The sequence below is a fragment of the Anabas testudineus genome, chromosome 17 (assembly GCF_900324465.2).
Source record: "Anabas testudineus chromosome 17, fAnaTes1.2, whole genome shotgun sequence".
Classification (NCBI taxonomy): Eukaryota; Metazoa; Chordata; class Actinopteri; order Anabantiformes; family Anabantidae; genus Anabas; species Anabas testudineus.
The window spans coordinates 19,309,589-19,597,946 of NC_046626.1; the positions used below are offsets into that span (position 1 = coordinate 19,309,589).

The window sequence follows — 288,358 nt, forward strand, 5'->3', positions numbered from 1 at the left end:
ACTTATGCATGTGTCTCATTTCCCAGTATTCTGTTTTCAAAGAAAATGCTCAGGTTACAGAGAACAATGTGAAGCTCAGGCCACACAGAAATACGTATGTACCACTAATGGCCGTTTTTCCTCTGAGCACCATCTTTGCCTCATTAATTACGGTATGAAACAATTTCCTCTTGAAAGTCCAAGATGTGTTTGAACTTTGGCAATTTGCTCACTGACATTCAATTCATCTGTCTCGGAGAGTGAAAGGAAGGATTTTAAACCCCCCTGACACCGGTATCCAGGGGACCACACTGCTGTCACCACCACCACCGCTCCCTCATTAAAAGTGGTGGTGGGTCTGATCAAAGGAGAAAGAATTGCTATCCAGCAGACTTATTGAGCTGTTACCTGAGATTTAACCTCAGCAGACGTTGGCAGTAACTGCAGGCTGAACACAGACAGACTGCACCCGTGCACAATAACACAGCTCACCGCTGTAACAAATCAGACACAGACTGTACTGTGGCTTATATCAGAGAATTTATTACGTTTCTAGGTGAAACTAAACTCACCTGGACAATTAATTAAAAAGAAGATGTCAAATGATTCAAGCTGCTCACATCCAAATCTTTTAACGTAACTAACATGATACAGGAAAATCTCTTTTTACTGATACCATTATACTTAGATAACAAATCTGTAGTGTTTGGAACAGACACATGCACAATCCTATACCAACCAGACCTGCACAATATTACATCATGTACACACTGCAATAATCAAAACCACTGATTCAAACTGAAACCACTGATCAATCTGAAAATTACACTCATTTGGAGAGTAGGTTTGTCCAAATAAACTCCTCTCATACTGTGTACACACACAGTATGAGAGTCTTGTCAAACCACAGTGGACGGGAGGTTGAATTAAAACTAGGTTTGTACTAGAGACCAAAGCTGCGACACACATTCACAATCAGTGTGACAATTCAGAAATTCCTTGATCGACTGGTTGAAGGATTCATTTTAAGAATGGGCTTAGTTTGGGGAGAAGGAAAACAGGACAGGGTTAACGGCGGAATGGAGGATTAGTGAATTAGGAAGTCCACCTGGAGGACAGAGCAGCGGGGACGTGTCCAGGTGAGTCTAAATGAGACTGTGAGCAGGAAACAGAGAAAGGGAACTAACTGGGGCAGGACCAGGCAGGGATCGTCACAACTGAATCACAGCTTAAAAATCGACACGTGAACCAGATCATGGATTCGTTACCTGGTTAAAACCAACCCTGCAGCAGCCACTTCTGCCATCTACCAGACATTCAGTTCAGCACACAGATAAAAGTTTAACCATGATCCAGTGCATGGTCTCTTTTGATCATTTCAGTCGGAGAGGTTCTTCATCAGTCCAGCAGCTGAGAAAAGGAGTCTCGCTGGAAAATTGTATTCATCATAGCTTGCCAATCAAGAATCGTGTTCTTCTCATCACATTAATTCCACAACTTTAATAACAAGGTCACTGGCAACATCCGTAACAAAGCACTTTGTGCCATCACAGAGAGAAGCTGAGTCACTCCAGGTGAGACGCTAATGGTTCAATGAAATAAATTTAAAGGGGTTTGAACCAACAGACTGTAGTATATTACACAGTAACACTATATTCTAGTACCTACACTGAGAAAGAAATATATAAATGGAAACTAGCTTCAGTATCTAAAATGAATTCCAGTAGTTTGTCAGAAAAAAGAAGCTGAAAACAGCGGATGTTTGGAATTATTCTTCACACTTTGTGTCACAAATCACAGAGTGATTCTTCTTTTCTGGAATTTGTAAGAGATTATTTCCCATTTTAGAAACTGTGTTAATCTGTTTTCTTTCTTAGACTGTGATAAGAAAATCAATACTGTTGTCACATCTGTGCAGAGATATGTTGTAATAAGCTAAATCAAACCGTTCATCATCAGCGGTAACTCTTGTCAGTTTCCATGTCCGACACTTTTCCTTTTCTGTTAACCAAAGTGTTCAGTCACACCGTAACACTAATGAAGATGGAAAGACAAACACTGAGTCAACAATAATTGTACATGAAGTCCAATTACCTGACAGGGAGGTTGAAAAACCAGCCTGATGAGAAGCCTGACGCTGAACAAAATGGTGGACAGAGCAGCTACCCTCATTACCTCGCACCCATCCTTGCTGCATTCTTGTAGCATCTCTAATTAAAGAAGTGGCATTTGAAACAGAGCCTCAGGTTCCTGCAGAACTCTCCTTCTTCTCATCTCATTCTTCATTTTCATCTTCCTCCATGTGGCCACCGTTACCGACAGTGCATATCAATCACAGGCCTCCACACTTCCCCTGGGTCTCTTTGCAGAGGCCCGATGGTGAATGTCAAATGGTTTGGTAATGAGTTGTTATTGTGCCAGTCGATGTATACACGCCTCACCAATGATCTCGGGTCACTGCGAGGATAATGTATCATTGATTGCGTGATCAATGGCTCATAGGAGGAGCTGTGGGACTGGTTGTGGGGTGTTGAGTCAAGCGTCAAAGCCCGTCCTGCTGCTTGTAATGCCTTCTCAGCCTCTGGGATGCATCCTAAACATGACAGTGGCCCGAAGGTGCGTTAAACACAGCTCTGTCTTGATTTGTGGGTTGTTTTTTGAAATGATACATTAGTAAAGCAGCTCCAGATGTTTATTAATGTCCTTATGTCTTTCACTCACATTTCTTTTTAGTAGCTTTTTGGATGGATAGTAGGACTCAGCAGTGACAGATGCCGCTCCGAGCCTAATGCCTCTCTGGTAATTGATCTTGCTTAGTGTCAGATATAAGTAAAAACAAGCACTTAGAGGAAGGTTACGTAGCTTCAACAGGGCATCTGTACTACAATGTGTTCAACGCAACATCTGCAGTAGCTAGAAAGACAGATCTTATTGTTTAAGCCAAAACAATATCAATATCAAGGTGGCTGATCATGCTATGGGGGGCATTTCAGCAGTAAGGACAGCAAGATGGACATTACCATTACAAGAAGTCCTTGAAGAAAACCTGAGACACTTTAGTGGAGGAGCTGAAGAAGACTGGACTCCAAGCTCATTCAAAAGCATCTGCAGAGAGACCTGAAGATGACAGGTCACAGGCACCTCCTTTCCAATCTGATGGGTCTTGAGAGGATCTGCCAAGACTAATGGGATAAACTGCCTCAATCCAGGTGTGAGGAGCCTGTAGCGGCTTAACCAAGAATATTCAGAGCTGTAATTTCTGCCAAAGAGGCTTCAGCAAAGAATTGAATTAAAGGTCTGAATACTTATGTAAATGGAAGATGCAAATGATTGTCGTTCTGTGTTTTTGTATGTAGATGGATGAGTTCAACTGGAATTAATTTCCATTTTTATATGAATGTATAAGGTTGTAAAAAAAAAAAGAGGGAAAAATGAGGAGGTGAATACATTCTGAAATCACTGTACACATGAATTTAACCTAAGAAGTTGCACACACAGGTAAATGATTGATAAGGCTCTAGTCACCTCTTGAATGCACCTTTTCCTGTTGAAAACTACATATGTAACCATGAACCTGACCTATGATCTATACGAGGATTCGTTTTTAAGGAGTGAAGGTCTGGCAGACATTTTAATCTCATTGGTTCAAACTTTCATCAGACTTGCCTCGGATCAATATTTCCCAGCAGGAGCTGAAACTCGGCTCCACAGACGAGGATCAAGTTGAAAAGTCTGCAGTGTGAAATATTTGTGCTCTGCTTTGGCTGATGAACGGCCGCGTGCTGGTGACTGAGCTCCTGTATTTCTTCTCTCCACACAACCTTTCTATCAAAGTAGAAGTTTGTTCATCCTCTGCGACGTGGTGTACCGGCTGATGTTGACCTTTCTGTGATTTGTCAGAGTGAAAAATGTGACTGTGAATTTTCGAGCAGCCAGCTAAACAGGTGACTTAGCTTCAGTGTGGAACAAGAAAATAACATGTTGTTCTGAAATTACCACGAAATTATTTGAACCTTATGTGCAGTTGTGCTAAAAAAGAACAAATTATCCACTGTCACAATTGAGGCATGATTTAAAAACTGCAAAATGTGAAGAAAGGCCTAAAACTATGAATACAAAAACAGGGCGGTACAAACATCATGATAGGAAATCTGCATAAACATATTTGCAGTATTATTTGTAATGTTAATAATGTAATAATGTGCGCTGATGTTCTTCAGGGATTTTGCGGAGTAAAATCTTGAACTGCTAAAACTAAGTATTTAAAGTCTGGAAACACTGATGAAATGTCCATAATCAGATTGGCATACATATTATCCATGCATGTTCATTAACCTGCTCCTTGCTGAATAATCACATCTTCCTTCCTGTGCAGACATTTCGTCTGTATTTTAATGGAATAAAAGCCACTGGGGGTTGTGAGAGTGATAATAATTATCAGTCTGTGGAGCAGTCGAGATATTCTACAGTGCCCATATTTGTGGTAATGAGGGAACGTGTCCAGTGCATGGATGTGACTCAATTGAGGTGTGAGGCACAGTGGATGGAACTGAATCTCTGGATTCACAGATGTTAAAATATAGAAAATCACCAGCTCTGTATGTTGGTGTTTGTATTTTAGTTTAGCTTATATTTTAACACTGCTCTACTCTTTTTGTTTCCAATAAATTAAGCTGTGATTCTTATATTGATTCAGGATTTTACATTGACATTTTACTATTTCTTATTATAAAAGCGTTGAGATGTTGTACATGTATGATAATGGATGTGTTGAAGGGGAGAATGAAGAGTTTATTCAGGCTAAGTAGGTGGCAGAGGATGGATGTTGAGTAGAGGAGCTCTGTTCCTGTCAGGCCCGGAAAAGTAATTGGGGTGTGAAACAGAATTACAGCTCTGCTAATGCATCAATCAGAATAAGTGACTCTGATGTACTGTTCATGATTGTCATCATGTTCACAGGTGCTAAATAAAAAAACGTTTTCCTCCAAAATTAGATTTGTATTGTGCAGGGAAAGAACATCACCAGGTCGACCAGCCTCAACAATAATAATCACAGGTGCAATTATAATAATAAAATAAAGAACAGGTTCACAGATTCTCAACCTAATATTACATTTAAATGAATGCTGTTCAATTTTACACTTGTTCAAGAAAATAAAAAATATATATATCATATAATTATCATTGTCAGGAGTTCAGATAATGTCAACTGAAGGAGTTGCACTAAATTGAATGAACATCATTGTCTTTTGTTTATTCTATTCTAAAAACTATTAAAAAGCAGTTAAAAAGCTGCTAATTATATGAAAACAATAAATTAAACCATCCCCTCATGTTCCATTTGCTAAAATAATAAGCAGAGAATTATACTTCTGACGTACTTCACTGTAGTATTTCAATTGTATGTCCTTCTGCTTGTACTGTCCTATATGAATGAATAATCAATAATTTAGAATAAAGTAATCTAAATGACTAAATAGTTAGTACATGCAGCAAATGATTAATATCATATTCTTAATAGAATACTTAAAAGAACAAACTCCAGAATCGAAACCTCCATATTTAACAGTGTTAAATTTTAGACAAGGCCATAAACTCAGTGTCTGCGTCATTTTGCTGATCATAAAATGTAATGTACTCTCCTGCTGACTGCTTTGATAAAGAGTGAATGAACCAAATCCCTGATGCTGCAGTCTGTGAGTTATCTGGACCGAGTGGAGCGGGTCACAGTCTATTTCTGTTCATGGGACCAGAGCAGAGTGTCTAGACGGTCTGCTGACCCGACTCCTTCTCCTCTTCCAGGACAAAACTAAACATCAGCTCTGCAGCTCATTCTTCAACTCACATCTGTCTGTTACTTGTTAATAAATCACTTCCCAAGAAATGCACGGTGAAGCGATCGACAGCGTTGATGTTGTTTAACTCGTGAACATGAATAAAAACTAGCTGAGGTGCAGCTGACAAGGAAAACGTCTGCTACCCTTCAGCACATCTTTTCTCAGGAGTCAAACCTCTCTCTCAAAATAAGAGCTCATCTAGTCGACACCTTTTTACAAGAAGGGAAAGAGAGGAGAGACAACATGTGGAAGGAAAGTTCCTGTTTGACGCATCTAGAACACTTCAACCCTGTTTTGTGTGTGTGCAGGATATTCAACGATTGAGGCTTTATTATTTAATAGTTTACGTCAAAGTGCTGTAACACTCCATTACAGTATTTCTTATTACTGTTATTGTTTGTACTGTTGGGACAGTTAATACCTGAGGTCATCAAGATATCCTACAGGATAATGTCAGGGCGGCTGATTGAAGTAAATCTACTCCAGAGAGAGGTACTTCTGGAGCCACTTTACTAGTATCTATACCTCATTATATTTAATTAGGCGGCAGGATAGTGTGGAGGTAACATCACTTCCCTCCTGTACCTTGTCAGTCGCTTTGGATAAAAGCATCTGAATGACGCAATTAACAATTTCATGGCTTAAACGTACGCGGCTTCATTGACTGGTACCACATTAATAATTGGGTTAGGGTTGGATATATGGGCATTCTGACTGTAAAGGTGAGATTTTGTCACATACACAACAGTTCAGCATCATTTACTTATAACAAGCTGCAGCTCGATGTCATTGGTTGTTTATTGCAGCCTTGGTAAATTCAACTGAGAGCACATAGTAACACTCTGGGGATTTCCCCAGCTGATCAATAAAGTATGTCTGTTGTTATTATTATTATCTGATGTTATGCCGCATCACGCTGCTTGAGCACCGGGGTTACCAGAATCAGTTTTATTGTCCATGCATGTCAACAAATCTCTCAAGGAAGCAACAATCGATGTTTGATTTAGTGCTGTAGGAGATTCACACATAAAAACTACATAACATACTGCAACATGCATAAAGTGTAAGTGTGTGGCAGTGCAGGAGTGTGAATCCCTGACATTAGTGACTAGCTTTAGCAAAGTCCTTATAACTATTAATTTTCATAGAGGAAATGAAGGCAGATGATGACAGATGAGAATTTAATTCATTAAACTGATGATTTAAGCCGTAGGCCTATCAGGACACAGTTGACTGCTTTGACCCCTTCACTGCGCCCATCACACCTGTTTGTCATCACACGAGGACAAAAGAAGAAAAGCACATTTTAAACATTTTGAGCAGCATGAAACAACAGATCTTACCGTTCTTACAGACGGCGTTTTAGTTGAAGTGGACCAGTGACAGCTGGCTGTGGAAACTGTCCGTGTGTGTAGCTCTAGTCTGATAAATATCAGTGGGACAGTGTGCTGCTCTTCATCATTGTTAACTTATCCGTTTATTGATCAGCCTTTAACCACGTCTACACCAAAAGTGTGTCAGCCTTGTTTTTGAGCCGTGTGCATCACACCACCAGTACACATGGAACCACCCGAACGCTGCGTGTGTCGACACACCACACTATGTTCTGCTGACATGCTGCTCACGCCACACTTCCTGTATGAGGCCAGTTCAAACCTGCCGTGTTCAATACACCAACCATGACGTCAAATTGTCTATGAGTTGTGGTGAACTCTGCACCAGACGTCCTTTCCATGTCCACAGTGCCAGAGCACCCACTGTGCATGAGCCAGATAAATAAACTAGAAGCTCTTTTAATTCACCAAATGCTGTTTTTGCTGCTTAGCATAATTATCATAATGTTTTTTAGTGTGTATGTGTGAAATGTGTCTAGATCCCCAGTAGAGACTAATATGGTGTCTGTAGCATTGATTGAACCTGAGATCACCAGACAGTGTCCATTAGTAGCTGTTTCATGCTAAATGATGGCACATCAACATAAATTCAGGTAGAACCAAAGAAAAATACACCACACACTCAGACAGACCAAGCTCAGTGCAAATAATGATCAGAAACTGAATGTTTAAATTAGAAATAAGCATTTCACAGTTCTGTGTTTCTTCTGATGTGCTGAAAAGAAAGAAGGAGAAGCACTCCAGGTGGCATCACTGCACAGTTACACCAAAACATATTCTCCAAATGCAAATAACCGAGTTAAGTCTACAGCGAGCCAAAAAGAGAAAATCCTCACAGTTTATTTCTCACAGACATCAGGCTGCTGACTGTGTCTGATTCTCTCTCCACTGCTCTGGCACATTGTTCCTCATGCAGCTGAAGGCGTTAATTATTGCAGCCAGTTCACAGTTTGGATAGCAGTGCTCTGGTGCTCTGCGACATCCCAAATGTCAGTTTAATCACAGAGCTGGGTCGACAACACCAAACACAGCCCGGCGTGGTCGGGCTGGCAGTCGCTGCACCTGTTGTAGCTCATCCTATTTATACATTTATATATACACATGTTTTCTCATGTTCTGCAACACAAAAAATCAGGGTTTGTTTTTCAGGATGCGGTTAGAAAATACTTTAAGCACTCAAAACTAAAATGTAATAATGTGGACTTGATAAGTAAGTATCTAACTTACGTGAGTTAGAGACTTAGTTATTTAGTAGAATTAAACTAAACTTGATTCACATTGTGTATTATTACTTTATACTCTACTGATACATGTGAAAAGTGACATAGCATTTAATTTACTATATTTCAGTGTAAAGCTGCTCCACCTAACCCTCTTTGTCCCCGCTCTGCTTGGCACACACAAGTAATGATTAGGAAGAAATTCTGGGAATTCTCTGCTTGTTTTCATTTATCACTTTCACAGTTTTTGTCACATTTCCAGTAGGTGAGCGTCTGGATGGACAACAGAGTGCAAACTGACCACACTGCCATTGCACCGAGTGAGCATGTGCCAAAAAAGTGAAGTTTCATACATACAAGATACAAGATATGTAATGTTTCTTTCAATGTCCTTGACACTGTTATACAGTACATAGTGTCATGAATTTGGTTTTTTTTCCACTTGCCTAAAATGCTAAACTCTAAGAAGCTATTTCTTCTTGCACAGTTGCTTTTGCTACTTTGTCAAGTTGCCGTCATGCTTTGCATGTGTGGAACATGTCTGAATACAGGTCTCTATTTGTAGTATTAATAAAAAAGCATGTGCATATTTGTATAGCGAGTATAGACCAATCAGAGGGCAAATGAAAAGTAAGCCTTTGGCCTTTAACAGGTTTTCTCCAAAACCTTTAGAAGCGACCGTCTTTTCACTGGTTGTTGTGCTGTTCATTGAGTCCTTTCCGCATCTAGTTGTGAAGTATTTTAAACATTTGAAAAGTCACCTAGTTTACTGTTGCTTTAAATTTTCCTCCCCAGTCAAACTATGGATTTGCTCGTTGCTATGTTTGTGCAGAATGATCTGATCTGGTTGCAATGAAATATGTGAATATTCACTTTTTCCACAACACCATCATCAGTTAGTCTCAGTCTCAGTTGTACTTGTGTAAATGCAACCTAATCTATTCTAGCACTATTGTCACAAGCACGTTAGCATGCTGATCTTGGCATTTGGCTCAAAGCACGGTATATCTTCTTAGCAGGACTCTTAGGAGCAACACACATCAGCACAGTCTCAAGGTGAATCAATCTATCAGGATACACCACTGTCCCATTGTCCAGCATTGACTTATTTCAAACACACAGATCTTCAAAAATGACACAGTTCTGACACCATTGATACAGATTTGTGATTCTTTAAGTAACGAGCGATGTAAGCTTCTTGGGACACGACTACCACAGTAAACTTTAAATAAGAGAATGAAATCATTGTTTGTTTCAATGTAAATTCCTAGTCGTTTTACAGAGGGATCTTTGTTCCTAAATCATGCTCCGGAGTACAAGGTGCAGGTTTTCAGACACGTTTTCTCTCCACAGTTGGCTGTACATCGTGTTATTACATGTTTTGCTTCTGTTGCAGCTGCCACTCCACATTGAGATGCAAGGGAAGATACTAAAATAAGCTCAGGACGTGTCTGCCGCCATCCTGTGTGAAATCACAATACAGCTCTTAATTTGCAGCAAATCCTGTTTGCTTTAATAAAATGCTGGTAGTGTTCAAAGACTGCTTGCTGTTCCTGGAGGGTTTTACACCGAGCCTTTCTTACCCACACACACACACACACACACACACAGGGTGAACATGCCCGGTGACACATAAGAAGTGCTGTCTGAATTTTGAAGGTTCATTAATGGTCCATTTCTGTCAGTGTTGATTTGATGTGTGCCACCCAGCGCCGTGCAGTCACAGCAAATATGACATACTTTTCCTGGAGAGGCTCAAAAATAGCTGCTCATTAAGTGGCTTTGCCTCAACACACACAGACACACAGATTCACAATTACTTCAAGATTTTTATTAGATCTTAAACACTCAGGCTTGCAGACACTTGCATCTGCATATACATGCAAATGAACCCATAAACACAGTTTGTCTCCAAACCTTCATCATTCACCAGTTGGGAACGAAATCTGACTGCAGTCACATGTAAACGCACACAAATTGTTTTCATATAACCAGGTTGGAGGTGCAGCCTTCGCCAATCAGAAGGTCAGGCAGTGGCATGAGGCAGAGCTGCCGACTCACACAGTCACACATCTTCTCATGCTGTAGAACTACACTTGCAGATTTTCATGTTTCCTTTATTACATTTACTCATTTGGCAGACGCTTTTATCCAAAGCAACAAAGCAACAAGTCAGGTAGAAGGGGAGCAAGCACAGCGTAAGGAGAAAGGCACAGCCAGGATTCAAACCCTATTAAACTTATTAGCTACACATTAAAAACAAATGTCTGTGGAGGACACCAGCAAAATCACTGATGTAAATCTCTATATCATCCAATGAAACCACAGTAAAAACATGCAGAAACTTTGAAAAAGCCTGAATTAGTTTGCTTTGTCCTCGATGGTGACTATGGTTAAGGCTTAGCCATGGTCTTCTCTGTGTAGGCAGACCCATGCTACTCATATCCCTCTGTAGTTTCTCTGTCCTGTGTGTAAGTTTTACAGCCTTACATGGAGCTGCTGGTTTGGCCCTATTTCATGTTTTGCTTGGGCGAATATTTCAAATGCAAATGTCAGTTGTAACAACAGGAATAAATACAGTCACACCACAAAGTTAAAATATGCAGAACCTGAGCCGCGGAGTGTGTAGTTACTGGGCAAAATGACTGGCCACAATGGGATGCATATGCAAAACCAATGCTTTTATATTCAGGATCTAACTCCAAGCTTTTCTAAAAAGTTGGCAGCCCTGTGGACGCATTAACGAGAACATAGCGCCAATGCCAAAGTTTGTCCGGAAGAATCTCTAACCATAAAAATTTCTCACTCTCTCCTCACAGAGCATGTGCAGTAGCGTCCCTCCCCAGGCTAGCCTCTTGGCTCCGTGCACATATGAATGGGGATAAAAATAAATAATCGTACAGCTTTTCTAGAACAAATGGCTGAAATTCTGTTTATCAAAAGCGTGCTAGGGATTAGTATTCACCACTTTATAGCTGCCCATGTGTCAGACCAGGATACATCCTCCCACAAAAAGAAAGCCCTTGGCAGGAAAAAGCTCTTTGTTGTTAACTCTAATCTGCCCATAATCATTATCAGACAACGTTTGTGTAAACATTTGCATGTTATTTATATTTAAATATAGTCTCAGGGTGTTTTACCACGGTAGTTGAGTCTTTCACTTTGGAGTAAATCTTCATTCATCAGTTTGCAGAGCAGCTGGCGGTCAGGGGAGGAAGCGTCGGTGTCCTCGGTGTTTGGAAACGCTCCAGACACACAGCATGTGACACCATGCTTAAATGCTCATTGACTCCATACATCAACCTGACAGCATCTGGCCTGACAAGTGCTGCTCTGAAACGTGTGTGTGCATCACTTTGCTTTTAAAGAAACATACAACTGTAGCTTTGAGGCTTTTTCCCCCTTTTTCTCTTCAAACAAAGATGTTCTGTGTTTACTACTACGTATGTAGAGCGTGCAAACCATTCAATGACTTTTTAGTCTTCTGATGGGTTTTTATAACAGAGGGAATTTAAATGACATGTATAAGTACTGTGTAAGTCCTCTACTTAACCATTTAGAGCAACCAGCAGCAGGCACATGAGAGCGCTAATGGAGACAAGAAACTGATCCGTGGTTAAAAACAAGAAGTGAACAGCCGTCTGCTCCTAACACAGACTCTACTGTAACTGTGGGTAGTGATAAGCTGTTTGCACAGACAACATATGGTGTCGCTTTTTATGGGAGGATTGCCTATGAAATGTTGCTTTGAGCACGATGTCTTGGGACAGAGACAAAGTTCAAATCTGGAGCTGAGGGAATTTGGAGTCTAGCACGATGGTAGATCTGTTTTATCAAGATACCACAAAATATCCATCTTTAAATCTCATACTATCTTTATTAAATGTACCAGAAGACAGAGGGTGCAGTGCATACTGTACTTCCAGGTTGTGGGTGGGTTTTTATTCACCCGTGAAATCGAAGCACTTAGAGAAAACTATTATATGGAGCAGTTTGCAAATCAAGCTCATTGACTGTCAAAAGGTCACTCTTGGGGCAGGGGGCACTCACAAGGTGTCAAAGTGTATCTCACCAGGTTTTTCTATATGTGTCACACTGAAAACAATAATATTCCACAAAACATTAAGGTGTAACAGGCAGGAGTTGTGTTCAGCTCCAACAACGACAAACACAACTTTGATTTAAGCAGCAAACTTCTTCCTTTGTTTCTTGATGCCAAAGTGGGGCAGCAGACCAGGTAGCACGAACACCTCCGGACAGGTATTAAGGCTGTTCAGTTTGCTGTTGGGCCAATTTGTGCTGCCTGTAAAAAGCAGTGACCCGTGGGAAACAGAGGTGAAGGTGGTGCTGATCGACATCATTACACAGCCAACAAGCAGCAGCCTTGTTTTAATAAATCACAAACTCCTCTCCTGACTCCTCCTAATGTTCCAGCTGCATTGAGAGAGTGAGAGAGTTCGTTTGATTGTGGGTGTTGACTCAACTTGAAGAGAGGAAGGAATCTCCAAAATAAAAGTAACATCAACAGACAACAAACCTGAACAGACCTGTCCATCATCATCCAAACTAAATATCGATGGTTAGAGGAATGTATGTGGATGTTTCTAAGCTAAATCACATTTATGTCTATGTTAAGTCTATTTAAGTCTCAAAACTCACATTAGTGTTTTGTACACGTTGATTTTTTATACCAATATGTATAAACCTGGTAAGAACTGCAGTGTTTTTACACTTCAACTGTCCTCACCCCACTTCACACCCATCCTCCTGGACACCTTTAGGTGCTGTGGCCTCTGAGTGACCTTTTGACAGCCAATGAGCTTGAGTTGCAGGCTGCTCCATCTAATAGTTTTGTCAAAGTGCTTCCATTGCACGGGTGAATAAACACCTAGTGCACTCGCAAACACTCGCAGTGTCATGCGAGACACCATGTGCTGCACGCTCTGTGCCTTCTGTGTGAGCACAGCGTCAGTGCTGTGCCTGAACACATCACCTGTAGACAATGCTAGTGTCTGATAAAGGTAGAATAAAGAGTAGAAGTGTGTTTTTTAAAGAGGGAACTAAAGGTGAGTTTGTGCTTTTCTTTATTTTCCTCCCTCTGTCTTGCACACTCAATCATCCATTCCTGATTTGAATCTGTGGTTCAAATCAGGGTTGCTCAGAAATGTAGACTGTGCAGCTTTTTGCTTTTCACACTGAAGACAAAACAGCAGCGTTGACAAAAAGGCAGCAATAAAAATTCCAGCTTCACTGTAAATGCAGCTGAATACCTAGAGTACCATGTATTCGAAAATAAAACGCTGCATATTCAGCGGCGCAGCAGTTTTACTCTGATCCATTAGAGGCATTTTTCTGTTCAGAACTCAAAGTGGACATTTTTCTTTTCTAAACAAGGATAAATATGTACCTGCAACAGTTTGATTTGTGAATGGAGTAAGAGTCTCGTTGATGAGACGGATTAAAGGAAGTGAGTGGAGGAAGTTATGTGTTCTTCAAACAGTAAAGAAGATATGAACAGACAAAGACATGATAAATTCACAATTAAAGATTTAGGCTCAGAGACAAGATGGTGCAAAAGGCTCCACAGTCATGATTAAGAGTTTAAATTTTAGCTTCCTGTACGTCAGTATCTTGACTGTCATCTGCTCGAGAGGACAATCAGTATCAGGGTAAGTGTTTCTATATTGATCACATTCCAGTATTCTCTGATTACGACATGATTACAGATGATTAATGCCGCAGCTCGAAGCCAAACAACGAGAACCAGCAGCCAAATGGATGACGAGCTGAGCACAGCAGATTATAAGCGAGGGACTGGAGGAATGAGGAGGAGGAGGCAAAATAAAAAAAAGAAAGTCCTCTGGATGACTCATCCCCGCAGGCTGCCTCTCAGATATGATGCCAACACAGACGGTTATTTGCAGCAGGCACAAACCACCGTGTTATCCTCATACATGATCGTTTCCAGAACTGGCTGAGGGTCTGTGACTCTGCATCATCCAGAGAAATAAAAAACCTCTCACAAAGTTGTTTGATCTTACAGAGGATTAAAAACTTATATCACTTGGAACAAATGAGTGTTTTATTTGCAGCTTATTTACTTTTTTTGAGGTTATGTAATTTTTCTTACTAATAATACAGGATTACTAAGGATTTATTTTATGCTTCTTAGATTTCCAAACTAGCGTCGTGCTCAGAATAGAAACAGTGGAATTTGGGTGAGGATGTAAAATGAGGGACTCTTTCTGTGGGAAGCGATGTGTTCTTATCTCTTTGTAAAAAAAGGACGACAGGCCGAACCGCAGCTACTGCACCACTGAGGATGATGAGCTTTTCTGTATTTTGGAGGCTGATTTTGTTTTTTTTAAGCAATACATTTGAATTGGAGTTCTTTTAACCTAATATAACAAATTATAAAAATCATTCAGTGCCTCTTGGAAAATAAATTGTCATGCTTAATTTTACTCATCCATAATTTCCCTGGAAGGAGCTACAGTAACAAAAACCTTCATTTCATTTTTCAGACTTAAACAGTATTAATAGAGATTAGGGGGTTGAAAAGTTTGTTCAGGTGACCTGAGGAAGCAACTCACAGATGATTTATAGGAGAATATTCACATTGTTTTCAGTGTTGCAGAAAATATTTGGTGACTATGTAAAAATCCTGTCTTTGGCGTTAGTTTGTTAAAAATCCAGAAAGATCCAGGATGTTTAACAAAGCCTTTGCTGAAATTTGATCTGGTCTCAGCATTTTAATTAAATTGGATTTTATTTTGGCACAGTTTGATCAGGAAACCATTTATCTGGGTTGAATTACTGGAGGTGATGCTGCTGCTGCCCCTTCAACAGGTTTGTGCTGCTTGCATTTGATTGTGTAATGAAATTGGAGGGGGAAAGAAAAAAAGCACTAAATTCAAAACACAGCTGAGTCTGATGAGAATGTCATTTGTTTTGCAGGTTTTTTGTCAGAAAACACCGACCTAGTGAAGATGCTAGATGGTGGGATCTTCACAAATAATACAGATTCTTGAAAAGGAACATCTGGAGCACTATTCAAGGCAGCAGGTGTGTGTTTAGATGAAAAGTCAGAGGTTCACCAAGGATTCATTGTCGAGGAAATGTGACATTTTGTGTCGATCTATCCAGTAAATCTCTCTGCTCTGTCTTTCATTTTCTTTCTATGTGAATAAATATATTCTTCACTGCAGCAGGTGAGTCGTGCATAACCTCAGTACATCTTACAACTAAATTCCCCATGCTGAGAGATTTATGTCCACGCCAGCTGAAAGTCACAGGACACACACTTGTACGTTTGCTCATAAACACACATTCACCTCACTGCTGGCACGCTCATGGCTGTATGGCTCATTGACGATAGTATGTGGAGAGAAGGTGAGCGTGGCACGAGGAGAGGGAGAAGCAGCAGTGCAGTGTGTGTTGATAAGACTCCTGCAGCCACTCATTTCCCAGCCTGCCTCCCTCCGGCTCTGATCTGTCAGATAAACAGATCAGTTAAAACATGTTCAACATCCAGAGAATCTGCATCCTGTCATCAAACGGAAGACAACGACACAGAGCCGAGGAGAGAGTGACGTCCACGAGTCGATTTTCGAGTTAGATTTTCTTCCTGGTGGTTTAGTTCTTAATGCTCGTTGTCATCAAAATAATATTTGCTGCGTTTTATTCTCTGTTTATCTTATTTTGCATTATAATAAGCAGGAACATAGCAGTATTCTTTATCTGTTTGCAGACTCTAATAAAACAATTTATGACATTTAGGGATTTTTGCTAATGCTGCCAGGCCAGTTAGTGTTTTTCAGAGTCACTCGGTCCTACAAGTGTTTTTGATACAGATTTAATCTACAGGATTTTCTGAAGGCTCATGTATATATTGTGCTACCGGAGAGACAATAGATGAATGACATGTTAATAGTGTCTCGACACTTTTATTGCAGAAATGAACCACAGAGAAATTCTGTGAAACAGCCAAGAATTACAGCTGTCACAGATGATGAGCTGAAACACGTTACTGTCGGGGAAAAGACCGACCACGCCGTCAGTCTGACGGGGGAAAGGCAAAAAAAATAAATGGGATTTTAATGTGATTCTATATAGATTTTACTTATACAGGAGAAAAAGGCTTCAGTGATGAAGATTAACAGAATATCAGGGAAATGTTTCCAACAAATATGCACAACAAATACCACCATTACTTTAAAACGTATGGTAGCCAACATGGCCAAATAGGAAAGACTATAATAAAGACATGTTACATGCAGTTTAACATTTGACTGTGGCAAAAGCTATGTTAAAATGTTCCAGTATGTCAGACAGCACGACAGCCATAGACATAAAGATTAGCTTGGAAGTTGAGGTCTGGAACGGGCTAACAACATTAGAAAGAGGAATTCAATTCAGCTTCCGCACTACTTCATTCCTGCTGATTCTCAGTCTCGTTCAATCAGCTGAAGGTTTGCATGGACGTTAGATCCTTAGTTGATTTTATTAGAGCCAACTTTTCCAAACAAAAGTTTCCCTGTGAGGAAAATGTGGCGTCTTAGTGTTAGATCAGGTTTGACCTAGATTCAAAATGTAAGACCACTATTCCTGCTGATTTTCTGTCAACTGATGAGCAGTAATCCTATGGGGAATAAAGAGGTTCTGTCTCCACTCACTCAACCAGTTTGTTTCCACACACTTGATTATTTGCCTCAATCTGTTTTGTTGCAGGGCCTCGTCTTAACCGTGGTGGCTCCAGAGCAGTGCCTCAGCACAGAGAGAAGCATTTATTGGTGTAATTATTAACCTTTATTTAACTAGAGGAAGTGGACTGAGCTTTTCCACTCCTTTTCCACCTACGTGCTCCTTCAGCACCTGTTTTAACACTTGGCAGAGGACCAGTACAATCACATTTAGTCCGAATTAGAGCCAATGAGCTGAGAGGTGTCGGGGAAAAATAATTTACAAATCTCTTTAAAAACTATGTAATTGTAGTGAGAATTGGTACAAAGGAAAAGTGACCTTAAAAAACCTCACAGAGGGGATTTGGACAATAAAGGACTATTCTGCACAAACGCTACATTCAGTAAATACTGTATTTAAAAGCTTTGTACACAGTCGTCTTTCTTCTCTATAGTCATGCACATATATCAGAACAGAATTAAATGAAACATGATGAATTCTCACACTCGTCTTCAACTCTCGTTACTTTAGGAGCTGATGTTTAAATCAGTTCAGTTCAGAAGCACATGGAACAAAGACTACATATAAAGGAAACTACTCTTCAACATGGATTTAATTTCTCTAGAAATTGTCCCATAAAATGGAAACAAACAAGATGGAATGAATGTTTATGGAAGAAGGAAATTGTAAATGAGAAAAACGTAGGTAGCTGCGGTGGGTTGACAAATGAATGGCTGTTGTGGCAAACGACCTTCACAGCAGGCGACTGCAGTCGGAGGAAAGGAAGAGAAAATGTGTCCGCAGATGACAGAAGGAAAGAGCCAGATCTCAGCAGGAGGAGAGAAGCAATCCTACGGCAGAGTTAGAGGTTCAAATATCTTGGTTCTCAAGCACTGACGAGATAAAAAAACATACTAGTAGAATAGCAGCACAGAGAATTCTGCACATAAACCACGGTGAGACATAGATGTAACTTAAATTATTGAAGATAATATTCAATTGTTTTATTGGTGACGATGAGGCAGAGATGAGAGCTCATGATCAGTGTCAGCCCAAGTCCCAGCTTCTATTCATAGAATATTATATAACATCTGTTCGTTTCTATGAATGAGTCAAGTGCAGATCAGACTTGTTCACTGTTCAAGGAATTTTAGTTTTAAAAAAGTGTATTTTGATTAGAAAAGAAATACTATTACAATTGTATTGAATGAGTATGAAAGAGTAAATGCTCCAAACATGCTCATTTATTATAATATTGCATCAGTGCCAGCTCATCAGAATGGAGAGTTTGCCAGTTTTTATCCTGTCTAACACAAAGCATTCGAAAGTTCAGCTAAGATAATACTTTCTGTTTCCTCAGTGAATGTTTGCTTAATGAGCCATGGTAGTAGTGGACAAGTGTGTCTTAAAAGCAGTAATCATCCCACTGTCTGTAAATATTCAGAATTCAGTAATATAAAAAACTGTAATGCATCAAAATAAGGTACATGGAAACTTAAATATCGTTAATCACAACAGACTTATTTCCTACTCAATTCATTGCAAGTTTCCAATCTTAATAACAGTGATCCAAGTCTATTTACTGAGAAATAATTCTTACTTAATACATCAAGGCCTGAAAACTGATGTGTCACATCAGCATCATTGATTATTTGATGGATATTCTGTTTTATACTATTGCCAGTTTGCAGTATTTAAATCTTCAATACATTACCAGTAATCACAACTATCTACTATCCATTCCATAATCAGTGGCACAGTATTAAAATGTCTATTGTTTTGTTTCACTATTACGGTACCTTCACATTATTTGGCATCTGTCCTTTATCACAATGAAAAATCGGCCGAACTAATGGCAGGATAAAGGTCCAGCCAAGCAGGAAATGAAAACGGGCGTCAGACACGACAGTTGCACGTTTTATCCTGCTTGGTGTGTTGCAGCTGTAGGTGTTAACTAGCAAAGCATCTAAAATGACAGAAAAAGGTACCAAATAGTCATTAGAGATGGAAAACAGATAACTGTAGTGCCAACCTCTCTGTTTATTCTCGACTTAATGAAAGAACTGATTTTCTGCACCATTAATGCAGAAAATCATGTAATTTCAACAGGTTCACATACTTTTTCTTTTCACTTTATCCATCTGAGAAACAAGACATGGAAAGAAGGTCAACTCTTAAACAGGATTCTATGTGTCTGATATTTGAACAAATTCACTCTGCAAGAACAGTCAGTCCAATTAGCAGATGTCATTAGCATAACGCCTAGAAACTGCAAGCAGACTCATGTAGTTCTTGATAATTGAATCATCCCAATGAGCACAATACGAATGTAGGGCATCCAGCAGTGATTCATCTCTAAAAGTCACCATGGCTGCTCCAGATATCAGCACTTCAGTTTCTCTTCAGTTGAGCTGAGTGACACCTCCTCAGAATCTGTTCTAGAGTTTTTAAATGCTTCACATGGTCAAGCTTTACTTAAGCCATCCCGCGAGTTGCACTAGACCGGCTGAGATGATGAGATGATCTTTTTTAGTCACAATACAGTTCAAACACATTAAGAAATAACAGGTTTTAATTTTTGGCATTTTGCTGCCAACCTTTCTGGAAATTAGGTTTGTAGAAATGACATTGTCCTAAAGAGAACGGTTATGACTTCCAGCAGGAAGAAACAAAAGCTCCTACAGAGCTAAAGACCTTCCTGTGTATTTCTCTATTATTCAGTGTAAGGGCTATTTTAACTGCACCTAGCTGTGGGGCACGGCCCATGCAGGGACTGCAGCTTTGACACACTCAGGTGATGGCCCAGTAAAAGGACACATTTGTACTTGCTGCACGCTCTTACCATCATTGCATATGAACAGAGGGTGGGACCGCCCTCATTTCCTGTCATCTTGTCTTGAAACTTCACGTTACGGCATTGTGGAATTGATAAAGTGTCATTCACCACCCTGCAGAGCTGTCAGCGGCCTGCCACCCTGAAATGAGCAGGTTTGGCCAAAACCAGTTTGAGGGCTGCAGCATTAATGAGCGAGGAGACGCATGTCAGGTAATGTGTGCATGTTGTAATGTGACTACAGGAAAGTTAATGACATTTCATCTAAAGCAGAACCAGAATCCAAGCAATTAGACATGTTTGGAAAAGACAATGAGTATAATTAGAACCTATGATATACACTGATATGTCCAAGAAAAACCATCCTGAATGAAAGGATTCTCAGGGCTGGGAATATTTGTGCAATGATGTTTATTCTTAGGTATGTAAATTAGATCAGGTGTGATCCTTCATACGGTAAATCACTGTCTCATAGCAAGTCATGGTGTGCATTAATCATGTTTAGATGCGACACCGCAGAGGCCACAGCTGGACAGAACTGTTCATATACAAGGAGAAGATCCAATAACAAAAGCTATTTCCTACGAATAACACGGTGCCCTGACGTTTTAAATTAAAATGGATGATTTTTGCAATTTGTGCATAAATTACCAAAAGTACATAAAAGTGTAGGTAAACTTCTGGTAAACAGAAGCTCCCAGCATATTAAGGTTTTCAGAACAACTGAGCACTTTTCAACAGCACGGTAAATAAAGACCATTATACAGAGAACGTCAGAGACCAATGTATGACACAGGCTAGTTGGTAGATAGGGTGAGTTTCAATGAATATGAACTCACTGGTTGACAGAAGAGTCCAGGCAGGAGGGAAAGCACAAACAGAGTCAGAAGAAAACTAGTCCAGAAAGAAAGAAAGTGAGTCCAGCCAAAACAAATCAGGAAAGAAATATGTTCCAGAACATCCCTTAATGTGAAGAGGGGCTGCAGAAACCTCCTGTGATCCAGACTCATTGAACGACAGAAATATTTGCTTCTAAAAGTTTTGATTAAGGTTTTCTGACCACTTAGAGAAGGTCAACTGTTTCTGCTTGATTAGCACATTTATTGTAATTTCATAATTAGCAGTGTGCAGAACGTGGAGGAGCACGGCACGTTATAAAAGAGAGCAGCAGTGCCGGCAGAGGGAGGACTCTTGAAGAGCAACCAGGCTTAAAGTTCTCGGGGGAAGGTAACGGTCCCTGGAAAGAACAAAACGGCTGCCAGGTTTCCAAATGAGTAGTTAACACAAGGTAGAGCAGGTGAGAACATGGTCAGAGAACAAAGAAAGGATTTACCAGACTACCAAACTTACAGACAGAGCAGGTGAGATGGTTTCCAGGTCCAGAGAACTCAAAGAACATCATGCACATGGTTAAGAAGGAACAATCCAAAGACATGACTCATGGTTTGGATGTCATCAGTTTTTATTTAGACCATAAATACAGGAGATCACTCCAGCTCTTTGTCGGCTCAGTCGTCTGTTATCATTCACAGACTGAAGGGAAAAGAATATGATTTGGGTTAAAGAAAAGTCAAAACACTGACTTACTCATGATTGAAGTGATTTGTAATGGGACATGAACGGCACCTCTCCAACCCGTCCTAAACTACCAACACCTCCAGAAGTGCTTTTTACATACTTTATTCAGCCCTATGAGGAAATTCTTATTTAGGCAGCTGCAAATAAACAACATCTTGTCCAAGGACACCTCGACATGTGGTCAGGAGGAACCAGGAGTTGAATCGCTGACCCTGCGGTTCATGAATGACTGCTCTACCAACTGACCAACTACCACAGCTGCTCCAGATGGATAATGACAAGTGATAATGGCCATTTAATGGGGTGATAACATCGGAAACAGGCCCTGGCTGAGTCCACACAGTCCAACTTTTAGTATAGTGAGAATTGTAAATAAACATAATTTGTTAAATGGATGCATTTAGCAGTCTTGATAATTGATTATATAATTGATTAATTATTTATTTAGCTGCTTAATAATGTTATTGTAAAGATATTTAGTTACATGTTGAACTGATTTATTATAAATTTACATTTTGACAAGTAAAGTATATGCATCATTCAGCAGTTCCTTGTATGTCTCACATAAGCTGTATTTACTTGAAATGTCAGACAGACAGTGGAGGGGGTTTAGCATCTGCCGAGTTTCTTTCGTTTGCCGTCTTTCTGGAACAACTCCTTTCTGAGCGTCAGACCCCTGTGATGTAGGAAGTGGAGCTCTACCTTCACCTTTTAATATTTTTTCTCCATCAGTTCTGATGTCCTACTTATATGGAGAAATAAAGAGCATGTTGAATAACAGTCAGCTCTTACTGGTGCTTGATAACATTCAGTAAGGTTCAGTTTGGGAGAGGGAGGATTTCAGTAATTCTCCTTTCCTGGGAATCAGCAGAAGAAAAAAGAAACTACAGTAGAGACACGACAGACGAAAGGAAGGTAAAAATAGACTGAATAGCAATGAGGCAACTTTTCTCTTGCCTGGAGCCTGCGTGAGTCAAAGTGGGGGTTGCTTCACTTCATGAAGACCTCTTGCAGCTCTTCGAGGTTTCGGAGGGAATAATTTTACCCAAGCTAATCCGAGTCCAGCAAGCTCTAACGGGCCTCGGCCCTGCCTAGCTTGGATAAGGAAAAGTAGGACAAGATACTGGCGCACAGCGGGGGGTGGCGGAGCTGCGCCTGTGCACATTTCCTTCTCCAGTATTCTGTCTAAATTTGGGAAATTCTGATGACATTCTGAATTAATCTGAATTAATCTTGCTTTAACCAGAGTCCCTCAGGCGAGTCAGTAAGTAGAGATGTCTGGAGGATGATTGTAAAAACATCTCGGGGGGGCTCTCCTTTCGTGATTAATATGAAGTGTACTGTTTGTGACTAACATGTGAGAGCCTGTGAATGGCAGATTAGATTCATGCTCGAGTTATATCGCCAAGAATAGAAATTATATTTTAGTTAATGAGTTGATGCGCTTATCCAGAATGAGTTACACTCAGGGCAACAGCAGAATGAACTTCAATCTAAAGAACTGTAAAAATCCTGCCCTGGCAACATATTTTACATGAAATATCAAATGTAGTATGTATGTGGTACTTGATGCACGACTATTTACCAGATTCATGTTAAATCACAACATAACATTCATTGTTTAATTAACCTTTCTGATTTTATAAGTGTACACAAGTAAACAAATGACAAGAGAAACTTGAGGAATCGCTGTTTTAAGTTAAGCAGTCAGTCATGAACCATGAGGCACTATGACTGTAGCCCCATCATATAGAATATGTGCACCTTATAGATGTCAATAATGTATGTCCAAATCTAAAAAACGCACATTGTGCTGCTACATTTGCCTTTTGTCAGAGGGTAATAATGCAAAGCATCCAGTTTCAACGTACCTTCACACCACTAACATGATTTCTCTATTTCTACTCAATAAAAAAAATCAACATCAAACTGTTTTCGAATTGTTCAAAGACAATTCTTTCCATGTTTAGTGCTTCTAGTCTTTGTGCTAAGGCTAACAAGCCCTGGAGTGATACTGTAGTATGTATGTTGTACTTGATATTCTGACATCTAACTAAGCCAGGAAAGTAAGCTTTGTCATGCCACTGTCAGTACAGCCCTCTAAAGAACCTCCTCTCTTATTGTCACCCTGGCTGCTGTCAACAATGTAAATTTGCTGCAGAACAATCTCAGAAGTCCCACTCGAAGCTCTCCAAGTACAGCCGTCATGCTGAATGATGTGTGGTTTATTAGTGCACAGGAGTGTCTGACATGGCAACATCACAGGCAGACGGCAGCTCATCATAAAGACACGGGTCGGCAGCACATCCTGACATGTGTAGTGTAACATATGCAGCACGGTCATAACATCATGTTAAGGATGAGGTATATGAATCAATAGTGGGTAATAAGGACGCCTTAACCACTGGTACACATAAAATAACTCTCATTCTGTTAATTTAAGCAACATATTGCAACATGTCCAACATACCGATCTGTTATAACCAACCTGAAGCGCTGTGTGTGTGTGTGTGTGTGTGTGTGTGTGTGTGTGTGTGTGTGTGTGTGTGAGCGAGGGAGCCAGTGTGTGAGCTTTGCGGGACAATGCGTCTAAAGATGACTCATTTTACTGCTACAGTAGCTGGTGCCTGTTTGCCTGATGCTGTCAGTCCTGTTATAAAACACCACATCGCAGACAGACACGCTGTCAAACACAGCTGCCACGTGCACATTTTCCAGAACTACTACAACTTCAGTGGTTAAGAGGTTTAAATACGTGACAATAAGTCTGCTTGGCATGTAAATTGTTACTTACTATTTCAGTTACATATCCTAATTATGGTCGTCTTGTACCTACAGCAACTGTCATAATGGAGTAATAATAATAATAATCATCATTACGGGTCCCTGGGTTCATATTTATTTGAAGGAACATGAACTGTTTGTTAACAGCGCCTTTTTCAGTCTGGGGCTCCTACAGACCAGCTCTGCTTCTACATTTGGCATTAAAGCAGAACGTTTGAGCGCACGCCCTCATGAAACATTGAAATTGAGATTCCAAACTCATGGGCGTTTGATCCACCTTGAGACGAAAGAGCCTTACTGAGGTTCTGAAGTTGGGTGATAAGGTCTGGCTCACGGGCTGAGGTCACGGCTCTTCATCACTACGCATGTCCAGTGCCAACATCCAGCGCAGAGCAGGAAGTAACATCGGTACGTGTTGATTGTTATGGACTTAATTCTCTGACTCACACCTTTAATTCATGTTTTATACTCTGCAGTGGATCTTTTTGCCTAACATGAATTCAACTTGAGTATTTTATCTCCTTATCCATTCAGTCATTAACTCCTGCTGTTCTGCAGCAATATGACAAAAAGGAACTACACACTCAAACTACTGGTTTGTATTAGGAATTCTGGAGCCTTCATTACCCACAGTACAACTTTGTGTAGTTCTAGTCGGGGCCTCGACAGAGACGATGCACCGTCTGATTCCTTTTTACTGACACCGACATCACTTCACGACTGTGTGCAGACTTCAGACACAGCTCCCTCTGGAGACAAAAAAAAGTTTTCTACAACCTGTGTTCACATGTGCAATGATAGGACGCTGGGTAGGAGACAAGGGGACAAGGAGACAATGAAAGAAGGAGACAAGGAGAGAAGGAAAGAAGGAGAGAAGGAGAGAAGGAGAGAATGAAAGAAGGAGACAATGAAAGAAGGAGACAAGGAGAGAAGGAGATAATGAAAGAAGGAGAGAAGGAGAGAAGGAGAGAAGGAGAGAAGCCCCCTCACAGGAACTACAGGAGGATCTGTGTTCAGCAACAAGCTTTGAGTCAAGACAGGAGTAAAAGAGAAGAAAGGAAGGAGAGACAGACAGAGACAAGAGAGAGAGACAGGAGAGAGAGACAGGAGAGACACAGAGAAGAGAGACAGACAGAGACAAGAGAGAGAGACAGGAGAGAGAGACAGGAGAGAGAGACAGGAGAGAGAGACAGAGAAGAGAGAAAGACAGAGACAAGAGAGAGAGACAAGAGAGAGAGACAGGAGAGAGAGACAGAGAAGAGAGACAGACAGAGACAAGAGAGAGAGACAGGAGAGAGAGACAGAGAAGAGAGACAGACAGAGACAAGAGAGAGAGACAGGAGAGAGAGACAGGAGAGAGAGACAGGAGAGAGACAAGAGAGAGAGACAGGAGAGAGAGAGACAGGAGAGAGAGAAAGACAGAGACAGAGAGAGAGACAGGAGCAGGATGAGGAGGTAGAGGGAGCACACACACACACACACACACACACACACACACACACACACACACACACACACACACACACACGCATGCAGAGGTGACTGTGACGTCAAACCGGAGCCCAGCTGACTCGCTCGCCCCGCCGCGCTCCTCGCTGACCAGCCTCGCGCTCTCTGCAAATCTACTCCACGCGGCCACTGTTGCTGCACGCGCTATTAAACACCGAAGAGAGGGAGGAGGGAAGACAGAGGAGGAGGAGGAGAGGGGGGGAGAGACCGGGAGGACTCACGCGGAGGAGGAGGAGGAACCGGAGGAGGAAGGAGGCTCACTTCTCGTTCGCACGCGCTGCACGGGGACAAAGAGGACACCGTTTTTGGAGACGAGCCGCTGCGCCTCGCGCGGTCTCCTCAAACAGAGAACCTCGTGACGGTGTGTGTGTGCGCCGCCTCCCCCCCCCTCACCCCTCACCCCTCCCCAGCCAGGTGTTGCATCCAAAGCGCGAGCCCCTCGTGTTGATGGAGAGGCGCGAGAAGAAGGGCTGAACCGCGTTTGAGGAGCTCGCGCACTCGACACTGTTCCTGTTTGCAGAGGCGCTCGAGCAACAACAAGTTGACTGTGGTGAATTGTGGCTCGAGACCGCCACGTTTCCAGACACGGATCTATCACCGGGCTCGTTTCCCGCGGGATCTTCAGACAAAGGATTTAACGGATCCAGCTGTGCCGGCGACGCACGAGCCTTTTCCCAACTTCTCCCCGACTCGAGCGTCCGCGGACCGTCGGTGCACGAGGGCTGATTTGTAGCCGTCAGCGCGGAGACGCGGTGATGAAGAGGATGGAGATGATGAAGGTGGTGGCGGGGGTTCGCGGTTAATGCGGCTCCTTCTCCGCTGCAGCCGGGTTCACGGGGTCGCTCCTGTCACCATGACCTCCAGCCGCGCTTTCCTCCGTGCCGCGCTCGCTGCAACCCGAGAGACAAGCACGCGTCCCCGGTTCGATGCGCACGAGAGGACGTCGTGTCGCCAAAATCGCTGAATTAAGTCACAACCGGGAAACCGACACAAGCCACCGAAGAATAGGAAGGAGAAGGAGGCGAGGAGGAGGCGGAGGAGGAGGCGGAGGAGGAGGAGGAGGACAGCAGACGCAGCAGGGATGGAGCTGTCCGAGGTCCGCTGCTCCAGCGCGAGCGACGAGCTGTACACCATCAACAAGACGCCGAGCAGCGCGCGCCCCAAACGGCTGCTGTGGCAGAACGCGGTGCGGCACATCACGGAGCAGCGGTTCATCCACGAGCAGGGCGGGGGGGGGGGGGGGGCGCTGAAGGGCATCGGACCGGACGAGCCCTACGACCCCAGCCAGGGCGCGCGGAAGCAGTCCGCGGGGCGGACGTCGGTGGGAGACCGGCACAACAACGGCGGCACCAAGGTGTTCCCGGAGCGCGCCAGCAGCGACCTGGGCTTCCTGCAGATCGACTGCGCTCCGAGCAACTCGGACTTCTTCCTCAACTGGGGCTACACGTACCGGGGCGTCATCTTCCCCACGCTGCGCAACGCCTTCAAGTCCCGCGACCTGGAGCGGCTCTATCAGCGCTACTTTCTGGGCCAGAGGCGCAAGTCGGTGGTGGTGATGAACATCCTGGACGTGGTGACGAAGCTCACCCTGCTGGTGCTGCACCTCACGCTGGCCTCCTCCCCGATGGACCCGATCAAAGGGACGCTCCTGGGCTTCTTCACAGGCATCGAAGTCGTCATTTGTGCCTTAGTGGTGGTGCGGAAGGACACCACGTCGCACAGCTACTTGCAGTACAGCGGCGTGGTCACCTGGGTGGCGATGGCCACGCAGATCCTGGCGGCCGGGCTGGGCTACGGGCTGCTGGGGGACGGGGTGGGATACGTGCTGTTCACCCTGTTCGCCACCTACAGCATGCTGCCGCTGCCGCTCACCTGGGCCATCCTGGCAGGCCTGTTCACCTCGGGGCTCCACATCCTGGTGCAGCTGCTCATCTCCCAGAATGCACAGCTGTCTAGCAACCAGGTAAGAACTCACCTGTGTTCCTCGTCCTGGTCTAATGTTGTGTCCGCTGCTATCATCCTCTCCTCTCCTTCTCTTTTCCTTCTTCTTTTCCTGCTGGATGTTGATGTGTCATGAACCTCAGCTGCTGCAGTTTGATGTTGTTTTGTCTGTTTTCTTCATATTTTTGTTTGATGTTGATCTTAAAAAGCTACAACATCTGTGGGAGAGCTGCTGTTTATCTGTTAGGTGTTGAATTTATTTATGATGAGGATAAATTCTGAATTGCGACATCAGTCTGGTTTCACTTAAGCGCTGAGGTTTCAGCACCAGGAGCTGTCCAACACACACACACACACACACACACACACACACACACACACACGTCCTGAAATCTAACACATATCCAAATAGGTTCAGCGCCCTCTACTGGTGACTATGATTCTAAAACACAGCATCGTATTTTTGTTGTGATGATACTGTACAGTGAAAACTGAACTGAATCAGTGACTGTGAGGTTAAGTTACTGATGTGTGTATGATCCTAACACACACACACACACACACACACACACACAGTGTTTCTATCAAACACTGGAAGTTGTCTGATCATCATCCAGGTGCTCATACTGTACGTTTTAATGCCAAAGACGAGACTGAGACCCTGAAAACAGACTTCTGGCTTCTGAGAGAATTCACCCAAAGGGATTTACAGCAGTATGATGCCTTTATTTAAGTGTCTACAATTGAAGGATTGTGTAAATTTATAATTCCTACAGTGTTTATCGAATTTGGATGGAAACAACTATAATTTTTACTGACAGGTACCACTTAACATCATTTCACATCCAGCGTGCTGGAGCTCACAGCAGACATTTGCATACGCTCATACTTTGTAGGACAGAATTTATTGTTGGCTGGTGGCGCAGGAAGGGAGAGAGAGCACGTTCCTCACTCATTACATTTTCACTTATGGATGAAATAATACACTTTATTTCCTGGGGAAATGTTTTGCTTGTGTATTATAAATCTGAAGTGCCACAGACATTTTCCTTTGGTTGATGGTGTTGCTTTTGAAACTTTAGATCAGGAGATTTATACACATCATCGAACCTTTTCTGCAACCATGCACAGCTGCACTCTGCACAGTGTTTCTTCTTCTTTGGTGTCATGATGCATTTGGAAATAACAGCAAAATCAATGGAATATACTCAAAGATAATAATATGATCTATCAGCTAAAGCTTTTGTTTCATTTTTAACCTTGAATCATCATTTACCTCTGCTTGGTGTCGTGTTTGAAATGCTATTTTAATGTCAGCACAGTTTTAAATTAAGGTTTTCTTGATTTGTTCAGTGGGCAGATCAATGACAAACTAAAAAAAAAGCAGAGCCCACATCAGTCTGAGCCATCAGTGGCTCAGGAGTTGTATTAGGGAACTCTCATCTGAAGCAGATTATTCATATTTCATAATCAGAAGTGACTGACGATGTTTATCTTCAGTGTGTTTTGCTTTCAGCTCCTATAATCTAAAGATGAGTGTCTAATGTTCTCAAGTGCAGTACATATCTCATTTCTGAGTTAAGCTCTTCACATCCACATTAAACTCTTAACATCAGCAGTTAGCACTAAAATATCGTTTCTTATCAGCTCAGTTATTTTGGCTGCGTCTCAGAGCGACTAATGAAAGACGAGGAGACAACAACAGATCTATAGTAAGTAGTTAAAGCAGCCTTATCTTTTATAAATTCTGTTTAGATGCAGCTAACTGAGACAGAAAATACAGAAAATAATGTTGACATTATGTCATCTGTACAAACAAGGCATGCAGGGATGTTCACACAGAATTGTTGACTCATGACTTATTTTCAGCGCACTTGTTGACACAGATCAGAGTCATGCATGTTCAGACACGCAGGAAACTCCAAAAATACTCTGGAAACCTTGTGCTGCAGCTGAAAAAAACAACATGCTGTGGGACCTACAGTATCCGCTGCCTGATGTGGATGAACAGACATCAGCAGAGCCTTGTGCTCTTCCACAGGCGTCACCATTAATCCCATCATGCTTCACTTTCTGCTCCCAGCTGTTGCTGCCGATCGGCTGCGTGGCCGTATAGATGACTGTATATGTGATGCCGTTGACTGTATGCTGCACTGTTGTGTCTGTTGTTGTGTGGTCCGGCTGTGTCGCTTTGCTCTCAACAAACGAGCTGGCGGGCCTCTCAGAGATAAGGTCAGAGGTTGAGAGTTTTAAAGTGGCCGCTGTTAGCCGAATGGAGAGTCTGACACTTTGATTTTAGTTGACTGCAGCGGGTTACTGTATGACTTTTGCAGATCGATAAAACGTCTGATATCTGATTCACCACAACAGTGATTCAGCCTGTTTTCAGTCCATAAAAGCTTTTCCATTTGCTGCTATTAAATACTTACTGTCTGGGAGACACGCCCTGCCTCAAATGAGGAAATCACTCAAGCTTAATTTAACACCACTGCATGCAGTAGTCGTAACTATGTATACAGTTTGTACTCTGTAGTACAGTAGGAGATTAAAAGCTATTCAAGATATGTAGAAGAACAAGCATCAAAATCAAAAAAGTGCTAAACTTGCCTGAAACGTCAGTCGTTAGTTTGCTTTCACTCGTGGCGTGAAATTTCTGAGCTTGTGTCACCGACAGTGCTTAAGCGTTAGCACTCTGTGGGCTGCAGGGATTATTTTAGCATTGCGTGTCTGTATCATTTGACCTGGAAACATTCTGAGATCAGGGCCTTACATGTTCTGTCTTAATTCGGCTGTAGTGACATGCGAGCAGGGTTGCAGTCGGGTGCATGCAGCTGGGTGGACACAGCGGCGCATGCAGGATTAGAACGGCTCATAGTGCACTCCTGGGGATAGGAAGACTGGGCTCACAGTGAAATTCAACTTCCTGAACTCAAGTGGTGCTAATCTGCTTCTATTTGTGTTTGCCTAAGCATGTTGTCACTGTATCATATACAGAGGAGAGATAGGAAAGGGCATTGAGTTTTATTATTAAAGGAAACTCTGGATTAATCTAACACAGAGTTACACACATATTAAGAGAAAGCTGCACAAGCCAGCATCTGCGATGGTGTGGGATTAGCACCAGTGCCCACAGCATGGCTTACTGGAATATGTGTGAAGGTACCATCCACTCAGAGGAGTCTGTTGGCATTTTAAAAGACATATGCTGCAATGCAGAATAATAAAAAAGGGACTGAGCAGTGTGATTTTCTGTTCCAAATTTCACTTTACCACACTTTAACAGCACATTCTCATCCATCCATCATCTGTGAAGGTCAAACAGAAGCAGTATATATATTTTTTTATAATGCCTGTCATGATGCATATTAGACTAGTGCTTTCAGACTTAATGACTTCCACGTTCCCACAGACTACCTTTATCAGCTGGAGCGGGCAACAGTGATTAATCCACCCACCCATTAAAAAAGAATAATGCAACTACAGAGACGGATATTTGCTGCTCTGACTTTCGACCCCTTTCCTGTTGTGCTATCATCACAGAGGGGGCCCCAGCCTGCCCCCAAATGCCTTCGTTTTCCGTCCTTTACAACCTGTTTCTAGACTCTTCGCCCTTGTCGTACTTGTCTCCTTCTTCCTGTCAGGCTTAGAATAGCCTCCATCGATCCAGCTCCGTCTCTTTAGAGCCGCTCAGGGCCCCTGTAGACCCCATATCCTTTGTCTTTGGTCCATTTAAGGCCTTGATATTGACCACAGCTTTTCCTTTTAAAACCTCCTCACCAATACGATCATGTCCCATCTTTCTCACCAACTAAACAGTAAGCTCATATTGACCTGCTGCCTGCTTCTTTTTCCCCTTGAAAAGAAAAAGAAAACAAATTCTGGTTTTCCTGTTGCTGCTGTATTGATGGCTGCCTTCCTGTAGAAGTCTGTTAAATAAACAGAAAATAACAGATTGAGTTCTTCTGGGCAGTGGAGGAGTGTGTCTGTATGATAATGCTGGTGTGTTGGGACATTCTTTCGATGCAAAGAGCATTGTAAAACGTAATCTTCTCTTTGTTCAAATGCATTATCACATACAAACACAGTGAAAGATTCATACCTACTGAGTTTTCATTAGCTGCAAGTTCACTGCAGTTTCCTCTTTCAAGGTCAAACTCACCTAAAGCGCCAGCTGCACAAAGGACATAGAAAAAAGACAAAACATGGGGATTTGTAACAGGACTATATGGAGGCATCTTAATCATGTCCTGAGGAAAAAAATATTTTGTGTATTTTAGCATCAAAAAAGCTTTGTGCTGTTTACCACTTCTGCCAGAATAACAATCAACCCCTTTATATTTTGTCTTTTCAAAGACGTCTGCTTCATCTCTGCTTCATTTGCATTTTACATCTTAGGTTTTATGCAGTATAGCACGATCAGGTTTATCTGTGACTAATTCAGTTTGATTTTTTAAACTGTGCCTCTGGCTGATCATAAAAACAATGCACCAAATAAAAGCGCAGATCAAACACAAATGGCAAAATTCATTTCTGGCATTCATGTCTGACAGCTACACCTGGAAATAAATACAGACTTTATCTAATTGTATGTTTCTGTGTGACTGTGCTTGATTGTTGAGGTGCTTATTCATCCAGTGTCAGTAGTGGTTCATAGGAAAGCTTTCACTGCACCAGAAGCAGCTTTAGCTTTACCCTCTGTCCTGTTTATTAAATCAGGTCTAATCTGATCAGCTCATATCGTCATGACCGGAAAAATGACAACATTTGTTCAAAACCATTCAAATAACAGATGTTATGTCCTGTTGTCGTGCAACGAGACACTGTGTTTACAGTCAAACTAGAGATTGCTGTTTGCATCCCAGGGTTTCTTTTAACCACATCCGACATCTCTCACCTTAACTGAGCAGGTGAACGGGTAGTTAACCAAGCACCAACTTTGCTTTTGACCTTATCACAACATCCTCATCAGCAGATGGTGTTAAGTTGCTGCTACTGATTTCTCCAGTCAGTGCATGTGAATCTACCAGGTGCACCACAGCACGCGAGTGCCAGTGGCCGTTATCTGCTCTGCTCAAGATGACAAAGGCACCTCTGGTACACTGAGTTCAACCTATTAATCAGGTAGCCTCCTTATACCCCTCCCATGTAGCCTTTGAAGTAGAAGGAGAAAAGCTCGGGGTTTCCTCCCGGTCCTGCTAACGAAGCTGTACGTCTTTAATCCATGTCCTTATAACGACTAACTGTAGGCTTTGTCAGCACCACAACATAGGAAATAACAGCAATAGTGTGGTTTGAAGCCATGCAGAGAGTGGAACAAAGCCACAGATGTCACGTGACATAATCTGCACTGGGTGGAATTAAGGGGTCAGATGACAAACTTTGGACAGGGTGATGAAATAATAATTAGTAGGTGGTGGAATCCTGCAATTTTCCTTTTTCTTTTGATGCATGCAGCAACTGTTTTTATCATTTATGACTCTTCCCTGCAGCAGTCTGTGCTTCTTGTTACTAGGCAGGATTTCTTCAACCTTGAAGCCTGAATACTATGACAATGACAGGCGGCCATGTTGACTCTTATACAGCATCTGTTATCTGAAGTCATAGTCACCTGTGAAGTCTAGTTGTCATTTTGACATCTTTCCTTGCAGCTTTTCTCTTTTTCTCCCTCTGCAGACATTTTCCTTGGGGAGCAGACGAGCGTCTTTTGACTGACTCAGCTTGATGAAAAGTCATTTTTGAGGGAGATGGGATAGGAAGGCGCAGAGGGATGAATCTGTGACTCCATCCTTTATCTCCTATTCTTTCTCTCCCCTCACCTCTTTTTTACCCTCATGCGCCTTCATCTCACTGGTTTCATGCGCTTGATCTCAGGCAATCTTGCTGTTACCAGACACTGCACTCAGCCACCCTTAATATTTAATGAAGGATCAGGGCCATCAGCCGCAGCTTTTCGAGCTTTTAAAGGCTGAGTTTTCAGTGCCGTTTTTGCTCTGTGACCTTCCAGGCATTGCCAAAAATTGCTACAGATGGCAAAGCTTTTAACATCATTCATTCTTATTCTAATGTCATTCATAAATCTCAGTATCAGGGCAGGAAATAAACATTTAGACAAGTGTTCACTCAGCTTTAACTTTTGGGCATCAGGTGTGCTGGTTTAACACTTCTTAAACAGTCAAAAACATTTGCTTTCTTAACCTCACATGACATTTGTCACATCAAAAACACAGCGTTTGTTATTTTTATTCTGGACTTGAATCTAGATCAATCTTGAATCTGCGTATTCCTAAGGTTCTTCTGAGGAGCACTAGGATAACAGCAAAGGCCTTCATCCTCGATTGAACCAACCGGAGCAATCCCTGATTAAAAAACAGCCTTGCAGCAGCACGTTCCCTCGTCCACCTTGTCTCTGCTATGGACTGTTAAAGCTTTTGTGTTGACTTTTAGTGCCAGTGAAGTGTCCTGACCTGATAAATCACAGCTTGTATAACTTTACAGTGTTTTCACCTCCGTTCAGGGAGTTTGGGGGGGATTTCTTTCTTTTATTCCAACATCAGGTCTTGAAGTCAACATTTCTCTATATGTGAAGAGAAATATGTCCGTTCTAAATTTAGCTGTGGTATCTGATGATCTTTAAAACTTACCTGCAAGTCATTCAGTTTTCTTTGCCAAACGCTGACTCAACACTCCCCCCTCTTCTTCCTTTTCTGTTATGGGTTGAACAGCCAGACATTCATCTCAATGACAGCGTCTCTTTGTGTCCCTTTCACTGAAGTGCTGACTGAACCTTATCACTGGTCATTGTATTGCTGCTGATAATATAACCTGGCTCTGATTTGAACTCTCAGGTATAATTTCAGCAAGCTCAATTTGTGGGAGATTCCTGCTGCTGAGGCATTTCTGCTGCACAATTAAGTACAATCAAGGATTTGGCTTGAAGAATAGCATTTGAAGATACAATCTCAGAGGTATCTGCAGTGTAGTCTGCAATATATTTTATTTTTAAGGTAATCACATGCAGTGCTGAGGATGCAAATCTCAGTTTCAGTCTTTGTCCACCTACAATCTGCCCACTGCAGCTTCTAAGCAGTAGAAGAATAACATTATCACTTTGTGAACTGAACCAGTGATCAGCTGTGTTTCCTTCAAATCAAATAAAACTGTGTATAAACATCATTTTCAGGAGACGGAATATAAAGAGTTTCTACTATACTTTATTGTATCTTGACATTTTTTAATTTCTTACATGCTCCACAAGAGGAAAGAGGAAAATAGGATTGGTTTATTCTATTAGAACAGTTTTGTGTCGAATCACACCTTACTTTGCTTGGCTACAACATATACTGTACTCAGAGAGAGAAGGATCTGGAAATCTGTGAGAGACTGGACTCAGTCATTGTTCACACTAATCACTGACAAAAGCCGCTGAGGGATCTCATGGTGAGGATTTCACTCCTGATGAGGCTACAGTAGTAGTTTTTTTGCCACGTTCGATCGTTCGAGGGGTTTGTGTCACTCGCACAGAGCAGCTGTGACACCACTTATCCCGTCTTTACAGTCACTTTAGATTAGGTCCACAATCAGCAACGACGTCTTAGAGTTAATAAGCCGGGTTGGATGGTACCCATCTGCAGAAAACATGTGCTCACCAGTTATGTGACATCTTTTATTATGTTTTCTTTCTCTCTCTCTCTCAGTGAAGCACAATGACACTCTTCATTTGGTCTGTATGGCAGCAGATTGCTGCCATAAAGCAAATAATTAAAACTTAAATAATGAGTTATTATACAGATAAACCTTTAAGTCTTTACAGATCATTTAAATGTGATAAAAATATATTTTTAATGTTTCTGTTGTGACATTTTTGATATTACATAATAATTGATTACTACATACAAAACACTTTATAATACTGGATCTTTTAACATATTAACAATTGACTGGTTGGCAGAAATATAAAACCATAACGCAGTCATTTTAGTTTAAAATACAGTATATACATATTTATTGCTGTTTCCTGTCCTCCAGTGTGTCCTGTCCTAATAATGCAAGAGAAAAAAAACACCCAACACCTTGAAAGGTCATGTGACTCTACTGCCAAGACACAACATGTTTGTTGACAAGAACTGCAAGATGGAGATAACAGGAAATCGCAGGTGTAAATGCAAATATCAGTAGATAATGTATCACACACACGTTACACGGTAACACTGATGTAGCTTTTGTCCAGTTATGACCTTTAGTCATTCTTCTTGCACAATTCAGCTGTTAATGAAAAATAATAATAATAATTAAATCTTTCTTCAATATAAAAGACTATAAAGACTATATTATTTTTTACACTGATCATCATCCTGTGGCTTCACCCCACAGATTAGAGAGGGTCTGATATGTAAAAGTTTGCCTGTTTGAGTCTGAGGACATATTGCATGATGTTTTAAGCTCAGAGTGACAGTGATTTTCAGCTTATTCCTCACATCGAGGGTGATTTCAGGCAGGATTACCTCCCAGTGGTAATCTATTCATAGCACCAGGCACCGGCCAGCGGAGCTTGTCACTCTCCACTGGGGTTAGCGTTTAATGAGATTAATGTTGCATTACTGTTATCTGTATGAAATGTGGTACCTGGAAAAATGAACAAACAACATGTGTATACAGCAGGAATGGTGACAACCACACAGAAATTCAGCCAAAACATTTGAGTAACAAGTTGCTGAACACTTACGTTCCGTTAGATGTTTCTTGTAGCTGCAGCCGTTTGTACTCAAATGAACAAAACAATCTTTTTTATCACGACTACTGTACCGTTACTACTAGTACTTTGTGATGCACATTTATAAGTTAGAGCTGGGTAATAATTTGTGTATTACTTTCTTTCTTTAGATGTCTAAACTAATGATAATGACCTAAACAGGCTTTACTTTGTTTAGATAGGTGCATGCTTTATTAGTCCCAGAGGGAAATTCCAGTGTGTGTTGAACACAAATCTAAAATTAAACAGTGCTGAAATTGTTGGATAACCTCCAGAATATGCACTTAATTGAATCACAAATCTTATTCTCTTCAAATATAGATTTGCAGTTGTGTAAGATCTTTTCAGTCTGTTTCCAATTATACTCATTTCATCCCTCATCTTTAATAATGCTGCACCCTAAACGCTCTAGATGATCCAAAGTGCAGCAGCACATCTCATTATTGATAAACCAAAATGACAACAACACCACTGACACTCTGACACTCTCCTAGTGGTCAGCTCAGCAGCATCTTTGTACCTGAACACCCTCATGTAGATCTTCTGTATGTTTCCTCTCACACAACAGCACCTGGTTGTACCAACACCATACAGCAAACCTCAGTGGTCCCACAATGGTAGAAGGAGTTATCTAACACTGCAGGCTCCGATTCCTCACTCCCAATTTTCAAAATGCTGAAATTATTCACACTTTGTCAGTAGAATGCAGCTTATATTCTTCCAATGAAGTTAGTTTATATTAAGAAAATGGTAATGAGGCAAAACAATTTCCCTCTGGGATCAATAAAGTTTTTTGAATCTTGAATCTTGAATCTTGAATGAAAAACAGAAAAATCTACTTTTTTGTTTGACTGTTTCACTTATTTCAGTTATGATTTTTAAGACTCAAGCACAAGAAAGGTGTTTTTGCAGTTAAATTGTTGTTTGCAGCTGTTAATAATTGTTAATAAAGGTCCATTAAAATATTTGCCCGTCTTTACTGTAAAGTGCAGCATGATCAGCAGAAGTCTGAGCCGGCTGTAGAGAATCCAAACAAAGCACTTTGACACCTGCCGGTGAAATTGGCCAGCTCAGTGTGAATTTGCCTCTGGGCTGTGTGCAGGTTGACACCCTGGTATTACACAACAACAAATATCTGTCAAATCTGATAAGATTGTGGCAGTGGGAAATCCATTAGCTTTTAGAAAGTGTTAGAGTCAATAAAAACAGTGGCGTTGTCACAGCCAAATGTTTCAAAACCACAGAGGCTTTTGAGTTTAATATTATTGACTGAAAAGCATCTTAGGGAGAAACTGTGTTGACTCGAGACATCTAAATATATTTTTCTTTATGTCTGTTTCATCATCAAGATTGTTTATGTGTTCTAGGAGGAACTGTATGATGAAATATTTTTCCAGAGAATAGACTGTTATTTACTTTAATTGTCTATTCAGTCCATTCACACCAGCTGTTTTTCATTTCCTTATGTCCCTCCGTGTTGTTTTCCATCAGTGGAAACAGTTGTCAGTGGCTACAACACTTATTTAATTCACCGAGCTGGAATCTGAAATGTGAGCTTGGATTTGAGGGATTTCGACAGCCGAGGGCAAAATGTAACAAGAGAAATTTGTCACCCATTTTCTGTTCTGCTGAGATAATGTCTCTGGATTCATCTTTTGGACGGTGCAAACTGTTTTATTTAAAGTGATGATGATGCAGTGCATCGTGGCCATCATAACTATTGTGATATTTATGTACTGTATGTTTTTATACTGTCATAGATGAGTTTATCCTTGTTTCTTACTGTTACTTCCCAGTAACGCATCATAGCTGCTGGAAACACTACAACTGAACCAGATTGTAATTGTGCTGGAAAACCAAAACAATGAGCTAGAATAGGCTAAAAAACCTGTAGAGCAGAAGTTTGATTGTTGCAGCCTTCACATCCTGCATGTCCTTGTATTCTTGCTCTTAGCTGGGACAAACTGGACTGTACAGTTCACGCTCTAGAGGCATGTAGCCGCTTGTTGTCGGGTGTATATGCTGAGTATCTCCTGGGAGGACCGGTCTTCAGTGGCTAAAATATCACACACTCTTTCTCCTCTCCCTTAGGCTGTTGTGCTAAAGCTGCCACCTGCCCTCAGGGATCTGCTGCCCTAATACGTCGGGGAATAAGCCTCAGCTCGCCTTTCAAGAACAAACACGGCCGACTTCACTACAAAACCTTAAATTATGCTGTTTTATCTCTGTCTTGAACTTTTCACAGATGAATTTTTACTTAAAAGTCAGGTAAATGTAGACACATTGTCCACTTCAGGGTTAAGGTGCTGTTAGCTATAGCTAAGGTTGCATCTTTTTTAATGAATAAATGCTAAAATTGGTGAAATAAGGTCAGTCATAGTATTATGAGGTTATATCAGTTGCTATTTAGGCAGTTGTGCAATGCTGAAGGACATATTTAAGTATAGGAGTGAGAGCTTGTTGGAGGTGTCAGCCATTATTCAACTAGACTGTTTTCTTTAACATATTTAGCATTAGTATTATTTTTAAAATTTAATTTTAGCAAATTATATATTTAAAAAAATGCTGATACTTCCATCTCAGAGAAAAGAGGAGCTGTCATGTAATGTAACGCTTGTGCAGATGGAGATGAGGGAGGATTACATGAACTGACGAAGACATACAGCACATACTGTACATCATACACGTCAGTCAGCTGTATGCATTTGGCAGCGTTCTGTGTCTTCTCCTGTTTTTTGCTCAGAGGAGAAAACCTGATGTTGCATCCATGAAGTGACATTAAAGAGATGAGCATGCTGCTGAGCTGCAGGCTGAGCTTTGGGGAAATGTCAGGATCACATGTTCAGGAGAATCCTCACCAAAGGCCACCACTGAGGGAAGTGCACCAACGTTAGATCTGCAGCTGGATGTAATGAAGATTTGTCAGAGGTCAGGGGTCAGTGTTTTAGTGGCTACCACAGAGATCTGGCACTGCACCGAGGGAGGTCTTACCATTATCAGTAAAAAAATACATATAGTAAGTAATAAAATAATTAATAATCATACAAAATGGCTTCTTCCTAGATGACTCATAAGACTGTGTACCAAATATGTACCACTCACTGGCAGCAAGAGATATGCAGGCATCCATCCATTTAATTAAATAATTATATTACGGTGTAATTATTTAGGGTGGATCTAAAATAAAATAATATAACTAATGTAGAGAATCTAGTACAGTAATAATAGTAGTAATAGTAATGTACAAATGGTATAAAAAGGCATATAATAAAAATAGTATACTATATAGACCTACTGTATATACAGTATTATAGGTTGTAGCCCCTTAAAAATGTTGTTATACCACCTGAGTAAATGCACATTAAGTCTTTGTAGAGGTTGATGTATAAGGTTAAACAGTGCACACTAAAAATTAATTAGCTGCAGTACATACAGTGACCTAGCACTTTATCATCATGTTCTTCTCATAACACATTCAGAACATATTGGTGAACATCTCAGTTTTCATCGCTGTCTGTTTGAACTGAGCTGCTCTAACACACACATCCTCCTGCAGACGTCTCAGTCATTAGTCCAATTTACACCTTCAGCCTGAGAAAACAGCCGGGCTGTGATACTGGAGGTGCCAAGAGGAGCTGCTGTCAGGCTGTACATGGGAAACTGAATATGATTTGATTGTCAAGTCACTCTGTTAAACACATCGTAGTGATGTTTTTATGCTGCACAATCCATACGCTGCCCTACTAATACGTAAATGGACATTGTGCCCATAGGCTTACCCAGAACCACTGAGTACTAAAACAAGAGGTCACCAATTGAATGAGAACACAAAGCTTTAGTTTGTTTTTCTACTAAGTGTGTCTGTATATATCAGAGCAATATTCCACTCAGTTATGAATTATTAACCAAGGCCATCCACATCATTACATTTAAAATGTCATATCTTTTGACAGCCTGTGTTCACTGTGGAATATCTTTATCTAGTCACCAGCAGAGAACTGAGCCAAGTTAATCATACGCTGTCCTCTTCTGTACCTCGGAGCCACCGAATAAATCCCTTCATTTGGCCGTGGAGTGTTTTCTGCAGAGACCAGTGCTGACAGTGAGGAGGTTTACTTCTGGTGCTTGCAGCCAGCTGCTTCTCTCACGTTTTAATACAGCTGTCATCAGATACTAAGAGCAGGTTAAACTCAGGTGGCCCTACGGCTTGTAAGATTGCCAGTGTTGCCCTGACTCCTTCTTCTGGGGCACATACAGTAGGTAGTTCTGTGCAGACTCTTCCTTGACTCTAACATAATTATTCCAGCCATTGTGCAGGAAGGCAACTGATATCTCTGAAATATTGATGCTGGGTGGTTGTCTGTGTTTCATTTCGTGGCAGATCTGGCTGCCTGCCTGCTCTCGATGAGTCATTCTGTTGTGTTAAAAGGTGACACAATCCTGCTGATTTGATGAGCTGAGAAGTTCCCACACTTGTCCTCCCTCTGTAACCTCGAAATATTATCTCACTGAAGCTCAGGATTAAAGATCAAGCCATGAGATTCTCATCATTCTTGTTTCTTGGCAGCGAGTTTGCCTTAATGCACAGTTTTGTTTTGCTTCTTTGGGATGGTAGGATGGTGTTGGACTCTGTACACGTGACGAACTGTATGTGTTGTAGGGAGGCTACAAGTGAAGGTGTTGGGATCATGGATGCTGGAGACCAACAATTAGATGGTATTCTAGGACTGTAACTAACATTTTCCTTTTGAACAATTGTTAAAATATGATCTCCAAGAAACTCCTGCTTCTTTGGTTTTAGTCTTAATGACTTGATTTGTCAACCAAGTCCTTTTTCTTTTGGATCTTCCATAACGACTTTTATCTAATCTACAGTTTACCTACAGCTAATAATATATTAGTACATCAGTACAATAATTATTCTTTACAACACATAGTTATTCTTTTTTCTTCCTCACTCAACCTTTATCTGATGTTTCATGTCTATCTCTCTCCTGTTTATGCGTTCAATGCGTCAATCTGGAGGACTAAAAATATGTGTTTATTTTCCATGTCACATTTTATGCCACTACTCACCCTTGAATCAAGTTGAAAACATGATGGTAATTATTACTATTATTAACCCTGCCTGATTATTTTCCATGTACTGTAGCTGTTTGCGCCTCTTCCTGGTCCACTGCTCTTAATGAGGCCTTGTTAAAAACATCCACATCACTGGCATTTTCCTGTAATGAGTGCACCGGCGGTCTCCAGGCTGATGCCCTTTGTGGCGAGCTGGCGCTGCTCCTTTTTTTTTCCAAAACAACGTGGACGTCGCCACATCTGCCACAGCTGCTGTAGCTTATGGAGTTTTAATTTTCGTCTCAGTGGGAGGAGCAGTAGCCCTCTGGGGGAGACTAAGAAATTGAATCAATGCTGATGGCGTCCTGGGAGAGATTCACAATAACACACAGTAACACACGGTAATGCACTGAGAGGCTTCTCAGCTGTGTGAGATACAGTGAAGAGCCTCAGGGGAGAGGGCTGTGAGAAAGATGGCTGTGTGTGTGTGTGTGTGTGTAGTAAAAATCCTCTGATACTCCCACACAGATTCACTTTTGAATCTGAAACAGACTCCTGTTTTTATGGCGTCATGCAGAGTTTCCATTAGCAGAGTAAATGATGTCATAATAAAAATCTAAAACAGTTTTACTAAATAAAACCTTAAAGGACAAGCCTCAAGAAAAAGTGCTGTAATTATTGTGATTATTTGATTTGTGCTTACAAAAAAAGAAACATCTGAATAGATCCATGCAAAAATGGATCATTAGCAGCTTAAAAAGGTTGTTCAATTATTATTTGAATACAGATTTTTATTTTCTTCATATTGTTTCTTACAGCCTGTTTTCCTTTGTCATGCTGCTCTGCACTTTGGATCAGGTCTTATTATTCTCAAAGTGGCTCTGCCATCAGGTTATCCACAGATCTGAGCTCTGTAGACCACTTTGAAAAGGATGCATTTGAGGTGTTGATTTATTTTACTAAATGAAACTCAACTATTTTGCAGAGAACACAGTTAGACACAGTGTCATCATGTACCAATGAGATATCATGATCATGCAGCATCAGATATTGTCAACATTCAGGCCCAGTCTGAATCTGCAGAATTCAACAGATCAGGCTTCGCAGTATGTTTTCAAAAAGGGTAAATGCTTAACAAACATCTGTTTTGTCTGAATTTACAGTCTCCTCAATAAACAGCTTTGACCCGTGACACTGCTCTTCATTAACACTGACACTGATGCACAGTGGTGGTGAACCCCATGGGCAGTCAGGGGAAGCCTCTTTATAAAATGTCAGCTTGCTCTTCACAAAGCACAGAAAACCCCCTCTTCATGCTCTATTAGAGCAATAATTTTGCTGCTAAAGGAAACAGTGGCAGAACACTTTAGAGCTTCCAGGACATTAAACGGCCTGTGTCAGGTTTTTATTTTCAGGTTGTCAGTGGTGACGCAAAAAACATTTTCTCTTCCTAAAATATTGCAATCGTGGGCAGGAGGGAGTGAAACAGGTATAAAGTGATTTAATAACAGTTTGATGTGCAACGTGCATCGTTGTAATCAACTAAAATACAACTCCACAGCAACTTATAAACCTAGCATTTACTGTAAACACACATTTCAGGTTTCATTGTGACACTAAGTAGAGCGGAAACACAGCAGTGAAAAGGAAAATGATCACCATGCTGAATTCTGGAATAACAAACCTTCTTTGTTATTTATATAACTTGAAATCAGGCTGTTGTATAAGATTCTCGACTCGAAGCATCTCAACAGCTCCGTCTTAGTGGAAAATATTACTTATTCTGGATTAATCTACATGTATACACACAGTATATGATCAATAGAGGAATGAGCAGGATGTATTTTTCCAGAAGAAAGGTGAAGGATGACTGCACGATGTATTTGTGACAGACGAATTAGACTTAATTGGGAATCAGCAAGAAGTGTCTGCTGAAAGAAAAACACAGATTAGGTGACGATCACAATAATTACATACTGTACTGAAGAGAAGACGGACGCACGTGGTGAATTTGTCACCACCTGTGGTCTATCTGATGGCTGGCAATCAAATATTTAGGCATTGTTAAAATGGATTATAAAATATTTAACCACAAAGAAAACTCTCCCGAGCTCTAATTAAGTACTGTGGATGAACCTGTTTGTCTACACATTGTTATGTACTTGGCTCTAAATAGGGAAATCTTCATGCTATAGGTTAATGACAGTTTAGTAATGTGTCCAACTCTAAAGTTTTGAGGTTGTGGATTTTTTGTTAGCACCTAAAGTGAACACAGATAAATAAAGAGGATGTCTATTTATTTGGAGAAGCAGTGGTTTATGGGTCTGAAACCCTGATTAGTAGAGGTTTTAAAGACTGAGAGGATTTTTGCAATGTTAATAAAACACTTGTAAAGTATATTAGTCTACGACGTAGTTGCCAATATTCACTGCATCATCGGTTGTTATCATCTACATACAGTACTTTAATGTTCTTTCCTAGGTAGGTTTGTTATTTGGTCAGTCGACTGCTAATAGAATAAATCACTAGATTTGCAATATTCACATTTTATGCAGTATAATATCAATATTAACTACAGCGACAGCCTCTGATGTGTAAGGTACAGTACAGTACTGTAGTGTATGTGTGTGAAGCAGGTGGGACGAAGCAAGGAACTTGTTTTTAGCACATATGAAGCTCTATGAGGGAGGAGGAAGCTGGTTGGGCGGCGGCGGTGAAATCCCTCACAATGCTGAGGGGGATGAAGGTGTTGCAGAGTATTTCATCAGCTCTGCTTCATGACGAGCTGAGCTGCTGATGAAAGCCTTCAGTCATCGTTCACAGAATAACGGAGGGCAACTGCATTTTTCAGAGTCACTGACGTGTTTTGTTGAAATCTTACAAAGCCGATTCCTGGATTCTGTGTTTCTCAAATTTAAAAAACAGAGGAATCTGCTCACGAAGCTGCTAAATTAACCTTCCGTTGGTCATACGTGCCCTCGGATTACAAATCACACTGCTAATTTGTGTGCTCAAATGCATGCTTTGTTCCCCTGGTTGAATCATTTCTACCCTGAAATGACTTAATAACATTAAATCCTGTTCTCTAATTGCCTCATTTGCCCACGACTCTCCCTCCAAAGGGCAAAGATACACCTTTATCTTGTTATCCTACCGTAACATTGTGTTTTACAGCCGTAGTGTATTTCAATCATGTCTCTCAGTCAAAGATCAAAATTAAACTGAACTGCATCAGATCTGAGCAGCAGTCAGAATATAAAATAACAAATGCTAAAGCACTAATACTGTATAATTATTATATATTAACATGTTTCATGTCCATCATTCAGGCAGTGATGCCTCAAACGTCAGCTTTTTAAACCAGTCCTTTTATACCTGCTTTTCTCATCAGAGCTCTCAGTATTTCATTTTCAGTGGACTCTTGTGATCCATGTGGATATTTAGTTTTCAAGGCTTCATTATGCAGTTAAGGTGTCAGACTGTTTTGAAAGTGAAGAGACACTGTGTTTTGTAGCTTTTAGCTGTGATCTGCATTATTTTTTATGATAAAAAAAGACAGTCGGACCTATTGATACATATCATATGTTCAAATTCATGTAGTAGTAGTGTTCTGCAGAGAGAACGGTGGATGGTGACGGGTTCATATGTTGTAACGGAGGAGCTGTGAAGTTTCGGTGCTCACACTTTCATTGATGATCAGTGACCTGGTTTATTCTTTTGGCTCCGGTCTCCTGTCGGCTCCGGTTTCAATTGTTCCTGTGTTCTCGTCTCATTTCACTGAACGTCATGGCTCAATGACTGGACAAGGTGTTAGAAAACTCATCAGTGACATTAAAGTCACGTCCGATATAAATATTCAATCTGAGATATAAGTTGTAAACTGTTTACAGAGACATCAGGGTCAGTGTGTTGCCAACAATGTTTTTAGTTTAAGACAAGAACTCAACTAAGGTTTTCTCAAATTCCTTTCTAAAAATATATTAAATAAAGTCATTTTAAATTATTAAATTAATTAAATAAGAGATATTTGATTAATTAGACTGAACACAGTCCAGCTCGTCAATCATGTGACAGAAAGAAGCCAAATCTAGAAAGATGTCAAAGTTATGGTTATCCAAAGGTGCTACTCAGTGGCAGCTGCACTTGCTTGAGGTTCTTGAAGACGTATTTGAGGTATTTAATTGTTGACCTGTTGATCATAACGTGTGTCATCAGGGCCCCATGTGTATACGCTGAATGTTTGCAGTGTTGCAGATGTACTGCTGAGTCTTCACCTCTGTGAACTGGGATCTCATCCTCTTTGTGTGTGTGTGTGTGTGTTTCAGGTAGCAGCTCAGGCCGTGTTGTTCATGTGTATGAACACTGCTGGGATATTCATCAGTTACCTGTCTGACCGGGCTCAGCGGCAGGCCTTTCTGGAGACACGGCGCTGCATCGAGGCCCGGCTGCGACTCGAGACAGAAAACCAGAGACAGGTGAGTCTACGACGTGACACAAGATGAAAACATAAAGTCTGATGTGCCGGTGGTTCCTGCTGTGTTATGGCATGTTGTGCTGATTTGTTTAAATCATACTACATTTTCCTACTCTGTCGGCAGCAACAACACTGTGTGTTTTCTCAAGAGCTGTCACCTTGTTTACACTGGAAACTTGAATATGTGAAACATAAAATTTCACTTACTACAGTTTGTTATTATTTGGCTGTACTAAAACCATGCTGGCCCTGCAGTGTCCACACTCCACTGGCAGCTGATACAGTCTTGCTGCACCATAACCAGTCTTCAGTAAGATAGATGTAAGGGGCTGTGTCATAGAAAACCATGCATGGCTGACATTTTGTGTCATCGTGGAGGCCAGAATGTCTGCACATCCGTAGAAAGACACACGTACACACTGGGACAGAGAGGGAACTTTGTTTATGCAGCGGGGTGGACGGTGAGGATTTGAGAATCCACAGAAAGCTTTTATGGTGTTGTGTTTCCTGGAAGGGTTCGGCTCTGATAAGCACAGGGATGGTTGTAATTGACTGAGATGGGGCCCTGCCCTGAGCAGGCGGCCTTAATGTGAGCCAATCAGAGCCTGCTATTATTGTCAACATGCTGTTGATGTTGTAAGGACACAAGGCCTCTTCTCTGTGTGTCTTCTTGGTACTCTGGTGTGTGTCCTTACCTTGTAATTGTGGTTTGGATGGGGAAACATTTAAAGCTTCACTAACAGATATTTCATACGTCTGAAAACCTACAGTATCATCTAAAAGTGCTGTCTTGTCAAACATTAGCACAATTTGAATGAAGATAATAGTTGTCAGTGAGCTGCTGGAGGGCTTCAGCTCTTTAAATGAAGCTATGGCAAAGAGAGTCCTCTGGCTCTAAGCTGTCCAAACCAGAGACCAGATCCAGTGGAGCAAACACACAGTGCAGCCCTCATGAAATGTCCACTCCACAAGAAGTGTGCCGCAGTTCTGTTATTAGAGTAAATAAGACAATGAAGCTGTTTCTACAACATATAAAAATGGCAATTTGGCACTTTTTTATAAAACTTAAAGATCCAGTTTCTCGTCAATTGCAAATGTAAACTAAAAGTCAAATCCACATTTACATTGTGAATTCAAGACCATCAACGTTGTTTGCAGCGACTCTCCACCATCAAACCCCGGAGCGTTTGGTTGCGACGCAGCAGCTGAAGCATTAGAAACGCTCCACTGAAACGTTTGTCTGTCTAGACCTTAATTTGGTCATGCGCTGCTCTGCTTTCCGGCACAGATACCAGGTCGACACATCACAACAGAGACAAGCTGAGAGCAGGAGGCAGCATGAAGGCAGTGTGAGCCGAACACTAACACCTGCTCTCCTCTGACACATTGTAGATCGTCAGCTGACGATCCTGAATTTCAGTGGAAATTCAGGAGGAGCACAGCATCACAAGCTGCCCAGTACAACTGACAGCAAATGCACCATATAATGAAATTAGAGCTAAACAAATAGATCATTCAGTAGTTTAATATTATTATAATAGTTAAAAGTATTTTTAGTTTTAGGCTGAATTCTCTGAACAAATGCACATTGTGGCCTGAATCATATTTAATAGCGGTGTTGTCTTATTTTTAAGTGTTTTTGAAGTTTAAAGCTTTTTATACAGTAGATTTGTTCTGCTGGTGTTTCTGCTAACGTCTGTGTTTTTACATGTTGGATGAAAAATTACAATTCTTTTTGAATACATGACCACAAATTCCCCAGACATCTGATTAGAACTGAACAAATCCAGCAGCGCTTTTTTGAATCAGCAGACTGTTCGTCATTCAGCTGCAGTAATGAATGAAGCTTCAAGTGTTTTAGTTTTGCAGGGTGAATGGAAAGGAGGATGCAGAACATTCACTCTCAGTTCCAGTTTTCACTGTTGTCTGCGTTTGTCTCTCACTTCGCCCTCTCCTCTCTCTCTCTCGCTCTCTCTCCACTCGTGCTTGAGGTTTGGAGAGGCTCTCCAGAGCTCTCAGGCTGCATCATGCAGCTTCACTGAGTTCACACAAGGTTATGTTTTTTTTTTTTTTTTGTTGATGTTGTTGTTGTTGGCAAACTGCACGGTGATCCAAACAGGGAGGAAGTCGTATTCATAAAAGAGTGCAGAAAAAAAAGTGCAGATGTGTACTTGTGTGCTTGTTGTCCTTTTCCTTTGTCCTGAAGTGACACAAGAGACACTGAACTTCAGTTCCTTTCAAGATAGTCTCCAAGAGGATTGTTAAAGTATCACAATTATTATTAATATTATTATAATATTCATTTATTATGTCTGTACCACGTCATAGGATATAACCTTTAAAACCACAGTGAACCACATTTGACCTCCATCATTTAATGATATTGTCCAAAATTAAAAATTAAAAGTTTGAGACTGTATCTCTAGATACTGTTCCTTGTTTCCAGTGCAAATTCTGCAGTTATAAATGAGCATCAGCTTCTTAAAGACAGACTAAGACCTAATCTCAGCCCACTGAGGGATGCTGGTTTTAAGTCAGTGAGATTTTTGGATGCAGTAAGAAGTTGTTTGTCAGTGTCGTGCATCTCTTTGATATTCCTCTAGTGTGAAGTATCATGCACTGTGTGCTGACGTCACACTACATGATATCTGGGTAGAGAAACCTGGTTTTAATATATTCAGTATCTGAAAGAGACAGTTGCTTGGCGCCGGGTGCAGCTCCCCGAGGCCAAAAAAAATACTGAGAGATGCTCCCACTCCAAATCTGTTTCTGCTTTTGCCAAGTGGCACCGCATCAGTACAAACACCACAAGACATACAGTACTCGGCTGTTTGTGTTGTTCCTGCAGGCCTGGACGCTCTAGAGGATCCAGCTCGGGGAGCTTAGGCTGGCAGAGTCAAAGTCATCTTTTAAATCATTTCTTACAAACTGCCTTTATGTAATTTGTTTATACAAGTTCGGTTTCAATTGTGTTTAGTTCTATTTTTCTTGTCTCCTTTTTATTCCTCTAGGACTTAATCTTCATGTGCTGTTACGTGTTCACTCTTAAATGTCCCATTCTTTTAAAAAGAAGCTGCTGAATCTGTCAATGACAAAGACGAACAATAAGACATATTACACAAAATGATTTGTGTTGGAAACAAATTCACTTCTGGTAGAAAATCTCTGTTCTGGGTCGCTGCTTTGTTTGCAGACCTAATAATGGACAAAAACAGCTTGATGAGATGTTATTTCTGTGTTGTAAATGATGTTTTAGAAGTAGAATCAAGCACCAGACTATGATATCTCTATTGTTATGATTTATATGATTCATTTTTCTCACCTACAGGAGAGGCTGGTCTTATCAGTCCTGCCACGTTTTGTAGTTTTAGAAATGATCAACGACATGACAAATGTAGAGGATGAACACCTCCAGCATCAGTTTCACAGAATCTACATCCACCGCTACGAGAATGTCAGGTGAGGCTGGTTGTAAATTTGATTCATCAGGTGTGACAGTATGTTTCTGCAGTTTGGTTTAAATGAGCACAAGGTGGTGTCTTCATTAGAAAAGTGAACCTATATTTGCCAACTGCAAAAAAAGATTAAACAGAAACAACAGCACCACAAACAGATCTCAGGATGTTATATCAACTCGTTATCTTGAAGTGTTTTGATGGAAGTACTGACTGGATATTAAAGTGACATTTCCATATTTTATTCAGCATTCTTTTCGCAGATGTTAAAGGCTTCACTAACCTCTCCACGACGCTGTCAGCGCAGGAGCTGGTGCGAATGTTGAATGAACTCTTTGCTCGGTTCGACCGTCTTGCACATGTGAGTGTTTAGCTCTTGACCTCAGATGCATGTGTCTGTATTATTTTCTTCAACCTACCTCTTATGCACAAATGCTATTTGTCAATCACTGTGGCTCTTTACAAAGACCACCTGCAGTCTTGCTGATTGTGTTTTTCTCTGGAGTCCGTCTTTTCAGTAACGCTATCTCAGAGTTGAGAAAGCTCATGAAAGCTAAATAAAATAGTCCAGCAGCTGAATAAATGTCTAATTCAAATAGTTTGAAGAGCATTTCAGACGGTCATGCTCAATCACTTGGGATTTCACAGTCTGACACTTAATGCGAAACCAATCTGATTTAAATTTTCATTTGCCACTTGTATTTCTTACCAGTATTCATTTTTTAAATCACATATGGTCCATTGCATTAGTTGTATTGTTCACTTGTAAAGTTAATTGATTGAATTTGCTAAATGTTGTGTATTATTATCGTTTGCCTGTTGACTCATCTTGCTGGTCTTTTGCAGGAGCACCACTGTCTTCGAATAAAGATCCTGGGAGACTGTTACTACTGTGTGTCTGGACTACCTGAGCCCAGACCAGACCACGCCCACTGCTGTGTGGAGATGGGCCTCAGCATGATCAAAACCATCAGGTACTGTCGTACTCATATCCCACTACATCAAAAAAATCTGTGTATTGTGTGTGTGTGTACAGATATGAGCGATGATTGATTTTCAACATTTAGTTCTTGAAAGATGGATAAAACATGCGTAATACAGATTTCCTTTTCACACACAGTCTTAATGAACAGCTCATTCCTGCAAATATTGTATGTTGCGTTAGAGAGGTGGGATTCGATCAATAAAGAAATGTCTTTCACGCTGAGGTACTGGATGACGTGTTGTTATCTGCAAATCTCTTTTATCTTCTTTCTCACAGTAGTCAGTACAGCAGGTCTGTGATCTGAAAGAAGCCTCTCTGCAATATTTGCATTTGCAAGAGTTTGCCTCTGGCTGTGTTTCTAAAGACACTCAGTGAGAAGTAATGCATCCAATTAAAGGCTCCATCCATATTGCACATGTATATGTCATTGACGAGAGAGATGCTGTCTCTTTGTGTAATTACACAACAGGGTTTTATTGATTTGAGCTCATGAATCCCGACACACAACTGACAGTGTAATCTTCAGATCATGCAAGAACAGGAGGTAGAAATAAAGCCTCCAAACGTTCAAATAGCACTTTTGTAAATATGCCTGAGAAACTCTGCGGACACTAAGCCTGAAGTCACTCACTCACAGCACACAGTCACTCTGCAGGTACTCAGACCTGCGCACAGGGCCTGGAGAGGATGCTTTTAAAGCAGGAGACGTTTTCATTTCGATTACCTTCGTTCTCGCTGTAGCATTGTGGCAACGTTGCATCGCTTTCAGCGTGACGGTGACGAGGAGAGGACTGATGTTGAAAAAAAAGGAGGGATTAGGGATGGATAAGCTGTGAGATTTGTGCTGTATATTATTAAGTTTATATCGTGAAGTGAGTGTGGGCCACTTTGTGCTGCAGGAGAACTGCACTAATGCTCCTGCAAATGTGTACCTGTACCCGTCCAGCTGCTGCACATGCTGCTGAATGTACTTTGTCCTTGTTTTGTGCATATAGGACTTTAATAACGTCAAAGTGTTTTTAGTACAAAATGTCCTTTTTATGAAAAGCATACAGCTCAACAAGAAAACTAAAGAGTGGATTTTGTTGACTGGAAACACTAAAACAAATTCTTGCATTGTCATCATATACAACAGTACCTTCACAGAGTCTGGGTGTCTGATCTGAGGGTTATTTTTAAACTGCATTTTCACTCCCTCCGTCCCTGCACTGACATTTATCACAGACGATTTTGTCTTTACATATTACTTTTACTCTTGTGTAACACTTATGCAGGTTTAATTGCTGTCTTTCTACCCATTTCCCTGCTATTTGTGCTTTCAGATACCTCGTTTTCTCCTCTTTTGTGTTGTTCGTGATTACGAGAGATAAACTAATTCCACGAAAACAAAACAAGCACAGTTTTCAGCAGTCTAGTGCTAATTGAGATGTGATTTTCAAATTAAAATCCTCAAAGCCAAGCACAAGTAGAGAGCTGGTGAGACAGACTGTGTCCTATCACCATAAACACGGATTTTCACAGACGTGTTAACAGAAACTCTCCTAGGATTTGGTGTGGAGTTAATGCTACGGTATCGATAATTAACATACGACATGTGACTTGATGTGCATAAAAACAGGATGTAGTAAACATGCATTTGAGTTCCCCTAATATAAGAGTAACAACAACAATGCAACGTTATCACTGACCACTATTACTATCAAATGCAGTTCAATACAGCATACAGTACATAATATGAAGAGGTGTTTCCAATATGTTGGACCCCTCATTTATGAAAAATAGTGTCATTTTAAAAACCTTTTATTTTAATGCACTTTAGTACAACTCCACAAATCACTAGAACTTCAACAGTAAACAAATATCGTTCAGTTTCAACCAAAACTGAGAAATAATAATTAGTAGAATGTAGAATTCATGACACGGCTGCATTAAATTGAACAGGCGCACCTAATAAAGTGGCCAGTTAGTGTAAATTGACCTTGTTGAATCCAAAACAGTCTCTGGAGACGCTGCTGTGTCTTTGACCTCTGACCTCTGACATCCTTCCACCTCCGCGGGGAGGTGCAGAACATCTCATCAGTATCAATGAAGTATCACATCATTATCATGACTAACTGCCGTCGTTTGAGTTAATTTCCAGCCCCGGGTGTCGTCTGCAGTCGACTGACTTTAACCACCTGTCACAAACTCCCAGGATGCCTTTCACCTCACATTCATCACTGCTGTTATGAAGCATGAAATGAGACCGGGAGGCAGGAATGGCCGTGACTGCCCTGTCTGCTCTTCACAGACTTTTATCGCCCTCTGTTTCTCCAGCTTTTATTGTGCTCAGGAATAATAAAGTATGAAATGAGAAACAAATGTATTAACCAGTGGGAAAAAGTCTGCTTCTGCTTTTTAGGGCTCAGCGATAGACGTGAAATGCATTGTGTTCGTTTCTTGGTGGATTTATGAACAGCGTTATCTGTGTTTTGTTTCGCCAAAGGTCAATTTCATGTATATTAATGTGTTGAATTAATGCACCCACACAGCCACCTAAAGTTACTCCTGTAATATTGCACACAACAATATACTCGGTTATAATGACATAATGTCTGAAATGAACATAAAGAGGTTTTATTCTTTGCTGTTAGAAAACCTCTGACTGGTTGTTAGTCAATCAAGCTTGTTGTGTTTCTTCCAGATATGTGAGATCACGTACGAAACACGACATCGACATGCGTATTGGGATCCACTCTGGCTCGGTACTGTGTGGCGTGTTGGGACTCAGGAAGTGGCAGTTTGATGTCTGGTCCTGGGACGTGGACATCGCCAACAAATTGGAGTCCGGAGGGATCCCGGGGTGAGTAAACCAAACACACCTTTCCCTGTTATGTAATGGTCGGCTCAATGTGTTAAAAGAAAAGAGTGCAGATGTTAAAGGACTCAAGCCTCCCGAGGAAAGAGAGTCTGGTTCTGCCCTTTTCTTATCAGAACCTTGTTCTAGTGTAGTCCTGTTTGTCATCCAGTGGCAGCACAAGGTACTTACATCACCCTTTACCACTACATCAACCTTTTCGATTGAGGCGTCTGAGCCGACAGAAGTGATTCACCATCTCCGTGGTCTTGGAGGTGTTGAAGATGCTTTTACCTGCAACCCCTCATGTAGTCGTCAACAGCTAAACTGTGGCACCATCGAATTTCACAAGTTGTGGCTCATATATCAATCTTCTGTAGATCCTTTCACCTGACGGTGAGCATCTGTCATCCTGGTTTTTTGAGGTGTGTCTGCACCAAACAAGAAAAACTAAATGTACAATTTAATGAGATGATTTGTTCAAAATGAAAGTTTTAGAAGATGTTATGTTTATCTTGGATTTCTATTTGTTACGGCTCTAAAGTGCTGTCATCGGTTTTGTTTTTGCTGAGTTATCTCTGTTTGTCACGCTCTTCCTCTTTGGCCTTAAGAGACATCGGGATTAAGTCTCTAACTGCTTGTTGGAAATATCCTGCCAGCATCTGTTGCTGAGCCACAGTGGATCTCTGACCTGTGATCTTTAATGAAGTCAGTTGCGTAACGTGGACGGATGCAGTTTCTCTGCAGTATTTTAAGGCCACAGGAAGAAGGTCTCTGAATGTGTGATAATATACGGTTTCATCTCATCCAACACATCAGGCACCTGCTAATAAGTGCTGGAACATACTAGAGCTGACCTGTTCTCTGACATAGAGTCACGGAGCAGGATCTTACACCTCCTCGGTTCATTGATTGGCTGCAATTCTGCCACTGAAGGTGTCTCAGTAACTAAAAATCACCTGCTCGATTCTGGTTTGTGTGGAAACCTCCAGACTATTTTTTAAACCTGGGAGGCATCTGGTTTGATATATTGTCAGTGATTTCAAATGAGATTGAAAGATCAAATTATGAGGTTGTGAGGATGTGTCCATCCAGTGCTTCATCTGAGGACAAACTAGTAACATGATGCTGTTTATGGTTTCATAAATAGAGAGAAAGAGAACTTTACCTGTAGATCCCTCTTTGTTTATTGAATCTTTCTTTACAATAAAGGAAACTTTGACATATATGATTGAATTGTAGCAGCTTTACAGGTCATTTTGTAGTTTATTATGTCTTTTAAGCTCTACTACATAGCAGCTGGCTGCAGAGAGAAGAAACATCACACCAACAGACACAACTGTTGTCTGTTTATCTTTTGTTTAAAAATGTTTTCCAGACACAATTTAAATCTGTGTAATAATCCATGAAATGAAGTTTAAATGTGTTCACCGTATCAGATTTTTAAAAAGTTCCAAGTTTATAAAATGGATTTTCAACACACCAGTTTTTCAGAAGAAGTTTTCTTTCTTTGTTTTTCTTTTTCTTTGCAGCATATTTGTTGATTTTATTTTATTTATTTTGGGTGAAAGGAGTAATTTGCCGTGACAAATCCTCACTGGCTGTGCAGCCTTATGTTTTCTTTTGGCCTCTAGTTTTTGATTCTTGTCACACTCACAGTCTGATCCAGGACCAGCTACCAGCTGTCTACAGTAAATGTGCTGTGATAAACTCACCGTCCTCTACCTGTCCAGTTTCAAACGACAGACACAGTTAGAGTTGCATAGCAACTAAAACTGTCTTTAAATTAGAAGTCCTGCAGATTTAAAATGAAACTGAATAATAATTGTGGCTCGACTGTTCCTACTCAGGCGGATCCACATCTCCAAAGCTGCTCTGGACTGCTTAAACGGCGACTATGAGGTGGAGGAGGGCCACGGAAAGGACCGTAACGACTTCCTCCGCCGACACAACATTGAGACGTACCTGATCAAACAGCCAGAAGAGAGTCTGCTCACCCTGCCTGAGGACATCATGAAGGAGTCAGCCAGCTCGGCCGACCGCCGCGCCAGCAGCGCCACCTTCAACGAGGCGTCCTGGAGCCCAGAACTTCCCTTTGACAACATTGTGGGGAAGCAGAACGTAAGTCCCGTCCCTGCTTGTTAATCCAGTGATGTGCACTTTTTCACACTGAAAGAATGTCTATCTTAACGCCAAACTTGTTCTGCAGTTGAGAAGCTTATTTTTATTTAGATGTTTTAGCTTTGTATTGGACTCTTGGATCAAATTAAAGTGTATACAAAGCTCTTAGCCTGTCGACAGATTTCAAGCAGACTTTAAGCCTCGCTGCAGGACGAAGTGACTTTTTAAGATGGATGTTTTTCGCAGTACACGGGATCTTCTCCGTTGTCTCGCCCTGGTTGTTATGCTTTTCGTTTTCCTGGGAATGACTGGAAGGCTTTCTGCAGAGAGTCTGTGTTACTGTGGTAACGCGTCACTGTGTGTCAGCCTGCCTGTTTGTGAGGATGACGAGCTTCTGATTGTGTGGGCCATTTAAACATTCGTCCTCCTCCATCTCCTTCATTTGTCTGCATTCCCGTCCGCCCATGATAACAAATCAGCCCTCTGAGGCATCGTGTTGACATTTTTACAGGTTTTGTCTTGATGGTTGAATGAGCTGTAGATCCCCAAAATAATCCTGCTACAATACGTCAGCAGGAAATTCTAGACATTTTCTAATGTATTTATCCATTATTAATTTTTAAATATTTATATTTGATCATGGATATGAATATTTCTAGGATTCATGCAGCTTACATACATTTTTGGAGCCCTTAAAAGATCTTTGTGGCCTTTAGAGTTCACTAGAGGTCCTGCTAACTTCTTATAAAACAGATCTCAGTAAGTCCAGCAACTACATGGATACAAACAGACTCTCTACAAGTGCTCAGGATGTGCAGGAAAGACGTATTGCTGCTGTTTTTGTCTGGTGGAGTTTTATGTTGCTACCTGGTTTGCTGGTCTCTCTTTTGGGGTCTGCTGTGGTCTGTAGATTGACTGATTGAATCATTCTGCTGCTGTGAGGTATGTACGTATAGTGCAGAGCAGCAAAACCTCAAATCTCAGAAGGTCGGACCAAATAATATTAATTATAATGAGAATTGAGTCAACACATTGCTGAAATCTCCATTAAGTCTCTAAAAAATATTTATATTAATATAAAATTAGGCAGATGATTCTTTTTTTGCATCGTAATCCTGCCTGCAGAAGGAAGGCCTTGATTTCTTTTCTATTGGTTTAATCCACACTCTGTTTAATCTGAGGCTCAAGCTAAGATGCAGATGATTATTCAGGGATTTTATGTCACTCTGTCTGCAGTAACTCTTTCTTCACTTGTCTTAGCAAATCTCGCTGTTTCAATTCCAGCTGGTGATCCTTGTTGCGTGCCACACCACAATGGCACCTCTCTCTTTCTTTCTCCCCACCCCTCTTGTCTATTTATAGAAATAAAATAACTTCTTTGGATGTTCAGGTGGTCCAGAATGCTGACGCCAAAATTTTTAAACAGAGCCAGAGGGACACGTACAACTCTGGTTTTGATTGCTTCATACTTGCTATGCATTAAATTCACGATTCGTAGTCACCTTTAGAGCTGTGCATGGTCAGGTACCAGTCTAAGCTGGAGAACAAGTGAAGCATTACGTCAGCAGGTTTGACGTCTCTGTTTGATTTACTGCTCTGATATTCTGATTTATTGTTAAAGACTCGTCTCCCATGTATTTAGATCGTACTCACTAACTCCCATGTGTCTGATACAAAAATAATAGAATAGATGTGAAGACCACGGCGTGTAATTTTGCAGCTCTACATTAAACAGATTGCACCTAGAGTCAGCGTTATTTATTCACTTTCCTGGGCCACATTCCAGAAAAAATGTTAGTCCCACGCCCACGCAGCCACAAGTCATTCCCATACTCTTACACTGAGGTATCTGCAGTCGCCCACACACACTCACAGACGTGTCATACATAATAGCTCAAAGGGGTTTGAGATAAAGCTGCATATTCAGGCCACATTTGCATCCCCAGATGGGTCCGAGGGGACGAGCTGTTGCATCCTGTGCTGCCGGTGGATACCCAGCGCCAAGAACACGCTGCTTGGGCGAGACTCTGTGTTCCCCCACCAGAGGCAACTGGTGACTTTTTACAAACTGCTGCTTCGCCCCAAGGCTCTTTAGCGTCACCACGTCCCATCACGAACATTTCTCTTGCTGGAGGGAGTGGGATCAATTAGCTTCATATTTCATGTTAGACATGTTGGCAGGTTGCTTTAAAGCCCTGGATGGGAGATGGTGGTGATGTTAATTTAGATATGAGCACGAATCCTTCTGTGTTGGATTGATTTGGAGGCATATTTTTATTTTTGACTTCTTTGACACTGAGGTTAGAAAAAAATTCATGTCTTACTGTAGTCTAAAAGCTACTGTTTACTGAAGAAACTATGAAGCTGTTGCCAAATATTATTATTTTTTCAATTAAAAAAGATAATCACAGTATCTTCCAATCTCCATATTGTTAGTGTACAGTACACAGTGTTTTTGTTTCCCGCAGACACAGGCAAACAGAGAACTTTATATTACCTCCCTATTTGAATACAAGAATGGCTGGCTTGTCAGTGACTTATTTGATAGAGCCGTGAGTTTTGATTCAGGGGAATGTTTTTTTCTTAAAAGTGCCACTTCTTTGTTTTTGGCACAATGAAAGCTTGTCAGGGAAGTCATTCCAAAGACTAGCTCTTTGCATATCAAAGGCTTCTCAGAGGAGTTTTGAAATGTCTTTTATGTTGTCGCATTGCTCTGCTCCGAGCTGAACTTCTCCCTCTTCGGTGGTTTTCTGTCCTCCGGGTTCCCGTCTTCCCCTCCTTTTGGTCTGATTCAGTTTTCAGCATCACCGGATTGAGGACAAAGTATAATATTAGTGTGTGTGAGTGTCTTTGTGTGTTTCAGTCAGAGAAAGAGAAAATAAGAGAGGATAGAGTGAAACCTAGAAAAAGACATTTTTTATTGTAAAATTGTGCAGAAGTGTGTGAATCTGCACTGAACTCCAGAAAGTACAGTTTCATATTGTTGGTAGAAGCTTAATGATGCAATGTCCAGGTCATAATAAAGGGACTGAAACACATTGGTACAGTGACCCTCACCGATGCTTCAACCGTTTTTAGCGTATGTGGAAAGTCTCTCTTCTGCCTTATTGAAGCACTTCACAGTTTACCTCTCAGTCCTCCGTTCCTGCCATCGCATCCTCAACAATGTCTCTCCCAGGGACACTGAGTGATTGGTGAATGACCCACTCTGCTGAGTCACAGCTCATCTTTCTGAGAAGGTTCAGTCACCACTTCTGTGCCCAGAAGATCATAGAAAGGAACCTCTGGTCAAGAAGGGTCAATAGAAGTCCACCACAGCACAAGAGATGTTAGCTAATGACCAGGAAGACAAAGTGGTGGAATATCCTTAGCCTCAGTAATGATAGATTAATTCATCACTTATGGCCATTTTCACGGTTGAGAAGGGAACAGGGCAGTGAAAGCAGTTCAATCAGGAGTAACACACATGCAAAAGAATAATTGAAAGATGAAATGATTTACCTAAATGTGTGCAGAGGAGAATGAGGAGAATACTGACTTGGCCAACAGAGTCCATTGGGCATTCAAGACTCTAAAGACGATGTAGGCAGATGAGGATATCTCCCAAAAGGAGTCTAGACACAGGTGGTCGCAACAGCCAATTTAAATGTTATCAAGCCACGGCATGGTGAGTTATCAGTTATTATCAAGCCCACAGTTATGTCCCAGTAGGTCGCTTACTACCTAGTGTCATAGTTATTATGAGCAAGACGTGTAGGGAAAATATAGAGACATAGATTTTGTGCCTATACCTAAAGTAAGTGTGTATTTTTGTGACATACTGCATAATATATTGCATGATAATGACCTACTTAGCATGTGAAGCAGGGACCTAACATGTTGGCAGGCGGAGGTGAAGTAGAAGAAGAAAGCATTGACGAAGCAGGAGATTGGTGAAGCAAACACTGAAGGTGAGGTGAGGCTTAGCTGGTGCAGGATCCATCCCGAGTGCAGAGTCAAGTCAAGACACTGAAGATGCAACAGATGGAACAGACAGAGAAACATAATGAAGCGCCTGTGGAGCACTGATCCAAGGAGAGGGAGGTTGACGAGGTAGAGGAGGGCTGAGTCACGCGGCACTGAAATGACAGCAGACAGAGAGCGAGAGAGACACAGTTAAAACTTTGACAGCTAAGAACTGGTTTGATCACAGACATGATGGAGGATAATAATTTGGTAGATTCAACAGCTGATTAAGGTGAAGAAAGAGAGGAAGAGGAAGAGAAAATATAAAGTGTGTTCCAGATTGAACTTTGCTTAGGTTGTTGTACTTTTAGAATAATAAGTAATTGACTGTATTAGCATAATAAGCCCAAACTAATTATGCAAATCTTTACATCCAATGCCAAAATAAATATTAAAACATGTGACGCTCCCAACATAAATAGAAAAATGTTATATATAATACAAGAATGCATTAAATTTACATTATGCATAAATTTATTTTTCCTATTAACAAGTATTTGAGCAGGTAGAAGAAGCACACGTGTAAATAGCTTTTATAAATTACATCCCATTTAGATGTAAATGCAATTTCCTCAAATTTAGAAGCTGCAAGAGAGAGAATGTCGGAGATTTACACTTTAAAATGGATGCTCAGTTATCAGAAGTTGACATTTGGGCATTTTTCACATTAACAAATAGTTGTTCCATCTCTAACAGAATCTAATTTCCTGTTGTGTTAAAGCTGAAGTTGGCGTTCATTACCTTATTTATTATTACTATTATCAGAGGGATACTTCACTTATAGTAAATGTAGTAAAACATGCACTAAAGACTAATGGCAGGTTCATCTTCTTAAGGTCATTGAACACCAGCCAATCTTCTAGTAATAAGTAGAAAAAACACTGAATAATTTACAAACTGCTATCATCAGAGCCAGAAGATTTGTCTTTAAGAAGACTCCAGCCCTGAAACCAGACTTCCAGCTCTGTGTAGGCCCTCTGCATCGGCTGAGTTGCTCTGTCTTTACCTCCTTCATGCTTCACTGTGTGCCTGCTGGCTCCCATGATGCACATTACTGTCACAGTGCTTTCACCTCAAAGGAGCTCATGTGTTTCCTCAGAAGTCCCACTTACTCAGTGTCTCTACACTGTGAAATCTGTGCCAAAAAAGAAATGGGTTTATTTTCACACTGCAGCTTTGGTTTCTGTGTTGGTGAAAGGTTTTTGCCTCCAGTTCTGCTGAAGAGAATCTGCTAAATGTTCAAAACTAAATGCGGGTCGGCCGAATGGGCACATGGACACTCCGACTCTGGAGGCTCCACTCTCGCAGTAACACTATAATAACTCCTACTATAGGTATTTATTTACAGTTACGTATGGATCAAATTAAATAAATGCTGCACAATGCGTTACAGTACCGAGGTGAGATGACAAATATCCCTAATGTATGTACCAAGTTTCATTGCAATCTGTCTAATTTGTCTTGTTCAGATGCTTCATTTGCCCCGAGGCGTGTTTGTAGTTTACATAACCGCCTGCTTGCAATCCTTTCGGAGCACTGGTTCCAAACATGTCATGCTGCAGCGATCATACTTTCTGGCTTTAAAGTTAATCTGTCACACTACCAGACATGTGAGATGTCCAGTGTATGAAAATCATCTCACACCACCAGTCTGATCTCAGCATCACCTCCCTCCTAACTCTATTCCACATTCAATGAAGCAACGGCAAACTGTAATATCGCACAATGATACCTACAATGGGCAGGCGTTCGCTCTGCATGAGCCTGCTGCTGTTGCACTATATTCTGTAACCTGTCTGCATCTGTAAGGCTTTGCCAAAATCCATTAACTTCTCTTACTCCAGGTTCTTCTCCTCGGTGAAGTGATGTTTGTACCATGGTGGACAGGATCAGAGTGCAGAATGCAGGCTGCCGTTTTTTATACTGATTGCCTTTCTTTCAGGCAGCATTGATCTCAGTTGCTTGATGTAAATCAATTTTTGGAGAGGAATACAAACCAAGTAGGAAAAAAAAGTAGGAAGCGCTGGGGGGACATTCATCTCATGGCCACTCGTGTGACCAGGTCTGCAGCAAGATTTGTCTCTGTAGGGTGATTTTCATAGAAAGTATCTTCCCCTATAAGTGAAATGCCTTTGAAAAACAGTAATTTAAGCATATCCTGTATGAGTTGTAGTTAATAGACTGTGCATGCAAAATCACCTGTGATAAAACGAGAGTTATGGACTCTTACGATGCTCAGTGGTAAAGGAAAGTGATGAAGTAGCAAATCGAACCCTGAGGACACCGACGTGAACCAAAGAGCTGTGTTTCATTATAAAATATTTTATTATTTTCATTATGAATTGGTTCTGTTCCTTTTTGAAGTGTCTTGTCAGTGAAAATGTGATGTGTGAGACGTTGACTTTGAGATGAAAAGAAATGCTTCACTTTTTAATTTTGTGCTTTTGTCCTGACATGTTGCAACTAACCTCTTTCTCTCAGCTGTGTTTTTTGTCCTTCGTGCGTCATCGTTTTTAATTTTCATCTGTTTTGTGTTTTTTTTTTTCCCTCTCTCAGTCCCGTCCCTGTACAATCACAGCCGTGAACATAAATTACAGCTTTGTTACGATGTGTGCATAATTACAAGCTTTGTCACCACTAACATCAGTGCCAAGTGAACATGCTGCGAGTGAATGAGAGATGCATGACTTGCTCTGAGCTGTCTGTCTGATGGTGGACGTTGCATTTTGGTCTTCCCTTCTCTTCCTTTTCCTTATTTTTCTTTTTCTTCAGTGTATGTAATGAATGTAACTGTGTCTCTGTTCTTCTTTTTCATTTGTAACTTGAATGAAACAAAAGGGGGACAAGCAGGTTCATTCTATGTGCATGTGCTTTCCCCCTAGACTCTGGCTGCCCTAACGAGAAATTCGATAAATCTGCTTCCAAACCATCTCGCACAAGCTTTGCATGTCCACTCTGGTCCTGAGGAAATTAACAAGCGAATAGAGAGCGCCATCGACTTACGGAGTGGCGATAAGTTGAGAAGAGAGCATATCAAGCCTTTCTCACTGATGTTTAAAGACTCCAGCCTGGAAGAGAAGGTAGCTGGGGTTTTAGACAGATGTGTTTTTCTTTCTCTCTCCCTCCTCATATCTACTCTTAGATGAAGATCTTCAGGAGCAAAACAATGACAGCATTTATTTTCCTATCATGAGTAAGCTAAAGGCACTGGATATACTTCTTATGCAGAGAAAAAGCGCATATTTTTATTTACCTTAATACATCAGTTAGTATAACACTGGAAAAGACTTTAACTGAGGAATGAAACTTACGCACTATACAGTGCATGTTCTTAAGTGATGAAATAATAATTTCAGTAAATTACAGTGCAGTAATATTAATTTTTAAAATACATTTTTATATATTTTGGCATTTTGTTCTCCCATTTTCTTTCCCAACATTGTGGCACACTCCATACGAATGAGCACAGACAGTGTAAAAGTAGATACTCACACTAGAACAACATTAACATATAACATTTACCACATTTTTCTTTTTTATTTAAGTGGCATAAAATAGACAGATGCAGAACCCCTTCAGTTTACTCATGACCAAAATACCATGGACCTGTTACCCTTTAACAGTTTTGTGGAAACAGTTGAGTTCAACTTTTATTTTTATTTTTTTTACGGGAACACATTGCATTCACTAAAAAAATGTTTAGGGAGATTTGTTTACCTCAAAATTCTGTCTTCTATATCTCATTATTATGACTTTACATTTAAGTATGACCCTTTTACCTTATTGTTAAGTACTATCAGTATTATTATTATTATTGGGGCTTATTTCCATGTATAAAAATAATAATAATAATAAACTACTAGTATGTTGATGCCACTGAGTTACATGAATCATAAAAAACAAGCACAGTCAAATGGTACGTTAGAAAGAATACAGTGAAACCCTATAAAAGCTAATTAGTTAAAGAAACTAAACATATACAGCACTGAACTCAGTATGGATTGAAAAATTATGGCAAACAACACGATTAACAGCCAGGATCAATCTGAATTTTCCCTTTGTAAAGTCAGTTGTTCAAGAATTAAATAGTGAAGCGGTTACTTAATGTTCCTGTACAGGTAGAGTACACACACTGTACAACAACAATGACTGAAAGTTAAACAGCCGACACACTTCATTCATAATCAGCTGATGATGCTCTTATAATTACGAGATGTTAGGTCCTTGTCATGAGATATTAAAGTCATAATTACAGGAAATGTCTCTGAATGTTATTTTCCTTTGGTGAATGCAATGCGCTTCTGTAGCCTTCATCCAACCTCTCCTCGTTTTTTGTTCTTTGACCTTTGAGTTGACCTCCATATTGGCCAGTTTCCTCCTCCACATTTGTGTTTCCCTTTTGAATCCCACCCATCTTCAGACCTTTTTCAAGAAGCCTTTTTTTTAACCTCTTCAGTAAGTGTGCAGTGATTTGCTGTTGGCCTTCCTCATTTTTTGCCAGAGTTGTGACAAAACGTGGAACATCCTCTTGCTAATTTCCCAGCACCCTTTGAGAAAGAGACAGAGCGAGGACGGGGCAGCGGGGGTCTCGGGGTGGAAAGATTAAGACCTAGATGAGTCAGGCTGTGGGTCCAGACTGGTGACTGGTGATTCATCCAGACTATTACATCAGCGCACAGCTTCCACCTCGACGTGCAAATGCTCACGTTCTCAAGCACCATATCTTCCTCTTTTATGTTATAAAACCCCGAAGATCACGACAATAAACCGGTTCTCTTCTGCAGTGGTGAAGGAAATACTAGATTAATAAATGTTGACAGTAATAATTGAACGTTATTCATTTTTAAACAGCGTTTTTGAGGGAACAGTTCAACATGTTGGGAAAGAACCTTATTTTGATGCCCTGTAAATTTAAGAAGCTCAATTCTCTACTTCCGATGTTGTGTTTAGTTTACTGCCGTCAGGCTGTTAGCATTGACTCTGGAAGGCCACTAAAACCTTTAGTATTAAAAATCATCAGATAGTTCCTCTATCCAGAGAAGACCCACCTCCCACCTTAACTTGTTTTGGAGCAGTTCTCTTAGTTTGTTTTTGTCTGACTCAGTTTAGAGCTAGTGGCTAACAGCTAGCTTTGTGCTTGTCAGCTTCACACCTTCCCCAGGACCCCACGGCGAACCCACCGGCTCCTGTCTCTCTCTAACGCTTGTGGTTGAACATGCATGCATCTATGGCAGTGCACTGGTGTGTGTGTGTGTGTGCGTGTGTGTGAGGTGTGTTCAGTCTTTTTCTGTTTGTCTGAATACCTGTCTCTCCATCTTACCCTCACCTCCTCTTCCTCCCCTTCTTCTTTCTTTGTCTCCTCCTTTGCACCGTGCAGTACTCCCAGATGAGGGACGAGGTCTTCAAGTCCAACCTGGTCTGTGCTTTCATCGTGCTCATCTTCATCACAACCATCCAGAGCCTGCTTCCCTCTGCCAGGTAAAAGATGAAGTGAAGTGTCACCTGTCAAAAGAAGAATGGGAGCATTTTATTTCTACTACAGCCTAATATCACAGGAACGCTGGAGTTGTAGCTTCAGTTGAACTGTGTTAAACTCACATCACCGCTTTGCTTCAGTTTAGCGCCACCCAGAGCACGTTTATGTCCACACAGGTGCAGAAGCAGGGGGGGGGGGGGGATCCTGAGGCCCCATGCTCCTGCCCCATTTCTCCAGTTAATCACTGGGAACCCGGGCTGCATGTCCTGTCTGCCCACTTACTAAAAGCAAAAATGCTAAAAAAGGATTTTTAAAAAACCTGAACACAACTTATGTTTAATAAATTATTAATAAATACTAACTTCTTATGCTCAAACATTACTGTAGTAGCTTAGAACCAAACTCTAATACAGCATGTTTCAATCCTTAAAAACCAACTAATGAAAGAAACTTTAACAACATTATTAGTGGAACAGAGTACTGTTATTACAGCAAACATATTCTGTGAGTAGAGATTTCACACATTATGAAATGTTTTAGTGATGTATAACACAATAAGCTCCTAAGTTATACTGATGAAGGACATAGACTTTTACTACTTAAGAGGTCTGAGGTCACATTGGTGTTACTTTCTTTGATCTAAGTCTTAATGTATGGTCCCTTTGCCATTTAATGTGTTTCTGCAGGATAGTAACGATGGTGATCCAGTTCTCTGTCCTCATCGTACTCCATTCCTGCCTGATCCTAGTTACGACAGCGGAGGACTACAAGTGTCTGCCTCTGGTCCTGCGAAAAGCCTGCTGCTGGATCAACGAGACCTACGCTGCACGAAACGTCATCATCTTTGTCTCAATCCTCATCAACTTTCTGGCCGCAATGATCAATATTGTGAGTTCAAGTCCAACCTCCAGTCCAGGTTTTTATTTTAATACAGAGTCAGTGTTAGGGACTATTTTCAACAGTAAGTGAATCCATGTTTGGTTCTCAACGGAGTGTTTAAGGGAACAAGATGGTAAATATGGGATTGTGAAAAATGCTCATGTGTGAGACAAAAGAAGAAAGTTATGGCAAAGTAAAAATATACATATGGTCAAAATTAAAATGAACTGGAAAAGAGTAGTGGAGAAAGTAGAGAAAGCAATTTCTGAATGAACTACATGGAAGAGCTGATGTGTTGCGGAAAATACGCAGAACGCTTAAAAGGTGCTGACCGGTCCATGTTATTGCAAGTGCTTGTCAAAAAAACCGAAGGAAAGAAAATGCTGAGTCATGTTTAGGCATGGATCGAGGGGTGAGGGGTAGTCCTGACATCTAGTGGAGTCATATGAGGGGAGGACAAATATATAATGACCAGGTGAGAGACACACACAGCTGCACCTAGGTAATGTCTCCTCATACAGGCTGATTCCAGGGAAAACGTGCTCCACAAACCATAAGTCCAATGGTTACGAGAATCCAGACGTCTAGAAAGAGGTTTTCCTATGTTTTGATGTATGAAGTAAAATTTGTTTATGAAAGAGTTGAGAGTGTGAGTGGATGAAGCAAAACATACCAAAAACTAAAACTGCCAAAACTCAAAGAGTAAAAAAGATGAAAGAAGCTGATTTAAGGGGAATTTTTCAAAGTGTCTGCACCGGTTTAAAGTTTAAATGACGTTTCTACAACAAGTATTTAAATAAAGTTGATAGGAAGTTAAACAATGACTCTCATAGGCGGCCATTCAAAAAAAAAAGAAGTAACAGCATATAGTAATAAAAGAAGACACAGATTTAGAAAGTTTAATGATGTGGATCATGTTTTGAGAGTAAAACTTCACCCTGTTTACTTACAAATAAACAAATGTGAACATATTGAAGGATTTAAGGCTTAATAAAAAACTGTATGAAAAGGGATTTGGGGGATTTCTTTATACTGATCCTGCATCAGTTTAATGCTATAACTCAACAATAATCCCTCTTTTGCTCTCTCACAGCTGTGGTGCGACTTCGACAAGTCCAGCACTTTCAGGAACCAGACGTTCAACGAGTCGGCCTCCATCCCAGACATCTGCTTCTACCCAGAGGTACCTGCTAAATGAGGGGTCTGAATTATGCAGTCAGGTCCGTCTGTTCTTCTGTGACAGTGAAAAAAATGCTAATTCAAATATCTTCGACATCTGCTCACACCCAGAACGAAGTCGCACCTTAGATAATGGCGACTGATGCTGAGCCATCAGAATATTGTGGAGAAAATATCCACTGACACAACAGGCAACTGATTGATGGGCTTAATAAGCGAGTCCAAACATATTTACTCCAGAGGGCCAAAAAGCTAAAGACTTATTGCCTGTTATTGTTATTATTTTTCTTGTTTTTAGCCTGACTGAAATATTAAAGTAGACTATTTTGGCAGATAAGAAGCCTGTGGTGCAAAGCTTAGTCAGCTTAGTAGTCATGGTACTTGTCCTACTGGAGGATCAGATGATGTTTATTTACAGAAAGCCTGAAGGTTTAGGGTTTAAATGGTGTTGGTGTTTACCAGGTGACGAGGAACTAACACTAGATTTTGTGTTTACATGCTAATATTAATCATATCTTTATTTATTTCTCTTTTGTTTGTAGTATTTCGTGTTTACAGGGGTCCTGGCGATGGTGACGTGTGCAGTGTTCCTGCGGCTGAACTCGGTTCTGAAGTTGGCCGTGCTGCTGGTGATGATCGCCATCTACTCACTACTGACAGAAGCTTTTTACACCTCGCTATTTGTTCGCTATGACACCGTCCACCACAACACAGAGTGAGTGCTTTGGAATCACACGCTCACAAACCATATGCTGTGCATATGCTGAGTTTAATCAGTTGTCCGTAGACTTTGGATTTCATTTAGTGGTGTATTTTTATGGCTTGTTGATCATAGAAAATCTGTCAGAGGTTCGTCTCTGAGCACTATTCTTAAGTAACTCAAAAACAAAACAGCTTTTTCTGATTGGATTGTTTGATGCACACATCTTAATATTACTGTAGGTAAACTCCTCGCTGCAAAGTGCAAAAATAGCTTCAGTACATTAATGTCTTTCGTTTCACCACCTGTTTCCTTGCTTTTCGTTTTCAAAAACACATCAGGGAGCCGAGTTGACCTTTTTTCTGGACATGAATATTGCAAATGTAAGAAAACTCATCTTGCAGGCGTCTCCGGGTATAATACAGTGACATTTACAGTGACTGATGTAGGAAGGCATCCTGAATATTTAACCATGAAAGAGCCGTTAGGAAAAAATAAATGCATCATACTCCCTTGAAGCGGCAGTTTCCATACAGAATGAGCTTCATAAGGAAGTGAAACAGGAAAAAAAAGGTCAGACGGAGACGCATAGCTCAATTTAATGTCCACTGTAAGTTTCAGACTTCAATCGTTTAGCCTAATCCCCTTTAAATGCCTCTAAATCATTAATATTAATTCAATATTAATTCCATTAATCTGCCACTATTTATACAGAACTTGCACTTATGTTATTTTAGTACAAGTACAAATGTCACATCTTCTAATTCTGCGTTCCCATTTTTGAATATTTGTGTTGTTGGCAGCTAAAACCGTGACCTTGAACTCATCATCATAGACATTTCTCATTATTTACAGATACTACAAAATCACATGATTCTCAAATTGAAGATAAAGTTAATAAAGCCTCTGTATGTACAAAGTTTGTACCTTCATCTTTTCCGGAGCATGTAGGCGGTGATGTTACATTCTCCTGATTACAGAAGTTAGATTACAGTGTTGGCAGGTTTAGAGTAATATTTAATAGCAGATAAAGTGCTAATCAATAAAATGATAAAATAGCATCCAAAGGCCACTCATCACTTTCCTCTCTCTTCACATTCAAACAGAAACTTCCTGGGAACCAAAGAGACGTCTTTGCTCCTGATGGCCATGTTCCTCCTTGCTGTATTTTACCACGGTCAGCAGGTAAGGTCACATCATCATCATCAGCTTCATCATCAGTAAAACTAGGTTAGTGTTTAGATGTAAGCTAGAAGGTGATTACCTGAACTGTAACAGAGCCTCACCCCCAGGTGTCATATGAGAAAACTATTGTGTCTTTTTGGAAAGCACTGGTGAATTTTGTTATAGAGGTTGAGGTAAAGACACCTATTTAAAGGTAGTAACAGAAAACATGAGCGCAGTCTGAGGAATGCTGCCTCATTAGTGCAGTCATCTAATAGCCTTTAACAAAACTGTTCGACAAGTAACCACAAAAATAACCAGAGAAGAACACGAGCAGACAGCATCAGTCCTGATGTTGTCTGGTTGTCTGATGTGGCGTCTATTTTTAGAAACCTTCACTCATTAAAAACAATATGTTTCACTCTTCCAGCTCCTGCTGCTCCAGCTCCTTCCTCTGCCTTATCTGTGTTATCAGCACAAACTAAATCTCATCCCCTTCAACGCTATTGGAACTTCAGGCAAAAGTTTCACAAAAGACGAACTTATGTCTAGATGCTACGTACTGTCTCCCAGTGTGGGATATATTTAAAAAATATATATTTTTATGATTTGTTCTAGTATAAATTGGATAAATGTGCCTCTTTTGGCTACTTTATGCAACAAGCATTACATCAATAGCAGGAAAAAACATCAGTGTCAGATTTTATTGCTGTGTAATGTCTGTGATACTTCAGATACACAGCTAAACAGAAATAAACCTCTGATTGTCTATATCTGTTACATGATACGAGCCATTTTCTAAAGATTCAATCAGAGTCATCAGCCTGAAGGAAACTGGTATCAGCGCCTTGCTTTCATGCGCTCTCTATGGCAACCTTTGATCATGTAGTTCAGCGACGGTTAGAGATGGAGGGTAGACGGCCATAATTGAAGGCCCTTTGTAGTCCCATGAAAGTAGAAAGCAGCCGCATTTGAAGTCATCCAGTGGCATATTGATTTTCCTTGGGTCAATTCTACCACTTGTTTGGCAAAGCACAGACAATGACAGTTCACAGCGTGTGAGCTCTGCCAGGCTGCTCGTGTGAGATGCATCAGGCCAAAAGAAATGAGTGTAAAAATTGCATTCATGTTCATCTTATATCCACTGACTCATCTCTTTTTGAGGAAATGTTTCACCTCCCATGTTCTTTGTTCAAGATAATGACAAAATGTTTGATATTGTTTGTGGTATTTCAAGCACATTATATGAAAAATGCTCATCGCTGATCCAAATTAGATATTTTAAATGTCAAGACTGACGTTTATACAGATACTGTAAATCCAGATGTGTTCACAGTTGGTTTCTGTGACGTCGTCTTTGATTCTCTGTGGATTTTTTGGATGGATGTTGTCATAAAAACGTGATGCTGCTTTTTAGTGGACGTACTGCATGTACACAGAGTAGACATATGTATAATTATTTACTGTACACACAACCTGAAGGAGCATAAAGGCTCTAACATGCTTCCTGCAGTGGACTGTATGCAAGCTCCGCTGCAGGTGAGTGCACTCTGTCTGCAATCGAACAATCAGCGTATTCATACTGACGCAAGCCCCGTTCTTGTCTGCAGTGTTGCTCTTTGACATTGTAGTCGGCACTGTGGACGAGACTACAGCAGCAGACATCAGGGCTGCAGTAAAAGAAGATTTATATGTGCTGAGTTCTACTTGGTTTTATGTTGTTTAGACTTCATACATACTGTACACTAGTTGTCTTGTTATTATATATTATTGGTGCATTTTAGAAGGAGGCAGAAGTGGTTGTGTGCGTCCTTGTACAGTGTGTTCTGTCCAATACTGTTTGTACTGATAGTCTTGTATTTAAACAACAATCACAAATCTAACATGCATCAAATGAAGTATATTTGCTGCTCAGACAGAAGATTCAACAGAAGTGAAACAGAGGTTTTATGTAGTCAAACTGAACCCCAGAGCAACTTCACAACTAAAGGAGTTTCAGTCTTTTGTAGATAGAAACTTACTGCACCATCAGCTGTTGTTGAGGAAAATGTGTGCACAAAGAGGGTAAAAAACACAAGTTAGTGCTGCTTTCAGGAGAGACATTCAAGTGATTTCTTTGTGTTGTGAAGAAGAGCCTGTTAGAGAAGAGTGATGGAGACTCTTATTGTTCAGCCTCTTTCATTACCAGGATCTCACCCTCATTCTGTGCTTGTTAAATGTGTGATGTCTTCACAATAACACACAAACACATTTGCACGCATTTTCCCTTTATGTCATGTTGAAGCTGAAGTGCACAGTTTACAATGTGTGTCTTTAATGACACATAGAATAAGATACACGTAGATGATTACTGCCCAGTTTTAAAGGAAAACGTTGGTGATTTTCTATAGTGTTATTTAAATTAAAAGAAAAACTCACAGAGACCATAACCAACATTTCATATTTTTTCCATCAGTCCAGAACCTGATTAAGCATATTCCCCGTATCACAGACCTCCAGTGATGCTCAACACGTGTGAAAAACCTTTCTTCATCACAACAAATATGGATCCTACACTACACATCTCTAAACAGCTGCACAGATGAATTAAATAACATACAATAATAACAGCAGAGGCTTTCTTACATAATAAACTTATGAGAGCAGCAGAGAAACCAGATGAAGCTGTTCTTCATGAAACTGTTTCCTGTCAGTGCAGTAATTACATTATCAAACACAGTGAACACATGAAACATGTCATTACAACGCTGCAGACAAGGCTCTTATTTTGAAATTATTAGGCAACCTACTTGTCTTTAAAATCACTACAGGACCATAAGTTAATAAAGGTCACTAACTGTCTATATATTAAAATATTGTACTTTTTCATATTCAACTTTTTATAGTGAACTAGTTTACTCAAGTTAAACTGAAGTAAAGGGTAGTTAATGTAGGTTAATAACTGAGAGATCCATTATTTCACCAGCCAGCTGCTCATTATCTCATTGCCAAACCAAACTCTGCAGACTTTGCATTTATTAGAAAAACAGAAAATGACACTGAAGCTTTTGACTGACGGACTAATTGCTACCACAGTTATTCAAAAATCTTTTTTGGCCAATTGTCACAGAGGGACTTTTAAATCCTCACAGGCTAATCTGCCTTCCGCCAAAATACATTTTGAATATCAGCAATTTTTGTCTTACTTTTGTTTGGCTCTATTGTTTTCAAATGGCTTTTTATTGATTGGTCTTTCATTAATGTTGCCTATTAGAATATTTTTGCTGCTTTTCAGATTGATCACGCTCTCATTTGCTCCATAACTGATCCAAATTTAACAGAGGATTGAATTCAACCATTAGCTCAGCCCTCTCATCATCTCCACACACATAAACAACACATTTCCATCTGATCTTTGGTTCATTTTTAAGTAACTTAACTCTTCTGGAAAGGGGGACGAAAGCTGATTAGGGATTTTCAGGTTTTTCGAGGCTCGAGAAGCCAAAAATACACTTGAATTGTCTGATTTATTCAGTGAAGAACAATTCCGTGAACCTAAATATGCAATAAAAACATTCATGCATATGCAAGAGGTGGAACAGGTTAACAGGTGAACTACTGAAGGCACCATTGGTACATGTTGGTCTACTGAGACAAAAAAAAACTGATTTATCTTAAAATAATAATAAAAAAAAGAGAATTGAGGGAACAGAGAAACAAGTAATGCTGTGATCCTGTGTGGCGCAGATATACCATCAATACTTCATTTGCATGTTTGTCCCGTGTCTTCAGCTGGAGTACACGGCCCGGCTGGACTTCCTGTGGCGGGTCCAGGCCAAAGAGGAGATCAACGAAATGAAGGAGTTGCGAGAACATAATGAAAACATGTTGAGGAACATCCTGCCCAGCCACGTGGCCCGACACTTCCTGGAAAAGGACCGGGACAATGAGGTCTGTGGAAACGGCACTCATATTTGAATCATCCTAGTTACTGGTCTGATGATAACCTGTTTTGGTTTGTTCTTAGATGATCATACAGTTCTAGTTGATTCTGTGACAACACTAGCGAGCACTTGAAAAGTGGTATAAATATTAAATAGTATTTGTTTTCTCTTCCAAATAAACACCTGACCCGTCTGATCAGACTTTCTCAGCAATGTTGCTGCATTCCCACATCTCAGCGATGAACTTTGTGAGCAACATGTTGTTTGTTCTGATTGAAATGAAGGGTTAAACAAAAATAAGTTCAGGCCTACTTTGATGACCACTGATGTGGACCAAGATTAATATTTTCCGGGGACCATTCATCAAACGACAGGCCAAATCACAACACCGAAGCTGCGTGTTTCAGCACTCAGCTCCGAGTTTTTATACAGCAGCACCTCCTCTCACACTTCACCTCATTTTTCACTGCAGACCCGCTCCAAAATTAGTCCCCTGCGTTCATTACAATTCGCTCCCCGCGCCTCGGTGTTCCAACCTTCGAAGAAAAGAAAAGGGCTCCATAATTGCTTTTCAAACAACTGTACAGAGGGAGAGAGAATTGTTGGGGCGGTTCATTCAGCCGGAAATCTTTGCAGAGCCACGGAGCTTTTTTTGGTTGTATGTGTTTGATTTGATTTTAATAACATGTTGTCAGTCAGCAGCAGAGAACACATTGATTTGTCTGTTCAGCACAGCAGTGACTCAGCTGCCCAAACTCTGTAGAGAGTCAAACTTTGCAAACTTTCTCTTTTTGTTTACCTTATCTCTACTGCCCTTTTCATTTTGTTCTTTTAATCTCCTTTTGAATAGAGCGGCTCTGCCCTTGTTTAAAGGGTAAAATGAGCACAGGCACACACACACACACACTAATGCTGACGTATAAACACAGTTACTGTATTAACTTTACATCACTACTACACCTCTTCTGCACTTAGCACCTTAGTTTTGATTAATATGACACACAGCGACATGTGTGGACAATCGAACAGTACAATCTGAATTTGCTCATTAAAGCCACCACTAGAGCACCAGTGATGTCCAAAACGAATATGGGTAATAAGATCTCACCAGGTATCAGGTGTTTATCTACTACTTATAACATATTATCATTATGTTCATAGAAAGCATCATACAATTAGAGTAATGTCAATTTAAAACATTGTTTTGCCAGTTTAGTTGTATAGAAACATAATTTTTACATGTGTTTGAGCAGAATGCTAACATGCTCACATGCTCACAGCGTTACTCTGCTGATGCACACCAGGAATGTTAACCATGCACAAAAACACAAAGCATCGCAGAGGCTGACGGGAATGTTATTAAATTTGCAGGTACAGTATTCGGATCATTAACCAAAATATTGGACAAAATATACTGAACTATTAATATCAGATTTTTTTCAGTGTTTCTGTGGCAAGTGTGCGGAGCTGCCAGCAATTAAGATGAACAAGGATTGGTTTATTTTAAAAGCCATCACCAGGGCTTGATATAGGTCAAGACAGAACCTAATATCATTCCTGCTACTTTTAGCTTAAAGCTAAAAAGTCAGAATTTATTCATTTCACTTCATTTGTGCCGCTGCGTTCTCCTCGTTTACCAATTCGATAATGACTGATTGTATGGGCAGAGAGGACAGTTATCACATGCTGGAGTCAAATCGCCGTATTGTCCTTGTTGGGCTCCTTCATTATCGTCTCCTCCAATCTTCCGTTGCCTCCCATACAAAAGGGGAGCAGCTGATGCATTATGAATGTCAGGAGAGGAGAGCTGATATCATTCTGCTCCAGTGCCTGTTCCTAATTAAAAAGGACATGATTAAAAATGCATCCATTAGGATAGGTTGGGTCCTAATCACTCGTTACATTATTAATCAGCCTGTTTATTGTTGTGTGATTTAGATACGGGAGCACTGGGTTATTAATAGGCTCCTACAACCCTGACATGGTGTTGGTGACCTTTGACAATCAATAAGGTGACTGAGAGCGTCATTTCTATCAGCATTTTCGTTTTTAATTCAAGCTTTTATTAGGAGCAGTTCGCAGCAAGGGTTTTAGCTCCTTGCTGTTTTCTATCCTGTGTTCTCACCTAGAGTTTCCTGTTTCCCCTCCCCACATGGCACATCCTTCAGGTTTCAGTTACTAATGAGAAAGGTGGTTAAAAGCAGAAAAGTGGGGATTGTTTTGAGTTACACCGGTAAAACCTCCACCTTACAAACCCTTTCTCTCCAAATCACCTATGTAAAAAGGTGCAGAAGCCAGAATCTGTGTGTTTGGGGGTGCATCAGTACCCAAAAAATACAAAGGTATCATCAAAAGGAAGAGGGGGCAGCATATATTGGAATCTAAAGAAGAATCAACACCAACATTCATACATACTAGGGAGTGTGATTGACCAAGCTACAAGTCTAGATCTGTCTTCTATGTTCTTTTGAAACTGTATTGGAAACTGTGAGGAGGAAAATCGACTTCATGCACGAGCGCAGAAATGTTGAGCAGCTCAAGTCTTGTATCCAGCACTCACTAAACTGCAGAAATATAAACAAATAAAAAGTTAAATTAAAAACAAAAGTGATGTAAGACCATGGTCAACATGTCTCTACTATCTCATCAAACTAGATAAAGTTAAATATTTAAAAAGTCAGTCAGAGTTTCATAATAACGCTAATATGTGAGTGACTGGTGTTCGATTCCCAGTGGTCTACCTCCAGTAGGAAAGACCTCCTTATGCCAATTCTGCCTTCGTTTGTACTTTGAATAAATGACTAATTGTAATGGCAGAAAACATTTCTTAAAGTTTGGTAAAGAGGCTTCTCTTGCAGGATGAAACTCTATAAAAACCTCTTATAATCGACTGACATGATCCTGAAGAGACGCAGTGAAGAAATTAAATTAGTTCGACTTTACCAACTTTCACAATGAAGCTTTGACATTTGACTCCCATTAAGCTTGTATAATGTCAGTGAGGATGTCACAATGAAGTCAGGGTCTTATTTTCATAAGTGTGTAATTATGTTGAAGAGACAGTGAGAGAGAGAGAGAGAGAGAGAGTTCTCTTGAATTATATACTCTAAATCTTGAACTCTGGCTGGACATTATGTTTACCAGCCTATTAATAAAATATTCCCATGACGACATGATGAATTACTGCATGTGGCATTAGTACGTGAGAACATGCTGTTTCCTGTCAGAGGACCTGCTGTGCTGCCCGTCCGTGTGTCAACAGTGCCCCCGGTTGGAGGAAATAGTGTAGTGCAGCTGCAGTCTCCTCTGCTGCGACACACAGTTCAGTTTACCACAGTGATGCTGCACCTGCTGCAGAGTCACAACACTTTTGAGCATGACACAGAAACCTCCACCCTCAAACTGTGGTGCAGGGGCAAGAGTTGATTTTAAACATCTAAAACAGAGTCTAACATATTAACTGATAACAATTAACAATCAATTAACATTATATTATTAACAAAGAGAGCATTTAGTGTTCATTTGCTACTGCACATGAAGCGAATGAAGAGTAAGAGTATGAAGAATAAAAAGTGATGAGACTTTTGATGAGAGTGTTTTTCATTTTCATCCTGGAAAACATTCATTGTTCTTTCTGTAATGTCTGTCGCCACAGGAGCTGTACTCGCAGTCCTACGACGCAGTGGGTGTGATGTTTGCCTCCATCCCAGGCTTCGCCGACTTCTACTCCCAGACTGAGATGAATAACCAGGGTGTGGAGTGCCTGAGGCTCCTCAACGAAATTATTGCAGACTTTGATGAGGTAGGACTCCAGACTTTGAAGTGCAGCCACTTCTGCTTCAGACCAACTTTTAAACATGCGGGGGGGCCGTCTCCGACATCAACATCTTCCATTTTTGATTGAAACACTTTTGAATTGAACACTTAGACCCCAGAACATTTCATAACTGATTTATGCAAAGGCATAAACAACAGGAGAGCTCACCCCTGCAGGTTTATACAAGGCTTTTATGTCAGATGGAACCGAACCACCACCGTTAAACACCAAACATAAACATTATAGGGACATTTCCATCATAAGACTACTCGCATCGATCCAGACAGGAACTGTTTTCAACGATTTTAGAGCTCCGTGATGGTTTGTCAGTTCACAGAGGTAGAGCAGGGATGGCTGGACAAAAGCAGAGCAGGGGGCTGTGTTTGGGAGCCACTGTTGTAAGGGCAGTGCAAGTCTCCAGGATATCCTGGAAAATCTGGATGGTTGTGATAATTTGACCATTTTTAATTAGTTTAAGTTAGTGAGGTCTCTGTCCTTGCTTTGTCCCATGCCAGACCATAAAATCACTAAAGCAACATAAGAAAAGTAAAGAAAATCTTCAGTGTTAGAAGATTAAAATACAAATTGAGTCAGTGATAATAATAAACGTTATTTCTGTTGCAGTATAAAATTCATTCTATCTGCAGCAGAGTGGCAGAAGGCCGGATTACATCTCACTCAGACCAAGAGTTGCATTTATTTCATGTTGGATGTCCAATCTGTGGAGGCAGAGTTAAAGGCTTAGTAAAAGATTGTCGAAAGCAGACGAAAACAAACAGTGATAATCAAAATCTTTCACTGTCTCACTTGTCACAGTTGCTGGGCGAGGATCGTTTCCAGGACATCGAGAAGATCAAGACCATCGGCAGCACCTACATGGCCGTCTCTGGTCTGTCACCTGAAAAACAGGTAAGATCCTTTCATATCAGTCGTTTTTTCCAACGCAGGCAGCACCAGGTGAGTGGAGGCATTAACTACTGGATACCTGTGTTGTTTTTAACACTTTGATAAAAAGTTACAAATTCACCTCCAACATCACACAGGTTTGATCTTTACAGATTAGAAATGACTGCACCACATCTAACAAATAACATATTTAAACAGATGGAAAGGTTGGCTGCAGCATAGTAGTAGAAGTAGGAATAATGCCATCAGTCATGTACCTGAATATGTACCAGATAACAGTACCTCCACGTCCCATTCCCTCCCCTCAATCTTTTCTTGACATCAGCCGAATCCTCTCTTCTGCCTCTCACAGCAATGTGAAGATAAGTGGGGTCACCTGTGTGCGTTGGCAGACTTCGCCATCGCCCTCAACGAGAGCATCCAGGAGATCAACAAGCATTCCTTCAACAACTTTGAGCTGAGAATCGGTAAGAGCTCTCTGTCATTTGAGGATTCAGGTTTTAAACCTTAAAAAACACAGCAAACACAGACTTATACAAGTACTAACACGCTGCAGCAAACTTTAGAAATAATGTTTACATGCTTCAAGGGCAAATACCATCATGGTCATTGGTCTTGGAAATCAGCTGAAGAATGCACAAAAGCCTGGTCCTGTTTTTCTGCTTTACCCAAAGCTATTGCACAAAACATTTGCCCCAAACCTAGAGGTATCTGCCGGTGTCACTATAGCAACCAGTGCCAATGATTTGTCAAAAAATATATATCAGTGTGTTTAAACTATGACCTTCATCCACCGGCAGCAGCAGCAGCACATAAATGATTTATGTGATGTGTACAAACATGGAAATCCAGTGGAAAAAAGAAAATCTGTATCCGTGCTTTGGCAGGTATGGCTCACGGTTCGGTGGTGGCAGGTGTGATTGGTGCCAAGAAGCCGCAGTACGACATCTGGGGAAAGACGGTGAACCTGGCCAGTAGGATGGACAGCACAGGTGTGAGCGGCAAGATCCAGGTGCCCGAGGAGACCTATCTGATCCTGAAGGAGCGTGGCTTTGCCTTTGAGTACCGAGGCGAGATCTACGTGAAGGGCATCAGTGAGCAGGAGGGCAAGATCCGAACCCACTTCTTGCTGGGCCGGGTGCAGCCCAACCCGCTCATCCTGCAGCCACGCAAAATTACCGGCCAGTACTCGCTGGCTGCCGTGGTGCTGGGCCTGGTGCAGTCACTCAACAGGCAGAAGCAAAAGCAGATCCTAAACGAGAACAACAACTCGGGCATCATGAAGGGCCACCACCACTACAACAGGAGGACGTTGTTAGCGCCCGGTGGCTCCGAGGTGGGAGGAGGGCATCATGCAGAAGCAGCTGATAAGACAGAGCTGTCTTGAAGACAGATTGGAGTTTCAGTTTCACACAGATTTCTCAGAAGCAGAGCTGCTGTTTGGGTAAAAATAATCCTGAGTGGGTTTGAGTAAGGAACCCTGAAGTTCTGATGTTCAGGTACAGTCATGAAAAAAGGAGGTAGTTCTGAAAATGGATCCTGGTTCCACCTCAGACATTTCAGTTTTGTTTAGTTATTTTTTCTCTTAGATGCACAATAGATTCATCAATTAGATTAGTGAGCTCATTAATACAACATCTTCCTGTTCAGAATGACAGTGATGTTGATGCAGTGTGTCTTGGCACACATTGGAATTCACTACTATAATTCTCCAAAGATCCACATCTCTGCAGATTTACAGTGTTGCCAGCAAACTGGAGATACATGTCTGAACTCTCAGATGCTCGTACATTAGCAGTGCTTGTGTTTGATGAGTGAAATATCTAAATTAGCACAAAAGGGAAATGACCTCTTGTTGCAAATGATCAACTTGCCTTTTGGAAATCAGCTCAAATGTTAAAAGGCAGATTAGATCAATCTAGTCAATTCAAATCATCACTAATCAGTCCCAACCACTGGTGAGGAAACATTAGTAACCTTGTTAAAGTGGCACCTGCCAGGCTTTGGAAAACTGTGGGGTGTTTCCAGTAAATAGTGGTCAGTACCTACCGAAAGTGGTCTAATGATGGAGAAAGGTTGAACTGGGGACAGTCGTGGGCACCCAGTGCTCACTGATGTATTGGCAAATGCTCTATAAAGTAGGGTACACGCTCAAGACGTTTGTTTGACCTCAAGGATACACACAATGAATGTAAACAGAAACTTTGTTTGCAAAAAAACTACAAAGGGCACCTTGAGGGACACGTTACATATGTGCTCAGTTTGAACATGCTGGATATTGAGGTTAGCTACCATCTATTTGAACCAGCCTCCCAGTGTGAATAGAATTTGTTAAGGGGTGAGTATTGGCAGTGAACCAGCCTGGTGACCTTTCAAAGCCATGAATGTCATGTAAATATGAAGGTTACTTACATATTTTCAGTGAGCGTGTTTTCTAGCTTCTCCCACTGAGGTTATTTCTACCTCCTGTAGCACTTCTGCTTTTGATGAATAATTGTTCAACGGGAACTCCGAGGAATAACAATTGAGGAAATTGTGATGGTAGTGGTGGTGGTGGGGGAGGGAGGGCCTGGATGGGACCGCTGCGTTCTGTTTTCATCCACCCTCATCTGTTCGGTGTCTGTTCGACTGATCCCCTCAGACTGTCTGACATTCCTCCTGTCGTTTCCCCTTTTTATGTCGCCTGGCCACCGACCCACCCCGCGCCCAAAACCCATAAACTCCGTCCCTCTCTGAACCTCGCCTGGTGTCAATGTTTCTTTTTTGTATTTCTTTTATATATGACAACACAATAAAAGGGGTCTAATTTTTTATATAAGCCACGTGTCTGGTTGCCTTTATTTTCACTATATGAAAGTTAAAGTTTGATCAGACTGTTCCTAATATGCATTTTTTATTACAGAGAAAGAATAAACAGAAGATGAATTGATATGGAATCATAACAGACCAGTAGTAAACAGATGAAAATTCAAAAGTAGGAGACATAAGTCAGTAAATGTTTGCAGCATGTGAACATGAGACACTTACAGGTGTAGGTGCAGCTTCAACAACAGTGATGTCATGATGCTCTGTGGAACACCTACTGTACCATCACTGCAGCACTGTGGTTGCAAAGTGCTGGGGTTTAACCACTGGATGTCAGCAAAAGCAAGTTTTACATGGGTTTGGTCAGCTGCTATTTAAAAACACATCAGGTAGCCTCACTGTTGCCTTGGTGATGAGTTCCTTCATCACTGTAAACACATGTTGACTCATATATACTGTCCTGCTGCTACAGAGGAGACCACATGTGGACAAATCCACTGCTGGATAAAGTACCCAATGAACTCCAGGAGAACAAAGCTTTCTTTCTGTTAATACAGGTTTGAAGAGGAGGAGCTGGAAATGGAAGCAGACACCTACCACAAACCATCTGGACTCTGACGACGTGTGCTAAATCTTATCATCTGTTCATCTGCAGACATGACACATACTGTACTGCTCTCACTGAGGTGTATTGGAACATAAACACAGTTCTATAAATATAAATATTACATTCACGTAATCATTGTCTTAAGAAACTTACGGTTCAGGTCAGAAACCTAAGCTGCAATCAGACGCCAACAGGTGGTGAAGGAGAGAGAAGTTGTTTTCAATTACTAGTTAACCCTGTTTGGTTCGGTGTTGTCCTCCAAGATCATCAGGGTGAGTAGAGAAGCCATGTATGAACATGCATCAACAGATCAAATGGATACATTAGAAATGAACTGGAGGGGTTAAATAGATTCTTCACTTATTAATACACATAAATTTAATCTGTTATCAAATGAGAAATGACTGTAAGCATGAAAAAAACATCTACTAAATATGTGGTAAAACGACCAGAGTGGGACCAAAAAAAAAAAGTTACCGAGTTTAGTTTTATGCAGAGTTTATGTTTTTGTTTATTTACAATTATTCCAGTTATGAAAGCTTTTATAATAAAGCAAGAAGATCAGTCTGGGGAAGGAACAAGGATCATCTTATTCTGCAGGAGTAGATTTTCTGCTAGAATGATTAAACCAGAAATACTGTAATATTAGAAGAGCTTTGCTTTATACAGTCACAGTACTGTACTGTGAGTGGTAGAGGGAACATAACAAATGGTAAATAACTTAAACCTCATGCAACATGATCAAACTCACCAGATGACAGCAGAGAACCAGTCTGACTCCTGCAGCCACAACACAGAGGATGATATCAGAAAGAAATACTGGGGATTGAGAATGAGATGAATAAAAAGCTTTAAACATGAAAACTTAAGCATGATAACTAAGAACATTATTCTGTCTTTACAAATATATCGAAAACATAAACAGGACATTATGAGATGCAAGATACGTAATTAATACAGTCGATTGACCTAATTATAAAAAAAAAAACACTCATGTGAAGATGTTTGTTTTTCTAAATGGGCTCAAACTGAAACACAATATTTTTTCTTCATATCAAGACAGAAACTCAGGAATTTACTCTTTTTGATGTCTTCTACAGCAGTTTGAAGGTTTTACACAGCACCTAACCTTAACTTTGTAATTCCACTAGGGAATACGCCTTTAAAGCTGCAGTGGGTGATTTTCTACCACTAGGGGTCAGTAGTTAACTAAGTATTAAAAAAGAAATGGCTTTGAGAATATTTCCCCTATATCTACTAAAACATAACCATCTCACTTGAGTTGTGTTTTGTGCTCATTGATGGATCAAAGTCAGAATTTCAATTTCAGTCAGTTTTTTGCTTTCGTAGATGTGAATCGATTTGATTTACAATTATTTCAATATTGGAAAAGTTGCTAATGAAACTACAATGGCTGAGGAAATATTCTGCAAATCAAATGAAACAGCTGGAGGCATTTGATCACTGAGGGCCTAAGTCTGAGGCGGTGGCACACAAACGCTGGACGTCGAGTAGAAACTGATTGTGCTTCTTTCATGTCCTTCCCTCGTATGGATTTTCTGTTTGACATGAAGGAGGAAGAGGAGAAAGAAACAGCGGGAGAGGCAGAGATGTGGAGAATGGAGTTGCCATGGTGACCACAGGCATGCTAGGGGTGCAGTGTGACTACGAGTGCATGTATGTGTGTATAAAGAGTATTAGACATCAATTAATTAATCTCAGCAAGTTAAAGGTGATTGAAAAAGAAATATTACATGCTTATTATTATAGTATTCTACCAAAACTACAACAACAGCAAAAAAAAAAAGGGTAAAAAAGTTTTTTACTGTGAGACACTGAAACAATTTCTCATTAACATCTAGTGGATTTTCTCTAATGGCGTCTCACAATTTCTTTGTCCAGGTGTTGTAAGTGTCGCAGTCGCCGTCCTGCTGTGTTTGGAAGATTTCCCTCTTGTCTGCTCTCTGGTGCAATCAGCCTGATTGATTCCACCTGTCTCTCTGGTTAAATACCAGCACCTCTAACACAGTGTCTCTGTCAGTATCACGTGTTGGTTCTGTTCTGTCTTTTTATCTGGGGGAAAAAAAACTTTAAGACTTTAGGATGATCAGGTTGACACTGTCAAAAGAACGAAGGAAAATGACAGGTGGAGTCTATTTGTGAGAGGTAAACGTAAGGAGCAGAGGAACAAAGCTACGCTATTAGGGATGATTTGAGATTGAGTAAAATGGTGTGAGAAGTGAGAGTTTATCTATACTGCAAGTGTTTCGGGGTCCGATTTTTCCAGAAAGGGTGTTCAAAGGGGAAATGAGTTTTCCAGTAAGGGCATATGTCCCACCACCATTACGTTGCTACAAATGCCAGAGATATGGACATAGCAGCAGAGTGCAAAGGGAAATGGAGATGTTGTAGGTGTTGAGGTGGTCGCTTGTATGAAAGCTGTGAGGTTGTGTTCAACCTGAATGTTGTAATGGTGCTGTGGTCAGTATAGTATAACGAGATGAGGGAGAGGGCGATAGAGATTCAGCAAGTTAGAAATAAGGAATAATCTGAGTTACTCGGATACCGTAAAGAAAGTTCAAGGACAGAAGATGATGGCGATAAATCATAATGTAAGAGTAACTTGACAGTGAGAGTACAAACATTAATAACTGCACTGATCACGTTAAGCACAAAACGCAAAAGATAAAGATAATTGTTAAGGGAGCTGAAAATTTCTTTACTAAAGATTTATCATTGGAACAAATCAACAAAAGACTTGAATTGGATGGAAAACAGGAAGTCAGGGGGATTAAGTTGCCCAATGATTATTCTTCAGTGGAACGCAAGAAGTCGTATAGCAAATGGTCAAGAATTCATTCAGTGTTGTAAATGTAACGATATAATCTGCATTCAAGAAACACTGATAAAAGCTAGACTCAATTTTGTGATTAAGGGATATAATAGTATTCAAAAAGACAGAAGCTGTTGAAATCCGGCCATGAGGTCAAATCCAAGTTGTACATTTTTATAATCCCTGTAAGAAGCTTTCACCTGGTTGAACTGGCTCCAAATGTAGAGGGTGAAGCTATGTGGTGTGGAGATTTCATGGCACAAAGTACAATATGTGGAGAGTGGAGAAGTAATAAAGCAGATAATGGAAAATAATCATCTCAGGTATTAATGATGTCAGTGGTACAGGGCGTAATATTAGGAATGGAACTGAAATAACTATGAGGACATCAGTAATTAGACAATGGAAATGGTGGATAATAACCAAGAGGTGGATGAGCTGACTAATTGTACATGTGTGCAGCGAAGAAATCTATTTCAATGACGAAGGTAAAGTTTAGAAGGAGGCTCAAAACAAGGATTTTAAAGTTTTATCCTAAAGATTTATTTCCACAATCACATTGAACAACGATAAATAATCTCAGCGATATGTCTAAAGAGATCATTTTAAAGTTGTACAGTAAAGTATGAGAAAAGGGAGGGTTACCTGCAAAATGGAAAGAGGCAGAGACAATAAGAAACCCAGGGAATGAAATGATCGTCCTGTAGCTTTGACGTCTAATATCTGTAAATGATTGGAAAAGATGGTAAATGAAAGATTAACACGTGGAAATCAAAGGGTATATTTTAAAATATCTAAGTGGATTTAGGTAAGGATCCGTTTCTGTGCCTTGAACATGAGATAAGAAAAACACAAGTTAACAGGAAAGTGTTGTATTCTGTGATATAGAGAAGGCTTCTGACATGTTATCGAAAGAGGGATTAATACTTAAACTACATAATTAGGATTAACGGATAGAATATATAGGTGGATTAGGGATTTTCTATACATGTAAGACTCAGGAAGAATTACTTATGAATCCTTAAAGTTGAGATGAACCCAGCTGCCACCATGTTGTAATGTGAAAACCTGTTTCTCCAACACTGTCACACAAACACACACAGAAACAGCCTGTGGCGTCACAGCTGAGCACAGATTATTACCTCGGAGCTTCAGAGCCTGTTTTCAGAATCAAATGAAGCAGCCAAGTTGAAGCAGGATCCAGAGTCGAACGTTTATTCACAGCTAATAAGTCTTCAACCTCCTGCCACCGAATCTTCACTTTAAAACCAATCAATTCAGTGCAGGGACAAGTGACAGTGAGTCAGTCAGCATTGAAAGGAGGTTTGTTTTCTGAACTAGCTGCTTTTAGAAATGATGGCAGGATGATGGAGCCCTCACTTAGCTGTGACCGAGGGCTCCTGTTGAAACAAGTCTATTTATCAAGAAACCATGATGATAATGACGTTTTAGACCAGAGTTACATTTGTTGATTTTAAAAATACCCAAACAAATAATTTCTGAAACCATTTCTGAAGAGAGTTGATTCCCAACAGTTAGAGAGAAGAGCATAAAAAGCAAATCCACAAATCACAAACAAAATCAAGGAAGCTTTCTGAGAAACACATAAAAACCTGACAATGTAATTGATTGACAGGACTCCTCAAACTGCAAGGTCGATATTTGTCTTTGTGTGGTCATTTGCAGTCCCCATCGATGTTTAATATTCCCAAAGTGTTTCCAGGCACTAGAAGAGTTTTGATTTGGTTTGATATGGGGAGAAATAGAGGGTCATGGGAGAAGCAATCTGACAGAGCTGTAAGGTTTCAATTTAAAACATTTGGTATATACTTAAAACAACATGTGACGTTAGTCTGTACCGCTGCTCTTGAGCATCATAATTAACAGGACATGTTAGAAATACAGCATTTTGCAGTGAATGGAGTACTGTATGTCACTTCAGTACAGGAGTGGACCTGATCATTCTAATTGTGCTTCAGTAAATATACAGCACCTGCTGTCAAGCAGATTTAGCTGACACTGCAGTGTCTCTTAATGTATTTGTTGTACTGTTTACCTGTAAGACTGCACTGACCTCTTTAACATTTACAGTATATGTTGGTTTTTATGTGTATTTCAGTTTGTTGATGGAGGGGGTTGGGTGCAGTCTGGTCGCCGCCACACACGTCCCTGCATGTTCTCCCGGAGACGAAGCGCCCTACATTCAACCATCAAACCCACTGTTACATAAAACCACCACTGCCACACAAGCCGGCTTGCTGCCTGTTGCTAGGCAACAAGCCCCGGAGCTCCATCGTCGAGTCTCGCTGGGCTGTGGCTGTACCTGAAAGTGCTCAAATGGGTCAACGAGGACAAAAGACGAGAGACAAACCAGGCAAACAGAAGGGGGGGAAAAAACATCAAGCAGTGTCCCTGGGATTTTGTTTGTCTGCAGACTGAATAATGTGCATAATGAGCAGAGAGGAACAAGATCTGCAGTGAACAACAGGAAACAGTTCATAGGGAAGCCTGGTGACTGGGTGAAATATGAAAGGTTGAAGGGTGAACAGCACATAGTTTATACGATAAAACATGTGACAAAGACGTCAACAGAAACTGCTCAAATTAACCAAATGAAAGGGAATTAAAGGAACAAGGGGGCGGGCATGACTCAAAATCACTACTGTTCACTGCAATGGTTCAAAAACCCAGTGTCACTCACTCTGAGAAGACAGGGAGTGAATGAAACATTATTATTATTATTATTATTATTATTAACATTATGATCTTCAGTGAAACCTAAGGCAGTTTCATATTCTACGCAAGCTGTGTGGAACTCATATTTTATGTACACGGAAGATGCATGTCAGTCAGTACTAGTTGGTGTGATACACTGTGTAGCCAACAGGGGGCAGTAAAAGACCCAATGGGACCATTCAGGTCAGGTGACTTGTCTGGTAAAAACTAAAATATCTATGGAAGGAGAGTAGATGATTTAGCTTCTGCTAATTCACAGCCAGCAAAAAAAGATAAGAGGAAGAAGAGGAAGACTCACGTGCAGTGTGGCTTCTGAATAAAGAGAATTCAACTTATGAATAAACATCCAAGATGAGCACAAATGAATTTGTAAAGCTGATCTTCACTGTCTGCCATTAACACTGAGCACTTTGTCTATTACAGACAGTACAGTACAGAGTGCAGTGGCAGTGCTGGATTTGCATCAGTGCACCTATTGCAAACAGGTGAAACTGCTGGTTGTTGCCTCTCAAAACATTGGAACGTTGCTTGTGTACAGTATGAAAGAGCTCTTAAGAATCCCATTAGGATAAATCAATGGCTAACTACACTGAATTTTAAGATTATGTATTATAATACACAAACCCACCAAATGAAAGCTGCTGTGAGGAACTGTAGTTTAGACTAATATTAGATTAGACCTTTGGATTAGAGAAGGATATGCAGATGGATTTGTCACACATAGAAAGACCAGTGCATTGTTTCTGCTCGCTCTTGATTGAACCGTAAACCGTGTTTCTGTTGTGTCTGTGTTCCACACATGCTCATTACATACACATGAAGGACAGCTCCTTTGTTAGGACATGAAAGAACAACAAGAAAATTATAAAGAAAAACAATCAACACTTAGGTTTTGGTTAGTTCAGGATGTTTTGCAATCAGTGTTGGGCACAAACAATTCAGTTTTAGGTTAAGTTAAAAGAGGCAATAAATACAGGGAAAAGTAAAGTCGATCTGGAACAGTCCCTGATACCACCCAGCATCTCACGATGGACTGAGGACAAGAAACTCTTAAAGAAAAAAAGGCTTAAATACGAGTGAGCCTGGGTTATTACAGTGTCCAATATTTAAAATGTTATATAGCTCAGTGACAGTAAAACTGTATTCATCAGTGTGTTTATGTTGTTTAAGTTGTAATAAAAAAAATCATTACTAATAAATGTCATCACAGACACAAACTAACTAGGACGCTGTCACTGTCACTGTCACCGCTTTTACTAACCTACTCCTTTGATTACTCTGATTCATAACACAAGTAATATTACTGAGGGAAAGAGTACTCTTTCTGAGTACTCTATTACTAGTAGCCACTAAAGGGAGGTTAACGGAGGTTAAAAAAAGGTATGTATCTCATCAGAGCTTCCTTCACATGTTGGATCTCCAGTCTCTCTTTTAACTCCTGCTCACCAACAGATCTCTGAGCAGCGTTTCAATTATTAACGAGTCCCTCATCAAAGTTTGATTGCACATTTTATGATTCACTGTCCACGCATTGCTCTCACTTATGATATACTCTTTGATATATATATATATATATGCATCCCCAGTACACAGTGTCAGGCTGAGATTAGCAAAGCTGTCAACTTCTCTGTTGATTGGCTTCAAGATAGCTTTAATTTCTTCTGTATGTTACTACAGCACACTGTTACTGTCTAACAGCACTGTGGTGAAGAGACAGGTGATGCAGATACAAAGAGTTATAGTGCAAAGCTTAGCAGGTTATTTTGAAGCACCGTGGTGCAGCAGTTTCTTCGTTCCAACACATCTTTCTCTCTCAGCAGACTGAGGAATCTAATCTGAGGAAAAGGTTGTGATATCAGACAAAGGGTTAATGTCTGGCTGAGTGATACAAATGAATACAGAGGTCCATCTTTTACACTTTGACCGGAGCTCTTTTAATAAGTCACCTCATTGCTCCCTGTCTCTCAGCAGAGGTTTAATGGCACCTCACTGGACTATTAGTTCATTTGCATTTGTGTTTTCAATTTTTCTGGTTACACCTGAACGAAAACCTGAGCAGACTTACCTTAGTTTTTAATCAATTTATTTTTATTTTTTGGTCTTCCGTCAGTGTCTGTGGGTGATCTCATATCATATGGTAGCTATCTTTATAACGGTTTTTAAAATGAAAGTGTATTAAATGCAGTTCTTTTTCTATGTAGCAAGTGAGAATCCCTGATTTCCAACATGTGGTTTTATTGACTATTCAAATTCAGTTCATTTATACAACTCTAAGTCACAACAAAAGTCTCATCCCAAGGCACTTTGTATTATAAACTTTAAGTCCTTAACACTTGCATTCAACAGAACCAAGCTCAGGGTGGGCGGCCATCTGCCTCAGCTTGTTAGGATGAGCAAAAAGGAGAAAAAGAAAAGACGAGCAACAACAAGCAGCACTTAAAACACTGGGCAAGTTAGTGGGGTCAGATACAGCTCTGAGGCCAGGGAAACCTGCAGAAAGGTACACAGAGGATTAATGTCTGGAAGCTGCCCTGTACAGTCAATCTAACATTTTATGGGCAGAAAAAAGAAGATGAAATGAAGAAATAAATGCTGGATTAGGTTGAGCTGTCCATCACACATCTCTTAGTCATAAACATGCAGCTATAAGTGTTGAAATGCAGCATGCTATAAAATGCCTAAGGATCCATTTGTTTCATGTAGGAAGTATAAGAAAAACAGAAATTTGCCTTTTTGTTTTCCATATCAGTTAATAACACTCAGAACAGTTCCAGCTTCAGTGTGAGGAAACATTTTGTCTGCAGATATTCATTTTTGGTGTCATGCTGTGTAGAAAGATTTGAAACTTTTACTGTAGGAGGTTTACCTGAAACAACTTTTTGTCTCCTCCCTGACTTTTCTCTGCCTCTGACAGACAAAAACACAGCAACCTTGTTAATTTCATACCAAAAATAACCTCCACTTAGGAGTTTATGACAACAGTCCCACCGCAGCCTATCATCACACCGCACGACTTGAAAAGCTCTGAAAATAGTTTCTCTCTCTCTCTATGAATTTCTGTCACTTCTCAGCCTATAAACCTCTTAAAGAGGCAATCGGTGACGAGTAGCACCCGCCGTCCCAGAGAGGTACTCGAGGGAACATTTGTGAATCTGGGACAATGAATAGAGCTCTGGTTGATTGACGCACGCAATTGTATGAAAATCTGCTGTAATTACTGAGCTTAACTATCAATAATTCAGGAGAGTGAGGATCCATATAGACTCTCTGTAAAGCAGAAAATAATTTATTAAATGCCTCGGTCCTGCTCACTAGGGAGCAGCAGCAGGTACATTAAATTAGATTGTGAGGAAAAGATTGTGGATGTAGAAACTGGCTGAAGTACATATTTCATCAGCACCATCTATTGACAGTGTGAACAACCATTGTAGAGATCAGGTTATGTGGATGCTCTTCTTCTTCGTCTTGTTAAGTCGCTGCTCATCAGAACTTCTTGGCAGTGATGCTGAGATGTTTTCGATTTAAGGTTTGTTAAAAAGTTTAAAAGCTTTCCCAGTTATTGTATAATGACTTGTATCCTAAAAGCTTTTGCAGAGTGTAGCACACTATAGAAGAGCATAGTGGAGCAGGGAGAGTGAGGCTCATGCACGCGTTAGCTTCAATTGCATATTGTAGCTTTAATATTTTCTGTATGCTGACATTTCAGTGTCCGGCTTTGACAACAGAAACCAAAAAAGACAAATGTACATGTTGGCTTCTAGCTGATGCTTCCCAGTGGCTCACTGCAGGTTCACAGTTAAATAGAAAGTCAGCTTAGATTAATTGGCTCTGTTCCAAACACTTGGCATTTGAGGAAGTACTCTGTGCTTGTCTGATGTGTTCAACATGCCTTACAACACATATCAGACACCACTTAGCCCCACTTCGATTCCCTTCACCTAAATACACAACGGCACTCAGAGCGCTGCTGATAGTGTGAATCAGATAAGACAGAATAAAATGAACCCTATTGATCCCCGTGGAGAAGGCAGGTCAGTGCAGCTCATGACCTGCAGCATGCAACAGGAAATTTGTACCTTGGGCCACAGGATTTATAGTTGGGGTGTCATCAGAGTCATGGATTCATCAAACCAAAGTTCATGTCAATGGTTTTTGAAGATATTTCACTATGAACCCAAGTTTTGGACTGACTCTCTTTACTGTAAGCTAGAAAACTATAATTGAACTATTATGTATAATAAAAGTGCAGTCAGACCGTCTGTTCTGCTGTCAGTTCTGCTGTCACTCTGTCATTAGTTGAACTTTGATGCAGCAGAAAGTTCACGTCCTCTAATAAAATGTAATTCACATCCAAACTAAGAGTGCTGTGTTTTCAGCAAGCAGAGCAAGAGAAGATCAAAGATTTATTCCTTTTTAATCAAAAGCCCACTCAGCCTGTCTGTAGTTTCTCTCTGTGCTCCTCCGACTCAGAAATACTGCTGTTGTTGCTTAGCAACCATTACACTCATGAAAATATAATGAACAAAAGTGAGAAGACGCTGTAATCTCTCTGCCTCCTGCAGCGAGGCTGACTGAAAATAACTCCACTATTTTATTTTATTATTTTTATTTTTTACTGAGAACTGAATCCAAAGGTTCAGGTTTTGAGTTGAACAGTGAATGTCTGTTCAGACGGACAACACATTTATCAAGCTTCAGTATTAATCCAGTTCCTACCATGAGCCCTTTAGATGCAGATGTTGATTCGTCTCTATTCAGCTAAAGAATTATGTAAGGTCACTCTTGTCAGTATTCATTTGGAAATAAGGTTATTTATGTGAGACGGTCACGTTAAACCGAGTAGGTAGATAAAGAGGCTGTATCGTATTTACATCCTGGGTTGATTTACAATAGTTTTTCTTATATTGGACCTTTGTGCACTACAGTATTGTACTTTTCTATCTGTCTGTCTGTTTTATATCCTGTCTCTCATACGTTCGGCTCATGTTTTAGAGCCTCTGTGTTTAATATGAACACTCACCACAACAGTGAAGTTATGAACTAAAAATATAAAAAAGCATAACGTGACCCATTTAAAGACTTGTTGGTTGACTAATGTGTCACTACTACCTAACATGTTATTTGGTTTAAATATGAACTGATAGATTAAACTGACTAAATGTTGAAACTGTGTCTTATAAACAGCAGCTGGCTGGAACTGATGTCTCTGCACATCAACAGTTGGTTGGTACAGTATGGCTGCTGGAGTTGCTGTGATGTTTCAGTCCCTCCATCACATGGGCCGACCTATTTTGCTAGTTTGTGTATTAACACTGTTCTTGAAATAAGTTATTCCTACATTATTTTACTACAGTCACCTCGTCTGGGCACCGCGCCACTTGCTTATTTCTATTATCTCACGGACTGAGCTCAGGTCACACTTGTCACACACTCAGGTCCTGTTCAACAAAGCTTCTCCAGTGTTTTTCCTGGTGCTTTATGTTCTATCCATCCTCAACCACCTCTCAAGTGTTTAGCCAGAGACCGTGTCTGATAAATCAATTAATTCATGAACAAAACCTCAATGATAGACTTGTGTTAAATTTGATCCACGATGATGAAGACTGTGAAAAACATAAATGCATGACATCAACTGAAGTTTAAACAGAGGCCATTGACTTAAAAGTGAATATGCAGAAAGAGGTTGGTCGTTCTGAAAATAGAAAGTAATCAGAAACTGTTTACGTGACACATCATCCACTAAACCACTTTAAAATGTTTTTCATCTGGATTCTCATTAAATGACGAAGTGACCAGTGTTGATCTGAGCCTCTGTGTGTACTGTGGGTGTATATATGCATGTGCAGATGATGATGATGATGATGATGATAATCCAGTATGTATCGAGACTTGGATTGACCTGGTAGACACGGGGCCTTGGGGAAGGACAAGCTCCTAGACTGACTAGAGGCTGCGAAGCTGATGCTGTGTTGCTTGTCTTTGGCTTGTCGGGCATCAACCCACATCCAAGGAGCAGTCTCACATATCACCCCCAACAGACACGTGCACACACATACAGACAGCATCTCAAACACACCTAACAGGATGTGACAAGCCCCTCCTCCAACAGAGGATTTCACACTATTTGTCTTCTTGCATGTTTTAGCCACACTAGCGGCGCGACTCCAGGGACGACAAGACAACTTAAGCTCTGCACCCTTTCGTAGCTGGCTTCTGTTTGTGAAGTCTCCAATAGGGTTCTTCTTCTTGATGCTGTGTCAGTGGCAGCTGATTTGGGTTAGCCTTGATATCTAGCTGTGTTTAATTGATATGTTAATTAGTAATATATGTTACACACATGTTATTTATGGAGATGGTCATTGTGTGACATACATTTCAGGAGACTGAATGATGTTAGAGCTGGAACATCTGATTTGACGTGGGATGATTTGTTGTTAATTTTCTTCAGTTTTTGTTTTATGTGGAGCAACGAACTTACGATTTAATAACAATGTGTGTATGTGTAGATTACCTGGCACTATGTGCTAGCATTAACAGTAATTCTACTTTCAACCTCACTGACCCCAAACATCTCCCATTTAAACCACGTCCCAGACTTCATCTCTGCTTGAATGTGGTCTTGAGTCAGTCTGGGAGCTGGCTGTGCTTAAACCCAGAGTCTAAACCCTAAACCCTGATCACCTCCTCAGAGGAGAAGTTGTATTGCAGCAGAAGTTTGCTAATAAGAAACGGCTATTGATTTTCTGCATCATTATTGTTTTTTTGTTTTTTTTTAAGGGTAACACCGTCAAGATGGTTTGTAATTTGTCAGCTGGGCTAATTCATGTTTTAATTTTTACCAATTTGTAAAACTAGTGCACACGTTTATTACTTCTAGTTACTTCTGCTTCTAGAAGTGAGCTTTAAATTCTGCTTTTCACAAAACTCTTGAATGATGAATCAACAACGACTTAGATGAATTTCAATTACTGATCAATAATTTTCCAGCAGTTTGTCGTCAGCCACATCTCTGTGCTGTGAGGCTGGAGTGGACGTCCAGCTGAGAACATAACACACTGCGGTTTAGCACAGCTCTATTTTCAAATGCACACTGACCCCAAGGACTGAGCGAGTCGATTGGTCTCTAAGTGGGAGACAAATAGTAGATTGCTGAGGAAAACAAGCCAAAACGAATGCTTTCTCTCCCTCTCTTTTATTTGTTCTAAAAATGTTGCGATGGGAAAACACAGCGGGGAGACTGCAGGAAAACAGCATTACCTGCACTGTGAAATGTTCCTCTGTAAACTGTGGCTGTGCATGTGACTGAGCTCATTTAGATCAACATAATGGAGCAATTTAAATCAGTAATTGTAAAACAAATTAAGGAGCAGGGTAAGTTAAAATTCCAATAAAAGGCAGCACTAAAGATGAGTGTTTAACTAAATCCATGATTTTAGTCATAACATGAGAATAAAAAACAAGCAAATGGATGTTTGTCTTTGTCCTTACTTACTTTTATTTAATATTTTACATGGATCTCACCAGTAACAAACAAAACACAGATAAACGAGTAACACAAAAAGAGAAGTTGAAATTTAATGGTACATTATTAATAAAGCTAGACTTAAACTGAGAGGAGGGGGGTTGCCAGTGCTGTGCTGTGGTTTCTAATTAGAGAAACTTATTGTTATAGATCTTGTCACATTCACAAATTTAAGTTCAGTGTCTTTATTTTATTAATTTTTAATATGAATTATATATTTATTTGCTTTATTATTTACTATGTTATAAGCATATGAATATTTTCTAGTACAATGGCCCCAAAGCAACATCAGTGTTTTCACTTTCAGATTGTTTCTGCACTAACATCACTGAGATGTCACAACACATTCACATGTAAACACACATATACATCTAACAAGTATGACTCAGAGGTGTTGCTGCATCTTCTTGGAGAGCAGCAAATTGCCAAGTATGTGGTTGCCATGACAATTTGGCGAGCCAATGAAACCCGTTGACTTCCCTGCGAGGCGAGCAGCATCAGCAGTAGGAGAAAAAAAAAAGAAAAGAAAAAGCCAGGTGGCCGCAGACATGGAGAGAAGGAGGCTGAGATGAAAATTATAACAATCACAAAGCTGTAGTCCCACTGTTTCCCACACAGAGCCTGACGGATGCACAGATCCCCTGCTGAGCAGGATGGAGAAATGGATAAAAAAAGACAGGGGGAGCTGGAGGAGGCTCCGCTCTGACAGAGGAACATGTCGCAGCCTCCCTGCTGTTGAATTTCTCCTGCAGTTTGATGAAATGCACATGGGCCACTTGTTGAACTAACTGGTAGTGATAAATATTTATATACACACCATGCGACTACTAATTAGATAAAATGTAATGAACCATAAATGTTTGAGCTTTCTGTGGTCAGAATAGCTAGCTTCAGGTTAACCACTCGAGGAAGACAGAATCTAGTTTCTTCACACAGAGTGACCTCACTGAACTCAGTGAACTCAGGACTCCAGACTCCCAGAGGAGCTGGATGCATTTCATTTGCTGTTGCAACAACAGAGACTAATGAAGCCTTTGTTTATGCTTGAAAGTGTGCGTGCTACGTGGGTAATTTTCCATCTGTTTGGGAAACGGTCAACATAACATAATTAAGGCAACAATTAGGTTTCCTCCAAAACATAATTGGCAAAACAAGTAATATAAAAATTAGTTTTTAAAATGAGACGTCATTGTCTGTTCTGTGTAAATGATAAATATTGCTGTTAATGAATGTAATATTTTAATTTGTGATACAGTCTGCTGAGTATGTGGCACTTACAGCACAAAAAGTGTGAGTTCATCGACCTGTTAAAGAAGCGAAGACTGAACGTTCCACAGTTCTCTCACCTCCCAGGTGCAAATGCCAATTAACAACATTTCATACTGGCTAAAGAAATGGTAAAATGTCATGAACAACTAAATGATTCTATTAGTCTGTTTCAGATTGTTGCTCTAATTCTTATAAACAGCACAGAACAAAATGATTTGAATCAGAAGTGGAAAAAATATAAAAATCATTATTAGTCTGAGGACACATCATCAATGGGACACATCATTTGCACAGATTCAGTGTGTACAGTACATGGATGAATGTGTGTAAATTACTGTATCGGTTCCGTGTTAGCTTGTTTGTTTTATTGATTTATCTGCAGCAGTGCAATCATGACAAGTTCCAGCACATTTGTTGTACTGAGATTTTAATTATTCAGTGGAGAAAGACTGAATATGGAGCAGACTACTGTCGTGACTGTCTGCCAAGCTGAGGTGCACTTTGAAAACGGGTTCTGTAAAACCTTTTGATTAGCTATAGTAACTGGATGAGAAATGTGACACAAACTCAAATCACATGCTTGTTTATTACATCAACATGCAACATGTAGAGAGAACATAGGTAAAAATGTGTTTTTACATGCTGGGCGCCGTCACAAGTCTCACGAACCAGATGAAGAAATACAAGAATCCAGGGAAACATGTCTAAGACGTGGTCTTAGAAACAACAAACAACAAACCAGTTGGTCACCCACAGCATACAAAAGGGAAATATGGCTCATTTTACTGACTTGTGGCTACACTCACCAATAAGACGAGCATATTAGATCTCAAACAAATTTTTCAAACCAAACAAATTAGGGATAAATGTTTCTCTCATCATTCAGAATGACACCACAGTACTAACCAATTATGTAATAATAAACCAGTAACTGAATAAACACGATTGCATGAGATCCAAATAATCCTTAAATATAAATAAATAAATTGAATATAAATATAAATCGAACCAAACGCACTTTAATCTCAACTATTGCACACAGTGCACTGTAGTAATATATTGCACTGTGTGCAATCTTCCTCAATAAACCGACGACTGCGTGAACAGTCCTACTGGAAACCAGGGATTTGCACATAACTCACTCCTCTTCTCTAAACCTGCATCACAGCTAATGCTCTCTCAGACCTGTCAGTTATTGTAATCGTCTGGCAAACTTGTGATATCTAAATTTGGAAAAGAGCGAGAGGACAGCGGGTTCACTGGCTCCGAAAAATGACAGCTTAAAGCGACTGATAGACTCTACCCACAGCACATCCTTCACTGCCATTTGACGCTTCATCTATTCCCTTTCTCTATGTAGAGGATTGAAAGAAACCGTAGCTGTTGAAACCGTGTCTTCCCAGATATTTGGTACATTTATTCAAGGTGTGTGCTCTTATGGACTTTACATTTAGGCTGTGTGAAGGTTTTTAGCTGTGAAACAAATATTTCGACCTATTGCTATATCATTAAGATGAAGATAGGTCCAATGTACGATTATGTTCAAGTTGTATGTTGCATGCATGGGAATAGGAATGCACACTTTACTTTATTTTCATTCCAGTTATAGTATTTGGTAGGTTATTAAACAGCTCAGTTATTGGAATTGGGTACAAACGACCTGTAGTTGTATCTTACAGAAGGACAGTGTCAGGCTGCTGATCAGTTTGGTCTGAACAAAGCTAAATAACTTGCTGCAGAACAACAGGACACAGACGGAGACTATTTCATCCTGTACTGTGATGAATAATGGTTGGTTTAATATTGAGAAGGTCATCATGCCTTATTCAGTGCTCTCAGCTTTAATTGCGAATTGATTGCGTCAATATTTAGCCAAGATCATTACCTTACCTAACCTCAGCCACGTGCTTTAACTTGTCTCAGCATGGTAACAGAAACATTTGTTAATCTTGAGTTGAGCGGTTTTGCAAAATAAATACAAAAATAACAATATTTTGATGATGAATATTGGGTTGTTAGTTTGAATCCTCATCTCAGGGTGCAGGTTTTGATAATAAGTTGATAACAAATGATATTCAAGTGCAGTTGCTGCTACAAATTGGATTTGCAATGTATGCAAGTTATTTTTAGGATACAGAATTGTGGTTAATGAAGTGTTGTGCCGTTTGATTTTCCCTCCCCTCCAGCTGCCCCTCCAGCTGCCAGTGTTAGCCTGGTCATGTAAGGGTTAAACAAGACAGTACAAGATGCAGCCCACTAACTGTGTGTGTGTGTGTGTGTGTGTGTGTGTGTGTGTAGCATCCTCATCCCTGTGATTAAGTGTTTGTGTGTTCGTGTACATATGCCATCCTATGGTCCTCCCTCTCTCTCTCTCTGTCTCCACATGCTCGATCTATCAGCTGCTCCCCCACATGGAGGCAGGAATGAGAGTGGGGGGTGTTGAGGTGCTCTGCGGTAGCTGCACTTGTGCCTGTTGCTGGGCAAGAGTCTGCTCGGTAGTTGCCTCCACAGCCAATCGTGACGATACAGGAAGCTCACGGACCAATGAGGCAGCTCAGCGAGGCGGTGGGCCGACGCTCAGGTTCTTCATGGAGCTTTTTCAGCTGATTTCTCAATGGGGTCGTTATATGTTGGACATCAAAGCAGGTATCTGGAGTTATTTTCAGCACGCTGCTTTTTTGTTTTCGTAGCAGTGGCACTTGGTTCTTTGTTGTGGGCCGTTGACTGTGACACCACATCAAGGAGGCTCTTGGTAGTAATTAAAGTGCTAATTAAGCCTGAAATTAAAATACTTCTGTTATTATCCTGCTTTTGTCATGTGCCAGTTTTCAGTCTGTGTGTGTGCTCAGTGTAATGCACCGCATCAAAAGGTTAATCAGCTCTGACCTGAAGACCACACACGAAAGATAAAAGGCTTATTTGAATACCTCAAATACCTGTAAATGTCTACATTAAACATTATCACCACTGTAAATTATCATAACTATCATTTGTGTAAAGGGGTCATTTTTGGAGGCACCAAAAATTCAGCAACCATTTACAATTTTTATTAATGTGAAAAGAAATATTCTAGTCTATGAACGTGATAATGAATTTTCAGTTTCTTCTTTTAAAAGGCTGTTAAATTAAATACACCTCGTCTGTGAAGGATCATTGGCCTCATATTATTGCTCAAAATTATTTATTTTATTCATTTTGAGAATAAATTGATTTTAATAGGTTGTAGGATGCTATTACATTCATACATTTCATTACTTTACAGTTCAAGTCAAACATTAAGAGCTGATGAATGAAGTATTATTAATACTGTTTTAAAATGTTCTCTTCAACTATTAACTCCTTAGATATCTGGAGTGTTGTTTTTTATCATTATTCATTAATAATAATTCTTTTTGGTCTTTATTCTGTCTGTAGAGTTCAAGAAATAAAAAAAAAATCAAAAAGACTCTATTAGCTCACACATGGTCGTAAAACAATTACACACAGTGGATTCAACACTTTACTACATAACAGTTTATTTATGTACATGTTACTATATGTCACCTTTTTGATTCATGAATATTTGGGTTACCGTGTGTGTGTGTGTGTGTGTGTGTGTTTTTAAGACAGGTGAACACACGTCATTTCCAACAGCCGTCTCCTGTTGTGTTTTTCCACCACTGTTTCCCGTCGAGTGAATTCAACTCAACTTGTCCTTGTTCCTTCAGCGCTTGAGCTAAACCTGATTTAAATATTCAACACTTTATGTAAGATTACGCAAGAACGAGGGAGACCGCGGAAACATGAGGGAGATCATGGGAAACACTGAATATTTTAACAACGCCCTCATGCTTCACTTGATTTAAAAAGTGCATAAAATGATTGCAGGCCAACATCTCAGCACTAATGTTTCTTACTGAAAGAAACTCAGTGTTACAATTAGCACACACTTTGTACAGGTAATTATGAATTTGTATTTTAAAATGATCCTCAGTAGAAACATTGATCACATTTCCTCTTCTACTTCCTACAACCTTAGTGTCAGTGTGTACACTTCACGTGGTTTTTCTTTCCGTTCCACCATGTGAAACTAAAAAGACGCAGCCTGTAAAGCACTCTAATTTAACAAAGCACAGATTTAAGCTTTAAACTGGTAACTACTATCCTTTATAAAGTGCCCTAATTACTGTATCTTTACATGCTGTCAGTCATCCTGTAATCAGCTGGTGTCATTTTCTCTGATGAAAACTGAAAGCTCTTCATTTCTCACAGTAATGCCCACACTTTCATTACAGCCAAATGGTACTTAATGAAATTAAAGACTTAAATTCCTTAATGCCATATGTTCTTTTTAAGAACGTTTTTTTTAAGTAATGATTCTGTGGCTGTAATTTCCTCTTGATTACAGAAACCTGATGCACTTTAAGGTTCTTTAAGTTTCTGCTTCCTGTTTATTGGTAGTAACAGCAAATCGATTTTATTTCAGCTTACTGTGCTTCAGGACCAGAGCATCTTAAAAGCAGGAGGACTAAGATATCTCAAATTCTCATTTACAAAGTGTTACCTTGGATCCTTCTCTGTGTCCCCTGATTGTGAAACATCTCTATTTGTCATCACACAAATGTCTGGTGACAAACGTCCTAACAGATCGTCCCTGACAGCCGCTGAGCAGAGATGCCAGCACATATGGCCTAAAGGCCCCCGATCGAGAGTATCCACGCGTCAGAAGGATCTGACTGATCTTCCACAAAGCCTCGCCTCTGTGTACCTCTCTCGCTCTCTCTCTCTCTTTTTGATCCACCCCCACAATGGCTTTGAAAATGGCGAGAGATGGAGGCTAGGTGAAGACCAGCTCAAAGTCAGCAAGTTAAATGACACAGATGCTTTGAAACCGGTGCCTGTACAGTCATCAAAGGACAGACGATAGAAAGCGGAGAGCTAAGGGAGTGACAGAAAGGCCCAATTGAAGATATATATAAGTATAACTGTTATGTTTTAGAGCTTTGTTAAAGGCAACTATCTGTAGAAAACCTCAATCAAGTGAGTACAGTGTGCTCAGCAGACCCCTGAACCAGCATCTACATTTGACTGTGGTACTAGATCCAGAGGAAAAAGAAATATTAGTAGTTTGAATATCTTGATGTGAGCACAAACACTGGTTCAGCTAATGTACTGTATGATCTCCTTTGCTATGGGGAACTGAATTTTTGTGTTATCGTGATGCATTTCCTTCCTCATAAAGTGTGTGTGTGTGTGTGTGTGTGTGTGTGTGTGTGTGTGTGTGTGTGTGTGTGTGTGTGTGTGTGGATTAACGTTGATTTAAGTAATATGATTCCTGTATTGCGATCACTTGTGTTTCAGGATTGTGTAACAGATGCATTTACCTCATGTTTTGTTTAAAAGTGCTGAGTATGAGTGACTACATTAGAGTTCATTTGTGCCACCTTGGGAAATAAGTGGTCTTAATACATCAATACAACAATGTGGAGAGAAGACTGAGACAAATGTGTTTCAAATGTTTAATACAACAAAAGTATTAGTTCGGAAAGGAAGGGTAGGAGAAAGGAACGTGCCTTTCCTTTTTGTGCTGTTAAGAAATCCAGCAGAAACTGCAGCATAGAGTCTGACTTCTTGTTTTATACATTGGGTTTAACTGCTTTGAATGGTTGTAGGAAAGGCAATTGAACTTCATCTGAAACTATTATGGGCACAGGGAGAATCTGAAGAGCATATTATAAAGTGTAGCACGCATGCAAAAGCTCAATTTAAAGCAAGATGCAACATAATCGATGACAGAGACACCTGCAACATTCAGCTCATCTTTGTTCCGCTATCTGACATTTTCCAGTCGTTCTCATGTCACATGATAAGACCTCAATCTGACAGCTTTGCAAATCTATAATTACTGCATGTCTCACTCTTTTATCTCAGATTATCTCTCATTGATGGGAATTGATGGGTTGTATTGTGAGAGAAAATAGCAGCTGAGACAAAAGTTAGATTTGTTTTCCATTGTTCACCATCTGTCATTTTCTGCCTCTGCATGAAGCCTGTTGATGTGAAGCTTTGCAGCTTGAAGTTACCATTGTGGACTGTGTGTGTGTGTGTGTGTGTGTGTGTGTGCAGTGGTATGGTTCAGATTCAGTCCTCATATTAAAGGTAAGAGCTAAAGCTTCTGAGCATTTAAATATTTCAAGTAAAAAATAGAAATGTCAGGATGCATCACTTGTGCAGATAGAACTGGATTCTTTGAATGTAAGAGAGTGTGTGTGGGTGGTCGAGTGCTTTGAAATCAATCTCATTACGGGGGGCACACAAGTATTCAACACGTTAACAACAACAGTGTCTTGTTGAAAGTCCTCATGCATTTTATTATGCTGGACAGTGTCAGCTGATTCTCTTCAGGAATATCCAGATTCCTTCGTCTGCTCTCTTGAATAATTTGGATTTCCTCAATACTATGAGAACAGTAGAAATAGCTTTGAGCAGTGATGGAGTCTTCGGGGTGGATGGTTCGTGGAGTTTATTGCCTTTTGCTTTCTCTGTGATGATTGTACCTGTTTCTTTTAGGTCTTTCTGCAGCACTGTTGGAAAAAGCAGAAGCCAGAGCAAGTTAAGACAGCTTTAGTAACACTGTCATTTAATTTTAATATACATAGCTGCTTTTTAAATGGATTGACCTGTTATGGTATAAGTAACTCATACTTTGTCCTAATTAAAACTCCAATAAAGTACTGTACTCATAGATTTAATTAACTAAAATAGCCTTCTCCTCTTGGAACTCCTGCTAATAAATCAGACCTGTCATGAAATAATCTATATTCATGAGTCAATAAACTGAGATTGATGCTGGAAGTTAAAGTCCTCTGAAAATTTACATCTTCACATGTTTGGTCTAGTTTCAGTTTTATATTTACATTTAAAATTTGTATACATCCCATCGTGATACTGCATCTGTACAGCAGCACATCCCATCCTCCCTTTGCTGTGGCTTGAGTTAGAGAAGGTGTAGTACCAGTGACATTACCAGCGCGTGAATCACAGCAGTGAGATTAAGTCCTTGATTTATTACTTCCTCCCTTAGTGTGAGAGATGGAGGATGAGGAGAAAGAGGAAGAGGCAAAGACAAGTGTTAATGTCGAATCATTACCAATAATAGATCATTATCACCTGGCAAGGCTTCCTTCCTTCATTTCTGTCCTCCTCCTGTTGTCCCTCATCAATATTTTTCTTCTTCATGTGATAAGTTGAGGTGAATTATTGCTCAGTGGGAGTGGTTCGACCTCAGCGGCACTTTGTACGGGGGCTTTGGGTTTTCTATCTGTGCTATCTGTGTGAACCCATTCAACTCAAACAACCTTGTCATTCTGACACATATAGTGTGTCCAGAGTGTTTCCCGTCCATTAAGTCCACACCTCTAAACCTCAAAGACAAAAAGAGAGAGAAGGAGAGAAGGAAAGACGGGAAATCATTACATTTACAAAGCTGAAATTATCTTATTATTTGTGCTGATGGATAAATTAATCACTTATAAAAATAGTTTGATCAATTAATGAACTGTTTAAATTCTGAGGTTCACACAACTAGCTAGTACCCAGCTGTCAGGTTCTTGTTAAACCTGAAGTAACAGTAGCAGAAATACATTTGATGATGTGCACTGAAATTTCTATTTACCTAATACAACTAACATTCACTCTTATTTAATCCTGTGTTTGGTCTCTATCACTTCCTTAGTTCTAAAAAGCTCCATTCTAGTGTCTATTGTGCTTGAATAGGCAAAATCCTTTTCAAAGAGCACATGGCACATTTAACACTGATGAGGTTGGGTGAGGATACTCACTCTCCTAGTCTTAATGCCGTACCTGCACTCCAGAGATGTAGAGGCTGAGTGCTGCTTAAACTGTGCCAGGTACTTCAACATGATCACAGTAATACTGTGAATCACTTTGTGTAAATTATTTCATTCACAGAAATAAGGTGATTAAAAGTACGTGAATGTGAATGTTTTTATTTTTAACTGCAAATGTGATTGCTTTTTAAATAAGCAGTTTAGAATGAGTCATTTATTACAGTTTGATATCTTGGGTTTATATCAACGTGTTACTACGTGTATCTGTTCAGTAACTAACAGCTGCAAAACACCCAGAATGATCCTCAGAAAATGTAATTACCCTAAAGCTTAAAATGATCTCTAATGATCTCTAATGGTTCATGCACATGCCGCATAGCTGCAATGTCCCAGGTTCAAACCCAGCTACATCATGGTATAAATGCTGTTTTAAAATAGCATCAATAAGCTGCTCAGCAACAAGCAGTGGAATTTAGAGACAAGAAATAAATATCTCAGCCTTAAAACACTCACCAAGTGTTGTTTAAGTTGGATATAAGGACGACATAAATCCTCAAAGTCAAATTATAAGAGTTAAGTCATATTTTGAATTGTCCCTTGTCTTGAGTATATGGGGAAAAAATGGACTTGCACAAAACGTTTCAGTCAATTTCTTACATTTTATTACTGTTGCACCATTTATACAAGTACATATAATTTTGAATGCATCAATTTCCATATCATCTTTTTGTTTGTTCGAATGAACGTGTGGTGTAGAAATAGCAGTGGTAAGACATGGGATGAAAATATCAACTGTAGTTGCCATGAATGCAAACTGAGAAATTATTATTTTTCCACTTGACCAAAAAGACAGGACTACAGGTTCACCCAACCACGTACATGCAATTTACTGAGTCATAAGAGGAAGAAAAACCGAACCAAGTGACACACGATGCTCCTCAAGTGTTTGTTTCTGCTACGGTTTGACAAGTGTGTTATAAAGATGGAACTGAAAAGTTGACAGATGGCAAAAAGAGCTCATATATGCACATATACATTTACATATGCAAAGGTGGAAAGTATGAAAGTACATTCACTCATTGTTGGGCTGCTGGTACCTTATACAACAGAAACCTCCTCTGCTCTATTTCTTGTCCTTCTTTCCTTATTTAATTCCTGCTTCTCTCTCTTTATTTCCTTCATTCCTCCTTTCTTCTCCATTCCTTTCCTTTCCTTCCTTTCCTCCGTCCTTTATTTCATCTCTTACAAAAGCATAACTATCACCCAAAATGGGAACTGAGAAGAATTCTTCTTCACTATTATTACTTGAACATGGTAAAGTACTTCTTGGATACTTTAAATAAAATTTTCCACAGTAATATTGCTACTTTTACTTGAATGTGAACGTAAGTACTTTTTTCTTCCACCTCTACATATAAGTCCATATATGTCATATATGAAATCCTTATGAAAAGTAAAAGAAGATGCATGAGGCTTCCCTGTGCAAGGCTTTTCCATCCCAAAATGGCAACTGGTGTACGGCTGCCACAGAAACACAGGCCATAGTTGTTGGAGTAGGTTGCTGACGGCTCTGATCATTCACTTTCTGCATCAGTGGGATCAGGCTGCTTAATGACTGAGACTGAGAGTCGCAGAGCTGCAGTAAAACAAACCTGCTTACATACCAAACAGGTGAGGTTTGCTCCTCTTACAGCTATATTCAAACAAAGCTTTTAATGGAGTGTTTACTTCAAATGTTCAACATTATTCTGTTACTGCATCATTCCTCCACATTTAGTTTGTCATTGTTGACTAAATCATTGTGGCTGAACCTAGAGCAACCAGACAAAACAAATGGCAAAGTCAGAAACCGTCTCTAAGCTGAAAACACATAGATGAATAGTTCTTCCTTGTGCATATGAGTATATATTGTTTTCGTTGCCAATTTAAATTTCAACATTCCTCATAAATGTATTGTTCTCTCAAACCAAAGCCTGCCACAGTCACAGTTTATTCTCTTCACTGAATCAGAAGCCTCCTGATGCAGTAAACCTCACCTTTTTGCTCTTGTAAGCAAGCTGTGATTGTAAAGCCTGTTCCACCCAGGTCAGCAGCAGATATGTCTCAGAACCCCTAAGGATTGGATGGAAGATCAGAGATTTCCGTCAGACTTTCTAAGAACACCGTAGAGATATTTTCAGTGAGGCTTTGCAGATTTTATACGCATATTACAAATGTTAAAAAAACCTCTTAGTTCACTTAGAATATACCTAAGGGTTTCAGTACAAAATCTAGAAGTTTATCTGAAAAAAGTCTACACTGTTTTATATGTCTAAGAATGTGTTTTGATCTGCAAAGGCAGCATTTGTCACGCTCTGAAATGTCTTAGAAAGCCTGAGCACTCTCAGTCCTCACGATAAATGAAACCTGCCTTTAGAAGGTCTTGTAACTTTTGGCCATTTGGGGGGAAAAGGTGTCGATTAATTCCGAGAGGAAGATAGGTAGCAACACAACCCAACAATACCAAAAAGCCAAGGGTTAGAGATGGTCAAAAGAAGTACACAATCACAAACGGCACCAAAACAAACCCAGAGGTACCAAAGCCGAGCCGAGAAAGCCGAGAACACTGATAAAGTATTTCCTTAAACCCTCCCCCGCCTTCCCTCAGAAGATTTCCCCAAATTTTGATTTTTCCTACAGTGGAGGGTGCAGGTGAACGTATGAGCAAAGGCCTTCTGACCCCAGATGGGAGTGAAACCTTTGGACCATGTGAGGGAGAGTGAAGATGGATGTGGAATGGCAAGGCGTTATGGCCAACACAGACTCGTATCAAAGTTCAAATACTACAGCAGAAAAAAATAGAATAAAACATAACAATAATAATAGCAATAATCATCTGCAGCGGTGGTAAACTTCTCCAGGTGGTTGCGCCAGTCCTCCTCAATCAACAAATCATCCTCATTACAATTATTATTATTATTGTCTATAGTATTATCATAATATGGGTGGGCTAGTTAATTTAATTTTGCGTTTTTTTATCTTCATCGCCATCGAGTTAGGTACTTTATTTTTTTCATTTCCGAAAAGAAGCTGTCCATTAATCTTGAACTGCTACGGTTTGATCCTTGCTTGGTGCCTCTGTGGCATTCGCCTCCTTGGCAGGAGGTTCGGCGGCTGGTGTTGAACTAGGGGCAGCAGAGGCCTCCTTTGCTGGTGCGGGAGCTGCTGCCGCTGCCTCTGTGGGCTTGGGGTCAGGGGAGGCAGCGGGGGCCGCCTCGGCTTTGGTCGCTGGTGCCGCGGGGGCCTCAGTCTTTTTGGCGTCTGCCTCATCTTTGCTCTCAGCAGCCTTGGCCTCTGGCTCCTTGGTGGCAGGTGCCGATTCTTTGGCCGGGGCGGGAGCAGCTGGTTTCTCCTCGGCCTTGGTGGGCTCTGCGCTCTTGGCCGCCTCTGTTTTCGGCTCAGCGTTGGCAGCAGGTTTCTCTGGCTCCTTTGCGGCGGGAGCTGCATTTTTCTCCTCCTCTTTCGGCGCTGCAGCGTCGGCTGCTGGCGCCTCCTTGGACGCCGTGTCATTCGCTACCTCCTTAGCGTCGGACTGGGCGCCATCTTTGTTGTCTTTCGGTGCTTCACTCTCCTCAGCAGAGGCTCCCTCTGCTTTGGCATCCTTGTCTTTGGTCTTGTCATCATTTACATTGTATCCCTTCTTCTTTTTGCTGAGCTTGCCTCCCATTTTGGATTTCTGGCCTCTGAAAGAGAGAGAAAAGGTAAAGTTTAGCTCTACAGAAACAATTATTCATTCATTAAGAAGAAACAGTGCAACGAATGTGAGGGGAAAACGACATGTCCACACAGAGAAAGACGACAAGAGGTCAAAAATGCACACAGATAAGCAGTAGAACTGTATTTATGGAAAAAACATCTGTTATACTGCATATTTGATGTACGCACTCAACCTGAACCACATGCTCCTCAGAGTGCCTCGCAGCATGACATTTTTTCCTGTCAAATCAGGCAAAGCTTATTTAAACATGAGGAGCAGAAACAGTAATGTGAATTCAAGTCTTATGGAGAAAGAAACGGAAAAAAGATTGCAGCATTGTAAAGGCCAAATGGAGACCATTTAACTTATTTATTCCATCATTCTCAATAACTTATACTGTCAGCACATCTGCTTTCTCATCTGTCAAATGAAGGGTGTCTAATTAGGAATGCACAAAAGTGTTGCTGCAACTGATTCATCCAAAGATCAGGAAGAAATTCAAATCATTTATTTATTTATTTACTTTTTAATTTCAATAAGGCCTGAAAACATGCACAGTGGTATCTATTTTGAATTGTTCAAAATCTATTTTGAACCATTTGCCAGGTTTCCTACCATGACTCTTCAGGCTCCCTTGTGCAGAGCTTGTAGAGCCAAAACACTAAATCTCAGTACTTATCAATTAAATGTAAAAAGGAAACAACCAAAATATCCAAAGAACAAAACAGCAGGACAACAGCCAAATTTATTAAAGACCTCGACGGTTGGGTTGAGGCACTTACTGAACTTGGTTAAGGTCAGGGACAAAAAGGGCAAATCTTTAAACAAAACCACCATCTCTCTCTTAAACAAAGTGTTTTCCTTGTCTAATCATAACCTCACACAGGACTCTGGACTCTAGCTCAGGTCTCCAGTCTGTCCATCGAATATGCTGCATCACAACTTCATTATAATATTATGTTTGCTACAAAAACATAATCACAGTTGCAGTTTAGTTGCACTCAAAGATAATATCCAGGGTCCAAGCTACAATCTGCATCAACTACATCCACATATGTTGGTGAAAAAAAACATTTACAAAATCGATCGCAGTGCAGATGATGTAAAACGATGTATCACCACAAGAAGCACTGACTGGATCTACAGCTGTTTGTTTATGGGTTTAGAAAGGCATTTTATTTTATGAAGGACTTAGTTCATCACTCATTGACCAGGTAGCACTGTGTGTAGTCAGGCTGAACACACACACACACACACACACACACACACACACACACACCGTCAGATTTCTGGCTCGCTCCTTCAGTGGAAGCTTTTCACCATCTGTCTGCTCGATGGGAGAGAGGACTTCAACACCAAAACAAATCAGGTTCATTAGGAGCAAAGACTGAAGAACAGTACAAGTTGTTTGTTTGAGATATGAACTCTGTATGTTGATCCCGAGAACTGCCAAAACAACTTGGCAGGTTATTCTGTTCATGAGGTAAAAGCCAGAGAAGAAGATGCTGTTGAGTGTTTAAAATGATGCTGTCTGAATTCCCAAAATACATTTAAGATGTTTTCCAACCTTGACAGGACTCGACAATCAAAGGCTCTGTTTATTAAGTGGCCCTGAAAAAGCAACAGTCTTAGTTTTAGTTAAACACAATTCTCAGTTACATCTAAATATTACAACTAACAGACAATCATGAGATTCATGTAGAAAGTCTCATCTATTCAAATGTGCAGCAGAGAAAAGAGAAGGAATATGCACAGTGTTAGAAACTAGCTAATGTTTTACAAACCACTGCACTTGGAACTGGAGCATGTTCCCATTTATAAATTAGTGTCTAAGTCAGCAGAGTGACTTTAAAATAGCAGACTATATTTTTAACATGCTTTGTCCATATGAACCTTCATCAAGGCTACAGACTCTGAAAATCAGTACAAAACACACAGAAGCTGCATTTTGCAGCTTCCAACCATGTTTAAATCTTTTTTCTGTCACATCCTACAACAATTTGAGATTCTTCCTCATTTGTGTGGTTGAAACCAGACTCATCTATTTGTTCTGACATGGAAAAAAAAAAACGGCTCTGGATGTAGACCTGACCTTTTCCTCGCCAAACAAACCAGACCACAAACTCTGCAGGCTACTCACAAATCGGCCCTGTCAATGGGACAGAGCTGGCGGTGAATCCACTCAAAATGCTAATCGCCTCGACACCACAGACTGAATTACTCCACTATTCATGCAAAATTCCCCTCGGTGTCCAACAGTTGGTATCTGCCGTTCCTGCCGCAGTATTATACGGACCACAATAGAGGTCTCTCTGCTACATCACATCAGTTGACTCCTGGCTTGTGCTGCCAGCACAATGACTCACAGTCATCTGGGCAGACAATAGTTTCTTTCCAACTAGAGGCACGCTTTCTCGCTGCTGGGCGTGTGGTTTTAGTGTTTGAAGAGCTGGGGCAGGGCTGAGACAACCTGGAGAAAATGCTCTGTGCTTCACAAAAGACTTAATTTAACCTGCGAACTGCAGTCAGTGGAGCACAAAGGACGTCTGATGTGGGAGCTGTGAACGTCCAGCAGAACTTCTCCAACGCTTTTAAAGTTTAACTAAGACGCTCCCATCAGATTGATCTTAGCATGATGTGAAAATAGTTCCTAAAAGGCTTTAAAATGAGCATCAACAGCAGCACACAGATAAAAAATAACAGATACGATGGAACAAACCATCTAAACGTGTTACACAGGAGACTCTTCACTCTTATCACATCATCTTTAAATTAAGTTAATGAATTTCTTGACCTTCTCACTGATGATGAGATCTTAATCCACTTAGATACAGTTGCATCGTTACCACTGTTAAAATCAAATTTTCTAACAGTGAAAATCACTGTGACCAAGGTGGAGCTAAAGACGTAAACTAAATATAGTGTATATGATAAGTAGCACATGAAATTCAAACCATCTAAACTAAATTTGGCAAACAGATTTCATAGACTGACTAATTGTCTCTTAATTAGCAGCCCTGAGTAGAAACATCTGCACCCAGCTCCTGGGCTAAATTTAATACTTCTATCTTCAGACAATTATTTTAAGACAGGAAACAAACTATATATTGGTATGTGTTTATATATATAGTGAGGTTTGTTCAGTATTTAGAATGATAACATTGATTTCAGTGTAAAATGTGTTCTGTTTTTCTTTTGTTGAAGCTTTTATATTCATTAATGAGCACCCTCTGACTCTGGCACAGGTGGCCCCGTAGATGGCTAATTAGACTTGGGGTTGGCCTGTGCCCCCTGTCCTCCCAGCCAAAGGCCTACTTCTGTGATTTCGATCTTGTTGCACTTTAATGGGTTTCAGGATCGAAGAGTTCTTACTGAAACTCTATGAAGACTCTGCACTCCCACTGTTTTTAAATGAAATCTTTAGAGGCCACAGCAAAAAGTCAATTGATTTTTCTAAGGCACAGTTAGTTGTCCTAAGAGATCATACAAAAGATTAACACCACCTCCATTATTCTGTTTTTCTTTTCCTCTGTCTCTCTTGACCAATGACTCTCCAATCCCTCCACCCTCCAAGCTGCTGAGTTAACAAAACATGACTGATCACTCAGTGTTGGTGTTCAGTAACGTTTTTGCACGTTGTTAATCAATGATCAAATTCTCGTCGAAAGTCGAAAGGTGGCAAAGCGTTTTAAGATGACTAATAATTCCCTAAGGAACAGATGGCTGAGTACTCCTCAGATTTTCTTTCTGGCAAGTCATCTGTCACGCCCACAGACCAACACCACTGCCTGGCTCTGCTTTCAATTCCCCATCTTCCCAACACCCACTTCCTTCTCTCTGCAATAATCCCTCCATCATCCCCCTAGCCTCGCCTTCTCTCACTGTCTCTGTTCTTGTCTGTTTCTCCGGCAGTTTTCTGTCCCGAGTGTGCGATTTCACTCCTCCAAATTGCTTCTCCTCCTACCTCTTCCTCCTCGGTTTATTTTTCTCTCTCTGTTCCTGTCTGCACTTAATGTTTTTTTTTCTCACCTGGGCCCTCGTCATTCTTCATAGTCACACAATGTTACAAGCACTCGGTTTGTAGATCTGTATGTAATCAAGCTGCACCAATCAATGCATCTTTTTTTTATCATTGCAGTTGGTGAAATGGCCAATGTACACTACCTGTTTAGCAGTAAACAGAAAACAAATAAACAGCCAGCTGGTGAACATACTGCAGTGGTGCATTTAGTAGCTAAAGAGCCGTGTCATTAATTTACATTCACCAGACAGAAAACCAAATAAATGCTCATGCTGTTCAGAGTCTGCTGGATACATCACGTTTAGTTTCCTTATAACTTACTTCCTGCCTTTTCTGCAAGTTAATGTTCTAATTACTAAACGTTACGACTGTGTTCCTGTCAGATAAAAAGAAAGAAGCACTGTGTAACACAGAATCCAAAAACCACACAGACGATTGATCAACCTCTAACTTCTCATCCCCGTCTTACTATCAGCACTTTTTACGCGGGTCACATTGTAGAGCCTTTCTCCTGGCGCCTCTGCTCAGGCAGATGGAGGTCTCCAGGAGGTCCCGGGGTCTCAGTAAATCCCCAGCCTTGGAGCTGTGGTGGGCCCAGCCTGGCAGGTTCTGTCTTCCTGTGATCCAGGATGACACGTTAAAGGTTAAAGCTGTCACTGTCCGACTTCCCGTGCTGTTCAGACACACTCGCTCCATCTCTATGTCCGTTGGAAAATCGACTTGACAGCAGAAAGCGGGAGGAGCTGCTGGGAGACCAACAACACTAACTGATGAGGAAGCTTTTGCTCTCTTCTCATGAAAAGCTATTTTGCTTCTACTATTGCACATTCCTCAGCTTCTCTTTTCAGCCATATACATGAACATCACCCCCCGACATTTCTCCCTGATACTGTACCATAATTCAACTAGTTTCATCACCTGTGTCACACTGACCTCCATTTTCAAAGCTGTTCTGCCTTATCAGACTGATACTGACCTGTTCTGCAGCCACAACACAGCTCACTGCTTCAGCTGCTGTCTCAGCCTGGTTGGAGCAGACTTAGTCTCTATCAGTTCTTTACCTCCATGACACAGCAGCTGTCAGACTGGTGTGAATGGAATGATTTCTAAGTCTGCACGGAGCAGCAAAAAAGCTAATTAATTAGCATCAGGATGTTCTGTAACATGTTTCTGCAAAGGCATGTTTTAATGTTATAACCTACCTGCCATAAACCAAGAGTACTGGTTGTTTTGTCTCAGATAAAGTCTTTATCCCCTCGACATCCTATTCACCCCATCAAATTGATTCTAGAGCTGACCTTGTAATCACCAGTCATGCTCATGTAGTATAATCCCGTACATCCTTATAACACCAACGCTAATTTGGAGATTATTTGTCATAAAAGAACACCAAGACTACTTGCTGGTTGTTAAATTAGTAAGATTGTTTATGAAATTATAAACACTGTTATATTACAACTACTTATGACTGAAACCATTCCTTATGCAAACAAGCAACAGAGCTGTGGCTGTTTCTGGACTTAGGAAACTAATTACAAACACAAAAACATTAATTTTATATATTTCTATTTAGGTTTTAATCCTCCTCACAGTGAGGACTGTGAGATGACTGTTTGCCCTCTACAAGATCAAAAAGATCAAATCCTACCAACCCATCCTGAATATGCAATCCAACTTCTTAAGGAACAAAACTCTTCACTCAGCAGCCTCACTCCTAATATTAAAGACTCTCTAACAAGTTTCTGTTTTATAAAAATGTCTATTTGTCCTTATTTTGCACTCATGTCTCATAAAACTGAAACATCACTTTTGCTTGCTTTTACATCACTTTTAAGTTCAAGTTCAAGCACCAAATGATTAAATGTAAATGTAAGTATCTGCCCTGTGTGCTACCATCATGAATTTAAAATTATAAATAATAACACAGGCCTGAACACTTCCTTCTGCTGCCATCCAGCTGGCTGATTTAAGAATCTGTTTAACCAAACTGCAGCCGTCGAATGCAGGGAGCTGAGTGGACAGGCAGGAAAACTGGAGCAGAAAATTTGGCCCAATCATACACACAGACACACACACATAAAAATGTCCACACGGGCTCTCTCTGCACTGAGTTGGAAGTAACATGGGAGCAGAGGATGCTGGGAGTTGAGAGCTCACAGTCATAGGAGGATGATTTTAGATATTCAAGAAGATTGGAGTCCACGACAAAACCGAGATTCTCACATTGTGCTGGTACGATTTTCCCACAGTCGTGTGCTATTTTAAAACACAATGCTCTCAACTTTGGCAAGCATTACGACATCTGAGCCAAAGATGATGCAAAAGTATTTTCTCCACATTCCCACAACGTATTCGCCACTTTCATTCCGCCTGAATACATAGAGCTGCCAGTGAAATTCAGGATATGGCAGCAGGCACAAAGTGTCTCATCAGCTGAAGTCAGCTCTGGTCCCTTGTGTCAAAGCTAGCAGCAGGACCGGCAGCTACAGCTATTTCTGTGCAAGAATAAAGACTTGGCGTCTGCAGCAGCCCCCCAGCTGTGTGGAGCTAATTTCTGGTGTGTAACAGGAGAATCGGGGTGTTTCGAAGGCGCTGCACATACTGTAGCATTGTGTGTCTCACATGTACACCTATGTTTTCTACCTACTGTTACAAAGAAATTGGTGCTTCAAGACCAACAGAACCAGATTTCATGACCATCCATGTAACAGTGTGGTTATTTTCCTGAAGCAAAATGGTGGATCAGCCAATCGCCCTCTACTGTACATATAGTGCTGCTGCAAAACATCTGAATTCTGGAGAAATATCTCAGTTTAACCGTGTCTTGGATCACTGGGAAGTGCTGTGCGCAAAGTCATTACTTAGTTCTAGAGAGAGTACACAAACTGCCCACTGCTTATTGTGGCCTCAGGCTGAATACACACACACACACACACACACACACACAGAAAACCATGTGCACTGACACAAATGCCAAACACACATATGCAAAAGCATGAATAAACACATGCACACACAGTGGTGTTTAGAGGATCAATCCTCAGACTGACTGAGCTTGAGAAAACTCCCAGGATAGAAATGGGTATTGATTAGTGTGAAGTGACCACAGAGAGCTGCTGTGAATCATCTGCTGCTTACGAGTCCGTGGACACAGTCAGAAGAGATGAAAGCCAGTGTGCGTCGCTTTGAGGCGCTTTTTTCTTTTACCGGGACGTTTGTTTCTCAATACAGAATCACTCCGAGCGCTTTGTTGGCTGCAGAGGAAACCAACAGCAGACAAAACAAAACAGAGAAGTGAAACGGATTACGTCCATCTCGGTGGATTCAGTGGCATTTGAGGCTGCAAAATCCTGCTCTGCTCAGACGCTCATATGACCTCCGTGTCTGCAAAGCTGGCAGACGTTTGTCTGGCTGCTTCATTTCAGCACATTTCTGTAGCAAAACTGAAATAGGCAAGGAAGTGAATTTAAGACCGTGGAAGCAGTAGTTTAAATTTTAAAGTTAGAAATTTAGGAAGCAGAAGAAGTTTCGATTTGTTTTTTGTTTTTTGAGGTGAAAGCAAAACCAAGTAAACCATCAAGAACTAACAGCTGTATTGGGTTTCCTCTGTACAAATTATTCTTTCTGTTCGAGTCGTAAAATGAACATTTTTCCTCTCCAGCCACCGACCCATAGTTCTTGCATCACTCTATTTGATTTATTGTGAAACTGAGTAAAACTGCTGACCTTGTTTCTCTTGTAGAATGTTGAAAAGACTTGAGTCGTAGTCTGACACATCCAGGTCAGCCTTTCAGGCTCTGCTAAATGTGAAACAGGTGCTGTTAGAGCCTCGGTCACTGGATGACAGACATTTAACAGCCAATAGCAGCTGATGTGAGAGGCTTTGTGCCAGCTGGCCGTCTACTGTATGGGATGTGTGTCACCTAGAATGGAAGTCTTAATCATATCAACGTGTTCTTCTGATGTTGTTGCTGAACGTTGGTGTTAGTTTATGAAGATCAACATCAGTCTTTAGTTAAGAGAATATATTTTTCTCTCGTGAAGGTTATGTCTGTTTTATTGATCCAAATCACAGACTTTAAAATTAATATTGGTTCATTAAAAACCTGCAAAAGCATCTGAAGAGAAGAAACCAACGATTTGGTGACGTTATTGATGCAGCTTGTGCATCAAATATTTTTAACACATATTAAGCTGTATTGACTTAATTTTACTTTAAAACTGTCTTTACTGACACAAAAGATGCTATTTTCTGTTTGTCCCTGTGAATCGATGTACACAGCATCAATCACGTTTTTTTTATGCCTTAGGTCTGTTTTTCCCAGGTGTGTGTGGTGAAACAATTTCAAAGGCTGTTGTAAAGTCTTGACTCATACCTGTAATGACTGATCTGACTCCACGTGTCACTTTGATTTTTCTGGTTTCACTTGTCACCGTCAAATAAAAAAAAATCACAACAATGTACCTTTAGCAAGCATTAACTATAAAGGTCGTGAATGTCAGGTCCATGAACGCGTGACCACACCTGTCCACTTCTTTTAGGTTTCCTGTAAATCCCACCACTGCTGTGGGTAATGTGACTGATTAGACTTGTCACAGCGTTTGCTGCCTCTTCTCCGTTCTCTCAGACAGATAAGAGGTGCAGGAAGTCCAGGGACAATAGCAGCTCGCCAGTGAACCCCAAGGCCTGTTTGGTATTTACATGGTCCCAAACCTGCTGCCTCTGCTGAAAACAGCAACCTTGCCCTGACAGTTATGTCTTAGGAGCCAGCGTCAGAGAAGCTGTGTCTGTTTCGTTTTCACAGCCAGATACAGGACTGCGCTCATTTCAGAATAAATACTAAGACTATAATTAGTAAATAATTTAATTACTGATGTATGCCAACATAACTGGACTTGCTCAGAGCTTCAGGTAGATCCATTCACAGTGGTTCAAGTGGCAGCTCCACGATGAGAAGCTGTTGAGGGGCATGAACTGACTCTCCAGCAGGTCTTCAGGGACCTAATGCAGATTTAATTTAAGTCTAATATCTGTCGCAGCCTCTTGGTGGAATTGGATCTGAGTGAAAGACAAACTCAACTGTACAGCTGTGTTGGAATTGCATTTCGTGTTTAGGGATTAGTTTGTTGCCATAGCAATAAGGAGATCTAATTACTGGCGTGAGAGTAATTAGATGTTTCCTGTTACAGTACAACCTAAATCTTAGTTTTGTACTTTGACTGTTGAGTCCACAAAATGAACAGAGTGCAGAAACTACAAATCCTATGAAAAAATTAAATATTATTGATGTAAGAAACAAATAGTGTAGCTTCTCGTCATGTAGCATCTGTAAATCAAAAGGTTTTCCTCCTAAAGTGTAGAAGTCTTATTTGCTTGTATTTCGCTGATGCTTACTTTGGATATTTGCAAATACAGCTGTGGTGCTCTGACATTTTAAATACCCTGATGGAGGAGGAAAAAACTGCCAACGAAACCCTCCTGAATTCCTCTCAGGAAAAAACCTGCAGAGCTCTCAGAAAGTGGACACAGCAAATGAATGGGTCTCATTTTGAATTTACAGTATCATCACACTTTAATATTACAGAACTTTTATGAGTCTACAAGTAAAATGCTTCGTGTAAACACACTTGGGGGAAGTGTTGTTACCTAATGTGCATTGATTTGACTCGTCTGCCAACATCAGAACATGCTAAATGAGACTTTAATGATTTGATAGATAAGCAAACTAAAAGGGACTTTCAGAGGGGACAATACTTCCTCTGAAATGTCCATGGTGACACACTGACTTTTAAGTTCTCTGTGTGAGGTGTGAGTTGTTAAAACTGAAGCAGTTTGTACAATTCACATTTACATTTGACCAAGGTTTATGGATACTTTAGATTAAAACACAAATTTATTATTATCACTTTTGTTCCACCGTGTTTTGCGGCTTGCACAAAGCTTCTTAGAATAAATGTATTTATCATTTGCTGGAACTGCTGCGATGCAGGAATGCAGTGTACATTTACATTTAGACCCAGTGGTACGTTCAAATTTCTACCTCACATACAGCTTTCCAAGAAAATAAATAGCAGTTGTATGCACATTTAATATAAAACACATGGATGGATATCAAAGTCATGGTCCAGACCACATGGACTAGTGCTATAAGCTGTAAACAACCTTTAGGTATAAAAGATGGACGTAGATATTTCTAAACTTATTGAATAATGTGTGCAATAGCAAAAACCTTCCACAGCTTGTACAACAGAATGACTGAGAAATAATGTGGAGCAAGCACCTTAAAAATCCAAGCTACTACTGCGTTGTAGTTCCAGCTATGACAAGACATTTACTGTGGTAACATTTTTATGGCAAGTATCTCAACACGACAGCCACAGGAGCAGTTGGATGAAGAACACTGTGATTAAGTAGTTCAAATCAGTGGGACACCAGAAAAACTGAGGACAGTGTTCAATCAGTCACTCAAATCTAGGACGACAGTCCTTGAAAACTGTTGAGAACACTGACTTTGAGATTGACTGCCACTTAAATCTGCATTGATAGTTTCGTCAATAGCAACCTTCCTTTCAGGCCGTACAGTGAATTTATCAAACTGTTTTATTCCTCAGTGAATGTCTAACACCTGCTTTGACCCATACAGCATAATGAAAAGATAGAGCTCTTTGACTAAACATGAACTTCAGTGGTAAATATGTAACTTAACCATCTGAAGCAGAAGTTCAGTCTCTGAGAGCAAACATGTCACACAGCATGAGGCTTCTGCTTTATCTTAGACAAACGGAGGAAAGGAATGCCACAAATTCATAAAACATTCGAGCTGCTGCGGCCCATCCCTGAGCCAGAACAGGGGTGATGCTAGGATTTCATCCTTCGGGGGGCTTAGCCCTCACTACTAATCAAAACACACCAAAGATCCAGCTTAAATATAAATATATTTCACATATGACCGGTCGTTGATGGACTTATGTCCATTAATGCTTTAATCTCTCACAGCTCCAACGCATAACAATCAAATCTCCATCCTCTTTTTTGCACCTTAGAGGTTACAGTAGGGTATAATTTATGTAATTTAAATGAAGAATAGTAGGTATGATGTAAGACATTAAGCTGGATTAGCCTGTGTTTAATGGAAAATGTAGTATTTTAATTCCACTGGTCTATCACCTGTTCCTCCTCCTCACTAACCTGATTCACTTAAAGACGTCCTCCAGTGAAGAACCGGCGCTCTCACATCGCATCATTCCCAAGCAAGGTGTTTTACAACACAGGGACGTTTGCTTAATAACACACAGCACTAGTGTTATATGAAACAGATACAGATGTCCAACATTCATTGAATATTACTACTTTTGTTTGACACCAGTCCCAGAAAGCAGTGATTTGTTGTCATCTACTCTCGGTTGAAGCAGGACTAAATGTAGTTGAGCTATCAAATGTCCTATTTGCTCTTCTGAATGGTCTTCGTTCGTTTTTTGAAGTAAATGAGGAAACAGTGTGACATACTCACAGAATCAGAGTTGGAAGTCAGAGTTGATGGCTGGGTCAACAACACGTTGGACTTTGACTCTGCAAGCCACTGTTTGCTTCATGTTTCCTATTAACTTTGAAGTTGTTATAATCGACGGTTTCCCGATCTTTAACTAAGTCAAACTAAAAAAGATCTTTTGTCTGGTCACATCCATGATGGCTGAAATTCAATTTGAACTATGAGCAGATGAAAATGTATTCATGTGATGAATTTCCATGCATCTTGGGTTCTGTGTCCAACCTGGAACACTGAATTTTAAAATGACATTGCTCAGACATGTATATTATATTACCAGGGATGGAAAGCAGCTAGTCTAAGTGTGAAGGCAGCTCATACAGTATATAACTATGTGCACTGGTTTATATGTGCACATACATATATTCATGAGCAGCATCAGCAGCTTATGGCAGATGCGGTTTTAAAAAAAGAATCCCGCAGTGCACCCAACATATAACTGCTGTTTACTGGCAGAACATCAAACCGTGCCATATTTCCTCTGAAAGGGAAAGATTCCAATCCCTTCGAAGAGTTTACACCCACACACAGACTGCAGCTCACAGTTCGTAATATGTCTGGTATTAAGGAGAAGCTGTTCACCTCAACAGCAGAATCACAAATATATCTGAACATGTGAACATTCAGCTTTATTTCTCTATCCATTCTACATGATTAAATCGTCCCGATGCCTGATTGTTGTCTGTATCATCCTCACCTCATGGACCCTTTTAGCTCCTACATACTTCTGAATTAATACCAAAATAAGTTGTATGAGGACAGAAAACATGGTGTGTAAAATACTACAGTGCATAGTTAGGACCACTAACAACAATACTTTAATACTAAAACTGAATGCACCACAGTACAAGAACTACCAGAACTGACTACAAATCACATGCACACATTTTCTGCTGGGACGCACTGCACATCATAGGCCTCAACTGTCATTCGTTGCACTGCGTTCCCTGGTAAACTTAATCTTCTCTGACTTCTGCTGCTTGTGGAAGGAAAATAAAAGCTCCCCCTAAAATGAAACGACACTATACGTTGTACTTGACGGCTTTGATTTGTGGTTATGTCGCATGTTTCAGCTACAGAGTCTGCACGTAGCCTCTGTATCCCCTAACCGAGCGTTAACGTGCACCTCCACAGCTTCTCGGTTCAACCACAGCCAACTTTACCGCCTCCACTCAGTCTGATTTCATCTCATACAATAATGGGCCACTGTTTGGCAGGGATCCATTTCATAGTTGGCCTGATAGAAAAGCTGTTTGTCAATCTGCCAAAACCATAAACACTATAAATACAGCAAATGCAAAGAAAATGAAACTCAAAGGTTTCCCGGTTGACTGCAGTATAATGTTTAGGATTAATAGCAAAACCATGTGTGGGAGTATCAGGTGCTGCTCGGTGCACATGTATGATAGATACTTCTCTTTGTAATGCTGAACTGGTGGGCTCAGAGGAGTCCTCTTTTTCTGTATTTACTCTTAATACAGACTTAGTCCTCTTATGAACAACTCATTACTGCTGCTGAAACTGGGAAATATGAGTGTTGTAAAATCAAAACTCTTAGAAACAAGAGACTAAAAACATTTATCGAGCTGTCAGTTTTAAAAGTAAGCACCATTGTCTGGAGGTCGGAGTGATTCATGTGGACTGTGGCTGTAGTGGAAGTAAGAAGGAACACAGTGACCTCACCTTCCTAAATATTTAACAGTGAGTGTACAAATGCTTGTGGAAGGATTTTCCACAGACAGAGTGACTGAAGACTAAGCGGGGGGTCCTGATGTTTCACAGTGAACATGTGGGGGCCTGAGTAGATAGTCGGTTCAAGGTTTTGTGAACAAAAATAAACAAACGTGCCACTGTGAAAGGTGTACTTGACATTTTGCAAATGACTGATAATGTAAATGCATTAAAAATTCTCCTTTTTTTCTTATCCTGATCTTTTTAGAACAACTTCCGTGATGAGATCTGTAGCTGGAAATGCAAAGAGAATGCAAATGCCTGTAGAAAATGCACGCAAACGTGTGTTGGAGGAGGAGGTGATTACAACCAAGCAGCGTACACAGTTTGCTCTGCTCAGTTTGACAGTCTGTGTTTCTGCAGAAGGCCACGAAGGCAGTGCTGACGCTTGTGCTGACACAAACACACACACACACACTTGCATATAAAAGCACAATTACTTTGCAGATAAACACACACGTGCTGTTTATTAATGAGAAACGTGGACAGCGTGTCTGAGAAATATGCGACCTCTGACCGGCGCACTGCTCCGCTCTCTGCTAACACACAAACACACACAGACATCCATCAGCCTGAAGGTTGCCATAAAGAAAACAAGAAGGGGCCCTGTGTTGCAAAAGTAAACTCAACCAAACATTCACATTTAAAGAGATAGCTCAGTCTGCAGATCTACATAAATCGGGTGGAGATTTCATCCTTCAGATAAACGAGCGATGGTGGAGTTTAGACAGCTGGGGAACCTTGATTAATGCTGCAACATATACTCTACGTCTTCACCCTAGTAAAACACATTTATTAGTGCCTATAAAAACTTTTTTTTTTTTTATTTGCCACATCGAGTAAAGAAAACAGGCAACAGTTGTTGTTTGTAGAGGGTGGGGTGGGGGATGTAGGTCCTGATGCTAAACCCACTGACAGCACACAGCTTCAGGCTGCTCCATGACTCATCACTTTTTCTTTTTAGGATAAAATATGCGATGCAGAATATGCTCTCCTCGACGCCGCGGGGCGGGAGTCCTAAGAGGATGTATGAATGAACTGGACAAGTTCAAGAGCCTCATTCAGGTAATATTCACGGTGCACCAGGTGACTTGTGGCCGTGTTTTTAAACAGCGAACACACTTCCCAGACTCTGCATTCTTGAGAAATCGAGTTGAAATGAACCAGCCTATAGCCAGAAGTCAAGGACTTTTTCCTGAGAGAAAGAAAAAATCCTTTTCCTCCTCCCCGCCTCTCTCCTCCATCAACATGAGCCCAGGGTCAGGCCATATTTGGTGTTTGTTCTTAACTGGCTGTGCTACCAGATGGGTGGTGTTTACTGCATCACTGCTGTTCAGACAGTGTCAGATAAGCTGTCAATCCCAAAATTAGAAGTTGTCTGTGCACTTCCTGTCATGTAAACTCTACAAACTCTTACCAGAAATCTTAAATTAGATTTGATCTAAATCACGTGACTCCTTCAGATCCAGTTAACGGAGTGATTTGTTGGCATGTTGATGATAACAAGTCACTCCTACATGTCCTCTATCACATGGTCAGCAGTTCTGCAGATGTGTGTCACATACTTTTTATGCATACTCTTAAACTTGTCATTTTCTATTATTAGATTATTGACCTCTGGAGCCTTTATTAGTATTTGTGGATGGCAAATCCTCTCTTCTTCTCATCTTCTCTTTGTCCCTGAAGTAGGTTTAAGCTCAATCCTCATTCCTCCGCCGTGTCACTGGGTAAATGTTGAGACTTGGCCTTAACAAATCTGCTTCCCCTTCTGCATTTAAGGCTTTTACATGATGCCCTTCAACATCCAGCAGCAAAACGAGGATAGTTTTGTCTGTACAGCATTACCATTCGCAGAGGTTAAAGTGGCAGCGCTCAGCAATAAAACACTGTCGACTACTTTATGTGACTAAGAAAGGAGAAAAGACCTTGACAGAAGAAGTCAGAGTGAGAGGCTAGAAATGTTTTTAACACAAATGAAAAGCACTTTACTCTTCTATTAAACGCTCGTTCACTTGTCTTCCTGTGTCTTTGCCGTCTCTTTCCCACACATTATTTCCATCATTACAAAGACACATTTGGTGGCCAGGTCCCACCGAAACCGACAGGAGTTCAATTTAAATTCTCATCAGGGGATTTAAAGATAAGACAGGTGCCACCGAACCGCAGGAAAATCTATTGAAGATATTTTTAAGGAAACGGTGAAAGCTTTTAGGTCTGAAACCTTCACTCAATACAAGTGTGATAAATGTGTTGGAGGCATCGTTGACTTTCAGCAGGCTTGATGTACTATGACGGCTGTACAATACAGTAAAAAGTAAACAAGATATGCACGTAACTGTCCCTGAAAGTTTGATATTAGCAAATAAAAAGCACTTCCTCATGCCCCTAGGGTTGTATGTCTGTTCTGTATTGTATATGAGGAATGACAGACTGGACCTTTTTCCCTGTATGAAGTATGTCAAACACGTGGAAATGACAATAAACCTGAACCTGTGTTAGTTTTCACAAAGCCGGACTTTATTATTGTGATTCAAATGCAATATATACGTATATATTTGAATATAAAAATTACAATAACAATGGCAAATAGCCTGCAGAGAAAAGGTCGAGACCGGTGGAGTTAAATATCTAATTAAATTGGAAAAATAATAAAGATCAACTGTAACAATCGATGCGTGTTTGTAGATGTTGGCTCTCAAGCTCATTCTTCCCCGATATACAGACTGGAAGCTTGAAACAAAAGGAATTTAATTTGAAGAAGAGGAACCTGCTGAACCGTCGACTCAGTTTGCTTTCTTGCCTCTTTGTTTGGTTTATGTGAGTTCCACCATTTATCGTGGACACGAGCCAACGCATTTCCATACTTTTATTGTTTTTTCTTTCCTGTGCGGTTTTATCGTGAACTTGATGACCCTCAATATGACACCTATGAGTTTAAAAGCAAGTCCAGGAACACAATTCTAGTGAGTAGTGGTGGTTGTTAAATATAAGCAAATTACAAAAAACGAGGAAGAGAAATATTTAAATTTAAAGTGTCAGAGCAGGAAAATAGCTTATAGACAAACGGAAATCCACGTAGGCATTTATTTACCTTTTTATGAAAATTAAACTTACGTGCCTGTTCCCAAGTGTTTTCTCCAAAAATAGCTGCAAAGTCCTCAGAGGACTCGTGTCCTCTGGGAAATCACGGCTCTGTGGGAATAGAAAGTGGAGCATGTCCACTTGAAACAGAACATTTCCTTCCGAAAACAACATCATTAGCTGTAATTATTTCATATGTTATTTCTCCATGAGTAAAAAAAACAAATCCCTGAATTGCATTATAATTTTTTAATGCTAGGTAAAGCTAGCAATGTCCCGAACATATTTTATTTCATTCTAATCCAAGTCCCTGCAGATACCTAGTCCAATCCAAAGCGTGGACACATTAAAATAATAGTTCTTCTAAATCTGGCTCCCATTATTTTTACACAAGCTACTTGATCCAAACTATTAAGTTAATAAGCTTAAATTATTGATGAGTTTGATGGATGTTTAACGAGGAGAATAAGACTCAAAATAACATGACGTGATCCACGGCACAGAGACGACTCACACAGAAACAGAATGATGAGAGAGCCCACAAACCCGACACCAGCCGAGTTTAACGCTGACCAATCATCAAGTTATTTTACCGTTAATGTTTAAATTACGGTTAAAACTGGCTAAAAATTAAAGACTTTTCGAATGGTCTTTACAAATAAGAGAGATAACAGATTTATTATCATGTTAATTTAGTGAATTTATGTATTTTGTAAATCAGGATCACCAAACGTGGCCAAAACTATTTACATATTTGATTTTCACTTGCATACCAATGTTATTGTAGCAAGGTATTTTTTAAAGAATGACGCACGGTTGGGTGTGAAGAACGGTATAAAACACAGGGGTGTCAAACATTATTATTGTTTTTGATATGATAAAGGATAGAAATCTAATATCACTTCTGTTTGTACACTCAACAGTTGATCCAACAGTGAGCGATAATTAAGATTATGGATGCAGATATTCTGTGTCATGACTTGTAGGTATTGAGTCATGAAAGGTTTCCATCTCTAAACTGTGGAGCATTGCAGTGTGAAGTGCTTTCTCATCCCTCTGTGGCAATTTCTGTTACGATTCCTCCCTGGCCATGCCACTGTAAGTTGATTTTTTCTGTCCCTGCCCTCTCTGTCTGTGTCCCTCTCACAATTACCATGATCAGCTCCACCTGTTCACTCCCTCTGCTCACTCACCTCAATCACCAGATCAGTTTCACCTGCGGACCAGCCTCTATTTATAAGCTCCCCTCAGTTCTCACCATTTTCTGTGTGTGTGTGCCTACTAGTTAATCTTCTAGTCAGTCTGTTTCATCAGTGAACACTTAAATACGAATCAACTTTAACTTTAATGATGAATTTAATGTAAAGTGCTTAAGAAAGAGGTGTTTCAGTTTCACAGGGTATAAGATTTTTTAAGTGCAAAGTTTAAGGCAGCGGTCAGGCCTCATGGGGGCACCTACAGGAAGCCAGTGCAAACACACATGCAATCTTTGTTTCGTAAACTAGTGGAAGTTATTAATTGTGATTATGTTAATTCTAAAATGTGTTTCTGTGTTCCTTCTTTCTGCTTCAGAACAGTTTTTGTCAAATCAGAATATTAAACTAATAACACTCACAGTAGCTCCAATGTGGCCTTTAGTGCTCATGACAGTGAGTCAGTTCTGGAAGCTACATAGAATCCATTAATCATCATTAATGTCATTATTTACACCTGTGTAAATGTCTTCTGTCAGATTTATAAGCCTGTGTCTGGTTTCTGCAAAGCCAGATGCAGGCTTCGAAACTCCATCCTCACCCAGTGATGCCTGGACAGATCCTTTGACTACCAAGAAAAACCAGTTACCGTGGTGAAACACCCAGAAGATTAAAGGACACATTTAGAGTTGAGCCATTTTTTGCTCTCATGGGTCACTGTGAGGAGCTGATGACTGTGTGACATCACCCAACAGGGAAGCTAAGATGTGTCCTGCAACACTGAAGTGGCGTGAGCTGAATATATCTCTCTTTTTTTTTTTTTTTTTTCTCAACACTAAGCCTTTACATTATGCAACAGGAAACCACTACCTTTATCACACCATGCTACAGATAAATAAGTGAACTCAGAATTATCACAAAATACTCAGAATTGATGAAGCTGATACTTGATGAACCAAACCTACAAGTTGAGTATGATTAAAATCCTAATAGATTATTTTTATAAAGCCTCCAGTACAATGCAGTTTTTTAAAATGTGGTCCAACATTTGTTTCACGATTCCTGGAAGCACACTGGCCACACACACTGGTTATCTATGCCTCCTTGAGCATGACGTTTTATACATAACACATAATCCAAATATTGAAAAAAGAAAAATATTCTTATCATATAGTACTGAAACACAGAATTCATTTGTTGATGGTTGAAGATTAGCCCTGTTAGCTCTGTTCAGTCGAGGGTAATCATAAAAAAGAGGCCTTGACTCGACCGTGCAGATGCCTGACATATTTAGGAGGCAGTGAAACTCTTCCTCTAGTGTCCATTGTTCATGATGGATTGAGCAGAGTCCCACCAAAGGTTACACATCCTCATTTCAATGTGGCCAGAGCTCAGTGAAATTTCTGCTGATATCATGAAACAAGGTCAAAAGTATGTAGGTGATCACTTCCTGATTTCACAAAGCAGAACTAGATGATTGTAGACTCAAACTAAATGTCCCATTTATATTTCTAAGTAAACATATTTATTTCCTACAGAAATTGGAACTTAATTATCAACTATAATGAATAACAACAATAAACAATGTAGTTATAGTAATTATAAGCTCAGTATAAAAGGTACTACTGCTGAGATGAAATGAAATAAAGCTGCTTCCAATGGTTAATATCTGAGCTGCTTGGTTTATATCATAAAAGGCAGCACTGCCAACTCTCCAGGGCCCAGGATTCCCAGGGGACCCTCAAAGCCACATGGGCCAAAACCTTCAAGTCAGGTATTAAAATCCAAGGTACTGTTGACGAGCTGCCACCAAAGACCTTTATCTTTTAGAAACTGTGACTAGTTCCCTCAGAGACAACCAGAGGGAGATGAAGTTGAAAACAGCTTCTTGGTCGTGAGTTGAAAATGACCAGAGTCTCTCTCTCTCTCACACACACACACACACACACACACACACACACACACACACACACACACACACACACACACACACACACACACACACACACACACACCAAGCAGACAAATGGATGTGACACCTTCAGCTAAGCTCAGACAGCCTCACAACGAGACGACATTTGTTCTGGTTGGTTGCTCGGCCTGTCACAGGGACGGGGAGTGTGATGAGATTCTTCGGTTTCACTGCGTCCAGAGGTGAATCAACACGAGAGGAACTGCTTGTGTGTGTGTGTGTGTGTGTGTGTGTGTGTGCACAGATAACAGCTTCCTATACACACTCATAACTACATAGATACATAAACAGAAGCAAAGACAGAACTTATTACCACTAAATCAAACTGGTTCAGCACCGTGGTGAAAATCTGTGATATTTGTACGTCCACTAACACAGAGCTGTGTTTGTTCTGGACCGAACAACCAAAACACTGAGCTGGACGACGCTAACAAGCTTCATAGAGCTGCTGAGAGAAGCAGTCAAGTGATTTGTAAGTAAAAGCAACATCACGTCCATTACACGTCGCGTGTGGCTTTAAAAATTAATTTTAAGAGAAAAACCAATAAATCTGCAGAGAAACTAGATGTTAACCATACACAATTCACCTTATCATGAACCATATCAGGCCTCAAAAATCAGCAATTTGACACCCACACTGTCACTCAATAACGTATCAGTGACTGCTGAACCAAATACGCAGACAGTGATAATTAAAGCACGGAGCTGCTCGCTGGCTTTTCCTTTGAGTGCAGCTCTGGATGCTGCCAAACCTCTGAATGTTTTCAGTCTGGCAACCTGCCCCTCCGTCTCCTAAATCATGTAATGCACTGCAGTCGGCTCAATCTGTTAAAGGCACTCTGAATCCTCTCAATTAGGACAGCTGCAAAGTGTAGCCAAAACACCCTGGTGTTTTCATACCAGCCAATCTGCCAAAGCCAGTTATTTATACCAGTTTATTAATATTGTCTCTCGGTTTCAAAGGAGGGAACCAAACACAAGCTGAGGAGCCAAAGTGCTAAAAGAGCTGAGAGTGATTGTTCTATGGTTACTTAGAAGATCCACTTTGTTTGGTGTGCATACGGCCTGTGCTGGAATAATATGGCATAGGCTGTGCTATAAATTTAGCAATTTGTTAATTTGGACCAAAATGACACAATAATGATTTTCATATCAACCATAATGAGTCGTGTATAAAAATAAAAAGTACCACAGAACAACAGCTGCTACATGGGCATGCAAATGAGTGGCCAGTGTGGCTGCAGAGTATCAATGATGTGTCCTTTGCCATAAAATATTCTTTAAGCAGCTTCTCACCAGACTTGAAGAATTTAATCATGTGGCCAAAAAAAAAGTTATTTAGGACATTTGGAGCCAGTGTTTTTATTATGTTCACTGAATTCTCACCAATCCCAGTTTTTCCATGACCCCACTGGTCCGATAGACCAGTAAGAATTAGTCACTCTTCCAGTACAAACTGTTCTCACTTCCTACCACAGCACAGTGTCTGCTCACTGCTCGGTTTACAGAAAACAGTCTACACCCACACAGTGACCAGTATTATGTCTGTCTTACAGAAGCACAGTGTGTGTCATCGACCGGCTGTTCTGTGTCGCCTTTGTCGTATTGAACCTTCCAAGGCTCTGGCGGCCATATTGAAGGTCCTCATACTTTAGTAACATCGGCTGAGAACAGCTGATTGATTTCAACTTGACCTACTGTACACAGCTCTGGACTGAATTGAATTTACTGGATTCATTCTTTTAGTGCTGCACGTTCGTGCCTCATCGTGTTGTTTTATATTTATATTTGCAGTTTTCTGGTTGGCTAGGGATTGTGGACAGATGTTTTTTCTGTTATGTCATTGTCATTTCTAACTGGAAGAAGAGTTTGCTATTTGCCAACATACAACTATGATTTAGAAGTTAAAATAACCATCAAAGCTGTAGGTCAGCTACAGCTGGGGGGCTCTCTGATGTGATCCTTAACCAAAGTCCACCATTTAAGCTGATTCAGCTGAAATTAAATGGTTATTATTGTGACCATCTACAGTTTTTATTACCAAATCTGCAGTTACACACAACAACTACATGATGTGAATGTGGATTAACACTCATCAATAAAACTTATTTTATGCCACTATCAGCAGTTTTGTTCCGTCAGTTGCATCCAGACCATAATAAATCATGTATAAACATAAGAAAACAACTTCCAAGCTAACTGCACTGTTTTGATTTCGTGTCCCAGTGTAAGAGACCAGTCACAAGGGCATGGGGATGTAGATTAATGTCTGCAGTTAGCTGGCAGAATATCAACGAACTGAACGGATTCATCTCCATAAAAGCTTCAGTTTAATGTAAAGTCCATTTTCTCCTCAGTTTGTAGCTCTAGCTCCCTTCTAGAAATATTAATGACTATGTTCATTTTACTTCAAAGTTTATTTTTCATTCTTAGATGAACTTGAGGATATGCTAATAATAATAATAATAATAATATATATATATATATATATATATATATATATATATATATATATATATATATATATATATATATATATATAATTTTATTTTTTATTTTTTTCTCCATCTGGCAAGCTGTCGCTGGTCCTTTACTAAAGGCCTTACAGCAAGTCTGCCATCCTCTCTGATGACACGGCAGCCATTTTGGGCAGGAACACATGCTGTACATGTAAGATAAGCTCCAATATACTTCACATATTAAAGCACGAACCAAAATGGACCCTGAGCGCAGTCAGAGACAGCGCAGGGTGGATGTATTAGTCCTCGCTGTCGTTTCAAAGAGATTGTTCGGTCACTGTTGTGACAGCCGACTCTATCTTCCACTCCATCAAAGGTTCCTGCCAATAATCCTTCCTCCTAACACACACACACACACACACACACACACAGGCTGTTAAGACAGGAGACTTCAAATGCTGTCAAGTACCCGGTTTATGTACTTTCAAAGGAATCGTGACCTCGTCTCTGCATCTTTCCTGGCAGGTGCTGCTGAATATAAATGAAAAGTCTCACTCGCTTTATTAAAGACCGGCAAAGAAATGGTGAATAAGCCACATGAACCAGCCATATTGATTCAAATACTGGTTTACCATGACCTGGCAGCATCTGGTAACAACCTATATAGTGTTTCTTGTCCAAACTGAATAACTGTTGCATGCAGATGTTCTTGTATTGATCTGAATGCACCACAGTATGTTGCAGGTTTCTATGATATAAAAACATATTTAAATTAGCCCATAAACATAACCACGTCATAACCACTGTTTGTGTTACGCAGTTCTGTGGACTGTGCTTCGAAGAGCAGGACCAGGTCTTTGTGTCCTCAGCTGTGTTTGCATGTTATCAGTACTATACAGCAGCTTTGCTCTTTGTGTTATTTGAATACCTTCCTTTTTCTGTCTTGTTTCAAGCACACATGGAGAACAAAAGAATACCTGAAAATCCTAAACAGGTGTTGAGTTTCAGCTCGTGAGGAACTGTTTAGCGAGTTTAACTCTACAAACAGAGACATGAAGCAACAGCACACGCAGTGACCTGAAAGACGTGACCATCGGGCGCTGTGTGGACGCTCTGTGGATGTTTCACCAACATCTACTTCTTTACTGTTTAAGATTCACGTTCATGTCTTGACGCCCCTTTAAGTCCATGGATCTAATGTTTGTATCATTCGTTCCTGTGATGCCTTCATGGTGCACCTGGACACTGGCAGCTGGTAAATCGTAGCTACCTGTGTGTTTTAACACTGATTTTCACTTTTCTTTATTTAAACAACCTGCATTTTTAGTCTTTATATAAGATTTGAACTTGACTTTGAATCATTTACAGACACAATAAACAGAAACCTTTTATCAGGCTGCATGAAACCACTCAGCTAGGAGCTCTGCAGGTTTGAATGAACTGATGTCAGAACTGCTCCTGACTGGTTTGAGATTTGTAGTGTGTGTGTGTGTGTGTGTGTGTGTGTGTGTGTTCAGCCAGCGTTTTTCAATAGAGTTGATCACATTTACATCTTTATCTGACACTGTTAGCAAATGCAGCAGAAGAGAAGTTCCTTCCCTGTCATTACTTCTGTTCTGCATTTGATTTCCTGCTGACTGCTTTGACTTGACATCAGTTTTTGATGCATGACACATGTGAGAGGAACAACGACTGTAAAATGTATTTCCAGTGTGTACATGACTTAACGCTCGTGTACTTTATTATAAGCTCGAGGTACTATAATGGTAATGGCTATAAATGTGAAATTATACTTGCAAAATTGAAGTGTGAGAAGTTGTCTCCAGTAAAGGCACCAACAAAGTTTGCTTCAGTGAGGACTAACCTACAACGTACATGACCGAGTGTTACAAAAAGAACATTAGGAGTCGGACAGGGAGGATATTTTTCTGTGATGGGACACAGATATAGAACTGGGGATATGTCTAATTACTGCTTATCTAGTGTTTTCTGTCCAACTCCAGTGAGACTACCGCAAATATTATAGAGCTAGATACAATCTGCACATATTACCAAGGGACAGAGGCTTCATTTGGCAACCAGAACCACTTGGGGTGTGTTTCAGAGCATAATATATCTTTTCTCTCAGTCTTTCTTTCAGCTCGGCTTTGTGGGACTCTATCTCCTGTGTCAATCAATAGCACTGCAGCTTCAAGCCCACCAGCACTAGCAGCTCCGTCGTCATAGTGTCCCACACCATCCTCCTTTCCATCTGTCTGCACAGATCCCTGAGGCCCCCAGCTTCCACCCAGAGCCAGACATGGTCCTCCATCAATCAATATCTCTGCAGGGCTGCTCTGGCGAGCAGAGCGGGCTTCTCAGAAAGGAGCAGCGCCAAGTGATATATCTGAGAAAGTTCTGGGAATGGAAGAAGAAATTGTGACGGGAAATAGATTTGAAAAGACTCTCAGTTGTCATGCATGTTTTGGCTCATTAACTGCAAATTGGGCACATTGTACATCATCGACTATCATCACTTTTTCCTATTTTACGTTTCAGGAAGCAATCGGCACTTTAACAAATGAATCACACCTGCAGGACAAGTGCGTTGTTGCCCTTTGCTCACATGCTGTATGACAGGGAAGGGAAATAGTGCAACTTTGTCCCAGAGTGAAGATGAGTGTTTCTAGCTTTACTTTGATGCACACAACTGTGTTTGCACATGTAATATTCACAAGTTGACCTTTTTATTCTCCTGCTTTTGATCCGTTCTGTTTTAAATTAATTCATGTAGGTTAATAATAATAATAATAATAATAATAATAATAATAATAATAATAATAATAATAATAATAATAATAATAATAATGAAATACTGGAATCAAGATGATCCCAATTAGCTCTCACTTGGCTGTTGCTGAACTCCACCAGTGTCCCTGGACAAGACACTGAACCCCAAAACCTTGGTGCCTATCTACAAAGAATTTCCCCAAGGGGATTAATAAAGGATCTATATCAATAAGACCGCTCTGGCTAACTTGCTATGCTACAGCACCCGTTGCAGCAAACCTCGGACTGGAGCTGGCATATGTGCCGTGTTAATATTTTTTAATTGAACTTGTGTGGCTCAAAACGTTTGCATGCTTGTGTGAACTATGTTTGGGGCCGAAGATTTGTTCCTGTTTTGAGTGATAAAACAACCACAGTCGTGCATAAAGGAGGCTTCACTGTTCTCTGTTCTCTATTCTCTGTACTGTGTTGATAATTGTACACATGCTTAAATAAATCTACTATCTATCTATTTTTTGATAACATAAAATCCCACAACATAAAATACTCCCTAAAATATTTATGTCTTACGCTGTGAGTTTGAACATTTTACGGCATTTAAACTTTGCCTCAGTCAATAAGAACTGAGGACACAAGCTGTACGTTATAACAAATCCTTCTGACACTCTACCCCTCCTGCCTCTGAGCCCCAGAGATGGAGGTAATAACTCCTGACTGCTTTCTGGTGACTTTTCTGTGATGTTTATGATCCGCTTTACCAGCGGATCCAAGTGCACAGGAAAACATAAATCACCTTTTTTGGAATTGTCTCTTATATCTTGCCGTGTAGCGTGAAGGGAGAGGAACATTTCCTCTGACACCAAAAGGAGGCAGTGAGTTTACAGGCAAAAGCTGAATATAAAAACGACACCCCTTATCTTGTGCTGCTGCCCACACAGACTAAACATGTGGGACAAGCTGTGCAATCTGCACTTTGCCGTTTTCTAAACTCAGTCCTTTCCTATACTAACAGGTCTACCACTGTCTAAGCTGTAATCTGTAAATTCTCACGGGTTTAAAGTAGCTACGTTGCCAGATCCTGTTGAGTTTTCCTCTTTATAATCGCATAAACCCTTCTTGCATGTTCATTGCATGTTTATCTTAATTCTGCACAGTTGAGTTCGTTCACCTCATCAGGTTGTCCCTGATAAGTTTAGAATTAAGGTTCTGCATCATATTTGTTTTTGCAGCTTTTACATAATTTTTTGGAGACTGGGTTAATACTGTACAGTCTTGCCTCTTTTGAACTTTGACATAATTTCAAGTTTTTTTTAATGTCTGCAAGTTGTTTTTTGAGTCACATGTACAACTGTTGCATATGTCTGTCCTGGAAGGATGACAGGTCACTAGAAGTGTCTAATAAATGAGCTGTACATGAGCAGAGTTCAAGCTGAAGGAAAAAACTGCAGTTGTGACCTTAAAATAGCCTCAGAAACTGGACTCTACAGTACAGGGACACACAGTTAAACCTGGCTTCAGGCGGAGATCTCACAACGCAATTGCATCTATTTCTTACAAACACATCAGAGCTGCAGACTCAGACATGCACCCCTGCGTTGTTTGCCTGCATTTGTCTGTGTGCGTATCCGTCTGACTGCTGGCTTGGTTAAACTGGCCCTCTCAGCGTGGCATCTAAATGACCCCTGTCACCAGTGCGTCTGCAACTCGGAGCCAGACGCCAGTGGAGTGAAATCGGACATGGCGGGCGTCCGCTGTCCCCAGCCAGAGACAGTGAGATCGAGAGAGAGAGAGGGCAGCCCTGTAGTCAGCGACGCCGAGTGGCAGGCCAGACAAGGAGATGGGACAAAGTCGACTCTAAACTCCAGCTAACCCCAAAAAGAGCCACAGGGGGGTGAGAGCCAAAGTCCACACACACAGGCAGACTGGAGGATCGAAGACACACACAGTGTAGACGGCCTTTAATTGGTCTGTGTGGTGACAAACGTGAGTTTAAATCAAGAAAGAAGAAGTGAATCAGATTTGAATTCAACTTGAACAAAGGTTTTTACATCATTTCTAATTGTAAATGTACATTATAATAATGTGATACTGACAACTATGTATTAACTGAATTTCAATCTAGCTACTTGCATGTTTTTTGTGCAATTTTCATTTATTTTAATTTTATTTAAAATGATTTTATTTTTTTCTAATTTTTTTAAATGAATAATAATTAAAAATAATCTATTAACACGTTTTTAATCCGATAAATGAGCTGAAATACAAATGTCTTACTATGTATCTGTCAACCCTGTAGATATGGAGTGCTGTGATCTCAGCTCCTGTTACCATGTAGAAAGTGCTCATATCCACCTTCTCACTGTCTGATGTCTCACTTACACACATACACATTGCTCAGTGTTTCCGACAGACTCACACTTAAATAAATAAATAAATAAATGGTGAGAGATACTCCTGTAATTTCTTCTTTCTCACTCATTGATGGGAGCTGACAGAACTGGGATTGGAACAGAAACGCAAGGAGGCCAAGCAGCTACGACTAAACTCAGAGGATCAGTAAAGTTAATAACACATAACACACTGAGCCTTTACTGAAACTCCTTCAAACTGATCTATCGTTCTCATCGCGTTTTTTAATCTGGACATTCCAGCAGTTAATTATTGACTGCATACCGTATCAGAGACGCCCCAACAGAAGTCGATGCTTGTGAAATTATCAGACAGGAATGTCGCAGTTTCTGTTTTTCTCAGGATTTCCTAAGCCACAAATCAAATCCCTGTAAAATCGCCATTTTGCTGGCACAGGTGTTAAATAGCTGAAAAATCTTTGTTTACCTCTTTTATATAAATAACCTTCCAGTAGCAGGTGCCAGATTCCTATTTAAGGCTGAAATAAAATTGTTTAGCCATTAAAATCTATTAGAACTATAGAAAAGCTCGATGTCTGATCTGCTTTTAGGTTGAAATGTGTCTCCTCCACACATAAGAGGACAGGTTTGGTGGAGAAGACCTGGGCAGACTGCCCGTTTATCTGCCTTCGTCAAATGATTTCAAATCCACAAGGACGACCAGTGAGTGGATTTGGGATTCAGCAGAGAGCGCGCTGAGATTGCTGAGTTCATTCCTGTCCCATCAGGCTACATATCAGATAACGTTGTCGCTCTAAGTTTGAGCTGTAATTTCCTAGAAGACGAGGAGCGATGTGACAGATGGCGCTCATGGTATAAGAGCTGCAGAGGACGAGGTTATGTTGCACCGCCAACAAACCTCGGGCCAGACTGGAGCAGGCAGGGACACGAGGAGGGGTCCTTTCATGTCATTGTATTTTCTGCTGCAGAAACATTGTAAGACACATCCAACCCAGGGTCAAAGACTCACGTTTAGCTTTTGTAAAACCATGTTAGTGTTTATGTGGAAGCTCTGCTCTCATCGACTGTGGCTACGACATATATTTTGCAGATAAGATGTTTGTCTTGAAATAATTAAAGATACACTTAGGAACCTAAATCCACAAAGTCAGTATTCTCACCTGGAAACACTGGGACTGACACTACAAGCAGCCACTTCTACACAGAGTCATTTGATTAAATATCAGGATGCCGTGAGTACTGTTGCAAATCATAGTTCTATTGACTATTGCAGTATTAACATTATACAAATTTGATGCATGGCTTTATCTGCTGGGTTAGCATATTGCTCCTGACCTTGTGACATACTTCTATGCTTCTCATTCCTAAATAAAACTCTGTTGCTGGATGACTAAAATTCTTGATAACCGTCACAGAGCATCCATCTTTCCTGGAAACCCTGCTTTGCAATGATTCCACTTCAACATTAACAGCACCAAAATAAACTTTTAGACATGTTTAATACACACTGTCTTGCTTCCTTTGTCAGGAAATTGAAACATCCAACTTCCTCATTCCTGTCAGGTCAGGACACTGAGCAGTTATCTAACAGCGGCAGCTTGGTCACATGCAAAGTCTTATCAAGTTTAAAAGCTTCAATTGTGAAACAACAACATATTCTGGTTTCCCTGCAGCTCGTGGACTAATTACAGAGAATGAAACACTCATCCAATACTTAACGTTTGTACCTTTTCGCTGTTGTGAGCTGGTCTGTCAAGCAGAGGAAAACAAGTGGCTGCTACCAGTGGCTGGTTTCCAAGAAATTCACTTCCCTCCTTCAGTCGAAACGAGAGCTGCCTCCTCCAGCTGTGTCAGTGTCAATAAACTGAGTATAAACCATTATTTAATAATTGTGTTTTTTTAATCTAGCATCACTGGAAACAAAGAGGTGTGTCTACACAACTGTCCTGTGATAAACTCTAAAGAGGAGTTGGACTGTGGGACATATCTGGTCTTACACCCCACTCTGACATCCTTAGGTTAGAGGAATTGATGCATCACATGGTATCATACTGTGGGATTTCTAATTTTTTTGTCCATCCTTTTTTTAGTTGTGGAACCTAATAATTAACTCGTCAGGGCCGAAATCCTCACTAGTAAAACAGTTCAAGCCTCTTTGGCCCTACTATTATACCGGTGAGGCTAAAAGTATTTGTCTAAGAAGAGCCATCCACTTGAGGGTGAAGTAAACTCAAAGGCTACAGGTGGATGCTGCATAGGAATGGAGCTTTTGAAATACTACAGCAGCAGTAGTAGTAGAGTAGCACTGCCACTCTAAAGTAGCCTGCAGGCTTCATATCATTAGTTGCAGTATAGTAGCAGCCACTGTAGCTGCTGCAGCTCTGCACAATCTACAGGATTAATGCTGCACGCAGGTTTGCTCTTCTAAATGGAGGCTAACCGACCAGATCACTTATATAGAGTATATTCATGTGGTAACCACTAAATTAGCAGTCGCTGCACAAGTTGCATTATAAATAGCAAGACGTGCTTAAATATATGAAGCAGTAGTAACAGTAATAGCAACAGTGGTGACTCAACCTCCAACTGCATTCGTTCCCCACCTTCCTCTGCACGCTACACACACTATGTGCAGCAGCTGCAGCCTCCCTTTGTCCTGCTTCATCTTCTCTGCCTTTAGAAAATGAGCCCCAGTCTGAATCACACACAGGCTGATGGTTTAATTAAGACATGCGACGTGTTGCATGAAAGCAAGCCTGTTGATCACAAGACCGACTGGATGCTCAACAAAGAGTGCATTTGTTGTTTTAATCTACTTATATTGAGGCAGGGCGAGATAGAGGATGAGCAAGGCATCATGCACACTCAGTCTAACCTCAGTGTAACAAGTCAATACACTACACGGACAGAAGTATGTGGACAACTCTGTAGACAGAATTAACTGGGGAGAAATTAAACTGTATCAGACAAAGAGAGAAAGAAACATGGTGTGAATGACATGCAGCGAGTGAGAGAAGGTGAATGATATATTATTAGAGTCTTAACTCTCCCATCACACTCGCACACGTCTCGTTCTGTCTGACACACACACACACACACACACACACACACTGAGCAGCTGACAGCGGCGCTAATGGATGAGTCACCGTCATAACTCCTCATCAGGTGTTTGTGGCTCTTCAGGAGGATGAATGAATGGACTCAGAGGTGGATTTATGAGAACAGGACGCGTTTTAAAAGAATATTCTATCACAGCTGAGCTACAGTTTATGGTGCCGTAACTGACCTCGTGACATTTTTCTAATACTGTTATTGGACCATGTTTGTGTCTAGGACGTGTTTGTCTTTAGTGCACAGTTGTTAGTAGAGTGAAACATATGCAGCAGAGGGTAAAGACATATGTCAAATGTCCCCCAGGCTGAATCGTCCGTCCCAGTTCATATGAGCAAATCAGAACGGCCCATAAAGACTCAAAATCACACACACTTAAGGCTCTAGTTTATAATATTGATATTATAAACTAGACAAAAGCAGAATTAAGCCGCATTAATACAAGAGTGTTGATATAATGTATTAGTTATGTAAACATGCACTTTAAATGTGCACGTAGGATGAATGTTATTCAATTCATTACGTTAAAAAAGGCAATAAAACTAAATGTATATACTGGATTGCTGTTTGTGATGCATTCACTTGTTACAGTGGGTCATGACTGAGATCAATACATCATAAAACAGGTTATTAAATTTATACTGTGTGTTTATGAGATAATGTGTTTTTTTTTTTTGTGAAAAAATAAAATATACAGTCAGGTGGTGAAGTCCACACAAAATGGCTTCAAAATATACAAGAAATATTATTAAAATCCAAATAAATATGAGATATAAGCAAAGAGCAGCCACAAACCTGGAACCCTGGTAATAAGATAATATATTAAACATGTTAAACATGTTAAACATGATATTAATCTGTGTTTTTCTTTTCAACTGATCAGTCATTGATTATTCTAAACACTAATCTTCAGTTCAGCATCACTTTAATCTACTGATCTAGATTTCAGCCAAAAAGCTGAACATCATCATCATCATCATCATCATCATCATCATCATCACACGGCTCCATTCACACACAAACCGCCGTCCACACACACACACACACACCATCACACACACACACACCATCACACTGCCCAGAGGAACGGAGACAAAAAGAAATCCGCACAGCATCATCTCACACACACACACACACACACACACACACGATACAAACCTGCTCATTTCATTTGCACATGTGTCTGTTTTATTTTCAGATATAAATAAGTAAACACCACAGTTTAAAAACCTTCTCCTCATCTCTATCCTATTGATAGGCAAGGTGGCATCTCTCCCATCCCCACCCTACGCCCAATGCGCATGCGCGCCGCAGCAAACAAAGGACCAGGCAATTAACCGACAGAGGATGGTTAATAAAGTTTGACTCGCTGCAGAAATGACACCCAACATCGACGCAGCTGCAACACGAGCATGAACTTAAAGAGTGTGTGCAGCGGGTGTGCTCCTCTAATCCTCAACCACCCCCTCCTCATCCCACCAGAGCCCTCCAAAGCTCCATCACCCCCCCCTCTTCCTCTCAGTGCAATAAAACAGAAATATGAGATCAATAATTCATCTGAATCATGGCATAACCTGGTTAGAGGAGCTCGGTGTGTGTGTGTGTGTGTGTGTGTGTGTGTGTGTGTCTTTGCGCATCAGTTGCATTCGACCGAATGGTGTCACACCTCCACACAGACAAAGAGGTGGGGCGAACAGAAGAGGGTCTTCTTCATCCTGGATGTCTCCAAATGTTCACTGGCTGAAAAATGTGAGGTGAAAAAAACGCTCCTCGAGCAGTTTGTGGAAATGACACGATCACAACCAAATAATGTCAATAATAAAGAGTGCGTGGAGCGCGTGATCACACGCTCGTGTGCGCAGTCGAGGCGCATTTTTCCTCCAATAAAAGTGGAAAAACGCGAATCTGTGTCTGGGAGCGCGGCGCGTGTTCCTCCAGACTCCACACACCCCTTTTTGAAGCTCGTGCACATTTTTTTTTTTTTTTCGTGGGGAAAAATAAGAAAACCAGAAGACTTCGTTTCTGGAATTCTTCCATTTCCCACTTCTGGCCCTTTATTTTTTATTTTATATAAAATCTACTGGATCTTTTGTCTCAGTTCCTCCGCTCATCCAAGCAGCGCGCGCCTCAGGTCCCCAAACGGAGAGATGGAAAAAGACAAAAGGCATAAAAAAAAAAACCAAACTAAATAACCACGAGCACCAAAACAGCTTTCTGGAGAGGAAAGCAGGAGAAGTGACTGAGCTCTTACCGTGGACACTGAAGTTCCGACGCTCCTCTGCTCTCCTCGCAGTTTCAAGTAGCGACTGCTGTAATTTTTTTTGCGGCTTCTCCTGCGCGCCTAGCGGCTTGTGCCTGCTGCACGGTGGGGCTCGGCGATCCTTCGCCTGCGCGCACACGCACCCGTACCTACGTTCACGCGCGTGCGTTGTGCACGCACTCAAGCAAGTACACGGAGCAGATGCACAATTCAAATCTCCATCCACAGAAAACGAGTCTTTATTTCACTCAGTTTTCTAAATAGTTTCTGTGATATTTAAAAAAAAAAAACCTTGTGGTGCGTTTGTGGTCTGATTCTTGATGGTGACTATTTTTATACATGATGTATGATGAGTCTACTTTGTGGCACTTGGCAATGCTGCGATTTTACAAATGGTTTTTCTAATATTTAATAACATTTCTTTTCAAATGTCGACCAGCAGGACGTTACTTGCATCAAAAGATCATTTAGGTTGCTCCATTTGTTTTTCTCTCTCAGTTAAATGTTCCCTTCACTCTAAATTTTCCTTATTATAATATTGGCTCGGATCTTGTGCTGCGCATCGCTCGGAGATGTCATTTTTTTCTTGCGCTTGTTTTATTGGAACTACTCCTTTACTGTCCCTGCGCGCTCTGACTGGCTCAGTGCGCCCCCTGCCGTTCACTGCACACGTGTGTTGGTGATGTATTACTCACAGTTAGACACTAGATGGCAGCGTTGGCAAAAAAGTGAGTCAACATAACGAAAACTCAAATATAAAATAATTAATTTACTGCACATTTCTCCAGTTCTGCACTGAAGTTTAAACATTCTTGTACTTTGTATTTTTTATTGGAGACAGTGGTGTTTCTTGTACCTTGAGATCTGCAGGATGTAATTGTGTTTCTTCGTTAATTGTCAGCAGACTGAGACTCAGCAGTTTGGATCCCCTGGAGCGACTCCCAGGGGAGAAGAGCAGCAAACTGCAGCCTCTCCTCCGTTCAGCAGGACGTGTGTGAGGATCACAGAGAGTCGGTTTGTTCTGGGAGATGCTGGAGATGCTGTGACCTGCAGCTACACCTGACCTCTGCTCAGAGCTGCTGATCAATCCTACATGTTCTGAGACGACCCCAGAGGTTTGCTGATGAACTCGAATTGACCCTTCACCCCCTACTAAACCTGACAGCGAGCAGGACGTAAGCACATAGAACCAACAAGTCTTTCTATTGTTTGTTTTAAAGGGCCAGTTCGCCTACATTTCAAAAACCCGACTTGTTCACAGAGGTATCAAACAGTGAAGACGATGGTGGTGAAATGATGAAGTTTTCTGTATATTAGGAGATGATTAGAAGAAGTGTCTCATTATGTATGTGATGTGGGACATTTGACCATATATTGTCATGTAGCTGCTAATGCAGCAGTATCATTACCTCCCATGCACACTCACTTTACTGTATATATCTAGTTTTATATCTTTTCTATTGTGTACTTATTTTATATTTATATATTGCATGTTTATTTTGCACTAGAGTATTTGTTTACTCTTACTCTTACTTACTAGTTTACTCTTGTTGTGTCTCACACTTTGTGCTGCTGTGACATCTTGATGCTGTTTCCTTTCCTGTGCCTGTTTTTCACTTAGTCAAACGCACATTTCTACGCTTGTGATTAACACGCTGGTTTGAAGAGTCAGTCACAGAAATAGTTACTGAGGTAAAGATATGATGAGAGTGTACAAGAAGAAGTTCAAACGCAGCTTTGAAGCCTTTTGGTTCTGGTGATGTGGTGAAGATGAGTCAAGACAGACAAACTAATTATACTGAATACATTTTCCTCAATGTGTTTTCAACATCTACTGCATGAATAAACCAAATAAACCTTTAAATGTAATGTCTAATTTCATATTAGTTAGTAGCTGGACTTTGTTATATCTCTTCAACTTCAATGAAAATTTTGTTCATCGTATAAAAATAAAATCTATTTATTTAGGCACATGGTCAATGTTTAAATTAATAGGACTCTTTGAGGCTATTTATCAAACAACTTTTGATTTCATAAGAGCTTTACGACTTTTTAGTTCTTTCAACTCTTTAAATACGGTTGATTGTTTGAAGGCATTTAATGATTCACTCAATGTGACAATAACGTTGTGTCTGAATTTCCACTCCTGTGAATCTGCCTTCTCTAGACCTCTCTATAAGAGAAACGTCTTACAAACAAGCCCAAATACTCCTACTACAAAGGCGAAACCGTTTCCCTCTAGTTTTTCACTATCAAAGGTTTAATAGTAATAACTGGGCTTGTCGTGTCCTGCCCAGATTGAGGAGCTTGCTGTGTCATCATTTGTCAGTAAGTGGCTAAGATTAACATGTAGCCTTGGGAAACCACAGGGAGTGAAGACAAGCTTGACTGCAAGTAATTATGAAGCGCTCTCTGCCTCTCTTTCACTCTCTGTCCCTGCCTGCCCCCTTCAAGTGTCCTTCAGAAGTTTCTAAGAGTCTTTACACAGATTTGGGGGGTGGTCTTTGAAGGGCTTCCAAGTTTTCCTGATGAGGTCTTTGACTTATTGAGACGTCTGGAGTTACTGAGTTGAGTTTGTATTGTTAGTTACAGACATTTAATTTCTATAATAAGTTTGTAATAGAAATGTTAATTGTTGAGATAATAAAAAGTTTAGTTAAACTAGTTTCTCATGTATTTCAACACATTTCCAGGTAAATCTTAGTATTTTAAAATTGCGACTAATCTCTAATTAGGGAATCATTTCTTTAATCGCACTAATAAAAACGCAGTTCTCCACATTTACATTTGTCTGCTTCACCTTGCTCTCCGTCCTCCTCGTGGCTCCCAGGTGTGTCCACTCTCTCTCACCTGCTCTCAGCGTGATGCTGGTTGGAGGAAGTCTGTTTTGGCTTCACCACTGTCACAGTTACCAGCAGGAAAAAATGTGCCGGTCGGTCTCGTTATCTCACATCATTAGGAGAAGTCTAAAATAGCAACAGGAAATGTTTGTCTTCCTGATCCTGTTTTGGTTTGTTTGGAGATTTGGATGCTGCCAAAGAATCAAACAAGAAGAGGCAACTGGCTCCTCTTCATCCCACAGTCCTTCTCACTGATGAGATTATTAGTTCCCAAAAACAAGTTAATAATGTTGAGCTGTCGAGTTGCTGGTTGCAAGTACTTGACCAGTTAGACTTCAACTCTCAAACTGTAGAGATACCAAAGTCATTCAACACCTGTCATAATCAGAAATAAGCCACAAGTCGAGCTTGGGTTACTGTAGTTTATCTAATCTAACCTCTTCTGACCTAATAAATGTTTCTATTCTCATTAACACACAATAAAATGTGGTTTAAATGCTATGTCAGTGTACGATTGAATGATGTGAAGTGTTAAAGTCACATGAACAGGCTGAATCACAGCGAGGTTACCGAACAGCTGAGTGGTTCAGCAGCTCCTCATCACTCACAGTACAAATCGCCTTCACTTCAACTCGAAACCTAAGTGTCAGCTCCCAGAAATCCTTGACACACATTGACCGAGGTCAGAGGTAGAACTGTGTTCATGTTAATGTGAGCTTGGACAGGTAGCTCGTACCTCTCCCTAAATCCAGTTTGACCCTGACTGAGGAACCCTCAGGGGCCTAAAGACCTTCACTGCAGCGAATGAGTTCTACTTAACCTCTGTCAGCAGCCGAGAATTAGAGGTCAAGGGTTATTGAGGTGACATTGTCCAGGCAGGCGACCTGTAGAGACGGCTCACGGCTCAAAAACATATCACAGACAAATAACTGGGTATTAATTATAAGTTAGTGGTTTGTTGTTAGTGCCACTGTGAAAAATGATCCTGACGCGAACTGATGTTACTTTGTGTGTGATTTAGCATTTATGTTGTAGCTATGGAAACAGTCTAATAATAAAAAGTGTCATGTTTTATTCCAACATACTTAAAATTTCATCCAATGCTTTTAAAGCTAATTTATCCACAGGTTGGACCCCCGGCACCTTCAGGCCCTGCACCTCTGTCTAGTATCAATCAATGCTCTGTTGCAGCTGAATCTTATATGTTTTATATGCTGATTAACTCACAGAGTGACCACAATACAGAACAAAGTAAAGCTTTGCTGATAGAACCAGATGTGTTTATGTTATTGCACCTTTTTCAGCTACTCGACATCTGTTGTTAGATACTAGTCCTGATAAAACAGAGTCCTGCTGCAGGCAGAAAGACCTGAAATCCAACAGGAGCTCAGAGTGGGAGCGATGAAGAGTCCTGCATCACTTGTAGCTGGATGGTTTTCATTTGCTGAGGGCGGACAGGCTTCTCTGAAACAGACTAAACAGTTTATCATGAACCACAGTTACAGTTCACGTTAGACAGCATCAGTCTTTACCTGCAAATAACCCAAAACAGCATATGTGGCTGTGGTAGTTATGTTGAGAGCGAGGGCGTCAGGTGGGTGGGAAGAACGTTTGTGCTATGAGAAGGTTAAGTTGGATGTAAAAGAAAAGTGATGCTTGTTTCCTTTTTCAACTGCGACCTCGAGTGCTTATTTTTCCTGCCAACAAAGATCCTCTGACCTGTAACAAAGTGCTTCTTTGAACCCAAACGTGATATTTCTTAACCTCTTCTAACCTACTTGTTCTGTTGTGTTTCTAAACCAAATCATTCAAACTTAAGGTAAATGTTTTGTAGGTTTTGAGGGCAGCAGTGAAGTGTGCTGCTCTCCTGTCGGTCACTTCGCAGCAGTGGGCGCTAAATCCCAGAGCTGGCAGGGCCCCTGGGCACAAACCAGGAGGGGTCAGGGGTCCTTCTGTGTGTCGAGCAGGTTAAGGGGAAAAGCAGATGCACACACATAATCCTGTGTTTGGATTAGACGTGAAGGCTCAGCAGGCTTGTTACAGACTGCTGCTCACAGGATTTGTGGAAAACTCCAAAAAGTCAAAGGCCACTTGTCAGATTTAAAGTTATCTCCAAAACTTAATGGATCTTAAGTTAATGTTGGAGCTGAGATTGTGCAGGAGCAACACAGGCCTCATAATAAGGTTTGAAATAAAATCTTTAATGAAAATGTGTTTAACTAATAAGAAGAACACTCCTATCAGGTGTCATTTAGTAGCTGACTTCTCTTGACCTTGGAAAGTAGTTTCACTAGTTCAGTATTTAAAATAATTGACTCCACTACAACAGACAGTGAAATGTTTAATTCCGACCTCTACAGCATCTTCTACATGTCAAAGTTTCACCTCCATCCAATCGTTTTTTACCTGTAAACATCACCTGCGCTTCGGCTCCACAAGTTGACAGCAGGAGGAGTCAGAGACACAGCGCGACAGAGGAGGAGGGCGCTGCGTCGGGAGGTGGAGCCTCGGGATCATTGTCCACCGGTGTGAGGGACTGACTGAGTGAGCGTCTCCAAAGTTTGACCGGTCCGGACTCTCGTGGATTCGCTGCTGCTGCACGTTTCACCGCTGACCAAACAAACCAAGCACCGAACCAGACGGAGCCGTGGATCAGTTTGACGCACGGAGACGCAGCAGAGGCGCACGGAGGCGGGTTTGGGCTCCAGGAGGAGAGGAGCCGAAAGTTTGTTCCTCTGAGGGACTCCTGGTGACTGAGTTGGAGCAGTCCACGAAACAAAGAGTAAATTGACCACTGTAGCCCGGCACTGAGTCACTCACTCACCGACTGACTGTCCTCCATCCTCCAGACCTTCAGGAGAATCAACCATGGACTGAAACTCTCGGATCTGCTTCATTTTTTCTTTGCGGGGAATCAAACTAACAACACATGAGTGGGATTGACTGGACGCGCGGTTTTCATACAGTAAATCCTCGGGGATTAAAATAACGAGGGCGATGGATAATTTCTTCACCGAGGTAAGAAGCCACAGCTCAAGTCTTTCACACTTTCATTCATGCAACACGTTGGACACACTGAACTTCAGGTGTAACCGAACATCTACCTGTTCACTCCTCTGCAGCTCATCACAAACTTCAGCTAGTTGTGGTGAGGTGCAGCTTTTGCAGCCTGCTGAAGGACACAAGGTGCTTTAAAGTCAGGATAAACATCCACAGAAAGTAACTTTAAGAAGCTAAGAAACAGGATTAAGCACAATGAAGTGAACATCAGGACATTACTGTGGTGTTCTAATGAAGTATGAGAGGGTTTTTATTAGCAAAGGTGCAAATTAAAGTCATTACAGATGGACACACAGGAATATCAGAGGGGCTGCGTTGGTCAGACGGGGGCTTGGACTGGGTCCCAGTGGATCTGTGGTATTTCCGCAGGTCTCTCTCCTTCCTCCAACAATTTAAGAAAAAAACGTGCAGTGAAGCTATTAATAGAAATCTGAACCTGGGTCCCTGCTGGGCTTTGATTGGCCGAGCAGCTGAAGCTGTTCCTGACTGGTTCTATGACCAGGAGACACTTGATGTTTGGTAGAAAGCATTTTTAGAAATATCTTTAAATATTTCAAGATAAATTTGAACTGTTTAATCAATAAAAGGCAAATAATGTAGGTAATTATCTGTCATCATGTAAAGAGCTGAAACATTCAACTATTTAATTAATGTTCCAGGTGGTGTCCAACATCTCTTAGTTCCAGCTCGTCTGTCTCTTCTCTAAACTTTGTCTTTTATTGTTATAACCTAAATGTTAGTTTGACTAAACTAGATGTAAAACACATCGCTGGGTTCTGTAGTTGTTGCTCTATTGTTGACCTTTGCCACAGTTTTCTGGTTTCGTGGCCCAAACGATTAATTGCTTAATCGTGAAAGCATTTTTATTGATAGCAAAAGGAAAGAGAAGCCAAACTCATCAACTTAGTGTCGGGATGTTTTTATCCACCTGAAAACCAGCTCGACACAGATTTCCAGCATAGATTTGATGAATCTCGTCCGTAATCGTTCGTGTTGGTTTAACAGGTGTGTGAGCTCGACAGGGAAATCAGCAGGTGGGGACTTATCTTGGTTCAGGTGGGTTTATTCTCTGTAATGACCGTGATAATGAACCACAGCACAGTCTATCAGGTGGTTCATCTCCGTAATGTGAAGCACCCTGGTTGTGTAAATCCTCTACAAACTGTGACTCATGGCTAATAAGTATTCATTGTGGTTGATTTACGACATCAGTGTGCACACCTCCCTCTGATGACATCAGCCAGGTAACAGCAGCACCTGATTCACTTCTGATGCTTCACCACTGTGGTAAAAATATGTTTCACAACTACAGGAGACGTTTTGCTGACAGACTGGCTCAAAACAAACACAGCACAGCCCTCAAAGTGATTTAAAACCGGTTTCTCTTCAGGCGGAGGAGAGGTTTAACGGTTAGACAGCTGAACAGTTATAAAAAAACCCGGCTTCCTGGTTGATACGTCGCCTGCTCTCTCATTGGTGCTCGAGGATTTTTAAAGTACACTGAGGTTTTCAGCGGTATGAAAGGCCAAAGGTCATGAGACTCGCTGAGCTCCCAGGTGCCTGTGTGAGCAAAGTAAAACAAACACACTGAGGTTTTGCAGTTTTTTCCCAGCAGCAGCAGAGTCGTGCCGGACTCATGACGAGTGTACAGTACATCTGGCTGCTGAGCTTCGCCTGTGTGAGAGAGAGAGAGGGAATATTTCTGAGTGCCAGAAGCAGGCAGGCGTGCACAATAGTCTCAAATATCGGCCTGCCTGCCTTTATATCTGCCAGTTAATCACAGCTGAAACAAAGAGGCCAGTCTTTAAGGGAAAGGGCATTTGACAAGCAAGTAAACCAGCTTCCAGCCGCTGCAGACGGAGGCCAACAGCTTGAGCTGGGAGGAATGTGAACAGAGTCGGAACTGGAGTGTTTCAGATTTATACTGAGGACAGTTTAGAGCAGGGAGCACGAACACAGACACTGTACTGACAAAGGGCATCGAACCTTCAACCTTCACTTTATCGTGTAGAACCTCCAAGAGGCCGTGTTTAGTCCTTTAGTAAATCTACTGTGTAAAAAACACTTCCCACTGCTCCTTCTTATCTGTGCACAGTGAAACATGTTCTAGTCAGGAAACCACTTCTAGCCAGGTCAAGATTTAAAGTTTAAGCTACAGTATGGGATGTTTTTTAATATCTTTTAGTGAAAATATGTATCTTAAGGTACAGATGGCGTCCACACCGCCTGTTCTCAGGTCCTGCAGCAGTGCAGAGATATTCAACTGTAGTTTTTGAGTGTGGTAATTGCAAGTGTCATGATACTGCAGTCTTAAATTGTATATTGTAGCTTTAATCCCAGTTTCCAGGTTAAAAAACACTGTGGAAAACTTCAGTTTCAGTTCAAGGAGGCTGTTTAGCTGACACACTGAACCAGAGTAAACACAGCTACAGATAAATACTGTGTGGTTCAGTGTTTTAAAGCAGGGAACTCGCTATCAGTCGAAAAACCTTTGTCCTCATTTCTCAGATGCTTCAAACTAATTAGATCCTTTTTGAATTTATCTGTCGAGTTATTCAAGTGTTTTACGAGTGCAGGGACATCATCCTCACCAAAATTAAATGTTGCACTGCAGAGCTATAGCAAGGCACATTGTCCTGAACGACACCGACATGAATGTGTTGACAATGACATATCCTTCAGGAGGAGGCTTCTCGTCTCTAATTACTGAGCTGCAGCCAAAACAGTCTGGACAAGAGTCAGTCCAGGGTCTAAAAATAGAGCGATCACAAATCCAGACTGCGGCTTTGATTCACTTGGGTATTTTTCTTGAAACATTTTTTCTGTCCAGTGACTTTTTCTCCTGAGCAGGTTTTGATAGAAGTGTCTTTAAAGTGAGAGTTACCAAAGTATTAAGGTGAACAGACAGATGTGTGGATAGTTATTAGCATTTTCATATGAATTACTGACAGAGAATGGACCTCAACAACCCCACACAGATGCTGTCGTTTTGTATATTGTCCTGATATAAAGAAAAAAACTGTCTGTAAGTGGCAGTTTGAGGCAGTGAAACCCTTCACTGAGAGCCGGACCAGCAGCTGCTGCAGGCAGGACGAGACAGGAGAGAATAAACCTGGTCGGTGGGCATCACTGATTGGTCAGTTTTGATCTGTCCAGTGAACAGTTGAGTTTGTTCTCTGAGGCAGCAGGAGCTGCAGTGTTTGAAGGTGGGGTGTGTGTGTGTGTTCGTGTGTTTACACAGTGGAATCAGTCAGTTGAGCCCGTCACACGGTTCCAGAGTTTGTTTTCATTTGAACCAGTGGGCGTGGTGCGAGGTAGGCTTCACCTGTCCACCAATCAGACCAGCAGGTCTGCATCGTGGGTGTGTTTACTGTGATCACAGTGTTTGTCAAGGCAAATACAGAAGATTCAGCTGCAGCAGGGTTCATCGTCACCTAATGCTTCACCACATCAGACATAGATTAAACTCACCTGAAACATTAAAGCGCAGGTTGGATCAGCTCCAGGAGGTTAATGGTAACAAATGTGTGCATTTGTATGATGAATAATTGATGTTTAAAAGGCTTCATATTTAAAATGGGACTTTCCTAAACTCATAAAACACCCATATTATCTGCAGGGCTAGATGCCGTCATGCCTCTCACAAGCTTAGTGCTGCATGTCCCAGTATCTTAGTTCTTCTTAGTTGTTCTGTTGAGAAATCAAATTTATCTTGTGTGTGTCGCCGTGCTGTCTGTGTGGAGCGTGCACCAAGCATGCAGCATGAGACCACGTCTGTGTTCTTCATATTAGATTTTGTCTATTCAGTCCCATAGGTTGTAGCTTCGGCTGTTGATGATGAGCTGTGTCAGAGGTTTGAACTGTCAATAGTTGTAAAATCACATAGACAGCTAGAGTTGAACTAAAATAAGAAGAAAATCTGATTAACGTGGTTTTGGTTAATCGATGCACTGGTCCAAACCAGCCCTGAGACTTTTAAACCTTTTATTCTTTAAGACGTTGAGGCTGTTCCTTCTCCTCCCTCAAGCTTCAGCCGTCTGCATTTCTCATTAAAACCATAAAAAGTAACAGTGCAATCATAGACGTTAATGGGCTCCCCACAATAAACAAAGCCCTGCCCAGTTTGCGCCGCTTCATTTTAACGATGATTTTCGTTTCTCTACTGTTACACAGCATTTCTCTTTCCTTTTTTCCCCCCGCTGTGTTCTCCTTGTCTTTCTGCCCGGCTTGTTTAAAGCTGAAACCTGAAACCTGTGGAGCAGCCAGAAGGAACCGAAAGGAATTTAAACAACTTGCAGATTTGTCGTTTTGTGCTCCTGCTCCTCGTTGTCCTTGTAGAACAACTGTACGTTCTTGCTGAGACTGTAGGTTTTGTCTAGTCAGGATCTCCTTCAGGTTACTGTGACATGTGACTCATTTGAGCGTCAAATAATGGATTAAAAGTCAGTGAAAATGAAACTGAGATTCACCAAATCTAAGATTACAGATACGTTATCTGGCCAAAACTATTCAGACGCTCTATTATTCTATACTTTTCTTGACTTGTCCCTTCAAATAAAGGACCTGTGACGGTGTTGCAGCTTATTTACCTTGAAACATCGAAATAAAATTTGAAACAATAGTCGCACAGATGTCCGTTGGATGTCTAGGCATGGTTTGACGCCACTGCTGAAATAACACTTTCTCAGGGAAGTAGACTCACTGGATGTGAGCCAGACGCCAGCATTCGATCTTAAACTGGTTCCACTGCTGTCAACCGACTGTATGTAGAGCAGAGGGTCAACTGTAACTGTGTGAAATCAAACACTGTCTCAGGCTTGTGGTCACAGACCAAGGTCCAGACAGGAAACCTATTTATTTTTATTTCCACCACTCACTGCACTGATGAGTGTGTTTGAAAATTCTCATTTCAATTTATCATTTTAATGAGCAGCTAAGCTGTCTGGTGGTGAGACAAGAAGGGCGACATTTGACTGCAAGTGGCAGACTTTGGTGGCGAAGCATCCACCCTGCTGAGCAGCTCATCACTGCAGATAAGAGGAAAAGACATACACACATGTAGATGTCTCTCTGATGTCTTCCGGAGATACTGTACCTTAAACATTTTGGACATCACAGCATGAACAGCCACTCACTGTCTGTGCCACCACATCACCAAGACATATTTGACTTATCTCCTCCGTAACACCGTCCTCCAGGTTCCTTCACATCTGCTTCTTGTCTCAGTTTGTAGGTTAATCCATGATTTACTGTAGATACCACAATAGCAGCCTTGTGTATGTAGGCCTGTGTTGATGTGATAATGAGACCGTGACGGTTGACGAGGTCAGCCATTGTGAGGTTCAGGCAGAGATCAGGTGGAGGCTGATTTCACACATATGTTTTGACTGTAAACAGGATTAGGACTGCAGGATTTTAATTTCATAAAATGTTAAAGCTCCTTAACCTAGTTAAGCTCACTCACAGCCGGGGTGTAAAGATGAAACAATAATTTACCAAACAATAATAACTTGAATAAAAACTCTGTCCTATTTCTTTTTGTTTTAAATTATATGAAGATCTTGAATAAATTGTTATCTCGAGAGTTTTCTGGATGCAGAGTTGTAGCTGATGATTAATCAGTGACAGTAATTCAGTCTCTTCCTCTCTAATAGTTTAATCTTCTAGCTTCGTCTCTTCTCTACCGTTTCCTCATCTCCTTCTCCATCTATTCTCTCCTCCTCTTCCATTCCTCCCCTGGCTTCCTATGAAGTCTCGACTTCCTCCCGGATGGCTCTAAACATTCCTTGGATCCCGGCACTTCCTAACCTCTCACTCCCTCCAGCTCTCACCACGTGTGTTCATAGAGAACCGGGTATACAGAAGGGTGAGCCGCCAGTATCAGATCTGTGAGCCTTCATTTCTTTATGAATGTGAGTATTGTGGTAAAAAAAACGGGACCTTTTAGTTATGATCCCTTTTTACGACCCCCCCCATGTCACTGTGTAATAATGCAGAAACTCCATTAGGATAATCTTAAAAACTGTCACTCCTCCTGTGCTTGATGTCTTCATACTTTCCCTCCACGTAAACCTTATGCATACATACTGCACAGCTCAGCCATAAGACAGGAAGCTTTACTGCTGCATTCGAGGTCATTTCTTGGTTCGGTGACTGCAGAGGAAATATTTTTAAAAATCCTAGGGAAAAGGAGGGTAGTCTGAGAGGATCTCCTGACACTAATCCCTCAGCGTCCTGCTGCGTTGTGGTTCCCTGCTGTTGAAATGGTCAATTAAAACCAGGAATGAAGTTTTTGGATCCAACCTTTTTTTGATTTATCTCCTCCGACAAGGTGTCATTCTTCAGCAGCTGTATTTGTCTGGGTGCATCAGAAATACTGTAACTTTATATTAGTATAAATCAGTGTCTTTAGGCATCTGGCATCTGTAACTGCATATAATTGTTGTCTGAGACAACAAATGTGTGGTTGTATTGACCATAACATAAAGCCAGACGATGCTGAACAATTAAACAGTTGCAGGACGTTAGTTATTGTCTTGGAAATGTTGGATTCACAGTTTTGTTTCTGATCAGACGTGGGAAAAGAGCAGGAGGAGGGTTATCTGATCCTAGACTCCGTCACCTTCCTGGAAACCCCCTTCCACACAAACACATACACACACAGAATAAAACAACACGAGATTAGACTAGACGCAACCTGAAAAATCAAACATCCATTTCCACTAATTGGCTCTTTCTCATGACATCCTGTTACCTCGTGAGAGTGCAGGTCTTCTCCTCTAAGGACTCAAAGTACTTAGCGGTACATCAGAGTTTTTTTTTTACTCTTGCTATTAGGGAAAGCTGAAAAGTTGGATCTTTAATGATCGGATTTAATGTAGCTGATTGATTTTTGTGCACAACATGGAGCCAAAAAGGCAGAAGAGCATGTTTCCTCTTTAGACAGAAGAGTTTGACTCCCGATCCCTTATTTAAATCCATTGATGGGTTTTGCAATGTGAATGATCAATATGACTTTAGTTTTAAAATGATGTTGAAACATTACATCAGTTCACATGTAAGGCTGAAAATTCCCCAAACAGGGTTATCTTACCCTGACAGATATTTTAGTTTGGACACATGATCACTTTTTCTTTTTTTTACTAGTCACTGATGAGTAATGTGGATAAATTCCACAATCAGATGCTGCGTTTTTTTTTATTATTTTGAAACTGATCTTTACTTTTTAAAAGGTTGCGTGTCCTAACTTTTTTAGTTTGTGAGTTTGTGTTTTTTTTTGCTTTTTACTTCCTCTAAACAAAGTGTGCATTAAATGAGCCACAGCTCTTTGCAAAGACAGACTCACTGTAGCCTTGTGTTTATTTACAGATGAGCACGCCATCAATCTCTGACACTTAACTAAAGAACCTGAATAACCTCTACGTAACCTTACAATCGAGGCAAATTATAAAGAAGAGAAATAGAATGTGGTCATTTCGGCACTCTTTCAGCTACAAATCTTGTGAATCGCATGTGTCTGGCCTGTTGTCCTCTCGTTCTGGTGTGAGAAGTGTTGGCCCATGAATAGGCAGTTTGTTTTTGTCGGAGTGCTGGTTTGTACTCTGGATGCCTTTAACTTGACTGGTTTTCAAGTGATTCCCAAACTGCTTTTTGCAGCATCAAAAACAGAACAAGCTACTCAGTGTCAAGTTTTTCCTTAATGTGTTTTGAGAAAATGCAGCGCTGCTGAGCCAACTTCAAGAACTGTAGGAATTTTGTCCAATTTGCACTTTTTTGCACATTGACCTCTTCCTTTGCACTTATTTGCATCCCAGAGGACAATTTTCTCATTACACTGTGTGATATATGGTAATTTAAAGACACTTTGGGGTCTACAGTGATAAAACACAATCTTTCTGTTTGTTTACACATGCACTGCTGAGTAATTCTTCTCTAATTCCACTCTTGCCTCACCACTTAACCCAGTTCTTCACCGGCCAAGCCGCCAGAATTATTAGAGTCTTTGTGAGTGCACTCAGTGACTTGACACTTTTCCAAAAAAGCCATAAAGCTATTAGAGGAAGTTGATAGCTCTGAGGGTTCAGGCCTTTCTCACAGTAAACTGAGCAAACAGCCCGAGACGGTATAAACAAGGTAATGTCTGCAGTTTAGTGGGTCATGCTTCTTCAAAGGGATTTCATACCTGAAGATCAAGGCTTGTTTCCTAAGCTGAGATCAGTTTGAGATCCAGGTAAATTAGAAATTAAAGGCAATATGTGAAAATGTAGTTTACTGGGGACTAAATGAGATAAAATCAGCTGATGTTTGTAGCATCTCAGCCTATAAGCAGTTCTTTAAACCAAAAGCTGTATCTTTAGGCTTTTTCATGGCAGCTCTGAGCAGAAAGATTAAGAAAATGGCCCATAGTGTTATAGCCCGATGGGATTTTCCTGTGTCTGCTTCACAATAATTAGCCACCCTGTGTTTTTCACTCGAAAGCTTTTAATGTAATCCAGCTGCATTAGGAAATGTTCACTTTGAATTAACTCAATGTATTGAAAGAGTCAGCAGTAAGCAGTCTGAGGGCTGTCAGCGAGAATTACTAACAGCAATGCTGAATAACACGATTCACATTCCTATGAATCAAATACAGGGATGGTAGATTCTTCCACTAACAATGGAAACTACTATACATGAAAGTAAATGCGTATGTAAACAGGGTCCTTAGGTTATGGGAAAACCTTAAGGGTGATTTTCAGAACTGGAACTGAAACGATGCCCATCCTACTAATGTTTTACCTTACACTACCCTTTAAACTGTTGCAGAAATTTTTAGGTCACTGTGAACTACTGCTTTCATTTGTGCAACCACACAGTGTTTCCCGTGGTAAAACTGCTCTTATTGTACAAGGAGTCTGCTGTTTATGCCAGAAGAATGGAGGAGAGCGACACACAGTATTTATATTCTGCCCGTTCCCTCCTCTACGAGTCTGAAAACCCAACGCCAGGCGACCACAGCTGGGCAACACATGGCAGCTCTGGCCTCAGCTGCCAGCCCATAACACACACACCCACACACACACACACACACACACACACACACACACACACACACACACACACATTCACACTGGCATGCTTCACATCCTGCAAGCACCAAAGGCACATTTAATGCACATCATTGTATTTGCACGCACTATTTTGTCCACACTCGCTTTTACAAACCCAAACAAACAATGTCTTAAACACACACAGTAGAAGAAAGTAGGTCAGGTGGGCTTTAGTGGGGGAACTTGGGTCATTTCCTTCCTTCGTTGGCTTAAGTAGTGCTGGAAACTGCTCTAAGCCCAGTTTGTTTAGCATCAGGTCAGCATTGATCCTGATGTGCAGAGCTGCAAAAAAGTCTCTGCAAAGTTTAGTTTCTTCCTTTGAATTCTGAATTCTTGCCCTCATGTGACTTTTCATGATGGTGACTAATGAGCCACACACAGTACGTTTGATTAGAAACTTGCTTTATCTCCTTTATCACCCCTGCGTTCAACTTTTCTACCCATTAAAGATAAAGACTCCACAATACATCATGCACACAGTCCAGCAATGATCTGCCTTTGAGCAAAAGCAGGCAGACAGAAAAATAATAACGGCTTTATTTAATCAAGAGCTGGGTTTCCTGTATAATCCATGTAAACCCAGGCAGAAGTAAACAATCCACAAATGCTCATGATATTCAGTGTTTCCAGTGGTATACACATGGTAATGGTGGTTCTGGTACTTGTGGTGCTCCGTGGGAGTTATTCTATCTGAGGTAGTATGTTTTGATAGATTCTCTAAACACTATAATATTAACCTATGTAAGGATGTAGGAATGTATCACCTCCTAAAGGTGAATAAAAAAGCAAACGTGATCAATTCTCGCCACTGCAAACCGAACCCATCGCACACCCAGAAAAGCCTGACTAAAAATGGAAGCCAAAACCCTACTGCATTTCTCTGTGGATGTTCCATGTTTGACTCTGTGAGGAGAAAACAAGGAAGCTGCCCAGCAAGCATAACTGAGATTACAGCCTGGGTTTGTGGGATTCACAGTTGCTTTGTTCTATAAACTAAAAACAACTTAAAAGCACCTCCTTATTCCAATAAGCAAATAAAAAAGGGAATATATTTTTACTATAGCTGTAAAGACCCTGTTTATCCTGTGTTTTAAAATATCCATTGGGCGATTGGATTGCCTTTGGAGGTGGACAGTTGAGACACATCACCATGCACACGTCTGAATTGTTCAGCAGACTGCTTGTGTTCAGATTTAGCTGCTGCTGTGTCACTTTCGCTAACATACGTCATCCAGTCAGGACTCTCGACCTGCATCCAGCCATCATACTAGGAGTTGGAGTATGGAGGGATTGGTCCAGCAGACACTCACCAAATTGACCACCACATCCTGCATTGATGATATATTATCCTGTTATGTCCTTGAGGTGCATTGGGACACATTAGCATTAAACCACAAAAGATATTTGGTTAAATGTGTCCCAGACTTTAGCACTGTCTTCTTGTGATTTTAAAAGCAAATGCACATTTGCTCTGGAGCTGCGCCTAAAGAGCTCAATGGGATTATCTGAAGATGAAATTGATGGTGGTTTTCTGCTGGTCAAAGTAGTGTTTCATTATGCTTTATTTTACCCGGATCATGTTAAGGTTCAACACCATCTCTAAGCCTGGACACAGCTGTGTTCTGGGTCATCTGATGAGGTGAAACATTTAAAAAAAAAAGGTTCCAGCAGGATAAAAACATTCCCTTGAAAGGCAGGAAAGGAAGGTGGTCGACAAAGACATGAATCCAGACAGGAAAAGCAAGTTAGAATTTCTTCACTTCAAAGCTGTTTGTTTTCAAAGGGCTTCTTCAAATCTCTTTTGAACATGTTCATCTTTCTTGCATGCACAGGATAAGAGTGTTTATATTCTAGTTGGGGGGCATAAAAATGTCTTGGAGCTCAGGTTTTTTTTGCCACCCCAGTGTTGTTTCATGTGGCTGTCTTGAAACATTAAGCCAAAAGCATCTTTGAAATCAGTCTGTAGCCGGGCTTGCAACCAGGTGTTGGCACTAATTTTCAAATAATGAGCCAATTCAAAGAGAATGAAGAGGTTGCAGTGTGCAGGTGACTGGACTGCACTGAAGAACCAGTTCAGTAAAAACAAATCTCTTTATTATTTTATCCTCTGCTTTCAGCAGATTGGAATTTCAGTAGAACAGATTTGAGCCTCATTTGGCAGAGATTGGTGCAAGTTTTCTGTGTTTAATTTCTCTTTTGGTATCTTTTTTTAATTTTTAATACATGTTCTTCTTGTCTTTACAAATATGTTGGTAGTGTGTTCGTGAAGGGAACAGGAAGTTTCAGTTTAATCACCTAAAACGATTGTGACTGATGCGAGTCCTCGGACAAAGCCGGCCATAGAGTTAGTGATTAGTGAAGTCTGCGTTTCCTAGTCATGTGCTGGGACACTGGCATGAGCACTAAGCACAGATCTCATAATTATAGTAACTATACTAAGACATGAATGCAGGAGGATGGGAAGAATATTTGACAGTGTCCTTCCATTTCAGGCAACAGTACTTTGCAATTTGGCTTTGTTAACAGGACAGTTGTTGGCCTGTTTTTACCACCGTGTCCTCGAAGGGAGACAAATTCAGAATTGGCACATAGCTTCAGTGCCAAATTCGATTTGAAAGATGAGCAGCACGGGAGAAAGTTTTTCACATATTTTTGCATTAAATGTAAGAATCCAAAACTATGGTAACAACTGATGTGTTTGTGCCTCATTTTCTCTATTAAATTGTGCATGACCGTGTTTTACAGCTGGCTTAGTCAAATGTAGGCCACCAGTAAGTAGTGGAAGTTAACAGCTCCATCAGCGACGGCACTGTCAAAGCTCAGCACAAAGCTAAACACAAACACCTGTTGTTATTTACCTTTCTGCCTCTGTCAAATATTCAGGACGAGTCCATGCATCCCAGCATTTCCACATTTGACCTGAATGACATTTCCACATTTGGTTTTATTCATGAATAGATTCTTTGCACATTGTTTGTTTGATTATTTTCAGCCTCTAATTACACAGTCTGGTTTTGTAAGCATGCGTGCTGTTGCCAGTGTTGGTCTGCTCCATATTCATATATTTATTCACATGCTATTTATTCACACACACTGGAACCCTCCCCAGTATAGTTTAAGTCTCTAGCTCTTGGTGACTGAGCTGCAGTCTGTTGCCTTTTTCAGATGAACATACTGTAAGTACCGGTCGTTGTACAAACTGCTTTGTTAACTCTCTTTCTTAGTTGATATGTTACTCAGCTTCATATTCACACATATTTAGATTCAATCATATATGAAGATTTCTTGCTCAAATGACAGCACCAAAGTAAAAAAGGAGTATTTTCACATCAGTCACCAAATACGTCATCAACAAATACTGAATGCAGAATGCACGGCTGAGTCATAAACACTGGCCTCATTATGATTCATGTCGTCGGCATACAGTGCGAACTAAGTTATGTGACCGAGTTACTAGAACAATAAAATGAGAGCTGTTGAATAGTTAATGAGACACAGTCACCAAACCCGCTCATCTGCAGTGCTCAGGATGTGCTGTGAAACACATTCAAAGCTACAGAAGCATGAATGTATATCACTGCCCGTCATTATATGGAGTCTGGAGTGTGTCATTATGTATGTATGTATGTATAGCTCAATTATAACACATTAACAAATTGAACTGAAAGTGATTTCAAGTACCAATTCAACCATGAAAGACAAGATACATTCAGAAATTCCATTACTTGTCAAATATTTTTTCTATTTTATTGTATTTTATCATCATCATTTTAATGAAGAAAGATAAGAAATGTTTCCACATCCCTTGGTGTTTAGTAAAATATATAGATTTTAGTAATGTCACAATTACTTTAAGATAAAGGTGTATTATAATATAAAGTATCTATATTCCTAGAATGGCTTGGTTAAGAACAAAATATATACTTTTATGTAGTTGCATTACAATAGTACAACTACTTCTACCATGTTTATATTCAAGTCTCTCTAAGGATTAGCAAGTTTCAGTTATTACGAGGGTAAAATCTGCCGTGTCGTGTGGTTGTGACCAAACCTGGAAGTGGTGGCAACATGGTGACTCCTCGCACACCTTGCTGAGTCAGATTACATTAGCTAATCTACAGATCTATCCAGAAAAACCTCAGACATGTCGAGACGCAAAGACGGCCATGAGCAGGTTTATGGGTGATTGGGAAATTAGACTAAAGTATGTGGGTGTGGAGCAAGACGCATTTCTAAATTCACACTCATGCATTGGATGATTGTATAAAATTGTGAAACTTTGGGAAATTTTGCTCCTGGGAAATAAAATGTTTTGGAAGGTTTTCAAATGACTAATATTCTGATACTTACAGGTGGTTGTACGTGATAGTAGTGTGGGCAAATGTGACTTACTGTCATACTTATTTCAACTCCAACCGTGTCAGAGCAGTGTGATAATGACGACACTGGACTGACAGAAAACTGTTATTAAAGCAGTCGCACTTTGCAGGGATCAGACTAAAGGTTCCTGTGCTTGTGCTGATCTTCTAATGCAGGTGTATTCATTCGGAGTCTAGACTCACGTGTACAACTCCTATTTAGTCTTTTACAGTTCAACAGTTTTGTGAGCAGCAGATTGTTTTTTCAGACAGGCTAGTCTTGTGTTTGTCCAGCTACCAGTCTGCTGTAGTGCTGTGTCAACACAATAAAACAGGCCCATTGTACTGTGAGCATATATAACATGTAAATAGATTAGCATCTTGTCGCTGCTTGTTTGTTTACCGACTCTTATCTCTGCTGTGACAACACTCTTTCTGTCTCATATCCAGTACTGGACCTTTTCTTGTTCTCTCACATCTCCTAAAACTGTCTGCTTGCGCTTTCCCCTTGGCGGTTTGATTGTCGTCCAACCAAAAGAGGTTCTAAGTCTCTCCCAAGTCAGCTGCAAAATCACATGGATCCACCCTACAGCTGTTGTCCAGATCCACATCGACATGCCTTTTAATTATCCACAAAGCAGCTGAGGAGGTTACTGAGAGACTCATCTCTCAAAACTTGATGTCTCTGAAGTTTTAAGGATTTAGCGTGGGAAAGAGTTGTTCTTCCATTTGTTTGAGACTTAAAGGGTTTCGGTAAAGATTTCAGCTCCACCTTGTTGAGTCAGTAGCACCTTTATCACTTGCTGTGCACCTTTTCTGTGCACCTCCACGCTCACGTTCCTTTGTGCTGGATGTTTACTGATAACCTGATCACCAACAACATGAGGATAATCAGTCGATGTCCAGCTGCTTCCTGTGGAGCCTCCAGTCAACACCTCTGCTCCCACCCACTCCCTGACACCAGAGTGTGCTGAGTGACATGACCTCTGACCTCTCCAATTCCAACAATTGCCTCGTTAATAATTCAAACCCGCCAGGTGTTTTGTGTTGCTGACTCGCTTGTGAGCTTGTGTTTTGTTCATGTTGAGTGCAGAGTGACCCGTGTTGAATGTGGTTGTCAGTCCACACCAAACAGTGGTGAAGATAATAGATTCAACAGCTCTTTAACATAAAACAATGAACAAAATCAAACAGACATAGTCTATTTGGAAGTATCTAGTATCTTCTATTAGCTTGTAACAGGGCAGGGGTTAGAAAACGGTAAAGAGAAATTTTAAACTGCTCTAGAACCATATGTTGGTTTAACATCAGGTTATTTTAATAGTGATGCTTGAAAATGAGTACATTTGATTCAGACCTGGCAACCAGATGATACAATATGTGTTAAAAGCAGCTAAATCCTGGCAGAAAAGATTTCCTCTGAGGAAACTGTCCCTGTCTGAACTCCACACACACACACACACACACACACACACACACACACACACACACACACACACACACACACACACACACACACACACACACACAGCTTAGACCATCGCTTAGACTCAGTTGAGTCTGGGCTCTAAATATATTCCAACCACAGAGCCTCTGAGCTAATGTTAAAGTCACTGTTGGTAAAATAAAGCGCAGGAGTAAAAAGTAAGCAGAGGGAGGAGAGGTTGTTAAAAGTTGATCCTGTGGTCAGTGGAGGAGCTGAATGTACTGCATGAATTTCATAAACAAGGTTCTTTGTTCATTCCCATTTTGAGGCTCATAGTTTTCTTTTTTAATACATTTCTGAGTTTGTATAGGAAACACTGAGGGATTAACCAGCTCCGAATGAGTGCAGTCATTGAAGTAATTAATACATCAACATAAAACTGTACTTCTGGAGTTTTGTATGTTGTTTTTGTTTTTTTTTTTAAATGTACTCCAGCTCACTTGGATCCTCTCTTACCTTTTCGACGTCTGTACCTCGGTGCAGGTCTCAGTTTTGGTTTTTGGATTGACCATTAGCCCTGAAACTGTTCTGAGTGAATTCAGTAACTGAAGCTATTAGCTAAATATTTTCAGTCTTTTCAAAGACACATTAGGTTTCACTCTAATTTATTCTTGTAATTTCACACTTCCTGCCAGAGTGGGTGCTTTTTTTTTTCTGCGGTTGACCCATGACAGCTGAGTAAATGTAGTTCAGACAAATGACTTTCAATAGTCGCCCTTCTTGGATCTGGTCTAAGAAGTCCCCCGGGTGTGTAGCCTCTACCTAGTTACCCTACATCTGAAATGTCTTTAGCAGTAATTTTCTATTTGAGATTTTATGGCATTTTTCGGAGCTTTAATAGACAGAGAAACACGCTAAATATGCACAAAATTAACCCTCACGACTTGACAAGAAAGCAATAAAAAGGTCAAGTTGAAGCTTGAATGCTGGAGGAATGCTCGGGGGGGGGGCTCCAGTGGCCAAAGCATTGTCAGTCATTTATCAGGCTCCGCTTCGTTTGGATGTAAGCACGGATGTGCGTGCAGTAGTTCTATAAACACTCCATTAAAAGCGATTCATCCAGAGTCTGTCGGACTTACAATAAATCCAGTAGTTGAATTATGGCAGCCACTAAAGAGCATATCAACAACAATATTTAATTCTGTTTAGTCAGCAACTCCTTGCCGTGTGCGTTTTTTATGGCTGCTGCTCTACATGTTCATGTGATAACAATTACTGTCAGATCCTCCACAGACGGTATTTGCATTGTTTTTGTGTTGGTGTTTTTTTATTGTGATAACCACAGCCCTCCTTTCTTCATCATCATCATCATTGTCCTCATCAGTCACCCTCAATAGCGGCCACCGCAACCCACCAACCAATGACTTCCTTTCTCCCACAATGCAATGAATCACTGTGTTCATCCTTATAAACACTAAAAAGTCTAGGACATGCTGACCAAGGTCCTTTAAAGGTTCATACGTGTAATATTTTAGCAATGACTGACAAAAAAAATCTATTTTTAGAAAGAAAAAAGAACATTTCCGACTTCAGAAATCATCCAAAGTGTATTTAATGAAGGGTGGGTGGAGGGTTAATTTACTTTGTACTGGATTATGAAAAAATGCTTGAATATTCAGAGGGGATCTCATGTTGGCCGGATGTGGCAGCAGAACTCCTGCCACACACATGGTTTCATTTAACCCCGCACAAGCCAACAGCCGTGTTTCACATGCACTTCTCCGTCAGAAAAGTTGGAATTTGGCTTCACTTACCAGTGAAGTGGGTGTTATTAGGCTGTGATTGGGCTCTGTTGTTCTGCTACCACATCAAGGAGCCACAGACAGGACGGGTAACGACTTCTAGTGAATTAAATCCGACTTTTTTTCAAGCCAACATACTGCATTCATTTGGATTTTGTTTTGTCCTTGTGGGATCTAACATGATTTGGGTTTTCTGATATTTGAAAACAACACCAGCGGCCTTAGATGTCTCAGAAATATTTCACATATCTCGTATTATTGTTGCTAAAGCAATGAAACACTTGCGATGTCTAACGGACTGAAGTTGGACTAAACTGTATGTTGGTGCTTTTTTATGTGAACATGTGGTTTGACTCTGCAGTACATAAGCAAACTTTTCCAGACATACACAAGTGAATACTTTATTATTTGATATATGCTGTTTTCAGACACGCTGGCTTGAAGGCAGCACTGTGAGGGATTTTCAACAAAAACCATCACCCACCACCCTCATCTCATGCAGATTAGAGTTTGGAAAAACCTTCTTCACCCTCTGACAAAATTACATGTTGTGTATCATGAAAACCAGGCTTCTCCAGAGGCTCTCTGTTTAGGGTAGAATAATATGTGGTACTACTCGCTGAGCTGAGTGGTTAAGAGGTATATAACATTTAATTTAGGGGTATTAAGGTCTGGAAATTCAATGAGGGGAGCTGACGTGTAGGCAGCGTTTATTATAACAGATGATGTATAGTCGCTGTAGATGGAGTGACCATATAGGACGTCGTTTACTGAAGGGGTTCCATCTTTTTCTTTTTTTTTCTTTTAACGTTTCCAGAATATATAAAGTTATACTGCAATATAAAATTATTTTACCCAGAGCACCTCACAGAGTTGTGGACTCTGCTGAAGAACTTTTACTTTCAGTTTCATTTAAAGCAAAAACAAATGTGTGTCAGCCTCAGAACACTTTCCTAACTCGGAATCGGCCTGAGAATGTAGACTTCAGTCTTAAGTGGATTAAAGAGCAGTTTGGTTCCAGAAGATAAATATGGATAAGAGAGGAAAAGAGTTTGATGGGCCAATATTAAAGCAAGTCAGAGGAAACTGGGTTACACATGTCCACAATCAGCATGATATAAAAAGCACAAACGACCAACAGTGTGTTCAGTGTTGTTTATGCCAGTTTAGCACAGTCACACTGTCAAGTGTGGTGACATCTAGAGTGTTATAATCATGGCAGCTGCTGTAGACCTTTTTATAAAATCCATCTGGAAAGTTCTGATTAGTTTCATTAACTTTTCTCAAGCTCAAAGGGAGAAGTCGATGTGTGTGTGAGAGCAGTGATGCAGGTGTGTGTAGTTGTGAGGTTGTACCGTGTCGATCACATCATTTACTCTTCTGTTGCCACCAGATGCTGCCGATTAGTCTCCACACTTCCCTGTTGTTTTTGATGTTGCAGTAACTAGTTAAAGATGTATCACAGAAAAGTAGGAAACCAGACACCACTGGAATCCAGATAACTGTGTTTGGCTCTCACACGATGTCAAAGGATTTTTTGCACAAACTCGAGCCTTTCTCAGTTTTCCCCCGTAGTGTAGCTGGACGTCCTTTACATGTGTCTACATCAGTGAGGGGGTGGGCGTAGAGCTGCTAAACCTGGTCTCATTCAGAATGAGTAGCAGCTGTTGCTGGTCCCGGCTTTGTGAATCAATGAGTGAACAGCCCCCTCAGGCTCACTATGCTCCTACAGAGATCTGTAAAACAACACTGATATCATAGATGTCTCTGGCAGGGGTGCCTTTGAGCCCCCTTCTGCAGGTTCTAACCCAGCTTTAGTTTAATTCATGTACTGACAGTTTACAGTATCGCTCTACTGTCATTAGCGAATGTGTGTTTTGGGTTGCAATTACACACTCTTTAGTGAGTTTGTGTATGCTGTTACTTGTGTGTGGTCTTGAAACCGTTTGTATTGCCATTTCTGCAGTTGTGTGTGTGTGGTAAGAGTTTTACTTCTTAACTTACACAAAGTCAGAATGTTTGCATGACTGTGGTTTGTGTGATTTATTATTTTTTAGTTTGCATATGTAAGTTATTGAACTGCTGTAGACGTTTATGTCACTCGTTTTGAATGTATTTGTGTGCATGTGTGATTATACAGTTTATTGACATGTGTGCAGATGTGTGTTTATAGTGTGAGTGAGGCCTGTGGAAATTCGTGCATCTGTACGTGTGTGTTTTTATGAGTGCATGTGTTTTTCTACTTTAGCTAAATCATGTATGATTTTCCGGTGTGTTTGTTTTGGATTGTGTATATGTGTGTGTGTGTGTGTGTGTGTGTGTGTGACTTTCCCAGACGTTTCCAAAAGTCAATACAGGAACATAATTGGTTCCCACAATCACTCAGTGTGTCCAGTCATTCAAATCTAAATAACCTGGCGTTCAACTCACATTGATTAGTTCTTCACAAAGACTTTGTGAGATGATTGGTTCACGCTGCGTGCTGGCAAAGGTTCAAGGTCAATTTGCACTTGCAGACTTCCTCCTGACTGTTTCCCAGACAGCAGTTTCCCACTAAACACTGGTTTGTGTGCATTGTTTCTATTGTGTTGTCACTCACTGTCATCACAGGGGAGCAATACTTTCACTTTCTGTCATTACCCTAAAGACCCAGTTTATTGTTGTATTTATTTATTTATTTTTTTATTTTTTGCAAAGGCAATCTAGCAACTGGGCATAAATTATGCCCTGAAACAGCTGGAAAGTCTGACAGGCTAAATCTCACCTTCATGCTTAGCACAAGGTTTTGGAAGCCATAAATTTTAACTGTAAGTTTAAAATTGCATGCTTGCCATCTGTCCTCAGAGACGTCAAACATAAATCTTTTCAGACAAATTATCGGCCTGACAGAAAGGTGCTTGTAAATTCAAAGGTTTTTCTAATGACTATTTGGTGGACAAACATCAGTCCTCCTTCTGCAGCGCTTCAGTTTTGAAATCTGCATCTGTCTTCTTGTTCTCTATTGGCTGGACGAGAGCCAGACACATTCAAACGCTCACAACAGGTAATCACATGAGCTGAGACGGTTGCTCACTTTAGCCTCGGTCATAAAAAGCAGTTTCATCGGAAAGTTAATTATTAACCCGTCGATTCGGCCGTTCGGTTCTTATCTCGCAAAGGCAAAACAAAAGGCCTGATACTGCCATCTGCGACACGCTGCACTACTAGTGTGACTCTAACAATAGAAGAACATCAGTAAAAGTAGAATAGTGAATGTTATAAAAGTGTCTGTATTTGCTCTCTATTGTCTCCATTGTTTGTAAATGCCTGCTAGTAATAAAGGCTGAATGAGCAGCCCTATCATCAGTAGATGGACAGTAAAAACCTCTCAGACTTCATAATCTCAAGTCATATGATATGTTTTAAAAAGGTTTCAAGTGGGTCAGGAAACGAAGAGAAAACCAAGCACACTAGCACTCAAACAGCTCCAATCAAAAACCAAGAGCATAAGTCTTTTACTCCTTTTCAAACATCAGATAAATGGTGCATAGTGCGCCACTTCTGATCTGTTGTTCAGCTTTGTTCCTCCTGAAAGCTTCACGCAGCACTTTCAGTTTTTTTTTCTACTATGATTAGCAGCCGTCTTTTCTTCTCCGCCTAATGTTTAAAGGACATGGTGTTTGCGGCTTGTCCAAACAAAAAGCAGGCAATCAGTTCCACTTGGCTGATGGTGGAGACCCTGCTGCTCTACAGATGAGGGGTACGTTTACAACCCAAAGACGAGATTCAGTGCACACGTCACAATTACAAATCTTAGATCAGAATTAGAACGTCTGCGTCCACTGCAGAGCTGCGGCTGAACAGACGCAGGGTAGACACTGACAGCGGACTGCAGCTGTTGCTGATGTGCTGCTTTTGCTGCACAACTGGTGCAGCTTAGGTTAAAGTTCAGCTGTGACAACAGGGTTCAGATTCATGGTAACAAACAACTGGAATACTGCTGCCTCATTTTATGTTATAGAGTCCATGGACAGGCAGTTGTTAGACACCATGTAGACATACTGATAGATATCCAGCATGGTAAACTTCGGCCTGCTCATCACCAAAGTTTGCAGAATAAATACAGATTTCAGAAAGAGGCACCAGTTGTTTGCAAAGCAGCAATGTCTTATCACTCAGAGAACATACCAGCAGTTGTGTTGAGTCACTGTTGTGGTGCGCACAAAAAAAAGAGACGTTCCCATTGAAAGCTCTGATAGAGAGGATGGCTGTGGTCGAACACAAGACTCCGTTTGTTACGGGATAGGAAGTGGAATCTCTTAAATGAGGCAGCTGCTCATTCCCGACCCTGATGGCGTATGAATGCTCCCAGCACCACAGATCCTTGTTTTACCAGCGCTCCCGGTGTCCCGCAGAGAGCACATTAGCCACACATGTCGAGGTTACGCAGGAAAAATACATGTAGGAGACGGGTCACTGCCTCAGTTTTACTCCCATAGCTTTCAGGGCGGGAGGTTTGTGTTGGTGTTTTGGTTTCTGGCTGGGAAGAGGTGTCAGAATATAGATAAAGGCCAGAAAGAAGCATCTCTCTGGATAATGGACACATGTGGCCAAGATGTTGACCAAGGACGTTTACAGAAAGGGATGGGAAAAACTCCAGATGATTTGGATGTGAAAAGAGTAAAACCCCAAACCACATTTATAGACAGTAAAGTGCACGAGATTACAAGTTCAAAATCAACCCACTCAAGAATGAAACTGTCATATCGTTACAGTAAACAAGCTTTGTAGGTATGACGCAGGCTGCAGCTCTGAGCTGAGGGTTTTAGAATTGGTGCAGGTTCTCCTGCTGTTCAACATTTATTCCTTTTCAAAATATAAAACATTTGACTTTGTTGACAGAGAAACTTAAATATCAGTTTAATGTAAAACCAAGACGAAACCTTTATTAAATCAAAACACTTCTGATGACACGAGTGTGTTTTAGATGTAATGGAAGATACGATTTTTAGATAAACAGCTTTTTATGATGAAATGCTTCATTTTAACTCCCGATTGTATTCTCAACCTGTTTATGTTGAGACTCTTCATGGTCTCCGTGCTCGTGTGTTGACACAAGCTCAGCTTTTCTTCATGTCGGTGTGATATTGGAAAATATGTGAAGGCAGTTGTGGTTCATTTTTATTTTTCCTACTTTGTTCAGACATTGTTGGGTGTGTTGACAGGTTGTTTGATGTGATTCTGGTTGGTTATGAAATTTCTACAACACCAAGCTATTTATTTGTGGAGCCTTTTGTGGACAGGGAAGGTCATGAAAAATACTGGGGAACCTCAAACATCCATTACATTGGATGGTTTGCTGCCCAGTTGGAGGGAAAAGAATATTACCAAGTCAAATCACATTAAACTGAATTCTGTTTAGACCAATATCACAGATCACAAATTTGTCTTATGGGGGTTTCCAGTCTGTAGAGAATATAGCCTCTGTCAGTTTGGACAAAACACAGCACACAAACCCTCTAGCTGGGAGAAAATGGAGGAGCAACTAAAGAGATATCTCTTTTTCAAGAAAGAGGGCTGTGCTGCAGATGAACATTAATAATCTGGGAAGTTAGACTGTTTCCACAGAAAGTGTTGCAGCAGCAAACTTCTCATATCAGTTGGCAGTGATCAAACTGCCTTGGTGAGAATCTCAGCATCTGTGGGTGCAGCCTTTTTCTGTCGAAACAGACACTTCCAACTATCACACCCACCTCATCCATGATTGTCCAGATGTGTGAAGCTGTGAAAGTACTCAGGAACTGAACTAGTGTACAGGGATTTTTATGTGTGTGCTGGCATAGGACTATATAGAGGGCCATGATTTCCTTCAGGGTTCCTCCGTGTTTATTGTCTGCAGACTTTTTATTCTACCACTGAATCACTTTCTATTCTCGGTGTGGCCATTTGAAACTGGTATAAATACTTTCTAATGTGGTTCAACATGCCCAGTATACAGAGTGAACACGTGTGTTTGAAACAGAACAGCTTCTTCCTCTCTCCTCCATCTGATAATTAGACGAGTATGTCAGAAGCCTGATAGCAGACTTCATTATGGACTTACTGCATTATGTCTGTCACTATGTGCATTGTGATGTGGATTGAAAGTTTCTAAACATCTTGTTGCCAAAATAACAAATGTGGAGCTTTGTGCAGCCTCAGCAGAGCTCTGGGAGTGCACTCGAGCTCTGCTGGCTTTTGTTTCTTTCTAATTAACAGTGATTGTTACCTTATGGTTGGTTCTTATTTACTTCAGTCTATCAGAAAGTACAAACAGGATCTTTGATGTTCTGAGTTCAGGCAGTCGGTGGTGATGATTGATGGAGCGCTGAGGCTTCTGGCTCAGAGCCCTCGTTTAGAAATGGGATAGTAACTCTGTTTGGTCAGAGAGTGTGTGGAGGAGGTGGGGAGGGGTGAAGCTGTGGATTAAGGGAGGAGGGAAGAAAAGCACAATACGATGTGTGCCACTGTCGAGGGGGGGGCGGGAGGCCCACACTGCCTGCAAAGAACATGGATGTGTGTTTGTATGTGTGTGCTGGAGGTCTTTGTTGTTAAAAAGTGTGCCGCTGGGAGGAGGGAGATCCCTCTCCGCTTTTCTGCAGCCAAACTTGATGTGAGCATCAGATTCCTCCGGTGCTGCACATCAGGAATGTCCATATGGTCGCAGATGGTAAACAGCACACGCCTTCTCTTTGTGCACGTTACAATGGAACATCTTCCTTTGTCTGGTTCCTTCTTGTGCCAGACATCAGCCATTGTCAAGTGTTTCTATGTCTGTTTAACGTAAAATGATCTATGAATAATTATCTGTAAAGTTTTATTTTTTGTTGCTTTCCTACTCTTTGACACTCGGATCCAAGTCTTTCAGCTCCTGAAGAAGACGCCTCAGAACAAGCAGGAGTTAATGGTGCATTTGTTGGAGACTATATTAAGCAGTGGGTTCATCTGCATTTGTGGCAGAACCCCATGTGTTACTGAGTCCAAATTAACTAGGGAGAGTGTGTGTGTGTGTGTGTGTGTGTGTGTGTGTGTCTGTGTGTGTGTGTGTGTGTGTGTGTGTGTGTGTGTGTGTGTGTGTGTGTGTGTGTGTGTGTGTGTGTGTGTGTGTGTGTGTGTGTGTGTGTGTGTGTGTATTCATGATGATGAAGAAACATGTCACCCAGTAGAACTGTGTAGCTCAATAATGAGTTTTAAATAGTTTATGACAACAATGATGGTCTATAGCACAGATAAATTAGATATATCGGCCTTTGGATATACAGACAACACTAGTGGTTGTTGGGTTTTCTATATACTTCTGTAAACTGTTTTATTTTGTAAACCTCAAACACTGTAAAGTGCCTTCTGATGACTTCTGTTGTCATTTGGCGCTATAAAAATAAAACTGAATTGAAAAGAATTGAATAGTTAGTAGGAGACTTTCACAGTTACTGTTGGTTTTATAAAGTTATAGGATGAAAATAAGAATATATGACACGTCACCAGATCAAACAACTGTCTGCTCTTTTCCTAGAGTCTGTTCTCAGATACGTTTAGCTCTATGTCACCATTGAATCAGGTAACTTGATTGTAAACAAGACCTGAGTTATAGCAGAGGAAATGAGTAATAGTTCGGTCGCAAACACTAATATGATCAGAAACGATCCCAGACAATATGATATGTTCAGGATCAATCTCAATCTTTAATATGCTCTAATATACTTTCCAGGTTCAACAGATGCCTTCCAGGTATCAAGACTGCTGAGCAGAGGCTTTGACTTTGAAGTTTAACACAACATGGCAGCTTTAGTCAAAGACCTTTTCATGAATTGAAAGTGGAGTTAGCTAAAACACAATAGTGATGACTCACATGCACTTTATTAGAACCAAAGCCATAGAAATGTGTAGTTAGTATTTTCAATGAAGGATTCAGAGAACAAAAAGGCATCAAAATGTGCACGACGACAGGTGATCAGTGGCATCTTTATAGCCTCATGGTTAGTGCCACATCATCACATCATCCTTGATTTCATTAGATCTGTGGAAAAAAAACAGAAATCTCAGGTGGTCTCACTGAGGTTTTACACTTTGTCACACCAAAATAAAAAAGATGAGTTATTCCTCTGTCAAACTTTGTGTGACAACGTTGGGATCAAAAGACGCGTTCCTTTATAACTTACCGCTGCGCGTTAGATTTATCTTCCCCTCAGGAGATTCCAGGACCTTTTGAATCGTGTGATTTCCCTCTTCAGAGAGGATGGCTGAGGGTTTAGATCAACATGCAGCTCCCCACTGATCCACTGCTGACACTGCAGACCTGAGCTTTACTTTGTGTGTGTGTGTCTGTGTGTTTTACTTCACATCCATTCATGCACCAACATTTTCCCATCCAGGTGCCTCTTTCTATTACACCAGGACACATGACTCTGTCAGAATGAGGTTTTGTGGGTCAAATGTTTTTCATAAGCACGGTTCAGAAAGAGGACAGTCTTTGGTGTCTCACAAAAGCGCTGCATTTGTTTTTACCATTAGCATTAGCCTGTCACGCTAATGAACAGCAGCACATGTGGCTATGCCATTAAGTGGGGGCCAACTTCAAGGGCCCCTCAGTTCTATAGCTCAGTCATATTTCACCTGTGGTAGCCCTGCAGGAAGTTCAAAGACTTTTTTAAAAACATCATAACATGAAAAGATGATAATTGTGATGTGTCTCATGCATCTCACACATTCAAATACCAACATTTAGACTTTTGAAATCTCTTATTGTACAGCTCAGGACTCGGATTCTCTTCCCAAAATTCTCCCAAATCTTTGCTGAATACCCCACTAAAACGAGTGACAAACATCTACTGATGAAATATCCAGCTGCTGTCCAGAGGAAACGCCAGCAGCCAGGAGCATGTCTGACTCAGCTCTGCTGTCGGCCACAAAACTGCATCAATAAACATGCAGGTTTACTGGCCTCATGGGTGGCTGCAGGTAGAGGCCTCTGAAACTGGATATTGCAGAATTTTCTTAGCATATTGGGCGACCGAGTCCTTCATACTGGCTGTGGAAAGGTTGTCGTCTTGGTAATGCCACGGCAACTATATGTAGATTAGCATTTCTTTAAATCATGCACCATTAGCAAAGCTTATTTCATGAGATCACCAAACAATATAAATGTGACTGAATCTGAACTAGTGGTGAAACCTGTTTTCTTATTTAGCTGAGATGCATCGATTTACAGTTTTTACAGACATGGATTAACTGAATCATTTTCATCCGTCTCTCTCTGCAGGGTGACCGGGTGTGGTTATGGGAGGATGAGCAGTACCTTCCGAGCACCGTGTCCTCTTGCTCTGGAGGTGTTGTTGTCTTCGCCACAGACTACGGCCAGGTGAGAAACACTTGTTTATACTATTTCGGGGTTTGTGGGGCTTAAACCTGATCATTTGGTTATTTGCTAAATTAGTTCAGGCGTCTTTGGCAGAAGAGGGTTCAGGTGACCTTATGCCATTAGGGAGAGGGCTGTTTGCTTTACTTATACAGACAATTCTTGGGATAGATTTTTTTGTAAACCTCCATCAGAGCAAAGACTTCAAGGGATCCAAACACAATTTGAGATCTGCTCAAGGTGGTAAATCCACTAAATGCCATATGGTTCAGCATAACTTCTTTGATCATGTGTTGACAAAACAGTGGATCTCGAGGAGGTGAAGGACGTATGGAATGGGGGTCACAAAGGGTTTATGCTTTGTTCATTAATAATGAAGAACCTGGTTCAATTTATCAATGAGTTTCTGAGGTTGGATTTAGCACAGAACAGTTAATGGTTACTGGCTGGGATTTCCTCTGCGAGGTGTTAAATACCTCAGATTTGAGTTGACTGTAAACGGTGTGTGTCTTTACGCAGTGAGGATCTTGTGGTTTTGAAGTGTTGCTTTGGCTCCAGCGATCAAATGGAAGACAGACAAAGCCACCAGCATCACATCATGTCAACACACACACATCACAGAGCTGTATGTCATTTATATGGTACTTTCACACACCTTGGATGGTTGAGCTGCTTTACAACTCATTCATCTCACTAAAATGAGGAGTTGTTGAGAGGAGGAGTATTTAGTGGTGTAGGAGCTTTGTAAGAGTTTTTAGAGTATTTCTCTAAATTCAAGCTTATAAAAATAAGTGACAAGGGTTGGATTATTTGTTTATTGTGTTAGTGAATGAGAAGTGTAATTATTTGATTACATGACTACATTTAATGCAGTGCATTAGTTGTGATTGCTAAACTTGTACATTTCTTGTTTCCTGGTGGATCAGGAGGAATGGTAATGAAAAGAAGCGTTTAAATATTATTTATCTCTAGTGTTGAGACAGCAGGTTTTATCCCAACCGATGCCACTAAACCACAACACTGCAGGTCAGGCTGGTTTTTCCCCTTTCTGTGAGTGTGATTACAAATTGGCACACCACTGAATAGACCCTGACCCAGAGTAGGTCACGCACAGACTCACAGTCAGATTACATAGTATAACGTGTGAAATGTGTGAGTTTAGACTGGCTGCCACCTATTCACCAACAAACAATAACCTGTGTGCGCTCCGTGGGTGGATTTATTCTCCACCACCCTCCTGTGCTGACAACTTAAACAAAGAAAGCAGCAGAGGGTCGCTAGTGGAGGACGGCTTGTAAATGTGAGCGCTGAGGGATTTAGGGTCATGTTGAGCCGGCGTATTGTCCAGACGATTTACAGGAAGATTAAAGCATTCTTATCTCCTGGTTCCTACTCACTGAGTGACTCTGTTCGTCCTGCTGCTTACTGAAGCTAATGACCCTCAAACGTACAGTTGACTCAATGAAGACTGAACTAGAGGAAGCTGGTGGTTGTTGCTGCTGTGTGGAGTTCATCAGGTGGTTTTTAGGTTCTTGGGACGTCAGCATTAGACTTCACATCCATGTAATGCTACCACAATGTTAATATATTTGTTTTTAGTGTCTTTAATAACTGGACGCAATGCTATGAAATCTGTTACAGACATTCATGGTGCCCAGTGGATGAATCTTAATATAATATAGATATAATATTTTATCTGTTTCCACCAAAAGCTTATAATTAACTTTTACTCAGTGAAATAAAACATCTTCTTGATGTGTTTCACAGCAGGGGCATTCGTGTCCTCTTTAGGTTCTAATCTTTGCTGCTCAGTTTACATCATCATGTTGTCCTTTTTTATTTTTATCTGAATCAGATCTGCAGTAACAATCTCAGCGATCATGTGTTGGAAGTTTGGGAAATAAAGAAAGCACGAGGCTGTCACACTCAATCTCTTTAAGAGTTTTACATGTATTAGTAACAGCTGCTTAAAATGATTTTTTACTGCACACTAAAAGCTGCAGTAAGATGAGTGTCAGATGGAAGCACCCTACTCGGCCCTCATCCGGTAACTGAACAGTCACAGGTTCAGTCCCTAGTTACATCAGTTGTAGTGTGTGTCCTCGAGCAGATACACTCGAGCTGCTCTGGGAAAGTCATGAACTCATGATGCATGTTTGCAGGTTTACAGTATGAAGGTGTGTGTGTGCGTGTGTGTAATTTGTGTTTAGGAGTTTTCAAACTAATGTTTGTGTGTGTACGTGATCACACATTTAATTACAGTCTTTTATATTTGAGTACGAGCATCCAGTGATCCGTGGTACTCACACGTAGGTGTTCTGTGTGTTTGTCTGTGCACGTGTGTCTGCTACCAGTCTGTTGTGTGTAACTGGAGACGGATGTCACCTGTTCAGCTTCAGAACAGATGTCGTTTTTTGTGAGGAAAGACATTGTTGACCAATCAGTGAAGAACACCACCAGACGTCCAACCCACTACACTGCATGTGTATGTGAGAGAATGCAGATCTGTTGTCATACGCATCATATCCATATATGAGTAGTTAGTAGTAGCTAGTTTACATCAGAACTAGTTAATACTATAAATATCTTGTGTGTGTGTTTGTGCATTTCTGTGTATTTTTAACTGAGCACTTCCTGAACCAGCATCCTCTTCAGCTCAGGGTCACACTTCTCTACGTTTACTCGCCTGGCTGCCATGTAGTGAAATATAACTGAGCAAGGCGCTGAATCCTCCTGTACAATAATTATCGTGCATGTTTAGCTCCTACTAAGATTCCTGGATGGGGCTTCGGTTTTTCATTAACTTGTGGGCCTTTGTGTTTGTGAAGGTCACAGGTTTCCTCTCGTCTTGCTCAGGTTTCAGTGTTTTTGATGGTGCAGATAATCTCCTCCTCTGGAGCTGACTGAAGGACAAAGCAGCAGGAGATGAATGGTGATTCAAAGAGCAGCTGCTGCTTTTGATGATGACGATGCTGATGATAACTGGGGGGGAGTGAAGCTTGAGGCAGGCACAGGTTACCTGTTCAACTTTTTGACAGGCAGCTAGACAGCGAGGGGGTGAGAGGGCTCAGTTTTCACAACACATAATGAAGAGTTTCTTCCCTCCACCTCTGACAAACTGATTCCTGACACGAAAGTCAGTCATTATCAATGTTACTGAAGCGATTAGCTGCCTGCAGCCTTTTGGTTCTTTTCTTAAAGAGCTGCCGACATGCCTGAACGATTTTCAATCTGGGTTTCAGGTAGAAATTAAAGATGCTTCATGCAGTTCAAGCTGAAAGCAAATGTACCTTTTTCAGAATAGGAATGGACATGACCTTCAAAAACACTGTCAATCAATACATACCTTCACACATGGTGGTTACTTCTTATGAAAACAGTCAACTAATATTTAATATTTCAAACATCAGGAAATGTGAGTGATGGGCTGATTCAGATTAAAAGCATCTTTCCTTCGTGACCTATTGCACTTTTCTCCGGTGATGAGTTTTCTAATTGCCTGAATATAATTGTGACATGTGTCACTTTCCTGAGCTGTGTGAGTAAAAACAACAAACTTTATCCGCACTGATCCAGGAGAAGAGCCTGTTGATCTGGAGGCAGCAGGAACTCGTCCACCTCGTCTGCAGTGAAGCTGTCAAATGGCTTTGTTTCACAGAGATTTACTCCTGTTAGCATCTGTCCCTCGGCTTAGCGACCGGGCTGTACGGCTTTGTCTTCCTGGCGTTGACCCTCCCCATCTCTCTGTAGACAACTGGGCCAATTAGAAACTTAATCAGGTCAAAGCCCAAGGACAACCTGTCCTAAACCGATGCATGCTGCAAAGAGGTTTTTAATGCTGTGCTTACTATACTTAACAAAAACAGAGAGGTGGAAGACAGTGTCCACATGTTGAGGTTGTTTTTCTTTACTTGTGTGGGAAATGAAATGCTGTAACATAAACAGTGAGGATATTTTAGATAATAGTAATCAACACCGCTGTTGTTTGTACACAACTACATAACAAATAATTCTTCTCTTACAACAGAATGTCAAACTTTTTATTTAATCTTGATGAGATATATCTATCAAGAGATAGTAAGTCAGTTGCCAGAAGCAGATTTTGTAGATAAAGGAATATGCTAAGAGTGAATGGTTGTTATTCTTATTAGATGTAAATGAATGAGTTATAAATGAGTAATTAATAATGACTGATTTTTTTATTGACTTAGGGAAATCATTCATCCAAGTCTAAAGGCAGTGAGCATGTAGAGGTTCCAGCAGCTGACAGACAGCTGAACATGACTTTACAGTAGCTCACTGACCTCTCCAGGCCTTCAGGACTGTTGACTGTAAACAGTGTTTAAATAGCCTACTTAGAACCAGTCTAGTTACAGTACAACTTATTACAAGAGGACACTTTGCTAGAACCATCTGTGAGAAAGCACCATAGAGCACAATAAACTTTCAAATAGCTGAGCTTTATTTTTAGGCTGGTCTTTAGCTTCAGATGGTTTTTTATCACCCGGACAGACTGCAGGAGTAATAAATCCATCAGAACATGCTGGTTGTGAATGAAACATTGATGATGGCTCCTAAAGACTCAATCACTTCATCAGTTTGAAAGATGTTTCTGGGACGTTTAGTTTCCCCTAAGGCGTCACCGAGAGAGGAATGTGCAAAATTAGGCCTAGCAGTGTGCTGGGGTGTGTGTGTGTGTGTGTGTGTGTGTGTGTATTGTGGGCGGTCAGATGTGATTGACTCCTCAGACAGAGGCTGGCTTTCTTTAGGAATAGTTGCCCCCGAGCTGCTTGGTCACAGCAGGTCACCGACCAACCCCAGACTTCAGTGTGTGTGTGTGTGTGTGGTTATTTTGACACATTAAGCTGATGGTGTACAGTTAAATGTGGGTTCCTGTCTTTTATCTATATGTATGTATCACACTTTTTCTAGTATGAAATACTCTAAACCCTCTGAGTAGAAAACTTAAACTACTTGCACAAACTGCTGAATCTGTTTGTGTGTCTCCATGTGCTGCTTAATATTCTCTGAAGTAAGTGGAAAAGTCTGAGACAGCAGCAGGTTTGCATTTTCATCGTCACAACAGGATATTGATTAACTTCAGTTTTTAATCTCTGCTGAGAAATGTGTTTTTTTTATCAATTGAATCTCAGCAATGTATTGATTGGTTGGATTTTTATTTGTGCAGGCTCCCCCCGGTGATCCCTGTTCATCATCCCTTCAGGCTGCAGACCTCCTGCACAGCGTTGATAATTGGAGGTCATTTCTTAATTAACCTTACAGACTCTCCTGTTTCACAACTGGACCATCTAGTGCTCCAAAAAGTTGATGTTTGTCACAACCACAGATGTGGTTTGAAGGTTAGCTAGTGTTGAGAAAAATGTTATTAGGATTTTATTCTTCTTTTGAGGCTGCATTTTTTATTGTTAATATGATATGAAAGATAATACATAGATGTGTTCCAGGCCGGACAGATTCATATGTCAACACTAGTTTGCATGCATGACATGCAAATTTGGAACCAAAGAAATGTTTGTAAAACAAAACATGTGTGGTGGGGAAGGTTAGAAATTATACACGGAACAAAGTTTGTCAAGAGATGGATACACTAACTTAATAGCTTGGGTGCTAAAATGTAAAATAAGTTATACATTTTGGGAGCATTTGCATATGCAGCTGCCTGGGGAAATATATCTGGGTATACAGTAAGTGTTTAAATACAGCTTAAACATCAGCATTAACATTACCACCAGTAAGGATGTCAGTCCTTGTGAATCCAACCTTGTGAGTCGATTTGAAAGAAGAGAGGCGCCGTAGATGCAGATAAAGTATAGGTATAAATAAAACAGAGCTCACAGCATGTCGTAACACAATATGACAGACCGATGTGAGGATGAGGTAATGTTTGGCTCAGGTATCGCTAGTTTTGACTGGTTTGTCATTGAAGAACAAATGCTACGCTGTTTAGCCTTGGTCTCAGTTACAGATGATAAAGCAGCTCCTAACATGGCTCCTGACTTGGCTCATATTTACCTCCGCTATCTGCCACATGTTACCTCTGTGGAAGGTGAGATGAAATAAGAGCTGTGTGGAAGGAGAACGAGGTGAATGTTGTGCCCACAGGATACAATTAATGGTACTTACACACAACACTATTCAGATCAGACAAGTGTGTACAGTTACTCTGGTACCTTAAGTACCAGTGGAGATGTTCTACTTTTCTTCCTGCACATTTCAAAGATAAATATTAAGCTTGTTAACCCAGTGCGTTTGTTTGACATTTACATAGAGTCTCATTTTCAAATGAGGCCTGACAACAACTGCTGTAACAATCCAGTGATCACAGACCTGCATACAAGAGGAGACATGATGTAAAGTCCGATTCAGATGTCACAGAAGTACAGCGTGTACTTACTGTAGTACTTTTTAGAGGATTTAGTCTGTTCTATTCTGCCTTATTCTCTTTTCAGCCCCTTCTGTTATCAACTGTTTTTCTGGCTCCTTTATTTCCTTATTATCTCTCCTTATAACATATCAAGCAAATTATTTGACTTTAATAATGAAAATTGCCATATTTCAACTTCACCTCCATTTTGGAACCTGTACTAACGTTTTTTAGACCAACACACTTAATATTGTCACTCACTAAGATGTGTTTGTAACCTCCAGGCCTGTGTGAGCACTTCACATTCCTCCAGTAACACGAGATAATAATCTGACAATGAGGATGGTCCCTGCTGTAAATTATAGACTGTTTGACCAGTCAGTCAAACACAGACAGGCCGTTGGCATCAACAGTTCAGGTCCCGGACTTCATGATTCCTGTCAGAGTTTGACTACCTACTGTAGCTGTAAATCTCCCCCTGAGGAGGAAAACAACACCTGAACACTTGTCTTTTTTCCCAGTTGTTTTCTGTTGCTGTGGTCTGGTGGTCTCAGTCATAAATAAGCTCACACTTAAAACTGGTGGAGAACTGGCAGTCTGTCGTCCACATCGAGTCTCCAACCATGTGATCAAACGACCCACAACCAGACTGGACGTAAAGAGGAAGTTGACACAGATCGGCTCTGATCTGATTCAGGGTTGAATGGCCCACTGATGCTGTAGGTGTGATAACAGATAACAGCCATTGAAGGGTGTGATAGCACTCAGGTCAACTGGAGGTGGGAAAAACAACCCGTCTCCTAAAGGTTACATTTGTATAAAGATAAAATGCACCTATGTATTTGGTTACTTGTTTATCTTCTTTTGTTTTTCATCTCTTGATCCAGGTGTACACCTACAAACAGAATGCACTCACCAGGCAGAAGGTGCAGCCCATGCACCACAGCAGCATTAACGGGGTGGAAGACATGGCAACTTTGGAGGATCTTCATGATGGAGCAATCATGCACAACCTCCGTGTGCGCTACCAGCAGAGACACATCTATGTAAGTGCATCTGGACTGTGTTGATGTTTGATGTCCTCACACGTGGGTTCTGTCATTGTCTCACTGAGAAATCACGTCTTCCTGATATGATACTGTACATACGATAAGAACTAGCATCAAAACACAAAGCAAACTCACTCCTATCTGCATTATCAGCGCTCATCTTGACAGCTGCGTCTGTCAGGGTACACTGGCTTCTTTTAAAAGCTCTGTAGGAATCTCTCATGAATAGCTGAAGTTGCTTCGTTGTTACGTAAGAGCAGAGATAACCGCCTAGACGCAGACAGATAAGAGGACGAGATGGATCAGTCCGACAGCTCAACTATGCTCCGAGTTAATCGAGCGGGAGGTCATGTCCTTCTGGAATGATTCCAACAGGCAAAACTGAGCAGTCGAGGCGTCTTACAGTTTTTAAGATGAATCTGCCAGAGACCTATGGTATGCAGCGATGCTCCCTGTGGTTATTCTGTCAAATAAAGTTGTAGCCCCTGATTTATTATGAGCCGACAGTGGAGGTTGATGTTGAGGTTCACTGGAGTGAAATGACTGAAACTGATTCAGAGATGTGTGTTTGCAGCACTGTGCTGAGTCTAGTAGTCATAAGAGGTTGGAAGTGGTTTTACATGAACCTGTCTCTAGTTTAGAGCTTGTGATGTAGTGTGAAAACAACTATTTGGAATAATTTAGGAGTCTAATATCCTCATATAACATACAGAGACAGACGGACCTAACTAACTGTGGGACAAAGCCACAGTACCTGAAGAAAACCAGCGCAGACTCCACACATAAAGGCACCTGACCAGCTGGTGGAGTCATATACGTGTCTGACGGTGCTCTCGAAAAGACGTGGTATTTAACATAACGTTTAGCTCGTCCTGGGATGACGGTGATGGTTCTGAATGTTGTTGCCTGGTTTTGTTTGAAAATAAAATAATTACATTGATTATAATCAGAGAAAACAAATCAAATAGCACAAAGTCTCCCCACTTTTTCAAAAGGTTTAAGGTATTGTTGGAGTACAGCTTGTTTCTAGTGTTTCCTTGACTACTGTGTTGACCAGGCGATGAAAAGCACAGGTGATAAAACACAGTCCACAGATTTTCAGGCTTTTTGAATCCACTTTTTGTAGAACCTGGACGGTGCTGAACGAAGCATCTTGTCAGGCAGCCAAGAGCAACAGGTTGGCAAGTGAGACAGAGGATAATGAGAGTTCGGACTTGTTGGGTTTGTCGCTCATTTTAACCTCACTGGGAGTTTGGTGGGAGTTTTGGGTCCTTGCTCGGCTCTGAGTCCGAGCTGGACGGTACAGCCAAAAGCATGTTAGCTTTGGAGAAACACCACTATGAGTCTGAAAATGGAGAGAATGGAAGAAAAAGGCAGACTTCATCACCTTGACTGTGTACTAATACTGTAATATATGTGCTCCTTGTGGTAATATGTGACCTCTACTACACCAGGAGTCTCACTGGATATTTCTAATGACATAATTATTCATAATTAAGCACAACATGACAATACCAGGCAACTTATATTGTAGCAGTACTACCGTGGTTTAGGTTAATAATTCAACCTGTTTTCATACGGTGTTTTTGTTCTAACACAGTAGAAGGTGATTAATGCGACACTGTCCCACTTTACACTTTGAGCTAATAAGCACACAAAGCAGCTCTGTCCCTGCTGACCCCAGTCAGACTAAAGGAACCTGTGAAGCTCGACTGAATGAATTGGCAAACAAAGCTGTGTGTAGGACAAATGGCTTTCAACCATACTTATATAGTCATTTTTTACTTATAAACAAACGCAGCCCAGCAAACAAGCTGGCAACAAAGACAGCCTTGTGCTTTCTGCACACATTAGCCACAGTAACCTTTGACAAATACCATGTTGTTACTTTAATCACATGTGAATGCTCCCGTATGGTTGAAATTATCCAATCAATTCATCACAACCTCCACCCTGACGGGACGTTTTTCTTTTTCTTTTTGGATCAGAAACTGCAAAGAGAGAAAATTAGAGGAGAGGTTTTGGTGAAAGGGTCTTGGTAAACCGATGGGAGGGGCTCAAAACAGGCTGAGGAAGCTGAAGAGCCAGCAGCAAGCTCTGAATCATCAGGGATCAAATGTGAAATATGTAAATGTAAGGTGATGTAGTTTGCAAATGCATCTTCAGGAAGCTTTTTCTAACTGTGAATTTTGTGTCTGTGATGTAAAATCACTAGATACTGTGTGTTAGTCGAGTGAGAACTTGTCAGCTGTTAGACCTTACAGCTTTTAGTAGCTGCATTTACATGTAAATTACCAGGTTACTCAGACAAACCAGGTGATCAGGGAGTGGGTTTACACAAACTTAGTGACCCTGCTTACTGTAAGTCTGAGTACACATGAATAATCTGAATTCTTCTCAGATTTTACTGTAGAGCAACAGAACATGTTGCCTCTTGACCCTTTTTTTTTGTTGTTTTTCTTGTTTTATTGCTGCATGCGTCACAGTGCAGATAGAAAGAGACAAAGAAAATACACAGTGGAAAACAGTTGATTAGACATCTACAGTCCGTTTTGTGTTGGTTTCAGCTCTAGCTGGACTTTAATTTAAAAACTAGGCAGCATCGCTCTGTGTTAAGTGTTGCTTCCTGCAGTCACTCAGCTCCACTACTTGTCCTGTCTGCAGCCTTTTTGTTCTGCACATGTGCCAAACAGAAACCAGTAAAAGCACTGACTACAGCTCCTTCTTCACCAAACCTTCCATAATACTACAGCTACCACTGCCAATATTTTTATTACCACAAGTACTATTAATACAGCTACTACTTGTACTTGAATGACTCGGTTAGGAGTTCAGTTAAATCAAGGTCATGGAAAGAGAGATACCAAATAAATCAACAACGGCACTTTGAGTAACTGCACATGGAACAGTGGATGTTTCCAGTGTCTGGATCTTTTTACTCTGCTGCTCACTGTACATTTTCTGTCTTTGAAGAAAAATAGCTCATGGACATCCTGGCTATTACATTCCTACCAGATATCTGTCCTGACTTTTGACATGAGTGTTTATGCATTCCACAAATCTGCTTCGGTGTCATGTCCCATGTGTCTGTTTTTCACATAAGAGCAGTCAGTGCCCTCAGAGACGCGAGGTAAACAAGACAGTGAAACATCCGGTGTGACAGCCTTGTCAGGGCGGTTTGCTTTTGGATGAATTCACACACTTCTAAAATCTTAAACTGCAGATTGTAATAAAAAAGCTGAAAGAGAGAACCTGAAAATGGGAAGTAAATATTCTCAGATCTCCGAGAGAAAATCAGGTAACGTTTGTGATTTCTTAAACCTGCTCGTAGGTTCCTGGGGAAAAAAGCTCCTGCAGTGAGAAAGGGCAGAAAAAGTGGAGGTGACTCCTAGATGAAGTGAGATGCATCAGGATGAGGGGCCCCGTGTCTTAACGTGTCAGGGGCCCTGAAATTCCTAAAAGCACCCCCTGCTGACTCCAGAGAGAATAAAAATTAAGAAAATTAGTCAGCATAGCTGCTGAAATTCAGCTTTCATCTCAAAGTCACAGAACAAATAAACAAATAAATTTTCACCTCATCATAGACAAAATTGTTATTGTAATTAGTAAATAATTCATATTCAGTTCAACTTGTTTCTGCTCATTCACCTGGAAAAACATCTTGGTTTTAGCTAAATTGTGAGGTTCACCAGCCTCAGTGCTACAGTACTTTAGCATTTTGTCCAGTGACTAACGGACTGTGTGTGTGTGTGTGTGTGTGTGTGTGTGTGTGTGTGTGTGTGTGTGTGTGTGTGTGTGTGTGTGTGTGTGTGTGTGTGTGTGTGTGTGTGTCCTTAGCTTCTGTGATTGTAACCAGCTGTGCTGTCGACTGGTGGTCTCACTCGTCTCCTCTGTAGATTCCAGTCGAAGCGTGCACACACACACACACTTTCACTCATTGTTCGCTTGCATACACACACCAATCTACACATTCTTTCATTCTCCTATTACATGGCGTTCTTTTCTTTTCTCCCCCCCCATCAATATTTTTTTCATTGAACTCTTCATCATCTCTATAAACACACACACACACACATTTTCTCTCTGAGCCTTCCAGTGTCAACACCTCTCCTCCTTTGCTCATGCCAGGGGACTTTTGTTTCTCATATTTCAGACAATAACATCATCAAATGGCAATACATTCCTCCAATGGGGTTTTTTCCTTTGCATACATTGAAAAGGACCTTTTTTCATTATTCAAATAGAAAAAATGAAAGACTTTTAATAATACTGACAATATTAAACTACAGGAATGCATTACATTTATGCTGCAGGGATGCCAACTCAAATATAGAGCTGACATATAAAGATGTTTAACTGTGTACTCGGTGGATATTGCCACACTGATTAAAATTGCAGCAGTTCATCTCCAGCACCTGTGATGCAGCCGTACGTATAGTTCCAGTTGATGTCAGTACTTATGGAGGAGACAGGAACTAACTTTACTGTTACTATACTGTAAATCAACTATTTCTGTATCCCATAACCATAATCATACCCAAGCATTAGCCAAGTAGCTTTAGTTGTCTAAACCTAACCAAGCCGTAAATATAAAGGTGGTGGATCATTAAACACATCGTTAAACATGTGGTTGGTTTGTGAGGGCTCTCGCTCACAAAACTGTTTTGGTGTTGAGTGAAGACGACAGAGCTCCTACACGGTTCCTTACACTTCTTATCAAAGACTTTGCCAAGTCGGTCAGCTTCAGCACAGAGCAGAATCGGTCTCATGACTCACTCTGCTTATTTTAAGTGGCCGTGTCTGCTGCCAGCTTGCTGACAGACTGCAACAGCCAGCTGCTGCTCCACTTTCACAAGCTCTCAACTCATAACTGGGAGGATGGATGAAGTGGCAGAAACCTGGAATGTAGAGAAAGTTGATTAAACCAGATCCCAATCTTTGATTCATAGGTTTTGTCAAAATACTTCTGAGCAAAGCTCTTAATAACCAAAATGGCCAAGCTGCAGGCACAGAACAGTACTGTAGATGAATCGGTTGGTTTCGTTAAATCCTGCCTGACTTCTGCCCCAAATTCATACACTGCATTTTTGTTCTTACAGTTAATTCATGAAGTGCAGGTAGTTACTCTCAGTCACTTTCAACATATATTAAATATTACTTTTATTAAAAAAAGTTCATGTACAGATCACTCACATTCCTTTAGACACATTGAAATGCACATTTACTTTAGCCCATAATAAAAGTAGAACATGTCCATGTACAGAAGCTACATTTACATTTCAGCGCTTTTAGCCAAAGCTGTTTTGCAGCTCTTAGTACTGATCAGTCACAAGAAACGGTCGTTCAGCCAATGCAGCGTCAAAAACTCCTCTGATTTCATTTCCTGTAGGCTGTGTTTACAAATCCTCTGTGCTTGTGTCACTTCCTGTGACTGCAGATCTGTTTTTTAAAGAAATATGTTTAAAATGAAGTGTGGAATGAGGACTTCATGACACGGGTGGTTTTAGTGCAGTGTTTGGCTCCATTTTGTTCAACAATTTGCGTTCACCAATTAAGTTTTGGCAGATGCTCTACAACCATGTGTTATAAGTTAAGTTATCTTGCAAACAGAAAAACAGATTAGTCTGGAATTTGGTGGACAGATCGCCCTGGATCAGTTGATAAGATTTAATTTGGAGTTCAAATTTGTGACTTTTATATTTCCAATGTTTGGAAGAAACATTGACGTTAACTCTGTTAAGTAGTTTAGTTGGTACAGAACCGATTGTATTCTTTTATCTGTAAAATAAGTCAGTCCGTGTTTCATTTCCCCAATAGTATCTTTTGTCTTTCGTATTTTATGTGATGGAAAGGTTAAAAGTGCCCAGGAAATCTGTCTAAAGTGCCATTGCATCATTTCAGAAAATAAATGGGAATCGCTGGGAAAATAAACATTGTTCCACTGCTGAACAACCTGACTTTCACAGATGTGGGTTCCGCTGTCGTCCATGATATTAAACCTAAATAGCAAATCAGGATCACTTTAAGTGCCAAATATAACAAATGAGGAATGTGTGTTGGTGACATGGTAACTCAGTGGCGGCTGCATATTCGATCCTCTCTCTTACATTTCCTGCCATTCATCAGACAGATTGGCCGATGCTCTGACTTCTGATTCTCTTTCTTTTGTTCTCCAGCTGGTCTTCATTTTCCTCTCCGTACGTTTATCTGGCTCAGGGAGATCTTATTTTTTGTACAGGTCTGACTGCCAAAATGCCTCCTTCTGCTGTACAGTTACACCGTCAGTGGCGAGCTGTAAACGGAAAGCTGCTTAATGTGATCACTGCAATGTATTGAAGAGCCAAAGATGGAGACTGTATCAGCCATGTATCTGTGCCTGTTAATCTGTTGAATTAAAGAAAAGTGGCTCCAATCAGTTTAAAATCTTCATAACAGGTTTTCACAGGGTTAAAAAATATTAATATGTCCACAGAAATTGTTAAGCGTTCTTTCTCCACTGTCTCTCTGTGTGCTCACTATGTCCTAATCCATCACAGTTAGACTAAAATATGGTGAAACACACTTCTTCTGGCACAGCTACTGAGGCCTGACAAGGACAATATTACAAAACAGAAGCGCTCTACATTGACATGTTTTGGCATAATGATGATTCTGTTGGAACGTGCTGGACGATACACAGGGAATTAGGAAAAGTGGATCATACTGCAGTGGTTTTACAAACTTCTTTTTAAGGTTGATTTGGTTTTTGCTTTTGGTTGGATTCTGGCACATAGTTTGGCAATATGGTGCAGAACAAGTTGGGAGAACACAACATGTTAAAGTTATTTTTTCCATCAAATCTCTGCACATATCCTACACAGACCCTCCATTCATTTCCATTAAAGTAAATGCTGTTAAACATCTACTAGCTCCAATTCCAACATGATCCACTTACATCACCTATAGCGTAAGCTCTGCATAGCTTCAGTGCTGAAGAATGAATCAACCTCATGGTGAAAGTGATAGTAAAGAGTTGTGTATTTACACATTCAGCAAACTTGGACATTAACATTCATTTGAGTCATTATTCTGGCCACAAAACAAATCTCTGTTTGGTCTCCACCAAACTCCTGTTCTCTGTTTATCGGAGAGCAGCTGCCACTTTGAGAGTAAAAGTGAAACATACAATTTTGTAAAATCCAAATAATCAGGAAAAACTGACTCAGTTTACTGTAAAGATGAAACTTTCTGGGTTTTTTAAAATCTTTTTACCATCAGTGAACCTTCAATTTGTTGAACCTTCGCTTTAGAGTCAGTTTCAGCCTTGAAAAGAAAACTGTCCACTGTTCTTGCTGCCGCAGGTTAAATACCTCAAACAGTTTACATATGAATATCATGTTTATTGCATCACCTCTGTGGTATGGCTCAGAGTTTTGGCCACCACACATGGTGGACCAGGGCCCACGGTTAATCACATCAGCCAATAGGGGTTCCTCTGATGAGAGTCACAGCCAGTTAGCTCTCAGCCAGGGTGCTGCTGTGGAAACTGTTACCAGGATGGAGCAATGGGATCTAATTGAGTCCAAATGGTTGTAATTCATTGAGTTGGAGTTGGAGGCAGGCATGACTTTTCCCCAAGGCATTTTTTTTTATTCTTAGCGACTCTCACAGTATTGTGTGAACTTCTCCAGACTGGTAGACGAAACGTGACTTTCCTTATAATGTTTTGCTTGAAAAGCTGCCTCAGAGGGGCCAATCAGTTTAAATATAGTCTCAGTTATTTTCTTCTTGGACTGCAAGAAGCAAACACTAATAGACCAAATAATCCAACTTTCTAGAGTGGAAGGGGTTTGTTTAGACCACCTACTACCAAGGTGCATGGAAAAGGAACAAACAGTCTGATGAGGCCAGAACTCCTTAAGCTAAACTGAAACATGTTGGTGGAACAGCAAAGATTTTCTCCTGAACTGCAGGCATTTCTGGACTTTTTACCTTTTCATAAAGCTGAAAAACTTGTTAATTCACCAGCCGTAAAGCCATAAAGAAGATTACTACTGCTGTAGTCACAAAACTGGACATTTAACTGCAAGATTTGCAGAAAAAAATCCACCGTGTGCCGTTCGGTATGAATATATGTGTGACTTGTCATTGTCATGTTATTATAATCTGGTTGCAATAATGTTGGCTACAAAAATATATTTGAAAGATCCTAGCTGAACAGAAACATTTTTAAAAGACAGGGTTGCATGTGCAGAATTACCCCTTTAACCTGTCAAACGGTTTGAATGTTTGAGGCTTTCACAGTTGATTTTCTTCACACATTATAAACAAGAGCTCAAGTAGGAACCCCAAACATTACATGACACTATGTAAGCATCAGGGAAGAGGTTTACATGACGAGCTGAGTGATGCACGTGAGCCTCCGAGGCCAGAGATCAGTCCGATTGTAAACTGTTTGCACTGCCGGCGGAAAACAGACATTTCTGCTTTAATATGTTTAAACGGACTCCTTCACCTGAGCGGAGAGCTGCCACGCTGTGTTTACAGTGAGCTCAGTCTGAGCGATAACACACATGCTGATTTATGAACAGATCCTCTTCACCTCTTCTGTCTGTGGAGGCTCATTTGCACAGGGAGAATAGTCTGGAGTGGATTTGTCATGTAAATGCCGTCACCTCAACTGCCATTCAAATACATTTGCATCTAGGCCAAATGTAGGTCAGTCAGTCAGTAGGCCGCACGGTGAGGGAGAGATCAGTGTAACACGTTTAATGAGCAACACACGGCAGGTGATAAAGATTTTTTTACTGAGTGGGAGTCCAGAGCAGACAGCGGATGTTATGGCAAACTACTATAACTCAAATGGTGACGGGGGTCTTTAATTCTGTACAGAGCCTGAACTGCATTGAACCCAGCAATTGATTATTTCACAATAAAGTTAACACAAGCAGAGTGATGTCATACTGACAAGTCTGCTGCTCCATCAGCGTTTTTCCAGTTGGTTGTAGTTAGTCATGTATTCAGTTAACGTTAAGCACCTACGAGGTAAAGTCAACACTTCTACCTTCCACTGGTTCAAAGGGCACATGCTTTTAATTTGAAACATCTGCAGGAAGCACTTTTTTATTTGTGTAGATTAATAGCATTTTAAGGTAAGATGTAAATGTGTAGGGTAGCCAACGAAAGACAAAACAGTGTGTACTAAAGTCTGGACCAGGCTAAAAGGAGGCTGCAGTATAAAGCGTGGGGTAACGACATTACCAGTGTGATATTGTTGTTGTTTTTTTCTTATTGACCTCCATAATAAGAAGATTCTGTTTCTGATATATGTAAACTTTAAAGTTAAACCCTAATAGAATAAGGCTAAGTTCTTTTTCTAGCTGCATTACAGTTAACAAAACCATAATAAACAGCAAGAAATGTGAAGCAGATATCTGAGACAAGAGAGGACAAATTTAAAACCTAAACTGACACTGAACGCTGAATGCACTGGGACTGACGGCGCTGTTTGCTTTCAGACGTTATCTTGTGTTCGGATGGTCAGTGAGGCCCCAGTGTAGATGAACAGGATATGAGAGAGTTGAGCTTTGTGGAGTCGGAGATGCTCTACTGACCAAAATGTCCAACTCTGTCTCGTCTTAATGCATTTCATCCTCTCCTCCAGGCAACAGCAGCTGCTAATGTGTGGTTATGGGAGCTCTGAGCTCTGCTGTAATGAGATTTTCACTTTTAGCCGAAGTTGCATGTTCAGAAAACTGAAGACTGTATAGTGCTGTGACGAAACCGGAGCCGTGCAGGAGCTGTAAACACGTTTTCGTACCTCTCTGCAGAGCTGCTGTGTGGTTTGTAGTTGATAAGAATAAGTGGGTCTCTGGATCTGCAACTCGTTTGTACCAAAGTGACAGTGAATTATTTTGTAATTCTTGGTGTTGGTGTTTTCAGAGATGTGGATTTGCTGCTTTTATGTGGTTTATATTACTGCCTAATTACTTCACCAAAAAGATCATCATTAGGATAGATTAACTGTATTTAGCAGCAGCTCAACTACAGACTGGAAAGGAAATATTATTATTAAGGTCACAACTTTACTGTTTAGCATCCTTTCGGTGAACATAGTGGAGCATGTAGCAGCTGAAGGAGCTGGTAGAGGCCTGTAATGAACTGCTACGCAAAGTGTCCATTAGCAGCAACAGCAGTAGCCATTTGGATATGTAATTTTCCTGTAACTCTTCCTGCACATATGGTTGTACAGGAAGAACCAGCTCAACATTTACTGTTCTTGGACTGTTCTTGCCTCTTACACCCCATCTGCAAGCATCCAAAAAAAAAAAAAAAAAAAAAAAAAAAAAAAAATATATATATATATATATATATATATATATATATATATATATATATATATATATATATATATATATATATATATATATATATATATATATATATATATATATATATATATATATATATATATATATATATAAAACAGTGTAATGTTTGTCTAACCTTTGCAAAGCCTCAAACCTCTCAGATGATGACGATGAGTATTTCTGACAGCAGTGACTGTGAGATGCTGCTACAACCTTTACGGCTTTTCAAACCAAAGCCAGTGGCAGGAACATCCAGTTGTTTTCTCACATGCTGACGAAGTGCTGCCTTTTTCCAAGCCTGCCTATTTATCCATTAGTCACCACCACAGCGCTGAAACCACTGCCAAGACTTCTGCTGGTTTCACAAGCTTCTATTTCAGCAGTTTGCTTTGCTTTTGCTTTGAACTTTGAAATGCGAAGCTGGTTTGGAAAAGCTGCAGATTCAAAAGGGTGGAGGTGGTGAAAAGAAAAAACAGGAGGTCACGTGTGTTGAATGATGTGTTGCTGAGCTTTCCTGACACAGTGAGTTGGACATTTGATGTTTAACTGAGCTCACGTGTAATGTTTGCTGTCGTCTGCTTTACCGGGAGCTTAATGGAGTTTTTATTACTCAGTGCTTTTGTCTGGTCAATTGGATTATGTGCAGCTTTTGGCCCATGTGGGTTTCTACCTGAGCAATGACAGACAGCAGAGATGTAATTCACTCTGAGCATTGATTATTAAATGAGAAGTAACGATGTATAAGTCCAGGGATGAGTTATTACAGTAGTCAATAGTGAGCCTTTAACTTTCTATTTGTGCTGATGAAACTTTTCCACAACTGTGATTTTATATTTTAGAGAATTCTCTCACTACACACACACGGGTAAATATCACATTACACACATTATTAATAAACACTGACACCAATGCAGTGTCCAAGTTGTTCTTTGCCGTTGTGTTTTTGCATCAACTCGCCTGAGCTGAAATGTCACTGAAAAATGTTTCTTATCGATGTAAAATTTATTTAATAAATCATTTTGTTTTTAGAAAAAAGCCGAAAGCTGATATGAAAAACTGCATAAATCATCTTTATATGAAGGTTTTAATTAAAGATGGATTTATCCACCTAATTATCTTTACAATCAAATTCAGAAAATGCCACTGGATAAAAGAACCAGTTGACCACTCTCTCTCTCCTGATCCACAGACGTACATCGGCTCCATCTTGGCATCGGTGAACCCTTACCAGCCTCTTCCTGGCCTGTACGACCGGCCCGCTGTGGAGCTGTACAGCCGACACCACCTGGGAGAGATTTCCCCGCACATCTTCGCCATCGCCAACGAGTGCTACCGCTCACTGTGGAAGAGGCTGCAAAACCAGTGTGTCCTGATCAGGTGCGTGACGTTGGTGAGAGTGTTGACCACTGAGGGGCAGAACAACAAAACAGGATGAAGGTGCCAAAATCTCGACATTAGCTGGAAACTATAAAAAGAGTTTTCTCACTTTTGCTGTTCTGACGAATACCCGGCCAGGACATCCGCACCTTTCTCAAGTCCCCTAATTGGCTGCTAAAATAAACGACTGTGGTTCCAGCTTATTTAATTGTTCCTTAGTGTACGGAGCACTTTGATCAAGGTTCAAGTTCCCTGGGTAGTTTGGCTGCAGCTCTGAGGATCTGAGCTCCACATGCCACAACACACACACACACACACACACACACACACACACACACACACACACACACACACACACACACTCTCTCTCACTCTCTCTCTCTGTTACTATCTTCATCCTCTGTCAGCTGCCTTCCTTCCTCTTTGATTTTAGCTGGATGACTTTCACATCCACTCCATTGTTTTAGCAGACATGCTGAGACATTTGCTTCCCTCCTGACTTCAAATAAGTTATTTTTAACACTTTGGAGGTTATAATATCTGGTCTCTGATTCAACAGACAGTGGATACAGGAGAGTTCATCCTGAATACATGGCCAGCAGACTTGAGATTTGCCTTCTCACCCACGTAGCTTCCCATTCTTATAAGGAATCCAAACTCTCCAACCAAACTCCCCAACATCACGTCTCTTCTTGTCTTGTCCGGTGGTGAAACTCACGCCTAATGTGCGTCTAACAATGAAGCTCTGATTTTTCACTGAACATGATGAATTTGCAGCATAAGATAAAAATCACCCAGCTTGAGGGGTGCAGGGAGTGGCGGCGAGTTTGAGCTTGCTGCTTCAGGCTGGCAAGTGTTGCAGTTTTCTTACAATTAGCTGACATTAGTTTACAGCCTTGTTTTATTGGCTGTGTAGATAATGAGACACACATGTCCCCTTTTTAAACGTAAGCCGTTTTGAGCTTGTGTATAAAGCAGAATGCGAGTAGGGGCTTTCCGTTAATTGTTAATGGCAAATAAAAAATAAGACGACTCTTGGGGACCTCTCATCATTGTCACTTTTCTTTAATGTCCACTAAACATGAACTGATCAGCATGGACAGCTGAATTTTCTAGGACTTTTAAAATCCTTATATGACTGTAGATTGTGTTAACTGGACTTTTGACTGTGTTTTTGCATGATGATGTGACATGAGACTCTTTTGCACTTTGTGATCTGACCAACCTGCATCCCAGGTGACAGATTATTTACTATTTAATATTAAGAATTTCACTGCAGTGCATAAACATTATTGACTTCCTGCCAGGAACCTCGTTTCTCGTCCACAATTACACTTAGACACAGGTCGTACTGAATCCTCCAGTTGCTCAGACAAACTCTGGGCACCTCACATGTTGCCTCAGTCCTCTGCCCTTTGTCTTACAGTTCAGGACACAGAAACTCTTTTGTGTGGCAGGATGTTGGTCAGTGGGAAGAATATGAACCACAGTGCATGCCCTGCGAGGCGTAAACACAAACATGTCATATTGCCGTTGTCCCTGAACTGCACAATTGTGTCATTCTGTTCACACAGATATATCACTGCTGTAGATTTGCTTTGTACGTGTCTGTATCCTGGTGATTCCTGGTACTTTTCCTGCTGCAACAAGCCAATTTCCCCAGAGGGGTCCAACAATCTCATTTCATCTTGCTCTTCAAAAAAAAGATCTTATGCTTTCCTTCTTGTGTTTTTCAAGCTGTTCTCAGGTCCTTGAGTTTATGAAAACATTTAATTTACCACAGGAACTGTAACTAGCAAACTGTGAGAGCAAGAAAAACACAATTTTGGTTGTGTAGTTTTTCCATGACAGCAGCAGCAGCAGCACATGAAGCCACGCAGACCTGAGGACAAACCACAGACCACAGCGGTAACCTCTGGCTGTTGTCTCAACTAAACACAACCTGATGGTTTACTGTCTGTTAAAACAGAGTAAATAACACACTGAGCCTCGGTGCAAGGCTTGATAATCCTTTTCTAAATCGGATTATTGGCATTTTTCAGAATAGTTTGTGGTTCGACTTTGCATCTTTTGTATTGTGAAGTCAAACAGGATTGTCTGGGCTTTAGCTCCTGGCCTCAATGTTCAGCTGGTTGTAAAGTTGCTAAATAAGCACATAAAACTTAAAATGGGGACATATAAATAGCTGAAATCTTAGCAAAAAGTGAACTAAACTACTAAATAATAATGACAATAAGGAACAGCCAGCAAAGGTGTCCGTTTTAAACTGGTTTTACCCTTTATGAGTGTGTTTTTACTACCTCTGAGTTGTTAATCAGCTGTTAATTGTTAAGCTCGAGCAAGGCACTAAGGTCCGAGCTGCACCAGTGGAGTGAATCACCTTTCAGTCCTCTGCAGATCTCTCGTGATACATAAAAGGTCTCGAGGATATTAGCATTTGATAACAGCTAAATCGTGTCCATCACAACTGAGCAAACATCGTCCGCTGATGTTGGCTGGAAGATAAACGAAACTTGGAAAAATAAATCTGTCAACACAAAGAGCTCCTTGTAAGATTTTACAGTTCGATTATGTGATGTATCTGTGAAAGACTGAAAGTCTCAACTTGCTTGGCTTGACAAAAGGCCTTCAGCTCCATCTGATCTGCTGCTGGGAGTGATGGATGTGTGAGGCTGTGAATAATTGCAGGGCGGAGCAGACAGAGATGTGTGTTTTGTTGGGTTTGTGCTGAGGCTACTGGCCAGCTGTGTGGTCTGACTGCGAAGTCAACATCAGGACAGAGGCTGTTCAGGTCTACGGTGTACAGTTACTGAGGAACAAACACAATTATAATAGATTATTCTGTTTATTAAAACCACTAGTTTATGAGCAGACTGCCCACAGCTGCTTTAAAACTCTCTCTTTGACTTCACACCACTGTGAATCCACCTTGTTGCTGTTCGAAGATGTGATGCTGCACTCTGCAAACGTTTGACAGCCAAGTTTCAAACCCTCACATTTTGTGTGTGCGATGCTTCATGTTGTTGATGTTGTGTGTTTTGGGTGGGGGGGTTACTTTCACACAGATTCAAAGTTCTGCCTAACAGCCACAGTACGTGGATGGGTTCATAATGACCCCGAACACACAAACACTTCACTCTGTTGGCCCCCTCACCGAAGCCATCTCACCACAGACCGTCGTAAAACATGTAACATGGCAGTGCCCCCACCCACACACAGAAAGGATTATTTCATGGGGAGTGTGTGTGTGTGTGTGGAAGAAGAGCTATAAATTGCAAGCTGGCACTTTCAGGCGAGGCAGGAAGCTTTCTCGTCAGATTTAGGGATTGTGGGTAATCAGATCCAGGCAGATGGAGGTGAATGAAACGGGAGCTGGTGTAGACGCGGAGGAGGTGGAGGAAGCCGGCTCTAAAACAAGGCATCTGCTCATTAATGCTCGTGAACGCTTTCACTGATCCGGATACCTGCCTGTGTTGAGCCACATGATTTTAATGGAAACCCCCTGTTGAGGTTTTGCTGCAGATTTCAGCAGGAACTTTTTCTTCTGGACAATAAAAAGCTTCAAACAGCAGATTCAGACCTCCACTCATGAGACGCGTGGGAAATAGGAACGTTCCTTTAGCTGTGTTTTGATCTGTGTCCATACAACTTCACCAGATATACACTGAACACCCTGATTGTCCTGATTTTATTTGTGCAAACCATATTGGGATCCCCAACTGTTGTTTTTCATTTAGTGAAGTCAGCACATGCACAGTGAGAGACGTGCTCCTTATCTACCTAAGACTAAACTCCACATGAACCCAACCTCCATTCCCCAGCCACATGTTGTGTCCCTGGACAAGACATTGAACCTTGAACCCTTAGAGCCTAAAATATCAGATCAACAAACAACTGCAGCTCAAACTGTCCGATTGTTGGTCTGTACCAAAATAGTGTTGAGGTTTGATACTCAGCTTTAATTCTAGCAAAATCACTCCTTCACTTCAAAATGCTCCTCAGTACAAAACATCTCAACCCTTTCATTTAAGGAACTCTCAAGGTTAAAGCTGTTTTGACTAACTTTGTGTCTAAAACTGCTCAGATTCGATTAAACTACAAAGCTCTGAAGGTGTTATCCTGCACAGCCCACAGGCCCCAACCCAGACATTTGTCCCTGACCTCAGAGGTGGGTGCGAGGTCAAACTCAAGACTCTCCAGCCTTGGTAATTACTGCGGCATGTGGGGTCACACAGACCCTGCAGCAAAGTCCTGCAAAAACTCAGCTGCCATTTTTCCTTATGTGATTGATCAATGTTGTCTGCACTCAGTGAAGATTAATAATTTGACAGCGGAGGAAGAACAGAACGAGAAAGATGGAATGGAAACGCCTCTCACCATGTTGATTTTAGGTGTGACTGCATTTATTAAAACATGAGTTTGCATTTCTTTTGACCAACGTTAGCTTTTGTTATTGTGTTTTCTGTCCTCTGCTCAAGTTTGAGCTCATGACTTGATGAAGTCAGTTGTTTTCAGACGGAACAAACTCGGTTTATTCAAGCATTCCCTGAATTTCAGTTTCTGTAGACTGTGCAATACCGGTAGTAAACACGGGCGACATCGTGCAGTCATGTGATCAGGATTCAGTAGCTGAGATGTGCTGATTTTCACGTGTTAAGTTCTAATATTTCTGTTTACAGTTGCACAACTCCTGCAGACTTTCTGTGCACATTCCAATCTGTTTTAAAACGTAATTTAATCTTAATCTTCTTTCAAATTTCCTTCAAGCTAACAGCTACTTTGGTGAGATCATTACTCTTTTTCCTTCTCAGCTCTAAAGACTCAGTACTGGATTAAATGACAAGTGCAAACAGATTTTTTTTTTCCTCTTTCATTGTGTTTTGCTTTTCGTCTCAGTTTCTCCTCCCTGCTCAGGAAGTCTTTCACTCTCTAACACAGTCGGCCGCTCTGCTCCTCCGTACAAAAGGTCTGGGTGAGGTCCAGAGCTGTGGAAGCAGTTTGTCCAACACGCTCAGTCGCTCCACTGAAGACTCCTGCTTTGCTGCCTGTGGTGGTGTTTTACCTTGGGTGGCAACAGCAAGTGGAGAGTGGGGGATTAACACAAAGGCACAGTGCTGTGTTTAGCTCTGTGTGTGTGTGTGTGTGTGTGTGTGTGTGTGTGTGTGTGTGTGTGTGTGTGTGTGTGTGTGTGTGTCCTAGTTTAGATAAGTTGGGGAGCTGCCAGAGGTCTTTTTAAATGAGTTACATTTAACAGGCCTTTTCAGATTTGGCCGTCACAGTGGTCTAAGCTATTTAAATGAGCTACACACACCGAGCTTTTTAAAATAAGATCTGATCCCTGTAAGAAAGTTTGACCCACTGCTGGAAGGAGCCACTGGTGAGATATGGGTTTCTCTTTAGCTGTAATGAACTTATCGCTGTCCTCCGTCTAACCCTCGTCTACAAAATACTACGAGCTGAAAGCAGCTACGGTGATGGGAATAGGTATATTAAAGCTGCGTTAAACAATTTTGACCATTAATAAATGGTAATAAACTTTCTTTTGTGCAGCATTTTCAAAAACATGGAGCCGTGGGTAAATATTTCAGGACCAGGATGAGGAAGTGAAAGGTATTTAAAAATAATACAACTGAGATCTGTTATCAAGTTCTACAGCAACATCACTGATCAAACATGAAACCTTGATGCTAAAGATCTAAAGTGATAAGTTTAGCATCAGTATGAGACACCAAAGGTGAATTCAAACATACGAGGAAATGCCACTAATTCTACTACTACTGTAAGTAGTTCATAGGGAGCCACCCAACCATTATCCAAATGAAGAGTTGTGGTTCTAAACTGTAACACATCTACTGTCACAAAAGGTTTAAAGAAGTGAAAGCAGCATTTTGTTAGAAAAATAAGCAGTGTGGAAGCTGTGTTAAGGTTTTTAAAAGCTAAGTTTGTGACCATAAACTACAACGTACAGTACAACGTGGCCAGCTTGCAAAGATTTAGTACTGGCTCAGCCTCTTTTTATTTTTCTTACGGCTGCATTGACTGAACTTAGAAATGTGGTTTCAGTGTACATTGGTTCATGTTAAATGTCATTGTGAGTGTGTGTGAGGGGTTTTCACTGTCTCTGCAGTGGAAGGAGGTGATATATTGAAATTAAACTTGCACAATAGATATTTCATATAAATCTGAGAAATCTGAAGTTTAGTGAGACAGAAAAACTAACTTTGCTAAATTTGAACACTTCTTAAATCAGAGTATTTGCTGCTTTTCCCTCTTTTATACCATTTCAGTTAAATGCATTTGGTTTGTGGATTGATTATTGACTAATTAGTTCATCAATCTTTGCTTTTCCTAGTAGCCGACATTAAAATGAGATACTTACTATTTGGAGGAACATATGCTGACCAGCATATATATTCTTGTCCTGCTTACGGAGAGACAGTCCAATTCAATCCAGTGTGCTGCAAAAACATGCATGAGATGCCCACATAATAAATATTCGTAAAAGGAAAAAGTCTCCACTTCCAGTTAGCGTGTAAACACAGACTGCAGTGAGATGAGAGTGACGCAGGACACCAGTGATTACAGATCAGCCACATGTTGCTTGTCAGGTGGTTTGACATGCAAAATCATAGTTGTCACCATGGTAAATGGAGAGTAGCTGTTTTAAATGTCAGCTCAAGTCAACTGTGGAGTTTATAGTGTATGCATCCAAAACCCTGAATGATCATGTCACAGTCAGTAAAATGAGGTGTCACAACACGACAGCGCTTTAAATTATTCCGACGTTTTTCTTCATCTAAATACAAAAGTGCTGAAAGTATGTGACACCATCATTGATAGTTTTATGGAAGAGGGAACTGAACTGACCATCATCAGTGGCATTATTTATGTTATCATTCTACTCTGATCTATTATTATTGATCCATTTCAACCAACCTTTAGATCTTTTCTGGTTCTGGTTCTTTCCTTCTGTCTGAATTGAGAGAAACTGTAACAAGACAAAACAATTTCCCTCTTTTAAATTTAAAACCAATACTTCACTGCTTGAAATAACAGCAAACATATTTTGACTTTGACTGTTGCATTTGCTCAGTGGTCGTTGTTATCATTTCTCCTAGTCCTAAAATCTTTCCATCTTGCACTTGACATGTTGTTTTACTGTCTAAATAAATTGTATTAATCTTAATCTTGATCATTTGCTAGTGTGCAAACATTCCTGTTTGTTTAGTTCCCACATCACTCTTCTTGCAGTTCCTTCGTTGTGTAGATGCTGGTTTTCTCATCTTATTAAGTTCATGTGTGATTTTAAAAGCCAGTTGGTGTGTGCTCAATTTCCTGAATTGCATTTACAAGCAAGTCAGCCAGTGGTTTCACGTCTAAGAGTCCAGTTCGCCATCTAGTGGTTGGAATATTTACCCTGGAGTTTTTTCTAAAATGTTGTCAGCTGCATGTGTGAAAACAGCATCTGTGAGGTTCATTCATCTGTATCTAATTGACCTAATTCAAGCTGAATTCAATTTGCAACAGACATCCAAGGTTAAAGTTAAGGTAACTTTACAACATAGAACACACTGATACTACTAGTACTACCAAAAGTACTAAAAGTAGTAAAAATAATAATAATATTGATAATAATGATATATATGGTTTGGAAAAAACCACTTAATTTGAACCACTTGCTTCCTGCAAGAACTCAAACATCCAGAAGTAAACGTCTCTTTTGACCTCTGCTGCACTCAGCTTTTGAAAACGTTTCTCTGGAATTAAACAATAAAAAGCAGAACTAGAATAAATTATTTAAACGCATGCCACCTTCAGGTCAAACCTTCACCCACATGTAGTTTAAATTAAACAGCTCTCTGTCTCCTGTCTTTTCTTCCTCCTCATCTCCACCATGCTCAGATGTTTTTACAAATGGAGATCAGACTCTCACTATGTTTGATTTAGTTACAAGTCTGGAAACATACAGGAGACTTCTACCATTCTTCTACTAGTCTTACCACTGGTATGTGTGTGTGTGGTTTTCTGCCCTCAGTGGGGAAAGTGGCGCAGGGAAAACAGAAAGCACCAAGCTGATCCTGAAGTTCTTGTCGGCCATGAGCCAGCACTCCCTGGAGGTATCGTCCAGGGACAAGACGTCCCATGTGGAGGAGGCGCTGCTCGAGAGCAGGTAATTATAGTTTTCATTGCAAGTTAACTAGATGGTGACTGTCTCACTGCCAGATAACCTCTGTTTGTCTCCTGGTTAATGACCCTGCTCCTTCATCACTCCACAGTCCCATCATGGAGGCCTTTGGAAATGCCAAGACAGTCTACAACAACAACTCCAGCCGCTTTGGGAAGTTTGTCCAGCTGCATTTCAACCAGAAGGGCAACATCCAGGGAGGCAGAATCGTTGACTGTATCCTTTTAAAACCCACTTAGTGTTAAGTGGCTGCCACTTCCTCTCACTGCATACTTCCTACCCACTGGGTTCAATATGTAGAGAGGAAGGGGTTGAGATGAAATGATAAATAATTCATGCATTACTTTGCTTCTAATTTATAATTAGAGTATTACCCAATAAACCAACAAGTCCCTGAAGTATTTTGGATGGAAGCAGCCATTTCCAGGCCTGTGCTTGGTTGCTCATGTAAACAGAGTTGATTCCACTAATTATATTTCTATTCGTGCACAACTCCAGCATGTATATTTTTGGGAGCTACAAACTAGATGTTTAATTTGATGTTTGAAAGCTGCCAACTAGCTGGCAAACAGGGTAAAATTCAGGTTAAAATTCTGTTTTTCACCTTGACTGGAGCTTTTTTTCACCACAGACCTCTTAGAAAAAGTGAGTATTCTTCCTTCTAACAAACCTGTAACTGCATTCAGGTCCTTTTAATCATTCTTCAAACCTCGTATAGGCTAGAAATGTGGCAAAAGCTTTGAGTTTTTGATGAACAGTTTTCACCATGGGGGGAAAAATGCATGAAATACACTCACAGAAGCATCTTAAACCTGCACAACATCATTGGTTTGCCAAAAAAATTGGTTTGAGAAGTGAAATTGGGATCACAGCTGTGAAGGATAAAATTACAAATGTTTAAAAGTCGCCTTCGTAGCCAAACGAGGTGCAGCGTTGGGTCAGTGTGTGAATTTGTGTTGATGTGAATATGCGTTTTTAATACCTTTTCACTTTTTTGCTTTAGAATCGAGTGGTCCGGCAAAACCCAGGGGAGAGAAACTACCACATCTTTTATGCCCTGTTGGCAGGAACCAACAACCAGCAGAGAGGTGAATTAAAATAAATCATTGTACAATATTTAAATCATAAACCCAAGTATAATAGTAAGTCAAAGCGTTAAAATATGGATTCGGTAACGTCAGCTAGTCTACCCTGACCCCACCTGCAGCATCTGCAATATAATGGACAGCTATCATGATAACTGATGAGTGGATTATACAGTATATGTGTCTTTGTTTTGTTACAGAGGCGTTTGGGTTGAACCATCCTGAAACCTACCACTACCTGAGACAGTCCGGCTGCTTTGCCGATAAGACAATCAACGACAAGGGCACTTTTCAGGATGTTCTGGTATGAGGACACCTTTAACACTACAGCCACTCGGTTAAGGCTAAAACAAACCTTTTTTTTTTTTCAATGCAAACCAATGGCAAAAACTCATTACACCTTTGTCTGCCCAGAAATATTCAGCTTAACAACACAACTGGATTATCAGCTATAGTACCAATTGTGTGAATGCCCATTGAGTTGATCTTAATTTAAGACCGCGTCTGTCAACATTACTGCTTACATCTGTGCAGTTGTTTCGTTTTACCAAATATTTGCTTGTGTTAATGTGAAAACTCTACATCTTCGCTGCCAATTCCCTCTTATTAAACATATATTTGGACACAGGGTTCATTTATTTATCTGTAACCCCAAATCAGTAGTAAACTGTGAGTACATTTGATCCTGGTGGGACTGAGAGGAGAACATGTTTCTTCCAAACACAAACCAACAGACACGTCACTTCAAATCGGTCCAAACCTCCAAAATGTCCCGACAGACTGCTGAAGACAGATTGTAACTAATGGCAGCTTTCAGAGATATTTCCAGTCCAAACCCAAAAGAAACAAATCCACTGCTGAGAAATCAACATAAAAGTCCATCACATGGCACCTCCCTGCAGCAGGAACGTGACACTTTGTGCTTGTGGCTTTCAGAACGCCATGAGAACGATGCAGTTCACAGAGGAGAACATTGGGGAGATCCTGCGCCTCCTAGCTGGGATCCTTCATGCAGGGAACATTGAATTTGTGACGGCCGGAGGAGCACAAATCTCCTCTAAATCAGGTTAGAGAAGTTCTCCTTACTGTCCTCACTGTCCTGTGTTTGTCACCTCTTAGCCAACATTGACATTCTCTGTGGGAGTTTACAGGTTTTTAAATTCTCAGATGATAACGTTTGTGTCTCTTTGATGTCTGCAGCTCTCAGCCGGACGTCCGACCTCTTAGGGCTGAATTCTGATCAAATGGCCGAGGTTTTGACTCACCGGTCCATGATCCTCAGGGGCGAGGAGATCTCCACACCGCTCACTGTAGAACAGGTCAGACACTTTCAAACCTCCACATTTCCACTGCATGAAAAATAAAAACTTAGCATCCTAATGAAGCTCATTTGTCTTTTACGTGTAGATTAATAGGTAGCTAGAGGCCTTTAGGATTATTGAATTGTTATTATTTTACACCAGCAGCAGATTATTTCCAATTATTGTATAAGTTGTGTACAAATACCCATTTATACTGAAAATTGTTAAAGCAGCAGTTTACAGCTATCCAACAATCAAATCAGCAGCTCAGCATTAAGCAGCTCAACAACAACAAAAACTGGACTGAGCTACCTTTAGCAAAGACCACTAAGAACCAGAACAAAACAAGCAGCAGGCAGAGCATTGTTCTGTATGAAGCTCCTGAACGCCTGCAGGGCAGCTGTGAGCCCCGACCTGTTCCCTCGGTGCTGAAATAATCACAGGGTGTGTGGTTTTCTGCTGATTCAGTACCAGCTTTAGGAAGTAAACAAACAACATCCGCTGCCAGACGGTTTATGCAGGAGTCTCTCTCTCTGTAGAAGCTATAATCATTAAATATTTGGATGTTTTACTTGGCGACAGCATAAAGCTTGTTACAGTTGTTCATATCAAACAAAAGCAGCAGCTCTACCTCTGGTGTTATTGGTGGAACCCACAACTGAACCTTAGCTGACAAGCCTGCAGCAGTTATTAAAGTTTAATCCACAAGCCTAATATAACAGTATGGTCATGAGGTGTACGGTTTACATAAAGGCTTATTAAAAAGTACTGTAAACTTACTACATTTGTGTTGCTCTCCCTGCTCCTCTGCAGGCGGTGGACTCCAGAGACTCCATGGCCATGGCACTTTATTCTCAGTGTTTCAACTGGATCATCCGCAAGCTCAACAACCGCATCAGGGGCAAAGAAGACTTCAAATCCATCAGTATCCTGGACATCTTTGGATTTGAGAACTTCGAGGTGAGTTTGAATCACAGGAAAAACAACAATACTTTAAGATTCAAGATGAAGAGTTCTCGACTAATCCCAGAGGCAAATGAACATGAAGGCACAGTCTAATTACCATCACATATAAATAAAATGTATAACATGTAATTGAATTAAATTAAATTCAAATACCTCTCTCACACACAGTTAAACTCACTATGACTTTATTTCTCCTCCCCTCTGTTTTATTTTAATCATAATTTAATTGTTAATCAAGAAATGAGTAAATACGCCCCGGGGATCTCTCGTTTTCCAGTTCATTAACTCTCCATCTTTGTTTTCGGTGTCTCGTGTGTTCCCCACAGGTCAACCGCTTTGAGCAGTTCAACATCAACTATGCAAATGAGAAGCTTCAGGAATATTTTAACAAGCACATTTTCTCCCTGGAGCAACTTGAATATAACAAGTAGGTGGAGGTTGTTCACATGTGGTGGATCACTTTGTTCTTCACTATACAACTGAGCGTCATCTGACATTATTTATTCCCAAACTAACTCTGTTGTTTCAGAGCGCAAAGCTTTTAAACTCTTGGAACTTAAAGTTTTTACACTGGGTTAGAGGTTCTTAGCCTGTCTGTCGTACAGGGAGCAGTAAGAGACTAATTGATTCAACAGTAGCCTCCTGAAAATCATACAGTATATCTTACTGTAGAATATAGGTTATTCTAGTGGTGAGATCACCGCCCTCTGTGCAGGAGATTGGGGTGAACAATTCTCTGTTGTTTGTACCTGATTTCTGCAGGGAAGGCCTGGTTTGGGTTGACATCGACTGGATGGACAACGGAGAGTGTCTGGATCTGATTGAAAAGGTACGTGGCCGATTCAGAATGCCTGTTTCCTTTGAGGACCTAATTAAGATGATGGTGCTGTTGACGAGTGCATGATTTCCAGTAATGTTTGGCTGAAAGCTACGTTTTTGGACGTTTTCCACACCATGATGGCAGTGATCTCTGTGTTTCCATAGAAACTGGGCCTCCTGGCACTGATGAATGAGGAGAGTCACTTCCCCAAAGCCACAGACGACACCTTACTGGAGAAACTCCACAGTCAGCACTCAGTATGTCTCCATCATGAACATTTCAGTTGACTCTGGACAACAGCTCTGCACGATTTGTGATGATACCACATAGAGAAAATGTTTATTATAAGTAATGGAATTGTTTCATTTCTCTTTGTGCAGAAAAACCCTTTCTATGTGAAGCCACGTGTTGCTGTGCACTATTTTGGAGTCAAGCACTATGCAGGAGAGGTAGGAGCCTCCTGTATATTTATTTATTTTACTATAACATATTATTGCTTAATGTGTACAACATCTTTGCAGGAGATGTGTTTTTATAGAAAGCAGATCCACTGTAAAACCGTGTGCCTCCCTCTTGTGGTTTGTTGCAGGTGGTGTATGACGTGAGGGGGATGCTGGAGAAGAACAGAGACACTTTTAGAGATGACGTCCTCAATCTGCTGCGGGAGAGCAGGTGGGTTACAGCATCTAACCACTTTTCTATTAAACGAGAGGCTTGAGGCAACAAAACAGCAGTTTCTTTTTTCATAACACATTAAAATAAGAATTATACCTATCACAAACATTTTAACCACAGTTACTATTGCTTTTTGTTTATGTGTATTCTGTTTCCTTCTGTTTTTCTGTTCGTCAGATCGGACTTTGTCTACGATCTGTTCGAACACGTTCTGAGCCGAAACAAGCAGGACACTCTGAAGAGCAGCACCAAGCACAGACGGCCCACAGTCAGCTCCCAGTTTAAGGCGAGTGTTCGCTGCTGAGTCAGAGTTCATCAGTCTAAATCATCGTTCTTTATTTAATCAGGGAAAACCTGTCAGCTGGTGTAATACTAGTAGTAGTAAAAGTAGCTGTAGTAGTTATAATAATAGTAGTAATAGTAATAGTAAAGTAATGGTGTTTATTTCATTACAGGTTTCTTTGCACTCTCTAATGGCCACACTCAGCACGTCCAACCCCTATTTTATTCGATGCATTAAACCAAACACACACAAGGTGAGTGCTCTTATAAATATTTATGGACACCTACGCATATTTCTACACACACACACACACACACACTTTTACCATTTTGCCTTTAGCAAATATCAGCAGGTCACGATGTCGGGCACTATCACAGAGAATGCGTGTGAAGCGTTTGTCATTTATTAATCAAACAGTTCTCCCCCACCTGCCAACCGCAGACAGGAATGAGAAGTGTCTGGCCATTCGGGGGCCCTTTGACCCCTGGTTGCCAAGCAACAGGCTGGGTTAGTAGAGAATTCAGTGCTAATGTACACAAATGCTATACAGCAAAGAGTGGAGGCATTAATGGTCTGAGATTGTATTTGTGGTGTGTATATGTCATTTCTATTCATGAAGTGACAGAGTGTCTGTATAGAAATATAAGAGATCTGTTTAATCTAGTAGTAATAGCTGAGCATGTGAAGAGGCCAAGTTCATCTTATTTTTTTTATGATTTGTATTTGTATTGTCTATCGTGCTCAGTTTGGTGGTTGTTGCTTCTTTGCATCAACCAGACTCCACACGGTTTGTCCTGTATTTTGTTTCTCGCTCTTGTACCTGGAAGTCAAAACATCAATTCTAGGTGACGTCACATGTTCGTGTTCAGTCTGTGGTTCAGCATTAGGTTTAAAAACTCCCCAGGCTGCCTGTGTGTTGACAGGCACATTGTCAGGGGTGTTCATAGATCGGGATTTCTGTCGATTTCTGCACGGTTGCCTTGTTGTCTCGTTGTCTCATTAGCAAGATCGTTGCAAACCTCATTCCTCGGCTAGGCAGCGGTGACGGAGTCGGACGTGAACACTGAATGTCTGTGACGCAGATGTGGAGCATCTATGAGGAGTTGTGTCTTAGAGATTCTCTGTCGTCTGTCTGCACAGTGGACCCCTCTGTCCGTCTCACTGTGTGTGTGTGTGTGTGTGTGTGTGTGTGTGTGTGTGTGTGTGTGTGTGTGTGTGTGTGACTGTGTGACTGTGTGACTGTGTGACTGTGTGACTGTGTGACTGTGTGTGTGTCTTTGTACATCAAGAACTTATAGTATGTGGGATAATTGCTTCCATATGATTTTACATGTTTCTGCTTATGTTTTCTTTTTGGTTGTGAGTGTAAAGTTAAATGGGAAGTCTTTTTTTGGGTCTTTTCTTATTTTTATTCTGAATATTTGTCTTCGTTTCTCTTTAGTGTCCTCTGGGAGACCAGCTGGACAGCAGGCATGTCGTTACGAGGCGAAACGCGACTGTCTGGACTTCAATTTTGATCGAATGTTAAACAAAGCTGGATGATGACTTTTGAATGGAGCTTAATGTAGTGAAGGGTGACGTGGGGAAGTGGGGTGGGGTTGATCCGCCCCAAGGGAAATAGGGGTCAGAGCGACATGGCACGCGGCCCCTAAAAACCCCCGAGAGGGATCCCTGTCATCTGCCTGAACAGGTGCCAGAGGGAAGGAGGGCATGGAGATGGAGGCTGTGTGACTGTGAGGATGTGTGTTTCTATTTATTTAGTGAAACTCTTTAGTGAGAATCTTTTGGGAAGTGTTGAGGTAATAAAGTGACTTAGTGAGAGCTGCAGTGTTATGAGTGCAGTGATGTAACAGAGTGTTGAACATCCTGTAGATGGTGACTGGAGTCTCTGTGGAAATATCAATATATTGACAGAATGTATAATCGTGTGGATGAACAACAGTAAATACAGCTAGGACACACAAACAAGCACACACGCAACTTTTTTTTTCATACACGGGTGTGATAATTTATTGAAATCTTTTTATTTTATGATACTCACACAGTGTGTATGCACGCTTAAAAGCTGACAGTGGATGGCAGGCAGGCAGGTGTCAGCATTTACAGACATTTTCTTTTGTGTCTGTTACACACATCACCACCAATTTATGCACACATTCACACACTCACACACACACACACACAGTCAATGGCCTGCACATAAAACGCTGTCACTTTTATTATCGACACCCATCAAATGCAGTCCCCCACCACACCACCAAAGCCCCATTCTGTCTGCAGGCTGCATAAATAGTGTGCGTACGTGTTTTGACAGTAATAACAACACATTATGGAGCCTGATAAGAGTCTGTTGATGTTTGTTCCCGTTGTGCTGACAGCACTTTGTGTGTTCATACATGTCTGCAGTGACAGACACTTTAAACTACAATCTGGGACATGTTCAGATAAATGAATGGCTCCGTCTGATTACTTAGTTCCTGCGTTGAGTCAGGCTTCATCCCGCTTTTAAACCTAGATTAATCTACTGTGATCAGAAGGAACATGTGTAGGAAATCACAGGCTGGACGTTGTGTGGTTCATGATCAGGGTAGAGTGTGGTAACCCGGCTACTTACAGTCCACATGCTCATCACCAGCAGCTGGATCATGTTTTTGCATCAAAGCGTGTGTGCAACTACAATCACTTAAAAAGTAATATTTATACTGTGTTTAGTAGAAAGATGTTTCTAAGCATTTATTGGACAAATTTAGCATAGCAGATGGTAGCAGAGCAGAGCAGAGCAGGGAGAGCTGGGTGGAGCTGAGTGCATCTATTTTGAGTCTCATGCTAATTCTGGCTTAGGATGCATCTTTGTACTGGAGTTTTAACAAACTGTATAAGACTTTGGCCTCGAACAAACACATCTGGAAAACAGGAGAAGTATGTTAAATAAAAACTGGTGTTCAGTTCAACTCAGTTTGCATAAAATCAGTCGTTTTGCAAGTGAGAAATCCACACACACCTGGAGCAATTTGGGGTCTGGTGTCTGGGATTGAACCGCTGACCCTGCAATTAGTGCACAACCCACTCTACTACAGCAGGGCTAGAAGGAAATAAAATAAAACTGTATCTGACTTGATTTTATTACATTTAAAATACTTCAAATAAATGGAGGAACAAATCACAAATGCTAACAGATATGACCATAACATGTTCTGATTTAGAAGCAATGAATCAAACTGCAAACAAACATCTGTTTTACTATTTCACTGTTATTATGTAAAATATCTCATGATAATATCAGGAAAATGGTTAAAATACTAATAACATACAGAGGGTTTGATACAACAGGAAGCTTTTCAGTCCAGTTTGCAGTTAGTGGACAAACGTCACCACGTTTGAATCTAAACAGCCTCCTCTCTCGTGCACACACACACACACACACACACACACACACACACACACACACACACACACACACACACACTCCGTCGGACCCTACAAGTGGCCTGCACAAATTAGCCTCAGCAGGAGACGCATTGCCATGGCAACCACAGCCCTCCCTCTCCTCACAAAAGGGGGAGTGGAGTTGTAGGCTTGAAAGCCTTTGTTTGACTCTGTGGTGGCAGAGTGTGTGTGTGTGTGTGTGTATCTGAGCCCGTCAGTGTGTTGAGGAGATAGACGTGGGCTTTGGGAAGTTTTCCGTCTTCTAACGTTTGTCTCTGATCTGGATAAAACCCTGACGGATGCGGAGCGAGGAGCTACGATGCACAGTGAGACCTGATGCATGTTTTAAAAGGGAAGCGGCGCCTTCAAGTGCATGCTTGTTGCACCGGGTAGAAGCATCCAGTGGAGGGTTTTAGTGCTGTGGACTGAGGTGAGGTGAGAGGCAGCAGCTTGTGTTAGGATACATGACCAATCCGGGATCTGTGGGCAGTTTGATTTCCAGTCTAATGCACACAAACGTCTGTCAGTGACATAAAAGTAAAACAGATGCTTCTGGTGGAAATGTAGGACAGAAATTTACAGAATTAGGAAAGAATTTTAATGTATTTTAATAAACTGCTCAGTCAGTTTTAATTTGTGGACCAAGACAAGAGAGTAAAAAGGAGTTGTACTCATAATTAAGAGTAATCTGAGTGTACTAAATGGAATAAATGGTGGAGTTTTCTAATTAGATGTGGCTTAAAATAAGTGTGACTTCTCTGTTTTTAGCTGCTTCATAGGTTCTGTCTTTAAAAAATGAAGTCAACAGAGAATTAATCGTATGTTTCTTAATTGATTTCAATTAGTCTCATCAGGGTCGTTATGGTTTTTTAATTACAGGAACTAGACGGGCTGAGGTTTTTCCTGTTTATTGTCACCTTCACTGAACTCAAAGTGTGAAAAAACACACCGTGGATTTCAAAAGGAAAAGGAGCATTTGACTTGACCAATAGCCCATAGTTTGTAAATGCTTGACGATTATTGTAATTGAGCTTTGGGGATAAAACATGAATGAGGTTGAATACAGAATGAGCAGAGTGTGTAGTTAATGACATGATAATGAAGACAAAGTAGTTTGACTGATGCTTGGCTGGTGATCGCTTTGGAATAAGAGCTCAGTTTGAGAGCTTCCAGTTACAAATATTTTAAAATCAACATCCTCGGTCTATTTTATCTCATGTTAGGGTGAAATTTTGGTGCCAGGATTTTTAAAAAGTGGATTTCTTCTTCTGATATAAATCGGTGGGTGAATGGGTTTTTTTGTGCACAGACTGACTCTGTGAATCAGTTTCACTAGCTCGTCTTCTTTATCAATAATTAGAGCATCATTTAAAACTGGTTTGTCGTAGGATACAGTTCTTTTGGTTCAGACTGGTGTTGATTCAACTTTTTATTCAGTGGTGAACTCACTCACTTGTGAACCGATGTTTTTATATATTAAGGTAACTTCATGTGAACTTAATCCCACTGAGCTCTTTGTGTTATTGATGCTGATCAGAAATTCAAACCTACAAGAATCCTCCTCTTAACTGGGTCAGTCCTGCAGGGTCAGGGACTTAGGTGGGATTTATGTCTGTCTATGAGCAGAAACATTGTTCCAAGGATTCCTCAAAACCTCCTGCTGCTCCCCTGCTGAGCAGTGAGTGGTAATCCCTGCCGGCTCCTGCATTCAGACCTGGATGCTTAAAAGCAAAAGGAGACGTGTAACAAAAAACACAAAGGTCTTTGAGTTTTTAGATGTTCTTAAAGCAAGAATGTTGATCCTCACAAGGTATTTAGCACTTTAAAGGTAGAACAGTAATGCAGAAACATTTGTTGGACAAAAATACCAAAAACCTTTGTTTCTCTAATATGAAGATTTGCTGCTTTTCTCTTCGAGTAAACTGTAAATTGGAGAGTGGAGACAAAATAGGTTATTTACAAGGTGCCACCTATGGTTTTTGGAACTTTCTTCAATGAAGTGTGGCTTAAATTACCACTAATTACCAGTGATGACATCCTTTGACATTAGATACGCTCTGGGTAGTGATGTTGCATGTTGTTTATGTAGACAGGAGATGAACTAAAACTTGTTAATTAACCTTTAAATAAAAAATGTAGTGCAATAGACGACTGCAAGTTTTTCACTGCAATAAGTGTTTTGTGTCACATCAGTGTTTCTCTTCTGCCGCTGCAAGCTTCGATGCAGAAGCTCGATGAAGTGTCTGAGCTTCGCAATTAATTTTATGAATTTTAAATCGGAGTCAATGACAAATCCCACTTTGACGTCTCGTCTGCAGCATCTAAACCTTTCATGGTGACAAATCTGCAGTGTTGCACCCCCAACACAGAGTTTCTCAACTTTCATTAATTAAATCAATGTAAAACAAGAAGAGAATATTTGGTGGAAATACACATAAACATACAAACTGTCGATGGTGAAGCAGTAAGAATGAGGATGAGGCACCGTTGTAGCTCTATGCTGAATGATGGACAGCTCAACCTGAGTTTGGTTGTCTTCCTCTGTTTGCCTTTTGCACTGTTGAAGGTTCCCAACCCCCTCGGGAGCAGTCTACCACGCCCCCTTTTGTCCTTGTGAATGTCTTTTCGCAGAAGTTGAGCTGAGAAAGACAGTTTACCCCTCAGGCTATTGTCATCTCATCCCAGTAGATGCCCGAGATTGTCTCCCTGCCTCTGGATGCTGATTTACATCACTGCTATTGTACTGAGCTGGTGGATTGATGGACTCCAGCTAGTTGTAGTCTAAAATATCATTGTATTTTGTAGCATTCAGATCTCCCATAGGAACTAAATGGTCTAAACATCCTAAATACTAAAATACATGGAGTGGCAAATCTTTTTCTATAAACTGAGTAAAATCTGCTGTACTGAAGTAATAAGGCAGCACTTAAAGTATATTCCAAACAAAACAGTGGCTGCAAAGAGCAGAATATCTGTTAAACGGTTAAAATGTGACATAAATGTGATTTGTTTTCTGTTCTCAAATGTTAACCCACATGTTGTATTTTGCACAGAGACTGTATTCAGTCAAAAGCATGATATGTGTAACACCTGTTGGGATTTCTCAATACAGGGAAATGGTAGGAGTCTCTCCTGCTGCTTCGTTTAAAATACTGAATAGAAAGGGCAGAATGAACCTTTCTAAAATGGAAAGTATCATGAATAAAGTAGGAGAGTGCACATCTTTTACACTGACAGAAGTGACAGAGCAGCGGCGCTTCGACCCAGCGTGAGACTTCTCCAGATTGTGTTATAGAGAAAGACGTAAAGCAATATCATTCTCCAGGCCTGTCAGGCAACTGTAGAAGAGTTGGAGACAAGTAAAAAGAAAGAAGCCTCTAAGAAGAGTAGTTGTTGACGTCGCAGAAGCAGCTAGAATCTGAACAAAAAGAGGAAGTGATAGACGTAGAAAACAGGGGGCAAAGAAAGGCAGGAGGCAGAGGGCAGCTTCCTGACACCACTCAGCTTTGTACCCCTGCAGCACGGCCGTATGCAAATTCAGGTTATGCTAATGCGGCCTCCTCTGCGGCCAGTGGCAGTTAAAGGGCGCCATTCAATCACTTAGTCAAGATCGGCTAGTGAATTGGCCGGCCTTCATCTCAGCGGCTCAGATGGGCCATCAGTGGGCTATCAGGGGAGACGGGGCTGAATAAAGGGGGCATTACTGTGCGTATGAAAGCACCCTCTTATTCTGAGCACCCCTACGCCCACTGAGGTTAACGGGTTAGAGAGGGGCCCCCGGGAGAATGGCGCTCACTCAATGCACTTCTGTAAGTAATAATTGTATATCTTTTTTTTTAGTGGGGGGCTTCACTTGTTGCTGGCTTCTGTCGTCATGTTCCTCTCTTGTTTTGAATGTACGTGAAGACGTGTGCAAGTTTAAAGGGTCTGAAGTTGTTTGTGGTCGAGCTGCAGACATTATGTGACACTGTTTGACCGTTTCAATGCTGGAAAGGAAGTTTTTATTATTTAATCTTATTCACTGCATCTGTCTGTCCCAGTCTCACTGTTTTCAGCTAAAGACTGGGAGTTTATAGACTTGAGAATTCATCTTCCCCTCAATCACTACAAGCTGGTCAGGCCCTGATGCAGCAAAGCAGCACAAATCATTGTGTTTCCTCCACCATACTTTATGATAGTGATGATGTTTTCATGATGATATGTCTGTTTTATGCCAGATGTAGTGCTGTGTGTTCTTTCCAAATAGGACTTTGTAGTAGTTGTTGTCAATACTGCTGTGGAGTGTCAATGTGCCTTTAGACAAGCTGCAGGTGTGCAGCAATGTTCTTTTTAGCAAGCAGCAGCTTCCTGCATGATGCCGTAGACACCCCGCTTGTGTAGTCATTTTTGTCACATCATCTTTGTTAATAAAAAGGTCACATACTTTTTCTTGCTGCTGAGGCAGCGGTTTGTTGTTAGATTAACAATTCAAATGTTAAAAAGTGACACCTTTGTCAAACACGGTGCTGAATGATGGGATCCCACTGTGTAGCAGCTGTTAATAGAAGAAGTGAAATAGTTTTGAGCATACATGTGCTAGTTATTACAAACCTCAGCACAGAAACATCATTCAGTCTCTGTTCTTCATTTTTCCTTTCTAGATGCCCGACCAATTTGACCAGACAGTGGTTCTGAACCAGCTCAGATATTCCGGCATGTTAGAGACGGTGAAGATTCGACGCACTGGCTTCCCTGTCCGGAGATCTTTCCAAGACTTTTGCTTCAGGTGTGTACAAAAGTTGTCTATACACAAGCATCATTTATTCTTGACAGATGGTGATTGTTGCGTCTGCACTGCAGGTTAGCAGCTCCAGATACCAAAACAACCTAAAGATGGCTGACACCCCTTGATCAGCCAAATAAAAATGAGATGCAAACAATGTGCAATGAACCTTTTTCCACTTTGTTTCCAGGTACAAGGTCCTGATGCGGAGTGCATTGATGCCAGATGACCCCAGGGGGCGCTGCATCCAGCTGTTGCACCTCTATGACAGCAGCAGTGCAGAGTGGCAGCTGGGCAAGACCAAGGTGAGAGACAGACGATATTTACATGAAGTTTTTTTGCTGACTTTGTGTCGTCTTTTGCATTTGATCTACATATGTTTCTCCTTTGAGAATGAAATGTTTGTCTTTACCACAAAGAGCAGGTATTCAGGTGGTTCCTAGTAACTGAGACAGGATCCAGGGCTGAGTTCAAGTTATATTCACTGTAATTGGTCTGGTGGGGTCCTGTTATGTGTACTTTAGTTTAACTTTTCCTTGACCCAGTCTTGAACACAGACCAAGGAAAAGGTATAAAGTGTGCAAACAAACATCCTGATTAAATGTGGTTTACATGTGTGGGTATTCTGGTCTCCTACTATAAATTCTGTTGAAGGAACAGTTGAGGCTTCTTTGATTCATTAGAAATCGGTTCTCATCAGAATGTGTGAATCTATTTTCCCACAGATTTGCATTTCCTGCCTGTTAGCAGTGAATATATCCCTTCTGCTCAGCTCTACGCTATAATTGACTCTTTCCTGTCAAACCTTGAGCTCCTGAATGTCCTGCCCTTCGTTCTGCCTCTGGCTCACACCAGCTGATCCGTATTCTTCTTGCTAACATGGAATACGATTGAATGCAGACTTACTTCAATCCATTTTGGCTGCACTCTGCTCCCCTCGAGGCTTAATTTGGCTTCATGCGTCTAACAAATCCAGCTGAATGAAACTAGTCCAGAGTTTGGGTACCTGTGTGACTGCGGGCTGTCTGTGTATGTGTGTGTGTGTAAAATCATGAATAATTGACGTCCAGAGCACCTGAAGCGTGGAATCCAACAGTTATTGGATCCAGACTTCATCCCCTCGGCCTTCCACTACACCGGGTCAGGAAGAAAATACCTACTGCCAGCGTGTGTGTGTGTGTGTTTGATTGCTTTGGGGAAATGGGGACACAGATCAGATCTGTGCTGCAGGAGGTGACGGATAAATGTGGGTGTGGGTGGACAGACGGATGAATGGTCATTATTATGGGTATCTGTGTTTGTCTGGGAAATATTATGGAGACAGAACAAAAACCGAAAACGTTAACCTGTAAACTTTCACCCATGAGTTTAAGCAACGATGAGCTAAGACGCCTGCTGAATAAAGCTTAAACAAGCTGATTAATACTTATTAAAGTAAAGCACAAAAGAAGCACTATCCAATTAGTACACTTTGCAGCCTTGACCGACAGTGCAATGATAAATCTGAATAATCTGGCTTAGAGCTCTGTTAAACACCACAGATCCACAGATGTAACGATCAGACTTGACACAAGTGATTTTGACCAACTTTTAATTTAATGGAAACACATTGGTTTTTGCTGCTATTTACAAACATTTCTGAGATGTGAATCACCCAGAAACCATCTGCAGAGCCTTTACTGGAGCAGCACTGACAGCACCACGCTCTACTCTGAACAACAAAGCTGCTCCCTCTGCTGTGGCTGCCTGTAAACCGTTAAATCAATTCAATCTCCCTCTGAGGGATTTGTCCACTTTGTCCCACTGTCCGTCGCACTGAGATTTACATCAAAGCCGGCCTCCAACTCCTTTCAGTCGGCACATGTCGTGACTATTGTCTGGGAGTTTTTTTTTTTACAGCCTTAAACTTAATTTCCTGGAAATGATGTGGCTCTGCTTGTTTGTCCCAGGGTTCTGTTCTCTCCACGGGCCTGACCTGTCACGGCGAGCAGAGCTCCCCAAAGGCCCCAAGCGGCAAGAATCACAAGTGTGCCGCGGCTTAGCGAGGCTTTTGTTGCACTAATTAGCATAGTAATGATTAAAAAGGATTAGTTGTTGGAATCATTGGGATGCAAATGTGTGCACTCCAACATCAGGCCCTACTTTTTTTGTACATGTGTGTGATTCATCTTCGAAGTTGTTTCATAAAGTGAGAGAGCGTTGTGTGTATGTGCATGCATGATTTTAAAGTGTGTTTACTTGTGTGCGTTTGTCTTGTGGGGGACATAAATCTGATCACACAGTGTGGCGACCCACAAAGCTGTTTTGTTTCTTTGTGTGGTTTTGTAAGTACACTTGAGCTTGGATGGCAGCTTTTCAAAAGCACAAAAACCCTCAATGCTTTGGTCTAATATTGTTTTATTATTATTATTATTATTCATTCTTCTGCTGCACAGTCAAACCCACAATACCTTAGTAATACAGTGTGTGTGCTTCCATAGATTCATTAAAATGAATCTTTTCCACTTGTGCTGCTTCATTTACCATCATCCCAAACGTACCGTTAGTTTGCTCTGAATACTTCTTTCACTACTTTTCTTTTTACATCTGAATAAGGGAATTAAACACCCCACCTAACAATCATTTAATCAGTTTGGCTGAGTTTTAATCTTCTCTAATGATTTATGGGTACGTGCTTAGGCATGTCATGTCCCCTTGTTAATTAACCTGCTCGTCAGTGACATCCAAGTCACCCCGCCGAGTTTACATTTCCCCCGAAAATCTCATTAGTGCTTCACCGCTGAGGATTCAACACTGTGTCGCTTATCCCACAACACACACACACACGAGCTACAGTACATCATTCAACAGGAGAAAGTCAATCTGCACTCCTGTACCCTCATAGCACCGTGACATTTCTACACCGTCTCAGTCGCCTGAGACCACGTCCCATATCTAATTTTCCTCCGTCCTTAATCGGATTAACCCTCAGTGGGCCCAGTTTCTCCATGTATGGATGACAGCTTGGCTCCTGTAGTGGGCAGCTGCACTAAGTGCCTTTGAGATCGCTCCATTCACAGAGAGATGTAGCTGAAATCACTCGCTGCAGTAATCGGCCGTCTTTAGCTGCGTGAACAAAAGGAGGGGAGGAGCTGGATTTGATTTATGTCGCCTGCTTTGTTGAGTTCAGTCACTCTGTGCCTGTTAAATAGCGATGTTTTAGGAAAAAGGAGGTACAGTCTCTTTAATTCTCTTCACTTCACTCGTAGATCTTTTTATTCATGGTGTCTGTTCACCTTCTCCTCTTGGCTGTTTTAATGACACACAGCAGCAGGTGTACTTCTTTCATTCGTTTGTAGACAGTATTTTTGTAGCTATGAGGCATTTTGAAAGTGAAAATTAAAAGAAATGATCAGTCGATATCAGACTTGTTGATATTAAACCAAATTAAAATGCACAAGCATGCTGTAGAAATAAAAGCACTGAAGCCTCATGGAGAATGAAGGTTTTTAAAGCTCCTCTGGATAAACTCCAACACACACAGCAGACCAACATCGTTCTTATCCTCTGACAAGTCGAAGTATTACAATGATCATTTTGTGCTTTGAGAACGTGTGGCTGACATTTCTTTTGTGTCATGCAAAAAAAAAATTAATCTGCAAAATCAGCTGTGAACAATCTGCTTTGAGCAAAGGAAATTCAGATGTGACAGCATGTTTCCTTCTTTAACGTCCTCCTCTCACAGGTCTTTCTTCGGGAGTCTCTGGAGCATCGCCTGGAGAAGCAGAGGGAGGTGGAGGTGCTGAAAGCAGCCATGATCATCCAGGCTCACGTCATGGGCTACATGGCCAGGTGCGACTCCATGTGCAGAACTCACATCAACAACAATTCCTCCTAGAAACTGTCTTTATTCTATCTGAACTCATTTGGTTTTGTTGATTCTGTTCTCCACGCAGGAGGCAATACAGGAAGCTGCTGCAGTGCATAGTGGTCATTCAGAAGAACTATCGGGCTTTCTACTGGAGGAGGAAGTTTCTGCTCCTGCGCTGGGCAGCACTCACCTTCCAGAAGCGTCTGCGAGGCCAGCTGGCCCGCCGGGCCTATGGCCAGCTGCTGGAGGAGAAGAGGAGAAGGGAGGAGGAGGAGCGCAGCAGGAGGATAGAAGAAGAGATGGAGAGGTGAGCTGGTCGAGTTATAGGAGCTGTTGCTCCCATGTTACTCTCTCTGGTTCTACTTTCCTAAACTCTGACTGTGTGGAGCTGTGGCTCCATAAACCCTGAGAGCAAATCCTCAAGTCTCAACGTACAATGAAAAGCGACATCATGATTTATGAGACAAGGAAGCCACCCACAGAAAAGTCTATTAACAGAAAACCCAGGAATGGCTGGGCTGCAGGCAGGATTTTAGAAATGCAGAGGTGATAAATGACTCCAATTTCCAGCTCCTACCACGACTTTTTTACTTCATAATTAAGACTTCATTCCACTGTTGAAAGAGGTTTTCTCACAGTTCCCTTTATTAGGCGAGGGTCTAGAACCACGGTACAATTTTAGTAAATACTAAAAACTAAATCTCTTTATATGAATTGCATTTTATCATTTATTAGTCGTCTTTAGGAGTATTACCAACCTGGCTTGTGTGTAATTTATGTGTTATGTGTTTGAGAAAAGACAGCAACAGTCTTACAGTCAAGTTAAGCAAATGAAACATGATGAATTAATATCAGGATACATTCACATACTCTTTTTTGCAAATGCTTTGTATTTACTGTAATGTTTCATACTTTCTGTACATTTCCTTCCTGACATTTACTGCCTGTATGCTAAATGGATTTTATGGGGTTTTAATGCCACACTGAGACGGGAAATGTAATTACTTGTGTTTTGGTAAATCCTGTCTCTTACTGTCTGTTTGTGTCTGTGCAGGGAGAGACAGAGGCTGGAGGCTGAGAAGCTCGCCAGGGAGGTACGATGAAACTCATATTTAAGGCATTCATTTGTGTGACGAGGCAGATTTTGTTTACATCCTAGAGATTTCGCTATTTTTTCCTGAGGAGCCAAGTCTCTAGTAATGAAAACGGCACGTATTCATATTCCTCAGCCAAGACCCAGCTCAGTTTCTATCATGAGATGTTGTCTTCCTTGCTCAAAATTGGATCCAAAAAGTAATACTTGAGAATTAGCAGCTGCCAAAGATGTTATGCATCTTGTTATTTTTGTTACCATCTTGACTCTAATTTGTTTGTGTACATTTTATCCCAGTGCAGTTGTGTTATTTCAGCTCCTGTATCTCTAATAGAAATAGCTTCAAGGCTTTAGTGGAAATGAGTTTGTATTTTAAAAAAGGATGTAGAAGGGCAGGTGATTGCTGTAGAATCATGAAGGATTACCCACACACACAGAAGATTTATCACTTAAGACATTTTTATAGAAATAATAATAATAATAATAATTTTTATTTTGCCTGAAATGTGATTATATCCAACATGGTGTTTGGTATTGAGCAGAATCAGTTTTAGTGGAAATACCAGATAGCTTTCTAATTAGTCTCTCTTTTCCCATCCTCAGGCTGAGGAAGCGAGAAGACTGAAGGAGCTTGAGCACTTAGCCTCTCTGGCTTCAGCTCAATCACAACCTGCAGTGGTGGATTCAAGCTTGCCAGACATCCTGGACGAGCTGCAGTCGTCAGAGGCCACTGATGAGGTGTTTGAAGAGGAGGATGCAATCCGTCCTCACGAGGCCTCTCAGGTGGAGGAGATTCTACGACTGGAGCGGGAGATCCAGACGCTGCAGAGGCAGAAGGAGCGTCAGGAGCTTTCTCTGACAGAGGCCTCCCTCCACCGGCTGCAGCGCCTCCGTGATCAGGAGCTCAGACGGCTGGAGGACGAAGCCTGCAAGGCGGCACAACAGTTCCTCGATTCACTGAACTTTGATGAGATTGACGAGTGCGTGAGAAACATTGAGAGCTCCTTGGGAGTCGGCGAAGAGGATGAAGAGGAGAAGGAGGGCGGGCGGAGGAGAGGCAATGATGAAGAGGAGGTCGATGAAGGGTTTGGAGCTGATGATGAGGCGTTCAAAGACTCTCCAAACCCGAGTGAGCACGGCCACTCAGACGGCCAACGTACAAGTGGGATCCGGACAAGTGACGACTCATCTGAAGAAGACCCGTATGCCAACGACGGGGTAATACCACCACTGCCACCAACAACGGTGCTCAATCAGCCGCTGCCTTTACCACCAGTGGCCCCACCCTGCCACAGTGCCTCCTCCAGTGGGGACTCAGCCTACTGCCACCCACAGGCTTCATCTGAGGCTCAGTCTGACGACTTTGTGGAGCTCATACCGCCAGACGAGGATTCGGACTATGACCAGGACGACTACGACGAGGGGGCGATCGTGTCAAGTGGCAGTGTGGCCTTCTCCAACCCTCGCAGTGGACAGTGGTCTCCAGACTACCGCGGCTCTGTGGGCACCTATAACAGCTCAGGGGCTTACCGCTTCAGCTCAGAGGGGGCTCAGTCATCAGTGAGTATCCCAGTGACTAAGATACTGGTTGGACAGGTTTTCAGTTGGTTTCTGTTTATGTCTGAGGTGTCAGTGTATTATGATGAATTATCTGTGTGCTGTCTTTATTCTAGTTTGAGGACAGCGAGGATGACTTTGACAGGTTCGACACAGATGATGAGTTGTCGTATCGACGTGACTCTGTCTACAGCTGCGTCACACTCCCATACTTCCACAGCTTCCTCTACATAAAAGGTAACACTAATTAATTACAGTACTAACACTTGGAGAGTTGGAATGAGCGTAGGGATGTAAAGGTTTGAACAGTTTCTGATCGAATGTAAAGGGTAGTCATATAAATCTACTCCAAACTGAAACCTTTACAGGAGAGAGAACTGTATTGTAAATGTTGAAGAATAAGTCTTTGCTTTTCTTTCCTAGAAGGGTGAAAATGTCATAAAATATTCTTTTATCTATGTGACTTTCACAGAACGTGTCTAAAACAGAACTACCCACTTCAGATCAGATATTAACTTCTCACATTTTCCTCTCCAGGGGGTCTGATGAACACGTGGAAGCGGCGCTGGTGTGTTCTGAAGGACGAGACCTTCCTGTGGTTTCGAGCCAAGCAGGAGGCTCTGAAGCAGGGCTGGCTCCACAAGAAGGGTGGAGGCTCGTCTACGCTGTCCCGACGAAACTGGAAGCGCCGCTGGTTCGTGCTGCGCCAGAGCAGACTCATGTACTTCGAAAATGACAGCGAGGACAAGATGAAAGGGGTGCTGGACATGCATAATGCCAAGTAAGGACTAGCTGAAACGTCTTGAGTATGAGGTCATCTGAGAGGGTGGAGTCAGCTGTGCAGCAGTAATTAAATTTCCAAACCAGAAGAGGGCACCTGACTCCAGCTTCAACTCCCACAAACATTAGTGTTTTTTCTTTTGGTTTTTGCACTGTTGACATTTGCTAATGAACAGTGAAATGAGATGTTGTCTTGTAGATAAATTATAATGCTACATGATCCAGTATATTCAGAGGAGATCACTTTTTGAACTTTGCATTTTTGCTTCGTATGTGCAGAGAAATCATTGACAACACTGGTAAAGAGAATGGAATCGACATTGTGATGCCGGAGAGGACTTACCATCTCATCGCTGAATCTGCAGAAGATGCCAGGTGAGTTGTGTGTTTCACATATGTGCTGTCAAAAATGACTGTGTAGACTACAGTGCAGTACTTATAAGTTAATTTATATGCAGGGATGCATTATTGTTGTTCATCAGTACAATCGATAACACATCACGTACGTCTGTGCTGTAATGTGGTCACACTGTGGATATAGTTCATGATGTCAGACATAGACACACATCATACTCACATAAGTTAAATCATTCTAGTGGTGCTAATTCTGTACTCACTATTCTGATGCTACCTTCCTTCTCTTCTGGTTCTGTTAGTTCCTAATTTGTTCTGAACCAACTCGCACACGTATTGTGCATGTTTGTTGGTAGCAGGTTCACAGTGCCAGCTTCTCTCTAATTGTGAAAATCGACTGACATTCCACTTTAAAGTGAAGTGTCAGTGGACAAATGAGAGCCATACTAGAAAATCACAGCACAAACTGAAAAGGTTTGGATCAGGCTTGGACATAAAATACATATCAGACATGAGAATGTAATTTATCATTTATTTAACTATAGGAGATTGTTTACTACACTGCAGTGGACAGAACCCACCTAAAATGGAATAAACCACATTTTTAGGTTTTGAGCTGGCGTATCTGCTCATGTCTTGTTTGCTGTAAATAATGATCGACTGCTGTCATTACTTTTTGTTGATGGAGATGCTGATGGGTTTTGTCTCCATGGTTACAGCCAGTGGTTCAGCGTGCTGAGTCAGGTCCAGGGCTCCACAGAACAGGAGATCAGAGAGATGCACGATGAGCAGGCCAACCCCCAGAATGCTGTGGTGAGTACTGTGGAGAAACAAACCAGTTTTACCAATCATGGAAATAGCATGGATCAATAAATAGCATGGATAGCAGTCACTGTGATCACTGTGTTTGAATACAATCTGAGAAACCCACAGTTAATCTGAAATGCATTCATTCTGCTGCCAGCCTTTCGTTTGTTCAGAATACAGATGTGTTAAACACCACATCCCTTTTTCAGTGTTGTACCTGTCAGTGAACACGTTGCTCCTTTCATGCCTGTGTTTGTGCATGTGTGTGAGAGATAATTGGTTTCCACGGGGCAGAGAAAGGTCAAACTCATTATCCACACACTGAAGACTGCTACTGAACTTTCATCTCTCTCTCTCTCTGACCCTTCAGGGAACGCTGGATGTGGGGATGATCGATTCGGTTTGTGCGTCAGATAATCCAGAGAGGTGAGGACCTGCATCAAACATCACGTCACGTCTCAGGGTTTTGTTTATGTTGACCTGCCCTGTTTCACACACAAACAAAAAAGCGTCTGTTAGATAGAAGCTGAGACACTTCACTGAGGCCTGTTGTCTGATTTCAGCATCTGTTTTACTCTGATGCTGCACTCAACTTTCACATTAGGCACATTATCCTTCATCTCACAGCTCATTTATGCTTTCTTCTAAAGTATTAAGTAATGTTTCTCACAAATATCCTGCTTTGTTATTAGATTAAAACCTCAATGAGGTCTGTCTAACTTAAGGTCCCTTGTTAATCTGGTTTCTTTCTCTCTTTTTTTTTTTTTATTATCATCTTAATTTCTAAACGGTCTCAGGCCGAACTCCTTTGTCATTATCACGGCGAATCGTGTGCTGCACTGCAACGCTGACACTCCTGAGGAGATGCATCACTGGATCACCCTGCTGCAGCGCTCCAAGGGAGACACCCGTGTCGATGGACAAGAGTTTATCATCAGAGGTTATATCTATCTTCATCATTTTTGACTGAATTCTATCCCATAATGCATTTAGACCACAAAATATGAAGCTGGTGACTTCTTTTAAATTGGTATTTGTCGAATGTACATAAAAAAAGTACATTAAACATTTTGGAAGTGAATGTCTTGCTTTTTCCATGCTGGTTTCTAATGATGTACCTTTTGCAATTTCGTTGTTTATACCAGGCTGGTTGCACAAAGAGATGAAGAACAGTACCAAAGGCTCACTGAAGCTCAAGAAGCGCTGGTTCTTGCTTACCCACAATTCCCTGGACTACTATAAGAGCTCTGAGCGCAACGCCCTGAAGCTGGGAACACTGGTGCTGAACAGCCTCTGCTCGGTGGTTCAACCAGACGAAAAGGTTTTCAAAGAGACAGGTTAGAAAACAACACTGTGGTTAAATCACATTCTGTATCTTCTATCTGTAATTTGATATTTCGGATAGAATCAAGTTGGATCTTAGCAAAGTGCTAGAATTATAGCATCTGCATCATGTCTCTGTACTCTTCATCTATTTCCTGACAGGCTATTGGAACGTGATCGTGTACGGCCGTAAACACTCGTACCGCCTCTACTGTAAGCTGCTGAATGAAGCCACACGTTGGGCCAATTCCATCCAGAACGTCATTGATACCAAAGCTCCCATTGACACACCAACCCAACAGCTCATCCTGGACATCAAGGTAGACATTGATTAATGAATACAGCTGTTTAGACTGTCAGAGTAAACTGGAGAACCTGCAAAAAAATAAAAATAATAATAATCTGAAGTAGAATAGTCTGAACTAATCACCTTCACCACACTAGCATCAGACAATCAGCAGAGCACTATACTGAGGTCAGCATCCTCTGCTCCCTACAGGAGAACTGCCTGAACTCAGAGGTGGTGGAGCAGATCTACAAGAGGAACCCCATCCTTCGCTACAGCCACCACCCACTGCACTCACCTCTGCTGCCGCTGCCCTACGGAGACATCCACCTCCCCAGTGAGTCACACTGAAATATAAACACACACTGTATTATCCATATTTTAAATCTATAACTTAGGTCAAAGCTGCTCAATTATTACAGGGACTTCGCTTCCATGAAGCTCACAGACTTGTTTACCCAGACAGTTGTACATTGATCAATGAATGAACACATATCGTCCATCTCATCACTAACCTCTTTCCTCCATCCGGCTCAGCTTCGAGAAGCAGAAACTACACAACGCTGCAGGACGAAGCGCTCAAAGTGTTCAGCTCTCTACAGCACCTCGAGGGTGTTTCCGACCCGGTGCCCATCATCCAGGGCATCCTGCAGACCGGCCAAGAGCTCAAACCACTAAGGGACGAGCTCTACTGCCAGCTGATCAAGCAGACGACACGACCGCCACAGCCGGGCAGCCCGGGGAACCTCTGTAGCTGGAAGATCCTAGCCTGCATGTCCTGCACCTTCGTTCCAACCAGGAGCATCGTCAGATATCTCAAATTCCACCTGAAAAGGTATTTGTTAATAGATGAATAAAAACAGTTTATTTAAAAAAAAATAGGTAAGGAGCAAACTTGTTTTCTTTATGTTGGCTGAATCTCCTGCATGACCAACCTGAATCGCCCTCACCACAGGACTCGAGAGCTCTTCCCCAGCTCAGAGATGGATCGATACGCTGCGTTCACCCTCGAATCCCTGAGGAAGACTCGAGCCAGGGAGAATGTGCCATCGCAGGAAGAGATCCGATCTATTGTGGCCCGGCAGGATATGAGCACCACTGTTCATTGCCATGGCGGAGGCTCCTGCAAGATCACTATCAATTCACACACCACTGCTGGAGAGGTGAGTGAAGTGTTCCACCTTATCTGCGTATTTTAGAAGAAAAGCCTTCCTTCTAAAAACAGTGATTCTTTACTGTTTGTGCGTCAGGTGGTGGAGAAGCTGATCCGCGGCCTGGCCATGGAGGACAGCAGGAACATGTTCGCTCTGTTCGAACATAATGACACTACAGAGAAAGCTATTGAGAGCCGCACAGTGGTGGCAGACGTGCTTGCTAAGTTTGAAAAGTAAGTGTCACAAATTCTGCACCCGCAAACCTGTGTTGCTGAAGAAGACAGATATTTTTGTACTGTAACCGTCATCAACTCATTGTCTGGTCTCTAGGTTTTCAGCGAGCCCAGATGAACACAACACCGGGTGGAAGTTTTACTTCAAGCTCTACTGCTTCTTGGACACAGAGAACGTTCCCAAAGACAGTGTGGAGTTTGCCTTCATGTTTGAACAGGTAAGGCCGAGACCAGGTCAAAGTAATAACTTTTCTTCTCTGCAGACAGATTGAACTTCTTTCTTGCTAGTTTGAAATATTGCACAACTAAATACAAGTAGCATCTTCAGTGCGAGCCAATTATTTTTTATATAAAATGTCACTTTTGATATTATTTGATATTTAAATACTTTTATCTTGTATCTTCTGTGTTTGCTATCTACAGGCCCATGAAGCAGTCATTCACGGTCAGTATCCAGCCCCAGAGGAGACTCTTCAGTTCTTGGCTGCACTGAGACTTCAGTACCTCCAGGGTGATCACAGTTCCCAGGCCAATATCCCTGAAATGTCGCAGGTGTTCCCCATGGCACGTTTGCGGGCCCGCGTGCAGAACTCAGCAAAAACATTTGCTCCAGGCACTGGTTCCGTGGCCGACCGCTCTGGGACATCTGAGAGGAAACGCTCCAGCTTCCTGGAGGGAACGTTGAGGCGGAGTTTCAGGAGTGGCTCACTGAGTCGGCAGAAGCTGGAGGAGGAGAACAGCCTGGAGGCCTGGATGAGGGAGGAAGAGGCTGCAGTGAGAACCAGTGTGATGGATAAGTGGAAGAAACTGCAGGGGATGAACCAGGAACAGGCCATGGTCAAATACATGACACTAGTGAAAGAGTGGCAGGGATACGGCTCCACGTTGTTCAATGTCGAGGTGAGCAACAGAAATAATGGTATTTTAAGCTTTGATGTAAATTATATCTATGAATATGTTGACATTTATGTCCAAAGTTGTACTTATTAAATGTAGCTCCTACCTTATGTTTGTCGATTCTCCTTGTTTCAGTGTCGTGATGGAACATTCCCCTCCGAGCTGTGGTTGGGTGTGAGCAGGGAGGCTATATCTGTGTACAAACGAGGGGAGCTGTGGCCTCTGGAGGTTTTCCCATACGAACAGATTCTCTCCTTTGGAGCTCCACTGCCCAACGCTTACAAGATCGCAGTGGAGGGCCGAGAGCTGGTGTTTGAAACATACATGGTTCGTACAACATATCAAATCAATGTGAATTTGTGAAAGAACGAGCATGCATTTAATGAAATGTCAACAATTCTTTAAACATCTTCCCTCTTTATCTTCTGCAGGTCATGGACATTGCCAAGCTGATGAAGGCCTACATTAGCATGATCGTCAAGAAGCGCTACAGCAACTGTCAGTCTGTCAGCAGCCATAGCAGCCAGTGTAGCGCTTGGTGAACATTACCCTTTAACCTTTAGACCAGAGTGCAGCTGGACGGTTGAGCGTGGCTGCTGCTGGCCATGCATGGATACCCATCATCAGCACTGTGGAGAAATGATCATTTATATTTAACATTTCAGACTCTGAATGCTGGAGACAAACCACGATGCTCTTAATGCAAACTAGCTCAAATTCTACGTTTGACTGCTTGAATTCCAAAACATTACACATCCGCACCTGATAGACCAGAACTTTAAAAGAAGGAGAATTAGCAATCATCATCCAGCTGAAAGGATTGGCTCTATTTGCTGAAACATTAGTTTTGACGAGGATCCTTGAATGATGACTGCTGAACAAGGAGCCACATGCAGTTGTCAGCAACATTAGACATTAAACTAAGGGTGCAAATTTAAAGGCACAATATTTATATAAGGGAATAGTCCCTTGTAAGCTCATGGGCAGAAAATAATTTCAAAATATAGTTGAAATATAGGCTCAATGAGAGTGATTCTGGAACTGGTATCAGATTGATGCCAAATGTTGTGGTGTCACCCACTGCTTAGTATGCTGTTGCAAACCACTGTGACGTATTTACATTTGTTTACAGCAGCACATAGTCTACTGCAATTGCCAAGTAGAGGTCATAAGTAAACATTTGCACACTGAATATGAATAATTTCAACTTAGGAGTTAAGTTGAATCAACCATACGAAACAAATCAAGACTGAAAATGAAAAGTTCCTAGTCATAGCCAAAAACCAAAATGCAACATCACCACACAGACAAACAGCTGAAGGTTTAACACAACCTTGTTTTCTCCCCAGTTGTCACTTAATCGGTGTTGATTCTTTTGAAATGCAGATGTGTCTTGTTTTGGAATAAGTTCACTTCTTTTTTGTGGCACTACAAGAAACAGAACGGGGATATTTGTTACTGGGATTTTGTTCATTTGCGTGTGTGTATTTGAGCGTGGAGTTTTAAGAGGTGTGTACAGGCTATCTGAATGTAAAAAGAAAAACTAAAACCTTTAAGCTTTTTCTTCTGCTTTGAAAATCTCTGGGACTTATCCATCTTGGGCATATGAACCTTCTCCCGGATAAACTGTTCACTGTAAATAATATGCAACTGTTGTCATCTCAAGAATTTCTTCTTTGTGATTTTATTGATTTGCTGAAGTGCCTTTTAAAACTAAAGCAGGACAAACTCCAAACAACATTTTGTCTCATTGATGTCACTCTAGGCTCTTGTTTAACAAGAATCTGAAAGGTGCTCTATGTTCCCTTTAACTACCAATGTACATACTTGTACACTGTAAAATCTATCCAACCATGCAAGCCATTCAAGCTAAAGTAGGCTAAGTATTAATCCAAGTATTAAATCCTTGTTTTTTTCCTCTTTAAATCTGACTATAGGTAACATTACCGTAATGTGAAAGGTAAAAAAAAAACAGGCCAAGAACAGACCATGTATCACTGCAAAGCTGAATTCAGCCAAGCATGTTACAACTGTGTTAGCTTTCAGGCGTCCTTATGTTTCAAACTGTTTGGGTAGAATTTTTCCCTTTTCTCTTGAACATCATGTATTTTCCCCCTAAACTGACTGACACTACAATCATGTGGACATTCCTAGAAATAAGTCTGAAGCAATCATTCGAGTGTGAATGGCTTGTTCAGTTGGACTGTTACACTGCAGTGTGACATTCCTACAACGCTGGAGCTCCGCGGGCGGCAGATCCATCCAAAGACACGTGTGCAGGTGTCTTCCACAGTGCCTTGTTGTATATTGTGTACACTTATTTTGTTTTCCATGTGTGGTTTCAGTTTATTTGGTATAATGTGCAATGTTATGTATATTCTATAATCATCTGGCTGTACATTTTGTAATCTTTGCCTTCTATTTTTGTTCCTAATGAAGACCATATGGTGATTTTTCTTAAGATAAAAATCTTGTATATTTCTCTACACAACCATTCAGCTCACAGTCGTTCTTTGACAATACTGGTAACCTTTTTTTATATCTATATTAGCTGTGTTATGTATTGAAAGGATTATTCTAACAATAAATGGTTACGTATTTGGTCTGAATGTGTGTTTCTTGTTACATGTCTCCTTTTGCTTACAGTACAGAAGCCCGTTTGGATTTGATCCATATTACATTTCAACTGTTAGAAAGCTCCTATCATCTGACATACCTGGCGATGGCATCTGTTTGTCATTCCATCAATCCACCCGCTGCTGGTGCGTTTCCTAGTCCTTGTCGTGATGCCAGTAGAATAAATCTGGGAGAAGGATGTAAATGTAAATGTAAATGTAAATGTAAAGGATGTGAGGTTATTAGTGGGACTGCTTAGTAAACTACACTAAAGTAGGTACTGTTATTATATGTATAATAACTTAAAGTGCGGCCAGAACTTGTGTTTTAGAAGTACAAATACTTCATAACTTCAACTAAATCTATTAAATATGGCCCTTCTAGTAATAGTTTTGGTAACACTAGAAAAACTGTTAAATAGATAAATCAGGTGATCGACAACCAAACTTCTGATGGGTTCAGGACAAACTATGACTCTTATTCTAAAGCTTCAAATAATGAAGTGTGCTGATACTTACTGCTTCTACTGCATGTTTATTGAGGTTGCCTAGCGTCTGCGTCGGACAACTCTCCTGCGTCTGCGGACAGTGGAGGACCTGCGCGTCCTCCTCCGTCTGCGGACGGGGAGAGAAGCCTGTCTGCGTCTGTATCTACGAGGCATTGTCAAAAAACACCCTGCTCAACAAAACGGGTCCTATTTATAAACTCTCAAGGAAACGCTCCGTGATGTCACAATGAGGTCACAATGAGGTCACAATTTCTGCAACCAGTGAATCCCTATGATAACAACTTAACTTTATTATTTAATTGACCTGATAATGTTGCCTGTGTTAAAAGAATGAGAGACTATTGATATAATAAATCTAAAGGTTCTTTATTACTTCATTTAACATTTTACTTTATTTAACTCCACCTGTGAAAAGAATGAGAGAGTGTTAATACAATAAATCTAAAAGTCCTTAATAACTCTATCTAACTCATAAAACTACATCTATATTTGATTACATTTACCTCCACCTGTAACAGGAATAAGAAACTATCAATACAAACTACATCTATATTTGATTACATTTACCTCCACCTGTTACAGGAATAAGAAACTATCAATACAAACTACATCTATATTTGATTACATTTACCTCCACCTGTTACAGGAATAAGAAACTATCAATACAAACTACATCTATATTTGATTACATTTACCTCCACCTGTTACAGGAATAAGAAACTATCAATACAAACTACATCTATATTTGACTACATTTACCTCCACCTGTAACAGGAATAAGAAACTATCAATACAAACTACATCTATATTTGACTACATTTACCTCCACCTGTTGCAGGAATAAGAAACTATCAATGCAAACTACATCTATATTTGACTACATTTACCTCCACCTGTTGCAGGAATAAGAAACTATCAATGCAAACTACATCTATATTTGACTACATTTACCTCCACCTGTAACAGGAATAAGAAACTATCAATACAAACTACATCTATATTTGACTAAATTTACTTCCACCTTTTACAGGAATAAGAAACTATCAATACAAACTACATCTATATTTGACTACATTTACCTCCACCTGTTACAGGAATAAGAAACTATCAATACAAACTACATCTATATTTGACTACATTTACCTCCGCCTGTTACAGGAATAAGAAACTATCAATACAAACTACATCTATATTTGACTACATTTACCTCCACCTGTTACAGGAATAAGAAACTATCAATACAAACTACATCTATATTTGACTACATTTACCTCCACCTGTTACAGGAATAAGAAACTATTAATACAAACTACATCTATATTTGACTACATTTACCTCCACCTGTTACAGGAATAAGAAACTATCAATACAAACTACATCTATATTTGATTACATTTACCTCCACCTGTTACAGGAATAAGAAACTATTAATACAAACTACATCTATATTTGACTACATTTACCTCCACCTGTTACAGGAATAAGAAACTATCAATACAAACTACATCTATATTTGATTACATTTACCTCCACCTGTTACAGGAATAAGAAACTATCAATACAAACTACATCTATATTTGATTACATTTACCTCCACCTGTTACAGGAATAAGAAACTATCAATACCACAAATCTAAAGGTTAATAAACGATGATTTCACTTACTTGATGTCTTGTCTTGGTTCACTCCTTCCAGCTGCTCCTTGTTTCCTGAGTCCTTGACGATAACCTGTAAAGAGAAGAAACTAGTAGGAAATCATTAGTACCAAGGTTCTACGTCAGGGGTTCTATTTAAAAACTCTGCTAGGCAATATTCTGTGATGTCACTGATGATTTCACACTATTCAAGTGACTAAAAACTGTGACATCATGCATTATGTCGAAGCCATTGAACCTTCAAGGCAACAAGCTGTGACATCATCAGTGACATCACAGAATGTGCTCATTAAGGGATCAAGAGATCATCATGTCACATGGCATGTGCCATGTGACATCATCGGTGACATCACTAGTGACTGCCTACAGAGTTTATAAATAGGACCCATTACCAGGACTCCAGTGCGGATGACATTTGATAGCGCCCCCTAGATAGTAACTTAGATGGACCCCCCATCCGCCACCCCTTCCCCCTTCCCCCCCCTCCCTGCCCTGTCCCCCTCCCCCCCATCCTGTGCTTTCCTTTTCCTCCTTCCTTTCCTCTCTGCTTCTCTTCCTTCCTTCTGTTCTGTCCTCTTCCTTCCTTCTGTTCTGTCCTCTTCCTTCCTTCTCTCCTGTCCTCTTCCTTTCCCTCTCTCCTGTCCTCTTCCTTCCTTCTTTCCTGTCCTCTTCCTTCCTTCTTTCCTGTCCTCTTCCTTCCTTCTTTCCTGTCCTCTTCCTTCCTTCTTTCCTGTCCTCTTCCTTCCTTCTTTCCTGTCCTCTTCCTTCCTATCTTTCCTCTCTACTTATCTTACTTCCTATCTTTCCTCTCTACTTATCCTACTTCCTAGCCACCCTCTCTACTTATCCTACTTCCTAGCCTTCCTCTCTACTTATCCTACTTCCTAGGTAGGGTGCAGGATCGTTTTTGAAGTGCCCCAGACTTTCCATTTACTGCATGTGTATTTATACACACCACAGTTTCTATGTATATGTACACACACCTGAATTAACTTACATACAGTAGAAGGCCAGACTATTTAAAATGGGGCTGTGCAGCAATTGTCCCTCCACAACTGACTCCAAGGGGTCTAGATAAGTCCCCAGCACAGAGTGGGTCCTCCTGATCAGTTGGGTGGTGTCCCTGGCTCTGATGGTGCTGCCCAGGAAGCAGCAGCAGTCTCTAAATGAATTTGAACAGCTGTAGTATCAGACTGCAACCTAACTAAATGAATACTTTCTGAATACACACAGACCTTGTTATAATAGTCACATTGTGTCTGAGTCTAGAAATCACCTGTGTTCGTTCAGCAAAACAAAGATGTTGATGTTTTCTGGAGTCAGTAAGTACATTGTTCAAAGATGTGGTCAATACACCAAATCTCCAACCTTTACAAAACAAACTGCAGCTAGATTCATGAAGATTTGTATTTCTAGGTGTGAAAACAGTATTTGAAAAACCAACTATTTTCCATTCTGTAGTTTTAACTAAATGTACCTGTAGGTCACCTGTCCTCCAGCTCCTTTAAAGTGCTTTTCCACATTCTCAATGACAGCTGAGTCCATCTGGAAAAACAATGACAGACTAATGTTATTATTTATAATGGTTCTATGTCAGCGGTTCTACTTCTAAACTCACCTAGGGAACATTCTGTGATGTCACTGTGAGAGCAGAGACTGAGGAGTTCCCTCCTGTCCACTATCAGGTGATCGAGAACCAAACTTCTGATGGGTTCAGGACAAACTATGACTCTTATTCTAAAGCTTCAAATAATGAAGTGTGCTGATGCTTACTGCTTCTACTGCATGTTTATTGAGGTTGCCTAGCGTCTGCGTCGGACAACTCTCCTGCGTCTGCGGACAGTGGAGGACCTGCGCGTCCTCCTGCGCCTGCGGACGGGGAGAGAAGCCTGTCTGCGTCTGTATCTACGAGGCATTGTCAAAAAACACCCTGCTCAACAAAACGGGTCCTATTTATAAACTCTCAAGGAAACGCTCTGTGATGTCACAATGAGGTCACAATGAGGTCACAATTTCTGCAACCAGTGAATCCCTATGATAACAACTTAACTTTATTATTTAATTGACCTGATAATGTTGCCTGTGTTAAAAGAATGAGAGACTATTGATATAATAAATCTAAAGGTTCTTTATTACTTCATTTAACATTTTACTTTATTTAACTCCACCTGTGAAAAGAATGAGAGAGTGTTACAATAAATCTAAAAGTCCTTAATAACTCTATCTAACTCATAAAACTACATCTATATTTGACTACATTTACCTCCACCTTTAACAGGAATAAGAAACTATCAATACAAACTACATCTATATTTGACTACATTTACCTCCACCTGTTACAGGAATAAGAAACTATCAATACAATCTACATCTATATTTGACTATATTTACCTCCACCTGTTACAGGAATAAGAAACTATCAATACCACAAATCTAAAGGTTAATAAATGATGATTTCACTTACTTGATGTCTTGTCTTGGTTCCATCCTTCCAGCTGCTCCTTGTTTCCTGAGTCCTTGACGATAACCTGTAAAGAGAAGAAACTAGTAGGAAATCATTAGTACCAAGGTTCTACGTCAGGGGTTCTATTTAAAAACTCTGCTAGGCAATATTCTGTGATGTCACTGATGATTTCACACTATTCAAGTGACTAAAAACTGTGACATCATGCATTATGTCGAAGCCTTTGAACCTTCAAGCCAACAAGCTGTGACATCATCAGTGACATCACAGAATGTGCTCATTAAGAGATCAAGAGATCATCATGTCACATGGCATGTGCCATGTGCCATGTGCCATGTGCCATGTGCGATGTGACATCATCGGTGACATCACTAGTGACTGCCTACAGAGTTTATAAATAGGACCCATTACCAGGACTCCAGTGCGGATGACATTTGATAGCGCCCCCTAGATAGTAACTTAGATGGACCCCCCATCCGCCACCCCCTTCCCCCCCCTTCCCTCTCTGCCCTGTCCTCCTCCCCCCCATCCTGCGTTTTCCTTTTCCTCCTTCCTTTCCTCTCTGCTTCTCTTCCTTCCTTCTTTACTGTCCTTCTCTTCCTTCCTTCTTTCCTGTCCTCTTCCTTCCTTCTTTCCTGTCCTCTTCCTTCCTATCTTTCCTCTCTACTTATCTTCCTTCCTATCTTTCCTCTCTACTTATCCTGCTTCCTAGCCTTCCTCTCTGCTTATCCTACTTCCTCTCTGCTTATCCTACTTCCTAGGTAGGGTGCAGGATCGTCGTACCTGTAGGTCACCTGTCCTCCAGCTCCTTTAAAGTGCTTTTCCACATTCTCAATGACAGCTGAGTCCATCTGGAAAAACAATGACAGACTAATGTTATTATTTATAATGGTTCTATGTCAGCGGTTCTACTTCTAAACTCACCTGGGAAACATTCTGTGATGTCACTGTGAGAGCAGAGACTGAGGAGTTCCCTCCTGTCCACCACCAGGTGAGTGAGAACCAGATTAACTTCACATAAACTGATAAGTGACATGGTTCAGGCTAAACTCAGTATTTGGCAAACATTCAGATGTCAGTATGGTCACCAAGACCCCTCCTGTCCAAGGTGTTTGAAAATTGACAGGTAGATGCTGTGCAGTTGGTTATAAAACAAATTTAGCATGCATTGTTTCCAGCATAATTAGTACAAGCTATTTGTTGCTACTTACAAGTCTGTACACCTGGTTGTGCCTCAAACTACTGCACATCCACGACTATCATCAATGCATCAAAAAACAAAGTGATGATTGCTTCATATGATCTAGCAGGTAGGCCAACTGGAATCATGCACACAATCTATCTGCCATCCATCATGCTAACCACTTGACCTCTTAAAGGTCGCGGGAGTGCTGGAGCCTAACCCAGCTCTCATTAGGCAGGAGGTGTGCAATGACAGCTGCACAGGTTGCCAGTCAATCACAGGGCTCACATATAGAGACATCCATTCACACTCATAGTCACACATATGGGCAAATTACAGTCACCAGTTGACCAAACCACATATCTTTAGATGGTGGGAGGAAGCCAGAGTGCCAGGAGACGACCCTTAGAGCATCACAAACTGTGACATCATTAATCATCAAAGATCAGAATTTATGACAATGTCACAAGCTCTGACATCATCACCAGTGATTTCAAACATAGAATGTTTTTTTCACAAGTGATCTCAGAGTTTTATGATGTACTAATATCACATGAATGTGACATTTACCATCAGTGACATAATAGAATAACTTAATAACTGAGCTCATCGGTGACGTCCCAATCACAGGAGCAGGAGACTTTACAGGTCCTATGGGTACGTGTCGTTGAATACAACCTTTACATAGACTCATTACATTAATAGTCTCTCATTCTTTTCACAGGTGGAGTTTTGGATTCTTTAAGGACCCAGAAGACAAGGACCAGGTGAATGGATAAAAGAACATACAGGCAACATCACCAGGTAAGTGAAATCATCTTTGATTTATATTCTTAAGTATGAATTAAATGTAGTTAAATAGAACCTTTAGATTTATTACATTGATAGTCTCGATTCTTCTCACACAGGCGACATTATCTGGTCAAGGAAATGATGAGAAAGTTAAAAGTCTTGTTATCATTGGGATTCCCTTATTGAGCACTTGGAAAAGATCATTAATGATAAAGATGGAGTAACACAACAAAGGAATAGTGGAGGTTATATATCCACGTTTGTTTGGTTAAATGAGTGAACACGGGCTGATTTTAGATTTTAGCTACAAACGTATTAACTGGTTAGTTCAGGACAAACTATGACTCTTATTCTAAAGCTTCAAATAATGAAGTGTGCTGATGCTTACTGCTTCTACTGCATGTTTATTGAGGTTGCCTAGCGTCTGCGTCGGACAACTCTCCTGCGTCTGCGGACAGTGGAGGACCTGCGCGTCCTCCTGCGCCTGCGGACGGGGAGAGAAGCCTGTCTGCGTCTGTATCTACGAGGCATTGTCAAAAAACACCCTGCTCAACAAAACGGGTCCTATTTATAAACTCTCAAGGAAACGCTCTGTGATGTCACAATGAGGTCACAATGAGGTCACAATTTCTGCAACCAGTGAATCCCTATGATAACAACTTAACTTTATTATTTAATTGACCTGATAATGTTGCCTGTGTTAAAAGAATGAGAGACTATTGATATAATAAATCTAAAGGTTCTTTATTACTTCATTTAACATTTTACTTTATTTAACTCCACCTGTGAAAAGAATGAGAGAGTGTTAATACAATAAATCTAAAAGTCCTTAATAACTCTATCTAACTCATAAAACTACATCTATATTTGACTACATTTACCTCCACCTGTAACAGGAATAAGAAACTATCAATACAAACTACATCTATATTTGACTACATTTACCTCCACCTGTTACAGGAATAAGAAACTATCAATACAAACTACATCTATATTTGATTACATTTACCTCCACCTGTTACAGGAATAAGAAACTACCATACCACAAATCTAAAGGTTAATAAACAATGATTTCACTTACTTGATGTCTTGTCTTGGTTCCATCCTTCCAGCTGCTCCTTGTTTCCTGAGTCCTTGACGATAACCTGTAAAGAGAAGAAACTAGTAGGAAATCATTAGTACCAAGGTTCTACGTCAGGGGTTCTATTTAAAAACTCTGCTAGGCAATATTCTGTGATGTCACTGATGATTTCACACTATTCAAGTGACTAAAAACTGTGACATCATGCATTATGTCGAAGCCATTGAACCTTCAAGGCAACAAGCTGTGACATCATCAGTGACATCACAGAATGTGCTCATTAAGAGATCAAGAGATCATCATGTCACGTGGCATGTGCCATGTGCGATGTGACATCATCGGTGAGATCACTAGTGACTGCCTACAGAGTTTATAAATAGGACCCATTACCAGGACTCCAGTGCGGATGACATTTGATAGCGCCCCCTAGATAGTGAGTTAGATAGACCCCCCATCTTCCACATTCTCAATGACAGCTGAGTCCATCTGGAAAAACAATGACAGACTAATGTTATTATTTATAATGGTTCTATGTCAGCGGTTCTACTTCTAAACTCACCTAGGCAACATTCTGTGATGTCACTGTGAGAGCAGAGACTGAGGAGTTCCCTCCTGTCCACCACCAGGTGAGTGAGAACCAGATCAACTTCACATAAACTGATAAGTGACATGGTTCAGGCTAAACTCAGTATTTCTCTTTGATGCCTCCTGATTTCCATGACTATCATCAAATGCTTGGTGACCATCCATTCAGTCTATCACAGGGCTCACATACAGAGACAGACAACCACTACACTACGTTCTGCTCGCACACAACACACTTACACATAAATTAAATGCCACAGCGTACCTGAAAACTGTTGCTGACGATGTGCTTACATCGACACATCTACTGGCTTCCAGCAGGGTGAATAGGCCGGTGTTGATTTAAACATGAACAAAAATCAGAGCGTTAGATGTGAGGGACTGGTGATCAAAGTCACACCTGTGGTGATGTCATTGCTTGTGCCTTGTGACATCATCACTGACATAACCAGCGACTGCCTACAGAGTTTATAAATAGGACCCTATGAATCCCAGAGTCTATTTTGTAACAATGCCTCGCAGATACAGACGCAGACAAGCTTCCCGCCCCATTCGCCGACGCAGGAGACCCGGAAGGGTAGCTGCTCGGAGACGCAGGAGGGTTGTCCGGCGCAGACGCTAGGCAGGCACAATAAAAATGCAGCACTGACATCAAAATATCATTCATTCATTTATACATCATTAATGCTCCACAACCCAACTAATGTGTTGCCTTCACATACTGCCTGTGAAGGTGACAATCCAGCTGACACCCTGCTTGATATAAACCAACTCTACTGAGACTTCCGATAGCGCAGAGTGAACAAATCTGGACTCACCTCATTGGATCCTCCTTCCTTCGGTTTAGATGTGAAGAGTCCACTGCTGTCACATCAGAAGTCCAGCTCTCAGAAAGATGGTGCATGAGCAGTTTCTTGGCATCTTTAAAGCAAATAACCCACACCTCTCTCTGAGTATATAAATAATATTTATATTTATACATTACATCCATGTTACATTCAAAAGAAATAGAAATACAGCCAACAAGTCCCGTCGGGTCACATCGCAACGTCATTACCCAGCCTCCTAAGGCACCAAAAAAATCTAAAGACCCAAACACCCAGGTCGAGAACAGAGCCCTGAACCACCACAGGGCCCCTGGAAGCTCAACAGAATGGCATATAGACAGATCAAATCACAATCCCCAACAGCTGCATTTACACTGGCACAAACAATCTGAGGATCATTTCCTCGTGGCAGCTCACTAAACCTCCTGAAACTGAACAATGTTGATATGCCAGCATATACAGACACTGAGAACTAGAAGATATAAAGTTGAAATGACATTAAAAACGTCCATATTTGCCTCTTAGTGTGTAAAACGTCTAGATGTTGCGAGTCCATTTTTGTGCTCATTTGGAAAGTGTCTAAATTGCTGAACCCTGCGTCCTCATCCTTCAGTTTCTTGCTGGACGATGTCTGTTCTTCTGAAACTTAAGACTTCTTTGTACAAAACACAAATTCCCGCAAAGGAAACACAGTGATACAGATAGTTCAACAGTTGTGAAAAGGATCCTCTTTTAAACAAAGCTATAGAGAGCTGAAATGGAACCTGAACGCCTGGGTTCAATCTAATATTAATAGCTCAATACTTTTGCTTTGTTGGCCAGATGAAACAAAGTTTAATCTAAGACTGTGACATCACAACATTGGTTCTCTATGCTCCTCAGAATAATCCACTGTTAGCATGCTAACATGCTCATAATCCAGTTGAAAATGACCATTTTAGCATCCTATGACACTAAACTTTAGCATATTTGTTCCGATTGTAGCATGTTATACGCTCAGTTAACATGTTAATAAATCAGAAAGATAAAGTCTGACGCAATATATTAAGATGATTTGTTTCGCTGACTGTGCACAGTATTTAGCAACTCAGTCAATTCAGTTCTATTCTAAACCATCATATAAGGTGCAACAATGTGAATGCTCCTAATTTGTAAATCTGTTAATTTACATCACAATTTTCTCTACTGAGAGTGGAGGCATGTGGATTATGTCAACAACACAAAAAAACAACAGTGATACAGAGAGTAAAACAAAAAGACTCATGTGATGTACATGGTGGTTCATGAACTGCTGAGACTGTTTGAGGACCAGCCTCAGAGCAAATAAACATTGTAGGGACCCCTTTAGTAAAAGGAACATTTTTAAGTAAAACAAAACAAAACTAAACAAAAAACACAAAGGATTTTGTAATTGTATAAATTTCCCAGCAAAGCTCAGATTTTTTCCACTGAATGTGAAACATCAGATGCCTTGCTCCAGCATCCCGCCTGATGCTAAACCGATGTTACTCGAATGACAACCTCTCCTGAGTCGCTGTCCTGGCTGAGGTTGTTTCGGGGCACCAGTCCGGGGCAGAAGGGGGCCAAACAGAGGCAGGTCCATGGCTGCGGCCCCAGCTGTGTGGGGTGTAAAGGGCCATTGGGCCCAAAAGTGGCCAGAGGCAGCCAAAGCGTCCTGGGGGCCAATGAGGAATGACCAGTGCTCGTCTCCTCCATGTCCTTGGCCTTGTCATAGCTCTGAACATCCCAATGAAGGTTTACAGCCCGCCAGCGCATGAAGACGTTGTACACTGCCGCCCCCTCATGGACAATCAAACCTGTAACAATGATGAAAATGGACACAAAAGAGGAAACGCTGACTCTCTGATAGGTTTACTTTTTTCATTTTGCTCCCCTTGAACAGGTCTTTTTCTGCCTCAGCTAATGGATTCTTGGCCTGAACATGTTCTATGAATGACTCTTGAGAAACACAATAAACTCCATAAACAGGTCTCCATTGGGTCTTACAGTTCATTCCTGATGAGTCTAATCACTAAAAAGTCTATTACTAAAACTATTCCTAGGAAATGTTGGTAGATAGATGGGGTGTAAGAGGCTCTGCTCGTTTGGGGAGCTGCCAAATAATATGAAGTTAAATTCATACCCTAATGGGAGAACAACTAAACATGTGACCATCTAATGTTAGGAAAACAAAATACCACAACCCTAGTGCAGACATCTTCAGAGCTCAAAACAGAAACAGAAACAGAAACAAGCCACATACATGAGGTAAGAGGGACAGATGCATTGCAGTGTTTTTAGGAAAAAAATAGAATTATTTTATTGAGTGTGGCTTATTCAAAGCTAAACACACAGGCAAAATATTGATTTCTCACACTCAATGTGCCTTTTTCTCAGGCTATTATCTCTAGCAGAAGAAAAATTCAATTGAAAACCACAGAAAAAATAGGCTCCTTATAAATCCAAAGCTTGACTGAAAATCATTACATTATAAAGTTTTAAGCTTCATTCTGCACATCATAGCATTAATTATTTCAAATTCAACCTTTGGCACAGAATCCAAGGTAAAATCATACATTTACATAAGTGTGTTGAGTTACTATAATGTTGTGTTTACGCAGACACTATTCTCCCTCTAATGTCTGTCATCAGTAATCTTAAGAATAAACTGAGAAAATGACCTGATTATGAACTGTACTAAATACTTGTACAGTTGATCTCAGAGTTTAGCTTTTACATTATCCTGATGAGAGTTGATTACAAGTGATAATTCCACCCAGACTCACCAACGCAGACCAGGTCCATGAAACCGTACATGCCGTAGCAGATCTGGAAGAGGACGTCACGGCGCTGCCAGATGGCCTGAGGGCTGAGAGCCGACCACAGCAGCCAGGAGATACTGGCCACCAAAAAAAGAGAGCCCAAGAACACAGCGATGATCTGCACCTTCTCCACCAAGGTGATGGTGATGGACTGCCACTGCAGACAAGCAAAGAGAGACAACACATGAAATTAACTAAAGATAAGAGACAGTCGGTGTCTAAAAAATTGCTATTCTAGTTAAAAGAAACCAAAGCCAATAAATGACAGGTGTTTTTCCCCAGTGGGAACTCCTACACCACACAGCCACTCTTCATTCAGATCAATTCATGTCGTGAGATATTTTTAGACTGCCTTATGTTCAATATTGTTCAAATCAGGGAACCATGAGGCTGCACTAGCAGAGGAGGTGGATGATTTTAAGGTTTGCTTTAAATCTTTGTCCCCTCGTGGAAACTCACCTCTTCATTTTCTCTGTCATGATTGATTGCGTCAATTTGCATTCAGGATTTGTTGATATTTAATGAAATCCATTCTTCCCCGTTTGTGCAATGTTTCCTGTGCCACACAACTCCATAAATGTAGTGTAAGTACACCTGTTTACCATAATTAGGGTTGAATTATTTTCCATCTTTCTCAGGTTTGAAAGTAAACATCTTCAAATAAAAGGTGGCTGCAGGGGTTGTTTTCACCACCTCTCACTGGCAGTGTTATAGCCTGGGATGCAATTAATATGAACAAAGACAGAAAGAAATACTAATTATTCATTCAAAATAGTTTTAAGACAGGCTAGTTGTGTTCTCCAGTGATGCATTAGGACATAAAATTAGTTTAGGTTAGCTTTCCACAGAAAGCCAATTTAACCCGGTAAAACCTACTGTACCCTTTGCAAATATGTTCACCATATAAACTTAAAAAGGTGATATGTTCAGTAAAAATCACAATACACTGAAAATCCTGCTTTGCAAAGAAAAGTCTTACAGGCAGCTGCCAGATTGAGCAGTGGGAGCTTTGTTTCCATTTAGTTAGAGGCTCTGTCTGCCTGAAAAACCACATCGAACCCAATAACTTAAATCAGAATGCAAAATCATGGCCAGGCAGTCCCACACTGCCCTGAAAAACAACTGCAGCAATAAATAAATCTCCAAGAAGTGGAAAGAGACCAATGAGAATTTAAAGGAGGAGGACAAGACAAGGGATAAACTGTGGGGACAATAAAATAGACAGAGCAAAATCAATAAAAAGCAGAAATGGTGGACAAAAATAAAACTGAAATTACAAAATAAACTTGGACACAAACTGAAAAGTGTTGATGCCGAGCGGATGATTGTGAAGCCGCTCTGTTCTTTTTTGAGAAGAAAGGACTTTAGGCAGACTGTGCCGACAGAGAGTAGAGCTCTGCTCGAGCCTCAGCTGTGTGTTTGTTCAGTCTGCCAGTGACTCAAGTCCCATCTGGAGCAAACAGATCTGAAAGGGCCTGAATGTTCTTCAGTGAAAGAAACAATCCAGAATGCAGACATGTTAAACCTCAGGAGTCTCTGTTCAGCTTTGGAGGAAAACTGACAGCAGAAAACCTGACGCGCAAACAGAGACACCGAGGCCAGTACGACTTCTGCCTCGAGCTAACAAACAATCATATCTGTGTTTTCTACAAAATAAACTCACCCATTGACCACTGGTTGAAACTTGCTGACATGCCTACAGGGTTTAGCAGGTAATGTTTAGTGTGTTCACATGATTTGATGCATATTATAATCATAGCTGCTGCCAACTTTTGCTCATTATAATTAAACGTTGCATGCTGCTGAGGCTAACAGGAAGTATATGCCATGTACTTCTACATTTGTTGAAAACAAATTTACATTTTGTGTTAATGGAAATGTGCGGTGTAAGTAACTTTAGGAGTAAAAATTCAAAATGACTGTCATAATAAATTCAAGCTCTGAATGTTATATTCCTTAGTCTTTTTATTTTATTTCTTACCTTGGAATTTAAGCCTGTTGCTTGTTAACAGTGATTTCATAGATTGTGGGATGATTTATTTGGCTTTTAGAATAAATATCTGTTTACTTCTGGCATTTCATCACTGTCCAGCTCAGTTTCAGCTTTAATTCTGCTACATCATAGTGGTTAGTACTGTAAAACTGCCTTTCCACACTGTGTGAAGACGTCTAATGAATCAGAATGTGATCTTTTCTCTCTTCTGATATCTACATTTTAAGTGTGATAAGTCACATAATAAAAAAAAAAAAAAACATAATTACAGAGCAGACTTTGTAATGGAGTTCAGGAGAACCACTTTGCAGGAACATTAGTGGTAGATGCAGGTGGGTCAGTTTGCCTGTGAAACTGCTTTTACTGCACAGTATATGTGGCTGTTTTCCCTCCACCAGAGAATAGTTAATACCACTGGTGGGTTTGATACATGACAGGCTGTAAAATGTTAATGCCTCCATAATAACTCAGATCACGCTCGGTGAGAGGAAACTGTAACCTCTAAAGGTTGATGGCTGCAAAAAGCCATAAATAAGCCAGAGGAAGTAGTTTAACTATAGTTTGATATCATATAATGTTTCAGTGTTTTTCAGTAGTATCCACTGACACTGAGCCAGTTTAACAAGTAAACTCTCACCTACATAAACTTTATAATATCAGCCAGATGTCAGATGACAGGTCAGTATGTCCCACTTGATATCTGCTTCGTCTAATATGGGTAATTGCTGCGTTATCTCAGAGTTTCCAGAGAAAAATCTTTTGCTAAAAGATACCATCAGTTAATCTGATTATAAATCATCAAACTGGTCTCCGGCCTTCAGAGTCCTCCAGAACCATTTATCAAGATGAACTTGATGATCTGAGAACATTCATTTTAAAATATCTGAAAAACTTTGGACAGTTTCAAGACTTTAAGTATGTGAAACAAATGCTGGTAAAAAAACAGCAGATGTTACAGACTCTGTAATATGTGACCTGAATGCACCTCCTTGACTGTCCTCATCAAAGAAAACACCACCACTGGTTTATTGTTCAAATGTCTGTATCTGTATAAAAGTCTTTAATCGTGACTACTGTCCATCACCAACCTTTATCAAGTTTTTCTTTGCAGGTGCTTTTTGAAGAATGCTTCCAACGGGATTTTAATAGTTTTCTTCACACTGCCACAGTTTACCTGCCACGGCCTCTTCATGTTGATGGCAACGACGTGGAAGCGATAGCAGCAGAGCTCACAGGTCCAGCAGCCTCGCTCGCTGATCCACTTCAACAGGCAGTGCTGGTGGGTGTACCTCACTGAGCCGTCGCACCGACACGGATTCAGCAGGTCGCCCTGAAACCGGGAAGAGGGCAAAGGTCGAGTAAGAAGCTGGAGACATTTTGACCTCGGCCTCAACTGTCATGTGACTCTGCTCTGTTTGTACTTGATAGTGCTGCTAACATCAGATATCACTAAATGTAATATATCAATACCTGTCAGGTGTTCTTAAGTTTTCTAAACTCTATAATTTTCTCCCCCCCATGACTGGATCCTTGATATTCACATCACTGTAGTGTTAGAGACAGACTAAACATCAGGATGTTTTCTGGATTGGAGGAAAACTATCTGCTTCTGGATCAATATTAGAGCCACGTCTCCAATATTAGTCTAACATCCATCTTCCAAGTCTATCTGTTCACTGTCCCATCATCAAAATCCCTGTTTGAGGCCCCAGTTTGACCTTTTTCTCCCAGTAGATCATATGTCAAAGAAAATACATGACAGAAGGTTTTAACAGCATCGCTCAGATCTGATCATTTCTCAGAGCCGTGGCTCTCGCGGATATTAACAACGGGATGGAGCATTAATCATTACAGCCACATCTCTTTGTTGTGATGTTTTTTTTCTTCCTCGAGGCATTCCTCAACCTGCCATTACTGCAGCTTTGACCTGCTGGTTGTGTTGCAAGTGGCATATTAATAGTATATTAAGGTCAGTGGTCAGGGAGCTCATTCTTCATCACGTCATATTAACCTTGTGGATATAAAAGAACCTCAGAGGTTTTACGTTTGAATGAACCGACTTGGGTCTGCTACCCTCTGAAGCTGTGATTGATCAAGGACTACAGTATTTTAATATGTTTCTAGATTCTGAGAGGCGACATTGGATGAAAAGATTACACTTATTCTAAAAGACCAAAGATCTTGGAGTCTACAAGAAGGTCAACAAGGATTCAACTAAAGGGCATGAACTGAATTTTAATAGTCGCATGTACCTAAGAGAGGATGACATCTTTCCAAAACCTGCAATAATTCACAAACCAGTGTCAACATACAGTTTCCTTACTTGCTTGTTCTGGAGCTTTTGATGGTATCACATGGTCTTTGTCAGACAATATAGTGTCAGAAGAAAAGCTACTGGTGTAATACGCAGAGGAGAAATCCACATCAATGACTGCCAATCATCACTCAAAGGTTCACTTACAAGCTTTTTCAACAGATAGGATAAGATACGACAGACTAATCCCCAGTGAATTCAGGTACAGTAAGTGTAGGAGAGTAATAACAGCGTTGGCTGGGCTGTTGGTAAGGCTGAAGTTTAGACGAGTTTGATTCATTGTGCAGACTCGGTCTACTTACTGATATGACCTAAGGCTGTAGAAAAGTGTGAGAGTGGACCATAACCACTTCCAGAAATAAGTTATCTTTTTATTCCTCATGGTTTTGTGAGTCAAACAGTGAAGCTTTCTGAAGACATGTCAAGGTTTCGCCAGATGTTGATTTTGGATGTTAAACGGCATCTTACTCTCACTTCATCTGCTCAGACTCGAATATTTAAAGGCTCAAATGTGTGTTTTACAATCCCTTTGATAACTGATGAGCTTGCCCAGCCTGCGGCCTTGTATCAAAATCAAATATCAGTCTGGACCCGGAGGCAGAGCTATTAGATTAGCTCTGCTAATAGGCTATAGCCCACGTTCTGAAGACAGGATATTCACTTAGGCATTTACTGCCCTGACTCCTCTCTTTCCCTTAAGCTCCAGAGGGGATGAATCGTCCCTTGTCGAGGAAGGCTGTCACGAACCAAATAGGCCTACAGAGTATCAGATTTCAGACCGCCGGACAGTGTCCATTTGTCCCTGCTGGTCTGTCCATCCAGCCGCAGGAAGACGTGCAGACAGTTTGACTGATGCACTTGGGGATGATACTTATTATAAATAGATTATGATTCAGCCATTGTCATCTCTGATATGATGGATGTGGGATGTGTTCGGCTTGTTTCACTGTGTACTGATCTACACAGTACATGGCAAAGTGTGACTCTACACAAGAGTAGAACAAATGACAATTAATTATGTAGATGCATTTTGTCGTTCTAGTTTTCAGTGGGTCATTTCCACTAATTTTGACCTAAATGATGTTTCCAGCCTGAGAAGAATTATAAGAATGTCTTACCACCACAATTTTTGTAATTTCTGATTTCTTAAAGGTTCAAATTATTGTTTTTCCACAAAGACTGAGAAATTTTAAAATGTTAAATGAATAGTTCAGAGCATCACACGACAAACTGTTCACAGAACTCATGAAACAGCTAGCAAGTCAAAAGAAGACTGCCCTTTTATGTATAACTGAAAACACAGATAAACAGCGCAGCGAATAAATAGAATAATAAAAATACTACAAAAGAAAAAAGAAAGTATTTTGCCTCCTCTGTACCTCACTTGTTGGTTGCTTAAGGTAAAGTGTCTGGAAATTGACAAATGCTTTTAGCAACAGAAACCTGCTGCTCCTGTTTTGTCCTCTGTGACCCATCAGCTTTGTTCGACACATAAAACCTGCTCTTAGTGTGTTTCTTCTGTCTCCTGCTTATTCTTATCACTTTTAAATTTGTACATATTACATTTTTTGCTTTAAGCCGTCTTCTCAAATTGAGTCTTTCCTGAACTACATCTGAATTACTGTAAAAAGACCTCATGCTACTTTAGTAACTTACAGTTCAGGATCTTAATGTAAAGAGATTTGTTCAAGGAGTTTTTGCTAATCTTCATTTTCTCGTTAAAGTAGGAAAAGGCAAAATAAAAACCTGTACAAACTGTTTGTTTAGGTAGCCCCTCCAACATACCTCTGTGTCCATTATTTATGAAACTGTGTTTCATAAATAATGGACACAACCCTTATTTATAATTGACTTAAAGGCAGAAAAACAAGAAGGAGGAAGGTGGAATTAAATTTGAATAATAAAAATGTAATAATTAAATTTAAATAAAAATAGCTGTAATTCTACAGTTGAGCTACCTTTTCTCTAGATTGCAAAAAGTTGGCACCAGATTGAAGCTTGTTGGCCAAGATTTAATTTAGACGTCATAACTAATTAAAAAGAAACTAATAGAGATTCAAGAAGACTGAGCTTTCGTGTGCATAGATTATGGGATCTGAAAGAGATTTAATTATGTCTTAGTGAAACCAGCCATGTGTGTCTCACCCAGGATAAACTGCTCTGCAATTTAAAAGTGTATTTTTAATATTGTTAGTATCGATTGTTAATCCTAATCCCCAAAGGTGAGAGCTGAGCATTTCAAGCTCTGTCCATGGTGCTGAAATGTGGATTTTAGACCAGTGACTTCCTGTATTTTTAGTCTTATTCTCAATATTTCTTTTAGTAATTTCTAAGAATTTACACTAATTTTAGGTATTAAGATAAGTCTTAGGGAGCACTGAAGATCCTTAACAGTTGTATTTCATTGTTAATTATATCTACAAGTATGATTTGAAATGCTTGTATGTCCCCATTCATCAAAATCCTACACACCAGTCATGTCAGTGAATATGTCAGTGAATACATAAAGCACACTAAAACAACACCACCGTGGCCATTAAGGGAGTTACGTGCGGTTACAAGTCACACTCCCTCCAGCTTTATGTGGTTTCAGCCTTTTTGACGTTGCACTTTATAAGGTCATTAGATTAAGCTGCTATTAGCAGTTTCCGGCACTGTGCTTGTGAACCGTGTTAGCTGCACTAAACTGTTTTTTTTTTTTCTTCTTGATTGTTCATGAAGAAAATGTCTGAAAATAATTAACACAAGACTTTAAACCAAATCTCCAAAACAACAAGAATCTTCCCCTTTCACTCAAAATGACTGCAGTCAAATCAGACCTCCAAAAAACGCCCCTGCTGAGTGTGACCATCAAATGCACTGAGAAAGCATGACTTGGCAAACTCTTTTATGTTGTGTCTTCTGCAGCCATGCTAGAATTTAGCATAATGTAACTTAGCTGTGATGGCTCATTATTTTGGCAGGATGTGAGGGCCCCTCAGAGACACCTGAAGGTTTTACAGAGCTTGCAGGAGGAACTGCTGATGTATGTGCTGTCCATGAAGTCTGAAGTCACTGCAGGTAAAGGTCACACTGTTCAAATGATTTTTTTGTACCATCCTGGATGATTTTAGAGTCACATGTCATTTTTAACCCTAATTTCTGCATCAATTCTTCCCATTTCTTTTAATTCTGGCTCTGATGGACTCTCTTCACTCAAGAACTAGTGGAATCCATCCAATCAGACCGGTTTCCGGGATATAAAGTGCTGTGCAGGCTTCTACTCAGCAGGTTCATCTCATCTCAATACGAGTTGCTGCTGTCAGCCAATAAGGGTCCAACACTGGGAGCACTGTGCCCTCACCTCCACCTTCAATTCAATTTAATTCACACAACCAGGGCGTTTCACTTGATAACAACACAGAAGCACACGTGTCAGACCTGTTTTTAATCTGTGTGTTGTAGGTACATTTACCTGCTCTGCGCCTTGGAAGCAGATCCGGCAGCTGGGAGTGGGGATGCAGGTTTCGCTGCTGCAGTTTGAATGCATCGCCTGCGTCTTGCACGATGTTCCCCCGACCGCTCCATCCTCGCTGGAGAAATTCCCCCCGTTGTTCTCCCCGTTGAATTGTTCTGCGTCCCCCCCACATGCATCCCCGCAGCTCGGGCCATCCCGGCAGCTCTCTGCCTTCTCTCCCCCCTCTCCCTGTGCTGCCTCGTCCTCATCGTCGGGGCGCGGACGTCCTTGGAAGCCGTGCGGTTCGCCTTCCTCCCAGGTGTGGTGCTCGGTGACGGCAGTGCCTCCCTTCGCCTCCCCACAAGCTGGACCCGCCTCTCCCTCCTCTGTGCTCATAATAAAAACAAAAGTCGAAATAAAATTGCATAGATGCCACCCGACAGCTTCCACAGTATCCACCACCACTGCGACGCAAGACTGTGAAGCCGCCTCAGGCTCCCGGATCACGGCGCTGTCGGCGGATATGCCTCCGCTCCGTGGACGCCGAACTGAGCCCTGCTACTGTAGCCGAACCTACGGTGTGGCAGCTCGGAACAGCTGCGGAGCAGCGGCCGGATCCCCCCAAAGCTGCCGTCTGTCGGTCGTCTGGAATCGCCTCATGCGCTCCGGAGACCCGGGGAGCATTTCCAAGCAGCCTCCATGCATCGCAACGGGACCCAGCCGTCTTGAAGCGCCGGATTTCCCCTCTTTCTCTTCCCTTCCCTTCCTCCCTCCTCCTCCTCCGCCCGTTTAGCCCCCACCGAGGTCGGTGACAGCTTCACAGCAGCGCAATGGCCAGAATCCTGTGAGAGGGACAACCCGGAGTGATGCCCAGCTGATGTGACCGAGCGCAAAGATCCTTTTCCAAGTCAGCTGCGAGTTCTGATGAGTCCTGCACTCTCAGGAAGCAGAAAGACCATTTCCCCCGAGAGATGGCCAATCAATCACATTATTATCCCATTAATATGATGAAGGAGATAACTTTCCAGAGCCATGCATGCTCCGTTTCTCCCGGCAGCAGGAGAGAGATGAGCTGCACGGTCCTCACAGCTGCAGGAGCCCGGTAGGTCCGCCTTCCTGCCTGCCACAGAATATTTTATGTGGTGAGATGTGGCGACCCGCAGAAGCCTCCTTGTGTTAAAGGGGTCACCTGCTATATAATAAATGGCATAATTACCAAGGTTGGATGCTTAAACCTCCCTGAACTTCTACCTCAGCCTATAGATGAAGGGAACTAGTTCTGTGAAGGGGGTTGATGGAGAGTTTGGGATACAAAGGGGGTGTTTGGGCAGTTTATAACAGATTTCACCTTCTAATACAGAAGTGGCACCAGATCTGGCTCCTTCTTTTTAAATGCAAGTTATCTTTAGGTAAATGTGTGTTTAGAAATGGGGTCTCCACACCTGTAATATTAATTAATCCACTGTACTGATCATTTTATTCCACTTAATCTTAACTGTATAAAGTAACAAGAAAATGAAAAATATCAAGTCAATGCTGTTAACTCACATATGAAACAAGTCAAAAACAGTTCTCGGTACCATGATCTTAAACATGGTGGTTAAATATAAAGTGCATTTTGTGGGGCGAGTTTGATTGATTACAGTTCAGATTAGTTGCAGGACAAAGACTTTTCTGTTCTTCACGACCTCGTCTGCGTTGGTATTTGATTCTCAGATTTAGTGCTGTAGATTTACTCCCTTCTCTGCAAAAGTCTAAGAGCCTTGCTAATCAATGACGGCTGCTTTAACTTAAGAAAATAATGAGGTAAAAACAAGAAGAATCTGTGAGAGATTCCATCAGATCAGATCAGATCAGATCAGATCAAATCTTCTCAGCGTGCTGAACAACACGTTCTTCACCGTGAGCTTCAGACACAGACTAAACATGTCCAAATTATTACCATGGCCTCTTCTGCTGTTTCCCAGTATCTTATTATCAACCTCCAAATGGACCCGATAATAAAGTTCAAGGAGCCTCGGCTGGCAAATCATTTGTTGGAGGTGACTGCTTTTCCAAGAAGAATGGTCTTTGTTGTGTTTTTTTTTTTTTTTTTTTTTTTGAGGATGTCTATCGCTTTCCGGGGAGCGGGCCAGTAATGGACTCTAATGCAGCAAAGGAAATTATCCACTCATGTCCAATCACTACCTACGAGGCACCGATCAATAACAGGTCCCCAGGGCTCGAAGGGAGACCGGGATCGTGCTGAGAGCAGGGAGGGCCGGGTGGACTGCCTGTGAACGTGTTTTGTTTAGGAGGGGTGTGGGACCTTGATGAGCTGCCTCTGAATTTACTTCTGGGTTTTACCTTCTGTCTGATAACGAGGCGCCTTTCTATCTAATACATATTTAAAAGACCTCGGTTATAAGAATTCAGGTTTTACTCTTCTTTATACCACATACTGTAAAGCATTAACTTTAGTCTTAGCTGTACGCCATCTGTGAGAACAGCTTTTGGGTTAGCAGGTGGTGGAAAATTCTCTTTTTAAAACAAGTCAGTGAGAGCTGAGAAAAGTCAGGTGACTAACAGAGAGCTCTTTGTTATTTATGAAGAAAAACTGCAGAAGTCAAGCTGATAAAAAATTTAAAGAAATCTGATTTTAACAAGACAGACCGATGTTCATTTCCTGTTTCAAGCCAACCATCATCATTGTGTCTTCTAACCACACTATTCACACTTCAACCACATATTATTACAACCTTGAAGATGAAGATCCACTAAAATTAAGGGAGAAGATCTCCCTCCCAGCTTTTTGTGCCTAAACTGTACTTGTACTGTACTTCTCTGCAGGTATCCTCGGCCTTGGAGCTGTAGATCTCCAGAGTCCAGTTACTGGTCCTATCAACCTGACCCAGTGTTTTTGCTGCTTGTCGTTGACTCGACTGAGACATTTCTACCTCTTCTACAGCTTGTTTAATAAAATTCTCCAGGAATTTTTGACCATCTTGAGAAACAGATTGCAGGAGGACTGAGTTTGGATTGGCTCCATCTCTAATTACCCCGATCATTCCAGTAAAGCCAGTTTCCTACAGATGACACTAAAAAACTCCCTTCACCAGCTTTACTACATTAACACTCTTTATCTAATTCAGCTAATTTCCAAACTCTCCTTAAACACATGAACTGTGGCAGATCTGAAGGCCACACTACAAATACTAAATGTGAAATAAATCGTGTCCAAAACTGCCGAGTATCAGCCTTCAGACGTACGAACCGGTCAAACTGTCGATCTAGTTAAAAGAATCGACTCATCCCACGACTTCCACAGTGCTGATGCCACTCAGCAATCTGCGTTGTTTCTCTCCCTAAGTCGTCCTGATCAATTAGTCTCCTCGCCGTCGGCCTGTCTGCACGAACCCTCCTCCCTCCGCGTTTTTCCTGTCGACTCAAACGGCGGCATACTGTACGGGCAGAGTGCCCTAAACCCCTGAAACCATCACGCCACAAACACTCTCCTAGCCTGCAAAAGGAAGTGGAGAGCCTGCCAAAGATAAAGTGGAGGACCACAAACAAATGGAGTAGCTGAGCTCATTAAAGAGCCAGTGTGGTGGGTCAGCATCCTGCTGAGGCCCGATCAGCTTTCGATGACATCATCTGCACAAGGCTGAGCCACTGATGTCTGTCGTATCTGAAAAGAAGTGCAGCGATGACGAAGAGGAACTCAAATCTTTTTCTTTAGTAAACACAACAAACACTACAAGTATAAGTGTCAAAAGTAGGAGTACTGTGAAGAAGAGTGGGATCTAATTTATCTAGAGCAAATTCAAAATAAGGGGAATGTTGCACTTTAAAGCCCCAGCATGCGAGATATGTAGTTTACAGTCTACATTATCCACTTTATTAGGTACATCTGTGCAATCAAATACAATTAAGACACCAGCCCTGCCATGAATTCTAGTTTTTGTTCATTGTACTCACATTCAGATGTGTTCCTTGTTTGGTTCCCTCTTTTATGTTAACACTCAGCCAATAAATTAGAAGCACTTCTTAAGATGACGCACTCCACTACAACTCCACCACCCAATATTAAAGAGAAAACATTTACGATAACTTCACTGAGCTCATCAGCTGTGGGACTATGTTTAATGGGCATTAGAGTCACTCAGAGCAGCTAGTGTGGCTGCTCTTTTATTGATGTCAACATGTGACCTGTAATGAATCTGGAAAATGTATGAAAATGAAGAAAAATAAGAAAAATCTGTGCTGAATGACGCTCTTCACCCTAAAAAGCTTTAAAAAATGATTTAAGAAAGACGATGTGTCCAATAAATATGAAACATATTTATTTAGTTGGAGTCATTATGGATATGCTGAATCATAAAGATATAACCTCGTTATTCGTTTACAAAACAAGTGTGTTATGTAACTAAATGTCCAAAATACAGGACCACTTCCTTATTAATGTAATGTAGACTTTAGACAACGCGGTTTCAATTTATAAATGTGACTAATTTACTTGATCTCCACCTACCGTAGGTGGGTGCAGAGCTGCACTACACAGATGACTGAACTTTGGAAAAAATTAAATGTACCTTTACTTCATTTAAGATTTATTAAAGGAAAATAAGTGAAAAGTTTTTGCCTGCAAGGTTTTGCTGCAACCTCAAATCAGAATTTCTGCTTTTACTTTAAACACAACACAGCTCATGATTGAAATGTGGTGGTCAAGACGTTTGCCATTTGTTTCTGGCACTGTGCGAAGAACCATAGTTTTTATAGCTATGTTTGTTTCTGCAGTCAAAGTCATGTCATGTGAAAAATCCCAAGTTTTAAATCCATCAGTCCGTGTCACATTTCACACCGTGTTCAGTTTCCTGCACCTCCAGTTTAGAACATAACTTGGGCTCTGAAGTGCTTCTGCTTGGTGGCGTTGTGGCTCATGCCCGTCTTCAGCATCCACTTCGACTTCATCATCTGTACGTACTGCATGTCTTTTTGTTTCTGGTAGAAGGAGCTGTTACCTAAGAGGTAGAGAGAAGGGAGGGACAACATGCATGTACACACAGTGCGTCACAAAGTTGTTCAGGAAATATTGAAGAGTGAGCACAAGGGGGAGCTCATTTTACACTGGGCTGAAATGCATGATGAGAAAAAATAAATATTTATGGAAGAGGATGGTGAAAAATTTAGTTTGTCACCAGGGACAGACACAAACTATTAAGACTCACAGAAGATGGTTCCGTTTTACAAGTTTCCACTGAGAAGGATGTTTTTAAATAAGTTTTATGCCTACATAGATAATAAATATGGATGACAGAGTAAAAATGATCATGCTAAGGCTGCACCAACATACATAATGCTACAGTCTATTGTCAGCCATTACAGAAACATGCCAAAAATAAGGTGAATTGGTTTTCCCCCCTTGGTTTTGTATTTACAGCATTAAAATGCAATAATAAACTTGTAGAATCTCTGTTGCACAATAAAAATTATGATTTAGATTTTCTCTTAGTCTATTTTGTCCAGGTTTTCCAGGACAGCTCCCCGTGAGTGTTCCTGTGTGAAGCCTGAGAGTGTAACCACTCACCCTGTCAGCTAAAGTGCTTCACTCTACCTACTACGCCACACAAGAAATAAAAGAGGGAAGATGAAGCTGGTGGAACTGATAATCCAAAAGGAAATAGCATTATCAATAAACTGCCAAAGACATGCCATCACCACAAGACAGAAACAAATAAAGGTTTGCACCCAAATCCTCAAAGTACAGGAAAGAAACTAACATAACTGAGAAATTGAGCTCCCTGGGCCAAAAGCTGACAAGTGTTATGAAAGTCTGACTTCCCAAGAAGTGATAAGAGATTCCTCATTCTCCAAACACAATAAATCAAAGCTGGCATAAAGCAATACTGCAGTTCAGAATCAGATGAACTGAGGAAATTCAGCCCTGCACCAAAGGTATTTAAGTTGCACATGAAAGTTTCCACAGCCCTGTCTTTTTTGTGGCGCCGAATCGCTGGTAAAATACAAAGTTATGGAGGTTTTCTTAACGTCTTCTAGCAAAAGTTATCCAGATAAGTACATTTTACATTACAGATGCCTCATATTTTTTGTGGGTGGCAACAGAATTCATGGTTATATCTTTCTGCACCGTCTGCTAATAAAATAAAACAGAAAACCAAAGGAATCTTCATCACCTGTACCTCAGTAACATGTCAAAGTGGATACTTGGAGAATACATTTGCATTTAAATGAGGACAGAGGAGTGTGTTTCATCACTATCAAGTCCAAGTTCTCCCTGTTTCTACAGATTTTCCTCAAACCTACTCATCTCAAGAAGGAAGTAAAGCAGGAAAATCATGGCTCGACATGTTTTTTGGATTTCATCTACATTTATACTTTGTTTTTTTTTTTGTTTTTTTAAGATGTCAAAAATATATATATTTTTTGTTTAGTTTTTTTTCCCCCAACTTTACTGTGAATCTTAATTACTTAATAAAATGCCAAAACGTTTTATTTTAACTCTTAAATATTAAAACTTTATCCTTACCTCCATCTCCTCCCCAGCCCAGGGCTTTGTACTGCCGAAGGACCCTGCCAACAGCGTTTTTATTGTGCGTCAGAACCACAGCTCTCTGAGCACCAAACCGCTGTTTGTAGTATCTCATGAGGGAGCGGTGGCCGATCTTAGCGCCTGAAGAAAACAGCAAGGACATGTGTTCTGTTACATTATGATCATAAACAAACAAGATATCATTCAAAAACACACTGAAAAACTTTTTTTTGCTTCTATCAATTTATTTACACACTGCCCACACTTTTCATAGTCTTCAATTACAGGTTTGCTATGCTCCACTGTGACTTTTGCATTTATGCAAACTCTTATCAAGTAAAGTCACCTGAAGGAAGAGTCAGCTCCAGCGTTTCGTCATCATACTCCAGGTTCTTGTCTTCGGGTAACTCTTCATCCATTTCGGCGTCTTCTCCCTCCTTCCTGTCAGGATAGCTGCTCCTGTTGGCAAAAAGCAAAAATACTATTAACCAACGTGACAAGGTTGCCCCACACAGTAAATAGCTGCAAAGAAAGGTGTATTTTGTAGTGAAGTAAAAATAATAATGTAATTAATTAATTAATAACTGATGAGCAAAAATATATATATTTAAAAAAAATTACCTGAAGTCATAAAAGTCTGCAAACTCCAGAGCAGAGTCACCGTCTGTGAAGAGTTTACAGTGGCTTTTGTCTGTCATGTGACTCTGTACTGCTTCCGTCGAGTAAAACGAACGCCCCTTCTCGTTACACCATAAGCAGACGTTCCCAGCACCAACTTTCTCTCCTGTAACACACACAGAAAACAGCATTAGATTTAATGAGAAAATACCCTGAAAACACCCTGATGCTTCACATTTACACTCCAAACTCACCCAGGTAACGGATGAGGCCCTTAAGGTCGACGAGGAACTCCACATCAGGGATGAAGAAGCTGTGGACTTTGGTCATGTGGGCGACGTTCTTCAAAAGTGACTTTGAGTGGTGGGAACAGAACAGGCAGTCTGTGATGGGAATGGAGCCAGGAAGAGCAGCTGGGTGGGGGACAGACTGAATTGTAGAGTCTGCTTCCACCTGATCCATCGTCTCCTCGTCATCTTCATCCTCCTCCATGTCATCATCATCCTCGTCCCCGTCAACATCCTCCCACAATTCTGGAACATTTTAATGTGATTACTAAAGATGTGCAGCTTAAACTAAAAAAAAGATTCTATACATTGATCTTATGTAATGTATGTCTTAATAACAATTTAAACTGATCATATCTATCTATCTATCTATCTATCTATCTATCTATCTATCTATCTATATCTATCTATATCTATCTATATCTATCTATATCTATCTATATCTATCTATATCTATATCTATATCTATCTATCTATCTATCTATCTATCTGGAAAACTACTTTTGTCTGCAGTGGTTTCATGTCTCTTTCTTACCTTCCTCAGCTGTGGCTCCCTCTTCTTTCTCTCGCCTCTTGGCTTGCTCCTCCAGCCACATCATTCTGGGAGGCTTGTCCAGCTTCTCCATCCCCTCTTTTGAAGCTCCTTGCAACACATCGGTCTTCTGTTGCTTGGCTGGACTGTGCTGCACTTTCAATGCCTGCTGCAGGGCCTCATTCCTGGCATCATGGTCCACCTTCTCATCACTGAGTCCTTTCTCCAGGTTCTTCTCATTCATCTTCTCCACTTTCCTCTGGACAGCCAGCAGGGCCTGTTTCTCGGCCTGCTGGTGTTTGTTGGACTGCAGATGGTTCTGGTAAGCATTGGCGCTGGAGAATTTTTTGTTGCAGACAACACATCCTTCAGTGACAGTTGCACCATTCAGCTGCTGTTCAGCAGCAGCCCTTTGTGCCAAAACACGCTGCTGGAAGTTTTCAGCAGTGACAGGTGGCATGTCAGCTACCTTACGCTTCAGGTTGTAACGATGCCAGTCTGTTTTGTAGTGTGCCCGCTGTACCTCACCATCGGCAAATGCCACTCGACAGCTGATGCAAGTATAGGACGCCATGGCAACCTGAAGATATGAGTCATGTCAGGATTATTTACAGCGTCTCAAAAGGCTTTACAATAAGACTACCTTTATTATTAAATCTATTAAGACCAATTCATACTTTCCAGATTCAACTCAAATTCAAGTAGCCTCTTTTATTTTACAATCTAGACAGCAGCTAACATTTCATTTTCATTCACTATACTGCTGATTATTTTCTTAATGTATAGTTTCATAAAGTAAATAATAATAAAAAGTAGTGGGATAACCCCAATCACAATATTCTAAAATTAAACTGCCAAAAGCAAACTGTATTTAAGTTATGTTAGACCAAAACCTGTCAATAGTGACATAGAAGAGCAGCAAATCCGCACACCTTTAGAGGATGGAAGGTGAAACTTAGACTGAAACTATTTACTATGGGCAGAAGTTATTATTAATTACTAATAAGTTCAGCTATTTCTACCGTCAGTAAAACCAGTGACAAAACATCAGGCTCTTTATTTTATGCTGCAGACTACAGGTAAATTAGCTGCCAACGAATTAGGACATATAATATAAAATATACAATTGTGTTTAAAAGTTGTGGTCAAGGGGAAGACATCACTGTTTGGATTTAGAGAAGTGTGACAGACATCTGCTGTTATTCTGTGACACTGTGTGTGTGTGTGTGTGTGTGTGTGTGTGTATATATATATATACTATTGAATAAATAAAACACTAGCCTAACCAGTTGTAATGTTACCACCAGTTTATTTGATGATATCTCGGGTTTATAACCTTAATTTGTGACTAACTAGACATAAACGTTGTGTAACGCTCAGATGTTTAACTAGTGAGTTGTAACAGCGGGTTAACACACGCTAGCCTGTGAAGCTAATGCTAAAGTTACGCAGACACTATGTGAGACATAAAGTCAATAAGATCTATGCCGATAACTTTGACAGCGACATTTATCTAAATATAAAACGCAAAGAACGACACTTTGGTGCTGGGTCCGTTTGAGACAGTATGCTAACCTCGGCTAGCAACCACTAGCCAAACACTTTAGTATAAACATGTGCTAGTGTCTGAGATTTTAAATAGTAATCTCAAACAATCACGATAATTAGAATAACGACATGATAATACAGTATTCCTTACCTATCCAGTGAGATGACACCTCTGAAAAACCTTTTATTTCGTAGTTTGTCCGTCGAACTCAATCACACCACCACGCGATGGTAAACTCTGATGAACTTTGAACCCACCACTTCTTCTTCGTGGATGAGCGGCCTTTGAGGCGCATTACTGCCACCTGCTGTTCAATGCTCGGGAACAGCAGCAGCTCCTGTGGCGTTTTGCAGTAATGTCAATTGTAGAAGGTAAATAAACTCATTTAAGTATTGTACTTCAAAACTGTTTGTGGTAGAAGTTATTTACTAGTAGTGGTGGAAAATTAATACGTGCAATAATCAAGTACTGTACACTTTTAACCTCAGGCAGACTTAAAAGCTTTAAATAAGCGTCACACAGTTAAAAGCTCTTTCTTTACTGGATTTATGTGTTTTAAATCAGATTTTACTGATGTGCTCCACATTTTTGTCTAAGTGAATTGTGACATTCATAAGTAAAAGCAGTTTCTTCCATGGAGAAACTGAGTTTCTGTGGTTTAACCTCCTCTGGATCCCTTGTTGTAGCAGGATAGAGGCTCCCTCTTGTTGTCACCAGTGTTTGGTTTTCATTTAAATGCTTTTCTGAGATTTAAATGTACAGTAGGAGATGTGTTTTGTCAATTTGTTCAGAAGAGATAGGACTCAACAAAATCCAGTGACACCTTTAGTAAACTTCAATTAAAACTGAAACAGTTCTTGAACCCTTCTTTATTTAATAAAAAGATGAGGTGATTGTAAAAATCAACATATGATAAAAATCTCTGCTTGTTTTCCTGTGCAAAACATATTTTATGTTTAAACGACAGACTGTGTTCTTCTTCTCTCAACATGAACACTGTTCTATGTGGAGTTTCAGGAGTAAAACTCAATTATATTCAGCTTTGAATGAGAACCTAGAAAATAAAGAGATACTTCATTCTTGAAACAACAGTTTTATTCAGTATATAAGGCTTCAGTTTGTTTCCACATACAATAATAAATGTGACTAATAATCTCAAAAATGAACAAAAACATAACAAATGATGAGGCTGAGTGAATGTGGTCTGGACTCTGTGGAGGAGAGTCATGGTTTCAGAGACGCTGTAGAAGGACAGAACACCTGCTCTGTGATCCAGGTAAACTCCTATTCTGGAGGACGGAGGACCTGAGACTGGAGTTTGGATATTGTTGTACAGAAATAGGTAACTGCTGTTGCCACATATTAATGACCAAGATTTATCATTTAATCCAAATCTACATTCCATTCCGATCCCTGTTCTCCTGATATTCAACAGATCAATCCAGGAGTGTTTTTCTGTGAGGTGAATAAAAATGAATCAATGAAATAATCTCAAGTCTGACTAAATATGTGTAGTTGACAGAATCAGTTTTCAGTCTGATTTTAGCTTCAAGTGGTCGTCTAGATGGACAATTATGTCATGTTTTCACATTGAGAGTGTAACAAGAACTATGAAGCTTCTTCACATCGTGTTCTGACAACAGCACGTCACAGTGGTGAGTGATAAACAGAGGGTTTTATTCAGTGGCTGATAAATGCTCAAATATCAAACACTGAACACTGAAGAACACTGAGTAACACACACTATAATGATGTATTTCCAGTTTAGGGCAGTTCTTAGTTTACAGTCACACGTGCACAGTCTGATTTTCTGCAGCTGAGGTTTCTGATAATACAGTGGAGGTTAAAATACTGACATGGCCTTGGAAATGTGGAATATTCGAGATAATAGACACTTTTAGTTTTCAGTTTCCATCACCTTACCTACTTGTTTGGTGTTAAATGATGCTAAATACTGTAATTTATGGGAGGAGGGAACAAGGAAATTCTACAGTGTGGAACTTGCAGAAAGGAGGTTTGAGAGAGAGAGAACCACTTAATAAATGATGTTCAGCTAAATGGAATTTAAAGGATGAAGTCTAAAGTACTGATGTGTGTAGTATTTATTCATAGGATTTGTTGAGGTCGATTTATTATTATTATTTTACCTAGTTCCCATTCTGACAGATATTTTAACAAGGCATCATGAGCTTTTTATGTGTTGTATGTAAAAATCTTTTCAGCAGTGCAACTATACAGCAGCTGTTAAATAAATGGAATAGAGAAACAACTCCCTTTATGTAGTACAGTATGTGTAATTTGTCAGGACTATGATGTGACATGAAACAAAGCTTTTTCTCCCTTTGGGAGTTTACAGCTGTCATGAGAAATACTATTGCAGACAGTAATATGAGTAATTCAGTCTGTCCTGTACAGTTCAAACTCCTATTACACTACATCAAAACTAATCACATGGACTGATTTGTTATATGAACTACTTATGATGGAGTAAATTATATTCCTATACTCAGTGATTAACTTTCTTTGAAACTATGTTTTATATTTTTGAATTAAAACACGTTACACATTAAAATATTCATCCTACATAACATGTATTTCTATGATAAAACAAACTGATAAAACTTTAATCTTCACTACAAGAGTACAAGAGTTAATTTGAAGTCTTCAGTCTGTAGCCTAAGAAAGATTTACTTCATTCATAGAGTTGGTTTAATGAAGACTCTCAGTTATGGGAACAAAAGATAAACAGCATCTTTACTTCTTGTCATCACAGTATTTACTGTTTTATTAGACCTGTCAAATTTACTCCATTTCAATTTACACAAAGTTCAGAACAACATCCCTTTGATAAAGAACCATCAATTTCTAGGTTGGATTTCTAAGAAATCTGTTGTGATTTCTGTACATATGCAGTGGAAGAAAAACATCAGCAGACAAATCCATTCAAAGAAATATTCAACAAACGTTATGAGCAGAGAGAAGTTATTGTCATGTGGAGTAATGTCAGTTTGAGGAAAGAAAAGTTGTCATGAGCAGTGATATCCTTCATGACTAAACACAGGAAACAGCTCCAACTCAATGAATTCAACAAGAATCAAGAAATGATGAGATAATAAAGACGTTCTGACAATTCTTGTTTGATTTGACTGATTTCTGTGAAGTAATGTCACAAAAACATGAGGAAGAAATAAGATTAAACATTAAATACATTACTTCTGTCTATTTCAGTTTACATGAACTCTGCAGTGTCTTCATCATTATAAGGAAGCCAAAGTCCAGCATAGAGAGGCTGAGTGAATGTGGTCTGGACTCTGTGGAGGAGAGTCATGGTTTCAGAGACGCTGTAGAAGGACAGAACACCTGCTCTGTGATCCAGGTAAACTCCTATTCTGGAGGACGGAGGACCTGAGACTGGAGTTCTGATATTGTTGTAAATAAATCTGTAACTGCTGTTGTCACATCCTAAAGCCCAAGATTTATCATTGAATCCAAACCTACACTCCTTTCCCATCCCTGTTCTCCTGATATTCTTGTATGCGACTGCTACAACAACTCCTGTCCCGCTCCACTCCACCTCCCAGTAACAACGTCCAGTCAGACTCTCTCTACTCAGGACCTGATAACATTCAGTGAATCTGTCTGTGTGACTAGAATAAGACTGATGTTGACTCATTAATGTAACTTTTCTGTTTCCATCAGATAATAACAGATATTCGTTTGCTGTATTTGGATCCAGTGTGATTTCTTGTGAGTATTTTAAGAATCCAGCTCTGGTCTTTGGTTCTGGATTTGACAGTAAAACATCCACTTCAGTCACTGTCTGTGAGATATTTGTCCATGTCTCCCTCAGAATGTCCTGTAGTTTGTCTCTGAGCTCTGACACAGCTGCTGTCACATCCTCAAAGTATCTCAGAGGACGGATATTGATGCTGGATGAGTGTGTAGATTGACTGAGTGCTGACACTGAGGGGTAGTTGTGTAGAAACTGGTTGTGATCCTCTGTGTGTGAGAGCTGCTCCAGCTCAGCGTCTTTCCTCTTCAGCTCAGTGATCTCCTGCTCCAGCTTCTCCTGAAGCTCTTTGACTCGACTCACTTCAGTTTCCTGCTGGGATCTGATCTGCTGCTTCACATCAGACCTTCTTTTGTCAATGAGACCAATCAGCTGAGTGAAGATCTTCTCACTGTGCTCCACTGTTTGACCAGCAGAGTGATTGATAGCCTCCACCTCCTGTTGAAGCAGCTTCACCTCTTTCTCTCTGTCCTGGATTCTCTGCTGGAGTTTTTGTCGACTCCCCTCCAGCTCTCTCTGCCTCTCAGTCCTTTCTGCTGCAGCTGAGACTGTGTCGTGACCTTTATGTTGATCCACAGAGCAGAGATAACAGATACACTGCTGATCAGTACGACAGAACATCTTCATCACCTCATCGTGACGAGAGCAGATGTTCTCCTGGAGCTTCTTGGAGGGCTCCACCAGTTTGTGTTTCTTTAATGGAGCTGCATCATAATGAGGCTGAAGGTGTTTCTCACAGTAAGAGGCCGGACAGGTTAAACAGGACTTGAGAGCTTTCAGTTTTCTCCCAGTGCAGACATCACAGGCCACATCTTCAGGTCCAGCATAGCAGTGATCAGCAGGAGCAGCTTGGAGTCCAGTCTTCTTCAGCTCCTCCACTAAAACTGCTAACATGGTGTTTTTAACCAGCACAGGTTTCGGTGTGAAGGTCTGTCTACACTGAGGGCAGCTGTAGAGTTTCTTACCATCCTCTTCATCCCAGAAACTGTTAATACAGTTCATACAGTAACTGTGTCCACAGGGAATAGTCACAGGATCCTTCAGTAGATCCAGACAGATGGAACAAGAAATAGTTTCTCGGTCCAGCTGAACTCCTTTCTGCGCCATTTCACCTCTCAGTGTCAACAACTGTCTGAGTTTCACTTTGTTAGAAGTGAAACTAGTTTGAGCTCTGATCTCAACAACATGTGTTTGTGCAGTGAATGGAGTCTGTCAGCTCTTACACTTCACCACATGTTGGTTCCACCCATCCTCAAACTGTAGATCTGAAGAGGAGGGAACAAGGAAATAAATGGACAGAGTGGAGCTCACTGTGTTTGAGAGCAGGAAGTAAAGGGAGGGTCATCAGGCTTTGGTTCATTCCAGGAACAGGAGCGGTTTTAGAGAGAAACTGTGTGTTTAACCCTTTGTTGTGTTCTTACATGTTTCTGAGCATTTTATTAACTTTAATTTGTTTTAATTCATTAAAGTCTAATGACTCAGTAATACTAATGAAAATTTAACACATTAACTTGTAAACTATTCACCACACACACTGCAGAACAGTGAAAATAAGTTTATATAGTTTATAAGCAATTAATTAGGAACAAACTCTTTCTCATGGTTAAAGTTAAATTCAGAAAATCAAACCAACATTTAAAGATTCAGAAACAAACAATATTCATTTTGTAAAAAAATACATGTTAAAATTTGTCTGAAGTTAATAAGAGGCTTCAGAGGTATGATCACGACAAATCAGAAATCTGCAACTTTCCCCGTGTCAACATCATTTTAGTTTTTACTTCACTTCACTTCACAGTAAAAAGACAGGCTGTCTTACTACTTTGTATATTTTCAGATTAAACAGTTCTAAACTGGAAATTAAAAACAAAATCTACTTCTTTATTGGGCATGTATTCTAACTTGAACAAGGAACATTCAACAGTAAACAGGATACAGACAACACAGGTGATGTAGGGAAGACACAAAGACAAAGAAAACAACCATTACACAGTATTAAAATTACAAAATGATGTTGTACCACTATTCAATAAAGGGGCTACTGTATAAATTCATTCTTCTCATTCTGTAACAGAAATCACATCATATCAAGTGTGTCAACCGGAGACCACGGTTCAAACTCTGTGTTACCAACATTATCAAGCTGCAAAGTTTTGTCAGAAGTTTTACAACAGAGTCAAAAACATTTAACTTCTCGTGTTCTTTTAGGCACTGAACATTAAAATAAATGTACATCAGGTTCTTTATATAGCACCTTTTACACAACCATGAAAAGTCTAAAAAAATAAAATAATATAAAGTTGCAGCAAATGCAAAATAAATAAATGAATAAAAGAATAACAGGACCAGCTCCAGCTGACAGGAGGACATCAGGGCCCCGACACCTACAGCAGTTTCCTCTATTTCTGCTTAAACATGATTTAAAATGTGATCAGTCGATCAGTTTACAAGCAAGTGTGAGTGTAAGAGGTCCTGCTTTAGTAAACGTACTGAGGTGTGAACATGGGTGTAGTAGTGATAGTAGTGTAGTACCCTACCTCCAGTAGGGGTCCTTAGGCACGTACTCCTTGCGGTTAGCCTGCCTTGTACCTCACATCTCACTTTTAAGTCGCTTTGGATAAAAGCGTTTGCTAAATGACTCAATGTAAATGTAAAACGCCTCTCAGCCATGCTGCTATAGACGTAGACGGCTTTCAAGTCATATTTATGCTTTTTGTGTCAAAAGTGGATTAAAATGGGCCAAAATATTAATTTAAGACATCAACCATGTGTGTAGTGCTGTTCCTCACTTGTTCATTACCTGCCATGGCTGATTCCTCTCCCATACATTATGTTTTGAACATTCAAGTCATTCAAGTCTTAAGTTGTATGAATTCTTGAGTGCTTTTTCAAGTCTGGTGTCCGAAAGAAACTTTTCCCACAGATGCTGCAGGAGTACGGCTTCTCGCCTGTGTGGATCTTTAAATGTGCATTCAAAGACGACCTCTGAGTGAACCTCTTCCCACAGGTGTCGCAGGCGTACGGCTTCTCGCCCGTGTGAGTTCTCATGTGGACTTTCAGGACGCCGCTACAATAAAACGTTGTTCCACATATTTCACAGGAATGCGGCTTCTTGTCCGCGTGGATTCTCATGTGCCATTTCAACAGCGAGACCCGACAGAAACATTTCCCGCAGAGCTTGCAGACATACGGCTTCTCGTCTGTGTGGCTGCTCATGTGAAGTTTCAAGAGACTGCTGCGTCTGTACGCTCTGCCACACAGTTTACACGAATACGGCTTCTCACCTGTGTGTGTTCTTATGTGGATCAACAAGCCGCTACTACACCTGAAACCTTTCCCACAGGTGGTGCAAACATATGGCCTCTCACCTGTGTGGATTCTCATGTGGAGCAACAACCCATTGCTGTATCTAAAACCTTTCCCACATGTTTTACATGGATATGGTTTCTCACCCGTGTGGATCCTTACATGATTTTTCAGCGCTGATGTCTGACTGAATCTTTTCCCACAGGTGCTGCAGACATATGGCTTCTCACCTGTGTGTGTTCTCAGGTGTACACTCAGTTTGGACTTATACTTAAAAGTTTTCCCGCAAGTGTCGCACTTTAAAGACTTTTTATCCATGTGAATATCAGAGTCATTTGTCGACATAGGAGATTTGTACACTTTGCTGCTGTTGCTCGTTGATCCTGAGTCTACATGCTGGCTTCCTTTCTGCTCTTGGCTCTCAGCTACAGCGGAGCTGTGAGAGAGGGGCCAGAGTTCACTGTTTGGTTCTGGATCACTGTGGTAACTGTCCTTGAAACTAGGATTCAATGTCTCCTCACAAGTCTCCTGTTTAACTATAAGCTGCTCTTCCTCCTGACTGGTGCACACTTCCTCCTGTTCCTCTTTAATCTGTGGAAGCGCTGCATCCTCTTGCTCCAGAGTGGAGTTGCTCTCCTGATTAGAGAGCTGATGGTTAGAGAGAACCTCCTTCTCCGGTTGCTTACAGACATGTTTCTTTGGCAGCTCTGGAGGGACAGAAGAAGTAGAGTGCTTAGTTCATTTAGATTCAGTTAAAGAGATCTGATTTCACTTTTTCTATTGATCAGTGTAAACTAAAATTATGACCTGTGACCCTGCTCTAAAAAAGCCTCTTATAGCAGTTTACATGTCTTTTATTTTTATTCTGATTTCATTATATTAGATTTTAGGGATGTTACAAAATCCTCAGTTTACATTGTGGTCCTTCTAGCAGGATCCCAGGGACTGCAGCCGTCCAAAATGTTTAATCGAGCAGACAATGAGTCTGGTATGCATGGTGGGATTTGCAGTAAGTGATGCCAAATGCCCGGTCCCCAATCCACACCACCTGTCTCAGCTCATCAAATACGAGAGAAAGAGGACGAGGAAAGTACAACTGGTTTAGGTGGTTATCGGCAGAGCTAAAGACACTACTGTGGACTGATAAATGGGATCCTTACATGAAAATAGAAAGAAAAAGTGCCAGAGGCTTCAAGAGAAAGAAGAGAAACTTGCTGCACTAATGCAGGAAGTTATAAAATAAGGAGCTCTGTGGGATCATTATGTGCCTATATGTGGCTGTTTTTCAACTATTCAAGTATATTTATTTGTCTATTTATAGTTGTGACAAGTCTCTTATTGGTCATTTTTGTCTCTGTGTGGTCATATTGTGCCTCCTAATTGAGCTATGTGCCTTTCAAACTATAAGTATTAACACTCCCTTATCTTGTCTCTAGGCCTGTGCCAAGCAGGCCTGTTCAGTCTCCATTCATGGAGACGGGGAGAGGGCAAAGTGATTTTAGGCTCAAGTAGAACCAGCTACAGCACCTGTATGGGTGCTTTGACCTTTCCCCAGGCAGCCTCTTGAGAAAGTTGAGGCAAACTTTTATAGTGATATACCTCCTCTTCCTCCTTTTCAATTCCTCCAGCGATCTTGACTATGACATGGAATGTGCAGATAAGTTTTCCAGAGCTACATCTTCAACAAACAGCATGACATGTCTAGATTAACTTGAGGGAAACATCTGAAAATCAAATTTTTCATCATAGAGTCGATGTTAAATAAAAAACAAACAAACAAATTTAATATCCAAAATTGCTACAGTAAATTTTCTTTTCCCCCTGAACAAAATACACATCACAGTGCAAACTGTTACTGCTACTGTTAAAATGTGCAATTAAACCGAGTTTAATCTTTGACCATTGTTGTGTTTTTCTTTAAGGATTTAGAGTCACTGTGTAGTTTAATGCTTGCTAATTGTTCTATTTATGAGTTTTGTTTTTTATTTCTGTTCTTTATTCTGCAGAATAACCAACTGTATTATGTCCAGTAGTTAAAGTTGTTGTTAAATAAATTAATTGCATAATGATTATGGGGAATAAAACTCCTCGGAGTAAAAGTGTTATTATTATTATTATTATTATTATTATTATTTTTAACATCATTACAGTCATTATTATTATTATTATTATTATTATTTTTAACATCATTACAGTCATTATTATTATTATTATTATTATTTTTAACATAATTACAGTCATTATTATTATTATTATTATTATTTTTAACATCATTACAGTCATTATTATTATTATTATTATTATTTTTAACATCATTACAGTCGTACGTACCGAACCTGTGCAGCTTTATTTCGGGTTTTAAAACGACATCCAGCAGTTTGCGTTGACGATCTATCTCTGCTTCATACTCAATAATAACACTTTCCCAGACTCTGAATATTTCTTCGGCAGCAGTAGTTAGTCGCTCACTGACAAACTCTCTCAGATACTGACGTGAAGACATTGTTAATCTGTAAAAAAAACGAAATGTTTTCATCTGTGTTTGACCACAGCTAACGTTAGCAGCTAAGAAAACACTTCCGGTTAATTTCTTCTTCTGCTGCTGCATCATCTTCTTCTACGATTTACTGCCGCTCTATAACACGCAGCGCTCTATCGCCACCTAGTGTCAATTTCTTGCACTCACTCCCGAAACTTCTACAATAGGATGAAGATGATTAATTAATTTCTGGTATTAAATTAAATAATTGTTTTAATATTCACCTGTTTAAACCACTTTGATCAAACTTCTTCAAACACACAGCACAGTTTTCATTTGGCTGTTTTCTAATGAGTTTAGTTTGGTGCCTTCCTTCTACTAATCAGTCTCTTCTTCTTCTTCTTTCTCTTCTCTTTTATTTTTTCCAGTGATTCTCCCACTGTACTGCTTCCTGTTGAATCTGACATATATCTGATCAAACAAGAGACGGTTTCCTGGTCCAGCCGACTCTTTCTGTGCAATTTAGTAAAATGACGGGACAGGAACAAAAAAATATAAACAGGAAGAGGAACTACCTGAGCGAGACACCATGTATTCATTCCTTTTTTTAACTGAATGTGCAGACTGACTTTGTACTGTTGATGACCAGGAGATCTACTAACAATGTGTAACAGCAAAGTGTCTCCAAAATAAAATCCTTGTTGTTTACAAAGTGTTCTATGAAACATTTCCTGCTCCTGATTATGATATTACAGTAAAACCACCATCCTTCTGTGCTTTGTATGAAGTCTATTCATATATCGAGTGTCCCTAATTGTCCAATATGCTTACATGTTATAATATAACATACTACATGTTAACAGACACACTAAGGAAAAATGAACTACAGTGTGTTACAACAGTTTATTGACATTCTTGACTTATACACATAAAATTACATTTTGTTAATGCGATTTGGTTCTGACCCTTAAACATCTTTTTTGAAACAGGTTCAAAGGCATCGTGTAGCTGTATGAAAGCCAACCAGATACTGATACAACAGCAGCTGGATTAAGAATTTTTTACCATTTTATCTAAATTTTAGCAGTTTAATAAATATTACTAAAGATCTTTATTTAGTTAAGCTTGAACCTGTCTCAATTGTTATTCAGAGGTTGGAACATTTCTGTGTCTTATACAGTTATTACAGGTGAACTTACAATTACCAGCAGCCACCACAAAGTCCTCTTAGGCACTGAAAAACAATTATATATATTACAATATTATGCTAATACAAGGCATTACATGATAAATTCATTATACACTAATGTGAGTCTTGATTGTAAAAATGATGTTTTCTAATGTACATGTTAAAGCCAAATGAGCCATTCTACTTCATTCTGTCAATCCACAATTGATGCTTGACACAAGCTTTTCTATACAGGTGCGTTGTCAAATAATACTCAAGGTGCACATGGAAACGCGTTGTGTAGTAATACTTTGCTTTTAGTGCATTTTACTTACTGATAATTTTCTAACTTTTTTACATTCTGTGATGTGAGAAGTAGGGTCAGGTCCCAATTCTACTCAGTCCAGTCAGATTGAGAAGAACAACTTTTTAAATAGAGACAACGAGGTCCATATTTCCATGCTAAAAAATGACTAGTTACAATTTTAATAATGATACTGAGGCTGGAAGTATTTTTCATATAAGACTTGTGCATTGGTTTTGTGTAGGAATGAAGCTAAAGTTATTCATTTGTCTCTGTTGTGACACAGTCTTCTTGTGCATTTGATTCTATTGTTTTTAATGGGAATCTGGTTCATTCATCTTACCCAGTACATTACTAAAAAACCTTTTCCAGTCATGCTCAATAATAAGATTAATGTTATTAACAAGACACTGACACTTTAAAGATCAACAAATCCAACTTATTTTACCAACTTGGAACCAGATCCAAAGTGGAACTGCGTACTGAGAACCATCCCTACATTGGACATAATCAAATCATCCTGACAGTCCACAGTGAATCATGGGGAATTCAGGAGTCGGATAGGTTTTGAATAACAATAATTATAAAATATATAACGTTTTAATGTATATTTCTCTGAAAATGAAATAAGGTTTACATTTATAGTGATTTGAGACATGATGCAATTTATAACAAATTACAAATAATTAACAATGTGTTTAAACAAACAAAAACATAGATGTAGCATATGAACTGAAAATGAATTTAAAAAAGCAATAAAAGCATCCGTCTTGACTTTTACTCTTTAGTCTAAAAGTCAACTAACAGTAGTAGTAACAGCTAGTTTTGATTGGATTGAAGATTCAGCAGTTTTTCACTTTTTCAACCCCCGTTAAGCAAGTATATGCTATAAATAGGTATCAAAAGTTTTTAACACACTAGAATTTAGGAAGTAAGTAAGTGCATATAGGGATTAGAAACATGATTTCCTGAAATAATTTCATTAAGTTTACATTCACCAAGTGTAGACACAGTTAATTAATACACTATGTTGTACTGTTATTAATCACTGTAGTGTTTTCTTAAGCATGTGTTTAAATTTTTAAAAAACACTTAAATGCCCTTACAATTAACTTAGTGTGTTAATAACTTTTATTTAAAGATCGCCTATAAATGCTCGATTAACCTTCCTAATGAAATAATCATAATCTTACACTAACCAAGAACCAATAATGCAAAGATCAGACTACACAATATTTCTGACTTTTCTAAAGGTCAAATTAGAAAAAATCTAATTATCATTAATTGCTGCCTAATCTGACTGAGACACAGTGTAAATAACTACGGGTTGTGTTGTTGTTATGTCTGTTCTGGGTGAACAGTAACGAAAGATCTGTTCCCCATTAACACACTTCTTTTTACATTAAGTGCTTTTATGCAGTGAAAAAATAAGAAATCTTATTAAAAACTACTTTAAAAACATTCTCTGTTTAGAATCTTGCTTCTGTTTTTAAAGTCTCTTCATTGGACCAATACAAGACTCTAGATCTGGCCAGTAGATGAGTGAATGTGCTGCAGCTGCAGGGGACATCACACAGAACGAAATACAAGTTAAACATGAATAGATCAATAAATAATTATACAATGACACATTCAGACTGGGCAAGCAGAACCACCCTCCCCCTGTCCCACGACAGACACGCACTCCCCCAAAACCACAAGTATTTTCACACATAACTTGCACAAAGTGGATGCTGTCACTATTACAGTATTTAAATCATTTTACATTATAATTAGCTTGTGCTCAACATCAAGGGGCAGAATATAGTGTCATCTTTAAGTCCGGATGTTGTTTGTTTAACTTTACACATTACACTGGATAAACGAGCGGGAGTGGCACCCGACACTGATTGACGTTGCCATGGCTGATATTGTGTAGTCTGATCTAGGCTGAAGCGATTCAACTGTTTAAATTTGAAATGTCCATGTTAGCTCTGAAGTGATAGATGGAAACAGTCCTCTGTGGCCTCCTCCTCCATGCCAACTGTCCTTCTCATCAATCAGGGGCGTCTTAGGAGTTTGGAGAAGAATCCAGATGAGGCGGGCTTGTCACTCTTTTCCTGAGCCTCCTCTTTTGCCTGGGTCTTCTCCTCTCCCAGCCCCAGCTCCCCCTCCAGATGCTCCAGCTCCGACTGGTCCAGCAGCTCAAAGTCCTCCACCTCACTATCCGATTCCTCGGCCAGCTCCAGTAGCCTGCTTGATTCTGGGAGTGTTGACCTCTCCGCCCCCTCGCTCAGCGCCATGAAGCCGACAGCTGCTTCTATTCTCTCCTGCATGGCGGCTGTGACCACGGCGGTGATGACGTCTCCCGCCATCTGGTTAACCAGTGTAAGGGCTTTGTCAGGAGCAGGTATGTTCTTGGATTTGATCTGCTGCTGGGGCTGAGACGGAGGCAAAGGAAGGCCGAGGCTGAGGTCGTCGTCGTCGTCACCATTGGTCGTTGTGCCATTGTCAAGTGAAGGGAAGTCTGGGAGGCCACCAGTGAATGCTTCTTCTCTGTCGAGGTCTGTGAGGTAAAAAGGATGTAAAATAAAAACTGAAAGAACTTTAATACTAAAATCTGTATTTAATATTCAATTTAAACCACTTGACAGTAAGTCTGGACAGAGCATTGGAGTAATTATAGATATTTTCAAGTCAACAGACACAGTAAACAGTTAAGGTTGAATTTTTATGGATCCAGTTGCTATTTGTTTTGTCTGATTGTAATTCTTGAAGATATTTTGCTTCCTATCCAAAAGTTTTCTCTATGTCTTACAGGTATTTAACCTCCTGAGAGTCAGGAAGTTAACACGTTGAGGGTTGTTGAGTTCACATGTGTTTGTTTGTCCCACTGACCATCGTGTGTTATTATGGCAACATGTGTTAAAGTGTGAACGAATTGGGGGGGGGATGTCAGGACAGTGTTGTAAGTAGCTGATAAGAGGTGTCACAGACCACCTCCTCTGTTAAGTGATGGTCAATCCAGTTTGACGTAGATGACCACCTTCACTACCCTTTCACACCCTTTCTGGTGGTATTCTCTCACCAGAACGTGCACATTCAGACTTCAGAGGAGTTTCCCTTTTCTTTGAATATGGACTGCGGAGTCTTGCCTAGAGGAGCTGGGTTTTCTGTCTTGTGTCATGTGTTGTAAATGTTTTTTACTCCACCTTTGAATGGTGAGTATCGTAAAGATAAACCCTTATCACTGTATGTTCCGTGGAAGCATTCAACATAAAACTAGCTCTGTTTTATATATTGTGTAAAACCACGTGTCCACCTTTTGGAAGCTGTGGGGGCGACAGACGTACCGTCTGAATTCTCAGTCTGGGGTGTGTGTCCTTCTGACAGGTTGAAAGTACCGTTGTCTGTCCACGTCACATCAGACACCTCTGTGTCCGATACAGACATCTCCTTACACACTGTCGAGTCGAGCTGCACGAGGAGAAACACAACAAGACATCATTTGTAGATCAAACCGACTTGTTTTTGTTAGATCTGACTAAAGGCCACATCACTGGCCTCAGTCTAGAGCCCTGCTGGTCTGATGATGAATCCCTTCTGCAATTCATCCTCTGTATCGTTTCCAAGATCCAATCTTGCTCTAATCTGTGACCAGGTGTACTCAAGCATTCCTGGCCTTCAGTTTGGCCTCGATGCTGTGTACTGTTTATCATGTGTACTGAATTTCAATTAGTTTCAACTAGATCCTGTCAGTCATAATTAGATTAAGCTCAAATTAAATGATCAACCAACCTTGGGAAACATGGAGGAGAGGTCCGACTCGATGCCCTCTTTCTCAGCCTGGGCCTGGATGAGTCTCTTCTCTGAAAGAAGGAAAACATGAGACTGATTTAGTTTTTCAGTCCAGTGTTTAATGTAGTAAATCAAACACTGTGTGGAGCAAATATACAACGTTTACCATGGTTCTCTTTGATTTTCTGAAGGAACTCCCCAACGCCAAAGTCCAGCTTCTGCAGAACTGGCTTCAGCCACAAACCAACTTCATGAGATGAAATCAGAGGCCACAAGAAAAAGCTCAATACTGCAGAAATGTCAAGAGAAAAAACATGAACACACAGAAACATACTGTATTTGCTCATCATCTTAGGTTCCAGTACTTTTAATCTCCATATGCATCGTTTAAATCTTAATTTAACTGATTTGATATATCTCATCATTGTTATTTGAGGAAGACACAATTGATAAGTCATTTAAATTTCCTGCTGGACTCACCTAAAATATATGAGATTACAATCCCTGGAATGTAGCGTCCTAAGACAGCGAAGAAGGTGCACAAACTGCACACGAGCAGGCAAAACTAGAGGACGAAAAAAGGCAAAGGTGGATAATAGAATGAAGTTTAACATAAGAGCTTGTTCAAGACTTCAAAGACCTTTATACAAATTAAACAAGTGTGATAGATGTTTGCTTTAGCTTCATGTTTAATGCAGCTCTAAAGCAAATTAAGCCTTTTCCTGAAATGTTGAGCTAATTCATTCAAATCCAGCAGAAGATCATGCACATCGGGGTCATGTATGTCTGTTTTATGTATACTTCCAGCTGATTTAACTTTTACAAAGCCAGTCGTCTCCAGCTGTCTCGGTCTTACCTTGCCTGGGTTCTGTTGTTTGAAGGCCGATGTCTCCTGGAGGAAGACTTTGAGGGAGTCGCTGAGCTGAGGTCTTGTTCCCGAGCGGCTGTCATGGCCCGAGTCAATAATCTCCCAGCTGCAGGGAATCAAGCCCAAAGTATTAGTCACTTACAAATCAATTACCTTTCACCTAGTACGGAGGAAATTCATAAATTAATTGACATGTACATGTCTCATTTAAATCATAATTAAGCAAAAGGACCAAACATCATTAATTCCACCATCTCAAATGTTCTGCGTTTCTCTGTTTTGTGTAATTGAACACTGATATCTTTTAGTGTTGACATCACCTTGGGCACTGGGAACTTAAGATGACCATAATAAATCCAATAATTTAATAATGAATGAACAGATGAAGAATGAAAATAATTAGCTGTTGAAGTGACACTTGTGCTGCTTTACTGATGACACTTATAGTTCAAGGACTCTGAGATCATCTCAGCTAAATCTACTGACATGTTTTCATTTGAGATTTTATAATCACACTTTTAAAGTAGCCTGACTTGTTTCGTATGCTCAAATAGCCACCCTGTGATTACTGATAGAAGAGGAAGCAACTCTGCAGTCTCAACATCTGACTTGAATCAGAGAAAGAAACACTGAATTCTACTTGGCCGACGAAAAGCGTACAATGCAAAAGTCATCATCTAAATAAAAAGCCCAAACTAAAAGTGGCCAGATGACTTAACAGACAGGTGGCAGATGAGAATAGGGATGTGAAAGTGCTTTCCATCCCGTGGTACTGCAGGGAATTCTGAGCCACCTGGTGAGGCACGAAACTTTCCCCTCCAACTTTGGGGGTTACCATCCGAGCACAGCGAGCACACCCCTCATGCTCACTTCACATAAAATAGCTATAAAAAGGTTTGCATGTGCTCAGGGTGAGAAGCAGCCAACGACGTGCTTCCTCTCTTTGCCTCTCTGTTCCAGTTAGTTTTACAAGCTGTAACACGGGAGGACTTGTCTTTGTTTACCATTCAGCTGTAGTGTAGTGTGGCAGCATTAAGCCACTGTCTACCTACATGTATAATTCCTGCCCCTACTCCTTTCTGAACATTTTCAGCAACACCTTTTAACATTTTTTGTGTCCACACTGGTGGGAAAACACGGTCACACCAGGTTTGCTAAGAGCTGCTGATTCACAGTCTGCAAGACCTGGTAGCTGTACTTCATCCAAGACCACTTGCATCTCTTTCCAGGCAGAGCTCTGTCTTTCACAGAACAGGGAAACACTTATCTTGTCCATCACTTACTGCTATTATTGCCTCACAGTATCTCATGTCACATGGTCAGCCCATCATGATTCCCTAGAAACCGGCCTCTTACAGGGGCATGTGTCTGGAAGTGGAGAGGGGAGCAGCAGGTTGACCTTTCGTCCCAAAGGTTACGTGAGACACGGTTGGGTGTTTGGGTCAAGTGGGAGGGATTGTGTGAGTGTGTGTAGCTTCTCGCAGCCTGATGTTATATGATACATGATGAGGAAGACGTTTGTGTAACGTTATGGGGAGAGTGGACTGAAGCTGATCCATTTCTTTACATTGTGATCATGTCCAAACAGTTCACTGTGAATATGACAGGTGTGACATTGAAATCTGATGCTTTTATATTCTATTACTTCCATTAGTTACTATTCCAGTTACTGGTTTGTTAGTCAAAATGATTTAACAACGAATTTTCCTGCTTGTTAGTAAGAAAAGAGTGAATATGAAATAAATCAGTTGGGCACATGGGGATGAAATCTGAACAGGGTATTGCTCAACAGGATTTCCATTATTAGCAGCTGCCAACAAATGCTAATTTGCACCACTTTGGATGCCAAAACATTTCCTCAAGAGCTGCCAGCAACGGGAATAAATGTGGAATGAGTCTGAAACACTACATTAATTCAGATCTCTCCATGGAAACATACATCATATAATAATCCCACACTTACAGGGGGTGTCTAATAAAGCAAATCAAATACTTTAACGTTATTTTTCATTTTTCTTTTAAGTGATTTGGACTATTACTTACATTAATACATGCAGAGATACTGAAACTATAGCTGGCTTGGTCAAAAGCAATCATCACATTCAATTCACAGACTCCAATCACACATTTTCCAATTAACACAGGAACCTCGCCGCTGTGTGGACTGGCAGGAACCTGCTTTGTTGTTGTGGTAACCAGATCTGAATAGTGATTTTGCACCAGCTGTTTCCAGATCCACCACTTTCACAGGATGTGGACTGTAGTTTCCATTCTCTGTTGGACTTTGGACATTATCATGTCATTAAATGTGGTTAAACCGGTTGAGGCAGTTATCTATTGGCTATTATGGTGTGGTGCCAGACCAGTGGTTCTGTCACTTGGTGATCTGTTTGCTTGTTGTTGACACCCATGAGTCATTTTCTATAAAACTTCATTACCAACCATATCAGCTACAATCAACAGCAGAAATACCATCTACTGTTCCACCTCCAGACTCCATCCATTCAGAGGAGGACATGCAGGACTGCAGGTGGAGAAGAGGAAGACTGCCTCATCATGAGCAGCTGCTTTTTACCCTCTCAGTTATCTCTGAAACAACACAGGCAGCCTCATGTCTGAGCCTCTAACAAGCCTGGTGACTACAATTTATAAATAGAGTAAGACAAACAATGCGGGGAATGGCTGCAAAAACAACCCTGGTTGTTCACTTGTGATTGAGGTGGTGTAAAGATGTTTACCCACCTGTCTGTGTGTATGAGCCACTGAATCCCTGACTGTGAGGCACTAATACCTGTTTATGCCACATACACAGTGGACTGACCGAGTCATGGCTGATCAAGTTTACTGTTAATGCCTTCGCAAAGGGCCGGTCTGCATATGTGTGTGTGTGTGTGTGTGTGTGTGTGTGTGTGTGCACAAGACACGAGGCCAAAAGCCGTAAAGTAATATAAGAAGCCGGTGTCAAGCAGGCACGGGGTGTGATGACGCAATGATGCGTCCTGCTTTCCAAGTAGATCTGATCTTTGCTGTTCATACTGTTGATCTACAGTATTTAGAGTGAAACTGAGAACTCAACCTGCCAAAAACTTGACCCAGCTTCCCTCATTGTGAGTAAAATATCAGTTCAAATGGTCCAAACACTAATTCTACAGCGTGAACAACAAATACAACACAGTCCAGCATGTGGCAGCTTCATAATCAGTATAAATAAAGTTCAGTTCACCCAAATTAAAACATGTCAGTTCCCTCTTCTGTTTCAGTTATTTCTGTTGCTAAAGGTAAAAAAAACTATTTAAAAAAACAGAAGAAGCCGTTTTACTTTTCAGCAGCAGCACACACAACTCCAGTCGTACCTCAATCCTGCCCCGCGATCTTCAGGTGACATCTCGAGACCTTCAGAAGACGTTTCAAGACTTTTAAAGTCAGACAAACACCAGAGAATCAAGACAGAGCCGGAGGCAGCTCGATCTAGTCGTTGAAGATTTCTCAGGTTTTCCACGCCACACAGAGCGAGAGCAGCTTGTGATACTGGTTGAAATACTCCCAGTTGGAGTATTTCAAGTGGCTTCATCTAAAAATAACCTGGTCACACTACATTCCTGCAAGTGGCCATCAGGAGGACAGAGGGATGGGGTAAAGGGGGCTTGACCCAGTAACACCCCCCACCACCACCATCAGGTATTTGTCAGGTATTAATGACACATTATTGTTTGTCCATTGATGATGGTGTTTCCTAAACATTGTTCCTTTATTTAAAGGAGATGATTTAATGTTTCCAACTATTTTCTGTTCAACACCAATAGCAGTGGCTTCATATTTACATATATACTGTACATCCATGAATCATTCAAAGTTCAGGCGTAAACAGTGATTGAAATATTCATATCAGAGAAAACCAGGACCTTTGTGTGAAGTTAGTGTTAATATTTCTTGCTTTAAAGTCATATAGCACCATTTAGAAAATGCTAAACACAGACAAGAGATTTAAAAAATAACCAAAAAGAGAAATACAAGTAAGAAGACTCAATAAAATAACTAAAACAAATGGAAAATAACAAAAAAATGGACTCATAAGGGACAGAAACTGACCAAAAAGAGACGACAAAACTACAAACGGGACCTTTACCTGTCTGAGCTCAGGGGCCAGTTTGTTCATAATATGTCCATGTTTATAACACAGCACTTGTGATGTGTTGTTCCAGATCAATGTGTGATGTCACGATGGAAAGTCGTACATACTTAGATGTTGACATTGTGACTCTTGCTTAAATGCGACTTCATCACATCATCACATCATTTAAATGTGACGAAACACTCGTGGCTGCTTTGTTGTGTTGTTTTCCTCAGGTTGAGCTCAAATCCAATCAGAGGCGTCGCTCTGAAGCACACCGCCTCTGTTTGAAGTGATCTGATTGGCTCCACAGCTTCTTGCCACACCTCTGAATCAGTTCCAGCATTGGATAAGCAGCACACACACACACACACACACACACACACACACACACACACACACAGTAATCCTGCACACACTGTGCTCAGGTTTCACAACTCTTAAGACACTTTCTGTTTGTTATGGGAACAAACATCACTACCGACTCACTGTCACATGACGTGTGTCTATGTTTACTAGCGTGACACATCAGATATCCACCGTTAAAGATGGAGATCATCCTCTGAATCTGTATCTGTGGATAATGATGCAGCAGTTTTTGTTTATTTAAATATACTTATGCCAAGTTCAACTTATGTTATCTTTGTCCAATAGATATTCACCATTAACATGTTTTAATGTTAGTACAGTTTACAGTCAGTGCTTTTATTCTGATTAAAATAGATGCATTAATCCCACAGGGAAAGTTGTTTCCGTCTTGTTACAGCTGCTCTGTTGAAGAGGAAGAAAGTACTGAACTATCTGATGTGTCTAAACTCAAAGACACAGTACAGCAAATTCTTGTACTTACACGATTCAACACACTGTTTTATATTTTTAATTCATCTTCAGGTTTGAAACAGATTTGTTCTGGGTCTTATTTAAAAGTGACATAAATCATCCTTCAAACATATTACTCTCTCTACCTTTAAACATATCTTGTATATTCTGTGGTAGTAAATTTTCATGTTTAAGCCATTCTAAAGGTCTATCACCAGGAATCTGTACCTGCAGATGTTTCGAGGGTTCTCAATAAGAACATCTGTTGATGTTCTTACAGCCCTTTCCCTGTATGTCCATAATTTATAGGCAATGTTAAAGCTGCAATTTTCAACTTAGAAATCAATCACTGTGCTCCACCATAGTCTTCCACTGTCTGTTATTCTCCACCACACTCTGCACAGCCAGGGTTTTGGATGGTTTTGAATAGAACAGTACGTTGTCTGATCCCAAACAGAGAAACACAGTCAGTCTCACAGAAAAGAGCCAAGTTAAAGATACTGTACATGAACTATGTTTCAGACTGCATTCAGGGACATTGCTGGTTTAAACATCCCAGCTGTCGGCTCACATTTTGGGTCAGCAGCTAATCCTCTACAAGTCTTTGCCTGAGCCTGATGTGCAGTTACACTCATCTGACAGACAACGGCAGGTGATAACAACACAATCCCACCCTACTGGCCAAATGTCACAGAGACAGAGAGAAAGAAAAGATATTTATAAGTACTCAGTGTCATGTAAATTAGGCTAAAACAACACTGTAATTAATCAAACTGTTTCCTCAACAACAAGCTGATAAACAGAGAGTCACAGCGTCCTCCTAACATATCATGATGCAAATCAAAGAAAGTCAAAAAAAGTCCTACTTCAGATATTCACTCACTATCCCAGATGGTATTTTACCAGCACAGGACAATTACAGGATACGATCAGTAACAGACGTGACATGATCTGTCAGCAGGACAAATTCAAATGAGAAAAACATGAGGTGAAGACACTGCACGAGGTCAATCGGACTGTCTAAACACAGTCAGTGGTGGAAATGAAGTACATTTACTAAAGCACTGTACTAAAATATAATTTAGAGGTTCAGTTAACAGTTTCAATGCAGATTAATATACAATATATAATTTACTAATAAACTATGATGATGTGTTTGTTCTGATTTCTACCCTGTGGTAATGCAGTAAAGTAAAATAGAGTGAAACCATATTTAACTGTTAAATCTTTTTTTCTTGATGTAGATCTGTGGTTACTCTGCACAGAACATGAACTGGTAATAACTCATTTAACAAACTTTTAATGGTAGATGCTTTGACAAAATGGAAACAATACATAAAATCTGACCCTGGACTCAATGGACAATCTGTTAAATAACTCAAATGTGTTGCATCCTGCCTGGCGCCCACAAATCCCTGTCGCCTTCATTGAATTCCACTTCAGGACCAATACTGGCACTGACTATTGGACACCTCTTAAACACACACACACACACACACACACACACACACACTTTTGAAATGAGGGCAAGAGTTTGAATCAGCTGACAAATGTGACCCCACCACCTCCACCGCTCAGCCGCCTGCAGTGATCTGTGGACTGGAGGCTCGATCAAATGGGTCAGTTCCCACTGAGTTAGTTACTGTGAGTGAGCAGATCTTGTGTATTTGATGATATAATAACAATTAGACCTGAATCAATCTTTTTGTTATGCTACTAAATTTTAGTCTGCTGGTGGAACTCTGTTGATAAACCGAGCTCCTCTCCTCTCTCCATTCAAATGCCACCATTTCATGTCATTAACTTTGTGTCTTCTCTCTCCTGTAGTTGTGTTTCCTCCTCTCTGTCTCCCTCTCTCTGTACTTTTCTGCAGGTATCCTCGGCCTGGAGCTGTACATCTCCAGAATCCAGTTGACCTGCCTGTTGTTGTCTTTTTTTTGTTGTTGCCTCCTGACTTCTGTTGTGATTTGGTGTTATACAAGTAAAATTGAATTGGTGTCTATCTACTGCAGTTTCTCTGCACTAGACAGACACCCAAAGTGTCTGACATGTCTATAATTGAAAATAAGTAAATACAAATTGCTGCTACAGCATCCAGAAATTAAATCAGAGATGACTAGATCATAAATATAAGTATGACAAGCATTTATACTATGTATGTACTACAAAAATCACAAAACATGCACCAGTCTAATAAAATGTGTCTTTCTGCACTAATGTAAACACTTGTGCATCATACAGTGATTATGTGATTTGTTTGTCTTGGAGCCGTCACACGATTCAGTCTCAGAGAGGATTGGATTAGACAGTCATGTGTGACAAATCAGCTCTACGGGGCTGCAGCTTCTCAATAGTTCACTCTCAGATGTATCTTCAGTCTGATTAGAACAGTGAATAAGAAAGTTATGATTCAGATTTGTACAGTGACTGAACTCAGCCAAAGATCATTTGTGAAGGAAGACGCTCCACTCCAAAAAAACTCCACCAAAGTGAGACATCTTCTCAGATACATCAATCATTATCTGTCAGTTAATCTTTCATTTAATCAGTGTCAAACACTGATACCCAACATTCAAATGTGCTCAGAACTTCTCTTCTTACTGATTTTAAATTAACTAAACTGTCACGTATAGCAACTGCTGTATGACATTAAAGTTTATCCTTTTCACTCACCCAGTAAGCAGATTCCTGCTTTTGGATGAGTTCAGCCTCTCAGAAATGTTTAAAACAATAAATCTGTAATTGCTGCACAAACAAACACACACGAACAAACAAATCAGGTGTTCTTTATCATCCTACCTTGCAGACATGCTTTGCCATAGGTGGGAGCCTGCAAAAAACAAGGAATCTATTATCACCATGACTGAGAAGGTCACATCATTGTTAATAGCAGGGTAAGTGTAGAACGGTTCATGTAAAATTAATCCAATTTAAATTATCAGCTGCAATATGTGCACGCAGCATTGTGTTTCAGTTTTTCTGGATCAAATTCAAACTGTAACTACTGAAAACATCTTGCAACTAAATGGAACCAGACTTGAAGAGCTGTTTTCTGGCTCGGCTGGATTACAATCACCTGGTTTAAAGAGTACAAGGGTCAGAGCTGCACAGCTCCTTCTGGAGAACTGCTGAGTCAGACATAAAAACAAGCTACGAGCTACAGTCATTTTTTCACATAATAGAAAAGTGGAGTTTTATTATACACCACTAACATTAAGAATGAATGAATGGTAGTTCTACAGTGAGGAGTGGTCCGGCTGATGAGTAATCATCTCCTGTTAGTGTGACAGACATTGTCTCATCCCCGGCTCCTGCTCTTATTTCCTTACTCATCGAGTTAAATAAACAGCTTGGATAAAAACCTGTTACTCAGTTATTTTACTTTTTATAATCAAATGAATTAATCTGTTAGTCTATATGTGAAAAAACAACACAAATTAACTTCTAATTTCCTATAATGATGCTAAAGTATTCTTAGTTATATAACAAATATTTAATATTTCATGACCAGTCTCCATAGTTCTACAGAACCCTGTGTGATATAATATCTCCTGGTATCCTAATTCCTAAAGGAATTACTTTGGTTATACCCCAAATCATGCTGTAACTGTGACTACTCATTTACTCTATGAAGTGTCCTAAATGCTACAGAACCAATATCGTATTGTTTTATTAAGTGTATGTATTAAGTATGAAAACAACCTCTGAACTTCTACAAACAATAACAGATTACCAAAACTGATTCATTTCCTGTCCATCAATTATTCAACTAATCGTCGCACTAATTTTATATTTCTGTTTATGACCAAAATAAATCATCAATATTAAACTGCACCAGGATTACAAAAGGTCTTTGGGTGTTACCTGTGTATCTGGACCGAGCGAGGTCTCTCACAGTCACCGTGAGGACCAGCAGGGCCAGCAGCACGGCCAACACACTGTAGACTCTGAAGGAGCTGAAGGCCACGAACCTGGAGACAAGCACATCACTCATGTCATCTTCTTTATCTCGTCTTGACACGCGATACAGTGAGTATCATGTGTGTTTGTATTGTTCAGCAGACGTGTCTTTGCTGGACCATAAAGGGCGTGTTTACATCTTTTCATGCGTGTCTTCAAACAATAGTCAGGTTAACAGTGCACGTGAGCACTGAAACTGGTTTCACTTGCTGTGAGCAGTCCTCTCTTCTTGTGCATAAACATATTATAACAATTACAATTAGTGGACATCTGCCAGAGCTGCACTATTTTTAGGACTCAATAATTTCCTTTGAAATTACTTTTGTCATTTGATACCAGAGATTTTTTTGATTGAACTGTTCAAGAACATTTTCGCATTAGACACACATTAAAATACATTTTTGGACAGAACGACAGATTATTTCTATTGTAAAGGCTTTAAGAAGAAATCTGTTCCGTACAGTAAGAACTGAAGGAATAATTACAGAAAATCAAACCTCTTTTTAAAGATTTTTAGGGTTTAAAATTGCATTGGATGATTTTTTCTTAATTCCTTCGGCAGCTTAGTTTCAACACATTTTGTAATAATATAACAATAACAAACAGTCATTACATCTACAGACTCTGAAGTCATGTAGTTTATTCAAGGAATTGATGTTTTTGGCCTAGGATGTTAACATTTATAGTCTTCTATATGCTCCTGCTTTAAGCCTTGTTTACTGTTGAAGCCTGCAAACTTTAAATTAAATATCCTATTAAACAGGAATTAAGTATTTCTAAATCTTTTACACATTGTACAACTGTGGGTATATTATAAAGATGTGTTATACAGATTTTATTCTAACAGTATTATTCTAACAGTATAACCTTAAAATCATCAGTTGATAACAGCTCATCACAGTCCTAATTATTTTTATTCTAACAGGATCTCTCTGTTGTCACCATGGGAGCCATATCCCTGCGTCATGATGCCTACCAGAACACCGTGTTGACTGCAGCAAACAGGGCTGAAGTCCTGCACGGTCTCTGCTTCCACTTCACCAGGCCGGTGAGACAACACCCTGCGCGTCCGGGCGGCGTCTCCTCCCCGCGCTGTGCCCGGCTCAGCGGCCCCGGCAGCCCGGCACCTGCCTCCCCGCCGCCCGCAGTCCCTGCTTCCCGGCTCCCCAGCATTGAAACACGACCGGGGTCCCTCAGCTGTGCCGCTCCGCTCCTCCAGCAGAGATCAGGGGTCAAGTTAAGATTAATGTGCAATGATGTTTCCGGTGCTGGGTTTTCAAAATAAAACTCAAGACTTTGACCTTTTACTGACGCGTTTGCTGAGTTGACAGAAGATAAGACAATGTCCTTTAGGTTATGTCGGGGGTTATTTAACCTTATTTATTCCATTATATCTGAACAAATTAAACTTTAAATGTGGTTCTAGTTTGGTCTTTTGTCTTTTTACTCAACTTCAAATCTGTTTTTGTTCAATAATTAATTGTAATTGTAATAATAATTGAATTTCACTAAATTTGATCTGGACTGTATTCATGCCTCATGTTTTCAGTGTGATAGACCAACCCTCCCCACTTCCTGTCTCCTTCTGTCTGACTTGATCAGATCAGGTCTTCAGCTCCTTCTTGTTTTGTTGTGGTTCAAGTCCATGACGTCAGGTCTGGGTGAGTGTTTGGGTGCATGTTTTTAGTGACGTCATTATGAGGACACTGTGGCTTCTTCTGGGTTAATAAGTGATTTTTGTTATGATATGATTACCTGCATTAATGAAGATTTCTGATGCACAAAGGTGGTTCCTTTGAGTCTTTGCCCCCCTAGAAAATAATGTGTACTGCAGCTTTAAATGGAGCTCCCACTAATGAGGCATTTCTTAATGGACCTTTCCTAAATCACTAATGTGCCATTTGCCAAACAAACATACATACAAGAAAATAAACAAGAGTAAACCATATATAGAAGAAACAGGTTTGACCATGTGACTAAACCTGTTCCTGTTGCTAACAATTTAGTTTCATTTTCATTTCTGACAACTTCTAATTATTATTAAAACACTTGAGTGAGGATTTTGGTTTTAATGTGCTGAGCTCTGCAGGTTTTCATTATGTTGGTGGCTTAATTATTGTGTTTTAGACGACCCCTGTGCTATAACCTGCCACTAAAATTAATTGAAAAACTGCTTTTGTGCCTCACCGCTGTCATAGGACACAGTTGGTAGGAGTGGTGATGTATTTGCGGATGTATACCAATGGTCTGATGTAACAGAAGCTATAAACTGGCTCAGTTAGTGACTCAGAGCTAATTGCAGACTACTGCAACTTGTAACCATCATTATTTTGACATTTTCTCGACTGCATAATTAATTAAGTAAACAAGGTAATAGCTGTAGGAAAACAGCTTGTGTGACAGACTTCACACTGGGCCACTTGCCATACATGACAGAGTCAGAATGAAGCCATCTTGGGCAGAATAATAACTACAAAGAGGTGATGACGCATTTTGCACTGCTGCTTGGGCTGTTCTGGACCCAAATCAAGATCAGAGCTCGCTGCCAAACTGTGATCTTCAACAATGACCTGCTCCACTTTCTTCAGCCGGAGCTACTCCTTCACTCCACACCAGTTCTGACAAATATTCATATCCACAGGCCAGCTCTCAAAGCCAATTTATGTATTTATTAAATTTAGTTTTGCTGTTGATTAAAGCAATCAAAAGTCAATTTTAACTCACTGTAGACATAACAAGTTTTCAAGCATCCAGCTTTAATGTGGACTCTGGTTTCTGGTCACTTGATGAATCTAAATCCAATATTCTCTCTCATTCAGCTGTGGTTTTAGTCTCTACCAACTCCTGAGGGAAATATCTGTCTTTGTAGCTGCTAAATGCTTCATCACCTCCATCAGCAAAGATCTACTGTAGAAATTTAGAAACCAGCTGCCTGCTGGGATGGAAAATGATAAGAGAGCAATGAAAGTGAAACTGATGAGTGTAACTCTCTGCAGCTTCTTCAATACAGAGATTCCTTACACATTACTTTCACACTGTAATGTTTCTGACATACATATAGAAAGATAGATAACACTTAAGTTGATATTGGGATGACATCAACATTTTGTCTCGTCCTCACTCTCTCACAATCTCTTTAAGTCTTGTTCGAAGAGTTAAAGACTTGGTTTAAGTTGGAATCAGGGTTGGGGTTATGGTAGGAATAGTGATGGTTAAAGTTAGGATTGTCGAGTAGAGAAAGCATTATGTCAATGAATGTCCTCATTTAAAAAAGGCGTGTGTGTGTGTGTGTGTGTGTGTTAGTCACTAATTGGACTGAATTTCACAGAGCAACAAAAGATCAGGCTCGAAAATTCCAGCTCTGGTTTGTACAGGCTCTGCTTTGTTGTCCCTTCGCCTCTGTTTGTTCTCTTCTAATGCTGTGTTAACAGTTATCAGTCTCCCCCTCTCTGTGTGTCTCTGTGTCCCTTTTTTCAGTCTCTCTCTCACTTTCTGTCCTTTTTTGTGCAGCCTTTCAAAGGCTTTTTGCCCCAAATGAAGCACAGTTACCCCAACTGCTCAGAGATAGGCAAACCCCAGAGGCCAGAACTAGTGAGGGGCTTTTCACTTTAACTTACAAACTCTCTCACTCTGTCTCACGCATATACAAACACACACACACACACACACACTGAGAGAGTCGACTGGACAACCAGAATGAATCCCAGGTCTTCAGTGGAGTGGACCAGTGTCCCGGTGTCCATCGATGGGAAACTCGCTGTGTCCTTCGGTGCTGAACCTGGACCTCAGATTGCGGTCGGATTTCTCTGCTGATCTTGAGGCCGGGTAGAACTTGGAGATAGGATAATGATTGAACAACAAAGCAGCGAGGACAGCAGCAGTGCTGGTGGTGCTGATGTGGGCATACTGAGCACAGAGGAGCTCGACTGCAAGATCTGCTACTGTGCCTACAACCTGGGGAGTCGAAGGCCAAAGGTGCTTGAGTGCTGCCACCGCCTGTGTGCCAAATGTCTTACTAAAATCATGGACCTGGGTGAGTCACCTCCTAACGCTGTAGTGTGCCCGTTCTGCCGCTATGTCACTAGACTCTCAGGGGAAACGGTGAGCAACCTGCCGGATGACTGCAACCTTGTGACGGTGTTGGCCATCCAAAGCAGGAACCAGAAGAACCTTCACTTCTACCATGAGGCTAACACAGAGCTTCTCCTCAGCCCCAGGCACCTGAGCTCGTTGATGGGTAGCAACCCCCCTTCCTCCTCCTCCTCCTCCTCTTCCTCCTCCACCACCTACTCCTCCATCCGTGGCTCTCCTAACTTCCTTGTCATCACCATCATGGAGCCCCCACCAGCATCTGCCTCAAACCAGGACCTCCAACTCCATCACCAGCCACATGGCTCTCACACATCAAACCTGGACTACCGCTCCTCCAGTCTGGACTCCATGGCGTCCATCACGCATAGGTGGACTGTGTGGAACTGTGCAGCCCTCCTGTGCCAGACCTCGGCCCGGGCGCTTGTGTGGGTGCTGGGGCTGCTGTACTTCAGCTCCCTGCCTATGGGGGTTTACCTGCTGATCATGCAGAGGACAACACTCGGGGTGCTGCTAGTGAGCCTGGTGCCTGCCAGCCTCGTCATGATCATGGTCTACGGGTTCTGCCAGTGTATCTGCCATGAACTGTGGGACTGCATGCCACCATAATGAGAAGAATGGGCAATGATTTGCTTTGTATAACTTGACGATAGATCTCCATTCGCAGTTGGCGAATGTAGATGTTACTGTGTAACTGAGCATTGGCATAAAAAGGCTCATTTTCTTTATTGAAAAATAGCAAGAACATTATGTACTTCACCAATACTCACAGACATTTTGAGCCTTTTGGTAATTATCCATGTTAATTTGTGCATTTTTTCTTAGTTCCATAGTAAATTAATTACCCTATCAAGCTCTAATACAGTTGAAACTAATGCTAATTCTGTAGGACTGTGCTAAATATTATGCAAAGTACTGTTGTAGTGAGAAACCTTAATTAATAGAAGATAATATTAGTGTCTCTAATTTGTGAACAGTGGTTCTCAATTGTTGTGGATCATGTCTCAGCCATAAATGAGAAATCAAATGTGAACATTATCATATGAATCCTGAGAGGCCTTGATATCACCTTGAACAGCAGGGTGTTGTGAAATGTGAAAAACCCTTAATATGCAACAAAATATACAGTAGTTTGATTTGATCCATAAATAAATTGGTTAAAATAACTACACTGAGTATTCAAGAGTGGAAATCAATCAAATGATCATTATCTCATTATGTCACATCATAGTACTGTTACATGTGCGTATATTGTATGACAGCCCTTACCACACAGGTCCATCAGACAATCACCCTGCTAAGTAAATGGGCTCCAAAGAGGAGGATAAAACATTTTGCAGGAGCTGTTCAGGAGCTTGTAGACAGAGGAAACTCTAAAGACAATCTGTTGATGAGTGAGTGTGACTGACGAGTATATATGGGCCTATTGAGAACTGATTGCAGCGTAACAGGGATTTGAATAAATTCAGAATCTGGTATCCGTACTGTTTAAAACCTCCATAACCATCAAGCAAGTTATTGATTAGTCAGTTTAAATAATCAGGGCCCTCTGATCTGCATCACTTCAGATGTTTGAAGTACACTTGACGTGACTTGAAGAGTTACAGGGATGTACTGGATCGTATAGAGAGTCTAAAAGTTAATCTGGAAGATGATTCACTGCAGCAAAGGAAACTCATTTGAGGACAATGATGTACACAATTTTGGACAGAGGAGACAGGTGGTATGGGAGAGGTGTAAGAGAAGCAATCTGTCCGTGTGGCAAATCCCTTCACCTTTTTCACAGTTTCAATTGTGAATTGTTCAAATGTGAAGGTGACACTGATTGTAAAAGATCAGATACAAATTGAGGCAGATGGAGGTAGGAAGTGTGTCTCGTGTTCTCTGTGGTTCCATACAATTTTTTATGGGGACGAAATTATAGACGTGGTTTCCAAGCTATCAAAGCATGTTCATTTAATCCATCTTCTTATCTTGTATGACTGCACATAGCACAGTTATAGTCTTTGAACCAATGCACAAAAGTAATTTGTATTTATAAGCACAAACTAATTAAAGCTAATCTAAAACGTCATCTTTTAAAATTGATTTTGAATGAAGGGGATGACAACACATTATTTTTAATGAGTTTGAGATCTCATGCTGTATTTTTCTTAGTTTTATGATGTGATCATTAAATTATGTTTGGTTTTGTTTTCATGACTGTATATTGTTCAGTCTTCTTTGTCCATAGTTATTTGTTACCTGTGTGTTTATGTGAACAGGATTTCTCCTTGTTTTTAATAACAACAGTTATCAATAACAGTAAACGCTCTTTTCTATATCAACATGTCTACAGGATCATTAATTTAGAACGAATGGGCCTTAAAGTCATCACTCAGATCGGTTCTGTTCTTGTTTAAAGCTCAGCAGTGGAAATTTGAAACTGCCTTCAGGACTATTTGTATAGTGTAGAAGTAAAAGACGCTGTCTGATGTCCTGAAACTGGCATGTTACTCAGTTCTCACTCTCTGTCTGAACCACCAGAGGGTGCTGGAGGACTCCTCCCTTTACCTCCACTGCACTCAAAGTTTGTTGTATTCCCATTAAGTATGTTCAGTTTATCAGTGTTTATGTAAAATAAGTGGAAAAGTGTATTTATTAATCTCTGTCCATGTACGTGTCTGTCAATTAAAAGAGTGATAAGTGCAGATATGAAGCAGACAGCCTGTTACTGTCCGCACTTCTTCTTCAAATCAAGCTGTCGTAGTGGTGAATTTAAAACTTGCATAGGATGGCAAAGGGGTTTGTCAGGGTGGCCCACGGCATGGGTGTGAAGGACTTCATGCTAGTGAATGTCACAGTGCACGTTTGTCAAAATACCATCACAGTTAATCTTTTATATAATTTTTAAAAAAATGCATTTTACCATGTCGATCCAGTTGAGGTTAGCAAGCTTGTTACAGCTTTAGGAACTGAATCATTGAGGTGGGACTGTTTGATCTGCTTTAGTGTCCATTCAAATACAATCCTGGAACAAGTTGTTTACTCCAGTGAAAGTCTATTATTGTAAAAATATTCATTTAAGAGAACTGCATTAGAAATCTTAATCAAGTTGGTATTAGCAGAGTAAAGTGCTTAATTATCCTTTATGCCATGCACTATTATATATGACACCATTAGATTGTTGATACATATTCACCAATGTGCAATCATTATTGTGCAGTTGCAGCTGTTTAAGCTCTTTTTAATTATTTTTTAAAATGGGTATAAAGTGATTTTTACAGTTTTGCAGTTGTTTCCAAACTAGGAGTTGGACCACTCAGTGACAGTTGATTTTCTCCAAAAGGTCTCCCCAGTTCAGTTCCCGGGTTTTATTATGTGGAGTCATTAAGTCGTTTGAGGGTCACTTTGACTCATGAGATCCTAACAACACACATGTTAGTCAGGTGGGGCCACAGTCCACATGTGACCTTAATGACCCTCGAAGTGTGAATGACTTAACATCTGAGCCATTTAGAACTAGAGAAGACTTTCAGATAAAACATAAAACATCCTCAAAAAATATCAAGAACTTCAAGTTGCAAAGCAGGTCAAGTTGCACCTTTGGGAAAACCAAATACACGACTGTCAAA

The 288,358-nt window shown here is 40.7% G+C and overlaps 9 protein-coding genes and 1 long non-coding RNA gene across 19 annotated transcripts; 3 read left to right on the forward strand and 7 right to left on the reverse strand.

Annotated features, from left to right (window-relative positions):
* The first annotated feature begins 26,897 nt into the window (after positions 1-26,897).
* On the forward strand, positions 26,898-80,259 carry adcy8 (adenylate cyclase 8 (brain)). Its single transcript, XM_026374784.1, has 17 exons — positions 26,898-27,779; positions 45,893-46,042; positions 49,370-49,500; positions 49,746-49,857; positions 50,343-50,470; positions 53,165-53,323; positions 55,168-55,438; positions 64,821-64,921; positions 65,606-65,807; positions 66,892-66,981; positions 67,520-67,692; positions 68,784-68,862; positions 72,613-72,771; positions 76,420-76,566; positions 77,398-77,490; positions 77,840-77,954; positions 78,375-80,259. The coding sequence occupies exons 1-17, from the start codon at positions 26,898-26,900 to the stop codon at positions 78,872-78,874; spliced, it is 3,492 nt and encodes a 1,163-aa protein (XP_026230569.1). The 3' UTR covers positions 78,875-80,259.
* Positions 80,260-103,727: 23,468 nt separating this feature from the next.
* basp1 (brain abundant, membrane attached signal protein 1) lies at positions 103,728-139,479 on the reverse strand. 8 transcript variants are annotated; one of them, XM_026374915.1, is made up of 2 exons: positions 139,329-139,479; positions 103,728-106,810 (listed from the first exon to the last, which is right to left on the reverse strand). In XM_026374915.1, exon 2 carries the CDS (start codon positions 106,792-106,794, stop codon positions 106,165-106,167), a length of 630 nt encoding a protein of 209 aa, XP_026230700.1. In that variant the 5' UTR covers positions 106,795-106,810; positions 139,329-139,479; the 3' UTR covers positions 103,728-106,164. The 8 variants fall into 8 exon arrangements, with proteins under 8 accessions (XP_026230700.1, XP_026230705.1, XP_026230706.1 ...); XM_026374920.2 differs by lacking the exon at positions 139,329-139,479 and adding an exon at positions 135,694-135,715; XM_026374921.1 differs by lacking the exon at positions 139,329-139,479 and adding an exon at positions 118,357-118,384.
* A 5,234-nt stretch (positions 139,480-144,713) lies between these two features.
* myo10 (myosin X) lies at positions 144,714-226,895 on the forward strand. The gene is made up of 41 exons (XM_026374755.1): positions 144,714-145,195; positions 171,190-171,288; positions 178,558-178,716; positions 190,258-190,445; positions 198,481-198,615; positions 198,722-198,846; positions 199,262-199,275; positions 199,634-199,718; positions 199,916-200,019; positions 200,652-200,781; positions 200,916-201,034; positions 201,830-201,976; positions 202,309-202,409; positions 202,745-202,811; positions 202,967-203,059; positions 203,183-203,251; positions 203,392-203,474; positions 203,655-203,763; positions 203,933-204,013; positions 211,827-211,951; positions 212,139-212,253; positions 215,673-215,779; positions 215,884-216,105; positions 216,853-216,892; positions 217,495-218,451; positions 218,565-218,685; positions 218,986-219,229; positions 219,508-219,603; positions 220,302-220,395; positions 220,760-220,815; positions 221,187-221,329; positions 221,535-221,726; positions 221,875-222,032; positions 222,212-222,335; positions 222,536-222,833; positions 222,954-223,161; positions 223,249-223,385; positions 223,483-223,603; positions 223,809-224,285; positions 224,418-224,609; positions 224,714-226,895. Exons 1-41 carry the CDS (start codon positions 145,175-145,177, stop codon positions 224,822-224,824), a joined length of 6,267 nt encoding a protein of 2,088 aa, XP_026230540.1. The 5' UTR covers positions 144,714-145,174; the 3' UTR covers positions 224,825-226,895.
* Positions 226,896-228,457: 1,562 nt separating this feature from the next.
* On the reverse strand, positions 228,458-231,640 carry LOC113172101. Its single transcript, XR_003299732.2, has 2 exons — positions 230,539-231,640; positions 228,458-229,134 (listed from the first exon to the last, which is right to left on the reverse strand). It is a non-coding gene; the product is annotated as an uncharacterized LOC113172101 (long non-coding RNA).
* A 5,847-nt stretch (positions 231,641-237,487) lies between these two features.
* Positions 237,488-247,253, reverse strand: march11 (membrane-associated ring finger (C3HC4) 11). Its single transcript, XM_026374885.1, has 4 exons — positions 246,577-247,253; positions 241,983-242,138; positions 238,780-238,972; positions 237,488-237,810 (listed from the first exon to the last, which is right to left on the reverse strand). Exons 1-4 carry the CDS (start codon positions 246,952-246,954, stop codon positions 237,488-237,490), a joined length of 1,050 nt encoding a protein of 349 aa, XP_026230670.1. The 5' UTR covers positions 246,955-247,253.
* A 3,605-nt stretch (positions 247,254-250,858) lies between these two features.
* On the reverse strand, positions 250,859-256,322 carry znf622 (zinc finger protein 622). Its single transcript, XM_026374865.1, has 7 exons — positions 256,224-256,322; positions 254,528-255,104; positions 253,960-254,238; positions 253,709-253,871; positions 253,434-253,546; positions 253,085-253,228; positions 250,859-251,558 (listed from the first exon to the last, which is right to left on the reverse strand). Exons 2-7 carry the CDS (start codon positions 255,096-255,098, stop codon positions 251,425-251,427), a joined length of 1,404 nt encoding a protein of 467 aa, XP_026230650.1. The 5' UTR covers positions 255,099-255,104; positions 256,224-256,322; the 3' UTR covers positions 250,859-251,424.
* A 2,890-nt stretch (positions 256,323-259,212) lies between these two features.
* LOC113172046 (tripartite motif-containing protein 16-like) lies at positions 259,213-262,688 on the reverse strand. Of its 2 annotated transcripts, XM_033326451.1 has the most exons (2): positions 262,653-262,688; positions 259,213-260,949 (listed from the first exon to the last, which is right to left on the reverse strand). In XM_033326451.1, exons 1-2 carry the CDS (start codon positions 262,686-262,688, stop codon positions 259,303-259,305), a joined length of 1,683 nt encoding a protein of 560 aa, XP_033182342.1. In that variant the 3' UTR covers positions 259,213-259,302. The 2 variants fall into 2 exon arrangements, with proteins under 2 accessions (XP_033182342.1, XP_026230636.1); XM_026374851.2 differs by lacking the exon at positions 262,653-262,688 and having other exon boundaries at positions 259,213-261,307.
* Positions 261,456-265,752, reverse strand: LOC113172062 (zinc finger protein 501-like). The gene is made up of 2 exons (XM_026374872.1): positions 265,501-265,752; positions 261,456-263,876 (listed from the first exon to the last, which is right to left on the reverse strand). The coding sequence occupies exons 1-2, from the start codon at positions 265,703-265,705 to the stop codon at positions 262,723-262,725; spliced, it is 1,359 nt and encodes a 452-aa protein (XP_026230657.1). The 5' UTR covers positions 265,706-265,752; the 3' UTR covers positions 261,456-262,722.
* A 780-nt stretch (positions 265,753-266,532) lies between these two features.
* retreg1 (reticulophagy regulator 1) lies at positions 266,533-281,900 on the reverse strand. 2 transcript variants are annotated; one of them, XM_026374869.2, is made up of 9 exons: positions 281,632-281,900; positions 280,560-280,666; positions 279,495-279,525; positions 271,754-271,871; positions 271,378-271,462; positions 271,064-271,186; positions 270,898-270,968; positions 270,453-270,576; positions 266,533-269,665 (listed from the first exon to the last, which is right to left on the reverse strand). In XM_026374869.2, the coding sequence occupies exons 1-9, from the start codon at positions 281,826-281,828 to the stop codon at positions 269,160-269,162; spliced, it is 1,362 nt and encodes a 453-aa protein (XP_026230654.1). In that variant the 5' UTR covers positions 281,829-281,900; the 3' UTR covers positions 266,533-269,159. The 2 variants fall into 2 exon arrangements, with proteins under 2 accessions (XP_026230654.1, XP_026230656.1); XM_026374871.1 differs by lacking the exons at positions 279,495-279,525; positions 280,560-280,666; positions 281,632-281,900 and adding an exon at positions 275,119-278,501.
* A 2,601-nt stretch (positions 281,901-284,501) lies between these two features.
* Positions 284,502-285,353, forward strand: rnf182 (ring finger protein 182). The gene has a single exon (XM_026374902.1). It carries the CDS (start codon positions 284,502-284,504, stop codon positions 285,351-285,353), a length of 852 nt encoding a protein of 283 aa, XP_026230687.1.
* Positions 285,354-288,358: the final 3,005 nt, after the last annotated feature.

Coding starts and splice junctions, on each gene's coding strand:
- adcy8 (XM_026374784.1), top strand. CDS start 26,898: ATGGAGCTGTCCGAGGTCCGCTGCTCCAGCGCGAGCGACGAGCTGTAC. Junction 72,772..76,419: donor AAAAGGACCGGGACAATGAG/GTCTGTGGAAAC, acceptor CTGTCGCCACAG/GAGCTGTACTCGCAGTCCTA. Junction 76,567..77,397: donor TTATTGCAGACTTTGATGAG/GTAGGACTCCAG, acceptor CACTTGTCACAG/TTGCTGGGCGAGGATCGTTT.
- LOC113172046 (XM_033326451.1), bottom strand. CDS start 262,688: ATGGGAGAGGAATCAGCCATGGCAGGTAATGAACAA. Junction 260,950..262,652: donor CCATGGCAGGTAATGAACAA/GTGAGGAACAGC, acceptor AAAGGAGTTCAG/CTGGACCGAGAAACTATTTC.
- rnf182 (XM_026374902.1), top strand. CDS start 284,502: ATGATTGAACAACAAAGCAGCGAGGACAGCAGCAGTGCTGGTGGTGCT.
- myo10 (XM_026374755.1), top strand. CDS start 145,175: ATGGATAATTTCTTCACCGAG. Junction 204,014..211,826: donor TTAAACCAAACACACACAAG/GTGAGTGCTCTT, acceptor TTTCCTTTCTAG/ATGCCCGACCAATTTGACCA. Junction 216,106..216,852: donor ATAGAAGAAGAGATGGAGAG/GTGAGCTGGTCG, acceptor GTGTCTGTGCAG/GGAGAGACAGAGGCTGGAGG.
- basp1 (XM_026374915.1), bottom strand. CDS start 106,794: ATGGGAGGCAAGCTCAGCAAAAAGAAGAAGGGATACAATGTAAATGAT.
- retreg1 (XM_026374869.2), bottom strand. CDS start 281,828: ATGCTGGGGAGCCGGGAAGCAGGGACTGCGGGCGGCGGGGAGGCAGGT. Junction 280,667..281,631: donor GCAGTCAACACGGTGTTCTG/GTAGGCATCATG, acceptor GCTTGTCTCCAG/GTTCGTGGCCTTCAGCTCCT. Junction 269,666..270,452: donor CCAGACTGAGAATTCAGACG/GTACGTCTGTCG, acceptor TTTACCTCACAG/ACCTCGACAGAGAAGAAGCA.
- march11 (XM_026374885.1), bottom strand. CDS start 246,954: ATGAGCACAGAGGAGGGAGAGGCGGGTCCAGCTTGTGGGGAGGCGAAG. Junction 238,973..241,982: donor ACATGAAGAGGCCGTGGCAG/GTAAACTGTGGC, acceptor GCTTGTCTGCAG/TGGCAGTCCATCACCATCAC. Junction 237,811..238,779: donor CATGGACCTGGTCTGCGTTG/GTGAGTCTGGGT, acceptor TCATTGTTACAG/GTTTGATTGTCCATGAGGGG.
- LOC113172062 (XM_026374872.1), bottom strand. CDS start 265,705: ATGAAAACATTTCGTTTTTTTTACAGATTAACAATGTCTTCACGTCAG. Junction 263,877..265,500: donor AATAAAGCTGCACAGGTTCG/GTACGTACGACT, acceptor CTGTCCCTCCAG/AGCTGCCAAAGAAACATGTC.
- znf622 (XM_026374865.1), bottom strand. CDS start 255,098: ATGGCGTCCTATACTTGCATCAGCTGTCGAGTGGCATTTGCCGATGGT. Junction 253,547..253,708: donor GCAGACTTTTATGACTTCAG/GTAATTTTTTTT, acceptor TTTTGCCAACAG/GAGCAGCTATCCTGACAGGA. Junction 251,559..253,084: donor GGGCTGGGGAGGAGATGGAG/GTAAGGATAAAG, acceptor TCTACCTCTTAG/GTAACAGCTCCTTCTACCAG.